Source organism: Ahaetulla prasina, chromosome 2 (genome assembly GCF_028640845.1).
Source record: "Ahaetulla prasina isolate Xishuangbanna chromosome 2, ASM2864084v1, whole genome shotgun sequence".
Classification (NCBI taxonomy): Eukaryota; Metazoa; Chordata; class Lepidosauria; order Squamata; family Colubridae; genus Ahaetulla; species Ahaetulla prasina.
Window position 1 is genome coordinate 106,305,915 of NC_080540.1, and position 248,521 is coordinate 106,554,435.

General features: G+C 40.0%; 2 protein-coding genes across 18 annotated transcripts; one reads left to right on the top strand and one right to left on the bottom strand.

The window, feature by feature from the left end:
• Nucleotides 1–44,429: 44,429 nt before the first annotated feature.
• Nucleotides 44,430–117,643, top strand: ADRB2 (adrenoceptor beta 2). Its single transcript, XM_058173422.1, has 2 exons — nt 44,430–47,581; nt 115,624–117,643. The coding sequence occupies exons 1-2, from the start codon at nt 46,390–46,392 to the stop codon at nt 115,656–115,658; spliced, it is 1,227 nt and encodes a 408-aa protein (XP_058029405.1). The 5' UTR covers nt 44,430–46,389; the 3' UTR covers nt 115,659–117,643.
• SH3TC2 (SH3 domain and tetratricopeptide repeats 2) lies at nt 99,198–243,565 on the bottom strand. 17 transcript variants are annotated; one of them, XM_058173411.1, is made up of 19 exons: nt 227,731–227,859; nt 224,090–224,206; nt 218,924–219,028; nt 217,348–217,475; nt 215,959–216,064; nt 215,494–215,637; nt 214,534–214,729; nt 212,985–213,058; nt 209,740–209,935; nt 199,319–199,452; nt 198,097–198,138; nt 196,287–197,999; nt 196,000–196,180; nt 188,079–188,229; nt 186,353–186,475; nt 184,774–184,924; nt 183,106–183,302; nt 181,052–181,143; nt 99,198–99,266 (listed from the first exon to the last, which is right to left on the bottom strand). In XM_058173411.1, the coding sequence occupies exons 1-19, from the start codon at nt 227,783–227,785 to the stop codon at nt 99,242–99,244; spliced, it is 3,930 nt and encodes a 1,309-aa protein (XP_058029394.1). In that variant the 5' UTR covers nt 227,786–227,859; the 3' UTR covers nt 99,198–99,241. The 17 variants fall into 17 exon arrangements, 13 of the variants coding, with proteins under 13 accessions (XP_058029394.1, XP_058029391.1, XP_058029393.1 ...); XM_058173408.1 differs by lacking the exon at nt 99,198–99,266 and adding an exon at nt 150,102–150,888; XM_058173410.1 differs by lacking the exons at nt 99,198–99,266; nt 227,731–227,859 and adding an exon at nt 243,020–243,565 and having other exon boundaries at nt 178,173–181,143.
• Between the last annotated feature and the right edge of the window lie 4,956 nt (nt 243,566–248,521).

A 248,521-nucleotide genomic window follows, 5' to 3' on the forward strand; every position in this document is an offset into this window, starting at 1 on the left:
TTCTTGTGTATTCTAATAGCTCTCTTGAAATCTTTATTATATTCTTTCTTAATATCTTTATTTTTTTTAATATTGGCTTTGCCAGAAAATACCAAACAAGAAGCAGCATATAATAAGCTAATCAAGGCACTACCAAGTCAGACAAACAAGCAGTAAACAACAAGCTAGTCAAGGAATTAAAAATTACTAACCCTATTGACTATGAAAGCATTACTATTTCTTATTTGTTTTTCAGATCCTGAGTAGTAAACAGAATCTTCTGACCAAAAGTCCATTTCAATTTGCTGTGCCTAAAACTTGGGTGTGTAATTGACTCATTTCATCTTTTACTATGATGAACATTATTCTAATATTCTGTATCCCTTTATAATTCTGTCTTTGCAGGTTTTTTTCCTGCATGGTAATGTCAGTAACTAGATAGCTTTCATCTAGCTGCTTCATAAATACCATTAGTATTTGAGAAGATTCTCAGCTCTTCTTCAGGAGCATCTGCCCAAAGAGGCCCATCATGCAGCACTATATCATAAATCACTTCATATTATATATCTATGTGGTTTTCTTGGTAAAATACAGTAGTAGTTTACCATTACTTACTCCCACACAGTATGAAATGTTGCCTTTCCCATTGCCACTAAAGTGATTGTCCTGTCTCTGGTATCTTACATTGCTGCTGCATGATATAGGTGCCTGCTTGCTTCAGTTCGGCAGCTGGAATGATCATTTTGGCACCAGGGACCAGGTTTGTGGAAGACAAGTTTTCCACAGATTTGGGGGTGGGGGTGGGGGAGGAGGAGCATGCAACATAGATCCCTTGCATGCACAGTTTACAGTAGGGTTCTGACACCTATGAGAATCTGATGCCTGATGATCTGAGGTGGAGCTGAGGCAGGGATGCTAGTGCTGTTTAGCAGCTACAAATACAGATGAAACTTCGCTCCCCCCTCCCCCAATACTCACCTCCAGCTATGTGGCCTGGTTCCTAGCAGGCCACGGACTGGTACCGGTCTGTGGCCTGGGACTGGAGACCTCTACTTTGGTAATACCGCTTGAAGTATATACCTGTGGTACTCTTTTCTCATCCTCCTTAGAGTAGCTCACATCCACCTACACCCTCTATACCTCCCCCCGCCACAAAATGGCACAGCATGACAGGATTTGAGGGGGACTCAGAATGTATAGGGATGGCATTTTGTTTTGTAAACAACAATGAGAAAAATGGAATATGAATGTTCTCACAGTGCCTATTAAAAACTAAAATAAAACTATTAAAATGTGTTGAACAGTTCTATTTACTGGCTTTCTGTTTAAGCACAGGTACTTATATGCATTTTACACATTGTCCCATTGTCCTAATTAGAATTTAATGAAAAAAAAATATGTAGCAAAACACAGGTTATATTATAATTCTTTTTGAATTTTTATGCCATTAACTTCTAAAGCAGTTTCATGCTCCTTTTCATATTTGCAAATTACCTTCCTTATATTATACGGTGCAGATTTTGGGCTGGCTGTAGATTTTAATAAAAGTTATAAGAGGTTTTATTTAAAAGGTTCAGGCAATGCAAGAAATTATTGGTTATGGTGGGCTTTCAGGACATAGTAATAATTTTTTTGCAAAGTTTGGAAGTAAGGAATCAGAAAATGCTATTTTAATATGGCCAAGGAATATAAAATTATTTGTGGCATGCCGTTTTAATTGGCCATCCTCTGTATCAAGCAGAACTGGAAACAGATTGGCTTTTATTTCCAGGAAGAGTGGAACTGCAAATTTCCTTGTTCTTTGGCTGAGTGAACATCGGTTTAAATCAACTAATGTGAATCAGTATCTCAGTAAAATATAAGAGAAAAAAACCTTTCATCTTATGATGAAAGTCATGATGCTGATTGCCAAGCCTACGTATTTGCCCACTTTTTTCTCTCTGTATCTCTTCTTCTGCTAGAAAGGGACAGCTACCCTGCCATAGCCATCTCATTATGACCATCTTCCTGTGGCCAACTTACTGCTGAAGAGCTGGAAATAAAAGAAATGGTGGATAACATTTATCATGTTGAGTTATCTCACATGGAATTGTCCATGGTGAGTGGTCCCACAGTGAGTTGGCCCTGGGCAAGTTGACTACAGTGAGATACCTGCTGTGAGATGGTGGCAGTGGGTTGGCAGGGGCAAGATGCTTTGGGATCCTTGAACCTTGGTGTCAGTTTTGGAAGCCATTTTTTTTCTTTTAGCTTCCTGACTGCCACATATTTTAGCCTGGGAAATTGGGAGTGGTTTTTTTTGTTGGAGCGGTGGAAAAATAGCCATAACAACGTTCTTTGCTCCAGGAGTCAAGGACATTTGCCTGCACCTGGATGGGAGTGACTGGGATTGTTTCCAGTTGAGCCTGAAGGATGGATTGGACCATGTGATGAACTTGTGGGTGTGGAGCAGGGTTGCGAACTTTCAAATAGGTGGGGAAAACCAGGTAACTTTCATGTTTTCCCAGATGTTCCAACATGACATCTCTAATAAAGTGGAACTTTGAAGACTCTATTGCCTTGGAGTTTTATTTCGCTGGGGGTGTTTTTTGGAACCCTGATATTAGGCAATTGAGCAGGCACATGGGTAAGCAAGATGGACAATCAGAACAGAAAGGCAGTTGCACTGCCATCTCACTGGTTTTTTTCTTCTTGCTGATTCTCCAGTTGTATAAGAGGCAGAGGATGAAAATGAAATGCAAACCAAATTTTTAAAGAAATTTGGGATTGTTATGGGCTGAAGTGGTAAGAGTATCTGACATGGGCAAAGTGAAGGGTGGGTGGGTTTTCAACCATTTGTCTTCCTGACATGTGCATGTCTGAGTCTGTTGCTTTGCATTGTTTCAGGATTGGGTAATGTCTATGTAGTCTTGTAGGCTAGAAAATCATAAAGGAACATTTGGCATTTCTATGCAACCTTCTTCATTAAGTAGACTCTCATTTAACCCTACCACTCCATCCATATGTAATACTAGACAAAATAACTTACCGGTATCTCCTTTACTCACTGAGTTCTCCTTGTCAGCCAATGTCTTATTCTAGAAACTTCTGTAATAGGTCTCCAATATAAAATGTTGAAGGGTGTGTCAGAATTACATGATAGTACAAGACAAGGTTGCAGGAGACATCTCATATTCCCTCCCTTTCCCACCTCATCTTTAATTGCAACCTGGCATCAAAATTATACTTCTGTGTTGACTAGACAGAATTAGGATGTGGTCCAAGCTTTCATTCAAGGGAAGCCCTCGAATTGACCAATGTCTTGTTTAGAACAGATTGTAATCAGTGGATTAGTTGGCAAATAGGAATTACAGTGTGCAGAGCCAATCCTCTTTATCAAGTTGTGTTGATATATGTGAGCCAAACTGCTGTCTCTGCAGTGCTGGTTGATTTTATTTTATTTTATTAAGTATTTATATAATGCATAAAAACATCAGTCCATTTTTTGTTTTTCTTTGTAGGAATAGAACCAGATCTAAATACTAGCTGTTTTTGAAAAAATACTTATATAAATATTTTAAGAAAAGTACATTAAGCAAAGGGGAAGTACGTGTTCTATAGATTCAGAAGAAGTTTGTTCTAAGTGGTATTAATTTTATAATGGAAGAACTTTAAAAATTATGCTATTTAACTAGATCTTCTTTCAAAAGATATTGGTAGAGCATGTTCAGAATAGAATAGAATAGAATAGAATAGAATAGAATAGAATAGAATAGAATAGAATAGAATAGAATTTATTGGCCAAGTGTGATTGGACACACAAGGAATTTGTTTTGGTGCATATGCTCTCAGTGTACATAAAAGAAAAAGAAAAAAAAACCTTCATCAAAGGTACAACATTTACAACACAAATGATGGTCATAGGTTGCAATTTAACCCTTAATGATAGCAACAAAAAGTTAAAGAAAGTACAACTTAAAAGAAATGACAAATGAATTCAAATTGCCAGAAGGAGAAGGGGAAATGGAAAAAGAAGGGAAAGGGGAAAGGGAAAGGAAGGGAAAGATCTTTGGAGCAATAATACAGAGCCCTAAAAGCAGGAAGCAGTAACTCCTAAAGAGTAATGAGATGGGGCTCATGAAATCTCATTTCAGATAGGGAAATTTGAGCCTTGGTTGTAGAAGGCAGACTGATTATTGTAAGAAATGACAAGAAATTAAAAGACACTGGGAATAAAACTGTAAATTGTAAATTGTAGCTTTTATCATTCTGTCCTAAAGCATCTTGATAGCAATAGCAATAGCACGCAGACATATACTGCTTCATACTTTTACAGCCCTCTCTAAGCAGTTTACAGAGTCAGCATATTGCCCCCAACAATCTAGGTCCTCATTTTACCCACCTCAGAAGGATGGAAGGCTGAGTCAACCTTGAGCCAGTGAGATTTGAACTGCCAAACTGCAGCTAGCAGTCAGTTGAAGTAGCTTGCAGCACTGCAATCTAACCACTGCGCCACTTTGGCTCGGATCAGATGTCATCAGATGTTGAATCTTTAATTTTTGTGTAATAAGTCATTAAAATGAAGGGAGGAGAGGTGTCATATGATTTTATGTTAATTGAATAGGATCTCTACTGGATTTGGTGAAAGCGATATCTATTCCAACTGATGGTTTCCAACTTTAAAAAAAAGGTCCACAAAGTTTTGCATATCCCCTCTCCTCAATTCATTATTCAGTGACATGCCACCTTGGAAATTAGTACAACTATTTGAACCAATAGGCAGTCAGAAATCTCTTCAAGACAGTCAGCTGATCTTTCAAAATTCTATTCAAGTGAATTCCCTCTGGAATATTTTATGAACACATTCAATTATAGTAATATATATTGATCTGAGAATATTTGAGGTCAGGCAACATTTCTTTCCTATCGAAAAAACTAATAATACATTTAGTTTCTCAGATTATTTTGACTAGAGGAAGAAGAGATATTGTTCATTAAAAAATATACCCATGAAATTAATATCTCTGCTTCTTCTGAATGTAATATATGCTTTTCAAAGTCCTGCAGAATCATATTCTTTGTGAACTGTGTGAATCTTGCCCTACAGAACCTCCTTGTGAGCCACACCCTTCTCTGTGTGCTTTATCTACAAAGTAACATAATCCAGCAAAACTCTTCTGAACATGAACCTTAAAAGATGAATCATGGGAAATGTTATGCTTTAATATGGTGACTCAGAAACTGCTCATTTTAATAATTTTATATTTCAGCATGCTTATTCAGATCTTCAGAAAAATGTAATTTAGAAAATTTAGTTCCTGTTCCAGGTGGCACTGAGAAAGAACAAGAAAGTATCCAAAAATTCAGAAGAGAAAATCATATAGAATTTTAGGACTTTCCCCCCTCTTCTTTTAATTATTTATAGTAGCAGAACAATATTTTATCTTATGTGTCAAAACATTTCCATGAGTTTTTCATCCAGCTATTAGCATCTGGTGCATTTAAGAATGGAATGAAGAGGGCTTAATATTTTAGTTTGCCTTTGGGGTTGGCTATTTTGATCTTAAACAGCGCAGATAAAAAGGCACCTCAGCAGCCAGGGTAGCAACCTTTGAAACTGAAATGTAATCAAAGGAGAGTCTGGCTTTTAAGATACATTTATAGAATAACAAAACTAGGAGGTACATCAAAGGTCATTAAGTCCACGGTGCCAGGATCTACTTTGCTAACTTACACAATAGATACACATAAATAAAGTCTCCTTCAAATTGTGTTAAATCCTAGGATGCGTTCATGGTGTTCTGGCCACAGGACAGAAGTAGTTAGTCATTGCCTTCTTCGGGGATGTTTTTGAAATTCCTCAGTCTAGTTTCCAGACATGTTATCTCCTGGTAGTCTCCTACTCAAGTCTTAACCTTTTTGAGAGCAGCTAAGTAGTGCTATCTAGCTGATCAAAAGTACAAATAGGTGTGATAAATCATAACTTTTCATGTGATTATGGATTCCTGTTAGCCCTGGAATCTAATTGTCAAAGGCAAACTTTCTGAATTTTTTTTAATACTTTATCTTCACTAGAATGGTAAGTTTTTGAATATGTTGGCTTATATTTCAAAGAGTATCTGAATGCAATTTACTTTAAAGCACGGGTATATTGAAAAAACTGGGGAAATTGACTAATATTCTGGGCAAGTGGAGACTGTGGAATATTCTCATCACACATCCTTTTGCAACTGAGTTCCGACACACGTTTTTTCTTGTTTGCAGCCCTTGGCACAGGACTGGCTGCATTTGTCATCCCTTATAAACAACTTCTGGCATTGCAGTCTTGGGAACACCCTTATGTGCCCGTACACATAGATACTCAGGCAAAAAAACCCAAACCCTACAGCACTCCACTCTTGTGTTCATCAGCATTTCTTGCAAATGCCAGCCTCTTTGGTCTTTCCTGGGCTGGGCTTATCAAGTACAACAAATAGCAGATGAAGCTGATGAACATTATTGCATGTATGCAAACTATACCCTGGTTGTCAAGTGTTGCATTGCAAAACAGATGAAGTAATGTCGGATGACTAACTCTGAGGTATCAGTTACGTAACTGTGCTGATAGAACTATTTCCAAACTGAGAAAAGGTATTTTCTTTTCCCAAATTGGTGATTCCACAAAACAAGGCATGGAATGTCACGACATCATTTGATATCATCCCATTCAATATTAGCTTCACCACAATCTATATATGTATATGTATGTATGTATGCATGCATGTAATAAGGGAACAAAGCTGCACCACTTTTCTTGGATTCAGAAAAAGCTTTTGACCATTTGTAGTGGCCATTCTGTTTGGCAGTTCTGAATAAAATAAACCCTAAAGAAGAGTTTCAAGGTGTGGTTAGAAGTAGATACCAACAGCAAAAAGCAAATATTATGGCTAATGGGGTACTCTTCCGCAAATTTCCAAATCATAAAAGGACAAGGCAAGGATGTCTATTCTTGCTTTTATTCTTCATTGTTGCTTAGAAAAGTTCAAGATAGTAAACACATATCAGGCCTCAAAATTCACAAAGAGGAATTACTTTTATCTTAAATGCAGAAGATGCAGTATTAATTGATTATGGAACTAGAAAAAACCCCAATAAAACAGTTACTGAAAATAGGTCATAGTTTTGGAGAATACTCTCATATAAATAGATGAAATCTACATAGATGCAATCTACATAGACTTCTGCAAAGCTTTTGACTCAGTAGTACACGATAAACTTCTCCTAAAACTAATATCCTATGGCATCTCAGGACCCCTTCACAAATGGATATCTGCTTTTCTGTCTAACAGACAACAAGTGGTCAAAATTGGAAATGCTTTATCAAATCCTGTTCCTGTCAAGAGTGGTGTTCCTCAAGGCAGCGTCCTTGGACCAACACTCTTTATACTATACATTAATGATCTTTGTGACCATATCTCAAGTAATTGTGTTCTGTTTGCTGACAATGTCAAACTATTTAACACCACAGACAATACTTCTATCATTCAAAACGACCTTGACCATCTAACCGCTTGGTCTAAAAATTGGCAGCTCCAAATTTCAACCAGCAAATGCTCAGTCTTACATATAGGGAAAAAGAACCCTAAAACTAAGTACATACTAGATGGACATTACCTTACAGACGACCCCCATCCCGTTAAAGACCTTGGAGTTTTCATGTCAAATGATCTAAGTGCCAAAGCCCACTGCAACTACATAGCAAAAAAAGCTCTAAGAGTTGTAAACCTAATCTTGCGTAGCTTCTTTTCCAAAAACACCACACTATTAACCAGAGCATATAAAACATTTGCTAGACCAATTCTAGAATACAGCTCACCTGTTTGGAACCCTCACCACATCTCTGACATCAATACAATTGAATGTGTCCAGAAATATTTTACAAGAAGAGTTCTCCATTCCTCTGAAAACAACAAAATACCTTATCCCACCAGACTTGAAATCCTAGGCTTAGAAAACTTGGAACTCCATCGCCTTCGACAAGACCTAAGTTTAACTCACAGAATCATCTATTGTAATGTCCTTCCTGTCAAAGACTACTTCAGCTTTAATTGCAATAATACTAGAGCAACTAATAGATTTAAACTTAATGTCAACCGCTTTAATCTAGATTGCAGAAAATATGACTTCTGTAACAGAATCATCAGTGCTTGGAACACTTTACCTGACTCTGTGGTCTCTTCTCATAACCCTAAAAGCTTTAACCAAAAACTTTCTACTATTGACCTCACCCCATTCCTACAAGGACCATAAGGGGCGTGCATAAGCGCACAAACGTGCCTACCGTTCCTGTCCTATTGTTTTTCTTTTCTTCTTCCTATATATATATAAGCATATATATATATATATATGCTTATACCTCCTTATATTTACTCATATAAGTGTTTATATACTATATAATCTTTTTGTATGATACCTACATATATTGTTGTGACAAAATAAATAAATAAATAAAATAAAAACAATGTTCAAAAAGCAAAAATAATTACAAGATCATTACAAAATGTTTAACACAAGGAGAAATCAATCTTTTGCCAGAAGAATCTGGCTGTCAGATAGCTTACTCACTCACCTTGGTTTGTGCCTGATGGGCAACAATCAAGAAAAATACTAAAATAACTATGTTAAACTGTAGCAAGAAATTAAAAAACAACTTGATAGGCGGAGGAACTTAAAGTTATCTTGGTTAGGATCTGCAACTACAATCTTCCAAATGAATGTATCAGAAATCTCTCTATTTCAAACGGTGCTAATCAGAATTTCAGAGTAAACTTTTCACAAAGGGCAAGAAATTTCAGTAAATTTATATGGCATGGGAAAAGATCCAGAATTGAAAACAACAACAACAACAACAACAACAACAACAACAAATCTTACAAGAAAGATCTTGCTTTTCCAAATTTTTAACATAAAGCAAACTGCATTGAGTGGATAAAATTCCAGAATATTACAGTTAGCTATTTTAGAAGGATCCAGCTTAGCCAATGGACTGCATAGATATTTATGATATAGAGATACAAAGGAGGATAAAAGCATCATCAGAGAAATTTTGATAAAAGAATAGAATTCTGCAAAAAGAATAATAAACCCCAAAATTTCACCTCTAGCTTCTCCTTCAAATGTTTTCCATGTTGGATATAATTATGGCAAGAAAAATGTAATTACTTAAAACTAAAAGGAAAATTGGAAAAGAAAGTTCTACAGATTGCATACAACTCCATCAATAATATCTAAGATAAATCATATAGTAATAAATATTAGAAATCTAATTTTTCTAATTTTTTCTTTTTTAAAAACTACATTTTGATATTTTAATGTTGCTAAATAGGTTTTGCTAATCTTATTTTTTTCTTTTAGTTAACATTTTTGTGTGTGTGGTACACACAGTGGAGACTTCATTACTAAGTAACTAGGTCAAGATTGAAATTATTATTGTACAATAAATACATTAATGTGATCTGTATCAACATCTATTTTCTAATATTATACTCAACTTCATATGAAAATTTTAATAACTTTATGTTTGTAATATTGATGTCCTAAATTATAATTAATACTGCTAGAGTATTTCTTTATTCTTATCTTTTCTTTATTTCTAATAATCTGTTATCTAAATAAAAATGTCAATAATTTTAATTAATAGTGTACAAATATAATTGTATTAAAACAATATAAAGCATTAAAATTTATGACAATATAATAAAAAGGAAGGAAAACACACTGAGCAGTGTCTGTTATATAACCAATATGATCTCAAAATTTGAGGTTTAAAAACTAAACTTTTAAATTATGAAAGTTCAATTCTCTCTGCCCATTTTAACATATTTATATTTATACATGCATATTACATTTATAAAAATATAGAAGTTCTAAAGATAATATTTTCTTTATGCATTTTAAGCACCCATTTATTCTCCTATGTAAAGCTACATCTGACAAATAATATTATTTTTTCCCATAGAAATACAGTAGTCCTTGTTTAGCAACTGTCGTTTAGCAATCGTTAGCAGTTAGTGATGAAAAAGTAATTGTGATCAACCTTTGCATTTATGACATGTTCAGGTCTTTAAAGCAAAGGAAAGGTGAAATAAGTACAATTACATTTTCATTTAGCAATAAATGAACTTAATGATTGGGTTGCCAATCCCAGTTGTGGTCACTAAATGAGAATTAGATATAAACACATATTTATTTGCATTACAATTTCCTTTCTGTTCATAGAACTGAACAAAGTTTTGACAATAAGAAGCCATCTACGCCAGCCTTTTCTTAAACATAAGAGACTTGAAGAAGATAGCAGAAATCAGGGAGAGAGGTCATTGCAAGGAAGAGCTGAATGCAGTTTCACATAACTGAACTTGACAGGAGTTGTGTGGATGAGGCTTTTGCAGAAAAAAAATGGATTTTGAAGAGGCATAAGAAGGACAAGGGAAGACAAAGTGTACTGTACATGTCCAGACAATGTGTTCTAGGCATAAGGAATAACAAACAGGTAAACGGTATAAGAGGCAGCTAAAATATGCAAGGGTTGGGGAGTTTATTTATTTATATCCCATCTTTATTATTTTCAAATAATTCAAAGTGGTGACCACATCTAAGAGACCTTCCTCTTCCTATTGTCCTCGCAAGAGCAATGCTGTGAGGTAGATTGGGCTGAGAATGAGTGACTGGCCCAAAGTCACCCAGCTGGAGTTTATGACTAAGGTGGGACAAGAACTTATGGTCTCCTACTTAGGATGAAGCCTAAGACCCTATTTAGCTCTCTCAGTGTATTTATTGTACAATAAAGGTATTAATCCTGATGGCCAAGGAACTTGAGGTCATTGAAATAGCAAATTGTGTGAATTGTTTGATGCTAAAAGTTGGATTCACTAAAAACAACTGATAATTTTACCACTTGTCCTTTTCTGTGTCAATGTAGTTAATACCATCCTTATGTTTTGTGAAGAAAAATCCATAGTTAATTATGACTACTGTGAAGAAATAATCTCTATGGACAGTCTTGAATCTGCCTTGATTCACATAATTAGATAATCCTCAATTTTAGGATTATGGGGCAGGAATATTTTTTTCTACAATAAGCACACTTCATTTCTTCAACTCCTCTTCCTATTGCTGTCGTGTTAATAATCCCAAATGCAGTAACAGTACCTTGTTCTTTATTTTCCTAATGATTCCTAGAATGAAATGTGAACTTTACATGACTGTCAAATTTAGAACAATATTATATTTTTATTACATTATTCATCCCAACCTTCAGAAATAAGTCTCATAGCACCTCTTGAAATTTAACAAATAAGTTTACTTAAGATTTATGGATGACATTTTCATCATCTGAACCACAGAAGTGAAATATAGTTTTTAATTGATAAGGCATTTATTATCTATTTCATGCATAACGTCACCTGCATAACTTCTACAACACCAGAACCCCGAGATTAATTTCCAAAAGAATTTATGCCAGATTAGTTTTCGATCAACCCCTCCTCTCTCTCACATACATACAAACATACACATCTGAGTATGAGGACACATCGACAATGACAAAACAAACTTAAAAGACAGTTTCATATCAGTGAATCTAAATACTAAACATGAAGCTTCAGGTAACTATATATGCTGAGTCGTACCTTAATGTTATGACATGTTTAAATCATGTAATGGCAATGATACCAAAAAAGTAGTGTTTCTCTGCTATGATCCAATATACAACAAATTAGAATTAGAATTAGAAGAAATTCAGTGACAGAAATTCTACAGCAAATTGTAAAAGGTGATAAAAACAACAGCTAGAAAGGATTTAATATTACATCCTTTCTAATTACTGTTTTTATCATCTGCAATTTGCTGCAAAATTATGAGTGATTGGCATACAGTAGTTTGCTGTAGTTACTGTAGCAATGTATTCAAATATATGTTCATGTCAGAATGTGAGACACAGCAGAGTAATAGTATGCAAGAACACCTGATTATTATTTTGTGGAAGCCTTACAATGAACAAGAAACTCCTGCAAGATTGGAGTAGATTGTTGTTTTTTCTTTAAATGCAGAGGTTCAGAATAGAGAGAGAGACGAGCATTGTCACCATATGAATTGGCTTGCTTAGTCCATTCAGTTGATGACAAAGAGGTGTATGTGTATGTGGTTAAATGGTTTTATTTTTTGGGATTTGGGATCAAATATAGATAGGGAAAATGGAATAGAATGTGGAAAGGTCATCTAGTCATATTTCCTGACTTGTTTACCTGGGAGGAGTGACACTGACTCAGACTAGATCATGAAGAATAACATCAGAATAGTTAAGACAATCCCCTCCCCCAATAATATATGACATGTTTATGTGGACATACCAAAAAGAATGAAAGACATAAAACTTGGAGGCTGTTCCTAAGAATACCACTGACCGCAAGAAGAGCCAGTTAATTGGTCGAAGCAAAATGAAGATTGTTCCTTTGAGGCAATGTCAGGGAAACAAAAACTCATGTGCTTTGGGGCATATGATGTGAGAGATTTTGAATTACACAGCAGAAGAAACAAGCAAACTGATTTATCACCCTGGAAGGAAGGAGACAGATAACAAGAACTAGGTTGTTGACCTTTGGTTGGTTTGAAGAGAGTCAATATGTGGTGATAATAAGGGACATTATTAGAAGGTGATAGAACCAGTAGAGAATTGGGGGGAGGGGTTTAGAAAAGTGGTATTTAGAAGTGGCAGAAGTGGTAATTTTCTGGCCCATAGAAAATTACACCCCATGTAATTATCAGATTCTACATTCCTGCAGTACATTAATTTTGAAAAAAATATTATTAAATCTTCGGTCAAACTAAAAAAATAGTTTATAGATATATGGCTGTCATATTATAATTTAGACTGCATTTGTAAGCCCTGTGTATTATTTCAGGGGCTATAGAACCTGTAACCTTGTGGGCCTGTTCTGCATTTCTAAGCTGAGAAGCCAGCAATCATTGATGATGTACATGCCAGTAAAGGGGATAATCTTTGGACTGCACTAGACTGGACTGAACTGGATTAGACCAGGCCAGAACAGAACAGAACAGAACAGAACAGAACAATTCTTTATTGGCCAATGTGATTGGACACACGAGGAATTTGATTCTTAAATATTTTGGTTTCCCAATTAAGTGGGCATTTTTCCACAAGATGATGAACTAAAAAAACACTACAACAGGCTAGAAGGAAGAAGAAAAAGGATATAACTGTAAATAGATGGATGAGATTAGAAATATAACTGAAATTTCCCTGAAACAGTTATGAATTGTCACTAGTTATCGAGGGTGTTTGTCCAGGCAGCCCCCAAGAGTCAGGCCTGACTCAGTGGAATCTAAGTCTAAGATATTATCCCTACCATTTGGAGAGGACAAATAGTATTATGAAAATATTCCTATTGCCAAACATGTTAGCTATTTCATGTACAAATGAAGGAAAGAATGCCACCTTTTCAGCTCACGTATTTTTGGACAAATTGGCTTTCAGTAGCAAATTTCAATGGATGAGGGAATTGCATTCTTCTTCAGTTCCCATCCCTTTGCAGTACAAAGAGGCAAGATTAATAGAAAGGAGAAAGAGGCAAAATGACAGAGAATAATTTAATTTTACAATCCAAGATTAAAATAAATCACGTAGTGTTTTCTGCATCCTTGCCTGACTTCATGTCATTATGTTCGCTGGCTCCAGTTCTTTGTTCCCTCAGCCTCTGGAACCCTTTCATTGAATGAAAAGAAATAATCTATCTGACCAGTTGCAATCATGTATATATATATGGGTTATTTCTGGTTTGATCAAAAATTTAATACAGAAAACTTTTAAAATTAATTTCCTTGAAGACCAGGAACAATAGAGCATGAAACATTCTTTTTCATATACTTTGATTGAGCAAGTTGCTTTTCTAATATTAGCAAGGGTTCCTTCCTCGCAGCTGTTTGACATCAGTAATTTGGGTTAGCAGTTTCTCAAGGTCAGGCTCCAGCCATTTTGTCACCATGGGCAAAATAAATTTTCCAGTGGAAGCACAAGACCAAAATGTTATAAATAGTTACTTGTTCTCTGATTTGTGAGATATTTAAAATGTTATCTTAGCAGGGCTAGCCCAAGATTTGTGAAGTGAGAGACAAGATGGTAACTCCTTCTTTTCTTTCACAAACAGATCTTTGGACCAATAACAAAATCTTATTTAAATGTTAATAATAAGAGAATGTCAGCTCCACTATATCTATGGGCAACAACCAATTTAGAAGTTGTACAGAACAAGTTACTCATTGTCTTCCTCTGGAATCCAGTGTCTCAAGATAGCAAGTTACTAGCTCTGTGCATCTTCTAAATTGGTTGTCTCCATCCCCAGCATCCTCAGTTAGTTGGCTTATTTTCTGAATGACTTCCTATCTTCACAGGAGCAAATCTTCTTTTCTAGCTGAATATAGTTTCTTTTCATTATGCTTCTACGGTAAAGGTAAAAGTTCCCCTCGCACATATGTGCTAGTCGTTCCCGACTCTAGGGGGTGGTGTTCATCTCTGTTTCAAAACTGAAGAGCCAGCGCTGTCCGAAGACGTCTCCGTGGTCATGTGGCCAGCATGACTAAATGCCAAAAGCGCACGGAATGCTGTTACCTTCCCACCAAAGATGGTCCCTATTTTTCTACTTGCATTTTTTAATGTGCTATTGAACTGCTAGATTGGCAGAAGCTGGGACAAGTAATGGGAGCTCACCCTGTTATGCGGCACTAAGGATTTGAACCGCGGATCTGCCGACCTTTTGATAGACAAGCTCTGCATCTTAGCCACTGAGCCACCACGTCTTCTACAGGAACATACATTAATTTCTTAGATCGTAGCAGAATGTTTTTTTTTAATAATTGGATGCCTCTCAATCTCTACTCAAAAGACTATCTAGCAAAACAAAAAGGAAAAGGAGAAGGAGTATACATGTGCAGTTACTTTCTAGGAGCAATAGGCATCTTGTATGATTCTTTTAAGCATCTTGTATCTAAAAGTTTTGAGTACAGATTAACTGATGAAATGAGTTGTTTCCATTCACAATCAAATCAGCTGATCAGCACCACCAGTAATGTGGCCAGGAAACAAAAAGGGAGATAGTACTATGATTAGAAGTACTTTGGAGTTTGCAAAAATACAAATGTACTTTTGTAAATTAGTGGAAAACAATAGTCTACCAGCTCTGCTATTCAGAATGCCAGATCACTTGGGCCTGAGCATTCTTATTAGCAAAATAGTATTGAGCAAAGGACCAGTTTGTGGTACCAATAAAGGAGAAAATTTGTAGCTCAGGATTGAAATGATGGGTCCTTGGTGCTCTCTGAGCTTGGTTGTTTCATTTCATTAGCCTAACTAGGTAACATTATCAGTGTTAGTAAGGAGTGCTGTTTGCTATCATCAATAGATGCATAGACATTAGCAACATCTATAGACTGTGCAAAAGAGACAATCAACCAGCCCAAAAGAGAAAAACACTACAGCACCTCTCCACCAGAAATCAGCATTCAGATCAGACTAGATTAACTCTAAGGTCAACTTCAGACCAACAATCAATTAAGCAATCCCCTGATCAAGAAACTGCAAAAGAACAATTAGTAAACAGCCCAACCAAAAATATTTAAGACTGCCCCACCCACACAGATAGGTGTTCTGTTTCCCTCTCCCAATACTCCCAACAAAGAGTCAGTCAAAGGCCTCCTTTTCAAATTTATTTACATAAATGGCTGGATTAGGCTGGATTCCTCTGGCACAGAGATGTTCTGGCCACGTCTACCCACGCGCCTGCCAAGTCTCTGGAGATAACTAGGAAATTATAGATAAGGCCAGAGTTACTTACGAATATATTCTTCCCTCCATTGAAACAGTTTGCCCGCGCAAATTCACTGCTTTGTCCAAGACAAAAAGCCAGGAAGTTCCGCCTCCTGCTTTATAGCCCCTGTGGGTGTCACTCCGTGATTCATCATTCTTTGACTTTGTCCCAACGCCTCCTCTGCTGCGCGCACCGGTCATGTCTGCGTAGTCTTGCATCAAGCCAAGATTGTTCTTGGGGCGTTGCCAAATCAGAAGAAGGCCCGGGGGAATCAGGCCTTGCCAGCCCCTCCTCCTCCTCCTGGGTGGGTGCCAGGGAGGGAGAGGGCCCAGGGGAAGCAGGCCTTGCCAGTTCCTCCTCACTTTCTGAATCCTCCTCCTCCAGGAGTCCGAGTCCGGGAACCTGGGTCACAACAGACAGGCATGACACCAGGATATAAACTGACTGTCAACATCCAAGACAGCGCACCATTCAAAGTTGCCACAGTGTGCCATTTCGGAGTTGCCACACACGTGCAGGGGGAGGGAGGGTGCATGGGGTGCCCAGGTGAGCGTTGGGTGATGGGACTCAAGCTGGGAGAGGTCCAGAAGAATGAGGAGCCAGGACAGCAAGCCAGCTGCGGTAGGTTCAGAAGCCATCCAGGCCCGAAGAGAACTTGCTGGAGCTGGCCAGGGAGCAACCGGGAACAGGAGGTGGGGCATGCTGGGGTGTGCTGAGTCTGTATAGCCAGCTGGCTAGCAGAAGCCAATAATGCTGGCTAGAAACCTTTTTATTGTATTGTTCACCATGTGCTGAGCTGAGACTCCAGCAAAGAGACCTGTTCTGCTCACAGTGTGGCCTCTTCTTTTGCTGGCTTGGCTTGGAATTGTGACACTGACAGCAAACTGCACTCCTTATTAGCACTGATGATGTTACCTAGTTAGGGTAATAAAATGTCTGCAAGAAAACAAGGAAGCTCAGAGAGCACCAAGAACCCCCTCAAAAGGACCAGTTTATTTATTTATTAAATAAATTTATATAGCCACCCAGCTCCCACATAGATGACTTCAGGTGGCAGTTCCATATCTTAATGAACGTCCAAGTAAATTATATTGACAGCATTCTTCTGGACCACTAATTTTGTCATTTTGTCAAAGAATGCAATGAGATTAGTCTGGCATGATCTGTTTTTGACAAGCCCATGTTGGCTTTTGGTTATTACTTTGTTTGCTTCTAGGTGTTCAATGATTCGTTGCTTGATTATCTTTTCCAGAATCTTCCCTGGTATTGAGGTCAGGCTGATAGGTCTGTAGTTTCCTGGATCTGTTTTTTTTCCTTTTTTGAAGATGGAAACTACATCAGCTCTTTTCCAGTCCTCTGGCAGTTCACCTGTGCTCCAGGATCTTCGAAAGATATAGTTCAGTGGTTCTGAGATTTTGTCTGCCAGTTCCTTCAGAACCTTGGGGTGTAATCCATCTGGTCCTGGTGATTTGAACTCGTCTAGGGTAGACAGGTGTTCACTTGCCTTATCCATTCTTGCCTTTTCAATCACAGTTATAGCTGGTGTTTTATATGCCAAGACTTTGTCAGTCAGTATTCAAAAGTCACACACAATATTTTAACCTGCTCATTTTGTCTACTTTTTCAATTATATGTTTTCCCCATTTTTTTATTACTGGCACATGATAATTTTTCCAGTGAATCATTTTGGCGACTGTGTTATGCCATTTATAATCAGTTTGTATGATCTTCTTGCATGAATTGAGTATATGATCTACTATTTTTTTCTGTTTCTTTGCACAATCTACATTTTGAATTATTTGATGATTTTTCAGTTCTGGTCTTGATTGCATTAGTTCAAACAGCTTGCTCTTGAGCAGCCAAAATCAAGCCTTCAGTTTCTTTCTTTCTTTTTATTGTTCCAGTTGCAAACTATTGTCAGATTACATCTTTATCTACTTTCCCTTCAATCTTTTGTAGACATTGACCATATAATGCTTTTATTTGCCAGCATTCTGTTCGTGTTTTAATTACATTATTCTGATATTCACTTTTTGTTCCCTGTATATCTAGTAAGTTCCAATTTTTAATTTGCTTCAATGCTTGTTCTGGGCTGCATTTTACACAATCAGCCTATGCTCGCTTTTCTTCATTGACAGTTTCTTCGACCTGAAATAAACCTGTGCCTCCATCTCTGCAGGACAGGTTTAATCTATCAGTCTCTCTACTGGGATATAATGCATAATGAATAGTCACTAATTTCCTTGTTTTTCTATCAAAATGGTCCAACTCAGCTTGTGTCCAGTTAACAATTTCAACGGTATACCATATTCCATCAATGGCTTTGATAGTGCTCCCCTGCTCAATTTTGTCTTCAGCAAAATTGGATTAGGTTGTTTTTTTTTACTAATCACATTTTTAATTTTTCCATGCTTCATGGTATCCAACTGTAAAAAGCACTTGTTACTTGTGGACTTTATCCTAATGGCTCCTGATGGTCTTGCCATTTGGCATTCCAATTCCATTACTGTTTCTGATTTTACCTCACTTTATTGCCATTATAGCACATTTCTCTAGACCAAGTCTTATTGCTGTATCTGTGCTAAAATTCTTATAGTGTTTGTATGTATTTCTCTTATTATTGTTGTTATTATTATTATTTACATTTCTATGCCACCTGAATCCAGCAATTCTGGGTGGCTCAAAGGTGCTGTGTTACTAGAAAGCCCTTCATAGGATGGATGCAGGACACTTGAAGGACCAACTGTTTCTGTCACTTGCTTAGTTAGATCTGGTAAAAAGAGCATTCTTTTAGTCGAAATAAAGAATGCTATCTTGTGGGACCCAGGAAGTGTCTCTTTCTGATCACAACGTCTGCCCTCTGAAACCCCTTATCATCTCAAAGCAGATTGGCCCCCAAATTACATAATTATCAGGAAGTCCTTTAACTAGGCTGCTTAACTGAGCACATGCATCAGGAAATGCATGAGTCCTTGACAATTTGTCATTACTTTGAGGTTTTTTTAAAAAAAATATTTAGCTACCATTTTTAATTAATCTTTTTAATTATATGTTGGGGAGATGGTTTACACTTATTTACATTGTCCAGTGTTAAAGCCGGTTTACTGGGCAGAGTTGCTTTGGTGAGAGGGGTCATATAATAGGAAATAAATACATTTACTTTAAAATGTAGCAGAATCCAACAACATAGAATTTGTTTTAATCTCATCTGAGAGAGAGAGAGAGAGAGAGAGAGAGAGAGAGAGAGAGAGAGAGAGAGAGAGAGAGAGAGAGAGAGAGAGAGAATGAGAATATTTTAGTCAACTGGGTTTTTGTAAAACTAAATATCTGCAGTCTCCTACATCAGCCAGATCTTTGGCTGTGATCACATTAGGAAAACTGTTTTGTACAGTCTGTTTATCATTATAAACATTATGTTTATACATTAGAATAATATATATTTATAAAAACAATTCCAGTATATAAATAGATACATGAAAAACAGATGAAAGTATGAGTGAAAAATTTGCATCTGGAAGGTATCAAACAACACTAGATGTCTTCAAGCCATACCTTTTAGCAATCCTCAATTCCTAATCTAATGTCCTATAACAAGCCAAGCCATCTGAGCTAAGACTGCGTTTAACATCACACTAAGTCATATTTTGCTTAATATGGTTTACTGATTAAGCTACATTTCATTTAAATATACTAGCCATAACCTATTGCTATAAAGCACACAGGCAAAATTCACAAACCAGAAGGAATCAAAAGCAAAGCAAACAAACCATAGTCACAAGTTTGGTAAACCTTAATATTATTGCAGTTTGGAACAACTCAAGCTACTACAGAGTCTCCAAAGTGGTAGCTATAACTGAGGATCTTGAAAATTAGGGCTGTCTGTATGTTGTTTATCTGGAGACTGTCAAGGTCGAAGATACCTGCTATAAACCATGGCTTCTTTAGCCATGATTTGTCACATAAATCACAATAGTCTAGTGCTAAATCATAAATTGTTTTGTGCTAAGCATAAATTTCTTTGTTGTTGGAACATAGTCAATAGCCTTAAAGAATTATGTCCCATTGTTTTCCTCATGCCAGCAACGACTTATTTAGGAGGAAAGAGGGAAATATGGCAGGAATGGGATAATCCTTTACAGGTTTTCCTGGGACCAGTGCTCTTGGGCTATAGTAGATTATCACTTCAATTTGCAGTCAATTACCTTCAACTTCAGTTAAGATACTTCAGACAGTACATACCGTGCATAAAGAAGTCTCAGTTCTGAACCCATTTCTTCAAGATCTCAGTCCAGCTTTCTATGTTATCAAGATTGTTTGGTTGCAGTCTGAAAAATTTAAAGCATAAATCCAAAGTATGTTACAAAATTAAAACAACTCCTCCCCGCAAAAGCTTTATTTGCAAATACTAATGGTTTGGAATGCTCTTATTCTTCCATTATTAACATTTTCTAACATCCATATGCCATTCTTAGATACTTATTCAATTAAAAATGTTAATATTGGTCAAATATAATTCCTAATCTGTAGTTGTTACATGCAATACTAGATTTTATAAGAAAGGAATCAGCTGTTTTTGCTGTTGCATTTTCTTCTTTTCTTTTTATGTAAAATCACATCTGCACTTCCCCTTCCAAACCTGGAACATAATTTAATGCTACGTTCCATTAATTAAAAATGCTGGACAGATAGCCAGTTATTTATAATATATTTTTGTGAATCTAAATTTTATGAATCTCAATCTAAATATGGAGGCCACAACCCAGAAATCATACACTGATTATCTTGATTTATTTGTCAGATGGTTTACCAGTTTGCAATAAGGCACTAGAAGCTATTTCTAGAAACATGCAATGGTTGAAATGAACCACTTCATCACAGAGTCTATAAGTCTATGGATTCATTTGAAAGAATCATTGAATTGGGACTGCATGAAGAATTATGGTATGATTTGACATGTTAGAACCCAAAACAAACACAAATTTCATCTCATAAAAGGATAGATTAAAGAGAGGAAGGAACTTGGATGCAAAGTTAGTGAGTACCAGATCTACTTATAATTACAGGACTCGAGGATGTTTCAATCTCAGTGTTTTGGCAGAGCTATGCTATTGAGTCTACCTTATCTGAGCTGCAAAAAATCTAGATGGTCACTAGAGACAAAAAACAACAACAACAACCAAAACCTTTAACTCACTGTTATGGTCAATGATCCATTTGAAAATTTCCTACTCACTCCTATTAATTGCATAAGAAATTAGAGATCTACAGAAAGGCAAAATTGACTCAGCTGATGTATATAATTTATTAAATTTTGGGCCTAGTTTGATATAATTTATTCAATATATTGTTCCAATTCTAAGAGATGAATAATTATATGGGAAGACTTTGTGGTGCTGATATTATACCATGCATTCCTATAGGCTTCTATCGTACTATGGGTCTTCCACCATTTGTGGGATTTGATCTAGCAACTTTTTAAGCAACTTTTTAAGCAACTTACAACTAACATTGGGTATAAACAAATGTTGGACTTCGGCAAAGTCTACAGGCAAAGACATATACCTGGCATGCTGTATGGAGACATTACAAGAAAGAGCACCGAAGAAGTGATTAAAAAGTGTTGAACTTCCGGTTGGCTCTGCTGCGTCGAAGATGGTCCCATGGATCGTCTGCTTCGGGATCGTGTTTAGAACCGTTTGGACAGCGCAAATCAACTGTCTGCTGGTTTGAATTCCTTCCCCTCGGAAGAAGAGGGGAAGGAGAGCAGCCAGGCGTGGGTAGAGCTCCCTTAGAACCTTAGGAATAAAGCCTGGGGCTCGAAAGGTGACAGCTCCCCAGAAGCTTGACAAGCTCTGGACCCGAAGTGCTTCTGCCTAAGCAGAACAAGACGCTGCATCCACCTCTGTGCTTAATAATTGTTTCCAGATGATTCCAATGCAGACGGAGCGAAAACAGGAGTTCTGGCAACTGTAACTGCAAGTATCAAATTGTAATTTTGTTTCTACAAAGTTTCCTTCAGAATCAACGTAAGAAGAACAAAGATCTCTACATGGGGCTGCCCTTGAAGTGCACCTGGAGGCTTCAGCTAGTTCAGAATGCAGCTGCGCGGGTAATAGAGGGAGCCACATATCGCTCCTGCGCAGCCTGCACTGGCTTCCTGTGGTCTTTCAGGTGCGCTTTAACATTTTGGTTACCACCTTTAAAGCGCTCCATGGCTTAGGGCCTGGGTACTTACGGGATCGCCTGCTGTTACCTTATGCTTCCCACCGACCCGTACGCTCACACAGAGAGGATCTTCTCAGGATGCCGTTCGCCAAACAATGTCGGCTGGCGGCCTCCAGGGGTAGGGCCTTCTCTGTCGGAGCTCCTACTCTTTGGAACGAACTTCCCCCTGGTTTACGCCAATTGCCTGATCTTCGGACCTTTCGCCGTGAGCTGAAAATGCATTTATTTATTCAAGCGGGACTGGCTTAAAAGTTTTATTAAATTTTAATTGGGGCTATTTATGAATTTTAGGGTTTTAATTGACTGTTTTAAATTTCGACCATTTATGTAATATGCTTGGTTTTAAGTTTCTGTTTTAATGTGTATATTGTGTGGTTTTATTATTTGGCTGTACACCGCCCTGAGTCCTTCGGGAGAAGGGCGGTATAAAAATCTAATAAAATAAAAATAAAATAAATAAAATAAAAGATGGCGCTTTCACTGTAACAGGGCGTGAAAGTGAAAGTTAACTGCTCGTTAAAGCTGTTATCGCTCTCAGTGTCTCTGCACTGCTGGATTTATACTGAACTGAAACTTTAAAATTGCAAAGACTTGCTAAACCCACCTATTGTGTTGTTAACTTTGGAATATATAAGTATTTTTAAAGAGATGGCTTCCAAGCAATTAAAGCCTGGAGTTACTAAAAAAAGATCGGAGACGAAGAAAGGAAATGGCGTTTTGTTCTTTGAAAGCGAAAGTTAAGGAAGTGCTTGTTAAAGCAGTTGGTGTTGAAGCTACACGAAGTATATAAGAAGAGATTAAGTAAATGGAATGAACAAGAACTGATTTATTTTTTATTATAGTGTTCAAGAGGACAAGATTTACTGAATTTTTCCATTTTTTAAAATTTCTCTTTGCTATTTGGCATATTATAGCTTAACAGGAAATGGCTTTTAAGCAAACAAAGCCAAATGTTATCAAGGACTGTGAAATTTCTCTAGTTCAAATACAGAATTTAAAAGAAGGTCTTAAGGAATATTTAAGGGCTTTTTTAAAGGAACTCTGGGAGGTTCAAATTTCTGTAATCGATCAAAAATTTAATGAAATGGAAAAAGAAATACTGGACCTTAAAGATATGGTGGAAATTCAGAATAAGGATTTGGAAAGTGTAGTGGATGCATTTAAATCCTTAGCAGATTATACTATTCAGATGAATGAAAGAATGGAAGAACTTAATCAAGTTAATTTGGATTTGGAAAGGAAAATAGAGGAGGTCCAAATGAATCAAGTTAATTTGAATTTAGAAAATAAAATAGAGAGAATACAGGTTAAGGTGGATATGGCAGATGAAGAAATGGTCATATTACAATATAGGTTAATGGAGTATGCCGTAAGGGTGAGAGGATTGAAGGAATGTAAGCAGGAGAATTTAAAAAAGATTTTTACACAGGCTTTTGCACAGATAACTGGAGAGAATCCAGAAGATTTTGAAGTTAATATTGAAAAAATTATCGTGTTAACTCCTGGCTGGCTAGACAGCGGCAATTACCAAGAGATGTGGTGATTTATTGTACAACTAAGAAGATTAGGTATGGAATTTTACAAGCATTGTATAAAAATAAATTTCAAATACTAGGACAAGATATAATAATGATGAAGGAAATTCCTTCTAAAATATTAAGAAAGAGAAAAGAATTTGCTTTTTTAGCGGATGAACTTAAGAAATATCAGATACAGTTTAGATGGGATGTTCCAGCTGGTGAATTATAAAGGAAGAAAGTATTGTCTCAGTACAGTTCTTAAAGCAAGAGATTTTTATATTAATGTATTAAAGGCTGAAAACCCTTCGTTGCTAGAAGCTAAGTTGATTGGTGTCGACATGGCAAAAAAATGGGATAAGGATGTAATACAAATACAAGATAAAGGAAGGGGAGGGGAGGAGAAATATTGGAGAAAATGGGAATTAAAAGAACAAGAAGAGACTCGTGTAGCTTCTAAATTAAAGGGTGTTTCTGTCTATGGGAAAGGATAATTTTTTTGGAATATAATAAAAGAAGAAAGTTAAAATAATAATTTAAATGTTGGAGATGTGATTGTAATGATGTTATTTGTTTATATATGGTTTAATTGTTAATAATTGATTTATTTTGGATATAAGTTGGAGATGTAATTTTAGTAATGTTATTTGGTTAATTTAGAGTGAGAGATATAATTGGAATTTTATGGTTAAGAAAAGTACTGGTTAAGGATTTAGAAAATGTTTATTAATTTAAATGTTGGAATAATATATGTTGAGATGTTTAGAAAATATTTAGAATACAATGTTGGGAATATAGGAATGAACTCGAGTCAAATCTTAGATTTAAACAAATTAAAAGGATGATGTTTATTTGATGGACATACAAATATGGACTATAAGGTATATTTCTTAATTGACTTTTGATCGCCAAATACATTTTAGAAAGCAAACATGGATTATATGGAAGAATAACTCTTGATGGTGTAATATCAGAAGTTGGAATACCGTTTATTGTTGAAGAATGGACAGTAAAATTTATGAACTTAGATGGCAACGTGGAAATATCATATTTGAAGGACTGCTTATGCAAGATATATACAGGAATGGAGAAGATAGACTGACATTTAAAAATTGGACTGAAAGGTTAAAAAGTAAAATAGTTTATGAATGGAAAGACTATAAATATTGTTACAATCCTTTCTTCATTTTTATGGATAAGGGGAGTTAAGGGCTTAGAGAGGGGTGGGAGCTTTTGGACGATTAGTATATTTTAGTTTGTGATTGTTGATATTATACCCTGTATTTGGTCTGGGAAGTCTGGGCTGGGGAGGGAGTGGGGGAAGGAGGGAAGGGGGAGGGAAGAGGGTTAGGGTGGGAGGGAAGGGGGGATGTATGGGGAAAAATTTTGTAAAACTTTTTTAATAAAAAAAAGTATTCATTACATTAGATTGTAATGGTTAGGAAGGAGGGGGACAGAGAGTAGATATAAATAGATAAAAGTTAGAGATAACACAAACATTTGCTGTCCCCTCTGATACTTTACATATAGAAACTCTAATTCAGATGTGCTAGATTTAGCAAGAGAAATATCTTTGTAGAATGATGAAATAGTGATCTCCCTTCCCCTTTTCCCATCACCTCATAGCTGTGACTAACTTCAGTAAGTCTCATTTAGCTAAGATTCATTTCCAACCTTCTCCTCTAAAAGATTAATCTGATCTATTTTAACTGACTTCATTGCTCATCCCTAAACCGATTAATCATACACTTCATTAGAATTTTTGGCCTTTTACTGTTTAAAACAGGAGGAACATTCAAATAAACAGTTTTCTCAATTATACTGTCCCTGTACAAACAGCAGTTCTTTCCAAGGAATTAGAAGATATCCCTGCTAGCATTCCTTTATCATCCTCATTCACTCTTGACCTCAAATTTATTTTTTTCAGAATTCCAATTGAAGTAGGAGAAGTTAAAAAATTGTAGCATGCATAGTTTCCAGCAGTCTTCAACTCATTTCCAGCTTTTTCTAGATTATCAATCACTGCAAAGAAGCTACCTTGATGTGCTTAACAGGATTTGTATCAAAGTTATGTTGGCAGGATGTTCCATTAATACACTTGCAAGAAGAAGATTGCCCATGTGCATATTATCAAAGAGACAAACAAAAAATGATGAGAAGGGAAAGAAAGATAAGAGAAAAAAAAGAACCTCGGTTCATTGTGAACTGATGTTATCTAGTTTGATAAGGAAATGTCTGCAAGAAAACCACCAAGTTCAGAGAGCACCAAGGATCCTAACTTGCAAACTAATCATGCCCAATGTTCCCTATATAATTAAGGAATAAAAAGAAAGAATTAGGGTTACTATTGCATTGTTTCTGCTTCACAAATGAAACCAGAATTTCCTCGTATTAGGAAATCATTTGTATATGGGCAATTTCATCTTTTTTGGTCACAGTTCTAGTGCTCATTCAGCTTAATTACCATAGTGTGGAATATATGTAACTTAAGGCTCAGTTGTTGGGTTCTTAATGTTCTCAGCTTTTGCTTCATTTCCTGTGGAGGTTTTATTATCTGATGATGAGGAACCCATGATATCTTCACCTCAGTTCACCTCCATAAATATGGCGACATATTTAAAAGTCCCAGATACGGCATTTTATCAGATTTTCTAGCATGTTATGACTGCCTGCTTATGCAAGATAAGCAGGTAGTCTAATTATCTATTCTGGTGACATTCACAATCTCTTCTATGAATTGGTTTTATTCTTCCACATGTCAAAAAACAGAATCTGTCCATTCCAAGGCTGTCTTTACAACTTCTGATCTCCAGGTGCAAAGAATAACCACCACTGTTCTACCACAAGCTGATGGAAGAGGTATTATTATAAAAGGGCCTCAGTTTTTTTCACAGAATAGATTAATAAAATGCAAGCATTTCCCCCTAAATTATATATTTATTTATTTATTAGATTTATAATAATTTTATACATACATACATACATATATATATATATATATATATATATATATATATATATATATACACACACACACACACACACACACACACACACACACACACACACACACACACACATATATATATATATATATGTATATATATATATATATGTACACACACACATATATACATATATATATATATATATGTATATAGGTCTTTGGTTGTTCGGGTTTTCTCCCGTGTAAAATTGGAAGTGTCTTGGCGACGTTTCGACGAAGTCTCATTCGTCATCTTCAGGCTTCAGCTTCGTGCTTCTGGGAGCAATGTGTGATCGCAGCTGTTTCTTCCTTTTAACTGCTAGTGGGGGTTTGAACTGATTGGGTGGGAGCTTGGCTGTGCTCTGATTGGATGGGGGTTTTTCTGTGCTCTGATTGGCTGGGGTGTGTCCTGTGTTGGTGGTGGCTTGGTTGTGCGCAGTCTAGTCTGTGCTGCAGGGGGATTTGAGCTGATGAGCTGCATAGCTGTTGTTTGGCTTTGTGGTCGTGCTACATCTTCATAGTGGGTATCAGTCTGCTGCATGTATGGATTGGAGGGTTTGAAATGGCTAATGTTGCAGCTGCGGTCTGGCTTCTGGTCCTTGGTCGTGCTTCATGATCAGTGTGGGTTTGGGTCTGCTTTCTGGGTGGATGTGCGGTGGTGACATCCTGTGTGGACCTCGTGAGTGTGGGTCTGGTGTCATTCCTCGTGTTAGGGACTCGTTTGTCAATAAGGGCGGGTTTCCAAATGGCTGGTAGGCGGGAGGTGTCATCTCGTTTGTTCATGCTGTGTGGGCGTTTTTCTATCTCAATGGCTTCTCTGATTATTCTGTTGTTAAAGTGTTCAGTTTTGGCAATAGTTCTGGTCTTTTTAAAGTCAATATCATGTCCTGTGACTTTAAAGTGTTGGACCAGGGAAGAAGTTGGTTCCTCTTTTTTGAATGAGTTCTTGTGTTCTTCAATGCGTGCACTTATTCTTCTTCACGCATTGAAGAACACAAGAACTCAAGACACAAGACACAAGAGTGGCTGTGGATACTGGTGTCCCTGTACAGTCAGCTGGTTCCATTACTGGCTGTTGGTGCCGAGTCATTGGCCCCTATGGAGAGGGTTCGCAACTTGGGTGTTCTCCTGGATGCTCGGCTGTCTTAGAAGACCACATGACGGCCGTCGCCAGGAAGGCCTTTTATCAGGTACGCCTGATTCGCCAGTTGCGCCCCTTCATAGACTGGGATGCCTTGTGCACCGTCACACATGCCCACGTCACTTCCCGCCTGGACTACTGTAACGCTCTCTACATGGGGCTCCCCTTGAAGGGCACCCGGAGGCTCCAACTGGTCCAGAATGCAGCTGTGCGGGTGATAGAGGGAGCCGCTCGTGGCTCCCATATAACACCTGTCCTGCGCAGGCTGCACTGGTTGCCGGTGGTCTTCCGGGTGCAATTCAAGGTGTTGGTAACCACCTTTAAAGTGCTTCATGGCTTAGGACCGGGGTACTTACGGGACCACCTGCTGCCACCGGTAGCCTCCCAGTGACCTGTGCGCTCCCACAGGGAGGGTCTCCTCAGGGTGCCGTCAGCCCAACAATGTTGGCTGGCGACCCCCAGGGGGAGAGCTTTCTCTATGGGTGCTCCTACTCTCTGGAACGAGCTTCCTCCAGGGTTACGATCACTCCCCGACCTCCGGACCTTCCGACGTGAGCTCAAGACCCTATTGTTTCATCGCGCAGAGCTGGCCTAATGTGTAATGTGTTGTTTTAACTGGGGTTTTATTATTTGATTTTAAAGATTCTTAATTGTTAGCCAAAATTTGATGAGATTTTTATATTGTTTTTAATTTATTTATGACTATTGTGAATTCTGTTTTTATGCTGGCTGTGAACTGCCCTGAGTCCTTCGGGAGAAGGGCGGTATAGAAATCTAATAAACCTAACCTAACCTAACCTGCCACCAATCAAGCCATGCCCACCAAGCCATGCCACACCCACCAAACCACACCCACAGAACTGGTAGTAAAATTTTTTGAAACCCACCACTGACTGGGAAGCAGTATATACAGTAAGTCTAAATGCTGTTGCTATGCTCTATGCATAGTGGGGATGAGCTCTCCAAAAGGTGATCAGGCTTCTAGTAAACCACTGCAAAACTAAAGAAAAAGGAGAGCTTTGCTGTGGTTTCAACGGCACTTCAGCTGTGCCAGAAATAAATCATCTCATCTCCCCAACATGGCCAGCTCTGAATCAGAGAAACTGGGAGCTGCTTTGGAACCTCTGCAGAATCTGACTGTACAGATACCCTTAAAAGCAAGAAACATCATTCCCGAAGAACCAGCTGAAATCTTTTAAACGGTATTCTGAATAACCTTCTGATTTGCTACCAGATTTCTGCTAACAGTCAGTGGGAACATCTGGATCATATGGTTAAAAAGAACAATGATTCCCCAAGACAGTTACGGTATTTGGGACACTGCATTGTAAAGTCCATTGTATCCAGAGATGACTCTAAAGCATTCAGACTCTCCAGGAATTACTGCAGCAAATGCCATTGTAAATGTTGGCATTTTCATTGTGCAGGCAGGCAACACCTTGCTTATCTGATAAGATTTAAGATGCGGTAGCTTCCTGTTTCCTACCACAAATTAAAGTTTATTTTTTTGTGAAGATTTACATGTTTCTCATAATGTATGCTTCTCATGTCCAATCCCAGGATTTAGCTTTGCATTTCTCATGAAAACGTCTACATTTCTTTTAAAATATTGGCATAATCTCTCTCACACTTTTTCCCTCTCTCTCTAAAACCAACCCAAATCAAAATAAAAGTCTACTATACAATACTTTCTACCGTATTCTTTAGGAGCAACTGAGGCCCAATCCACTAAATCCTGGGCATGCGTCTGCATGTCCTGTTACAAATAAAAACTAAGATGAAGGCCTTTTCCCACTACCAACTTAAAGTCTATCCACCTATCCTTGAATCATCAGAAAACATTATTCTTGAATTGGCAGGGTATGTTGTGTGTTGTGGTTAGATCTAAGTGAAGACATGTTTTGCAGCAAACTAAACTCTGAGGAATGAACCTGCAGATAACATTGCAAAAGAAGAAGCAATCTGAATGTCTCCAAGCTGAAACTTTTTAGTTAATCCCTTGTGAGAAGAATATTCTCACAGAATGCTGAGTTATACATGCAATTCTTTTTTAAAAGGCTCTTCTATCTGACACTGTCATCATAAAGTAAAAACAGCTTCAAGTTCAATTTGACTCTTAGTCACATCCATGCAGTTTTCTTGGAGTACTACACCAAGTGTTTTGCCTTCTGCGATTATTGCCTGCTGATTATTTGCTTATTTGCTTAAATAAGCAAAAATATGTACAGTGGTAACTAAGAATCCCATGCTGTGACAGTTATATGATTTGACCTGGGTTTCACTGGTAGCAAATTATAAATACAAAAAGGGACTATATTTTCCCATATCGGTTCATTAGCGCTACAGTTTCCTTAATTCAGTACTGCTATTTTAGTATTTGTAAAATCAGAGACAGAATAATCTGATCATTAATTGCTGGAAAATTGCAGTAGGATGGAGTTTCATTGTTTATGCGAGCTTCTTGCAAGCATCTGGTTGAAAACTATGGAGGTAATCTTAGAATAAACAGCCTTTTTATCTGATCCAGCATAGCTCCTCTTTATAAACTTGCACATGTTATAAGTTCATCTGTATGTACTTCACACTTCCCTTATTACAGGTGAGTTCTATGTCTGGTTTCCATAATTGATAAGCCCAAGGAAGCTTGGTTGGTGACACTCCAGCAACTGTAGTTCAAAGGGAGTTTGAAAAATAGTTTTGAGAAGTTGCAAAAGTACTCCTTTAGGTTTCTAGCCCTGGCAACAATGACAGACAGTCCTGAGAGGCACCTCCAAATATTCTGAAATAGGAAAATAAAACTAAACCTGCTGAGAATATAAACAACGTGGCTGTCTATCAACATGATAGATGGTGATAGTAGCAGCTAAAAATATGAAACTGTGTTTTTATCCAGGATCAAAGTTGTGATAGAAAGATAAAAAAAGTCTTTGCCAGAGAACTTTGAAAGAACTCACTCTTTGGGAATTTATCTGATTTAGTTGCCTTTTCACTAACTGTTCTTGATTTTCTCTTATATCTTGCCTCATGAACAGAAGATGGAAAACGTCTTCACTTCCTGGACACAGAGCTGCACAGTTGTTACAAATTCTACATACACTCATAGACCCAACTATAAGTTTCATGGGGCTGTTAGATAATATAGATGCTGAGGCACCAAAGGCAAAAATAACAAATCATAACTTTAGGAAACCAGGAACAGAACAGGTTTTGTTCAAGAAAACTTGGAAATAATGAATACTGCATGAAAATAATGGCGCCACCCAGAGTTTGACATAAGATGAGGAAGGACTATGTAAATGTGTTAAATAAATGAATAAAATCAGTCTCTGGTTAAAAAATAACCAATTTTACGTGACCCCTCAAGACACAATTACTTTTTACATATAGGTCTGTCATTCTTTTTTCTGGGGGCATTCTGGGAAATAAAATAAAAAGTGATGACTTCAGATTGAGCAGAAGAATGGAATTTTTGAGGCAATTATTTTATATATTTCTTTGCACGGACTTATTTAGTCAAAATTATATCTTTTTGATTTTTTTCAGTGGTCAATATGCTTGGAAAAAATATATTGAAAAAAACAATAGTTTATACGAGACAAGAGCTGGGGAAGCACAAAATTAAATTGCATCTCTCTCTTTTTCACCAGTCTTTTAAGTCACTCTGAAAATAGCTCCCCAGCGTTAACTGTGATTTATATTCCATAACAAGGGGCTACAGAGTTGGAAATACCATGGACTTCTACAATTCTAAATGAATTTTTGTGACCCTCTTCCTAAATAAAGCCAAATAATTTAATGAAACTGTTATGATTGAGCCGAGGTGGCGCAGTGGTTAGAGTGCAATACTGCAGGCTACTTCAGCTGACTGCTAGCTGCAATTCAACAATTCAAATCTCACCAGGCTCAAGGTTGACTCAGCCTTCCATCCTTCCGAAGTAGGTAAAATGAGGACCCATAGGCAGACTCTGTAAACTGCTTACAGAGGGCTGTAAAAGCACTATGAAGCGGTATATAAGTCTAAGTGCTATTGCTATTGCTATTGGTAGATGGCTTTGCATGGTGGCTGGGTTTGTGCTTGTGGGACCTCTCAGGTGAACCAGACAGGAAACACAGCCAGATGAGCTAACTCTACTTTGTTGTAAGGCTACATTAACAGAACCTTGCAAGTCTGAAAACTCAAGTCACCCACACTTTTAACTACATGATATATTAGGGCAGCTCTTTCCTAAGTTTTTTTCTTTGACAATTAAGCAACTTCAGGCTCCTCCCTCTCTTGTCTGATCCTTTCCTAGACAGCATCTCTTCCCATCATCCCTCAGGGTCATCCTCATATACTATTACTGTACTATTCTTCCTACTTTAGCTACACCATCTGCTGTGGACTTGTTCAGACTAAGCAAAAGTTTTGATAGCGTTCTCACATTTTATTAACAAACCTGATTAGCTTGGGGGGAAAAAAACCTATAACCCCAAGTTGCTAAGTTTTGCATGATCATAACCCAGTCAGGTAACCCACTTTTTTTTAATGAATCATCAATCTGAAAACATCCCATGCAATATTTCAAACGTGAGAAAAGGAAGAGACTAAACTGACAACAGATGAGCAGGCTTATTTCTTATATTTCTGTCCTGTTTTTTCTCCAAGAGCAAAAGGTAGTGTAAACTATAGTCATTCTTCTTATATCATAGTGACAACTTTATGTACTAGGTTACGCTAATGACAGGCTTAAAAATCACACAGGGCAATTCCCTTTAATCACTAACACCACACCGGCTGTCATGTTACGTTACCTCAGCAACTGATTGTAAAAATATACAAGTCTTCTGCCAAGCTCTTTTGTTAGAATTGTGGAGTCCAACCCACAAACAGCTGTGAATGCACTCCTCCATTTAGAACAAATAATTATGCTGGGCAAGGCTTATAGATGTCTTTTTTTTATTACTTTGATCCTGTTTGAAAGTCTAATGTACCAACAGGTATGTTCTTCCACTGGGATGTGAATTCCATAGCGGCCAACCTACAGTATAACAGAGATCTGAATGAATGTACATCAGTTTTCTAGTGTATGCAAAAATGGCTTTAAGTGCTACCGGAAATAACAAAATGCTTCAGTCCTGTTTTTTGTCCGAGAACAAACCATTAATTCTTAGTTTCTTTACTCTGAGCCAGTCATAATTCTATATATTCTATTTGGATAGTATTTCTTTCCATGGCAATACATAATCATCCTATTGACAGAGGTTGCAAGTTTCAAGATTTTATGACCCCAAAGTTTCTTCATATTTTAGGGCTTATTGCCTGAAAATGTGCCAAAGGTTGTTTAAATGCCTTTGCAGTTGTGCAAAAAAAGAGCAAAAAGGATAGATCACTAATTCTTGATAGAACTTGTTAACTCTCAAGAAAGAAGTGAAGTGGATTTTTTTCAATGCTTCCATCCCTTTGACGCAGCATTCTGTTGCCATCAATATTTAAGCCTTATTTTGCTAAGAATTAAACATCCCAAAGGTGGTTTCAAGGCATCTCTAATTCGATTGGTTTGTTATGGAATTATGGCATGTGACTAAGCAAATATTGTGCATAAGAAGCTTATGCAAAAGGTTCCGTGCAGAAATATCAAAAATATTGAGGTTTCTCTCTGTTTTCTAAACCAACCTACATATAACTTTAACAATTGTTTCAAACACCGCCATGCTTTAGTATATGGTCTCGTGCAAATGCCCACACTCTCAGCATTTTGAAATGCACACAGATCTTACAAGATCATAAGATATTATGAGATTCTGGTATGTCATTTCCTACCCCAAGATCTCATGCCTTCTCATGCAAAATATCGTGAGCACTCACCTGAAAACCTAGCCTATGATCAGATATAGCAACTTCGTGAAATTTGAAGGATTTTAAAATGTAATGGGTATGTGTGTGTTGGAGATAATTTACTGTGCAATGGAGTCATAGATGCTTTGGCATTTAGAGTGAAGCTAATGAAGCTAACCATAACTTTCTTTTAAAAATTCTCAAAGATTTTGCAATGTACTTAAGCAGCTTGATTGATTTTATGTCTCTTTAAAAAAATATGCTAAATAGGTTTCCCTACTCTAATCAAAATTTATTATAATACTTATTTCGTATTTGAATTTACATGAGATTAAAAAAAAAGCATTTGTCAGTCCTCTTATATTTGGAAACTCCCTTGTTCTTTGTGAGAATTATCATAACCTGCTTAATATTTCTGCTAAAAACAAACAAACTCCCCGGTCCATCCTGACAGCTACTTTGTTATAATTTTTCTTTCTGTTTTGAATGTGCTCAATTTTGTCTACTTACACTTTTTTGATGGGCCACACGGAATGGGAAAAAGTAGCACAGTGGTGCTTCCTGCACATGTTTGAAATCATTCAGCTGAAGGCACATCTTAAAATAAGAAAGGCTGGAAAAATTTGAGCAATGTGGCCTTCCCAGAAGAAATACACACACACAGACACAGACACACAGGCTTTTAAAAAAAGATAATAATAATAATAATATCAGAGTTGGAAGGGACCTTGGAGGTCTTCTAGTTCAACCCCCTACACCACTTCAGACAAATGGCTATCCAACATTTTCTTAAAAATTTCCAGTGTTGGAGCATTTACAACTTCTGCAGGCAAGTTGTTCCACTGATTAATTGTTCTAACTGTCAGGAAATTTCTCCTTAGTTCTAAGTTGCTTCTGTCCTTGATTACTTTCCACCCATTGCTTCTTGTTCTACCCTCAGGTGCTTTGGAGAATAGTTTGACGTACTCCTTTACCTTTGCTTCAGACTCAGGTTGAATCAGTTTCCCCTATTGCCCTTTCTGCCATTCCTCCAATCATAAACAAGGAAATTAAATGAAAGTGTGATTTTTGAGAAGGGAAAGAAATAATAATTCTCTGCAAGGCTAACAAAGAGCCATTTCATCTATTCAGAGCCAAAAGAACAAGACGATTCTTCTTCTGGGCATATTTCTGAGTCTCATCTCTGTTGAAAAAATAAGGAGACACCTTCTCCGTGTTCATAAGGATTATTTTCAGCTTTGTATCAGGCAACTCATCTATGAATTCCACCCACCATAAAAAGAGGGATTTCTTTTTAAAAAAGTCTTCTTTTCCAAACAAACAACTTGAAACTTTAAAGCCATTCTACCCAAAACTGTCCAAAACTCAGTTGCTTTGCAAGGCAAACTATTATCTGGGAGTGTGGGTTAAATAAATAACCTATCTTCTTTTTCCAATATACTTGGTGAAGCTAATAAGAATGTTTATGTGAAAAAATGAGGACTATAAATTGCCATGTTCTCTGGAAACATCTTAAAACTTAAAGTGATTCTTCTCCAAGCACGATTCTCACACAATTCTCTTTACTGACGTTTAGTCAGATGAAAAGGATGGGTTTCCAGGAATCACAACAACTCTTTTTCAGTTTAGTAGCAATGGATCCCTTTCTATATAGTTGTTTCTGATGTTCTTTTTAAAAGCCTTCCTCTGATCTATTGAGATCTCTTCAAAGGAAAATTTCCTCTTCCCAGGAAAATTTGCAGTTTACATAACCATGTCCTGAACTTTTATCTGACTGAGAAATGATCTTCTTGTTCATATAGAATTTCAGTCAAGCTGTTATTAATTAAGAGAGCTGTTCCCTTTTCCAGAACCTAATGAAAATATCAAAAAGAATGCACTGAACATTAAGAAATCTGATTGTAACCATAGTGCCAGCAAAAAGCTCCCGTCACTGGCAACATCGAAATACGTACTCCTGTATGCAGAGGATTCACAGTAAAGTCGCATTAAGATGATCGTATGAGAATGATCTATTCTAGACTATTTGTTGTGACTCGTCCTCCCTCCTCTCCTCAGCCAGGCCCCTCCCGTCTCCAACCGGGCCTTTTATCAGACTCCGAGTCTGATAATGAAGATGAATGGCCTGTCGTGACTCCAGCCCCCAGCCCTGGCCCCATACCCGGAGGGGATTCAAGGAGTGAAAGGAGAAGCCCAATAAACCTCACTCATACAGCGTGTGTTCCTTTGGCTCAGCCTTCAGAGCAGGAAGCCAGCCAGGTGGTGGAATTACCCGGGCCTACTCCCTCTGACCCCTCCCTTTCCCAGACGCTGACAGCAGATCCACCTGAAGACAATTCAGAGTAAGTGGACCCTCGCTTCCGGAGATCTGAGAGGCGACGCCAGCAGAAGGAAGGGTGGGGCAGGCCTGGATAAATGCTGAGTCATGGAGCCACACCCCACAGCCTATATAAAGGACCTGCTTTTGGCATTCCAACCTTGAGACAAGCAAAGTCTTATCTAGTTTGTTGATATCGGACCCTATCGCTGAAGTCACAACTTGGACTCCTGCCTGCCCTTATAAACCTCGAAGGCACTTGGCAAGCTGCAGAGGCTTCGTTGCCAAGTTTGTTACGGACTTCCTTGACTCGTTTGTCAGAGTTGGGGTGGGACACGACACTATTATCATTGTACACGTTAATCTATGAATCACCCAGAAAAAATATGCATGGCATTTTCAGCTGAAATAACTAAATAAATAGCAGGTGAACATCATCATGTGCAAAAGTGCAGTAGAAGTGATAGTGACTTCCGATTTCCTGCCAGTTTCCCCACTGAATATCCTTGTGGGAAACAGGCTGGGAGCAACCTTCAGAAATCATTATTGCTTCCTCCTTCCATTCCTTCCTTTCTTCCCTCCCTCTCTTTCCTTCGTTCCATCCTCATCATTTTTCTTCCCTGTCTCTCCCTTTTTTCTTCACTGATCCTCTTCTTCCTTCCTCCCACTTCCTCATCAATGACTCCTTCCTTCTCTCCTCCCTCCCCTTTCCCTTCCTCCCTTCATCTCTACCATTCCCTCCCTCCTTTCCTCCCTCCCTCCCTCTCTAGCTGTGTGGGTTGGAAAGGATGTGTGATTATCTGCCAGAGATATTGCATGGGTCAGTGAGGAATGCAAATAGGTAGGAAGGGTACCCAAGGGTACATGAGAGGTGTTATATGGGTAGGGCATGTGGGAGGATAGCACAAAGAGGGGTGCCTGGGGGCCTCAGGTGTGTGTAACAGGTGCCACATGGATCTAGTGGAGCTTGTACAGGGAAGCATAGGTAAAGAAGAATGCATGAAGGTTGCAAGTATATGTTTGAGATGCTGTGTCAGTAAAGGATTGCAAGTAGATTGGACCAGGGTACCATCATGGGTTAGGAACAGTGCTTGAGAGCTGGCAAGAGGTACCTTGCAGATCAAAAGAGGTTGGGAAGAGTGTGTGTGTGGAGGGGGAGGGGTGCCCAAGATGTGCTGCATATGTCAGGGAAGACCACAAGGATGAGTGTGGATTGAGGAGGGTGTGTGGGAGTGAGCAAAAGGTGCCATGCAGATCATGAAAGGTTTATGAGGGCACCACAGGTTAGGAAGGTTACCTTGGGGGTGCATAAGAAGCAGTGGTGGGTTTCAAAAATTTTTACTACTGGTTCTGTGGGTGTGGCAGGGGAAGGATACTGTAAAATCTCCATTCCCATCCCACTGCAAAAATCCCCATTTCCTCCCGATCAGCTGGGACTTGGGAGGCAGAGAATAGATGGGGGCAAGGCCAGTCAGAATTTTTACTATCGGTTCTCCAAACTACTCAATATTCCCACTACCGGTTCTCCAGAACTGGTCAGAACCTGCTGAAACCCACCTCTGATAAGAAGTGCCACATAGGTCAGGGTATGTGCATGGGGACGTAAGGTGGCTCAGGAAGGATGCCTGGTGATATACAAGAGATGCTGTTCGGCTTGTGGAAGGCACATGGAGACAGCATAGGTTGAGGAAAGTTCATGGGGAAAAGGGTAGCACCGGTCAGGGGAGTGCATGTGGGCGGGGGGTGTTCTTTCCTCCTGCTTCTTCCCTTTCCTTTCCAATATCAGGTAAATGCCTGCTGCTGGGTAAGGAAAGGAGAGATTATGAGCCTGGCTGGGAAATCGTTATGGGACATTGAAAATAAAAACCACATGATTGCAGCAACAGCCAGTAGCAGTGAAAGAGCAACAGCTTCCCCAAATTTAATTCCTTTGGGAGTCATGGGTCCTGAATTTTGGATGAATTCTGCAAGTTAGCCCATGTAAGTACCTTGATTTAAAAATGGTTGCTTTACATTGCATTGTTTTGCTCAATTAAAAGTCACAATAATGATAGTTTTAGTAGTGTAGAAGAAATCTCTATACTACTAAAGTACAGATATACTTACGAGGTAGAAGAAATATCATGCAAAACTGTGGTCAGGCTTAAACTTCCTGTTTTGTCTTCATCTTCTTGTACCATTCCTGCTTGCAAACAGAATGCTTTTGACTAGGCCAAAAATGATGCACTGGTTATCTTAAACCTCCAGATTGCATGTTGAAGAGATTTAAACAACCGATGTTGCATAGGAAAGAAATGAATTCTCCATGATTTTTCAAGACCCAAAGAGATGGAAGCATACTTGTATTTTGTCTCAGAGAAAATGAAGAAATTGGGGAATAAGATGCATAGAAGAGAAGGTTGCTTAGGAAAGTTACATGCAACTGTTTGGCCTTCTTCCCATGACAACCTGGCAGAGTTGTCAATAAAGTTGCAATCTTTAAAAAGGTGTGGGAGGAGACAGGATGAGATGCACCTGATAAAGTAGAATACTTGCAGCTGAACTGTGTGGTCCTTGATGGTTTTCTTGCAGACACTACAGTCACCAGCCAAATCAAAGAAGGTGCTTTTCCTTCAAAGGGAGTGAATTGTCCAGAGGAAAAGAAGTAGAGAGGCATAGCAAAGTACAAGTAGAAAAGTACAAATTTAAAAATACAATGTGGAAAGTTGTAAGAACTCTGTGTGCTGGGCCAGAAACAGGGAAGAAAAAAGCAGAAGAAATTCCAGAAAGAGGAATTAAGAGTGTTTGTAAGAAAATATTGTTATACAATTCTATTACTATATAGTGTTCTATTGTAGTAGTAATTAAGGAGTAATAGAGTGTAATGATTACTACAGCAATAGCAATAGAACAAAATATAGAATAGAGGAAATAGAAAACATTCATAACTACACATGTAAGCTTCGTATTTCACTTTTGTATCTTATTTTTTTCACCCAAAATAAAATATTTCCCTCAGCCTTCTAAGGAAAGGTTAAAAAAAAAATCCACCTCTCCAGAATCCAGTGTCTTTTCTGGTTCTTTTGAATCTGGGTCAGTTTAATTGGGAACTATTTTAAACAAAGAATCCATGACAAATGATAAAGAAGTAAAGATTTCTGCAGAACAGGAATGGACATGGATTTTGTCCAGCATTATCTCTGAGGAACATCATGCAAGAATTGCCGCAAATAAATATTTAGAGTAGAATGACAACCCTCTACATTCTAACACTTCAGGAAATAATCGGCACAACAAGGCAAGTTGATGGTGAAGTCACTATTTATGGGGTGTGGAAATTTGTAAGATGGCTTTCCAAAACTGAACTGTAGAAAGTTCATGATGTCTGTTTTATTTAAGTCTCAGTGGTGCCTGGCATGATGATCGTGTGCCTCTTTATGTGATCTGAGCTACCAACTTAGCAAACAAATGGAAGGTTTACTTGCATCAAAGGCTGAGAATATATAAGATGTATACCGACAATGCTCTGAGAAATCTACTCTCACCAAAACTGTGGGAGGAAAATCATGATATGTCACATTAGTACAACTTAATCTGCTAGAACAGGAAATTAAGGGTGTTAGTTACACCATGTGATAGCATGGGTCATGGAATACCTTTTTGAGTGTGTAATTTCTAAACAAAGTTTCAAGTAAATTGTTCAATGATCTTTTAAACTGGCTTTGAGGAAAAAATCTGTAATGCAGTTGATACAGCCCTTTGGGATGTCTTTCCAGGCCAGTTCATTACTTTTAAGGCTCTGGGCCTCCTTGAAAGCATTAAATATGTGGATTATAAATCAATGCAAATGCTGCAGTGCCAATTAGTCTCTAGAACCTCGTTTCAAGAAAACCAAATTGTAAATTAACACTACAATCCTTGAAATCTCACTGCTCAATCTGAGATATATAATGTAAGAATGTTTTGCTCCCAGCCCTAAACCTTTTCCTCATTTGTGTTTTGCTGCCCTGCTCAACATAAGTTTAATATAAGGCAAGATTACAAAGTGTGGCATTTAGTAGTTTCATTGTGAATATGTAAGAGGAAATGAAACTCAAAATGCAGAAATATCCCAAATAAAAATTTATTCTTACCAGTTTTTATATCTGCTTAGTTGTTCGACTACATTCTGATGAATTGACTACAATTTAACATACTGTAAAATAGAAAGATCATTAATTTTTTGAGGAACATGGTACCCAACTGACTACTCACAATATACTGTGTGCAAACATATTTCAAAAGGCCCAACATTCCCGCCCCCAATTTTGTGAGATTCAGAGAAGCAAGTAGATGAGCAGGGAAAGGGTTTAACATGGACACACATACATCTACATCGACTTCATCTCATTAAAAAAAGAAAATCAGGACACAAGTTTGCATGGAACATGTAGCTATTCCTGATGACCAAGAATGTTAGTATTGATATCCACCATGTACCTTTGGTTTACAACTGGTGACATTTCAAAGGATGGAAATCAATGAAGTGGCATCTACTACTTAGGATATTTATTTGGAGAAAATAATTAAAATGACAGCTGTCACTGTTGCATTACACAGCTATTTCTACTGTTAAGTGACGAAATGACATTCACTGCATACATCGGCTATTAATTGTTTCAATTAGTATTATTTTTTCTTTTGTATTATTTTTCTCCTTCAAAAAGGCAGGGAAGCAAGAAATTAAATTAATCCTTGAACATGGTTAAAGTTATTACTGAAAAAACATGGAATAAATTGTAAACAACACTGTATTCCATTCTTTGTATATTATTAATATATTATTATTGATTATTTATATAAATAGTTCATTTATTCCCAAGAAAATGTAAAATATAAAGCATGATTTCAGTTTGGAGAAAGTTTTTAATTGATTAACACTTAATCTCTGAATGAGCTCCATTGACTCCAGTGGAAACAGAACCTTTCTGTAGATCCTTAACAGGTTCACAGAGAATTAGACCTCCATCATGGCACCTACACTTGAGATACCATCCCACCCTAGATTCATATGACCCCCATCTTGGCCCTGTTTAAATGATGTGTTAAAACCTGGCTCCATCCCTAGACCCTGAGTTAGAATATGTGGAAGACCCTTTGTGAAATGTTTTGGGAATTTAAGAGATGGTTACTTTTCCCTGGGACTTATTCTTTTAGATTATATACTGTTTCTTTATAATTTTACTTCATATTTTGTAAGTTGCCCAGAGTCATGTAGACTGGGATGGTTAATCAAATGAATGAATGAATGAATGAATGAATGAATGAATGAATGAATATTGCCTTTCCAATCCTGAGTGTTCCCCAGAAATGATATGAAACCCTCAAATTTCCCAGACAATATGGTCTAGCTAATAAATTGGGGTCCACACAGACCATATGAAAGGTAGTTCCAAAGACGTTTTTTCAAAGGCAACTGGACTTTCTGGTTTTTCTTTGAAGACATTCCGCTTCCCATCCAAGAAGCTTCTTCAGCTCTGACTGGAGGGTGGGGAATGGAAGGATTTATACTCCTTGCAGACAACTGGTCATTTGCATTCTTTTAGAGAGTCATTGAGGCCATTGGAGGTTTATCTGTGTCCTCAGGGTCACCTGAGTAGTGCAAATGGGGATGGAGCCTTCTAGGAACTGTTGAAAGGACCGTGTTGTAGATTGGAGATAGATGATGTCATATCCCTCCCTCTCTGTGTCAATTTTGACACAGACGGCCACTTTGACTCCTCTTTCAAACTGGCAGTCCTCTCTGTCCAAAATGTGGACATTGCTGTCTTCAAAAGAGTGGCCTTTGTCTTTTAAATGCAGGTGGACTGAAAGGTATGAAAGTTACTTAGAAGAAGAAGGCAAAAACTAAGTACTGAAACACATTTTGAAGAACATTTCTTCCTTAAGCCTCTTCGTATTGCTATAGTCACTCTCACGTTTTTATGTCAGTTCAAGGGGTACAATGCTGTCGTCCACTTTTTCTCTTGAATTAATTTTGGAATCACTACCAGGACAAATCCTTTGGTGCTTGAAAATAGGCAGGATGGGGACTATTGGAGATATCTAGCCTGTAGTTTTAATATGTCGGCTTCCCTAGGTTCCTGCCTTTTGGCCTCAACTATTGCTATAGCCTAGATAAGTTTTCTCCCAGAGGGAACAATATTAGATGTATAGCCCACTGTTAGGAAAGACTGGGAAGCCTATAGAATGGACTGCAGGGTGATACACAAAGCAGGAGACTTTTGTTTCATATACTTAAATGGCGTATCTGCAGATCAGATTAAGATACATCTATTCAGCAGGTTTTCCAAGGCAGTTTGCCAGCAGTTTCTGGAAACCAGGCTGAAATATGGGATGATCGCCATCCCAGTGTCTAAGGGAATAACATTTACTGCTTGTTTTCCTTCCTTTGCTAGATTTTCCTTTTTGACAGTATTGAAGAGCACTTGTTGCTTATGAGTTTCTGAACATCGATACTTCCCCCCCCCCAAATAATTTAGATCAGGGAGGAAGTGATAGCATAAAGGTGAGGCAGGTGCAGACATCTGGCAGCTCCCAGTCTCACCCTCTGTCATCTCCACTTAAGCTGCATATTAGGTAGTAGGAATGTGAGTTTTTTTTCCCCCTGAGTCATCAGTCTAGGAAAACTGCTGTTGAAGGAAAATACAATCCTGGACTTGGCAACCTCATAGGGGGCAGCTTCACAGAGTTGTATGTAGGTCAGCTGAATGACACAGCAAAGACAACCCATTTTTTTTTAATAAAGTTGTTCTCTTTAACATTCAATAAAGTACTATTCTATTTATTATTACAGTCTTAGACCAGAGACCAGAACAAATAAAAGCACTCGGTATATATATATATATATATACACACTTAAAAATTCTAGTATAAAATAATAAATAGCAACTAAAATCTATAATAAAATCCAGTGTCAATTATACATGGTCTGACTATACGATAGTTGCAATCCCTAAACTGTGTGTCTTGGTGTAGATTCAACGCTAAAAGGGAAATGACTAAGCAGCGCAAAAGGTTTGCCACAATTGTTATATAACATCGCTATGGTGGAGATGATACATGTTTGCGACAAATCCCCAGTGCTGCTGCAGAGAATCTAGCTACCTGCACTGTAATTATGGACTGTTCATCCTGAAGATAGGTAGTGTCAGAACATCCAGCATACCTAGCAGTTATTGGCAGAATATGTTTTTTCCTAATCGCCATATAAAAGGAACATCTAAGGAGCATGTGACCCGCAGTCTCTACCTCTCCTGAGCCGCAGGGACAGAGTGTTTCAGTGAATGGTATCCTTTTATACTTGCCGTACAGGACTGCTGATGGATTCAATAAAGTACACATGCTTACTCCAAAGGAAACCCAAACCAGATTTATGGGGCTTGTTTTTCCATACATCTGCATGGCACGCACGTCCCCCCAAGTCCAACTGCGATGGAGAAGTATCAAAATTACAACCAGCAATAATTTCTGTCTAAAACAGAGTGGATACCATTTGATCTACATCTGTGTGAATTTTCTGACATTCCATATCATGAAACAAGGTTGTAGCCAACCTGTGGATACCTGTAATTCAATTAAAAGTAAAAGAATTTCCACTAAAGTTCCTAGATATTATGTGAGAAAGTTTTAATGATTAAACTGGACACTGGTTTTCAGCTACTCCAGTCATGCCATTTATTTTGCAGTCTCCAAATATTTTACATTACCTGCTTGATTAAAAATGTAAGTCCCTATATCATGTTCATTCTGTACTACACATTTATGTGATTGTGTATTTTTCAAATATCTATGGAATGAGTTTTATTTATAAAGATAGCTTCAGGAAATGTTGGGGTTTATCTTATTCACTTGAAACTTTCCCAATTTCACCAAGAATTTCCACTTATCCTTCGCTTCAATCTATGTAGTGTTGAAGTTAAGGCATCAGCTTGGCACCATAGAGACTCTGTACTCTTGAAACTCACTAGATGAATCTGAACAAATGCTTCTCAATTGGATTTATCTCACTGGAAAAAGGGAGGAAGGAGTGCCATGTATACCATCTTGAGCACTTGAATAAAAAGTGTAATATAAATGTAATAAAAGAATAATCTCTTTTCTCTATGACAGATCCTTTTGCTGTATAGTTTTTCCACATTTTCCTAAGTAGGAAAGTTTGTGTCTTATTAAAGCAAATACATTAAATTCAGACAAAAAACTATGCATGGGAACGTTGGAAGACATGTATACTAATTATGAACTGTGATTTCAGCCAAACCTAATTAAGTACATTTGATAGAAAGATAAACTAGTTCTTAAAACATTATATAAAAGTTATCATCAGTATTACAATCTACCACTTACGTTCAAATAAGATAATAGTTGGGGGTGAACATTACTGGTTAGACCTGAAAACAGAATATTTGCATAATCAGGAAGTTGGATTATTCAACGTTATATTTAAACTAAAACAGTAATGTGATGATCAAAAGACAGCGACAAGATCACTTTTCAGTGGTTTACAGATTAGTTACTTTATTTTCACATCCTCTCTCTCTTCTTCTTCTTTTTTTTTTTTTTGCAGCAAAACCAGTAAAAAAAATCCTGTGGTACTTTAAAGCTTATCAAATATGTAATTGCCTGATTCTTGCTTTATTTTTATTGGAAGTCTGGCTGCTTGAGCAGTTCTATCCACATTTCCACACATACTACTGTACTTCGCTGCTTTAAACTAAGTTAGAACACAAAAGTGCTGTTCCTGGATCATACCTAAGAATTTTATAGTTCTGCCTGAAAACTCATCAGCTGGTGGGTTTGAGCCCTCTCTCAATTGTTGCTCTCCAGCTGTGGTTCTTCAGAAGTGTGGATGAGCTAAGAATTTTATTTGCTTTTTTGTTAGGTATTCATCATGCTCTACAAATTGATAAGTAAGAAAGGCAGAATTTAAACATTAAAAAAAACTTAAAAGAGTGGGGGAAGCTGATAGTTTTATCTATTTAGGTTTAAAGAAATCCTTGTGTGTTCAGCCATGCTTATGATATTAGATTACTGGCCTTCTGTCTGACAGGTTCCTTATATCTATCACCTATTTGGCAAACAAACCCAAGATGGTTCTTTCCGTGCTGCTGTGTTGAAACTGGCTGGTACAGATGAATGAGAGTTTTGTTTAGTTTGCTCTTCTAGTAAGAACGTAAGACCATTTCACAGTTTCTTCATCCATAGGCTGGAAGGCATTTGATTTTTTTAAAAAAGAAAACAGTTTGGTTCCGCTTTATTTAGAGAGCCCTCGCTTCAGATATAGGAGATAGGATCTGAGTACAATCACCGGTATTCTATCTGCAAACTGTTTGGATAGCATTTTTTTCCTTTAAGAAAACAACCAAAACTCACCTTTTATCTTACAATAGACTCTATTTAATAGTGGTTTACTCTGTAAATAATGCCACCAGTCGAAGGAGGCAAAGTAGAAACACCATATTGTAATTGCATATGAACAGACGCTTCTCCTTCCCAATAAAAAAAATAAGGACATTTTCCCAGGCGGTGGGATCAGCCCAAGACAACTGGAAAAAGTTTGGAAACGGATGCCAAACATACAGCTTCAATGTCACAGAGGCTGCAAAATCGAGGTCCGGAGGGCAGCCAAGCACTCTTTGCGCTGCGCGTGGGATTGGGGTTCCACTCCACCCTGCGTTCTCCCAGGTGAGGTTTTGGTGCCTCGGTGGAAGGTGCCTGCCTGGACGCTCCCAGCACCTGAGGGTCGATGACGCACCGCAAAGGGCACCAAGTTCTTGATCAAAGTCTCGCCTGCATTTCCCGCTGAAACATATCAAATCCCCGGTATCCCTCCTCGTCCCATTCCCGGCCACCCCTTCCTGATCTGCCTGCCCGAATGGCTTCCCGAGCCAGAGGACAGCCGAGGAACAGAAGCCGGCAACGGGATCGGCGGTTTCCCAGCGGCCAGAAGACGCTAACTTTAATTGGGGTTATGGAGGAAACGGAGTCGTGAGCGGTAGCCACGGCGCAGAAGGAAGCTTTCAGGCTAGGAGTAAGGAAGCAAAGTAGCCGCAAGGCGCACTGGCTGGTTGTAAACTGCCACCGCCGAGCGGTCCCCACGGCGTGTGTGTGTGTGTGTGTGTTGGCAGGCTATTGGCTGAAGGTAGCTTGACGTCACAAGTGAGAGTTCCTATAAACTCCCTAAACATAACGGGCTCCGGACAAGTTCCAGCCGGCAAGGGTTACTCCGAGGTGCGCGGGAGGTGATCAAAGCGAAGCGAGCCTGAGGATAGGACGCGACAAAACGCTGTTCAGACTGCTGACTGCATGAGGCGCACCATCGCGTCCACCCTCCGGTTCCCTTGCCAAGCCCGGCTCTTGTCTTCCAGCGGGCCAGTAGCATCTGGGAGCGGAGTTCCTGCAAAGGTTAAGTGGACGGGGACTTTGGAACTGTCGAGCCGACGAAAGCAAGCAGAGCGCGGCAGCGCCTTCGCCGAGCGCCCCGGCGGGATTGGCTCCTATTCAGGATCGGCCGGGGCCGAGAAAAAGAGCGAAGCTTGTTTCGAGGGCTACTGGCACAATGGTGACGCTGAGCCCCGTCGATTCGGTGCACCTCACGCTGAGCGCTAACGGCAGTAACAGGCAGAGCCCGGACAATTCCAGCGCGTCGGGAGAAGGCTGGGTGGTGGGCATGTCCATTCTCATGTCTTTGATCGTCCTGGCCATCCTCTTTGGCAACGTGTTGGTGATCACGGCCATCGCCAAATTCCAGAGGCTGCAGACGGTCACTAACTATTTCATCACTTCTTTGGCATGTGCGGATCTCCTGATGGGCCTGGGAGTGGTCCCTTTCGGAGCCAGCTACATCATTCAGCGCACCTGGAAGTTTGGGAGTTTCTGGTGTGAGTTTTGGATCTCAATTGACATCCTCTGCGTGACAGCCAGCATTGAGACGCTGTGTGTCATTGCTGTGGACAGGTACTTTGCCATCACTTCTCCTTTCAAGTATCAGAGCCTTTTGACCAAAAATAAAGCCAGGATGGTCATCCTCTTGGTTTGGATCATTTCAATCTTGACTTCCTTCTTACCTATCCAGATGGAGTGGTACAGAGCCAAAGGGCTGGAGGCCAAGTATTGCTATTCGAATGAGAGCTGCTGTGACTTCTTCACCAACCGGGAGTATGCTATTGCTTCCTCTGTCATCTCCTTCTATGTACCTTTGGTGGTCATGGTTTTCGTCTATGCCAGAGTCTTCCAGGTTGCTAAGAAGCAGCTAAAAAAAATAGACAAATGTGAAGGACGATTTCATCAGCAAAATTCCAACCAGGAGCGAAACGCGGGAAAAGGAAACCATAGGAAAGCATCAAAGTTTTGCTTGAAAGAGCACAAAGCTCTCAAAACTCTGGGCATTATCATGGGTACTTTCACTCTGTGTTGGCTCCCATTTTTCATTGTCCACATTGTGCGTGTTATTGAAGAGACCTTGATTTCCAAAAATGTGTATATCTTTTTGAACTGGGTGGGATATGTCAATTCTGCTTTCAACCCTTTAATTTACTGCCGAAGCCCAGACTTCAGGTATGCTTTCCAGGAGATCCTGTGTTTCCGGAGGTCTGCCTTGAAAATGTACGTCAACGGATATTCCAATAGCAATGGGAAAACGGACTACAATGGGGATCACAATGACTATCATGCAAGTGAACACAAGACTGGCCAATGGCTGTGTGAAGAAGGAAGTCCCCCTACTGGGGAAGAGTTTGTGCATTGCAAAGGTACTGTGTTGCATGGTAGCATTAAGTCCCTCCAGACTGAGCATAGCAGAAATGGCTACCTGTTGTCATGATTGTTGTGGCTGCAAGCGGGCCTGAGCAGAGATTAGGCTATAGTGACTATAGCAACAGCTCTTGGTGAGCAAACCTTTACCTCAAGTGTGGGAAGAGTCTCGTGTTGTTTTATTCATGGGCTACAGAAAAATTTAAGAAAAGGGCATATTGGATTTGAATATGAGAGTCTCCTACTCCAAAGAAGGGTGGTTGTTTTTTTTAACTTTTATTTTTATTATGTAGTGCAATACTCAACTACCTCTTAGCATAGCAATGATATCGAACTTATCAGGTGCTCCTTAGAGGGAAATTCCTGAAGTCAAGCAGGAATTGAGTGATACTGGCAGTTTTTATCTGCCGATGAGGCAAGAAGTTGGATGGTTGTGCAGTTTTTAGGAATCATGCAAAGTCAAATGTTTACTTTTTTCTACTGTCCATATTAGTAATGAGATTGTGCTTTGCTGCAGCTGACTCCAAGTTTCTTATACTTAGAAAGTATACTGTTAAGGAACAGTTCCCGTATCATCTCAATTAATCTTTATTAACTTCCTCATATTTGGATAAGCATCATATCTTTTAATACCTTCATATCAGAGTGTAAAATTTTCTCTAATATTGCTTCATTCTTTGTTGTTGTATAACAACAGTTTTCTTCAAATCTTAGGTGTTCAGGAGGTTACATAGAGACTATGCCTAATTTTGCTAGGCATAGCTAATCCATCTTCACTATCCATTCATTACATTAAGTATCTAGAATTATGATTGTAGATATCCACAAAATATCTCATAGATTTAGAATCTCGTCTACTTAAAATCTTACTCAAAATCTTAATCAACAACTCATTAATCAGAACTTTTTTTTTTTTTTACTGTTGCTGGCATAATTCAAATAATCACACAGAGATACCTATGTGGAATGATCTGTTCAGGTTAAGTTGTATTATAATATAAAGCAACTTTTCATTTCAAGTGGTAGGCTAATTAAATCATCGACTGTGTCAATGGTTTCACTTGTCCCTTTCTGACATCTAATCTAGTCATGTCGGGAAGGTAACGGTATTTATTGCTCTGCTGGTTTTAGATCAGCAAGACACTTGCAAGCAATGCCCATGTAAGATTCTCTTTGCAAACTTATTTATGACTATGGAGGGATTTTTAAAGGCATTTCGCTATTTAAAGTGACCAAGACAATCAATATTCTTTCTCTTTCCATTTTGATTAAATACAGCCTACAAGAATCTGCATGCAATGAGTTCTGGAATACACATGGAATTGATCAGACTCCTCATATTAATTTTGGTTGTTAAATTTGTGCTCGGTTTACTTGACAACTATTTTATCCCTGGTAGTGTTGATCATTAGCATTTTAGATTCAGTGAGCTGAATCTGAAGTTTTGCTCCCTTTCTGTCTATAGAAACAGGTTTTTTTTTTTTTTTTACTTTGTATGGCTGTTTCAGAGAGCTGGCTACATAAATCATTCCATCATGCATTGTATACAATTGTGCAAAAAAATAAAAATAAAATTGTTTTGTTGCATTTTCATCCAAATTGCTCTGAGATTATTGAAGCCATAACAAGATAATTGCTACTCTTCATGACAATTAAACTACAGTAGTCCCCATCCATCTGGTATAAAGTTTTTAAGTTCTTCTTTAAAAGAAGTTCCTGCCCCCAAATCTCAAAGAGAATATTGCCAGAGGAGTCCTCAAACATGATTCTAAACTTCTCTTGGTTTCATATTTGAAACTGAGATTTCCTGTGTAAACTCAGAGTGGCTGCGGTGTGCACCTCAGATATATGCTATGTATTAGGGAGATGTATATATGTCATATGTGCACATGTGCATTAACTGAACCACCGGATATTTTCCTGTCTGCCACTGAATGGCTGTATTCTGAGCCCCACCCCCACCCCTCCCACCTCCATTGCAGAATCTGAGGCAGCTTACCTGGCATGGAGAAGTCTATGTTGGCAATAACAAAGTTTATTTGCAGTCTCTTCTTTGGCACAGAGCTCCCTCATCTGGTAATCAAAGACTATCTGAAGACTAGCTATCATTATTTTGTATAAATATGTATTGGGAGGGGTGGAGTGGGGAAACTGTGTAAGGGCATGTTTTCTAGAATTACAAAGACTCCTTGCAACTAAGTTGATGATTCATTAAGTTGTACTTGAAAGGAATCAGCATTTCTAGACAGACTTCAGGAACAGTCTAGAAATGCTCTTCAACATTGTACAGTTCTGTGTATTTTGAGTACCTGGTTAGGAAGGCTTTTCTTCAGAGGCAGGAAGGGAGAAAAAAGATCCCTAGTGGACAGGTGCTGGACTAGGAAGATCCAGGTTCAAGTCTTTTTCTTGCCCTGGCCAACATGGAAGTTCATTGGGTGACTTTGGGTTTGTTATTTTCTCCCAGTCCCCCATACTTCACAGAGCTGTGTGTGTGTGAGAGAGAAGGGAAGATTGGAAGAAAGGGTGAGTTCCTGAAGGAAAGGTGAGCTACAAATGTAATGGGGAAAAAAATTAGAGGAGGGCCAGTGACAAAATGCAACTGGGTTTTGGAAAAAATGTCTAGAGCAATGCTGCTGTCCAGCCACCCCTATCATGTAGTTCACCCAACTGAAATCCTGAAATCAATGCCCAATTAAACAGTCTGTCCGTTAGATTTTTCCTGCGTAACAGCTCTCTTTTCTTTTCTTTTGGATTTGCTTGAGGTTGGGTTGCCAGTTCTCTGGAGCTGTTACATGGAAAGTTGATATTCAGACATGAGTCGACAGGTGCAGGAAAAGGAAAAATAGGAGGGGTGTGAGATGAGTGGAGAGCAAGGGCTAGTTCCTTTGGATGGCTGCAGAGGGAAAAACTGAGCAGTAATAGTCTTTGGCTGGAACTCAAAACAAATCAGATTTTTAGATATGTTTATTGAAGATTGAGGTATGGGCTCTACCCCCACATTTTTGTTTGTTTTCGGAGCTTGATTGCCACAGATGGATGAAAATTTTGAAAACAAACTCAATGGAAATTATAGCGTAACCTGCATCCTTTGCAAAATTATGTACATTTCCATTCTTATTTGATGACCTATATGATTATTCTTAGTAGAGGCAGTATTTCGATTGCTACGAGCATTGTTATTCCTTTGCATAATATCTGGACTGCTGAGCCAAAGACCTTTGGATTTTTTTTTTTTATTTTTTTTTTGCTGAGAGCTATTTTAAACTCCCCAGAGCATTTTAACTTTTTTTCCCACTCTTGTGAGTATCAGGAAAATATAAAAGAGCAAAATGTTTTTGTCTCATTTTTGTTGATAATGAAATTCTCCAACTTCTGCTATAATAATTTGCCCAACCGCAAGTTTGTTAAGAATCAACTCTCAAGATTTATTATACTTATTCTCTGCACTCTTCAGATGACATGTCTGTGAGAAAGTGATAGGAAATATTTACTTCTGTTTTGATTAACTATGGACTAGTTCTCAGTCTAAGCTCAACTCAAGGGATCCTATGAAAATGAAAAGAAATGGGAAGGAGGACAAACTGTCCATAACATGCAGAAGAAAGAGGAAGAGCAAAATAGCAATGCTTTAGGAACTGTGACTATTACCATTTTTTTTGGTTTCTTTATGACATGGATAAAATCAACTTGATTAATGTCAGAATTTGGCAATAATCTTCTAAGGCATAGGTGTCAAACTTGTGGTGTCACATTGCTGTCACATGATGTTTCATGAAGTTTTTTCCCTTTGCGGAGTTGGGGTGGGCATGGCCTGTGTGTGACGCATCCGGCCCACAGGCAAGGACAATTTTTTAGATTTAAATCACATCATATGAGTTTTGAAAGGATCTTTCTTCATTTGGCTCAATTATTCTTTAATAGGTAAGGTGACTTTTAAGTGCCTCTGTTTCCCTAAAGGCAAAATTTATTTAGTTGGGATATTTTGCTATCAGAGATAAAATATCCTGTTGGGGCAGAACTGTTGTTTTTGTTATGGTATCTGGAAAAAACAGAAAGGTCTAGATTTCATTGCTTGAAATAGCTACTGATCAGTAATGGTGCGTGTCATGCTTGAAGCAGCTGGATTAGAAGATTCAGATTAGTCCTCAAGGATTTTAATAAGAAATTTCTTAGAATAGAATCTTGATGGGAAAAACATTAGAGAAGAAAAAAAGGAAGTTACTTATAGGCTTAAACAAAGATAGCTCTGCTGATCCATGAGAGAAATACTCAAACTCCATTATTAAGTGATAATTTTTGGTTGGCCTCACTAAGAATGCCATTTAACTGAAGATTTTGAATGGATAAAATTCTTTTTTAGAAGAAAACTTTATTAAACTTGAACAAAAATAAAGAAACAAAAAAATATAAATTAGGAAAAAAGGTCAGAAAAAAGCAAAATTAGAAGTGTAGAAAAGGAAAAGAAGGGGGAAAATAGAAAAAGAGTCGCTTCCAACATTCTTCAATATAGCTATAAAAGATACATTGACCTCTTATTCTAAAATCAACAATAATACAAAGTATTTCTGTTTTCATAATCATCAAATCCCAAAATTATAGTTGCATTTCTTTCAGTTTCAAGGAAAGAGTCCAAAAGTTGTTTCCAGTTGGAAAAAAGCTACCTCATTAAAGAAGTTAATTTCACCATTTTAGTCAATTCCATTAGCTCCAACATGATAAAATTCTAATTTATTCTAGTCTCCTTTAAACGTTGAGGAAGTAAAGGATTGTTATATCAAACAAGGGTCTGTTAGAGGTTGTTGTTTTTTTAAATTGTTAATTAAACCAACCCCTGGCTGTGACCCACAACCGGGCCTTTTGGTTATTTGGGATGTTGTTTACAACAGATTTGCTTCTTGATGAAAATGAAAAAGTAAAAGAAAAGAAACCCTTCTAGCTTCCACCAAACATATTCAAGATTACAAGAGGATAAAGTGATGGTAATTATATGAATTATGATAGCTGAAATCATCTTTGTTTAAGAGCTGTTTGTGACCAAAATGCATTGGGAGAGTCTGCCTTTGTTTTGTATGTATAAAAGCACTGATCGCACTTTCTGTGGATTTATGCTTAGTTTTTGCTTCACGAACACTACGACGGGCACAACTAAACATGTGCCCCTTGTCATTGTACCTTCTGATTGAGAAAATTAATGTACTGTATTTGAAAGCTGTGGTGCTGGCATAAATTATTGTGTACACCATGGACAGCTAGAGTTACTAACAGAGGTATAGTTAAATCATATAAAACCAGATACATCACTAGAAGCTAAAATCATAAGACTATGCCTGATTTATTTTGGCCATGCGTGCAAATTCATTGAAGAGGGCAATGATGCTAGAAATGGCTAGTGGAACAAGAAGAAAAGGCAAGCAAAGAACATGCTGGCTTGATAACATCAATTCTGATACAGTTTAACATCCAACGATTGATAGTAGCTAAGTTGGCAGGATAGCATGGAGAACATTTGCCTTTAAAGTCTGCCAAGAGTTGAACACAACTAGTTAAAATAGCAACCGTTTGAAAACACAAAACAAGGCTGCTACTAATTGTCTGTTGTGGGTTTACTAAAATGTACTTAGATTTACTAAGTCCATCAAAAATGTGATTTGCAGAATACACAATACGTCCGTGATGGCGAACCTATGGCACGCGTGCCCAAAGTGTCACACGAAGCCATGTCGCCTGGTATGCGCGGCCTTGCCTGTCTGTCTTCTGGGTTTCTGGAGTGCAGTCAGCTGTCCTTCATGCACGTGGCAGTGGTAAAAATCAGTGCGCGCATGCGTGCCGGCCAGCTAATCGTCGAGTGTGCATATGCACCAGAACCCGGAAGTTTGGCTTTTCCGGAGTGTGACCATTTGCACGCGTGGCAGTGCCGAAAACTGGTCTGCGCATGCACACCAGTCAGCTGATCATCAGACGCTCATGCGTGCTAGAACCCATAAGTTCGGCTTTTCCGGAGCACAGCCCTGATGAGCATACGTGCATGTGTGACATTTCTGCCATCACTGCAATACTTCATCTATATACTACTAAAGCTCTCCTGTTTATCTGTCTAAGGAAATACCTCTGAAGCAATGATGATCCCATTGATCATGGGATGTCTAGCTATTTCATAAAACCTTTCTTATTGACTTTGGAAGATACCTAGCTCTGCCACTCACAAAGATCCTTTCTCGCAGGCATATTTACAGCTTCATAATACATCTTCATAAATTTTCAACTTGTGCCCTGCCAAGTGGGAGGTTTGTTATTGAGAAAGCCAGAAGCCCTACCCTTCCTGGAGTTGCATGTAAAAGAAAAACATGTTCCTGCAACTTATAGAGGGAAACTATCGTGGGATGAGAAGGGAATTATCAATTTACCTTTCCGCTAAGAAACAGTTGTTCAGTATTCTTAAAGAAACAAATGTAGCATACTGTTCCTTCTGAAAAAGGCAAGAAAATTCATACTAAAGTGCATGTATCATGTATGTTAATTAGAAAGGGAAGATTAAAGTTAAGGAGAAACAAAGAAAGCAGTTGTCTAGAAATATTGTTCACAAAGTTTAGAGTACTTCAGATAAAACTCTCTCAGGGAATTATGTTCTATGCCCCCTCCCCATTTTTTTGGGGGGAAGCTAAAGAAAGGAATCCGCAGGATCCAATCTGGGTTGCTCACTGGGATCAAAGGTTTAGTTTTCCAAGCTTTTGGACTTGTGCTGGAGCCCATCCTCAGGGAATTTCTCTCTAGCAGAATCACTGGTGGGATTCAGCCAGTTCGCACCACTTCGGGAGAACTGGTTATTAACTTTCTGAGCAGTTTGGTGAACTGGTTGTTGGAAGAAATCATTAGGGCAGAGAACCGGTTGTTAAATTATTTGAATCCCACCACTGAGCAGAATGTGTGCTTTGGGCACTTCTGTGTGTAGTATTTATGTGGTGCCTGGTTGGAATCAAAGGAATCTGCTATGTGGCAAAAGAAACACAACAATCTAGGCAGAATAGTAACAGGATTTTAAGTCTTCAAACTTTAAGTCTTCAATAGGTAGTCAACATCTTTTTATTTTGTGCTTCATCCCAGCAGCTTTTGAGACACTTGGTGCCATCAGAAACTATTCCAGTCCTGACAGTGTGCATCCTTGTGCTCTTTTCCTTACCCTTATTATCCCCAAAATAATACAGTCATGTCACTTTTGGTAGTTGCACACCTGATCTGAAGGTCGTGAAGTGGTGTTGTATCACATAGCATCTCAAGTATTGTCCATCGTTGTGTACCAACTGTTTTGAGTAAGTATTTTTGAAAATGAAATCTTGCACATTATTTATAAATTTTTGTTGATTCAATCAAGGTGCTGCTCGAGCAAGCAAACAGAGTGGGCATTAGAAATGTCCAAACAGAAGTATGAAAGGAGAAAAAGCTACAGAAACACCAGTCTTACAGCTTGCTGAGCAACTTCGCTCTTTGGTTAGATTTTGGAGCAACAGTTGAGGTACTTTTGTCTCACAGCCCCTTGTTTGCTACACATTAGGCTTTACCTTGATGAACGTATCTTTTCTTTTATGTACACTGAGAGCATATGCACCAAGACAAATTCCTTGTGTGTCCAATCACACTTGGCCAATAAAAAAATTCTATTCTATTCTATTCTACACATTAACCATCTTTTTTGATGGTTGTGAAATCAGACATCATGCTTGGTTTTGTTTTTCTTATAATGGATTGGTCAGTTGGTCTGTCTGTCTGTCTGTCTGTCTCTCTCTCTCTCTCTCTCTCACACACACACACACAGAGACTTTTTTTTTCTACAATGTCATAAGATGGTCGAGTGTGCAATTTTATCTCAAGGCAAAGCTTGTTATCAGAGCAATATGTGGAAGATACATAATTGAGTAAAGCCATCAAATCTCCAAAAATATTATCTCCTCAGGTAAACATTAACAGGCTGTTCTAGAACAGGGTAAGCTGACAAAAGAGAGACTTGGAGACTTAGGATAATCAGATGCTGTTTGTTCATGAGGCCTAATTTATATATATGGATTTAGATAAAGGACTCTTCTGACATACAGTATAGCAGATACACTGAAATACAAGCATGTTCACTTTGCATCAGCTTTTCATATTGTCCTGAAGAAGACAAAATGCTGCATTATCCAATCTATGGAACTTATTCAGAGTAGATTACATTTGTTGTAATTTTATTAAACTCCTGGGCAATGAAAGTTTTTGAGCATCAGCAAGTTCCAAACTATTGGTAGCAATTCTATACCTGGGCATTTCAAAATTGTCCCATAAAAAAACCTGGTGTGATTGAATTGCTCATTAAGAGGCCAGGAAGTGCCATAACATTGAAACCCACCACAACAGGAAGCACATGGACATACTTTACATACCAAGCAGACTATTGGTAAATCACAAGATGCTAATAGTCTCCATGATCTAAACTGCAGAGAAACATAAAATACTACAAGCAAAGCAGACATTTTCTATAATGTCTAGCATTTTGGTGAATTAATGGGATCTTGTGATTATTTTTTTATGAGACCAGCCCTTTAGCTTATGCACTATAATAGTTAGTATACTATGGACTATATATTGAAAAACTAACGGATAAAGTTATAGATAGGAGGCAACATATACATACATATATATATATATGTTTTCTGAGGTTTTCGCGGGTGTTTGTATGTAGGTCTTTGATTATTCGGGTTTTCTCCCGCGTAAAATTGGAAGTGTCTTGGCGACGTTTCGACGAAGTCTCATTCGTCATCTTCAGGCTTCAGCGTTGTGCTTCTGGGAGCAATGTGTGATCGTAGCTGTTTCTTCCTTTTTAACTACTAGTGGGGGTTTGAACTGATTGGGAATTTGGCTGTACTCTGATTGGATGGGATTTTTTTTGTGCTCTGATTGGCTGGGGGTGTGTCCTGTTTGTATGTGTGTGTGTGTGTGTGTGTCGGGAGGTATCATCTCGTTCTTGATGATACCTCCCGCCTACCAGCCATTTGGAAACCCGCCCTTATTGACAAACAAGTCCCTAACATGAGGAATGACACCAGACCCACACTCACGAGGTCCACACAGGATGTCACCACCACACATCCACCCAGAAAGCAGACCCAAACCCACACTGATCATGAAGCACGACCAAGGACCAGAAGCCAGACCGCAGCTGCAACATTAGCCATTTCAAACCCCTCCAATCCATACATGCAGCAGACTGACATCCACTATGAAGATGTAGCACGACCACAAACATGAAGCCAAACAACAGCAATGCAGCTCACCAGCTCAAATCCCCCTGCAAGTCAGACTAATCTGAGCACAACCAAACCCCCACCCAAACAGGACACACCCCCAGCCAATCAGAGCACAAAAAAGCCCCATCCAATCAGAGCACAGCCAAGCTCCCACCCAATCAGTTCAAACCCCCACTAGCAGTTAAAAAGGAAGAAACAGCTGTGATCACACATTGCTCCCAGAAGCACGAAGCTGAAGCCTGAAGATGACGAATGAGACTTCGTCGAAACGTCGCCAAGACACTTCCAATTTTACGCTGGAGGAAACCCGAATAACCAAAGACCTACATACATACATATATCTATCTATCTATCTATCTATCTATCTATCTATCTATCTATCTATCTATCTATCTATCTATCTATCTATCTATCTATCTATCTATCTATCTATCTTAGGAGCCATATACTATCTATGATGAAGAAGAATGAAATCTTTATTTTCAGTTCTTGAACAATATGTGAGATTGAGTTATACAGGTTACCACAACCTAAGGTGCAAAATTGTATAAATTATAAGGGCACTGCATGAGGAAGGCACTATGATGCTGGATATATATCGAGAACTAAGAATTCCTAGCACCAGAAACACATCTTATCAAACTTTAAGAATCGGGATTTAGGTTTTGTGTGTGTGTGTGTGTGTGTGTTCTGTGTGTGTGCTGCTAAGTAAAATTCTGCATAAGGATGCATTGCATGCCAGCAGCAACCCTACCAGTGATATAGTTGTGTAGTAATGACAAGAACGATCTCATGAATATAAATAGATCCTCTTGAATATGTATTCATGCTATATGATCTACTCACCCTCTGTCTTGGAGGTCTTTTGCCAGCCAATACTACTGTGATATGCGAGTCTTGTGAAGATAGTTGGATGTGTGGAAGGAGGGCATAGTCATCTGGGAAAAAACATAATGTCACTATACACATCATGGCATATCTGTAGTTTAATATCAGTTATGCCATAATACAAATGAAATATATGACATATTTGCATCACTTGGGTAATAATATCATCTTGCATGCATCGCTTACCACTCCCACCCCCAGAGCGTGCTCATAAAAAGGGATAGATTTACCCTCAGATAATGGGATATATGGTTTTATAATTGTTTGTATTTTGTAATATATATGTTCTTACCACACGAACAAACCCTTTACTTGCATGTGAACATTTGTGCTTATAAGGGATACAGTCCCAGCCCTCTATTAGTTTTGCTTAGTATCAGAAACTGTCCCTTGCTGTCCATATTGCCTCTCAACATCCACTGATGAAAATGCACATGAGAGAGTTTTATTGTGCTTGTGCATTTCACAGATGGTTGAATTGTATGGGAAGAGAAAATTGCATTAGAGAAGCATCTGATCCACTTCAATAACACTTCTCTCATATTTAAGTCCTGCCTCCATCTTCCACTCTTTCCCCTGAGCTGAATATAAGTGGATTATTGTGGGTGGATGAAATGCCTGATCTATGCTGGATTCATTGTCTTTCTGTGATTTCATAATTGGCTCTTTAACTATGTGAAACTATGTGAGCTTTTTTAGGGTGGGTAGCTTCCAAAATATCCTGAGTCATACTTTACTCAAGTTACCATTTCAGGAGCACTTCACTCTTCCCTCAGTTGTTTCAGAGCCAATGCAATATGCTGAGCTGTTCATGCCCTCATGATAATGTGTGAAAATATGGGAAAGTTAAGAAATCTATTAAGTGATATGCATCAACAAAAGGCAGGCCGGTGCTATCAGCGTATTACCTGCTAACCTTTTACTATTGCTAATCTACTGTGCCAGTTCTGAAAAGAAAAAAACCCTCAGCCCACAAAAGCCACTCTTTAGAATTTAGATGAATCTTGTGTAATCTCTCTGATTTTTAGTTGTAACCCTTGAAGAATTTCTGTCCTGGTTTCATAGATCTAAATTTAGGGATGTAAGAACCATGTGCTCCCAATTGGCATTTGCTTGTACTTTACCATCAAAGTCAAGGACAGAGGCTATGCTGTCATTTCCCCATTGAATTGCTGTGAGAGGTCTGTGTCTGATCTATATATCCTCACGTGTGTGAATGAAGTGTCCTAAATCAGCTCACATGCCAAGACAACTAAACGATTGAGAAATCCATTGCAGAAGCTGAAACTATCTTGTCACAGTTAGACATTGAAAACTTAAACCAACTGAGAATTTTGGAACTTTAAAGTTCCCCTCTTTAAAATTTGCATCTCTTTCCAAAAGCTAATCAAACGAAAGTGTTTAACTGTTTAAAATTGTTAAGAGTCGATTTACTTTCTTCTCTTTCAAAGCTTTTATAGGAGTAGATTTATAGAAGTCTCTCAATACAGCAAATATTCTATACTTGGTCTACACCATGTCAGGTCTACTCAAAACATTGATGTTTCCACCAAAGTTGACTTGAAATATTCCAATTAATATCTGTGTGTAAATTTCTAGTCAGAAAAGCAATTGGTGGATTGATAGGCGTTGTCATTAAAAGCATGTGAAATGCAGCAGCTGGAAAACTCTTAACTCTTCCCAAACAGGGATCTTGACAATTATGATTTTGCCGCTTCAGCCGAAGGTTGGTAAAGTTAATACTGTATTAACTTATTAGTATTAGTATTAATACTGTATTAGTATTAAGCTAATACTGTCTTATCTGTAAATCTTTTGTTTTGATAGAAGATAAGATTTCTCCTGCCTGTTGCTCATCAGTTCTGTTCTTCATGCTGTTTCTCAGTTTAATAACATCATCGCTAGAATTTTCACTTTCTATCATTTTTATTTTATTAAATAAAGTACAAAAAAGACAAGAAAATAGGAAATTAAGGGAGGGAAAGGGAACGGAGGAAAGGGGGTGTAAAATACAAGGGGGAAGAGAAAAAGAAAGAAAAGAGGACATTGACTTCCAAATCTTCCTAGCCCAGTACAAGAGAAACACACTCCAACCTCAACTTTTTGCTTTTATACATTAATATATCACTAGCCATTTCTATAACATCAAATCTTTCTAATCAACAAAACCAAGATGAAAGTTTCATTTTTTTCTTCACAATTCCAGAAGTGATATCCAAATAACAACATATTTTCCTCGTTAGCAAGGGAGATAAAGCAGGAATGGTTAAATTGATTATAACCATTCCTGCTTTATCTCCCTTGCTATGGAAATAACATGCATTTCTATTTGCACCTAGTAATCTTTGTGAACTGTCACCATTTTTATTTACAAAATTTATTGTATTCTTTCAAATTCTTTGGCCTTACTAAAAAAAAGGGGAGGAAAGGCCTTTTTTTTCTTTCGCCCTCCTTTTTCCTTCGAAGTACTAAACTTTTGAAAAAAAAAATCGCTAGAATTTTGATCATTGCAGTAAATAAGACAGGAGAAGTGGGCAATAGTCCCAAGAAGGAATTTGCAGATGGAGCCTGCATTGCCTTTACAACAAATACCTAGGGATGCTTAATGATAGAGTTCTTCACTAATGGGAACCTAACCACCAAATAGCAGAGGTGGGTTTCAGCAGGTTCTGACCAGTTCTGGAGAACCGATAGCGGAAATTTTGAGTAGTTCGGAGAACCCGTAAATACCCCTTTGACTGGCCCTGCCCCCATCTATTCTCTGCCTCCTGAGTCCCAGCTGATCGGGAGGAAATGGAGATTTTACAGTATCCTTTCCTGGAGTGGGGTGGGAATGGATATTTTACAGTATCCTTCCCCTACCACGCCCACCAAGCCATGCCCACCAAGCCACGCCCACAGAACCGGTAGTTAATTTTTTTAAATCCCACCACTGCCAAACAGGCATTTTGTTTGTTAAGAAGGTGGACTGCATCTCCTTTGTCAGACACCATGAGGTAGGAATATACTATTAACTTACATTTTGCCAGGGTCATAATGTGAAAATAAGCTAACTTTAGGGATTCCAGAGAATGTGTATGGTGAGAAGTATAGAAGGCCGGTTCTCCTCATCCACCCTTATCTTCTCTTTTTCAGGCCTGTTTATACAGACAGACCTCAACATAACAACCACAATTGGGCCCAAAATTTATGTTGCTCAGTGAGAAATTTGTTAACTGAGCTTTGCCCCATTTTCTCGCCCCATTTTTTAAATGAATCACTGCAATTCTTAAAATAGTTGTTAAGTGAATCTGGTTTCCCCATTTACTTTGCTGGACAGAAGGTCGCAAAAGGGGATCACATGACTCCGGGGCACAGCAACCGTCCCACATGTGAGTCAGTTGTCAAGCATCCCAATGTAAACCATGTGTCCCCAAAATCCACGGGGATGCTGCTTTTCATAAGTGTGAAAAAGGGACACTTTTTCCAGTGGTCTTGTAACTTCGAATGGTCACTAAATGAACCGTTGTAAATTGAGGATTACCTGAACTGAACAAGAAAAAATGAGATAATGTTCTGTTCACATTTACTTGAAAATACTATAGTTCCCATTCAGAAAGTTATTCTCACTGTCCAGCAAACACATGTGCCATTTTCTCCTGCAGAAAACGAAGTGTTGGTGAAGGATCTGATGTAGGCATCCAATGCATTTTTTCTCTTCTGGAATGCCGATGAAGAGGGCTATCATGAGCTTTATGATAGAAATTCAGAAGTTTTTATCTGTCTTATTAGTGGCATCCAGCAGAATAAAGAGAGCAGTGTTATATTGCAAGCTCTGCCACTTTGGGACATGTAAATGATATAGAAGCATGTGTAGAAAAGAGGTGAGATCTATGTCATGACATTCCTGATATCAGATTAATCCCCCTTGCCCTACTCTGCTGTGCAATATTATATTTGGGAATAAGACCCATGTGTAGTAGGAAGCCTGCTTAAATGTTTATAAAATTACAAATTTGCTTCATACAAATCACAATGAGAACAAATTAAATGGTGGATTGGCCCTACACTTTCCTAATTAATTAATCCACCGGTTCAATTAAAACATCATCAAAGAACAGGCCCCTGACTCAAATGATGTCTTTTCAAGTAATAGACAATTATATTGAACAGTTTTACAGTATTGCTGGAAATCAGCAAGAGTATTCAGTAAAAATTCCATTCCAACAAATCCTTCTTATGGAAATTATATTTGTAGGTATATATAGCATGGGGGTAGAGGTGAAATGTTTTATTTCTATTCTTCTCTTACAGTACATAAAATCCATGGAAAGTTTGATCATTTACTGAAGGTTCAATTTACTTGACATGTGTATTTCTACTACTTCAAAGTTTTAGGTCATTTTTTTAAAATGAATTTTACTATTATATGCTTTACCATACTTTCCCCCAGCTTGTCTGACTAAGAAAGGCTATGCTTTCTTATAAAATACTGTATGGTAAGTGTGCCAGAGTGTGCTGGAGTTCACAAAGGATTTTCCTGATCAGAATCTGATTATTACCTCACTGAGCAAACTTGACACCTTCCCAGAAAATCAACAAATTGTACAACATGATAAAAAGACAGTTGCTGCTCATTTGTTTGAAGGATTGCAGACATTTTACCTTGATAGCAAAGAAAAAAAAACCCTTGATGGAGCCTTTAGAAATCACTGCCAGATATGGCCATGTCAAATATAATTGTTTAGGGGAAGTGTGTGCCTTATATGTTTGCTCTAAGCATTAAGTACTCACTGGTAACCCAGCCCTAAGTGTCACAATTTTCACATTCTTCATGGCACTTAAGAACAGCTTGAGATGTGCAAGAGTGAAAGACATACTCCTTGTACATTTCAGTTCTCCCCCTTCTAAAAATGAAAACAGCATCAATTTTTATTATTATTATTACAGTAATACCTTGGTACTCAAGTGCCTTGAATCTCATCGAACTTGATACTTAATGCTTTTTGATGTGAAAATTTTGTCCTGGTACTCAGCGTTTGTTTGGTACTCAACGCACAAGCTAGAACTTGTCAGTATCGGTTGCCTTGTGACTCACTACATTACTCCTTATGGGAAAAATTTGTTTGGTACTCATCATTTTTGGTATTCAACAAACTTCCTGGAACCAATTAATGATGCATATCCAGGTACCATTATAGATAGTTTTAAACCCATAACATTGATAACATTGTATTATCTTTTGTTCATCAGAGGTTTCTAGAGTTATAGCATAGGAAGAAAGCACTTAGCAGCTCTTAAGATCAGACTGAAAGCAGATTTGAATATTAAGCATGGATGCTGAAAGCCAATGAGATCTTTCTAGAGGGTAGAATTTTGAAACTCAATAGTGGAAATCTCCTAATTTCTGACTGACTTTACTCTTTGATTCTGTATCATTTCCCTCAACAGTTTTGTGAGCCAGGCCCAAGTAGGTAGTAGGAAACTCAGTCAGTGAAAAAACAAACTTTATTTGAACAGCTGAGAATTACTTCATTCTCAGCATAGTTCAACTAAATTAAAGCAAATTCCTCCCAACACAAATTCCTCAGTCCTATCACATACCTTGGTCCAATTAGGCAAACTGCCAAAGGCCTTTTTTTGGCAAACGTTCAGAAGTCACTGATACAAAAATAAATGCAAGAAGACAAAGCTACCAATGTTGTTTTCTGGCAAAGCCTAAATGCCGTTGCTGGTCTGTTTTAAGCCTTATAGGAGGAGCCAATCATCTCTTGGCCCTACTCCTGAGTCATCCTCTTTGCTTGAGCTGCTCTTGCCTTCTGGCAGCTCTTCTCATGCGTGCATTAGGAACAGGCTCCTCCTATTCCTCTGCCTCACTACTATCATTCTCTGGAGGCTCTGGAGTCCGCACCTCACTCCCCGATGGCCCTGGCCCTACCTCAGCCTCATCGCTGTCCGACTCCGTTGCCAGTTCTTCAGGCTGCTGTGGGACCACAACAAACAGGAAAAGAACTCTGTGCTATCAGAATGAATATTTCAAATATTTAGATTCTTAAGCCGAATTGTTAAGCATGAGGAAAAGCTGGCATGAAAAATAGAAACAGATTCACTCATGTGAAAGGAATAAGAAATGCTGTTTTAAATGGCAGAAGTTTTTTTAATATATTGCATTTGTGTTTTGGAATGTTTAGATGGAGAATTGGACTGTAAATTCTAGGTAGTTCTTGACAGATGACCACTACTGGGAGAAGAGCCTCTATTGCTAAGTGAGGCAATCATTGAGTTATGCCTGATTTACAACCTTTTTTTGCCCCAGTTGTTAAGTGAATCACAATGGTCATTAAATGTATCCCATGGTCATTAAACAAATCTGGTTTTCCCCATTGACTTTGCTTGACAGAAATGAAAGGCTGCAAATGGTGAGCATGTGACCTTGGGACATTGCAACTCTCATAAATACATGCCAGTTGCCAAGTGCCCAACTTTTGGTCACATGACCACGGGGATATTAGGAGAGTTATAAGTGCAAGGACTGGTCATAAGTCACTTCGTTCAGTTCTGTCATAATTTCAAATTGTCACTAAACAAATGGTTGTAAGTCAAGGGTTACCTGTACAATATCTTGTGAAAATAACATTTAAATCAATAATAATAATACAGAGGTATAAGGTAGTATGGACCCAAGGAATCCTTCATAGTTACACTTTTGTCTCAATTTTATCATATGTGTAAATTCCTCTTTATTTATAGGCATCGCTTGATAAAGAAAGTGGGAAGAATAGGAGGATGTTCGTGTGGTATAAAAGTTGTACTATACGTCCATCCTTGTTAGTTAATTAACAAAAAATCAGGAAATCATTTCATCTAAATCCTCTGTGACTAGAACTGGTGACTCTGTTTTTACTGACTGTTGATGTAGATAAACTACTTATCAATCAGATTAGTGGAATATCAATTTCTTTCCTGACTTCTCTGTCTGAATTTATTAGTTTAAATGGAAGCTTTAAGTAGAGCAAGATTTGCAAACAATACAGATTTCCACAAAAATTCTGCTGCATTTTTTTAAAATAGGCTATGCATTCTGGAAGAATTATATAAATTCTAGTTACAGTCCTGGAAAAAAAATACTATATAAACAATCCCAGCACTCTGCATATATAAGCTAGGGATTTTTTTTTTTCATTGTCTCTATTGCATTGTTATATATTTCTTTATTATTTCACATGAGTGGAAGTTAGTGATATCTATACTGTGTTTCCCAGAAAATAAGACCCTGTCTTATATTTTTTTGAACCTTGAAATAAGCCCTTGGCCTTATTGCCATGTGCTCAAAAGCCCGATTGGGCTTATTATCAGGGGATATCTTATTTTGGGGGAAACAGGGTACATACAACCTTTCTTCCTCTGATCACATCCCACTATAGTAAAAATAGAAAATTTCTACTTAATTGTAATTTCCTATTCATGCAAACGAGTAACCATGTAAATCAGTTTCAGATTAAAAACTATGAAACCTGTTGCCCAAAGCTGGTAACCATAGCATTCAAGTTCAAACAAAACAGGAAGCTTTAGTTCATTGAAGATTTCCTGGTTGCATTTTTTTTTTTGGGATGTGTGAAAAGGGCAGAGTGAAGATTAGATGTGCAGCTCAAAACATCCCAACAAGGATGTTCGTCCTGGCATCTCTTTGATGCATGGCACCCAAAATATTTTGGAAACTAAGGTCAAGATGATTGAATATATGAGGTAGTATTGTATTCTGGTATTAAAGCCCAGATTTGTGCCTCTTCTAATGTTTTCTTATTATGGATTGAATAACCACTCTGATATTTGATACATTGTTCAGTGTGGACTACATAATGTGTGCTGCTGGGTATCTCAGGATACACAGAAATCTATTTATGAAGATATTACTTGCTGAAAGCGAGCTTAGATAAGCAACTGTATCTTCTTTAGCCAGTTAATTCAATTTACATATACAGTCAATACTTAAATAGATAAACTGATTTTCCCTTATTTTAAATGATCTACAAACTTAGTTTAGATTGAACTATAATAGACAAGGGATACTTTCCCATGTGAAGCAAGGCCTAATGTTTCCTCTAGAAGTGTACTTTTCAAATAATGTTAAATTAAAGAATTAAATTAGCAAGTGTACCTTTTAAAGGCTGAAACATTTGTTGATGAGTTGATTTCAAACTTTGCAAACATCATCTTTATATAAAATCAAGCAGGATCCAAGTTTATTAGCCCTGATTCTAAGGTAATAAAAGAGAGCAAGGATATTTTAAGCTTCTTGCTTTGCAGACATTTAGTAAGAATTGGTTAAGTAGAACTGCAGTAAAATACAAAAGGAGATGTGTAGCCAAATCTCATTTGTTTCAGACATAAATCTGTTAGATTTCTCTTATTAACACAGGTTCTATGTCAGTTATTATACTTACTTTCTATGTGAAATACTTTTACATTCCCAGTGTATTTCCATTTGGGAGGTACCCTAGTTATAAAATATTTCGATCATTTTATATAGAGAGAAACAATGACAACAATTTTTAAAGAGATTTAAAAATGCTACTTGTATATACAATCCAGAGAGAAAGAGAGAGAGGAGGGGGAAGAGAAAGGGGGGAGGGAGGAAGGGGGGGGGAGAGAGAGAAAGAGAAAACAAGATATGCTGTGTTTTAAAACAATTACAAGATTGTTGTTTAACACTAAATTATAGTGTGATTTCGTAACTCAGCCACTGTGACTATTATGGCTTGTTCAACAAACCACAATTTGGAAAAATCCTGGCTTAAGCCAATGTCCAAAATCAACTTGAAGGTCACCCATAGCAGGATAAGAAAGTTTGTGTTTAATTATTCATTTGTTTTAGGAAATTTATATGCCGCCTATTTGCACATGGCGACTCAAGGCGGCTTACAAGGATATAAAAACCTCATATATAAAACAAGAAAACTAATAAAAGAGAATTGGGTGGGCTTTCATTCTCCATGAAAAGTAAATAGATATATGCTAGTGATTCATTACAGTAGGGGTGTCAAACTCAAGGTCTGGGGGCTGGATCACCTGTGGGGTACTTAGATCTGGTCCATGGGGCTGCCCCAGAAATAGCAAAGGACTGGCCCGCAGTGCCTCTGCCAGTGAAAATGGAGCTCCATTTTTGCTGGCAGATGGTTGCAGGAGGTCATTGTAGCTGAAAACGGAACTCAGAAGCCCGTTTTCGCTGGCAGAGGCTCGGGCCGCCACAGGCACCCTCCAATATGAGTGAGGTCAAGCTGGCCCTGCCCGCCCTGGCCACACTCATCCCAGACCCCCAAGATTGAACACAACCCTGATGAGGCCCTCGGTGAAATAGAGTTTGACACCCCTGCATTACAGTGTATTCCTGCATTTCAGTCAAATTTAGGATTAGTGCAGCCTATCAAAGTGTATGCTAGATTTCCAAAGGGCTTTGTGGTCTGTCTTTCCAAAAGTAATGACTTAAGAAAAAGATGCTGCAGTAGCTTGTCTGCCACTCAGACTTGTTACTTTCCCCACCCTTCTGCTTCACGTTGGCTTTCTGTGTGAGACATTTGGAGTTTTGCCTTCTTTGGCCGATCGTGTAAAACAGCATACAAAAGGAATAGGATGCATTCAAAGAAACTTTGCGCTTCACTAGAATTTTATAAATGGCACTAAGTTGCAATTCATCACCAGTCTAGCTAAATTCTGGATGATTCTGAAGATCTTAAATCCATTACAGCTAGTCCTCGACCACAACTGAGCCCAAAATTTCTCAATTGTTGCTAATTGAGACATTTGTTAAGTGAGTTTTGTCCCATTTTACAACCTTTCTTGCCACAGTTGTTAGGTGAATCATTGTGGTTGTTAAGTTAGTAACACGGTTGTTAAGTGAACCTGGCTTCCCCATTGACTTTGCTTGTCAAAAAGTCACAAAAGGTGATCACGTGACCCCGGGACACCAACTGTCATAAATATGAACCAGCTGTCGAACATTCAAATGTAAATCACGTGACCATGGGGGTGCTGCAATGGTCATAAGCATGAAAAATGATCATAATTTTTTAGTGCCGTTGTAACTTTGAATGGTCACTAAAAGAACTGTTGTAAATCGAGGACTACCTGTATTCTGAAATTGGTGTGTTGTGAGAGACCTACTTCAAATATATCTTTCACTTACCTAGCCTAAACCAGTGGTGAAATCCAAATATTTTTACTACCGGTTCTGTGGGTGTGGTGTGGCTCGGTAGGCGTGGCTTGGTGGGCATGCCAGGGGAAGGATGCTGCAAAATCTCCATTCCCACTCTACTCCAGGGGAAGGATATTGCAAAATCTCCATTCCCACCCTACTCTGGGGCCAGCCAGAGGTGGTATTTGCTGGTTCCCTGAACTACTCAGAACTTTTCGGAACCTGCTAGATTTAACCCCTGGCCTAAACATGACTTTTTTTAAAAAAAAATGCAGCATTTTATTTGGAAACAACTTGAGATTTGGCAAAAGCTTTCCCAGTTTGAAAGACCAGTTCCAACACAATACATCTCTGCAGAGCTAAATCACCTCAGAACCGTCTGATTTTTACTGGACTAAATTTGGATTTATTTTCTCTTTCTCTGGGGTGTTTTTTGCTTCTGAGCTTTGTAGTTTGCTATTGTAAATAAAAAAAATAAACACATAACAGATAGCATGGAGAATTGTTGCTGTTACCTTGCGCACCTCCAGACAATGCCAATATCTGTTCTCTACCCGAGAGTGATATTCACGCCAGTGAGATAGATCCAGAACTGAACAGAACAACAACTTTGATCTATAGAAATAGGAGCAAAACCTGACTGTGAATCCTGACTATGTAGGCAGCTTGGGAAACCTCAATGGAAATTTCCCTGGATTGCCCAAAATAATAGAACTTAGACTCTAGACCAGAGGTGTCAAACTCACAGCCCATGGGCCGGATGCATCACGTGCTGGCCCCACCCCTACCTGATTTAGGAAAGGGGAAAAAAATCCCAATACATTACATGACACCACTGTGACACCGCAAGTTTGACACGCCTGCTCTAGACCACTAACATATTAGAATCACATGCAAGATTGTTTTGGTTTTTTGGCTGTTATTCCTTCCTTCTCCATTTCTGATCTTTCTGCAAAACACTCACTGATGATTGTAGTCAGACCTCCCTTATGGTATAAGTAACGTTGAACCATACAGCCTTGTGATATAACAAATGAGGGGCTGGGAGAGAGTGCAACATGCAACCCCGTTACATTTTATAGCAGAAAAAAATGTACACTGTATAATTGTGGTCAGGAACTGAGCACATGGACTGATGCAGAGCTGCTGTAGTCTGGAGAGCAGCAGTGAATACCACAGGAAGTTATATGGTTTCTCAGCAGCGCTAAGTTGGCTTTGGCTTGGACTGGCAAAAAAGTAAAGAAATGTTAACGTGCATCAACCCATAAAAAACACCAGTTTTTATAACTGCCAGTTTTGAAGCAAGCAGACTTTCTGATGTTCCCTGCTGTAATGGCCAATAGATTTCATTCATAGACCACTTCTGGAAATTTGGGACACAGGTTTCTGACACAAGATGGGTATGAAGCTCTTAACGCATTCAGTTTTTTTGCAGGCAGCCCATGAAGTGATAGGAAGGAGCCAGTGGTGGGATTCAAGTAATTTAACAACCGGTTCTCTGCCCTAATGATTTCTTCCGACAACCAGTTTGCCAGACTGCTCAGAAAGTTAACAATCGGTTCTCCCGAAGTGGTGCGAATTGGCTGAATCCCATCACTGGAAGGACCTGGCTAAATGTTACCTAATCCAGGTCTTTGTTTTCATCCTGGTTTAAAACAAGCCAAGGAGAAGAACCCAAGGAAGACATGAGCACAAAAGCCAGCTTCTCAGAATATAACTCCTCTGCTTCTAATTCTGTAGGCAATTTAGATTATTAACCATTGATTATCCATCACTTGCAGATACTTCAGGAAAGAAAGAACAAGTAGATCCACAAACAGAATTCTAATGCATCAACAAGCAGCAGGTTAACATTTCTCACAGCAGTCCTCCACATCTATTCATTTATCTGCAGCTTAATAATGGAAAGTAGACCATGCAGACCAACTCATTTTGTACTATTTCAGAGATGGATTGCAAACAGGAATCTTCCTACAGTTTTCTGGATGATCTGTAGAAGATCTTCAAGGGTTCAGTTTCCCAGTTGATGGTAACAACAATAAAATGGCTCTCCTTGTCTTTAGTTGTATGGCTAAAATAACTAGAGTTGTGGATAGTGGAATTTATCAGAAGTGTGTTTTTGCATGGAGAAATTGTAGTTGTATTCCATTCTAGACAGCTGCACTGAGAATTCCTTAAGTCTAAATAGGTTGTTGCATCGTTATGTTGGAAGATCTCAAGATTCTAGTAAAAGTTGATTTTTTAATTCATATCCCACCTTTCATTAGGAGCCCCAGGTTGGCATATTCTCTGGTTTTCCTCCATAGTAACAATCCTATGAAGTAGTTTGGGCTGAGACAGACTGTTTGGCCTAAAGTGACTTAGTAGGACTGAATTCTCCCACTCCTAATGTATCATCCTAAGAAGTACATTATGTCAGTGCAACACTAAAGAAGTCATTCCGCTCTAATGTTCAGTGTGTGGGAATGTGGTATGTTTGCATTTGGAAGCGATCTATTTGATTATAAAGGGAAGTAACAGTCCAGCAGATTGTTTTTCATGAAATTTCTGACGGGGGGGGGGGGGAAACTATTGTGTTAATTGAGTTTCCTGCAGGAAGCTGTCAGCTCCCTGCTTCCTTTTCAACTGTAGTCCAAGCACAAACTTGCTGTGGATATAGGTTTCACTTCCTCCAGCTTTTGATTAGTAATGGAAGAAAGATTAGTCATCTTCTACAGTGATCAGCAGTGCTTTTGTGGCCACTCCAGCTGAGACACATTGCCAATGTGCTCCTAGCTATCAATTTTGCCAACTTTGAAGAAGCATTGTGCATGGGCAGTTCTCATCACAAGATGAGGATGAAGAAGGGAACCTATGGGATAATCTCAATCATTTTTCTCCATCCCAAAATTTTGTAATTCTAAACTTTTTACACAATTGTATAACATTTGACCATATTAAACACAATTCTTAAAGGTTGCTCTGTTGATGGCAAGGATGCTGTGAAAGCATTTATTGTAATCTGTAGAGAGGAGGAAAGGATTTTAAAGCTTGCATTTGATAGAGTTATCATGTGCCATCTAGGAACATCAGTGTTTGATAATTCAATTGATCACTATGTGACAGCAACATTTTTAAAAAAATTCTTTGTTGCCATCTAAAGCTCATCTGCAATTTTGCATCTGTTCCTGTTTGATGGAAGTGGGAAATGGGAAAGCAGTTTTAAATTAAGAGATGTAGAAACCATAGAACGTTATTTGGAGAGACGTACCATAACAAAGTTTATTCTGAATTTCTTTCCACTATTGTAATGGAAAATAAATAGTTCTTTATTTTCTTTCCATAGGATAAATCAAATGTAACTCGTTGGGTTGTTCTTGGTTTATTTAGTTATAAAGCAAAGGATTTGTGCAAATATTTTATTATAGAAATCTCCCTCTACTGGTGTAGAACCTCTTTGTCTTTGCTTGTTTCAGTTAAATCTGAAGCAAAAGTACCATATAAAAATTATTCCCATAGGCTTTTTCACGTGAGGATCTTGGGGGCAGCCAAGGAAGCTAAGAAGACTGGAGAGATCATAATCTGCAGAAATTCAAAACACCTTTGAATACATTCAAAACCTTCATAGAAATGATGTTGATAAAAAGATAAATGGTAACAAAACAGAGGAACAGAGGGGGAAAAAATCAGGAAATTGAAAAAGATAAGCATTTTGAAAAAGAAAGATGTTGCAAGTGCTATTTGCCAAGTTCTTTCTTAAAGGACATTATCACATTTCTAAGAGTATCTTAGTTGGGTCTGTGTGACCGTAATAAACATTCCATTCTATAAAAGTATCTTCCATCCAGTAAATGCTGGATATTGCTGTGTGGATTCATGATTCACAAAAGAGAAAATCTCATTATGTTTATGTTCTGATGCAGAGATTTCTTAACAAAATAGTAACGTTTTATTATTAGCTATTGCAATCTCTTTTTGAAGACTCAGAGTTCATTGATTAATCTAGCATGAATACAGTTGGGTTTCAGTGTAACTAGCTCTCCTGTTGTGAGTACATATTAATCAGATTCTGCAAATTGATTGGTGTGAGTGAATGAGAGCCTGTTAAAGCAAGAACCACACGGGGTATTTTTTTTCAGCTAAAAGAGTGGCAAACACAATGGTTACCAGGAGGCCACAGTATTTTGCTGATGCTTGTGGAAAACAGGCCATTAGCAGAAACCCAGCTAGATGCTGGGCTGGTAACTGAATCTTACTTCAATGGGCAATGGGACAGCAATGTCCATTCAGTGGAAACTGGGACAACCTCCTATGTGGGAAATAGGAGAATAACCTTATAAACCTGATGATCTGAAGCTTACTTTAGGAACATAAAGCAAGGCATATGACATTCTATTCTCCTGTGCTTTGCTAGTCCCCTGCTCTCACCTCTCCTCTGATGCCTCAAATGGCCATTTCTCTGGCTGACAGTAGGACTGGTCCTGGATGAGCTCTATCCTTTGAGATCTTTTTTTTCTTATCAAGTCAGCTGCTTTCTTTGGCAGGCTACTTTTTTGTTATCTCACAACTCAGCTCCACTTGAGCCAGACAGTCTGTCTTTATTAGTCTTTTATTTCTCCTCCACTATTAGTATAATAGCTCTATTTTGTGCAGCGTTTTGCTAATAAGACTTGAGAACGTCCATATTTATGAACAAAAAGTTCTCTGATTTTGAGCAGCAGATAGACACGAGACAAGCTGTCTGTCAGGGACTCTGGGATTGTTAAATCATATAAGTGTACACAGCGAAGTACAATCAACAATATGATTGTAGCATTTTATTTTATTTTATTTGTTTATATTCAGCCTTTATTATTTTTATAAATAACTCAAGGCAGTGAACATACCTAATACTCCTTCCTCCTCCTATTTTTCCCACAATGACAACCCTGCAAGGTGAGTTGGGTTGAGACCCAGTGATTGGCGGCATTGGCCCAAAGTCATCCGGCTGTCTTTCATGCCTAAGGCGGGACTAGAACAGTCTCCTAGTTCCTAGGATACTACCTTAACCAATAGATCAAAATCTATTTGTGTTAGATTTATTTGTATCTATCCTGTGGGATGTTAGACAATTTTTTGTAGTAGAATTCAGAGAATGACTTAATAATAATAATAATAATAATAATAATAATAATAATAATAATAATAATAATAATAATAATAATAATAATAATAATAATAATAATAATAATTTAATTTGTATACCGCCCTTCTCCCGAAGGACTCAGGGCAGTTAACAGCCAAATAAAAACAACAATCAAAGTACATACAATATAAATAAAACAATGACTAAAAAACTTATTCAAAATTTGGCCCAAAATTTCAAACATATTTCAAACCCTAAAAACAAATTAAGAATTAAAACCCATAAAAACATCTAAAAATTTTATGCCAGTCCTGTGCGGAAAAATAGGTACGTCTTAAGCTCGCGGCGAAAGGTCCGAAGGTCAGGAAGCTGTCAGAGTCCAGGGGGAAGTTCGTTCCATAGGGTAGGAGCCCCCACAGAGAAGGCCCTTCCCCTGGGGGCCGCCAGCTGACATTGCTTGGCTGACGGCACCCTAAGGAGTCCCTCTCTGTGAGAGCGCACGGGTCGGTGGGAGGCAAACGGTGGCAGTAGGCGGTCCCGTAAGTAACCCGTAAGTAACCCAGTCCTAAGCCATGGAGCGCTTTAAAGGTGGTAACCAACTTTGACTAGTGTGAGATATTTATTGATTACCTCTAGCTGCACTGAGAGACAATTCATGTTTATTTAGTTTAGTGTCATTAGTGCATAGAATGAGATAAGATGGGCCGTAATAATATGGGCCGTAATAGCTCAGGCTGTTAGAAGCCTGTTATTAGAACACAGCAGCCTGCAATTACTGCAGGTTCAAGCCCGGCCCGAGGTTGACTCAGCCTTCCATCCTTTATAAGGTAGGTAAAATGAGGACCCAGATTGTTGGGGGGGCAATAAGTTGACTTTGTAAATATACAAATAGAATGAGACTATTGCCTTATACACTGTAAGCTGCCCTGAGTCTTCGGAGAAGGGCGGGATATAAATGTAAATTAAAAAAAAAAAAAGATAAATTTATACCCCAAGTAGGGTTGGGCTGTACAGAGTAGTTTCTGAGAAGTTTCCATTCATTGTTGAAGAAGTTGGTAAATTTATTTTAATCAAAAGCCTCAATTTAATTCTTTTAATTGTGCATTATGTTATTTTTTTCACCGTCCATAATTTTATTGGTAGATGATACAAACCTTTGTTAAATAAATAAAATTTAAAAAGTATGTTGACATATACATGCTTAAAAGTAGCAGCAGACTAACCCTTCTTTTTCTTTCCCATTTATGAATACATGTGAAATGGCATTTAACACATTTTAATCCACATGTTGTATTGACCAACAATTGTTCCCATTCCAACAGTAGCAGGGGTGAAATGCTACCGGTTTGGATTGGTTTGGGCGAATCGGTAGTAATAAAAGATACTGGTTCAGGCCAACCAGTAATAATAAAAGATAACATTTTGGGCAAACCGGTAGTAAAAAAAATGTTATTGGTTCAGACAAACCAGTATTTCCGATGATCAGTTGTGCCACATGATTTATATTCGCTAGAAAGCAGGAAATCCTGCTTTCTAGCAAATCTAAATCACGTGTCACAGCTGTTCCCCCCCCCCGCTGTTCTACTTACTTTAGAAAAGGCTTCTTAAGCCTTCTTTTTCAGCGCTGCACGGTAGCGCGTGTGGTGCACATGCATGCATGAAGCACATGTTTGGCACGCACTGCGCAAACGTGCACGAGGTGCACTTTTAGTGTGCATTGTGCATGCATGCATGAAGCACATGTTTGGCACGCACTGCGCAAACGTGCACGAGGTGCACTTTTAGTGTGCATTGTGCATGCATGTGCGTGCACGCAGTGAACCAATAGCAGACCTTGGAGGATTTCACCACTGAACAGTAGCAAGCCCCCCAAGTAGGTTGAAGAAACCCATGAAGTCACCCCAAGAGGTTCATGGCTGAAGGTATACTTGAACGTGAGTGTCTCCAGCCTGCTCCAATAGATACATAAGGTGTGATGGAACTATGTGCTTCTATACACATCACACACATGCATCAAGAAAACTGTAGAAAAAAATGTTTCCCTAGTAGGCTTCAACTGCAAATCATCAATACTTGGGAGTGTACATTTCTCACTCATCCTTAATTGCTTACCCAGTAAATAGGGGGTAACAAAAAGTAATGGCAATTAAAATGAAAGGCAGTTTTTGCACTCAGTATTCTCCTGGAGACATAAATGAAAACTCTATAGCTAGGGAGACAGTTGTTTTTTTTAAAGAAATCCAAGATATTGGATTCTTTTCTTAAAAAGAGATCCCTTGCCATTATTATTTACCTGTTAATTATCTCTGTGTTGATAATCTCATTAATGCAAATATATTATTTGCATTAATAAGATCAGGAACCCACAGCTGACACAGGATCATTATCAATAATCTTATTTATCTATCAAATTTCTACACCATCCATCTCATCTAAGTGACTCTGGAACATAAATAATCTTATTAAGTGTTCCCTTAAGAGCAAAGGAAGTTGGGTTTAGATCCGCTCCAGAAGCTAACTGAACACCATAACATTTGTGTGTGGTATGATATCTTTCATATCTTATTAGAAGACAGGAAATGAAGAATCTACTCATATACTTTTAAGATAATTATATCAAATGGTACTTTTGAGGGGAGCAAGAATTTGCATATTGAATGTGCAAAGTAACTGTTTTGCACTTGGCTCCATGTCTACTTCTGAATAAGAAAAGTCATTAAGTGGTATAATCTATTAGTATAAAAATAAAACTTGCAAAATATCTTTCACTTGGAAATTAGCATTCTTGCCCCTTAATACATTGAATGCTAACATCCTAATAAAAATATTCTTGGGGATTAAGTAGGGATACCATGAATTGTCATTTGCCCCTTAAGAGGCAAGCCACTTCTGGGATTTGGGTGATAACAAAATCAAATTATGAAAACTAAGAATTATTATTTTTTTACATGCTTAATTTGAGTGTTTGACATGTTTATTGTTTTATACTACACTTGCTGTACGCTGCTCATAGTCACTCCTTGTGAGATGGGAAACCATATAAATTTGATAATACACAAACAAACAGACAAACAAGTATCAAGTTATGATTGGCTATGAAATCCATTTTATCTTAGAAGCTAGGCAGCAGCACATGAGTAATTACCAACCTATCTGTTAGAGTTGAGCTGAAGAGGCAGTGTAAACCTTTGAAACCGGTGAACTTCTAACAAATATCTAATGAAAAAGGTAGAAATGTTTGGGGTAGCTTGGTAGGATGGTATACTACATCACCATCTGTGATAAAAACTTTATCCAAACTTCTAACCCTCTAATAAAATTAGAAGGGAGTCTGCAGTGTTGCACAAAACCTAATGTCTGAACTGGAAATCTGAAATCTGAGAACAACTGTGCTGGTTATTGGCCATGTTTATACATGTTTTGGCTTCACCTGAATTAACTGTCCAGGCAATCTCACTGTAATCGGAATGCCACTTACATAATACACTTATCTCCAGAGCTTTCTCTATGTTCAAGTGGGTTGCTTGCCCACTTCTTTCTGCTATATACAGCTGTTTGGCACTTAATTGAGAATGGGATTAGTCTAAACTACCCATTTGTGCTACAATATAGGATCTTCTCAATACTTTCTTTTCTTGTGCTCCAAAACTGTGACATGCCTCAATGATAAGTTAATCTTCCGAGAGTCACCACTGGCTAGGAGCAGAGTCAAGCTGGACCTTCTCTTGAGTTCTTTCCGGGAATGCTCATAAACAGCGGCTTTGTTTGTGATTGACTCTTCTCCAGAGTCAATCACAGCCTTAGGATTTGCTGCACACTTGCTCATATGAAGTTTGTGTTTTTATTGGACTTTTTTTTTTTTGGTCTGACAGTTGTTGGTGAAAACAGTGATCTCACAGAGACAAACTTGGCAGCAATGTGCCTTGTTTTGCCAGTGTCTTCTGCTCATGGACACCTTTGCAACTGAACTATAAGCAAACATTATCCACATTATTCATTAGTGTGACCCAGCTTAACCTGGCTGTGTTTTGCTCCATCCAAAAATAAGAGGGAACCCAGACCATTATTAATTATGGTAAATTTATATTCTGTTTTCCCCATCCCTTGAGGGCACCTTTTTTTCCTAGGACAGCCAGTCCTTTCCTGCTTTTCTAGAGATGTTTCCAGTGTTGCTAATAGTGGCAAACCATGAAAATAAAAATAAAATTATTTCATTGGCTTTACTTCTGTGCCTGGTGCTGCAAAGCCACAGAGATGGAGGAGTAGAATGAAGATCTGTTTGCTGGGATTAGTGAATGCAGCCTGTGGTTGTGGACAGGAGAAAGGAAGGGAGAAGGAAGTGAGTAGGCTTCAAATCAGTTTGAGAGAGCTTAAAATTCATTTAGTAATCTAGCCTCAGGCAAAGGAGGTACCCAAACAAGGAATGTTGTTTTCTTGCCAATTGCTCTAGTTTCTTTTTTTGTGTCAGTTTCAGCACTAACCTATTTTTTCATATTTAAGTAACAAAAGTATTTGTTATCTCCTTCTGCTGCTTGTTCAAAGATATGTCAGAACTGGGACCTCTGTCTTGTTCCAATCCTAATAAGAAAACAATACAAACCTGGTGTTGGAGTTAGACTAGTTTAAAGCAGTGGTGGGTTTCAAAATTTTTTACTACCGGTTCTGTGTGTGTGGCTTGGTGAGTGTGGTATGGCTTGGTGGGTGTGGCAGAGGAAGGATACTGTAAAATCTCTATTCTAACCTCACACCAAGGGAAGAATACTGTAAAATCTCCATTCCCTCCCCAATCCAGGGGAAGGTTACTGCAAAATTCCCATTTCCTCCTGATCAGCTGGGACTTGGGAGGCGGAGAATAGATGGAGGTAGGCAGTGGTGGGATTCAAGTAATTTAACAACTGGTTCTCTGCCATAATGATTTCTTCCAACAATCAGTTTGCCAAACTGCTCAGAAAGTTAACAACCGGTTCTCTCGAAGTGGTGCGAACTGGCTGAATCCCACCACTGGGGGTAGGGCCAGTCAGAATTTTTACTACAGGTTCTCTGAACTACTCAAAATTTCTGCTACCGGTTCTCCAGAACTGGTCAGAACCTGCTGAAACCCACCTCTGGTTTAAGGTTAGTTTCATTTAATGTTATTTATCTGGGGCTCCTGAAAACCTGAAGCTGGAATTGCTTACATCCTTAAAGAGGATCAGGCTACATTTATATACCTCAGTGATTGAACAGAATTACAGATAATCCAACTGCTGAGCAAAATAATAATACATTGATAATACACTGAACAAAAAGACCACATTCATCCATGACAAAGTAGCGGGTGAACCGGCATATTTGGCATGCATTACCAAGACCTGAACATCTGCAATCCCATGTTTGGGTCCTGCAACAGCAGCAGCACTGATGAAGTGTGGTTGTGGTGGTAGTGGTGTTGGAAGTGATTATTTAAAATAGTTCAGCCCAGACCAGATACCTTGTTTTCAAGTTGGCAGGATATGAATGTCTTTGTGTTCAAATAAGCTCTAGGGACCAGTTAGAGCTGCTTGTTGGGTACTAGCCACGCTTATGGTTGGCAGGATCCCTTCTTGAGCTTCTGAACTTGGTTGCCAAGCTAATATTGGAATTTTCTTGGTTGCTGGTACTGTGGGATTGTAGTCTCCCTGCTCTGAGGGGGTGGGATTTGGCTAAAGATTTAATGACTTCCATGGTAAACCTGGGACTATCTCTGGTAATTTCAGGCTCAGTGTACATTGGCAGACATACAATAGATTTGTTTTTGCTTCTTAATAGTTGCTCTATGATTTTAAGATGGAGAACATTATTTTAAATCTTGCCATGGTCAGATAATTCCTGAAACAGATGGGATTTATTACTACTTGAGACCTTCTCGATCATCAGTTAAGGTTTGTGACAGGTGTTTGATGGTCCAAAGTATGAATTTTTCTTTTTAAGAATACAGCTCCAGATACAGTGCATTGTATTCATTTCTTGTTGCATAGATAGAATTCTCTTCATCCTACTCTCAGCTTTCTCTATTGAGTTCAGGCCTCTTATTTTTCTTGTGACAGAAAATATTTTGTCTGGTTTGAAGATTATTTTATAACTTGGAGTGGATTTCACAATCTCCATTTTGGAGATGGAGTGCATCAATAAAATGAATACAAAACCAACATAACAATATACAATCAACACATAGGGGAGGCTGGGTATAGCAAGAGCCGTGATGGCTCAGTGGTTAGAATGCAGTACTGCAGTGTATTTTCACAACAGGGATGTTATTATTCACGATTAATGTCAGTATTAATTTTAATTTATTGTATGTCTATGGCTGGTCAATGACAGTAATAAAGTTTCTATTCTATTCTATTCTATGCAGTATTGCAGGCTACTTCTGCTGACTGCTGGCTGCCAGCAGTTTGGCAGTTCGAGTCTCACTGACTCAAGGTTGACTCAGCCTTCCATCCTTCCGAGGTCCGTAAAATGAGGATTGAGATTGAGATTGTTGGGGGCAATAGGCTGAATCTGTAAAAACCGCTTGGAGAGGGCTGTAAAATACTGTGTAGCGGTATATAAGTCTGAGTGCTATTGCTATTCACCCTCACAAGCCTATCATCTTTGTCCACAGAAAAGTTAGATCTTCATGGCTGTACAGAAGACTGTACAGTAGACCTACTTGAAAGGTCAAGTAGGTAGTCCTTGACTTACAGCTACAATTGACCCCAACATTTCTGTTGCTAAGTAAGACATTTGTTAAGTGAGTTTTGCACCATTTTATGACCTTTCTTGCCACAGTTGTTCAGTGAATAACTACAAATGTTAAGTTGGTGGTTTTTAAGTGAATCTGACTTCCTCATCGACCCCGGGACAATGACATCATGACTGACATCATGAGTCAGTTGCCACGTGTCTAAAACTCGATCACATGACCACAGGGATGCTGAAATGGTTGTAAGTGTGAAAAATGGTAATAAGTCACTTTTTACAGTGCCACTGTGACTTTGAAGGGCCACTAAATGAACTGTTGTAAGTCAAGGACTACACATAACAGGTTTGTTTTACCTGTTATGGCCTACGTCCCCTCTCTTTGGATGCCATATGTGGTTTGTATATTGTTATGCTGGTTTTGTATTATTTCATTTCATAGGATGGTGAGCCAAGTAGTTGTGCTTGGCAACACTTCTTGCCCTATTGAGTGGACTTTACACTTCTGCCCTCCAAAGTCTTACCTTGACAGTACAACTGGTAAAGTCTGTAATCCAGCAGGAATCCAGGAAGAATATTATTACCTCTTTCTATGTGCACATGTATAACTGTGATTATGTTTGCAAGGACATAAAGTGTCTGTTAGACTTGGCTCAGAGTTTCCCATACAGATTTGTTTGCATTTACAGAACACATATATTTGTTCTTAATTATTAGCAATGTTTCATTATCTGTTTTTATTGCAAAAAGAGGAATTTCTTCATTGCCCTATTTAAAGTTTGTCTGGTTTGGCAGCACTTATTTTCAGGCTTAGCCAAAAATTCGTTTCCTTTCCCAAATTCAGTATTTGCTATTTTCATTTTATCGGACATATAATTTTAGGTGGAACTGTGTTTTGCCAAAAGAAGAAGCAGCAACTTTTTCTTGTTGATACAACTTCAGATTACTCAGCAGTCTTAGATTTAGTTTTATTTCCCTTTTCAATCTGCTGATTATTGATATTTTTCTTACGAGTATTTTGATTTTTCCCCCCCCATCTCTCTTCTTTTGTTAGGCTTTTAATTTTCAAATATTTCTGTTGGGTGTGCAAGAACTAGCAGGTATGTTAATTAAATATCACAATGGTGAATCCATCACTTGATAAAGGTGGTTCTTGGTATGATCTGTGATGTGATATTATTATGTCATTTAACTCTTTTAACTGCAGTTATGTTGAGAATCAAGATCGCGTGAAGTGTTAATACCACTTTATAATGCCTTGGTAAGGCCACACTTGGAATACCGCATTCAGTTTTGGTCGCCATGATGTAAAAAAATATGTGGAGACTCTAGAAAGAGTACAGAGAAGAGCAACAAAGATGATTAGGGGACTGGAGGCTAAAACATACGAAGAATAGTTGCAGGAACTGGGTATTTCTAGTTTAATGAAAAGAAGGACTATGGGAGACATGATAGCAGTGTTCCAATATCTCAGACAATGCCACAAAGAAGAGGGAGTCAAGCTATTCTCCAAAGCACCTGAGGGTAGGACAAGAAGCAATGGGTGGAAACTAATCAAGGAGAGAAGCAACTTAGAACTAAGGAGAAATTTCCTGACAGTTAGAACAATTAATCAGTGGAACAACTTGCCTCCAGAAGTTGTAAATGCTCCAACCCTGGAAGTTTCTAACAAGATGTTGGATAACCATTTGTCTGAAGTGGTGTAGGGTTTCCTGCCTAAGCCTGACATTCAATCCCCATATGCAAATTTTTAAAATGCAGTTTATTGCCAACTGCTTGTATTTTCTGGTATTCTTCGAGGTCTTTTTACCTTGCCAAAAAGTGAAGATAAGGCTATGTCTGATAGGAAACAACATTCTTATTTTCTCTGACTTTTTAAATTTTATTTTTAAACACTGTGGGAAGTTGCTGTCTAGAATGGACATTTTCTATAGGGTTAGGCTGCTTCGGCATCGTTTTTCATACAATCTAGTAAATAGTTATAGTTTTTTTAAAAAAAAAAATCCATGACATTTGGGAAGTCACTGCACATTACTAGTAGTAAGTAGAGCCAGAACATATAGTAAGAAGATAAGGAATTGAAAGGACTGCACCTGAGAATCAGAGGATTTTATCAGTATTAAATTAAAACCATTTTCTTGCCTCCTAATAGATGGCAAAACAATTCTTGCCAATATTGTTATAAATTCTATGTCCATAGTTTCACTTGTCTGCATTAATCTGCACCTACACTGCAGAAAAAATAATTGCTACCAACCTGCCTTCCATTGAGGACCTGTATACTGCATGAATCAAGAAGAGGGCCGTGAAAATATTTACAGATCCCTCACATCCAGGACATAAACTGTTTCAACTCCTACCCTCAAAACGACGCTATAGAGCACTGCACATCAGAACAACTAGACACAAGAACAGTTTTTCCCCGAAGGCTATCACTCTGCTAAACAAATAATTCCCTCAACACTGTCAAACTATTTACTAAATCTGCACTACTATTAATCTTCTCATCGTTCCCATCACCAATCTCTTTCCACTTATGACTGTATGACTGTAACTTTGTTGCTGGCAATCCTTATGATTTATATTGATATATTGACCATCAATTGTGTTGTAAATGTTGTACCTTGATGAACGTATCTTTTCTTTTATGTACACTGAGAGCATATGCACCAAGACAAATTCCTTGTGTGTCCAATCACACTTGGCCAATAAAAAAAAATTATATTCTATTCTATTCTGTTCTATTCTATTCTATTCTATTTTAAATCTTCAGGAAAAAACCTCATATTTTTAAATTGGAAAAGCCCAGGGATATGCTTTGTTACTTCAATCAGCTAGTCTCTTTGCTCCCCACAAGCATTTTGTTTGTTTTTCTTGCCTGTGCCTAAGTCTGTTTTCCACCTTATTGACAGATTTCTGTTGCTTATGAATAGCCGCTCAGACATTTTTTTATCTAAGACAAACACCACTTATCTGTCCAGAGAGCACATTGTTTTCTTTTACTTTTGGTCCTGGCTTCCTGTGTTTGAGAATGTACTTCTCTTAAAGGACCAGGCAATCTTTTTTGGGGGAGGAGCTGCATTCCTAAAATAATAACTAAGGGACTAGGGGATTTTTAAGACCCTAAAGGCTTGGAGACAGAATGTTAATTTCAGACCCCTCTCACTCAAATGAAGATTGCTGATTTTTCTGATTATTTTAACTATAAGTTGTATGTAATATCTTCCTTGCCTGGGTTTTGGGATACTTGCCTTCTAGAAAGGTTCCTAAGAGCCCTGTATAAGTATTAGGAAGGGTGGTTATGGCAGCCAATGTTATGTAAAGCAGTGGTGGGTTTCTACGGGTTTGCCCCAGTTCAGGCGAACCGGTAGTGGTGGTGCAGGTATGGGTTTCACTTACCTTTGCTACCGGTTCGCTCGTGTGAATCTTCTGCACATGCGCAGATTGTATTTGATGACATCCAGGCAGGTGGGCGGAGCCTTCTGCTGCTGCTGCTACCGGTTTGCCTGAACCAGTAGCAACCCACTACTGTGGCGGCGATGGGAGGCTCCGCCCAACTGCCCGGACATCATCATGGACACACTGCACATGTGCAGAAGCACTGCGTACGAGCAAAGCAAGCAAGCGGGCGCACACATGTGCTTCCGGTTCCAAACCAGTAGCAAAAGTAAGTGGAACCCACTATCATTGTAAAGGTGAAAAAGTTGGCTGGAGCCTGAAAATCAAATGCTTGGCAAGAATTTTGGAAATTAATCTGAGAGCCATGCAAAATTAGGACTAGCACAGGCTGCCAAATCTGAGGAAAAGGGCATATGCAGTTAACTTTTGTGATTGCAATGAAAAAAATATTTCAGTTTAGAAAACGATTGTAATCTCAATGGCACCACCAGCAACAGTAAAAGCAATATAAACAGCAGGACCAAACCATTTGGGGGAAAACAATGAACCAATTGCAGATGAGACCAGATTTTGACACATTAGCAGTATGTGGACTTTATTGTGGAGTAAACATGGATTCATGAACAATAAGGCAAAGGCAGTTAATAAGGCAGTTCTTTCTCCTGCTGTTAATCCAGATTTGTTCCTGTGTGCACTTCCCCAATGTACGTCAAGTTTTACACAGTACAGACTACACTATATCTGCATACTTTGCACGTGTGCAGAGATAGGCCTCCTTCACACAATGGCCATAAAACAGATGGAAGCCAGGCTGGGCCTACAGACAAGATTGTGTCTTGAGGTTATTCATGCTGTCCTGGGTTATTCCAACCATCCATGCTCTGAGGTGTGGCTTTCTTGTCTTTAGAGCCTTAATTGTTCCCAATTTGTACTATTACACTCAGAACAGAAAACTACCTAAAGCCTTTTCTTCTGCTTCCATTAAAGGAATGGAGGAGGATGAAGAGTATCTACAGGGGTGGGCTTCAAAAATTTTAACAAGGGCTTCTCTGCCCGGTTGCTGGGTGGGTGTGACCATGGTGGGCGTGGCCTAGTCGGCCTCCTGTGCCACAGTGTGTGTGGGGGGCTCTGGAGGCTTTCTTTGAGCCTCCGGGAGGGTGAAAACAGCCTCCCCAGACTACGGAGGCTCTCTGGAGGCCAGAAACAGACTCCTGGGAGATGAAGGATGGGGTGGGCGGGGCTAACCAGGAGTGGGAGGAGTGGGGGGTTCTCCAAACTATACAGAATTTTAGCTAGAAGTTCTCCCAAATCTCTGCAAACCTCAGCAGCCCACCCCTGAGTATATAATATTCTCTGTCTTTGAGGATCATTAGATTCCTCCATCAGGACTTATTTATCATAGCAAGGCACAGTTGTGTCACTGTTTCCCTTAGTTTTGTAGTATTCTTTATCTTGGATTATATCTCACATGCATGTCACGCAAAGATTTCCCTAGGCTCTTTCTATTTCCTTCAGCTCTTTCTATTCAGACTTCTCTGAACTGTGTGCAAGCCCAAGCTCACGGCTGGGTGTGGTGTGGAACATGTTGCAATTTGCCAATGTTGCCCTCATTGTTCAGGGATGAAAAGCAGAGCCTTGTCAGACATTCTTTTAGTTGTCTCACAGCAAAAAAAAAAAAAAAAGGGAGGACTGGTGGCCACCCTACTAACAGGTAAGCAACACACCTAACTTGTTTCTAAGAAAACTCATTTGTGGACAGGTAATCAATATGAGTCACATTGCTGGAATGCAACAAGGAATAGGCTGGTGAAGGCAGGCAGGTTTGTCAATAAAATACCAATCTTCAGAACACATTCCTAGCAGCAGTGAAATTTACAGATAAATGCTGCTGATAACCAGATTCTCTTCTATTCACCCCTCTTAGCTCATTAATTGTTTATTATTGTTTAAATAATTGGTTACCCACATTTCCACTGTGTGTCAGAGAAAAATAGGCCAAGACCAGTGCTGTTGATGTCCCATTGCTCTGCTCCCTGCTTCTCTTAAATCCAGAATAAACTGCTCCAAACAAACTTATTAGCCAACTGCAAGAGGAGGTGGGTTTTACACTCCCTCTTGAAAGCCAATTGAGAAAGGGCATTATGAACCACAGAAGAAGCTCTTTCCACAGCCTTTCAAACATTTCACTTTTCTTCTTTTTATGATGTAGAGGTAAAAGCAGCTTTCTAAGCACCTTAAGTCAACTGCAGGGGTGATATTTTCTGTACCACCTGGGTGAACCAAGGGAAATTAGGCAGCCAAGTATTGAATAGTTGGTACCTCACTATGTTCCCTGGAAATTTCTCCTGTACATAAAGGGCTGAAACGGTTATTTCCAAGATTCATGTCTGAAACATTTCATGCTTGGGGAGTGCTCTAATAATAATAATAATAATTACAAGAGTGAATGCAATAGTGTGTAAATGGGTTTGGGGAACTAGACCTATCGACTCATTCTCATCTCGGAGTCTGTTCATCTGCCTATGTCTCTTCGTTTTTTTCAGTTATGCCAATCACCTAAGATTAGCTTGTTTCTATTGAACTGATCAGCCCAACTCTTTCCTTAGCCAGGATCTAGCCCTCAACCCTCTATTTCTCTTCAGCTGAGTACTGATAGTTGTTTCTTTCCAGCCAATTGGTTCATGCTCTTAAAAAAAAGAACAGAAACAAGTTGCCCAAGCTGGACAAGTAAATCCAAAGATGCATATTTTTTTTAAAAAAACAGAAAACCTAAAAGACTTATGTTTTGCATTCGCTTTTTTTTTAAATGTGAAAGCTAGACATTTCTTCCTGCCAGATTGAATATTAGTCAAGAGTCTCAAGTAAAAGGTATTGAGGCAGAAACGCTGATTGAGCAATGATAAATTAAGGAAACTTCAAATGTGAAGCTTTTCATAGAACAGCTGCAGCTTTCATGCAACTCTGTCAACACAGAGCATGTGATTTTGTGCTCTATTGGAACATTGCTGAACCTAGGCTAACACTTATTCCAAAGGCTTCTAATTTTTCAGTTCTTTGCTCACGATCCATTTCCCCATTTCCTTCCATATATTATTACGAGGACATTTTTTAAAAAAATGCCTAATGTCATTCTTCTGGTGGGGATTTTAGTCCTTTGTTTGCTCTGCAAAAGCCCAGCCCTAGGGGAAGCAGTACGACATGATCATAAGAAGCTGAAAAACCATGTGTTGAACCCATCAATACGCTGCACAGCACACATTGTAAACATTCCAGCTATCTTGACCTCAGTTTCAGTACAAAGATGAGCAATAGCTAGGCAAGATGGACAAGGCTCAGCTGAAAGGTTAACCTCTTTCCCTCAATTATTTAGCTTTTAGTCAGGGTTCTGGAATGTTTGTACTTGTTGGGATTACTTACATTAAGCCTTTAGTTAAATAGAAAGGTACGCTGCAAATAGAATGAATAAATATTCACAGCCATAGGCAATCTGTAGAGGCATCTGATTTATGGTTGCTTAGTTGGAGAAAGGACTTCTCCATTATCTAGTTCAGTGCCTCATTGAAGAGTCCATCTGGCTGAAGCTACTGACAGCCTGAACAGGTCAATCCAGCGTTGGTCCTCCATTACTGACTGGGATGGTTGAGGTTCAGCCTTTCAACTGTCTAATTCAATGCCTAAAGATCCTACTACTCAGATATTTGCTACTGTTACTGAGCAATAAGTTGGACTAGAAGACCCCCAAGATCTCTTCCAACTCTATTATTATGCTCTGTTCTACTTCCTGGCACTCTGGGGAGTAGCAAAATTGACTGTGGCTTTCACTTCTCATGGTGCTTCATGGTGCTTCATCCATCTATCCATCCATCCATCCATCCATCCATCCATCCATCCATCCATCCATCCATCCATCCATCCATCCATCCATCCATCCATCCATCCATCCATCCATCCATCTATCTATCTATCTATCTATCTATCTATCTATCTATCTATCTATCTATCTATCTATCTATCTTTCACATTTTTGAACCATGCATCTCCCTCGGACAGGGACTCTGGGTGGTGTACAATGAAATATTAAAATACAAAAACAGAATACAAACGTTTAAAAAATTAAAAAGAGGTGATTAGAAACTGTTAAAATTAATTGAACATTGAGGATTTTGGGGGACTAGCCAGCCCCATGGCTACGTGCTCCTCTGAGTTCCCCAACTAAGGCCACAGAGCCATGTTTTAACTCCTTTTTGGAAGGCCAGGAGAATGGAGATCTGAGTCGCCTCCAGAGGGTGTGGGCAAGGCCAAGAAGGCTCTTTTCTTGGACCCCACCAGTTGAACTTCTTTAACTGACAGGATCTACTGTATAACATACCTTCCCTGCCTGACTGGGTGGATGAGCCAGTGTAATGGAATGAAGGCGGTTGTGTAGGTAACCTGTTCCCATACAAAATAAGACCTTGAATTGAATACCTTGAATTGAACCTGGAAGCAAAGTGGCACCCAATGCAGTTCACAAAGCAAAGGTATTACATGTATCCTTCTTTGGGCACCCAAAATTGCTTCTGCTTCTTATCCTATGCACTTATAAATATGTATTCCCCCAAGACGACCTCAATTCCTGGTGGCTTCACAAAGTTCTCTATGCAATGTTCTTGGCAAAGATATCTGTGTGTTTTGCTGTTGCCACATTCTGGCATATGCTCTCAACTTCCATTCTAGTCTCTAATATTCTGAGATTTCCTGATGGTCCCTTGTCCACATATTAATCGGATTTGACCCTGCCTAGCATTTTCATTTGTTCATGATCATCCAAGATTGATTAAGTGCTGTCAGCTGTTCTAAGTAAACTTCCTATTGGGTCCTCCTAAAACATGTTCACAGTACTGTGTTTCAGGAGGGTTTCCCTGTAAGTCAGGAATGAGGAAGTTTTTCAGAGAATGCTATGTTACAGTACAGCAACATCTGGAAAGTGACAGGTGTCTCACTTCTATTCCAAGTAGCCTCTGACCCGGCGTAAATCTCGGCTGGCCCCCTGGTTTTCTGAGGGGCTGAGGGAGATGAAACGCCGGAGAAGACGCCTAGAGAGTGTTTGGAGGTCCAGCCGTTCCGAAGCTGACCGAACACTAGTTAGGTCTTATTCTAGGACCTACCTAGTGGCAATGAGGGAGGCGAAGCGTTCTTACGCTTCCACCCTCATTGCGTCGGCAGATAACCGCCTGGCAGCCCTGTTTCGGGTGACCTGCTCTCTCCTGCATCAGGAGGTGCGGGATGACCCATTGCAGGGACATGCTGAGGAGTTTAGTGGTTATCTATACGATAAAATCGTTCAGCTCCGGGATGGCTTGGACCGAAATTGGGATGATCCGGATGAGAGGGCGGAGTCGCGTCTTGTGGAGATTGTTTGGGATGAGTTTGACCCTGTGGTTCCCGAAGACGTAGACAGGTTGTTGGGGAGGCTGCATGCCACGACATGTTTACTGGACCCGTGCCCTTCCTGGCTGGTGCTGGCCTCTCAGGAAGTGACACGAGGCTGGCTCCAAGGAATTATTAACACTTCTTTGTTGGAGGGGGTTTTCCCTGCCGCCTTGAAGGAGGCGGTGGTGAGACCCCTCCTCAAGAAGCCTTCCCTGGACCCAGCTGTTTTAGGTAATTACCGTCCGGTCTCCAACCTTCGCTTTATTGCGAAGGTTGTAGAGAGTGCTGTGGCACGACAGCTACCCCAATACCTGGATGAAGCCGTCTATCTAGACCCGTTCCAGTCCGGCTTCCGACCCAGATATAGCACGGAGACAGCTTTGGTCGCGTTGGTGGATGATCTCTGGAGGGCCAGAGCCAGGGGTTATTCCTCTGCTCTGGTCCTGTTAGATCTCTCGGCGGCTTTTGATACCATCGACCATGGTATCCTGCTGTGCCGGTTGGGGGGGTTGGTAGTGGGAGGCACCGTTTATCGGTGGTTCTCCTCCTACCTCTCTAACCGGTCACAGACAGTGTTGACAGGGGGGCAGAGGTCGACCGCGAGGCACCTTACTTGTGGAGTGCCACAGGGGTCGATTCTCTCGCCCCTCCTGTTCAACATCTATATGAAGCCGTTCGGTGAGATCATCAGTGGCTTCGGGGTGAGATATCAGCTGTACGCTGACGACACTCAGCTGTACTTTTCCACCCCGGGCCACCCCAACGAAGCTGTCGAAGTGCTGTCCCGGTGTTTGGAGGCCGTATGGGTCTGGATGGGGAGGAACAGGCTCAAGCTCAATCCCTCCAAGATGGAGTGGCTGTGGATGCTGGCACCCCGATACAGTCAGCTGCAGCTGCAGCTGACTGTTGGGGGCGAGTTATTGGCCCCAAGGGAAAGGGTGCGCAACTTGGGTGTTCTCCTGGATGCACGGCTGTCGTTTGAAGATCATTTGACGGCCGTCTCCAGGAGAGCCTTTCACCAGGTCCGCCTGGTTTGCCAGTTGCGCCCCTTCCTTGATCGGGATGCCTTATGCATCTATGAACTCATGCTCTCGTTACCTCTCGCCTGGATTATTGCAATGCTCTCTACATGGGGCTCCCCTTGAGATGCACTCGGAGGCTTCAGTTGGTCCAGAATGCAGCTGCGCGGGTGATAGAGGGAGTTCCACGTAGCTCCCATGTAACACCTCTCCTGCACAGACTGCACTGGCTACCTGTTGCCTTTCGGGTGCATTTCAAGGTTCTGGTTACCACCTTCAAAGCGCTCCATGGCTTGGGGCCTGGGTACTTACGGGACCACCTGCTGTTACCTCATGCCTCCCACCATCCCGTACGCTCTCACAGAGAGGGACTTCTCAGGGTGCCATCCGCCAAACAATGTCGGCTGGCAGCCCCCAGGGGAAGATCCTTCTCTGTGGGGGCTCCTACTCTTTGGAATGAACTTCCCCCTGATTTACGCCAAATACCTGACCTTCGACCTTTCGCCGCAAATTGAAAACATATTTGTTTATTCGCGCGGGGCTAGCTTAAGCTTTTTAAACTGTTTAGTTTTTAAATTTTAAATTCTATTTATGTTTTAAATTGGGGTTTTTAGATTTTATATATTTTAATATCTCGGCCAATTGTGTAATAAGTTTCTTAATTTAGTTTTTAAATTGTATATTGTGTATGTTTTTTAGCCTGGCTGTACACCGCCCTGAGTCCTTCGGGAGAAGGGCGGTCTAGAAATTCAATAAATAATAATAATAATAATAATAAAAAGTAAATTTGTTTAAACTTGTTATCTTAAACTTTACAGACTTCACTTTTGTTAAGATGGAAAACTTCCAGAGTTACCTGCTACAATATATCTTCTGCATGGGAAATAATCACTAGATTTAGCAAATCCTGAATGTACTTATTGTCCCCTCTGAAATATTTCATCATGTGTCCTGCAAGCTGTACCATGAAAAGATTTCCTTGGATTTACTGTACATTCTTAGGCCTGATTTGAACCAAATACATTCCGTGTTGTCTATTAGTCTTGGGAATTTGATTTCAATATTTTAAGCCTGTGTAATTACATAACATTAGGCAACTTGGTCCTTGAGTGTTGAATCACTCTCGTGCAAAACCGTCTGCAATCATCAACGCTTTTAACCAGCTTACTGTGCTGCATTTTGATCTGGAATCTCAGTTATTTAGAAAGTATCCTGTGTTTTCTGGCAGTTGCTAGAGCACCCATGTTGTCTCGTTTGTTGAACATTGTCTGCGAATTAACTGTACCTTTCTAAACTTACAACTATATTTGAGGTAGCACTTCTGCCTCATGGAAATTACTTATCAGAAGCAGAGAGCCTGCATTCTTAAATGATGATGATGATGTCTGTAGAAGAGCTGGTGAAGGAACAAAAAGTTTGGATAACCTTCTAATAAAAACCCAGAATTCCCAGTCAGCCTGATCAATGTTGGCTGAAAAATTTGAGAACTAAACATATCTAGATGGTGTCTGTTAGGAAGAAATGATTTAGACAAAAGGTTGCTCATGAATAATGTTATAAATCAGAGGAGAGGAGGATTTTTTTTTTGGTTTTTTTTTACAAAGGGTTCAAGCAGATGGGTTCCACTCAGTTACTGAGTGGTATAGCTGAAAATATTCATAAAAATCACTTGAACTTCCTGTTCCAGTATTCTATTGGCTGTTGTAGGGGGTCATAGCCGGCTCTGTAGGTTGTCTGAGCTAAGTTTGGTTGAAGCCTGGAGGGTAATGCAATGTCCCCAGGAGATTGTGCAACGTGGTGGGAGCTCTGCTGCTAGATGGTAGAGGGTTAATCCTATTATGTCCTGAGGGGTCATGACTTAATCCCATTATCCTGGAGCTGGAGGTCTTTTGTTTTGTAGATAGGCTAGCCCAATCATTCTCAAAATATCTGTTGTGGGTTATTAAGAAGTCTGTAACAGACTTCTGTAACAGAATCATCAGTGCTTGGAATACTTTACCTGACTGTGGTCTCTTCTCATAATCTTAAAAGCTTTAACCAAAAACTTTCTACTATTGACCTCACCCCATTCCTAAGAGGACCATAAGAGGCGTACATAAGTGCACAAACGTGCCTACCGTTCCTATCATATTGTTTTTCTTTTCTTCTTCATATATATATATATATATATATATATATATATATATATATATATATATATATATATATATATATATATATATATATATATATATATATGCTTATAACTCCTAATATTTACTCAAATATGTGTTTATATACTATATAATCTTTTTGTATGATACCTACATGTATTGTTGTGACGAAATAAATAAATAAATAAAATAAAGACTTGAGGGCTGCTTTATGTCTCCAAGAGCATGTTTCTCTGTATCTCCTTTAGGGAAATATAATATTCTGCCTTTTTATTATTTCCTAAAACATTTCATTATTCTGGGAGCGGGTGGCCTTCCACAATTGAAAAAAGAAGAGCCCTCTGTCTCTCCGTCCCCCACCTTTTTTATTTTATTTATTTATATATTTATTTTATTTGTCACAACAGTATATATAATCATAAGCATGAAATAACTATACGATATATAAACATAAATATAATCATAAGTATGTAATAACTATATGAAATTGGATTTTATTTAGAGGCACTGAGATTTCTTCTTCTGTCCTAAAGAGAACCCAGTTGATTGACAGAATCACGTTCTGACTAGAGTGACATCATCCCAGGCTAGAGTTCAGGAAACTGATGTTCTCTCTTTTAGTACAAATCATTAACAAATCACCCCAAAAGGATGTGGCGAGTTTTGAAATATCTGTGCAAATGGCTCCTGCGTTTTGTTCAGCCCTGTTATTAAATGCGGTTACCAAAAAAAGCCTAGGGATGCCTATGGTGCATTCGGGCTCCTAAGTGTGGGTGTTACTATACTCCACCCAGGAAATCCAAGTCGAGACTTGTCTTCTGTTTATATTTTAGAATTTGGATTCTCAGCCCGGCTGGTGGGGTGACAGCAGGCTGCTTTCAGCGAGTTGCGTGAGAGGCTGCGCTTGGCATTGTAAAATCCAACCTGTAACATCTCGTCCTGTGATTTTCAAAAGATGAAATTGGTCAAGCTTGGCAGGTCGTAAATGAGTTCCTTATGAGCATGCTGTAATATTCTCATGCAGCCGTGGCAAAAGCTGCACAAAAGCAGTAAACCTGTTGACCAGTTTTTTATATGGTTTATGGAAAAACAATAGGAATGATTATTAAGTTGAAATGAGCTTTTTTAAAAATTAAACATTGTGATCTCCTTCCTATCTATATAACTGTATAATTTTCTAGGCATAACCTAGTTCAGACCCAAGGCAAGGCATTTGAGTGTTTACATCAAACTCAAGTATATGAATCTGCTTTAATGGTTTATCATAATGTATAGAACCATTAAGCTGGTAGAATTACAGCTGTACCTGTAGAAAAAGCTGCTTTTACTTGGCTATAGGGAAACTCTTCTTTTCTTAATACTGCCATTAATGGTACGGGCCTTAGTATACGAAGTAGAATTGCGCCACCAGGAGGTGGCATCTCTGTAGGTATTAAATAATTTATGATCACAAGAGTGCAGGAAGAAAATGATGATGCTTGGGGTGAATCTGAGAACCAGCTGCTCTTGGACCCCCAAGAAATGAAGCGAGTCGGAAGAAGCAGAAATCTTTAGAATCCAGGCAAAAGAATCTAATGGATCAACAGCAGAATGAAGTGCTCTTTACCAAATATTAAGTTCCATGAATATTTTATGCCACATAATAATTTTTGTTGTCGTTAATCGTGAAGTCATGGCCGACCCATTGTGACCCCATGGACAATGTTCCTCCAGGCCTTCCTGTTCTCTACCATCCCCCGGAGTCATTTAAGATCATGCAGACTGCTTCAGTGACTCCATCCAACCACCTCATTCTCTGTCGTCCCGTTCTTCTTTTGCCCTCAATCATTCCCAACATTAGGCTCTTCTCCAATGAGTCCTTCCTTCTCATTTATTTTATTTTTTATTTTATTTTTTGAATATACATCAATATCAATACATGAACAGTGAGGCATCTGCGTATCATTCATTTGAATACAAGTAGTAATGATAGTATTAATATTATTTGTTATTTAACTCATACTTATGTAATTGTAATAATGTTCTTATACATATTTGTATTAAAATATAAGCCCTCATTATTTAATTGTTCAACATTTTAGTCCCCCATTCTAATAATAATAATAACAGCATCGTTAGAATGTACATAGAGTTCTTCCTTCTCATTAGGTGGCCAAAGTATTTGAGTTTCATCTTCAGGATCTGGCCTTCTAAAGATACTTATATCTTTAGAAGGCCATAATATACATAATAATTAGGGATAGGTAATTAATTCTTCACGTTAACAAGTGTGAAATGTAAGAGTGTTCGTTTTGTCTGGCATTAATCTACACATTTGCTTTACTTTTTATTTTAAAAAAATCAATATATCCTAAAATGTTTGCAAAATGTGCGTCTGTTTCTGCGTGTGTGTGTGTGTGTGTGTGTGTGTGTGTGTGTGTGTGTGAGGGGGGATGTTTGCAGAGTGTTTCAAATGTGCAAGAAAAAAATAAAGATATAGTTCCCTGATTTTTTACCTTAGTCTAAATGCTGTGATTTGGGATAGTTCATATCAAATTATTACATTTTAGAGATAATGCCTTGTCATAACATCCTAGGTGAGAGTCTATTGAACAAGAAATAATATCACATATAAAGCAGTAATAATCTTACCTCTTCATCAGTCTGCTATTACATACAATATTAGTCATTTTTTTCACTCTATAGTAATACAAAGAAAAAGTGAAATATATCTGAATACAAACTGTTGGAGGGCAAGATTTGGCCCTAAAATTGCCATACTTATGCATGAGTTTAGATTATGATATGATATTGTAAATTAGAATTGAACAGGATTCTTTCCCCTGTTTTAGTAAAATGCATAATTTCAGCAAACTAAATTTAGTGTGGTAGCATGGAGGAAGCAGGAGTACCTTTTATCCTAGTTAGTGGGAGTGGGGGAAATAAATTAATAGAACAACACAGAAAATCTACCTCATTCCAGGCATACCTTAACGATTGCCTGGAATTGAATTCTGTTAAAGACAACTTATTTAGAAATCAAAGGCAATAGGCCATGCTTGACAGAGGACATCTTTTTGGAGGCTGCAAACATTAGTTCAATGGTCTAAGACAGGTGCTGTGCATCTCTGTTCCTATAGAACAGCTCATCTCGGGGAGGTCTTTAGCTGAGCTGAGGAAGCTTTGGCTCAGCTTCTGCTTCAGAAGAAATGCTGCCCAATTAATTTTGCTGTGTGGCCTTTGGAGTGGCAGGATGGGCGGTTTCTCATGGGCAGGAACTCCCATCTTGTCCTAGCTCCTGGGATTTCCCCTCTTCTCCTGAAGACCAGTTATCCTTGTGTTTTGCTAACATCCTACCCACCAGTGACAGAAGCATTGCAGAGCAGGGCAAGTACAGTGCTGAGTGTCTGGGAGCAAATGAAGTGCGTGGCTATATTGAAGAACTTCAAATTGGTTGCTGAAGTGGGGAGTGAACCATTCCAGGAAGGGGTGGTGGTGAAGTAAACTGTTTTGGAAGTCAGGCTGAATGGCAGAGAGGGAGAGGGAATAAAATGAGCTGAGGAATAGCCCCACCTATAGTTCCCCTGTTTTATTTCGTGGCCTTTTTGTCATAGTTTTGCTAAGAGTAACTATTCTATGTAAAATGCTTAGAGACCTAAGCATTTGTATTTAGATACAAATAGCCTTGTATCTTCCCCCACACGGAAAAAAACGCTGAAAAAGTATAAGTGTGATGGATTCTCTGAAGAGAAGATAATTTTGGGTTGTTTATTTCATACCCATAATCCACATATGAGAATGAGAGAGAAAGAGTTTTTATATGTTGGGTGCTGTTGCAAGACCAAGTAATTATTACATAGCTAGCAGCTTATATAACACATAAACACTAAGGGCAAACAATGCTGCAATAGTAATAGCAGTAGTGATGATGATGATTTTTTTTGAGGTACATTATATCTCAATTTAAATCCAAAGATAAATCATGCTTAGGGTGACCAACAATAAAAAGGAATATAAAGAATAAATTAATTAAAAACACAATGAAAACAAAATTGATTTAATAATGCTAACCTAATATTTAAACAACTAAAAATGCAAGCACTGGAATGAGCCATAAGCCTTGAGGCCTTTTTTGCAACAGAGTGGAAACCAGTCAGAATACCAGGGAGTGTTTTTCCAGAGTTTGGAAGTGACTTCACACGGGATGTTCCCACTGGCCTGAAAAGAATGAAAACTATAGATATCATTCTTAATAGCTTCTAATCTTCCTGGTACGGTTCTAATTTTAGTATATGTGCTGCTGAAGGAAGTAGGAGACCCCTAATATCTGAGAAGGCTTCTATTAAGGCTTTCCTCAAATATTTACCAATCCTGTTTGGCTGTTTGGAACTTGACATGTTAAAGCCAACAGCTTAAGCAAAACCCAAAGGTAATTGGCAACCAGAAGGGATCTTGCAGCAGAGATGTAATCTTACTCTTAATCCTCTAATGTCAACATAATTAACTCATTAGTTTAGCCTTCCTAGTGCAGAAAAGGCTTTAGGATGCTGCTCCTATGATCTCTACAGCTAGAGGCCAAGGATAAGGCATTAATTTAGCCCATGATGAGGCAATCCTGTATTTGCCAATGGAATGGGAATAGGAAAGGTATTATATATACTGTTTCTTTATTCTGAATTTATGTTCTACCAGCACTTGCACTTAGCCCTTACAAATCCCTGCCATTCTTTTAATATTTGGCCTGATGGATAAAAATCAAATATTTGAGAATATATATATATATATATATATATATATATATATATATATATATATATATATATATATATATATATATATATATATATATATATATATATATATATATTTTCCCAGAGAATATTGCTCCCAGAAGCACGAAGCTGAAGCCTGAAAATGGCGAATGAGGCTTCAATTTGAGAAAACCCGAATAACCAAAGATCTACATATATATATATATATATATATATATATATATATATATATATATATATATATATAAAATAGGTCTTTGGTTGTTGGGTTTCTGTGCTCTGATTGGATGGGGGTTTCTGTGCTCTGATTGGATGGGGGTTTCTGTGCTCTGATTGGATGGGGGTTTCTGTGCTCTGATTGGATGGGGGTTTCTGTGCTCTGATTGGATGGGGGTTTCTGTGCTCTGATTGGATGGGGGTTTCTGTGCTCTGATTGGCTGGGGTGTGTCCTGTGTTGGTGGGGGCTTGGTTGTGCTCAATCTAGTCTGTGCTGCAGGGGATTTGAGCTGGTGAGCTGCATAGCTGTTGTTTATATATATATATATATATATATATATATATATATATATATATATATATATATATATATATATGTAGATGTATGTATATATATATAAAATTGTATTTATGTCATTTACATACATTAATACATAGCAAACTTTTCTCTTTCAGGGTAAGTAATGATATGCAAAGAGTGAAAAACGAGTAAAAGATAATAAGACAAAGAAGTTAAAGTGTGTAATAAGAAAAAAAGAAAGAATTATACCTAGTTCTGGCAAACCATTTACTGTCTATCCTTGCAAACCATCATCCACATATGTGTGGCATAACCAGATACAATCATCAACATATGTGTGGTATAACCAGATTTAAAATAAAAGTGGAACTTAGTGATATTATCTTATCTTAAAAGCAAAGAGACAGCTTTCTTCTGCCATGATAAAATATATTTTCAATGTAAAAAACAGATTAGGAGGAAAAGGAGTGCCATGTGGAAATCTTTGCTAATCATCAATCAGAAAAATGCTTAAATAATGAATTTACAGGGAGACATTTCTGTTGTTGATACCTATGCTGAAAATCAGTGCACTGTTAGGGTTAGAATGTTAATCAGCCTTCCGCATGCGGATGCCTTCTGGATGTCCTTGAATTATAGTTTTCATAATTCTCTGGCAACTTATCCAATGTGGAGAAGGTTGAGCTAGGTAACACCAACTTATATCTTGCCTGGAACATCTACTGAGACTCTAGCTGATTACTTGTCTCCAACAATAGTTGAGTAAGTTCTGAAATGAATATGCATGACTGTACTGATCAGATAACATAGGCAATCACTTTCCATTTCATAGAGAAATACCATTTTGCGTAATGATTACCATTCCTGACTGCTGAGAGTCCTGGATAAATAAAATTTTATTGAGAATTATTCTGAGACTCCACCCCCCCCTTAATGAGAACTCAATATGCAAATGTTTTAAACAAGCAGATAAAACAAGTCCAATCTAATGCAGCTCTACATTGAAGAAATTTCTATTTGGTTCATATAACTGCACAGACCAGCTTCCCAAGTCCAATACATGCCACTCACAGAATGTGACTGGTCTGGGTGATGGAATCCTAGATGTGGAGCAGACCTGAAGGGGTTCTGGTTTAATCCCCTCCTTAATACAGACTTTACCATTCAGGAAGCACAACTACATTATTCTAGGACTGTGTTCTGTTTAACTGCTGCAGGTGGACTCAGTCCATCACCTTCCTAAGCAGCTTATTTTGTTGCCAAACAACATTGCTTGTGAAGATATTTGGCCTTTTGGTGACCTTGTGTGTAGAATAGAATAGAATAGAATTTTTAATTGGCCAAGTGTGATTGGACACACAAGGAATTTGTCTTGGTGCATATGCTCTCGGTGTACATAAAAGAAAAGATACTTTCATCAAGAAACATAAAATACAACACTTATTGATAGTCATAGGGTACAAATAAGCAATCAGGAAACAATATCAATATAAATCATAAGGATACAAGCAACAAGTTACAGCCATACAGTCATAAGTGGAAGGAGATGGGTGATGGGAACAATGAGAAGATTAATAGTAGTGCAGACTTAGTAAATAGTTTGACAGTGTTGAGGGAATTATTTGTTTAGCAGAGTATTTATTTATTTATTTATTTTTTCACATTTGTATACCGCCCTATCTCCCTAGGGACTCAGGGCGGTTCACAGGCAAATAAAAAAGGTACATATAAATACAGAATAAAATATCCATTAAAAAACTTATTTGATATAGCCAAATAATTAAAAAACAGTATATATAATAAAACCCATTAAAATCTAAATTTAAAATCTAGTCCAGTCCTGTGTGAGTGATGGCGTTCGGGGAAAAAACTGTTCTTGTGTCCAGTTGTTCTGGTGTGCAGTGCTCTATAGCGTCGTTTTGAGGGAAGGAGTTGAAACAGTTTATGTCCAGGATGTGAGGGGTCTGTAAATATTTTCACGGCCTTCTTTTTGACTTGTGAGGACTTTGTATTGTGAGGACAGTATACAGGTCCTCAATGGAAGGCAGGTTGGTAGCAAGTGTAATGGTTTGAATTGTTATTTTAAACTTTGTACACTGCCCAAGGTCACTGCAGTGAGATGGGCAGCCATAAAATTGTAGGTATGCATATAAGTATCACTAAATGAAGTTAGCTTAGTTTGGTAGGCCAATTCTTTTGGAAGCATAAATTCTGCATAGGAAATCTCCTTTTGTTCTCTCCATAGTCTTTGAAATTCCATTTCCAGTGTCCTCATAGGAAATTAGTTCTTTTGATTCTATTGTGAAAATGTAAAGTTTTGATTAATTGCGGTTTCCACTTCCTAACTGTCCTTAAAGTGGCCTTGTATGAGATATAGACATCCCTCTTGACAGCTACTGAACAAATTGTGAAAAGAAATTTACATGTGCACATTACATACTCATGCATCTATATATTAGCAAAACTCTTATGTTTCTAACTTTTAACTGGGAGAAATGGTATATCGTAAGGCAAAACCTTCTGAACCAAAGGTAACTTAGATGAGCTAGCTTACGGAATACATACAAAATCCAGGACCTATGGCTTCCATGGAATTGAAATTTGGCAAATGTTATAAAACATTTTATGACATAATACAAACTATCATAAAACATTTCCTATGGTGGACTGCTGATGTTTGTGCTATACAGTTCAAGAGGGGCCATTTTCAAGGCAGATACATCTCTGAATATCTCCCTGAAATTTAAAGAAACATTAATGTACATTAGAGTCTCTGCCATGGTAGAAGTCATTGAGGGTTTCCTGGTAAGAAAACATATCTGAAATAAGGAGCCAGTGGTCATGTAAGGAGCCACTTCAGTACTTACTCTTAAATGCATTTGTTGCAAAGATACTATTCAAGGTTTATCAGATCTGCAAATGGTTGCTCATAACCTGCTCAAACTGGAGATTATTCTGATTTGAGAGATCCCATATTCTGTAGATTAAATAACAGTAATCTTGAATGTGGGTGTCATCCAGTGGTAGGTTATTCCCGGTTCTGTCCAGTTCTTTAGAACCAATAGTAAAAGCAGTGGGAGCGCCCCCCCCCACCTGCTCGGACGTCATAATTGATGATCTGCGCATACGCAGAAGTGTGCACACAAGCGCAAAGTGAACAGCACACGTGCTCCCGTTGCAAACTGGTAGTAAATGTAAGTAGAACCCACCTCTGGTGTCATCAGTAATGTAAGAAAAACTGGGAGATGGGAAAAGTTCCTGAAAATGTCTTCTATAGTGATACATTTTTGTAGATAGAAGAATACCTCTAATTTCTGAAGTTTTGTTTGTTCACACTGGGGTCCTGCATGGGGATAGACTGACTTAAGGGATCAGATATTTATAACAACTACTAATTGTTTAAGGATAGTGCTAGCAGACATTTTAAAGACTGCATAGTTTTCCTGCAATCTTGATTCTAGAGAAAGTAACCTTAACCACAAGGAAGAGAAAATAAGAAAGCAGAATATATAGCACATTAGATCACTGTAAAGAAAACTGAGTGTTCTTGGTAGCAAAATAATTATTCAGCTCCAAAGAATTCAGTTTAATTACCTCCTCTGATGTTAGAGGAAGTAGATCTGTAAATTACAAAACTCAACTTGACAAAATCATTGGCTCCAAAGAGCAAGCCAGCTAGATGAGCAGAGGACAAAAGTGTTTATTTGCATTTTATAGAATAATGAAATAGTTGCTTCATTTGCTTAATGTTTTTTTCCTAAGTCACCATCGGAATGCCCTCTTTTATTCCCAAGTCACTATAATCCACTGAAAGAGTCATTTATCCAGATGTCTGGTCTATTATCATCACACTAGGTTTTTGAAGCAACATTTAGATTTAGGGCTAAAATGCTTTCTCTACATGAGGCTGATAAATCCTTCAAATTTCAAAGATAGCTATTCAAGCTGTGAAAGCTCCAGCTACAATAGTGAGTTCAGGAGGTGGGCATGAATAATATGCTCCAAGTAGCTTTAAATATATTTTTTTAAAGACAGTACATGTGACTGCTGAGGACAGGAACAGGTTTAATTAACTTTGTAGTATTTGGTGCTCTCTAAGCTTGTTTTTTTGCTTGCAGATGTTGCACATCATCAGTGCTAGAGAGTGTAAGGTTTGCTCTTTGTATATGGTAGCTTGTCCTGCCAGTTGGTGGAGTTTTTCTCCTTGGTAGTTCTTGATTGTTTTTCTGGTGTTAATTCCTCCTTATCTGGGTATTGGTTGCCAGAGAGTTGCCAGAGCAAATGGTCTGTTTCTTTCGTTCTTAGCTTTTTGTAATTATCTCTTTGAATGATGTGTTTAATAGATTGTGCTGTAATGGATTGAATGGTCAGGCATTTTCTGATAAGGTTGTATAGGTATCCATTTTGTGTGGAAGTTGTTGTGTGTTGAAGTTTGTTTCCTTTTTCTTTGTTCTGGGTTGCTGGAATGCGTTTGTACTAGACAAGTACAACCAGCACAAGCTACATCAAAACATTTCAGAAACAACCAACAGATTATTATAACTACATGGTATCGCTGTAGCACACATACTAACTAAAGCCCTCCAAAATACCTTAAGTAAACCTAAAGAGCCCAAAATAAAAATAAAAAAACCATGTCATTTACAAACATTCAGTGTAAGGACTCTTATAGCCATTATGTAGGACAGAGAGGCAGAAGTCTAGCAGAACGCATCCATGAACGATCAACAGCAATCAGAATACAAGATGAACGTTCCTGAATCTTACAACCCATAGACATACTCAACCATCCTTTCCAATTGGAGAACAGTAAGCATCCTAGAACAGGCTAAATAAAAAAAAAAAAAGCGAGGGAATTTCTAGAAATGGGCCATTCAGACAAATCAGCCCTCAGTGGAGATAGAGATAAACCATATTTAAACACCATTCAAAAGAGACAGTACAAAAGCTATGAAGGAAACAAGCGGTGTGGCTCAGGCTGTAAGAAGCCTGTTATTAAAACACAGCTGCCTCCAATTACTGCAGGTTCTAGTCCCACCAGGCCCAAGGTTGACTCAGCCTTCCATCCTTTATAAGGTAGGTAAAATGAGGACCCAGATTGTTGGGGGGGCAATAAGTTGACTTTGTAAATATACAAATAGAATGAGACTATTGCTTTACACACTGTAAGCCGCCCTGAGTCTTCAGAGAAGGGCGGGATATAAATGTAAACAAAAAACAAACAAACAAACAAATAAAAAAGGTCAGCGCCCTTTTCTCCAGCAGCCGACACCCAGGATGAGGAGGGATTAACACTGGACCAACAGTCAAGCAGAACATATCCCATTCAAAGACCTTCCAAGGAGAAAATTACTCCCCACCAACACTGACGGAGCAAGCTAAAGTATTTAAACAGGGAGCAAACCCCACACTCACTCGAATTGGTAATGTTGCCAATCCCAGTCAAGTAATGCAACATCTACAAGCCAACATCCAAGCTCAGAGAGCATCAAGGACTCCACAGTTGAACCCCAAAGTACATATATTATTTCTTTTGGATATTTAATTCACTTGCAGTGCATTGTTAGGCATGTTAATCAGAAGCAAAACTCACTGCATTAAAAAGTGCTCGTTGATAAGTAACAAGGCTGCTGCCTTATAATAATTTCATTATGCAAAAGTCTGCATACGACATCTAAGTACATTCTCATAAAGAAATGAACTATTAACATTTGATAGCATTTGGAAAGAAATTAGCCGTTTGAACTGGAATAAATGGCCTTCACTTGCAAATCTGAGTCTTCGGAGAAGGGTGGTATAAAAATATGAATGAATGAATGAATGAATGAATGAATGAATGAATGAATAAATAAATAAATAAATAAATAAATAAATAAATAAATAAATAAATAAATAAATAAATAAATACAATGGATAAGTTGGATTTCTGGGATTCACACTATTCAAGTTTTCTGAAAATCAAATAACACATTCTGTAAAATGAGGTTGAGCCATTTATTCTTTGTTCATTCATCAGGAAATTCTATGGCTAGATTCACTCATCTCACAGCCTATAAACCATAATCCAGTAAAGCAGCCATGACTGTTTCCAGGGTCAACAGATAATGCAGAGGCTTCCCTGAAGCAGCCATGTGGAAAACAATGGTCCTGAAAAACACCATGGCTAGTTTAATGAGTCAGAAAAATAACACGGCTAGTTTAGAGGCTGCATTTTCATTCTTGGGTCTTCCAGCCCACCTCTTTTAAATCAAATCTGAAGCAATGTATTGTCTTAGTTAGCATTTGTTTTTGTTTTCTTTATCATGGAAGTCTTGTAGATTTCTTGAGACAGTCTGTCCGTCCCTGTTCAGCATCCATCTGAATCAGAGGTGGGATTCACTTACCTTTGCTACCAGTTCGCAAATGTGAGCGCATTCACAGAGCGTCAAAAATGGGACGTGATGACATCCGGGAAGGTGGGTGGAGCCTCCCGCCCCTGCCGCTACCAGTTTTCCCAAACCAGATGGAACTGGCTGAATACCACTACTGATCTGAATAAATAACTGCTCTTTACCCCAGTGTTTTCTCCTCAAAATAGGCAGTTCTTGTTTACTTAATGCCACTTTGATAGGGTTACAGTGAACCTGAATTTTCTCAAAATGCCTGCATAGAAAGGTTCATTTGGCTGCATGCAATTATATATATAACAACAGAGTTGGAAGGGACCTTGGAGGCCTTCTAGTCCTTAGCTCCTTAGTTCACTAATTAGCTCCTTAGTTCCTCAGGCACTTTTTTTTATGGTTAGACTAGATACATACTCCATATCATTCCATTAACAACTCAAATCTGGTATCCGATCATTTAGATCACAATGTCTCCTTTTCACAGATATTTTCACATTACTTTCCTGCCCAAGGACTCATCATGGGGAGATGAAGTGATTTCCAGAGTGATAGAAATAGAGTTAACACAATATGCTGCAATTCAAGCACTGACCTTGGACAGACAGCCACCCATTTCAATTCACTGAATGCCAGCAGTGGTTAACTTTCATAAATGAAGCTCACCAAGGACTTCATCTTCCTGTTTTTACCTGTTGTTATAAATACTGGGTTGCTTTTCATGTTGCCAGAGAAGGGCTTGGAGATCCTCTTAAGCAATCTGCCACTGCAAACAGTCTCAGGGAAGTCTACAGAAAGCTGGCATAGATAAAAGTCAGATACTTATAAATCTTGAAGAGCTAATTCTGATGTCCCTAAAGACCCGCAAATCACTCATACTTGTGGATTAAAGAACATGAATCTTTGTAACAAAGAAAAAAAAATCAGCGGGCAACCAAAACAATGAAATATGCTGGCTGATAATGGCATGCTGAAATATCAGAATAAATTGGCTAGTAGCATGAAAAGTGTCAGATAGGTACTATGGTCAGGGACTGAGGTAAAGAAAAGGAACTTCAACGCAGTTCAACTTCAACACAGTTCAACTTCAACCTCTTCCTCATGTCCTGACCTGTGAGAGGTCTTTGACTAATTTTATAGCATTAGTATTTAGTATTTAGTATTTATTGAATTTTTATACCGCCCTTCTCCCAAAGGACTCAGGGCGGTTCACAGCCAAGATAAAAACAATGATAATATACAGACAAAACAATAATTAAAAAACTTATTAGATTTATGGCCAAATTAAAACATTTAAAACCTTAAAAACCCCATAAAATTTGTATCAAATATTAAAATATTAAAAATATTAAAAACTATTTAAAATTCCTATGCCAGTCCTGCGCGAATAAACAGATACGTCTTCAGCTTGCAGCGGAAGGTCCGAAGGTCAGGCAGTTGACGAAGTCCAGGGGGAAGTTCATTCCAGAGGGTGGGAGCCCCCACAGAGAAGGCCCTTCCCCTGGGGGCCGCCAGTCGACATTGCTTGGCGGAGGGCACCCTGAGAAGTCCCTCTCTGTGCGAGTGTGTGGGTTGGTGGGAGGCATTCGGTAGCAGCAGGCGGTCCCGTAAGTACCCTGGCCCTAAGCCATGGAGCGCTGTAAAGGTAGTAACCAAAACCTTAAAGTGCACCCGAAAGACCACAGGTAGCCAGTGCAGCCTGTGCAGGAGTGGTGTTACATGAGAGCCATGTGCGGCTCCCTCTATCACCCACGCAGCTGCATTCTGAACCAACTGGAGCCTCCGGGTGCTCTTCAAGGGGAGCCCCATGTAGAGAGCATTACAGTAATCCAAGCGAGAGGTAACAAGAGCATTGACCTCTTCCTCATTTGCTCACAACAAGGACGTGCCCTAGTAATTTTAATATTAAAATTTATTATTTCTTAAATGTTTTAATATTAAGTACAATGTATTTAATATTAAATACGTTTAAGAAATAATAAATTGCTTTCCCCCCCCTTCCATGTCTTCATTATATTGCCTTCAACTCATTCCCAGCCCCTTCCTGGGGCAGCTTAAGAGTTTTCCCCTCTCTTTATGTGTGTGTGTGTGAGAGAGAGAGAGAGAGAGAAAGAGAGGTGGGGGGAAAGGGAGAGAGACGGACAGAGAGAAACAGAGAGATGGGTGGGGATGTTTTAAAGTTGTTTCTTTCTCTTTTCCTAACTTAATTTTTGCTTTGGATGGTGTTTGGCATCTTTCCCTGACCATTTGGCTGCTGATGGGATTAGCGGTTGGGATCTGCCAAACTCTTATAGGCCCCAGGGGCTGATGGAGGCATGCTTCTTCCCCTCTAGTCATAGGGCAGAGCCCTTCAAGGCCATTTTGGCTTGGGATGCTGGCGAGGCTAGAGCCCTGGCTTCTGCAGAGTCATACATCCATATAATGCCCAACAGGCATTTTTGGTTCTGCTTGTCAGACTTATACAGACTCTTTATAAACATAGGGTTTAGTGATTTTTTTCCATTAGAACTATTTTTAAACCAGGTTCTGTACAGAAGTCTCTTTCAATTAAGAAAGAGGGACTTGTTCTGCTAGCTGTGTTTTGCTGGTTCTGTCACCATTGGATATGTTATGGTTTTCTCCTACTTGTGCCAAGAAGGGATTTCATATGGCTGTATCTTTTTATGGTTTTTCAAAGTATTTACCAACATTAAAATGCTTTAATGTTTACCAATATTAAAATACATGTTCATAATTATATCTTTGCACACACCATTGAAATGTAGTCTATCCACTTGTTAATAGTTGAAAAATTAGCTACCGTACATATCTTGGCAGGCCTATAGATAAAGGGTTTCTATTATAACATGGGTGGTTTTAAATGGTGGGCATTGTTACAGTACAAGTTCACATGGCTCTTTAGTCATGATAACCTTAATATACAGGGATGTGATATCAGAACATAAACATTATGTTGAAAATATGCTTCATACACCCCTTATGTACTTGTTAGCATCAGATAAATATATCATCTAAAAGAAATCCGGGAATCTGATCACAAGGAAGTAACATTTCCCAGAAATATTCTAAACAACTAGTTAACTCTTAGGAATGACCCAGCTCTTTCAAATTCCATAAACAATTGCCTTACATCTGGAGAAGTATTTCCATCACATGCAGCCAAGTAGCTATAAAGTTTCTCGTTAATTCTTTTTAATATACAGTACAAGATTTGGATGTTGTTTATTATCACTATTAGAAATGTGATTTCCAGGCCAGCTAGTAAACTCAGTAATCAATTTTGTAATCTTTGATCTCTCGCTTGGTTTACCTTCATCCACCTTACTCTCTGTGTCATGTTCAAAAAAAAAAAAAAGGGGGTAAGCCATTGCTTGGTCTGAAAAATTCCACAAAATCTCATGGATGCATATAGAATAGAATTTTATTGGCCAAGTGTGATTGGACACACAAGGAATTTGTCTTGGTGCATATGCTCTCAGTGTACATAAAAGAAAAGATACGTTCATCAAGGTACAACATTTACAACACAATTGATGATCAATATATCAATATAAATCATAAGGATTGCCAGCAACAAGTTATAGTCATACAGTCATAAGTGGAAAGAGATTGGTGATGGGAACTATGAAACGATTAATAGTAGTGCAGATTCAGTAAATAGTCTGACAGTGTTGAGGGAATTATTTGTTTAGCAGAGTGATGGCCTTCGGGAAAAAACTGTTCTTGTGTCTAGTTGTTCTGGTGTGCAGTGCTCTATAGCGTCGTTTTGAGGGTAGGAGTTGAAACAGTTTATGTCCAGGATGCAAGGGATCTGCAAATATTTTCACGGCCCTCTTCTTGATTCGTGCAGTATACAGGTCCTCAATGGAAGGCAAGTTGGTAGCAATTATTTTTTCTGCAGTTCTAATTATCCTCTGAAGTCTGTGTTTTTCTTGTTGGGTTGCAGAACCGAACCAGACAGTTATAGAGGTGCAAATGACAGACTCAATAATTCCTCTGTAGAATTGGATCAGCAGCTCCTTGGGCAGTTTGAGCTTACTGAGTTGGCGCAGAAAGAACATTCTTTGTTGTCCTTTTTTAATGATGTCATCATCATCATCATCATTAAAAAAAAAACCCAGGCAAATAAATCAATTTGTTTACTCAAAATATATTTTTCCAAAATGCCTCCAGATCATTCTTCTCCAAGTAGATGAAAGGGAATGCAAAATTATGTACGCTGGAGAAAAGTCCTTTTCTCCTGACTGAATACAAAGGTCTAACTTGAGTTATTCTGCAGGGATGCAAATGCAGCATGAGGAAATAGGCAGATCAGTCTTTGAGGAGAGGTTGAGGTGGGAAAAAAACTGAACAGTATAGAAAATGTGATAAATAAATGCATGAATAAATAATGATTCATTATCTTGATGGGCCCCAGAATCCACAAAAGTTGCTGTACAAGAAAAGCCTCTGGCATGAACTTGTATGAAATATGGCAACAATTTGGCATTCCAATCATTAAGGTATTAGGATGGTTTCCAGGAATGAGGGTTTGGCTCCAGATTCTTTGGTCCCTCCCTTAATTTATTATGAATCAGCTCCTACCTTTGCCAAAATTAAGTTAATTGAAAAGGGATTTAGATTGAGCGTTTTGTCCTTTCTTTTTACTGGGCCATTCTCTGTTGATCAAATGAACAATAAAGGTAAAGGTAAAGGTTCCCCTCGCACATACGTGCTAGTCGTTGCTGACTCTAGGGGCCGGTACTCATCTCCGTTTCAAAGCCGAAGAGCCAGCACTGTCTGAAAACGTCTCCGTGGTCATGTGGCCGGCATGACTCAACGCCAAAGGTGCACAAAACACTGTTACATTCCCACCAAAGGTGGTCCCTATTTTTCTACTTGCATTTTTTACGTGCTTTAGAACTGCTAGGTTGGCAGAAGCTGGGACAAGTAACGGGAGCTCACCCCGTTACACGGCAGCACTAGGGATTCAAGCCGCCGAGCTGCTGACCTTTCGATCAACAAGCTCAACGTCCTAGCCCCTAAGCCACCGCGTCCCTTCAAATGAACAATAGGTTACTCATAATCAAATAATCATTAAAAAACCTATGACATCAAATAATATGGAACTCTTATTTGGACAACCTAACACTAAAATCTCTTTCAGTTACAAGAACTTATGGTGTTTCTCACATGATTGGTAATAAACTTGTGGTTTATAGTAATTATGGTGCTAACGCTTTTATCATACAGTATGTAACCAAGTGCAATAAATGATATTCCCCATATTCATTTTGCATTGACAGTTCCCTGAGCCACCCATTTCCCAGATTTAATTTTAAAACAGATGACTAATTTTTACAGTAGTGAGGAGGCACAACGTTCAATATATTGTTAGTTCTGCTCCATGAGTTACAAATTTTTTTTTGTTTACATTTCTCCAAAGACTCAGGGCGGCTTAGAGTGTGTAAGGCAATAGTCTCATTCTATTTGTATATTTACAAAGTCAACTTATTGCCCCCCCAACAATCTGGGTCCTCATTTTACCTACCTTATAAAGGATGGAAGGCTGAGTCAACCTTGGGCCTGGTGGGACTAGAACCTGCAGTAATTGCAGGCAGCTGTGTTTTAATAACAGGCTTCTTACAGCCTGAGCCACACCGCGGCCCTTAAAATGGATTTAAGCATGAGCTCCAGGGGCAGAATTCATTTTGCAAAACTGTGAAAGATGATAGGATTTCAGAAAGCTGTCCTCTTAAAACAATGCACCTTTGGCATCAGTGCAAATAAGATCTGGGATTTTGAGTACCAAGTATGCACATGTGTGCATACATACAGAGAGATAGTAAACACAAGTAAATTTTTATTTCACATCAGAAATAACAGATGAGTGGCAACCTGTATCTCACTCATTATATGCAGTTCTAATATGCACAAAGTACAATCTGTGTGAAGAAACAGCAGCCAGCCAGCTTTGCATATCACCCTCACCTCTTGTTGTATTGTGAATGGGAGGAAAGTGGGAAGTGAGCTAGCATTTTTATCAGTCACAATTTAATTTGATTAAAGGTCAAAGAAAGAGCTTTTTAAAATTCCCTATAGTTTCTTAGGGAAAGTCCACTTATTTTTTAGATTGGTTCTCCCAGGCGTCCCTGACACTGCAACAAAACAATGCAGTTGCATTTTTAACTTAGCTAAAAGAAGAGGATTTATAAGCATACTTTGAAATCTCCATTCATATACAGTATGCGCGTTAGTACTTTAGTTATGAAAGAGCAAAAAAGGAGCAAAAAAAGGAAAGATACAACTAAAGTTGTGAGCATATACACTCTGCACGTAAGCATGTGCTCTTCCTTTCCAGCTCCAAAAATGCCACAGGACTAGGGTAATAATCTGACCTTAATGCATTATCTCACCAGGCTGGGCATTGGGTTACAGATCTGAAATGCCATTGTTTTACCTTTAGAAATAATGTGATGCAATTTTGACCCCAGAATGTATCCAGATATAGAATGTGGATATTCTACATCTATTCCATTTTGCCCATAAACTTTCCCAAATACTGTATTTTTTGGAGTATAAGACGCAGCTTAGTTTTTGGGGAGGAAAATAAGAAAAAAAAATCTGCCTACCAGGTTATTCATCTGGCTAGAGTCCTTAGTCTGGTCAGCTTCAGCACATTAGTTTGCTGGTTTTTATCCCCTGCTTGGGGATAAAAAACAGCTTCTATAGCACAGCTGATCTTTGGAGAGAGAAGCAATGAGAAAAGCAGGCAAAGCACAGAGATCGCTTCACTCACTAGCGCCTTGTTAGGGCTGAAAAAAAGCTTTGAAAAAGCTACATTCAAAGTACAGCGCTCAAATTTTCAGCCTCTTTTAGGAGGGAAAATGTGCATCTTATATTCTGAAAAATACGGTAATACAATTGCACCATGATGCTCCACCAATAGAGTGTCATTATTAAAAAAAAATTAAGAGTACTATTATCACATCATTTTATTATTCATTTGCCTTTATTTGCTATCTCATTCCTGTCACCCAGCTCTGGAACCTTCCAGTCTATTTCATATGTGGATAAAATGTTTAAAATTGGAGTTATCTTCACACAAGTAGTTATGTGAATTAAAAAGATTTAATTATTGTAACTTGCCACTTAGCCTGCTTTGATACATACATCTGTAATTTTATTCCACATTATATAAACTACCTCCCATGACATGTAGAGGATCCAGATTTTCTACATATTTTAATATACTCAACAAGGCCAATTAATAGCACCCTTATTGTCCCCTTCTTTCACAAAAGTATAGAGTTTGGCACTCTTGTATAGCAAAGCAACAATCCTGAATTTATTAGAGCAGGCTATCACTACATTAGCAACAAGACTATTCTTTCCACTAACCAACCTTAAACTTTACAGAGCAAATTTCTAAGGAACAGCTGTTCCACTCTTCCATTTCTTATGTGTATACTCCTGTGAATGTTTGCTGAAGGTTTTGTACAATATAACTTCCTAGCTACAGCCAAGACACTGTCCATAGTCACCCATCTGTTCATGAATATTGCTTAATATAATAGAAGTGTATCACGGAATAAGTTATATAGTTTGGCTTCTGGGTTCTCTGACTGTTGACCTGTCTTCATAAACTGTTGACGTGTCTTCATAATTTTACCGGAGTTTGAAGAATTTATATTCTTTGAGAGACAAATTCCAGGAGGATAGTCATGATTGTTAGAGCAAACCAAACAAATGGAGTAGATCGAGGTTGCTTGAACTAGAACTCCCAACATTCCCCCATTGCAAGCCATATTAGTACCTATTGGAGATTGTAGCTCAACAGTTCTGTAATGACATAAGTCTGTAATGACATTGTAAAATAAACCTTAACCATCAGCAAATGTCATATTAATATAAAATTAATATTTTAATCCTTAGTTGCACATGACTCCTTTCTCTTCTGATAACAATTGTTTAACGAGAAATATGGTAGCTGTTATCTTCTACTACCTTATATTTATTAAACATTTGAGATAAGCTTTAAAATTTATTAGTGTGAGAGAGCTGGGGAAAGGAAATTCCTTCTCCAAATCCAACATGCAGATTGTTTCCTGATTTATAAAACAGCAGCTGTATTTCCCATTCCCTTGGAGCTGTAAATGGTCATGTTTTCTCTGACATGCTAGGACCCCCAATTGGCAAAGTTCTAATGTGCTCTATAATTAGGCGGAGATAAAAGTAGTTAAAAAGAAATTCTTAGATTATGCAAACCTTTTTAGTCCAAATGAAATTAGAATTAATGTAAATTAGTGTAACTGAGGCCAGCAGTACAAATTGAGCAGACAAAGTAGCTTTTGTGGTGAGCTTTAATAAATGTAATAAATATTATATAGCAATAGCATTTAGCCTTATATACCACTCTATAATGCTTTACAGTACTCTCTGTGTGGTTTACAGAGTCAGCATATTGCCCCCTACAATATGGGTCCTCATTTGACTGACTCGGAAGGATGGAAGGCTAGGTCAACCTTGAACTGGTCAGGATTGAACTCCTGGCAACGGGCAAAGTTTGCCTGCAATATTCTAACCATTGGACCACCAGAGATTTCTATATAACTGCCCATATATTTTTTTCTCCAGAAGATATGAAACAGGCTGACATATCTTATTTACAGTAAGTAAGTAATGTAAGAGGAAGTATTCTTTCTGAAAGAATGGGCCAGGAATTTTGGATTTTCCTAAATTCAGAGACAGAGTCAAATTCTTGCAAAAAAGAAGCCAGGTTTCACAACATTTTCTCAGTGGTGCTATCCCATTCTGAGTCGCTGAATTACAGGCCATTGGCCAGGCTTGCAGACCAGTACTATAGTCTTCTTTGGGTGCAATCCAGGAGTTTCACTGACTTTCATAGAAGAGAGTTTGGCACATCTGACTTGCAGCTTAATGGGAAGTCTCATTTTTTTCTCTCATTTCATGCAAGAAGAATAATTTTTCTTAAGTATTTTTACATTTAATTTCATCTTATCCTTAGATATTCTTTCTGCTCATTTAAAGGCAAAGGTAAAGGTTTCCCTCGCATATATGTAGTAGTCATTCTCTACTCTAGCAGGTGGTGCTCATCTCCATTTCAAAGCTGAAGAGCCAGTGCCGTCCGAAGATGTCTCTGTGGTCATGTGGCCGGCATGACTAAACGCCAAAGGCGCACGGAATGCTGTTACCTTCCCACCAAATGCAGTCCCTATTTTTCTACATGCATTTTTACATGCTTTCGAACTGCTAGGTTGTCCCAAATTACACCCAAATTAAAAAGATTTTTTCCCCATCTTTCTCTTCTCAAACAAGCATCAAAATCTTGGGAAAATAATGCAACCTGGAAAATGAATTACAATGTATGATAGAAAGAGACAATCAGAATGTAATGGCGTGACCCCCAGAATGTTTGGTAATATTGCACGTTTTTGGAAAGAAGTGAATAATCACATTGGATAGAAAGAAAACCTACCTAAGATCACTTGTAAGAAGAGAGCCGTATTAGTCTTTGGTAGCAAAGATGCTTTCTGAATTTTAGTATCTAGGAAGAGCAATCGGCGAGGGAGGCAAAGGGCAAGATTGCTGGCCAAGTTGGCTAAGATCACATAACTGAATGTAAAACCTCCTTTGGGGATGGGTGAGCTAATGGCCAAAAATGCCTAGAATTTGGTGTTAAAATGGTGGGATAGAATTGGTTGACAGAAAAGATTCTGGTTCCCAAAGGAGTAGGCAGGTAACATTTTTCTGGTTTTTTTTTTTAAAGTATGAGCAATGAAAAATTGTGAAAAGCTTTGGGCATGAAATGAAAAGGGCTACATGCTATTGTGCATGCATTGATAAAACAGGGGACCCGGAATCAAAGAAGAATACAGAGAGTTTGGAAGTGTGTTTACTGGCAGGGCTTTTTATTGTTTTGAAAAGAATTTGACATCCTCTTCCATTAATGTACCTAATTTCTTGGAACCAAGGGCGGATTGTATAATCTGTAGTTCATGTGAATTACAGGTTTCTCAAGCTCTTTTTTTTTTTTTTTAATGTCTAGGAAATCGATCAAATTATTTCTGAGTCCGAAAAATTGCAGTGAGAAGTCATCAAGGCTACCCCTTGCACTGGATTAGCCCAAGGAATCAGAATCAACATTCAGTGCCGGCATTTAATTTTTATCTTCACCAAAAGTGACTTGGCAAACGATAGCTAGTCTTTGTGCGCGTGTGTGTTTTTTAAATTTTTCCCTTCCTTTCTCTTTTCTTCCATGCATATAATTTCATTAATCTAAAAAATGCCTAACAACACCAGTTTTCTGCTCAGTATGTTGAATGGAAACCTTTCATCAGCTTGTTCTGGTTTGATAGGCATATCAGTTCACGGAGGTGGGTAAGCAATAATTGTTCTTCTTATTTCCTAGTATATAGATTTGTCCATGCCAAGGGGCCAGGATAAATAAAATACATGTGATTTAGATATAAATATTGTAGTTTAAATGCAAGGCTTGACATTGATTTATTTTAGGAATCCTTTTTTCACTGACTTCCTTCAGTCATTAATTTTTCCTTAAGATTTGCTTTTGGTATGAATTGTTCTTATTTTGTTTTTCCTCTGTCTTTTTAAAACCCTTTTTATCTTATGCATTTACAAATATTGTAAATCACTCGGAAGTACTTAAAATAAAAAGAACCCCACCACACTGTATAAATACTTTTAATAATTAATGAAAACACTCCACATGTTTATTCTTTTTCTCCAATCTGATAATTTTTAGAGATAGGGGGCATATCTAAACAATACTTTTGGAAGCTGTATCTCATCCAGAGGTTGTGCATCTCCAGCTCAGATAGTGAATAAAATGCAAAAGTGATGTAGTAATAGGGGAAAAAAATTATCACCAGCTTTGCTTTAAAGCCAAAAGAATGTGACGCCTGGGCAAATGTTTATGTATATTTTGACAATAAATTGAGATTCAATCACTTGAGTACAGGCAATCCCAATTGTGTTTTCATTCTTATTTTAAAAATATGAATTCCCACATGTGTTTTTTTTCCTTCTCTGCTTTTGCATTCTAGATCAACATTTTCAGTGTTCTCTCTTGCACAATTCCAAGTTTAACCAAGTTCACCTCTGACTTAGATCCCATCAGCAGCATAGTGGGAAAAGCTAGAGCTTTTTGCTCCAATATGTATTGCTTTTGACTGCTTTCCATCGAGCTGTGCTTATTATTTGTTACATTTAATGAAACGGTTATGTTCTCGGTGAATTAGCCAGTGCGTTTCAAGTTCTTTGCAATTTTGCTTTAAAATGTTTTACAACCTTCTGGATAATTTGGGGTGTGTGTGTTTGTCATTGAATATGATTATGAGATGAACAAGGGCCGTGACTTTGAGAAAGAAAGAAATACGATAACATGGTAACAAAAGAACAAATGATGAATAGTTTAAGGACTACAGCTGGTGAGGCAGGAATCAATGCTGCTCAATGAAACAGAACCTTTGTGTATTTATAGAACAGGTAGATTACAATCTCCAAGCTGGAAAAAAAAAAGAGAGTCAAAGGTTATTGGCCTGAAAGGGCAGATGTAAGATTTAAAACTTAGGGTTGACAGACTGATATATTACGTGGTTTTATTTCCTGCATCAGGCAGATCTTCTCCTTATAAGTGACTTCTTTCTTCACTTCAATAATGTACCTAAACTAGCATCACTGAAGCATTGAGGTTTCTGCTGCTAGTCAGGTGTGAATGCTTTAACTCAATTCCATAACGTTTTGGCAGCACACAATATTAAAAGCAGTTTGAAATACTATAACAGTGAAGAATGCTAAACAATTTTAAGAAAGATCTTCAAAAGCCAAGTTTTGTGTGACAGTTAGGGTTAGGGTTGAGTAAGAGAAGAAAAACCAGAGAAGGAAAACCCAGATTCTGGTCTATCCTCAATGGCAGAAGCTCATTAGGAGACTTCGAGTCAGTCACTCTCTATCAACTCAACCTAATGTCGCAGGATTTTGTGGGTAGGGAGAGGGAGGGAAATGGGATGGTGATAGGAAGGCCAATATACACACAGCTCCATTCAGTTGTCCAGATTCCACCCCGCAAGGGATTATGGGGTCATTAAAAGATGATGTTGATGATGATGGGGATGGAAATGGGAGGGTGGAGTGCTATAAAAGAAAGGCATGATATAAATCTAATAAGTAATTAACAATTATGATATAACTTTTCTAGAGTTAATATATCACCACAACAAGCTAACTAAAATTGGTTCCTTCTATCCACAGAAATCCCTGGGTGTCCTGGAATGGTTGAAAGTTGAATGGAGAAAGAACTCCTCACCCTTTGCAGAAGCTTGTGAAGAGACGAGTCCAAGTTCAGCCATATTTCTGTCAGGATGGGAGAACTACACATTCCTTCAAAGAAGGACAAAGGAATGAGCAGAATGGAGTAAACCAAGACTCCAGATTGTGAAACATGAGGAATCTGCAGCGAATGAATCATTCTGGGACCCAACTAGGAGAAACCAAATTCATCGTGCGAAAGTACTGCTTGAGATTGGATTGGGAGAACCTTCATAGTGCAATAATGAAAACGTTTCATGGAGCTGAATCATACGAGTTTTCAGAAGCTGGGGAAGAGTTAAAACAATCTTTCACAACCCCACAGGAAATCTCAAGGAACTGAAAGTTTGGGAATATGCTTTCCCGTATTATTCTTAGACTACTAATAAGAAGGACACATAAGATCAGGCTTTTTAGCTAGCGGATTGTTAGGATTGGAACCAGATCTTAGTGCAGCCCATGATAATCACAAGTTTAGGAAAACAAAAAATAGCCCTGGAACTCGTAAACAGGGAAGCACTATTAAAATGGGTTTACAATGCATTCTCAAACTAGTTTCTATTATTGCAAGTCTTTAAAAAGCCAAGTTGTACCGCATAGTTTCAAAAACATTACTCAACTTTTATTAACTTTTTAACTAACTTTTATTCAGCATTTGCGGAATCAGTTTTCAGTGACAAAGACATCTGTCCATTTTCCTTTAAAGAATAACTGAAAAAGGACATGGTTGGAAGACACTCTTCTCTTTTCTATATGTATAAATGTTATCTCTTTCTCATACATTTCTCTCTACTTTTAAAAAACCAAACAATCTCTCTCTCTCTCTCTCTCTCTCTCACACACACACACACACACACACACACACACTCCTTTCCTTTCCTTTCCTTTCCTTTCCTTTCCTTGCCTTGCCTTGCCTTGCCTTGCCTTGCCTTGCCTTGCCTTGCCTTGCCTTGCCTTGCCTCTTTCCCTTTCCCTTCCAAATTGCTTTAAAAAGGGAACAGACTCAATACAAAATGGAGTAAAACAGTGGATCACCAGAGAAAGTAGTGAGAAGTACAAATTGGTTAATGGAAAGACCTCAAGGCAAAAGAGAACCCTCAAAACTCTGATTTTCTACCAGCCTTCATTACTATACATTAGGAATTTTGAGATGTAAAACATTTGATTTCAAATGTAAAGTGTTTCAGCCTTGAAAGTAATTCTCAGCTTTAAAAATGCAGAAGAAAAGGTTCTTACTCTTGATTATTTGACGTTTATTTTATGAGATGATAGTAAGGAACCCACTGTCAGGCCTTCCCCTGCCAGCCAGCTCAATTGTGCAGTTGATCAATGAAATAGGCAGCAAGGACTTCCTATTTCTCCCCAATGCCCTTTTTGCAACTGAGAGCCACATGCCCCTCATTGGCCATGACTAGCTTATCTGTGATTTTTAAAAAATGCCTGATGCTCTTCTATGGATGAGTCAAGTTTGTGAAAGTAGTTTCCCATCTCTTCTACATGGATTTCATGTTCAGTGTTGTTGTACAGAATTCTTCACCTCTTCTGATTTAAGAGAAGGAATTCCTGTTCTGTAAACTCCAAGAAAGCTATCCGTCTGCACAGAAGTTTTGGTTGACCAGTGATTGTATTGTAGTTTGCACTCAAGGATAGTATGCACATGTGAACCTCTATGCATGATCTGTTTTAGATCCTGCATCTTTAAATATTATGTAAGAAGAGGGAATGGAAAAAATTGGACTCTGCCTGGCTTTCTTTTTCTTTTTTGCTGTGAAGTTGAGATACAATGGGCTTCCATCAGTGCTGCTCTCCAGTTGTGAAATGTATTTATTTATTTATTAGCTGATTGTATTGTAAGAGCAACTTGCAGAATTTGTCTGGTTTCTTAGGGTTCCTCTCTAAGGAGAGACAATGATGAAACCCATAGGAAGACACTGGCTCAACCAAAATAAAAATGAATCTATTGCATGGTGATGTCCAGAATCTATTGAAATCTATCCAGGTCTACCAGCTACTGTTTTCTTTTTGCTCTACAGATCTAGATACACATTCAGGGGAGAACTTAATGAAGGATGCTGATAACTAATATCCTATTGGTTCTTTTTTCCTTTACTGCTCCATTAGGGATGCCAAGTAGTGATACCATCTTGACTATTAACTTTTTGGCCAATTAATCCACAAACTGGACTACATTCCTGTTTGTGGAGTTTATAATACATGTGATTATGCTGATCAGGAGGGGACATAATAATCCTTTCTTCCTGTGACATTTTTTCAACTCTAAGCATGCAATTTGGCAAGAGACGGGAAAGCAGCAAATTTTCCCACTCCCTCCCAGTAATTTTCTTGCAGATCCCTGAGAAATCAGAAACATGTAATTATAGTTTTGGGACACAGTGAAAGCCCAAATCACCTTCTTAACCCATGCCTGGCTCCAGATGCAGAGAAATGAGGGTTTTGCTCCACTCTCAAGAATTTGAGGGGGAAGGAAAGAAGTCACAGGAGTCCACCATTAATGACTGGCTGCCAGCTATGATGAGCTCCATGTTAACAAACCAGTCAAGTTGAGTGGTGAGGGAACTATATTGATCCCAAGAATCCAGGATACATTTTCAAATAGAGCTTATCATATGTTGTTGGGTGGGAAATGTGAGTGTGAATGAGTGAGTGAGTGTCATTCTGGGAATTATATGTTCTGTATGGAACAGCCACAAGTGGACTGCCATCTGTCAAAAATGGTGTAGGGTCTGTTTGGGTGGGGATGTTGGACTAGATCACCTACAAGGTCCCTGTTAATCTGTAAGTGTTTATGGAAAACCTACCCAAATAAGAAGCAGCTTGTTGGGGTGTAGAGCATTTCATTCAAGGACAGGGTGCACAAGAAATGGTCAAGCTTTTTCCTGATGTTGAAGTTTTGATACATGCTTGGCTTATAAATAGCTGTGGCTTTTTAAAAATAAGTAAAAAAAAAACCACTAGCGTTTCCTATTTAATGGAACTCTTGCATCATATTTAAATTGACTCTGGATATTTCTTTTGCAGAGAAAAGGTTGACTAAACACATCTTCTTAGAAATACTTGAATGTTTGCTTGTGGTGTGAACTCAGAAACAACAACAGGTTAAATGAAGAGCAACTTTCACTAAAGATATTATTAAAGAATCTGAACAATTACATAACATGTATCGTAGCTATTACAGGCTATAATAAGAAACTAAACCAAAGAGGTTTTCTTTTATTATTTCGTCACCAGATCTGCAAAAACATATCACGCATACCAATAAACATTTTAGACATTTAGACAGTAGATTAGCGATTCCTAAACTTTTAAATCTTGATTTCAACTTCTAGTAATAGTGGTCGATGTGTTTAATTAGATAGCCTTTCTTGGAATCTAATTTTAAGATGAATCCATGTCCTTGAAAATCAGGATCGCTAATTACATTGTTGTTTCTGTCCTTTCAAACCATCTGTTTTTAAGATATTAATGACTTGCATGAGCTGAGGAAAGTTTTTATTTTTATCTAGAAAATTTAAATCTCCAGATATTTTTATAGAATATTATCACATTGTCAACAGTCTAAGGACCTCTTAAAGGTCACAGGCATCTCTTTGGAATCCTGGAAGGCCTTGTGCTTGGTGCTTTTGGTGCATAACCAAATCAAAGTGTAGGATAAGGCATTATCGGTAGTTTTGAAACTAGGTTTGAGTGCTTTAGAAGAAATTTTGTTTAACTGGGATGGGACTCCGTTCCAACATCAGTTACCTACATTAATCTCAAACAGTAATGGAAGGGGCAAAAAACCCCAAACTCTTTTCGTCTTTTCAAAATTACAGACCTCTAATAAAAATTTCCAGAACCATCAAGTCACAATTTATGCTTCACAATTGAGGAGCCATATACAGTATCTCTAATGCTGGTGGTTATAGCTGCAAGTGTAACGGTTGTTTAACTTCTTTTCCTTCAGAACTATAAAAGTAGGCATTAAAACGGTCCTTTAAAAACTTGTTAGCAATTGCTGATGTTTTTCAGAGTCGATTACAGCTCTGCTACTTCTCATGAATTCCAATGTACTTTGACAATAACTATTATTAGCTATGCATTAGTCACCTATTAACAATGCACATGAAAATGTAATGCATGATTATCACTGAAATCAGAGGGGGGCTCCAGCAGGCTCTGACCAGTTCTGGAGAACTGGCAGTGGAAATTTTGAGTAGTTTGGAGAACCGGTAGTAAAAATTCTGACTGGCCCTGCCCCCATCTATTCTCTGCCTTCCAAGTCCCAGCTGATTGGGAGGAAATGGGGATTTTGCCATATCCTTCCCCTGGAATAGGGTGGGAATGGAGATTTTATAGTATCTTTCCACTGCAATGCCCACCAAGCCACACCCACCAAGCCATGCCATGCCCACCAAGCCACACCTACCAAGCCATGCCACGCCCACCAAGCCACACCCACAGAACCAGTAGTAAAAAAATTTGAAACCCATCACTAACTGAATGGTAACTTTTTTCTGAAGCACACACAAAATATATAAAGAAGATGACGCAACATACAGTACAGAAAAGAATATACTCAAGTATAGAGTAGTGTGTCATAAGCAAGCTAAGTAGTCCAAGAGCTGCTGCCAAAAACTATGTGCTTTGAAACTCCTTTTGCACAAATGCAAATAGCCTACAAAATACCTACACTTCTGCAATGCAAACACCCAGGCATATAAGTATATCCTCTTGTCAAACATTTGGAAGATGAATACATGAGAGCATGGAATTCACCCAGAGTGGAATAGGGAAATCAAGTTTCCAGTTGTTTTCATGGGATGTTGTCATGCCATCCTTCGCAAGAATACAAGTTGTGCATAGGAGGGAATCACTTGTTAAAGAATAGCCAAGTGTCAGGCAAGCGACTCACAATGACTAGGATCAGCAGTAGTTAGTTCAGTGGCATAAAAAAAGTATGAAAAATTTAACGAATAGGGCACATATTGGAGCCACATTGCAGAAATCGTAAACCTCAACTAAATGTTTTACTGTCAGTCTGGATGCCATACGTGTAAAAAATAAATAAATAAAGAATTGACATCATCAGCCTTAACTGTCAGTCCACCAAGCTGTTCCTTGCTAGCCTTTTGGCACTTTCCTTACAGTGCTCTTAAAACCTTTTACCAAAATGATGAATCTTTGGCAGCTTTGTTCAGCCAAATTAAGAATATCAGTAAACACATAAGAGATTGGTTTTGTCAAATTCAGCCAGCAACTGGCATACAATAGACGTTGATTAGTGCAGTGGTTGTCGTCATACTCACCCTATTAGGATGACTTCAGGGAGGAGACACAAGAACGGGCAGGAGAGCAAAGGTGAATGTCCTCCAAATGTCACTGTCATGTCATCTTCAGCAGGGAGACAGGGGTCAAAACTACATAGGAACCTGAGATCACAAGCTCTTGTTCAAAACATGGAAATGGTGAGCACTGCCAAATTTGGAGCCTGAATGCTCCACCCCACTTTTCCCAACCAGGATAAATGTCTACTTTTGTAGATGTTGTAGGCTTCTAAGTAAAAAGCTTTGGTGCCTTCTGTTATAGTTTAAAACAGTAAGACGAGAAGAAGATTGATTTCCAAAACAGAAACTAAAGTCTCCTGATACATTTCTGTCTCTTTAAACAATTTCCTATGAATCTCAAAAGTCCAACACTTCTTCATAGGGCCTGGAAATAATTGTGGGTTTTAAGTTGCTTTAAACACACAACTACAATAAAACTGCCAGCTTCGTCCTTTCATGATTAGATGTGCAGATGTGAAATATTGCTGTTTAAATGGTCTTGATGAGAGCATGCAAAATTAGTTTATGTATGTGGCTTTTCATCAGCTGACAAAGCCAACACTGCTTGCAGACATGCCATGTGTGTGTGGCTTTTTTTTTTATTAATATACTTAATCTTTTCAAAAGAAAAACAGCTGGTATTTACATGCAGGAAATGTGTTCATCACTCATTACAGCCTCTTCTTGCCTGCTTGTTAGTTTAACTGCTTCTGTGCCTTTACATCTGCAATTGTTCACACAAGGGTTTTTTTGGAGTGGGGGTGGGAGAGAGTCTAACACTCCCCTCATTTCTAAACCTGTGTTTAGAATTAACACAGCATTAAGAAATCAGGGGAAAAAACCCACCTCTCTAAGATCTGCACTCTGAAACTTGCAAAGTTTTGAACCAGGGTAATTTGAACTGGGCGTCTAATTATTTTTGCAAGCAAGCAAAGGAAACTAAGGAGTGTTTTAGAGGATAGGGTTTTCTTCCCTTTCATTGTGGCTATATGATTACATCTTTAGTGTGCAAGCTATTTGGAGAAGCACTTCAGTGGTGGCAATGCCATGCAGGGATCATCAGTCCTTGAAGTTCAGAAGCAGAAGACACTTCCAGTAAGATTAGTGGTAAAATTTCACTTTGGAGGCATTCCCAGGGAAGAATGCATTTTCTGCGAGTATAATAAAAGACACTTTCCGCGGGATGGGCAGCCATGTAAATTTCATAAATAAATATCATAAATAAATGTAATAAATAAACAAATAAACAAATAAAGCATGAACAGTTAATTGGTGAAAAGCCCTCAAATCATATGTGGTGGAGTTCCAACCAGACTTGCTATCTCAACACTTTCAAATTAATACTATTGCTCCAAAAGAGAGAGAGAGAAAGAGAACAACTGTTATGTGAGTATCAAACACTATTGTGTATAATAAAAAGGTTTCAATGAAAGAATGTAAGTCACATGTACAAATGGTCTGATCAAAAAACATTGAATGCAAGCATTCTAGTCTGATGGGGAAATTCAGTCTAGAGCAGGGGTCTCCAACCTTGGCATCTTTAAGACTTGTGGACAAAGCTGGCTGAGGAATTCTGGGAGTTGAAGTCCACAAGTCTTAAAGTTGCCAAGGTTGGAGACCCCTGCTCTAGAGAAAGAAAGGCCTTTGAAAGATTTGAAATGCAAATCACTCAGATATCTCTGCCCAGACATAGTCCCTAGCAATAGTAATCTAAAACTACAACAACAACAACAACAAAAGCAGATCTTCATTGGTGGCCATGGGAACTCATTGCTTTAATTGAAACAAATGACACATTTACTCCATATCACGTATTGTGACGCACATAGAAAAGGCCCAGGACTTGCATAGTTCTTCTAGGCAGAAAGGGCCAAAAATCAACTCCATGGCAAGACTAGAATTTCACTGTATTAAGATAGGTTATTATAGCAGAATCTTGTGAGTTTGATTGTGTGGTATCTCTCTTTCTTCTTATTTGTTTTGCTTTTTATGACCCTGTAATCCCTTTGTGTGTGTGTGTGTGTGTGTGTGTGTGTGTGTGTGTGTGTGTGTGTGTGTGTGTATTGGAGCGACTGAATGAAGGTGAACATTTACTGGCCAGATGCCCTTCCTGACACCTATGTGGAGTTTGCAGTGTAGGAATTTAGCACCCACCCCCCTCCTAGAAGAATGAAATATTTTAGAAAATATTTAAAAGGCAGAATATATTTCCCTGGATGAGAAATGGAGAAACATGTTTTAAAGACAAAACAACTTCCTGCCACCCCCCACCTTTGTCAATGGGCAATTAAGGCCTCAGCTAAGCTCACTCATTTCCCCCCCACCTTTGTCAACCATCATCTGCATCATAATAGAACCCATCTAGAACAGAAACTCACCACATGGCAAGGCTCAGGCAAGCTTGAGGGACAACCTACAAGGCTAGCTAAGACCCCCACCCCCTGGGAGTCTGACAGCCAATCAGGGTACTCTTCCTGTGCCCCAGAAAGTTCAAGAAAAAGCATAAAGCCAGGGAGCACACAGGATCTCATGCCTTTTCTGTTCAGGAACTCAAGCCATGTGATCCTGACCACCATTAAACCATCTTTCCAAGCAGTCTCCATGTTTCCAGTGTCTTTGTCCCCACTTGGAACTGAACCCAGATGGATATTTCTTCCAATAGCAGCAGATATGTTCTTTTTGCACCCTGATAGAGAAACACCTGTCACTGCCTAGGATTGAACTCTCAACCTCCTGAGTGTGAGGCATGCCTCTTCACCACTAGGTCACCACACCACTCATTTCTCTTCCTTCTTATAACCCGGTGAATAAAGGAGGTATTTGCCTGAGCTGCTTTCACATACTACTTTGCTTCTAGGATTTCAATAATGTTTCAGTCTTTTCACTCGTTTCTTAGGAAATGAGTCTTGCATCTTTCTGTTAAGGTTCTCTGTCTTACTCTCTATACATGGTGATGCTGCAATGCCACTACATTCCTGCTGTCAGTCTGACCAACATCATCCCCTTAATCTGCACTGAAAATGCATGCATAGTTGATTATTTTGAATTTAAGACATCCAGTTGAGCTTTAAATACCATTGTAGCTGAATATCTACCATAGTAAGATGCTAAGAAAAACTTCCTGTTGGGAAACACCTGGCTTGGCAGGGAGGAGTTAGCAGAGTTAGCTCCTTGGCAGGGAGGAATTAGCAAATGCAGAGTTAGCCTGGAGTCACTATGCAACTGCAAAGGGATTAGGACTGACCCTACTCCAGCTTCCTTGGAAACTTATCTAATTGTTCCCAAGAATGGCTTGCCAGACTGGGGGGATTCCTATACTATATGCAAAACATAACAAAGTAATTAGTTTGAACTCTGCATGTGTGGAGCTAGTTGTTTACCTCTGACACTCCTTATGATAAGAGCACTTCTAAAACTCAGAGCCTTTTTTCTCATTCCTCGCTATGGCTGTCTGGAAGAGACTGCAAGGTTGATTACATATAAAAATACCTAGTCATAACTGACATGGTGTTTCTATTCAGAGAGAAGGTCAAGCACTAGTATGGGATGTTGGCTATTTGTATTAGTCATATGTTATCATCATTGCAAAGATTGGTGCTGAACAGAAATGAAACATGGACAAGACCATATTTAATTGAACTTTTTCCTGAAATAAGCTCTACAAAAGTAAGGGCTGGGGGCGGATAGAGCCTTATTAATGATATTGATGAAACAGTGATATGGCTTCTGAACAAGTCCTTGTATCAAACTGCTTTGCTTTTTTCAGCACCCAGTTTACAAGTGGTTGCTACTGGCAAGGGTAATAAAATAAACAGGATGATGGATCAGGAAGTTTCAGTAATATTATGGACAAGTAACACCCTTCCTTTTTCATCACATGAAATACAAAACAAACATACATGCTACCTCCAATGCAAATGGCATTATGTGCAAGATATTTTACTGCCAAACATTTTGTAGTCTAAATATCACTTACTATAAATTTCAGGAAATCTAGATTAGCAATTCCATTTCTTTCATGCATGTTTCCCTTATGAAGTTTGACTGCTGCTGACAAATGGGGTTATATGTTTATCTTGCTTTCTAATATGAGAAAAATAAGAATGAATGCTTGAACAAGATTTGGTTTTGCAGGGCATATTTCAGGGAGTCTAGGGAACAGTCTTCTTCTAAAGATAACTTTTTCAACTTTGAAATATGCTAGGTCTCCTGGAGAATATTGTTATGCTGGACATAATTATGTTGCTTTCCTCTTGCTGCTAGATTTGTCTTAATGCTCAGATCTGTAATGCACAATCCTTTCTTTTGCTAGTGGAATTGAGGGGAAAAAAAGTAAAAAAGATGAACCACAAGTTATGCAGCTTTATTGTTTTAATCCATAGTATCTTGCTGGACTACGTGGAAGTTTAAAATTGAAAATTGTTTGTTGGACTACAGTTTTGTCTTAAGAAGGAAGTGGAGTTGATCATTGCAATTCTCATCAGAGGCAGAAATGAAGAGGACAACTAATGTCATTTCTAAGTTTTGCCTTTATGAGCTCCATATCCATCCCAGAGTCATTAATTAAATATGGTCTTTGTAGCTAGAAAGATCTTCCAGAATGGGGGAAAAAGAATCAAAGAAGGAATAAAAAGGGAAAAATACACAGGTGGTTAATAGAATAGCAGGGTGGATGAGTTCAGATTTAGGAACAGCTGGATTCAGACATGAATTGATCCTGAAGTTCATATCAAATATGGCCTCACTGGTCATCATACCACTAAGCTGATGACCGAGCATTCAGGAGAGCAAAATGGAGAAGCCAATAGATGCTTTCCCCAAATTTGTTTTGCCTAGATATCTTAGATTTAGAAAAAAAATGGGCAACAGGAAAGTTGAAGCCTGACATGGATGAATGCTTCAAGTAAAGCAAGATTAGTAGAAGTACATGGCTGATATATTTGATTACTGAAGACTGGAATTTTGGTGTTCTTCCATCTTCAGAACCAAGATTCCCAAAATGACAAACTCTAGCAGATGACTCTTGATGTCACAGTAATACTGATGTGACTGCAGATTAGTTTTAGAAGGTAGAGGCCAGATTGGGTTACACTTTGAACAACTCAACATTATCCATCACTTCAGGTAACCATCTCATCCTGTCTAATGGTAGGACTGCCAGATGGATCTATATTGGGATCAAATCATTTTGCTGTTTTCCAAATAATCTGGATTTGAGATTGAAGTAGCAGTGACGTTTCCTGATAATACACATTTATTGACAATGATAAAATCCCAAATAAACTGTCAGGCACTCTAAAAATAATTGATAAAATAATAAATAAAAATAATATGATTGGCCTGAATAATATTTTAAGGATTTTGAAATCACCAAGAGCAAAATGATAAATATTGGAATTAAAACAAACAAAGAATCCTAGCAGCTTTACATATATGCTAATGAGGTTTCCAGGAAATAAATCTTTAGATCACAGCAGGAAGTTTCTGGGAAATGAAAGTGCAATTTGCCAAACTACAAAAAAAAGAATGAGCTCTCTGTTAAGAATTATTAGGAAAATGATTGAAAACAAAATAGCAGATATAATACTGCCACCCATTGAATTTCTACTGAACTCCCACTTTTAGAACACTGTATGTAGTTCTCTTGCTTTTTTTTTCTAGAAAGCATTATGAAAAGGTAGAAAAATGTAGAAAATTGGAAGTTAATGAATGGTAACTTATTTGTGAACAAACACTATGAGATTTAGGTCATTCTTACTTTCAACTTGAAAAAATAGGATATGATAGCTACGTTTAAATTTATGGAGAGAGCATAAATAGTGAATTTGGCATGATTTCCCAAAAAACCTTAACTCAGGATCATTCAATAAAGGTAATCATTCTTCTATGAATAGAAGAATCCAGAACCAGAGATATAATTTATGAATTGTATTGCCTAAAGATGCTGAAATAACCTTTAGTTTAAGAAGTGTACTGAACTGACTTTTTCTCAATTATTTTCTACAGTGTTTATATTTTACCTTCAATATGAATATGCTTTTCCCTGTTTGCTGGGAAACAAGAGTAATGCTATTGTACTGATGTGTTGCTTATATTGATATGTATAAGTCACTGTATTTATATCATGATGTCATCGCATAGGTCTTATTGTTAATGTCATTGTGGTTTGCTATGGATGACATTGCCAGTCCAGCTCACTGAATTGATTTCTCTACCTGATTTATAGCTGTACAGGGAATTCCAAAGACTGGTCATAACAACCATACCGCTATATGGTATGGTGCCACTATAACTTCAAAAGACTGCTAAAAGAATCTTTATAAGCTGAGAACTACCTGTATGTTTTTTATTCCTGCCTTTACCAGTCATTCCCATTCCATTTCTCCTTTAAACTGGTTTTTTGCTTTTTATCTAGCAGTTAACTAGAAGCACACTGAATATATTTAAGAGCTTATTGGGCTGTTTCTTGGCATCTATTTGCTGTTTATGTGATTTATATTTCACCTTTTTTTTTATAAACTCAAAGCGTGATGTTCCACCCTCCTGTTTTCTTCACAGCAGAAAACCCTGTGAAGTAGGTTGGACAGATAGATTGGCCCAAACTCACCAAACCAGCTTGTCTTTTTTTGAAGGGGAGATTGTTTTGGAGATCCCTGTTAAAGGGTTTCCTGCTTGAGGGTTGGACTAGAAGACCTTTAAGGTCCCTTCCAACTCTATTACTCTGTAATTCTATAAAGATTGTTCAGTTCTGAGACCCCTTTCCTCAACTTTCTTTCCCCTCAGAATCTTTTCATAGTCCTTTCTTGTATAGGAGTATTGTCAATATTCTTAGTTATTTATGAAAATATTTTAATGCTATTATTAACTTAAAGAATATGCAAAATAATCATTCTCCCCGCCCCATATACCCCAGTTAATAAATAACTGACAATAATAGATTTAAAAAAAGGATCAGTAAACGAAAAAATTTGTTTACACAGTCTGTTATACAATACCTTCAAGTCATTCCTAGCTTCCAGAAATTTTATGGGAAAGCCCTTGTAATATGCTTGGCAAGATTTTTAGAAGGGACTTGCCACTGTCTGCTTTCTAGGGCTGAGAGAGGGTGAGTGGCCCCAAGTTACCCAGCTGGCTTGATGCCTGAGGCAGGACTAGAACTCACAGTCTTCCGTTTTCAGCCTCATGCCTAAACCACTGCACCAAACTGGTTCTCTATGTCACATATTGTATATACTAAAAATTAAACAGGGTATGAAAACATCTAATATAAAAACAGAAAGTAAAAGGCTATTGTTGAAAAATATAGAATCTATGCCAAGCATATCATTTTTGAACGGTAGAAAAGATTGCCTAAAAAAGAGATAAATTATACATCTCCTGAATGTATATACATTAACCATTCCCTTTACCCATTATGTATGTATGTATGTATGTATGTATGTATGTATGTATGTATGTATGTATATGTATGTATATGTATGTATATATATGTATATATATATACTTATGTATGTATATACAAACATACAGTGGTGGGATTCAGCCAGTTCGGTGAACTGGTTGTTGGAAGAAATCATTAGGGCAGAGAACCAGTTGTTAAATTATTTGAATCCCACCACTGCATACATAAAACCACAACTGACCCCAAAAATTTTATTGCTAAGTGAAAGATTTGTTAAGAGAGCCCCATTTTACGAATTTTATTGTCACAGTTGTTAAGTGAATCTCTGTAATTGTTAAATTAGTCAAACCATTGTTAAATGAATCAGTGAATCATTTTCATCAGCACTACAACCAGAGGTGGGTTTCAGCAGGTTCTAATCAGTTCTGGAGAACTGGTAGTGGAAACTTTGAGTAGTTTGGGGAACCAGTAAATACCACCTCTGACTGGCCCCATCCCCATCTATACTCTGCCTCCCAAGTTCCAGCTATTTGGGAGGAAATGGGGTTTTTGCAGTAACCTTCCCCTGGAGTGGGGAGGAAATGGAGATTTTACAGTATCCTTCCCCTGCCATGCCCACCAAGCCATGCCACGCCCACCAAGCCATGCCCACAGAACCGGTAGTAAACAATTTTGAATCCCACCACTGACTACAACATACCCCATATCCATTTGTATCCATTTCCACCTCCCTTCTACATCTCCAACCCCAACCTTTCTTTTCTAGATGCTGTTCTCAGCAAACTGACAACTTCCTGCAACCCAGAAATACTTTCTCCACTATCTTCCTCCACCTCTTCCTTGGTATTTTATTCACATATCTGAAAGACAGCCAATATTCTTTTTCCTTTGCAGATCAATTCAGGAAAGCTATTGAATTTCTAATTCATTATATGTTGTAAATAATGCATTAAATGAAAGTGAACAAAAGGAAACTTACCATATTTTTCAGAGTATAAGATGCACCTTTTTCCCTCCTAAAAGAGGCTGAAAATTTGAGTGTGTCTTATACTCTGAATGTAGCTTTTTTTTCAGCCCTAATGAGGCGCTAGCGAGTGAAGTGATCTCCGTGCTAGGCTTTTTTTCAGTGAAGCGATCTTCCTGCTCTGCTTGCTCCCTTTGACTGTGAAGTTTTTTTTCAGCCCTAACGAGGCGCTAGCGAGTGACGATCTCTGTGCTTTGCCTGCTTTTCGCATTGCTTCTCTCTCCAAAAATCAGTTGTGCTTTGGAAGCTATTTTTTATCCCCAAGCAGGGAATAAAAACCAGCAAACTAATGTGCTGAAGTTGACCAGACTAAGGACACTAGCCAGATGAATACTGGGTAGGCAGATTTTTTTTACCTATTTTCCTCTCCAAAAACTAAGGTGCGTCATACTCCAGTGCATTTTATACTCCGAAAAATATGGTAATCTAAATGAGGCCAAACTGCTTTCCATCAGTAAAAAGTCAAATCAAGGATTTGGGATTCGGAATGTTTTGTAGTAAGGCCCAGTCCTATATATCATGAGCACATTCTTAAAATTCATAATTTCGAAGTGTGGAGGCCTAAAAGTATTTGATGACTTTGGTTGACTTCAGCATTAACTTTATCAGGGACTGAAAATCTTCTATTTTTCTTTCTGTTTCAAACCTAGGAAGCAAATCTTTTTGCTTCAAATGATTACTTACAACATCATAGTCACTCTCTTTTTTATTAATACTCTGTGACTCATCAACAGTCAGGCAAAGCACAATGAATTAAATACTTAAATATATTTGATAGCACTGATTATGAAAGAATGTTAAGCATAACTCATTATCTTGTCCCTATGGAAACTAAAACTTCTTTTTACAAATTGCAGCATCTTAGCAAGTGATCTATTATAAAGAATAATTTTTTCCCTTCATCTATTTTGTTAAGTAACTTGGTTCAATTTCCTGTTGGAGAAATAAATAGAAACCAGCTGGATATGTGCCATCTGCACATTTCACACTGGCAGAAAAAGGCCAAGAAAAGAAAGGGTGTTTAACAAAAATAAAAATTATAGTAATTAAGACCTGGAAAACAAGAGTAAGACAATATCAATGTGTGATAAAAAATGGTTGCAATTGTATATTGATGCCAGCTCTGGGCAAGCGATTAAATGGAAGCAGGAGAGAGAAACCCTGATTTGTTTCTGCTAAATGAAATTATTTAACACCTTCGCTTCTAATTTCTGTTGCAACACTGCTTTTTCAGTGAAGGAGCATGTAAAATAGAGCCAATTCTTGAATAACATTAGATCTTAAAGAAATGTATATATTTGTATATTTGATGACAGAAATATTATCTGTTGTTTATTGTCGCTCTTGGGCAGTGACAATAAACCCAAAGGATTGGTCTCTTAGGGGTGAAATTAAAAAAATTCCCCTAGTGGTTCTGTGGGCATGGCTTGTTGGGGAGGTCATGTGACTGGGTGGGCGTGGCCAACTCGCCATCACTCACATCAAGGGCTCCTCACTGGCCCTCCCCTCCCAGCCACTCCTTGTTGCGAATGGCAGGAAAATGGGGAGGGGAATATTCCTGCCTACCATCCTTCCCTCAATCTGTGCTGAGATTGAGGAATGGATGACAGGCAGGAAAATCCCCTTCCCCATTTTTCTGCCTTTCACAAAAACCGGCTCCATTTCAGCTGCTCCCCCCCATCCCCTCCCTCCTGGGGACCACCTTAAAGAGACAGGCTGTAGCAGTTCCATTGTGAATGGAGGGAGAAAAGTTAGCATTCTCTCTGCTGCATTTAACATTGAATTCTGTGGAATATCGACCGGCCAGAAGAGGTGAGCGGCAACTGGCCGGGTGTGGGTGGGGCCAAGGAGGGTAATTACTACCAGTTTGGCGAACTGATGCCCATAATCCCTAGCGGTTCACCCGAACTGATCCGAACTGGTAGAATTTCATCCCTGGTCTCTTATCTCTAAAGCAAGGCAATGCCATTTGGTTTGTATGACATCTTGCTGGTTTATTATTGTAGAATAGAATAGAATAGAATAGAATAGAATAGAATAGAATAGAATAGAATAGAATAGAATAGAATAGAATAGAATAGAATAGAATAGAATAGAATAGAATAGAATTTTTTATTGGCCAAGTGTGATTGGACACACAAGGAATTTGTCTTGGTGGATATGCTCTCAATGTACATAAAAGAAAAGATACGTTCATCAAGGTACAACATTTACAACACAAATTTATTTCCTATCACACAAACAAAAATGAAGCAAATATACTCTCTTCAATGATTATCAGTACAAAGGTGGTCAGCCTAAAGAGTCAACATGAGCATGATATCTGAGATCAGTTTCTGAGTTCTTGAGGTCATTTTTTTCTGTGTCAAAAGGAAACTATGTGTGAATAACTCCCACTAACACACCATGCATTTAAATTATCACATTTGCCTTTATGGCTTATAGAAACTGTGAACGTGATTTAGATTTAGGTGTTATCATGAAGGCAGAGAATTAAATGCCCTTTCTTGCATTCTACCACAATCAATACTGCAATTTTCTTGGATGAAAAAAAGAGAGTTGAAACTATGGAGCTCCGTATACATAAGTTACAAAAACCAAATGAACAGGTATAGTGATTCTTTTTTGTATCCCATAGAGAAGGTAACCTTATGTCTGCATTTGAACACCTAATGAGGTTCAAAAATCCCTTTGATCTCTGTATACAGGTAGTCCTCAACTTACAACAGTTCATTTAGTGACAGTTCAGAGCATCTGAGGGGAGGACAAGAAGCAATGGGTGGAAACTGATCAAGGAGAGAAGCAACTTAGAACTAGGGAGAAATTTCCTGACTGATTAATCAGTGGAACAACTTGCCTCCAGGAGTTCTGAATGCTCCAGCACTGGAAGTTTTTAAGAAGAGATGGTCGTAAATTGAAGATTACCTGTATTTTAATAGGAATTTAAATTTTCTATCAGCCTTTGTTACCAACCCTTGAGATCTACAGAAGTACAAAATATTTTTACAAAACAACTCAGAGAAGGAGGCAAATTTCCTCAAAACCCTCCCCCCCCCAATTAGGTTTGAGTATAGTCAGTCAACATCTCACATTGACTAGAGAGATAAGAAAACTAGAAGCAGACAGAAAACAAGGAGTTGTTTCCCTATAAAGAGAACCTTTCACATTGCCACATTTTGTGGTGTCTCTCATTTGCCCTATTTCTAACAATGAATGAAATGAGGGATATGTAAACCCTCATTCTGGAAAAAGGACTGAAACCATGGTGAGCCACCTCAGGGAAGATTCTGTATTATCTATAATCTGTGCCATCCAGGAACACAAGACCTGGAAAACCACATCCAGATATCTAACTATTTCAGCTTGCTCTACTTTATGTCCATCGATCTGTTACTTGTATTTAATTAAACACTTCGAAAAGAGCAGGGCATTGATCTTTGAATCAATTATTTTTACCCAGAGCAATAGGAACCAAAAATTCAGAGGCCCTTCTTAGACCTTCAATTGAAAGTTAGAAGACGGCTGCAACCTCAGCATACAGCAGGAGACCGGGATCTTCTCTTTCAGTCATCATTGGAAGTTGTTTGGACCAATATATTTATGTAGAAATTAAACAGGAAGTGGATTAATGTAAAGTTTCACTTCAGTCCTTTGTTTGAAAAAAAAATGGGCATGTAAGATGGCACAGGAGAGAGGGTACAATTTTCAAGCAAGTGGTTTGAGATAGAGGGATTGATGAAAGTGCTGAGAGTGTTATAGGTCGCAGAGGAAGAGAATTGAGAAAGTAACTAGCCAAAGGGTCCTTTTTGCCCTCTCTTATGACTGCAGGAAGACAGCCCTGAGTTCCTTTAGTGCAGGAGTGTCAAACTCTGGCGGGCCAGGGACAGGGGTTACTCCTCTGCCCTGGTCCTATTAGACCTCTCAGCGGCTTTTGATACCATCGACCATGGTATCTTGCTGCGCCGGTTGGGGGGATTGGGAGTGGGAGGCACCGTGTATCGGTGGTTCTCCTCCTATCTCTCCAACCGGTCGCAGACGGTGTTGACAGGGGGGCAGAGGTCGACCGCGAGGTGCCTCACTTGTGGGGTCCCACAGGGGTCGATTCTCTCGCCTCTGCTGTTCAACATCTACATGAAGCCGTTGGGTGAGATCATCAGTGGTTTCGGGGTGAGATACCAACAGTACGCTGATGACACCCAGCTGTACTTTTCCACCCCGGGCCACCCCAATGAAGTTGTTGAAGTGCTGTCCCAGTGTTTGGAAGCCGTACGGGTCTGGATGGGGAGAAACAGGCTCAAGCTTAATCCCTCCAAGACGGAGTGGCTGTGGATGCCGGCATCCCGATTCAGTCAGCTGCAGCCGCAGCTGGCTGTTGGAGGCGAGTTACTGGCCCCAAAGGATAGGGTGCGCAACTTAGGTGTCCTCCTGGATGATCAGCTGTCATTTGAAGATCATTTGACGGCCGTCTCCAGGAGGGCCTTCCACCAGGTTCGCCTGGTTCGGCAGTTGCGCCCCTTCCTTGATCGGGATGCCTTGTGCACAGTCACTCATGCGCTTGTTACCTCTTGCTTGGATTATTGTAATGCTCTCTACATGGGGCTCCCCTTGAAGTGCACTCGGAGGCTTCAGTTAGTCCAGAATGCAGCTGCGCGGGTGATAGAGGGAGCTACGCGTAGCTCCCATGTAACACCGCTCCTGCGCAGACTGCACTGGCTACCTGTGGCCTTTCGAGTGCACTTTAAGGTGTTGATTACGACCTTTAAAGTGCTCCATGGCTTAGGGCCTGGGTACTTACGGGACCGCCTGCTGTTACCACATGCCTCCCACCGACCCGTACGCTCTCACAGAGAGGGACTTCTCAGGGTGCCGTCCGCCAAACAATGTTGGCTGGCGGCCCCCAGGGGAAGGGCCTTCTCTGTGGGGGCTCCCACACTCTGGAACGAGCTTCCCCCGGGTTTACGCCAAATACCTGACCTTCGGACCTTCCGTCGCGAACTGAAGACACATCTTTTCATCCGCGTGGGGCTGGCTTGAATTGAATTTTAATGTCAAATTTTTATCAATTTTAAATGGGTTTTTTAATGTATTGTAAATTTTAAATTTCCAGGCTAATTTAAATAAGTTTTTTAAATCGCATTTTAAATTGTACTTTGTATTGTTTGTTTTATTTTGCCTGTACACCGCCCTGAGTCCTTCGGGAGAAGGGCGGTATAAAAATCAAATAAATAATAAATAATAATAATAATAAACACAAGGCCTGCGGGCTGGATCTGGCCCACAGAATACTTAGATCTGGCCAGTGGTGGGATTCAAGTAATTTAACAACCGGTTCTCTACCCTAATGATTTCTTCCAACAACCAGTTTGCCAAACTGCTCAGAAAGTTAACAACCGGTTCTCCCGAAGTGGTGCGAACTGGCTGAATCCCACCACTGGATCTGGCCCAATGGGGCCACCCTGGAAACAGCCAAGGACTAGCCCTTTGTGCCTCTGCCAGTGAAAACAGAGCTCAGGCGCACCACAGTGTGTCCCTTCTGAGCTCAATTTTCTCTGGCAGAAGGTTGCAGGAAGCTATCACAGCTGAAAACTGAGTTTGCGAGAGCTGCGTGTGGTCCTCCCAAGCTCCAGTTTCACTGGCAGAGGGTTGCAGGACACCATAGGCGCCCTTGACATGAGTGATGTCGAGCTGGCCACGCCCACCCCGTCTCTCTGAGGTCAAGCATAATCCTGATGCGGCCCTCAATGAAATCAAGTTTGACACTCCTGCTTTAGTGGAAGGAGTCTTCACAGCATAGCAGCCTCTAGCAAAGTGACATTGGCCATCCTCTCGCATGTCAAGTAGGCAACATTGGCACAAATTTCTCCTCTGCACCCGCAAACTCCCACTTTCAGATCAAGCAGGTACTATTAGCATAATGTCCTCATAGCAGTCTGTCTTTCAAACAGGAAACATTGGACAGATGGTCATCTGCTGTCTGTCCAATGATCAGGGGTGAAATGCTCCCGGTTCGGACCGGATCGCACAATCCGGTAATGATCTTGGCTGGTGGTTCGGAGAACCGGTAGCAATCGCGGTGCGAGACTCTGCCCACCCGCCCGGCTGTCATTACTCCCTGGTTTTAACCAGGAAGTAATGTGTTTTGTACCATCTGTGCATGAGCAGAAAGGTTTTGCGCATGCGCAGAGGGTGTGTGCATGCACGTGATGCACGCAACGTGTGCACTTCTGAACTGGTAAGGAAGGTAAGTAGATTTCACCCCTGCCGTAGATACTATCAGTTCATGTTCCCAGTGCTGAGTCTTTTTCCCCCCAAGATCAGGCAGCATTCAGTTATACAGACTTGTTTTTTTGAATTCCTCTCTATCCCATGCTCTCTCTATCAATTTTCTAATTTCAAGACTTGGCTTCTGCAATATGCAGCACATTGTGCTACCACATACTCCTTTTGTAATTTATAACCCTTTCCTAAACAGAATCAGGAGCAAAAGGACACCATTTACTTCAAATGAGCATACATAGGCATTCATCTGCTGGTTTCAGTAAATGCAGAGGTGTAGCCACTGAACCAGTGAAAAAAAGTTGATAGTTTGGTACACCAGCAATTGTTAGCTTCACACCTTTTGAGTGTCATAGGAGGCCCTAGAACAAAAAAAAAAAAAAAAGGTAGAAATAATCAAGGTAGGAAAGGGAAGTTGCGCAGGCTGCACTGGCTACCTGTGGCCTCTCGGGTGCACTTTAAGGTGTTAGTCACGACCTTTAAGGCGCTCCATGGCTTAGGACCTGGGTACTTACGGGACCGCCTGCTGCTACCACATGCCTCCCACCGACCCGTACGCTCTCACAGAGAGGGACTTTTCAGGGTGCCGTCCGCCAAACAATGTCGGCTGGCGGCCCCCAGGGGACGGGCCTTCTCTGTGGGGGCTCCCACACTCTGGAACGAACTCCCCCCGGGCTTACGCCAGATATCTGACCTTCGGACATTCCGTCGCGAACTGAAAACATATCTCTTTATTCGCGCGGGGCTGGCTTGAATGGAATTTTAAACTCAAATTTTTAGCAATTTTAATGGGGGTTTTGGTTTTATGGTAAATTTCTTAAATTTTTCAGGCTCATTTAATAAGTTTTTAATTGATATTTTAACTTTGTATACTGTTCTTTGTTGGTTTTATTCTGCCTGTACACCGCCCTGAGTCCTTCGGGAGAAGGGCGGTATAAAAATCAAATAAATAAATAAATAAATAAATAAATAAATAAATAAATATTGAGTGAAGTTTGATGGAAAAGCTGTCATGATTATTCCCATCCCTTTGATCCCATCCTGTTTACTGTTCACATCAAAACTTTCCAGAAGCTCTGAGCAATTCTTCTTTTCCTATTTTAAATCAACAACATCAGCTCTGCATTTGCTTCTAGGTTCAAAAGTGAGAGGACAGTCATTTGCCAGACTTTCTGATTTCATGTTCATCACCAGTTGTGAAAATAAATATTGAACTGAAAGTCGTTTATTAGACCAGCAATGATTTTCAAATGCCTTTCCCACAATTGTACTGGTAGCAGTAGCCCACCTTGAATTTATTGCTTTTAGGAAAAGAAGGAACAGGAGGATAAGCCATGGTGGCACAGTCGTTAGAGTGCAGTACTGCAAGCTACTTCTTCTGACTGCTGGTTGCCTGCAATTTGGCAGTTCAAATCTCACCAGGCTCAAGGTTAACCCAACCTTCCATCCTTCCAAGGTTGGTAAAATGTGGATCCAAATTGTTGGGGGCAATATGCTGACTCTGTAAACCGCTTAGAGAGGGCTGTAAAGCACTGTGAAGCGGTATATAAGTCTAAGTACTACTGCTGTAATGAATTAGATAGAATACAATGGTTAAAAAAGGAGGAAGCATTCTAACATGGAAGACCAGGCTATCTTCATTATGGAACCCAGAGTTCTTTTCTCATTACATGCTGTTTGAGTGTGCTATGTTGCATGAACACAGCAAATGTATTTTCTTTACTCAGAGTTTAATGTGTTGCATAAAGCCAGCCAAAGACTCCTGCAGGTAGCTCTCACTCATTGTTTGAAAACATATTTTAATTTTTTAATTTATTTGTCAATCATATATAAGATAACAGGTAAAGTATCAACATAATTTGGATACATGAAAAGAGTAAGTAAAAAGGAATATTAGGACAGGGACGGTATGCACCTACCGTCCCTGTCCTAATATAAATAAAAACCACATTTGCCACTATGGCCAATGTGGTTTTACTGCAGACTGACTTAACTTCAAATGCGAAAAGCCTCATTTTAGATCAATTTATGTATTGTTTTCTTTTTGTCTGCACAAGGCTAACATCAGCCCTTATGGAGGAGGTGGGAGAAGGCTTCTATTTGCATATTGTCATCTCTCTGCTTCTGGGCTTGGTGCCATAACTTTGTTTCCATGGCAATTAAATGTGCATGGAGCAACCATTTATTCTTGAATTCTGCAGACAACATTCTAAGAAGAAAGTTTATTTCTTATAAAATCTTGGGAAACAATGCAATGGAAAAGCTGGGATTTTGATGCTAAATGAAATTAATTTTAACATAATCTAGAGACGTGTATATACCTGCCTGCTGGGATGTTGTCTTTCCCGACAAACAACACACTCGCTTTGTTTTATTCAGTATCTATTTGAAATGCAAATGAACAGAAAATCTTTTCCCCAGGGGATGGGCTAGGCTAATTCATTTTCCCTTGGCTTAACTGAATTTCTCCCATTAGTTGAACCACCTGTTTATGCAATCCTTACTTCTTTACTGTCCTGCTCAGTTGGAGGTACTGATGTCCAAATTAGATAATGAAACAAGTCAGAATTTATAAAGGATGACTGATACAGTTCTTCCTGTTTAAGGGCTTCGATTGGTCCTGGCTGACATTTTTGGCTTGGGTTCAGGACCATGGCTAGCGATCATGCCATTGGAATAAGGGAGGTGGAGGGGAAAGACTAGTTCAAAGTAAATTAACAATTGATCTTACACCCTGTCTAGAATAATACATAATAACAGTTAGAAGAGGAGGTCTTTTAATCCAACTCTCTGTTCAAGCATTCATAGTATACCCAATATAGTTCTGGATAAATGGTTGTCCAATCCCCCTTTGTAAAACCTCCAGTGACGGAACACCCACAACTTGAGAAGGCAAGCTGTTCCACTGATTAATTGTTCTCAAGTGATAGGAAATGTCTCCTAAATTCTAGGTTGGATCTCTCTTTGATAAGTTTCATTCCATTAGTTCTTCTCCTGTCCTCAGGTGCTTTGGAGAATAGGTTGTCCCCCCTTCTCTGTGACAACCCTTCAAATATTGGAAGAGTGCTATCATGTCACCTCTAGTCTTTCTTGTCATTAGAATAGAAATACCCAGTTCTCTCAACCATTCATTGTACACTTTAGTCTCCAGTCCCCTAATCATCTTTGTTGTTCTTGAGTCTCAACATATTTTTGTATCATGGTGACCAAAACTGGATGCAGTATTCCAAGTATGTTCTTACCAGTGCAGTATAAAGCAAGACTAACACTTCATGTCATCTTGATACTAGCTCTCTGTTGATGACTCCTAGGACTGCATTGGCTTTTTGGGCAGCTGCAGAACCCTCCTGATGCATATTTAAGTGGTTATTCGCTAGGTCACCTAGATCCGCCTCGCAGTTACTACACTTGAGCCAGATACCACCTATTATGAATTATGAAATGAAGTATTTTACACCTGATGGGCCATCTGAAATTGCAAAGCAGTTACTGATATAATTTCATCTTCTGATTCTTTATCTAGCACCACTAGTTTCTTAGTGTTATGTTGATAAAAATGAATGACTGTCATAAAATGAACTGTAAAAACTTTAAAAGGTACAATAGTAATAGAAAATGATTGTTCTTTGTCTTTCATTTGTCTTTCATTTTATAACATGTTTAGGATTGCTGTTTAAGAATAGTCACCCAAGTAGATAATTAGTTGGTTCCTATTCTTCTTTAGTCTCATTAACTTTCCATCAGCTATCATTTTAATAATCCCATTATCTGTGTGAAGGTAGGTAAAGTCTTTTTCAATTCAAGTTCAACTCAAGGTGACTACAGGGACATGCCTATATCATTTCCTGCAGGATGTGAAAATAGCTTTTCTTTTGGGGATTTTTTTTTTTACTTCTCAAGTTAGCCTAGAACCCTGGAAGTCTTTTCAAATCTCCCATCCAAATAATATCCAGCCTTCTAGACCTGCTTAATTTCTGAGCCCAGTTAAGATGACCCAAGTATGTATATATTATGTATGTATGTACATATAGTATCTATATCTATATCTACAGTATATTTATATTTATATTATATATCTATAGTATATATCTACACCTATAATATATATTCATAGATATATAAACATATATACATATATGTGTGCAGTGGTGGGATCCAACTAATTTAACAACCGGTCATCCTAAAGACTGGGCGGGCATGGCTGGTGGGGTCATGTGAACTCAATGTCACTCATGGCAAGGTGGGACAATGCAGCCTGGCTGAAGGTGGCCAGAGCCTTAGACATACCTATATGCAACAACAGCAATGGTGATTTCCCCGATGCCTCATCTCTTGCTGGGTCTCGCTGCCTGACACTCAGGATTTTAAAAAGGGTTTTGCAGCAGGAAACAGTGGGTGGCTACTTCCAGCCTTTGTTGGTGCATGACACGACCCCACCCCGAGACACTGGCCTTCAACTGCCACCTCTTTTTTGGTGCAAGAAGCCTGCAGCTGCCACTTGGAAGGCATTTTCTCTCAGGCCTCTCACCTGCGGAAGCCAAAGCTGGTCCTGAATGGTGGCCAAGCCTCACTGTGCGTGTGTCCCTCCCTCTTCGGCTGAGTGCAGCAAGCCTGGAGTGGATCTTCCTTCCCTACCATCAGCTTTACCTTCTAGCCATGGGGCTGGCACTGTTCTGACAGTGATAGCTCAGCATGTGGGAAGAGGCCCCAGGGAAGTCCAGAGCCAGGAACTGGCAAGTCCCCTTACCCGAGGTGAAGGGCGAGTGGGATGAATGTAGGCAGAGGCCCCCGGGAAGGCCAGAGCCAGGAACTGACATGTCCCCCGACCTAAGGTGAAGGGCAAGCAGGTGGAAGGATGGCGAGAGACAGGATCGAAAGGCAGTGAGCCTCACCATGTCCACCTCAAGGTGGCCCTTTGGCCAAGCACCTTACTTTCATGGTAATGTGCTTGGTGAGCTGAGTAGGTGAGATGCAGAGATCAGCTGGGCCATACAACTCTAGCCAGAGAATAGCTAGGAGTGGGCATGACTCTAGCCACCAGCCAAGGCGGGCAAGTCAAGATAGATTGGGTGGGGCAGGTTGGGAAGGGCCAACCAGTGGTGGGATTTGCTGGTTCTCCAAACTGCACAGAATCATAACAACCGGTTTACCCAAATCAGTATGCACCAGCTGAAGCCCACCTCTGCATATGTGTATATGTACACACACACAACACACACAACACAGACACAGACACAGACACAGACACAGACACAGACACAGACACAGACACACACACACACACACACACACACACACACACACAGAGTTTATATGGAGCTGTATATACTTGTCTAAGAATTTTGCACACTTACATAAGCAGCACTTGGCTGAGCTTGACTTGATAACGTCTTGACTCATTTCTGCTTATTGGTTTGGAGAATCAGGTTTTCTCCACCAAGGCCAAATTTCTTTCTATTTGCATTCATAATAGAAAAATGGAAAATGTCTATACGCCCTGGGATCCAGAGGGATCCAGTTTTAATTTTGTAATCAATTTTGCCATTTCCTCCGGCCATTGTACTGTTAACATCCATCATAGTTGAGCTTTCATTAAAAGCACTGCTGAAAGCATGGATTTTTGAAGAATTTTTTTTTACAGGGAGTCGGCAAGCTGTAATCAAAGATGTGATAGTCTTTTGTGCAGGTAGCATTCATTGCTACAACACACAATAACACACAAGAAAAAGAACAAAACACTAATGTAATCATAACACAAATATAGCTATTCTTTAGAAACCATGTAAAAGTGTTTTAAAATACAACAGAATAAGGAAAAAAAGAAACCAAGTAGAATTTTTACTATAAGAATGAACAGTCACAATTCTTTATACTAATATATTCAGGGGTGGGCTGCTGGGGGTTTGCAGGGGTTCGGGAGAACCTCTAGCTAAGATTCTGTGCAGTTCGGAGAACCCCCCCAAATCCCACTCCTGGCTGGTCTTGCCCACCCCCCTCCCAGGAGTCCCCACACGGCCTGTTTTGGATGCAGGTAAGTGCAGGACGCATGCAGAGGCTCAGGGAGGGTGAAAAATGGGCCTACCGAAAGTTCGGAAAGCCAGAAACAGGCCCATTTCCAGCCTCTAGAAGACCTCCAGAGCCTAGGGAGGCCATTTTCGCCCTCCTGGAGGCTTGAGGAAGGCCTCTGTAGCCTGGGAGGGCAAAAATGCCACCCCATGGTACAGAAGGCCGACTAGGCCATGCCCACCATGGACACACCCATCCAGCAACCGGGCAGAGAACCCCTTGCTAAAATTTTTGAAGCCCACCCCTGGGTATATTTATCTAATGTAAATTATTATTCAGGCCGGGTTGGCAGTTGAAACCCCTAGACTGTTGGTCATGGGGGATTTCAACTTGCCATCAACTGGCGTGGCATCCTTGACATCTCGGGAGTTCATGGCTTCCATGACGGCCATGGACCTGACTCAATTAGTGGACGGCCCTACCCACATCGGGGGAGGCACTCTAGATCTGATTTTTGTCTCTGGCCAGTGGGCGAATGATCTGATTTTAAACGATTTAGTTATCGAGCCTTTGTCATGGTCAAATCATTCTCTTCTTTGTCTGGACTTTCGGACCGCTACTCACCACCGCAGGGAGACGGAACCAATGCGTTGGTTCCGTCCCAGGCGCCTGATGGACCCAGAGAGGTTCCTGACGGAGCTTGGGCTGTTACCCGAGAATCTGGCCCGCGGCACGACTGAAGAACTAGTCGCGGCCTGGGAACAGGCCGCAGCTGGAGCTTTGGACCATATCGTGCCTTTGCAGCCTCTGACCCGGCGCAGGTCTCAACCAGCTCCTTGGTTCTCTGAGGAGCTGAGGGAGATGAAACGCCGGAGAAGACGCCTAGAGAGTGCCTGGAGATCCAGCCGTTCTGAGGCTGACCGGACACTAGTTAGGTCCTATAGTAGGACCTACCTAGTGGTATTGAGGGATGCGAAGCGTTCTTACGTTTCCTCCCTCATTGCGTCGGCAGATAACCACCCAGCCGCCCTGTTTCGGGTGACCCGCTCTCTCCTTCAACAGGAGGAGTGGGAGGACCCATTACAAGGGCATGCCGAGGAGTTTAACGGTTATCTATACGATAAAATCGTTCAGCTTCAGGATGGATTGGATCAAAATTGGGTAGATCCAGGCGAGAGTTTCGAGACCCATCTTGTTGAGACTGTTTGGGATAGTTTTGACCCTGTGACTCCCGAGGACATGGACAGGCTGCTGGGAAGGTTGAATGCCACCACATATTTACTGGACCCGTGCCCCTCCTGGTTGGTGCTGGCCACGCAGGAGGTGACACGAGGCTGGCTCCGGGGAATTACAAATGCTTCTTTGCGGGAGGGTGTCTTTCCTGCTGCCTTGAAAGAGGCGGTGGTGAGACCTCTCCTCAAAAAGCCTTCCCTGGACCCAGCTGTTTTAGGAAATTACCGTCCAGTCTCCAACCTTCGTTTTACGGCAAAGGTTGTAGAAAGTGTGGTGGCATGTCAATTACCCCAGTACCTGGATGAAATTGTCTATCTAGACCCGTTCCAGTCCAGCTTCCGGCCCGGATACAGTACTGAGACGGCTTTGGTCGCGTTGGTGGATGATCTCTGGAGGGCCAGGGATAAGGGTTACTCCTCTGCCCTGGTCCTATTAGTCCTCTCAGCAGCTTTTGATACCATCGACCATGGTATCCTGCTGCGCCGGTTGGAGGGTTTGGGAGTGGGAGGCACCATTTATCGGTGGTTCTCCTCCTACCTCTCTGACTGGACGCAGACAGTGTTTACAGGGGGGCAGAGATTGACTCCGAGGTGCCTCATGTGTGGGGTGCCGCAGGGGTCGATTCTCTCGCCCCTCCTGTTCAACATCTATATGAAGCCGCTGGGCAAGATCATCAGTGGTTTTGGGGTGAGGTACCAACTGTACGCTGATGACACGCAGCTGTACTTTTCCACCCCAGGCCACCCCAATGAAGCTATCGAAGTACTGTCCCAGTGTTTGGAAGCCGTACGGGTCTGGATGGGGAGGAACAGGCTCAAGCTAAATCCCTCCAAGACGGAGTGGCTGTGGATGCCGGCACCCCAGTACAGTCAGCTGCAGATGCGGCTGTCTGTTGGGGGCGAGTCACTGGCCCCAATGGAAAGAGTGCGCAACTTGGGCGTGCTCCTGGATGGGCGGTTGTCCTTTGAAGACCATTTGACGACCGTCTCCAGGAGAGCTTTTTATCAGGTTCGCCTGATCCGCCAGTTGCGTCCCTTCCTGGATCGGGATGCCCTATGCACGGTCACTCATGCTCTCGTTACCTCTCGCTTGGACTATTGCAATGCTCTCTACATGGGGCTCCCCTTGAAGAGCACCCGGAGACTCCAGTTAGTCCAGAATGCGGCTGCGCGGGTTATTGAGGGAACAGTTCAGAGCTCCCATGTAACACCTATCCTGCGCAGACTGCACTGGCTACCTGTTGTCTTCCGGGTGCCCTTCAAGGTATTGGTTACTACCTTTAAAGCGCTCCATGGCTTAGGACCGGGATACTTACGGGACTGTCTACTGCCGTCTTCTACCTCCCAACGACTGGTGCATTCTCACAGAGAGGGACTCCTTAGGGTGCCGTCAGCCAAACAATGTCGACTGGCGGCCACCAGGGGGAGGGCCTTCTCTTTGGGGGCTCCTACCCTGTGGAACGAACTTTCCCCTGGACTTCGGCAACTATCTGACCTTAGGACCTTTCGCCGCGAACTTAAAACCTATTTATTCCGCCTTGCTGGACTGGCTTGATTTTAAAATTTAAAATTTGGTTTTATGGGTTTTAAATTTTTGTCAATTTTATAGGGTGTTATTGTATTTTAAATTTGGCCATTTGAATAAGTTTTTTAAGGGTTGTTCTTAGTATTGTATGTATTGTTCTTTTTGTATTTTATTTTGGCTGTTCACCGCCCTGAGTCCTTCGGGAGAAGGGCGGTATACAAATTAAAATATTATTATTATTATTATTATTATTATTATTATTTAGGTGTATTTATATTTATTTTTAATATAAAACTAAAATTGCTGTGAGGAGGGTGTTAAAGTGGGATGAAGGCTTCAGAATTTGGAAGCAATTATATAATGTAAGTATCTTGCTGGTTTGTAAAAAGGGGCTTGAATGCTCCATTTTTACACATTGGTCCTGTTGGACCTCCAGGTCTTTGATATATTGTTGCAAATGCACTGAGTGTAAGTAAAACCCATCATTAGGAATGCTTGAAACCATCATGAGGAACTAGCTGATATGCTAGCCATTTTTGAGAATTTGGCCAATATTTTAAAATGCATTCCCAGAGTACAATTGGAAATGCAGAATCTTTGGGAGGATCTAACATTCCCCCTCCCCACCCCAATATGGGTGCCATCCAATTCAGTGGTAGGTTTCAATTTTTTTTTACTACCGGTTCTGTGGGTGTGGCTTGGTGGGTGCGGCATGGATAGGTGGGCATGGCTTGGTGGGCGTGGCAGGGGAAGGTTCCTGCAAAATCCCCATTTCCTCCCGATCAGCTGGGACTCGGGAGGCAGAGAATAGAAGGGGGCGGGGCCAGCCAGCATTTTACTACCGGTTCTCTACTCAAAATTTCCACTACCGGTTCTGCAGAACTGGTCAGAACCTGCTGAAACCCACCTCTGAACCAGTTATATTAATTTATCCGTGCAGCATTCTTAGCAATGGCCACACTTCTGGAGAGCTGTAACGCAGCACATTCTTCATTCCATTTTTTAAAAGTCAATTATTGCAATTGTTTTAAAACTAATCAGTTTGAATTGATCACAGCTTGAATTTGTCACAGCAAACCATATGTTACTTTTGAATCTGCATTGCACAGGGTTTGCAGATGAAAGAGGAGAAGCATCCATCTCTTTCCAAAATAGCACTGAGCATTTGCAATTTGAGGAACGTTCAGATAAGAATGGGTGAAAAGAAACGTACTCTGAAAAATCTACAGTCTGGGATCACAGATTGCAGTATTCTGTCATTGCAAGCCAAGGTCCCAGAGTGCTAAAGTTATTACCAGCTCTTACCATATATTGCAATCAGGCAAAGCAATGGCCATTTTGCTTTAGCCTTGACCCTTGTAATGTCCTGGGAGAGATGAAACCAGGTAATTCAGTCACAATATTAATGCCAGCAGGTGTGGGCTTAATAATATTTCTACTTGAAGAAAAATGATATGTGGCAATTTTGAGATCTAATTTCCTGAAAGGCTCTTTTGCTGTTGTGGCTGCATGTCACTAGCCCAGGAGAAAGTTGATGTTCTGGACTGACACCAATTTCGCACTTTACTTCTTTTGTCATTATCCCATGGCAGTGATGTGCCAGGCCCATATGTGCATGTCTTTGTACAGTATGTCACAACCCCCATCAGCAGGGCTAGAGCTCACTTGAGGAGGGGTTTTCTGGAGCTTGAAAAGTAAGCAAGATTTTCCTGAAGACTTCGGCTGTTTTTTGTCCCTTAAATTCCCTATACTCTTAAAAAATATTTTTAAAAGCTGCCCTCAAAAGCCCCATTCAGAGAGAGCAGGATGGTAGCCCATCTATACCCTCTCAAATATATCCCCATCTGCCTACCGGGGGGAGGGGATCCTGGTGGTTGGGGGGAACGTCCATGATGCCGGTGACTGGTTTCACCCCTAGCGTAGTGCATGGGGTGGAGTCCCATACCTGAGTATCCTTGAGAACCTCCTACCCCCTTCAACCTGAAAGAGTGACCAGATACCCTGCCAGGGATATGGAAAGCTGTGAGGAAGGCCCTGCAGAAAGCTACAGAAACCCAAAAAATACAGGCAGACAGGACAGGGCTCCCCAGAAATCATTCCAGGTGGGAGACAGGGTGTATCTGTCAACCAAATACCTAAAGTTTCAGGTCCCCTGCTGGAGGTTGGGTCCCAAGTTTGTGGACCCCTTCCCCATCATACTGTTGTGTCTCGTCCAATCTCACCTCAGCCGGGGTCTTCTTATCTGCTTCCGAACATGGAAGAAGAAATACCTCCAGCCCCCAGCCCTGGCTCCATGCCCAGACAGGCTGAAGAAGAAGAAATACCTCCAGCCCCCAGCTCTGGCTCCATGCCCAGGCAAACGGAGCAACTAGACCCCTCCCCCTCCTCCACAGCATGTGAGCCTGAGGAAGGTTTATTACCAACAGCTGCTGACTGGAGTGACCCTCGCGTCAGAAGACTTGATAGGTGGAGGCAATAGAAGGAAGGGAAGCGCAGGCCTGGATAAGTGCTGAGTCATGGAGCCACACCCCATGGCCTATATAAAGGATCTGCTTTCTGGCATTCTCTGAGTCAGGCAAAGTCTAAACATATCTTGCTGAAGTCACTTTCTGGTCTCCTGCCTGCCTTGAGGACTTTGCTAGGACTTTGGCAGAGCTGCAGAGGCACATCTGACTCGGATTTCCCTGACCCGGCCGTCAGCGGAGGAGTGGGACACGACACATACAAATAATCAATCCTGTAATGGTGGAGCTGAAACTACCCAAACGGTTAGGTAAGGTGGACCCTGTCTTCCACAGTAGCCTGCTTAAGCCTGTCGCTGGGTCCATTCGGCCACACCCGTTACCAATGCCTGGTCCCTTGGAAGTGGGAGGTGAGATAGATCTGATACTAGATTCCTGACTCCATAGGAGTCAGTTGCAGTATCTGGTGCTATTGAAGGGGTTCCCCGATACAGAAGCCTCCTGAGTGGCAAGCAGAGACATACAGGTGAAGCGTCTGCTCCGAACGTATCATGGAAAATATCCTCACAAACCAGGGGGTGGGGGCTACGGGAGGCCAGGTATAATGCCCTTATTGCTATGTATCCTCACTACCTGTGCTTACTATCTTCCAGGTGCAGCCCTGGTGAGAGGGGAGCCGCCTGTCAAACCTCAGGGTTTGCCTACTGGGGGAGGGAAGGTCTGGTAGTGGGGGGAGGGACATCCATGATGCTGGCAGCTGTAGCCATGCTCTGGAGAAGCCCCTTGGAAGCGCCAACCAACAACTTTAATTCCAGATCACATCTGTTTCATGCTGTGTGTTCTGGAGCACATTTGCATGCCTGGGTCCAGCCTAATAAACCCAGTTTGTTTACTCGCCCACATACTTGGTGTTGTTACTGCTCGGGGTGGGGGGGGAGGGTGTAGGTTCAGAGCTTGGATAACTTGAGAATATTTTTGCACCTATATCCTACAGTATAAAGGGTGTTTTCTCTCACAAAAGAGCTAATCATTCAGGGCTATTAAAGCCAGACACTTTCTTTAAGACAGCATTTTGTCCTTACTTTCCTTTAAAAAAATATTTTTCCAGAAACTGGAGACTTGAAACTATGCACATTTTGTGTTACTCTACTCAGGTTAGCAGCAAATTGTTCAGAAACAGGATATTTTTTCAATTAAAAAAATAATCATGTGGAAAAAGTTTTTTTTTTTTGAAACAAACCACATACAATATACTTTGTGAATGCAAATATCAGCCAGGTACATAGTCAAACCCAATTCAATTTTCCACCACCCTCTTGTATACTTTTTAAAATGTATTTCCTTTCCCCCTTTTTAATTTCACTATTTCCATATCTCTAATACAAAGTTCAACCTAACCCTCTGTCCTGAATTTAACTCTTTAATCAAGTCTAGCCCCCCCTTTTTTGCCCCCCCTTCTTGTCTCTCCCATCTAAATTAAAACCCTATGTTCCCAATTACAAGTTTCTTTCTTTTCAATCTTTATATCATCAGCATCTATAATTCCATTTACATAAACACATTTTATGGAATAAAATAAAAAAACTTTTTCCAAAAAAATAAAATAATCATGTGATTCCTCGCTTACAAATTGACAGAATGTTTCATAAGGCAACCTCCCCAACAAATTAAATCAAGTTTTCCTGTTAAATTTTACCTTTGAAGAATATTGCATTCAATCATTAGAAGTTGCTGAATCGATATGAACAATCTGAAGTGGCTCCAGCAGCGGTAGTTTTATGTAAGAATGACTATTGATATAGCCATTGGAAAAGAAGTTCATTTCACACCTCTAAATCTTCTCTATATAATCATCACCATAAAAATAAGTTGGATCAACTTAATAGTTGACTTCTAAGGAAAAGCAACTCTTTATATCAGATCAGCAATCCTTAAAGTAGAGCACATCAAGTCTTCCAAATCATTCCTAGTAGGGTGGAAAGGCACTGTAGTCCAATCAAACTGGGGAAGAATCTACTAAACCTTTTTATTTGTCTTTTTAAAAAAAGCTAAATATGGCTCTTCAGAGGATTAATTGCAGGCTTCTTGGGACTGGCCAATCACAGGACAAATTGCTAGAGTTCAGTGGTTGCCTTCAAATATGGGGCTGCTGAAAAACTAGCCAAAAAATTAAGAAACTGTTTGAGACATAATCAGTTCAAAAACAAACAGACTTTATTAGAACAGCTGAGAATTAATTCATTCTCAGCATAGTCCAAACTAAATCAAAACAAATTCTTTATAACCCAATTCTTCAGTCTTATCACCAACCTTGGTCTAATTAGGAAAACTGCCAAAGGCTTTTCTTGGCAAAAGTTCAGAAGCAGAAGATGCCAACAAGAAATAAATGCAGCAAAACAAGAAGTAAGTCTATCAACGTTGTTTTCTGACAAAGAGCCCAAGAGCCATTGCTGGTCTTTTAAGCCTTATGGGAGGGACCAATCATCTTTTGGCCCTACTCCTGAGTCATCCTCTTTGCTTTAGCTGCCCTTGCCTTCTGGCAGCTCTTCTTATGCGTGCATTAGAAACAGACTCCTCCTGTTCCTCTGCCTCTCTACTGTCAGCCTCTGGAGACTCAAGAGTCTGCACATCACTCCCAGATGGCCCTGGCCCCATCTCTGCTTCCGATTCAGAGTCCTCATCAGGGCCTTCCCCAGCCTCCAAGACTGACCTATGTTCTTCCTCAGCCTCATCACTGTCCAACTCCGCTACCAGCTCCTCAGGCTGCTTGCGGACCACAACAGAAACCTTTCCCAACCTAACATTTTTCAGCTCTGCTGGATTACAAATCCCACCATCTAAATCAGGGGTGTCAAACTCAATTTCATTGAGGGCCACATCAGGATTGTGTTTGACTTCAGGGGGCCAGGAGGCATGGCTGGGGGCATGGCCAGGATGGGTATGGCCAGCTTGATGTCACTCATCAAGGCTCCATTTTTGGCCGTGACGGCCTCCTGCAGCCCTCTGCCAGTGAAAACAGAGCTCATGGAAGCCACACACAGCCCCCAGGCTCCATTTTCACTGGCAGAGGGCTTCAGGAGGCCGTCATGGCCAAAAAATGGAGCCTGGGCATGCTGCGCGTGGCCCTCTTGAACTCCTTTTTCACTGGCAGAGGCACTATGGTCCGGTCCTTCACTGTTTCCAGGGTGGGCCGGTGGGCCAGATCTAAGAACCCCGCAGACTGGATCCAGCTCCCGGGCCTTGAGTTTGACACCCCTGATCTAAATCTAGCAGAGACATATACTTCAGTGTAAGTGAAAGGTACAAGTATTCCTCTATTCTTTTACTTAAGTACCACTCTTTTTACAGGGCTCCTAAAATAACTGTCCCAGGAAACCAGGTTTCAGAAGGCTGGTTATCCTGAAGTCTTATATATAAGTTAATGCAACTTTAGAAAAATCGATAAAGACTCATTTTCACCAGGAACCTATTTGGGACAATATATAAAATATTAGTTGTGATGCACCAACAGACATGCATGCAGATGACACATAATGGAATGACTAAAAAAGGGGAAGGTTGCTTTAAGACTTTTAAGTGCTCGTTGTGTGTAATGAGGACAATTTTTTTAAAAAAAAATCAACACTGTAATGAATAGCTTTTAATAAAAAGATCTATCTGATTGCAGGCACATCAACGTGCAAATCAAAATGAAACACTTTGTGGAACGAATACTTGAGGCGTGTTCTTATTCTCCAACTGCCTTTATGTTTCCTAAATGCGTCCAGCATCAATGGCCAATTTTGAGGCTATTAAAAATAAAGGCTGGGAAAGGTTTCCTGTCTCCCATCATCTCAGCTTTTAATAAATGGCTGTGATTAGAAAATCATTCATTTTGCTGAATACATGTGTCCTTCTGCTTTTTGTTCTTCAAGCAAAGTGTTCCTTCTCTTCCTCTCTGCATTTTTCTTCTTTTGGCTATATTAAAGGGGACAATGAAAAAATCTTATTTGGGAAAGACAATTAAAGGGAACAATTGAACAAGGCACTGAAGGGGACATCACAGAAGGAGGGTGATATTAGATTTGAAGGAGGAACAAAATGCTAAAACTCAAACAAGTTTTTATTCTAGCTCAAACTGCAGCAAGGAAAACATCGGAAAAGCATTTGTTATCATTGCTTTGCTATTGTAACTGTCAGAGAGAGACTTGTGGGGGGGGTGGATTCAAGAAAGTAATTAGTCTGGAATCCTTACATAGGCACAAGAGCAGAGGTGGATTTCAGCAGGTTCTGACCAGTTCTGGAGAACCAGTAGCAGAAATTTTGAGTAGTTTGGAGAACTGATAGTAAAAATTCTGACTGGCCCCACCCCCATCTATTCTCTGCCTCCCAAGTCCCAGCTGATCCGGAGGAAATGGGGATTTTGCAATAACCTTCCCCTGGAGTGGGGAGGGAATGGAGATTTTACAGTATCTTTCCCCTGCCACGCCCATCAAGCGCTGCCCACCAAGCCATGCCACGCCCACCAAGCCACACCCACAGAACCGGTAGTAAAAAAAATTGAAACCCACCACTGCACAAGAGGGTAAGAAACAAGCCACCAAATTTTAGAACTGATTAAATAACTCATTGGAGTGTCTAAGCTTTTGCTCTCTTTGCTGGCTTCCTTATGACACTGATTAAAAAAGTCACAGACACACAGCTGGAAACTTCTGACAATGAGGTAGGATTAGGAAGGATCCTCTATTACAGTGATGGCTAATCTTTTCCGGACTGAGTGCCCAAAGCATGTGCATGCGCCCATGAATGTGCATGCGCACACCTGAACCCCCAAAATGTAATGTGCGGGTGGCCCCCCCATGCATGTGTGCAGCCCGGCATGCATCCACTTCCTGCATGCATGCGCCCCCACACACGCCCCTTGCATGCATCAGCAGCCCCATGCATGCACCCCACCACCACCCGCACACGTCCCTCCCCCTGTGCATGCACGGCAGAGACCAAACAATTAACTGGCTGGTGGGAGCCACGCTTGCATGTGCAGCAGAGCTGAACTGGGGTGACAGCTCACATGCCCACAGAAAGGGCACTGCATGCCATCTGGGGCACACGTGCCATAGGTTCGCCATCACAGCTCTTTAAGTACTTTTGTACTAAATATAACAAATGTAACCTTGTACCAAAAATGACAACTATGACCAACCAAGTGTAAACACTAACCTTGTGAAAGAAATCACATAGATTGACATCTCATAAATAATAAGAAACTTTTTGTATAAATATCTGAGCTAACATGCTTGATTTGGACCTCTGTCCCAAGCATGAGGCTCTCTATTTCTGTAGAAATAAACAGCTGGGGGGGGGGGAAGGATTACTTTCCTTGTTCCAGCAAAATTTATTGGCCCTTTGGGAAAACACAAAGCCAAATCTGGCCGACAATGAATATGGGACTATGAATATTTTTCCGGTGGATCAATTTAGGTACAACTAATTCCTTCCAAGCTAGTCATAACAATTCTGCTCCCATTCCAAAGTCCAGGCTTTCAAATGTAGAAGTCTCTTATTTGAGAATGGATGTCAGCCCATCCAGCTGGCAAAATTTCTGAACAGAACAGATATGGATACCAAAATCTGTGTTGTTCAACTCATTTTTTAATTTCTTTATTTGTTAGATTTATATGCATATCTTTCCCAAGAATTCAAGGCAGGGCAGATTATGTCCTCCCCATCATTTTTTCCAGCAATTGTAACAACAACTCTGGGGGTAGTTCTATCTGAGAAACAATGATTGGCTCAAAATAATCCAATAACTTTCCATTTGCCAAAATTAGAATTGAATCTGGGTCTTCTCAGTCCTAGCCCCCACATCTTAACCCCTACAGCGATTGCCTCTGCTCTATAGGATTAAGTGATGTCTATTAGGACATAGCGAAAAGTATTATATATACCAGACTCAGTTCCAACTGGAGAAGATGATAAAATTAACAAGTGTTGAATATGTGTTTATTTGTCTTCTCCCTGGCAAACTGGACTTTCCCTTTTAAGGGGAGTTTTATCCATTCAGTAAAAGATAATTATTTTAGCCTTGCTTTTATCTAAATTTCTGAAGGAAATGATATAGTCAGCATGTTTTTGAGGAGCCATGGCTGATGGGAACAGTCAATAAGCTTAAAGCACTTTTTAAAAAACATGCTGATGAATTTTTTCTTCTTCTCTACTGTAAAAAACAACAACCCATTCTTTTGGAGAAAAAGGGTCTGCAAAATCTTTTCTTAACCTTTAGCATGTCATGATCTCAGGATGCACAGTAGACATGAAAGTGAAGTATGCATTGTTTTGATGATTCCAATTAAATATTTTCCAAAGTAATCACTAAGTTCCTTTTCTGTTTAGAAATTGGCATTTTTGAAGCTTCTCTAGTGATTTCCTAACGTATGAATGTAGGTGCTGGCATACATTTTCCTATGATCTTAGTTTTTTTCCCCTTTCCTTACATTCTTCTCGCTTCCTGTCAGTGCTAACACTCTGGAAAAACTCAAATGCTTCCTGATTCAGTGAGAAATTGCTAGTAGCATGGATTTTTTTTTTAAAAAAAAGATGTAATTCTTATTAAAGAATTTAATTTAAATGTAATAAATACTAACAAAACTAAACTTAGAAACCGAGGGAAATAGAGAGCACAAATGGCAAGGAAAAGGCAAAAGAAAAAAAATAAAGGAAGGAGCATGAGAAAGAAAAAGAAAATAAATAAAGGAGTGACTTTTAATCTTCATCACAAATATAAACAAATTTGATAACTATTCACCCGCATATAGGAATACAAATATTGTGGTGGCCAGAAAGCTCCGCCAGCTAAAACAGCTCCTGAACTCCATTTTTGCTGGCAGCAGCATCGCAGGCCGGTCCTTTGCTATTTGCAGGGCAATGTCGCTGGCCAGATCTAAGCACCTTGCGGGCTGGATCCAGCCCCCAGGCCTTGAGTTTGACACCCCTGCACTAGAGCATGTAGGCCCTGAGAGTCTCATCCTCTATGAAGTTATCCATTCTTGTTTTTAAAGCTATCCAAACAGGTGGCTGCAATGTATTACATCTTGCAACATACTCCATAATTCAGTTATGCCATTTTTCCATTGTTACTTTCATATATAGCTATTGAAGTTTGGCCAATGTTTGTAATTCCAGATAATTTATGCCCTCCCATTTTAGAGGAAGAATGAGATATAGCGTTGCACAACCATAGTCATGTCTGGCCTCACCGTGCGAGAGTAGGAGGAGATAAATAAGGCAGGAATGTGCATGTGAACTGCCTGAGTAAAAGAAGCCTTTTATGGAGGATGAATCCCTTTGGGTTTCTATTCTAGATTGCACTGACTAGACCGGGTGTCAGCAACCTGTGGCTCTGGAGCTGCATGCAGCTCTTTGGGCCCTCTGCTGTGGCTTCCTGTCGGGTGAGCCCACCACTGGCTGGCCTTGCCCTGCCCTCCCAGTCACTCCTCGCTTGACCTGAGAAGGTAAGGGTGATGGCAGGGGATGGAGAAGTGGCCAGGGTAGATACAGAAAGAGCGGGAGGGAGAGAGGGGGAAGAGAGAGATGTCAAAAAAGTTTTGTGGTTCCCAGTGTTTTTTAACAACTGGTTCTCTGCCCTAATGACTGGCTGGGTAGGTGTGGCTAGGGGGTCATGTGACTGGTGGAAGTGATTGAATTGGCCACGCCCACCCAAGTTTTGTGGCTCCCGGTGTTTTCTTTTCTGTGGAAAATGGGTCCAAATGGTTCTTTGAGTGTTTAAGGTTGCAGATCCCTGGTCTAGACACTGATAAACATGATGTGATGCTCTTTGTGTAGGAGCACTTGATTGTCTAAAAAGAAATCTTGGATCATCCTTTGGAGGTGACCTTTGAAAATGAATTCAGGTTATCCGAGTTTGTTTTTTTTTATTGGCCAAGTGTGATTGGACACACAAGGAATTTGTCTTGGTGCATATGCTCTCAGTGTACATAAAAGAAAAGATACCTTCATCAAGGTACCTTCATCAAGCAACTGTTTTCTTTGCTGACCTGTGATGTTGAAGAACATTTCAATACATTTATCCAAGAAAAAGAGAGAATCAATGGCTGTTGTGGTTAATCTTCCTTATTGAGGACTAGATACTAGATTTCAGCTCCATAATTTCATGGCCATTGCTGAGAATGCTGGGAAATATAACCCAGGGTTTGGGTGCTTGCATAAGTGTGATCTTAAGTTTAGTTCCATATTTTCCTATGTTTCCATGTTATGTCTTTGTTATCTAAAAATGCTATTTCCTCTATCTAGCTGGTCAAAGATTTTTAGTCCATGAAGCATATGTCATCACAGGTTGTAATAAGCAGGAGGTTTGCAAAAATCTTTGCTACTTAGCTTATCGGCAACATTGTCCTCAATGTGGCACATGCCATTAAAGAAATACAGGTAGTCTTCCACTTATAACAGTTCACTTAGTGGCCATTCAAAATTACAACAGCACTTTAAAAAGTGACTTATGACCATTTTTCACACCTACGGCTATTGCAGCATCCCCATGGCCATGTGATCAAAATTCAGATCCTTGGCACCTGATGCAGATTTACGATGGATCATGTGATCCCCTTTTGCAACCTTCTGACAAGCCAAGTCAATGGGGAAGCCAGATTCACTTAACTAACTAAAAACTTAGCAACTGCAGTGACTCACTTAACAATTGTGACAGGAAACATTGTAAAATGGGACAAAACTCACTTAACAAATGTCTCACTTAGCAACAGACATTTTGTGCTCAATTGTGGCCATAACTTGAGGGCTACCTCTATCATGGATAAAAACTCTGGTAAATCAGAAAGAAGGATGAAAGGTTGTTAATATTTCTTCTAATAGACATGAAATAACCAGAGTCAGTGTTCTCATTACGGCTGCAAAACATCTATCTTTTTTCACTTCTTCATTGCAATTTATCATGTGGAATAGTTTGGTCAAAATACTGTGTACACTGGACAATTGACCTCTTGTAAAAAGCAGTAATCTCAGAAGTTATGACTTTCTCTAACCAAGCCAAGTAAACTTGTTTTATTTCTTGTTGTGCTGCTGCACTGATCCCTAGCCAGGCAGATTTTATTAGGTATTTCTGTGTAATAATGAAAAAACAGGAGGATAGTTCAAATCTTTGAATTTATAGCCATGCAATTTTGGCACATCTTTTCATGTAATATACAAGAGATCTTGCTAAGTTACATTCCACTGTCACAAATATAATTGAATCATAAAGTGCTAATTATATGGACTCGTCCACAAGCCACAAGGAAAAACATTGACTTAATCCACCATCTGTATCAAGAGTCTGGCTGTGTTCTATTGATCCAAGCAGTGTATACCATTCTAATGTTCACACCCCATTTAGGACTACATACAGCTAGGTAAAGGTAAAGGTAAAGGTAAAGGTAAAGGTTCCCCTTGCACATATGTGCTAGTTGTTCCTGACTCTAGGGGGTGGTGCTCATCTCCGTTTCAAAGCCGAAGAGCCAACACTGTCTGAAGATGTCTCTATGGTCATGTGGTTGGAATGATTAAATGCCAAAGGTGCATGGAATGCTGTTACCTTCCCACCAAAGGTATCCCTATTTTTCTATCTGCATTTTTTATGTGATTTCGAACTGCTAGGTTGGCAGAAGCTGGGACAAATAATGGGAGCTCACCCCGTTATGTGGCACTAGGGATTCGAACCGCTGAACTGCTGACCTTTCAATCGACAAGCTCAGCGTCTTAGCCACTGAGCTACCACATCCTTACATACACTGTATGTAAGGTTACTGTGGTTACATCCTTACCACACTGAGCTACCACATCCTTACATACAGCTAGGTTTGTATAATTAAAACTAATTTGGAGGGGCTATCTAATTTTATTATTGCAATTATTTCCCCACCTTTCAATCATCTTTGAAATGAGAGAAATGAAAGATGACTGTACAAGTTAGTATCTTCTGGATAGTATACTACCAAATAGTCTAATGGAGATTTAGGAGCCAGGTAGTTAGACAATGGAATGAAAATCTGATGTGATAATTGCAGAATCCTTGGCTGATTCTGGGAGCCCCATAATTAACAGATTAATAGAGTTGGAAGGGACCTTGTAGGTCATCTAGTCCAACTCCCCTCTCAAGCAGGAGACCCTACACCATTTCTGACAAATGGCAGTCCAATCCTTTCTTGAAAATCTCAAGTGATGAGGCTCCCACAACTTCCAAAGGCAAGCTGTTCCATCAGTTGATTGTTCTCACTATCAGAAAGTTCCTCCTCATTTCTAGGTTGAATATCTTCTTGGTCAGTTTCCATCCATTATTCCTTGTCTGGCCTTCAGGTACTTTGGAAAACAGCTTGACCCCCTCTTCTCTGTGGCAGCCCCTCAAGTATTGGAAGATGGCTATCATGTATCCCCGGTCCTTCTCTTCATTAGACTAGGCATGCCCAGTTCCTGTAACTCTTCCGCATATGTTTTATTCTCCACTCCCCTAATCATCCTAGTTGTTCTCCTCTGCACTGTTTCTAGAGTCTCAACATCTTTTTTATAGTGTGATGATGACCAAAACTGGATGCTGGTTGTGATTTCTGTTTCTTAAGGCCAATACATGTGAAGAATACCAAGTTAGGGGAAATTGTTTGATTTCCCATAGAGCAGGGGCGTCAAACTCAAGGCCTGCAGGCCACATCCTGTGGGGTAGCCCTGGAAACAGTGAAGGACCGGCCCGCAGTTGCTCTCCCAGCAAAAACAGAGCTCAGGAGGGTGGTGTGCACCCGTTTTCTCTGGCAGAGGGCTGCGGGAGGCCGTCGCAGTTGAAAACCCAGGCCACCACAGGTGCCCCCGACATGAGTGATGTCGAGCTGGCCATGACCACCCGTCATGCCCACCCTGGTCACACCCACCTGCCCCCCCCCGAGGTCAAACACAACCCTGATGCGGCCCTTAATGAAATCGAGTTTGACACCCCTGCCTTAGAGAGGCCTATGCCTTGCTGTGTGGGCATGTCATGACAGGGAAAGGCTATTGAAATTTTAGTCTCCAAAGCCCCTACCTGCAGTGCTTTATTAACGAATGTCATCCTAATTTATCCATTTTAAATCTAAATGCTTTGTTCTTATGATTTCCATATAGCGGAGGCTCTGCAGCTAATTGCTAAGGTATGATTAATGCCAGAAATGACATGAAATGGCAAGATAATTTCAGCTGCAGCCACCAGTCTGCTTGAGCTGCAGAGTGGTGCAATTGCTTACCTTGAGATTAATAAGGGCGTAAATCATGTCATCGTACTTTCTATTGCTGACCACCCTAACATCGGAAAAGAGAGTCGAATGAGGTAAACGCGCTTTAAATAAAATGAACAAAACAAAGTGAAGTGAAGGAAAGAAGATTATAGAAGCATTTGTCTAGATTCCTTGGAAATGAGACACCCAGATGAAAGGCTGCTTGTCTTGCAATTTAGGAGTTGGGCTGCTGATGGAAAGGATCATCAAAGTGAACGGAAGATGGGAAAATGTTTTTTTTCCTAGAAGTACTTTTGGTCCACATGACCCACATGCCCTAATTGAGATTTAGGATCCAGGGAGTTGGACAATGGAATGAGAATCTGTTGTGATAATTGCAGAATTCTTGTGTTGTGGTCCATCAGCAGCCTAGGGAGCTGGCAACGGAGTCCGACAGCGATGAGACTGAGGAGGAATAGGAGGAGCCTGTTCCTAATGCACGCATGAGAAAAGCTGCCAGAAGGCAAGAGCAGCTCAAGCAGAGAGGACAACTCGGGAGTAAGGCCAAGAGATGATTGGCCCCTCCCATAAGGCTTAAAACAGACCAGCACCGGTGTTTCAGCTTTGCTGGAAAACAACATTGTAGCTGCATCTTCTGCTCCGTCTTCTGCTTTGTGTATGTCTTTGTATTTGTGGCTTCTGGATGTTTGCCAGGAAGGGCCTTTGGCAGTTTGCCTAATTGGACTAAGGTTTGTGAGATAACTGAGGAATTTGTGTTGGGAGGCATTTGTTTTACTTTGAGTTGAACAAAGCTGGGAATGAAGTAATTCCCAGAATTTGAATGAAGTTTGTTTTCCATGGACTAAGTTTATTACTACCTACTTGGGTCTGGGTCACAACATTTTGGCTTATCTGAAAGCCCAATAAATACTCTTTCTTCAGGCCAATACATATGAAGGATATCAAGTTACGGAAAATTGTTTGATTTTTCCTAGAAACACTTTTGGTCCACATGCTTGTTGTTGTTTTTTTCCTCTCTCTCTCCTTGGTTTTACCACATACCAAGATATCTATGTAACGTGTTTCAATTACTTGTGTAAAGAAAGGTTATTGTCTGACAACACTACGATAAGATAGCATATTTTTCCTTCAGTACTGAAAGAGAAATTACGTTAATTGAATAAAGGTAAAGGTAAAGGTTCCCCTCGCACATACGTGCTAATCGTTGCTGGGGGCAGTGCTCATCTCCGTTTCAAAGCCAAAGAGCCAGTGCTGTCCGAAGACGTCTCCGTGGTCATGTGGCTGGTATGACTCAATGCCAAAGGCACACAGAACACTGTTACCTTCCCACCAAAGGTAGTCCCTATTTTTTCAACTTGCATTTTTACGTGCTTTCGAAACTGCTAGGTTAGCAGAAGCTGGGACAAGTAATGGGAGCTCACCCCGTTACACAGCAGCACTAGGGATTCGAACAGCCGAGCTGCCGACCTTTCAATCGACAAGCTCAACGTCCTAGCCCCTGAGCCACCATGTCTCTTAATTGAATAATTTCTACTAAAACCTAGCTTTTGTGGCTTTTGGTTTTTGTTCAAGAAATCGAATATGACAGCAGAAACTAGAAAGTGTAATTAAAGGTGAGTTGGTGATTGGCAGCTGGGAAACTGATAGTGTCTGAGAAGCTGCTTAAGTAGCCATGAATCTGGTGGCTGCTGGGTTATTAAACTGGAATAGGATTGTAGCAGGATGAGCTGCCATGATATAACAACCTCCTCCCCTTTCCCTTCCTCAGGCTCAGCATACAGAAAAGCAACATTGGGAAGGACCTTAGAGATCTTCTAGTCCAACCCCCTGCTCAAGCAGGAGACACTATACCATTTCAGACAAGTGGCTGTTCAATCTCTTCTTAAAAACCTCCAATGATGAAGCAGCCACAACTTCTGCGGGCAAGCTGTCCCGCTGGTTAATTGTTCTCACTGTTAGGAAGTTTCTCTTTACTTCTAGGTTGCTTGCTCAGTAGCAAGGTGCAATACTCTTGCAATCTGGTCCTGTCTGTCTATCTATCATCTGTATCTATCTATCTATCTATCTATCTATCTATCTATCTATCTATCTATCTATCTATCTATCTATCTATCTATCTCTATCTATCTATCTATCTATCTATCTATCTATCTATCTATCTATCTATCTATCTATCTATCATCTATTTATCTCTGTATAATCTATCTATTTATCTATGAGGCAAAGAGTGTAAGACCAAAAGAAATAGGCAGTGAGGAGATGGAGGGAAGAGTTTCCTTGAGGTTCAAAGGAGATACTGAGAGTAAAAGGAGCATCTAAGTGAGCGCAGGAGCAAGAAGATCCAGAACTACATAGCAGAAGATCAGAGGACAACTGTAATCAACTGATGAGGTTTTAGTGAAATATACCTGGCAGGAGAGACTCAAATCAGTTCTGGAAAGGAAAACCATAGAACAAGGTAGCTCTGATTTGGTGCAGAGCTATAAAAGAAGGGAAGCAGAGTCAGGTGCTGACAAGTGAGTTTTGATTAAAAGGCAGGTGTGTGTTCTCTTCTCTCCCCTCCTCTCCCCCCCCCATTTTAGGTAATACCTGACCTTTATTCTTTGGAAAGGGAAATAAAGTTTGCTAAGTAGGGAGTCTGCATTCCTACGCTTGCAATTAGAAAAGCAACTGTGGAAGAAAGGATAGGTGAGAGCTGTGTGTTTCTGAGATACTTTTATAAACTTTTGGAAACAGCCTTGATAAACATATGTTGGCGATTTTGGTTCAGTTAATAGTTATGGCTATGTGAGTCACCTTAGAATACAAGTGGAATACTATAAATGAACACAAACTTTGCCAGCTGTTGACTGTAATCTATTAGTAATAAATGCCACTTTGATTAACACCTCAGCTCTCTCTAAGCCCTAGTCATAAAGCATGGGTTGGTACCCATCCTTTTTCTTTGGCAATGATATGGCAAAGTGAACATGCTGTTGAAGAGAAGAGAGCCAGAGGTCTTCCCAATTTCCTTCTGGAGATGCTCAGGCCCCTTAATGAGATCTTCAATACAGCAATCACTTTCTCTCTTGCACCACTTTTATTTATTTATGGTGAGCCAAAGCTATTTTGTATGGACTAAATACCTGCTTCTGAAGGACTGACAAAGATTTTGGATATGATTGAGATGAGCAGATGGAAACCCCGGAGGTCTGATTCTTGGAAAGGCTGGCTACTTCAAAATGCTCCAGTTTGCCATATCAGCCTTTAATCTCACAGGCAAATGTTACAACTCTAAACAATAAGGCCATAGGATGTATTTCATTAGGCAGAAAACAGAATTCTAATTGGGATGGCTTTCTTTTAGTGCTAGGAATTACTCAGGCTTGTATAAGTTTACATATATGCACATACGCATGTACATATATGCTACTTTAATAAAGGGACCCGGTTAGAAACCGGAGACTGAGAGTTCTAGTCTTGCCTTAGGCACAAAGCCAGCTAGGTAACTTCCAGCCAGTCCCCCTCTTTCAACCCTAGGAAGGAGGCAATGGCAAACCACTTGTGAAAATCTTGCTAAAAAGCTCCTGAGATTTTTTTCCTTGTAGTTTCTAGAAGTAATCTCAAAAATGCCTTTTTTTTTTCTATTTCATGTACACAGTCATAAAGCATAGAACTGCAATGGCATCTTGGGAAAAATGGAGGAGCTGGATTTGAAGACAGAATCTGAGATTTAAAACTAACAAAAGAAACCAGGTTGTACTTCATTTTATGACAGGGAAAAACACATGGGGAGAACTGAACAAAACCTTAATTAAGTAATTCATTAATTGTTTCCCATTCAGTTTATTAATTAAATACTATTAATACATTCCCTTTCCATGCCCTTAATACTTTTCACCTCTTGTCACGTTAAGAATGATATCAACAATTGAAAGGGCTTTTGGGGGAGGCTGGATACAGTTTTGGGCCCCCCTTTTTATATCTTTCCTGAGTGAAACAATCAAGATAGAGCTGGAACTGAAAACATAGAATGATTTCCAGATTCTCCACATCAACTTTCAATCTTAGGTCTGTTTTTAAGGGAGGTCACATACAGCTCTGTTTTGCATAGTTATCATTACTTTGGACATACATAACTATGAGGGCAAGCTGGCATTTGCATTTGAAAGACAGAAGTAGTGTGCACTACACTATATCGAGGAAATGTGCTGTAAATAGTTTTTTTTTAAAAAAAACAGAGTGCCAAAAAGTCAGCTCAATACAGTGACTTTAAAAAAAAAATTGGCCATGCAGCAGAATACCTCCACACAATAGGACAAGGGATAAGGGAAAATGATGTTTATAGTAGTTTCTGGCACTGGCCGCTTGCTTTTGTCCTATAGTTAATTCTTAGCATTTTCTTAGGAGCCAAGGTCTCCCAACCTGATGTGAAGGGAAAAGTGAGGCAGGGTCTTGCTTCCCCTAGTAGTCAAAATGAAATTATATTTTAGTTCAAAGACTGACAGCATGAAATTCAACACACACATACAAACGAACACACACAAAAGACATAAGGGTCATACTTGGCAGAATGACAGTGGGAATCAAATGCATTTCAAGTATCTGAAGACGTTTCTCATTCAGAAGGACAGGATCTTCTGTCCCAAAAGCCAGGATATGAGATCTTGGCTTTAATTTGCAGGAAGACAGTTTCTAGTTGAATGCTAAGGAACAGTATGAACAGTTTGACTGTGATGTTTTCAAACAGAAGTTGGATGATAAATACTGGAAATGATTTAATTTGGATTCCTGCCTTGAATAGTGGATTGGATTAGACCTGATGTCCTAAAATGGCCCCTTTTACAATGCTACGATTCCATGACCGTATGTGCTGTACTGGAAAATATGGTCTTATAGGGGGCAGAAATGAGGACAACATTCTTCTAAAAATGAATTTATCTCTACTTCTCTCTGTGCATAACTTGAAGATCTTGAGATGCTTTTGTTTTGTTTTCATATGGATCTGAAGCCGTGGTGATGCAGTGGATAGAATGCAGTACTGCAAGCTACTTCTGCTAATTGCCAGCTTCCAGCAGTTTGTCAGATTGATTCTCACCAGACTCAAGGTTGACTCAGTCTTCCATCCTTCCAAGGTCAGTAAAATGAGGACCCAGATTGTTGGGGGCAATATGCTGATTCTAAACTGCTTAGAGAATTTTTTTTTCTCTAGAAAAGTTATCATCCTGAATGAAGTAAAGCCAACGGTGTTTACATTTTTGGGTTAAGGAAGGAGATCAAAGTAAGTTCTATTAAAACCCTGTTCAGAAATAACTCAGAGTCACCACAAGAAAAACTGATCTAGTTGTAATGCTCAGTTAAATGCACACATGAGGCACACACACACCAGCCACCCCAAAGCCTTGAGAATTATAGTCCATATACATATAGATCTACATATATGTAGGGTGTGTGTGTGTATATTTGTTTTCTGAGGTTTTTGTGGATATTTGTATGTAGGTCTTTGGTTATTTGGGTATTCTCCCACGTAAAATTGAAAGCGACTTGGTGACGTTTCGACGAAATCTCATTCGTCATCTTCAGGCTGGTGTTTACAGCTTCGTAAAAATTTGCTCCTAAAAACACGAAGCTGAAGATGACGAATGAGATTTCGTCAAAACGTCACCAAGACACTTCCAATTTTATATATATGTAGGTCTTGGCATATTCGGGTCTTTTCCCGTGTAAGGAAAAGCACCCGAATATGGCACCCAAATATGCCAAGACCTACATACCTATACCCGTGAAAACCTACGAAAACATATATATATATATATATATATATATATATATATATATATATATATATATATATATATATATATATATATATATATATATATATATATACACACACACACACACACACACACACACATACATACATATATATACATACATACATACGCACACACATATACATCCATATACATCAAAGGGACATGGTGGCTCAGTGGCTAAGACACTGAGCTTGTCGATCAAAAAGTCAGCAGTTCAGCGGTTCGAATCCCTAGTGCCGCGTAAGGGAGTGAGCTCTAGTTACTTATCCCAGCTTTTGCCAACCTAGCAGTTCGAAAGCACGTTAAAAATCCAAGTAAAAGAATAGGGACGACCTTTGGTGGGAAGGTAAAAGCATTCCGTGCGCCTTTGGCATTTAGTCATGCCAGCCACATGACCATGGAGATGTTTTCAGACAGTGCTGACTCTTTGGCTTTGAAACAGAGTTGAGCATTGCCCCCTAGAGTCAGGAACGACTAGCACATATGTGCAACAGGAACCTTGACCTTTACCTTTTATACATCTACAGTAGCTGGTGAAAGGTATTTGCAAATTTTAACGAAGTAATTTGCAATCTTAGATTGCATCTAACAAACCTCTAAGTTGTTCTTTATCTTAAAAGAACAGTTTGGGGTGGGAATGAAGGCATTTCTTATCAGGAAATTGGAACCGATGCACGACAGTTACTTTTCCCCAAAACAATGTTAATCTTTGCACTCGCCTCTCTAAAATTAAGTAGAAAACATTATCAAACTTGACAAAGTGCAAAGGTCATGCTGGCCATTCAATTCAAGTAGCTTTACTACATTGTGTAAATCAGGAATAGACAACTAGTAGCCAAGAATTGGATGTGGCCCCATTCTACTTTGGTACCTCCTAAGTGGTCATGCCTATCTTGACCATTGATGGTTGTCAAAGAAGTTTTCCATTGTTTAGGTGAAATGAGGTTTTTCATTTATTAGTTCATAGAAGAGACTGGTATGATTATCATTAACACTGAGCTATATCAGATTCATTTAAGATTAATGTCTCTGGAATTCAGTTGTATCTGTTTTCTGAAACTAGAATCCAGAAGACTAATACCTGCATTGAACTTGAATGTTCATAGCCAGAGAAACCAACCTGATTGAATGTATTGTAGAACAATGAAATTAATTAATTTTCAGAATATACAGTTAATTTAAAGTATACAGTTCATCTCTATGATTGAACAAGGACACTCACTCAAGATTTGTTTTAATCATTCTGCTCTGTTGGATCTTTCACTTTGTGAAAACAATCAAACCAAATCTTAGAATTGAAATGGCACAGCTTGACCAGTTAGCCACAGATCGTATTGTAGATGAAAATGCTCTCATATCAAGATTGTCCCATCATCTGAATTATTTCTCCCTCTCTCTGATGAGATTAGCCATTTGGAGTAATGCAATGATCCAAAGGCTGCAATTTTCTAATTTGCACCACTTGTTCAATCCAACCGAAGCCATTCACCAGAACAAGTAAAGATTTATTTCCAGAAAGGTCAGTAATGACGCCAATGAGAAGACAGACACTTCTCTTCATCAGAATCAGTCTGATAATCTTGCAGGTTTCTTCCTGAATTAAAAGGAAGGGAGAGCTCTCTGGAGATGGATTTTTGGCCAAAGCACCTCATTTTGCTTCTGGAGTTTGGACGCTAATTTCAGTATTTTTATTTCCATTCCTGGATTGTCTCATGGCAGGCTTCATGTTTAGAAGTTGCATTCTCCTCTATCCACTGTTTAACGTTATTAAGCAGTGTTGCAAGAATTGTTGGCACTTAGGCTGTTTCCTATCACTTCTGTAAAAGAAGAATCTGGTTGCCAAGTTTCCGGCCCTTGCTTCCTGCCTTGTGACAAGGAGGATCCCCAAGGAACACCAGGGAGCATAAAAGAGCAGGGTAGGATGAATTCAGGCCAACAACAATAGCACTGGGAGAAAAATGGGCCTCCAGGCCAAACCCTCACTTAGGTCAGAAAATCTTCTCCCCTTTCAAGCAGCCCATGCGCCACTTTTGAACAATATGCCAGACTCTTTTGAAAGGACTCAATTCTGTTGCTGAAAAAAATTCTCCCAAATGTTAACCATGGGTGAAATACAGATGCATGAGAAGATTGTCAGCTTTGGAAGCCATACTAGACCAGAAGCTTCCCTGCTGCCACTTTCTCATCTGTGGGAAAGTAGGAAGGGGGGTGGATTTAGTAGAGGGTTTGTCTTTAGACATAATAGCATTCTTCCTGTCAGTCAAGGTTAGGCCAATCCTGCATCTGGAGAAGGAGTGGTCGGAGTGCTGTCTCAAGATGGGACAGTTGGCGATTGGAGCATGTGCAGAGTCAGGGGACCCGGACCTCTCAGATTCGGGTTTTCCCAGATGGGCCAGTTTACCTATCCTAGTAAATAGAATTTTGAAAGATGCTTGCTTCTGAGTTTTTACTTGGAGTTGGGGTTTTTTTTCTGGAACACTGAGAAAGAGTGTCGCTTGTGTTACTGAAAGTTTTCCAGTATGCTCTTTCTTCTGCAGTCATTTTTGAACTTCAGAAGCTGTTTTGAAACATGGAAGAAGATACAGAAGACCATACAGAATGCTGCAGAAGACAAGTTCTGGATAACATCTGGATAAAGGGGGATTAGCAAAAATTAGGCATGCAGTTGCAAAATAGCACTCCTTGAAGGTCTTTCTGAATTTTGCCCTGTCACTCTAATAAACCCTCGGAGGGATTTCTTTTTCTTTGTGGCAACCTTTTAAATATTTGAAAATGCCAATTTGTCAAGTGCTAACTGGAAAGATCTGCCATGTGAATGACATGGATTCATTCCTTCTTGCTTTCTACATATTGAAGTAATATCAGTACAAATCAGACACGTTCTGTAGAATTATTGCTTCTAACCTCTTTCATTTCTGGCCAGATTAGCAAATCTATTATTCTTCTGACATGCTAATGAGTCTTTCAACCATTTTTTTTCTAATTCCAGAATCTTTGAACATTCTGTCTTTTTCCTTGTACATTTTTTCCTTTTGTCTTTCCAGTCTGTTTAGGTTCTTCCTGAACTGGCTGTATTATTTATTCACATATGATTTTACAACCATCAAATGGAATTGCAGCTCTTCACTGTATTTTACAATAATTGTCAAGTTTTCCTGCATATAGATACCCATGAAATGCTGATGATACTCAGCTGTACTTTTCCACCCCGGGCCACCCCAACAAAGCTGTTGAAGTGCTGTCCTGGTGTCTGGAGGCCGTACGGATCTGGATGGGGAGAAACATGCTCAAGCTTTTAAATGGCTCTGCGCATGCGCGAGAATGGCAGCTGTTTAGAAGAGCCCGAATCGGCGGTGGCGGCTTTTCCCTAAATGGTGACTTCGGGCTGACTCACCAGGCTCCTCTGGTCCCTCGGCGTGCTGTACGATCTTCTTGGCTGCCGCTGGAGAGGTTTCTGTATCCTCTCGGATATGCGACAGCCGAGAACGGGCCGAGGGACGGAGCGGCGGTCCGGAAGAGGGCGGCCATCTTTGGGGGTGTGAGGACGCGAGGGAGGTGAGGGAGGCCTGCTGTTTGCTGCGGGCTCCGGCCTCGACTTCGGCCCTGCCCCAGCGGCGATCCCGGCCAGGCTCCAGCGGCGTGAGATCATCGGCGGTCCTGGCCTGGCTCCAGCGGCTTCGCGGCATGGATTCGGCCTGGCTTCAGCTGGCGTGAATTCCGGCCCGCTTTTTCGCCTGTCGGTAGGCCCGCCAGCTCCATCGGCGCTTGGTTGCGCCCGGCGAGGCCTTGTGGGCTGCGAGGCGCCTGTCCAGCGGCGTCCTGTATTTGGCAGCCCCATCGGTGATGGGCATGGTGAAGCCGCGGTGGGAGAGGAGGCCGGAGCCGAGACTGAGGTCTGTCCCCTCTTTTGGCATGTTACATCGCATTTTACATCGCGTGTCATCTATTGGCCCTTTGTGGCATGGCTTGTTTCCATCGTACCTTTCACCTCCCTCCCCCATACTCCGGACTTTTGGTCACCTAAACTGGGTGGTCATGCACACTCATCCGCGGGTTTTGGATTGGACTGGACTGGATTGGACTAGATTGGACTGGTCTATGGACTTTGACAGACCGATAGTCATTTCTACTTGATTAAGAGCTATTGTAGAATCGTTTTCCATAGGTTCACTATGGAGACTGCCGGCCTGTCTGTTCCTGCTTTGTCATCGTTATCTGGTTCCAGCTCCATCTGTCCTCCTTGCCAACTGGACATCCGCTGGAAGATCCACCGTTTTTACCATCTGGGATTTTACCATCTTAGCATCCTTCGCCGATTCGCACTTTTCTATGCGCTACACTGTACATGAACTCTTGCGCCTGCGAGGTGCCCCCGCCTCGCAGGAATGGCCCGCGTCGCTACCAAGGGCCGGCCTCAATGACGGGTCTTGGGACCCACAGAGGTGGCATGCGAAAAGAAAGAGCCTTTGGGGGTTTTTAGACAGGGTATTTTTAAGGGGTGGGAGGGTTAGGGCGGGTGATGGGGGTAGCCCGTCGGGAGGGAAACCAGCCCCAGCGCATGCTCGTGGCGACTATCTAATGGGTTCGGAGGTTATGGGGGGGAGTGTGTTCCTTTGTGTGAGGGTGAGTCCATCTGCACGGTAAGTGGGAGGGGCAGATATGGCGGAAGGGGGGGATCGCATTGGTTTAGGGGGTCACGCGTTCAATGTATGCAGGCGATCGCGTGCCCCGATCCCTCTGACTTCTCCCATTCCCCGGATGGTCAAGACCCTCAGAGCCTGGGCCTTCGTCTGATGTTATGCAACGCACGGTCCGTGGCCAATAAGGCCCCCCTAATACATGATCTGATTCAGGGAGGTGCCGTGGATATTATAGGCGTTACGGAAACCTGGTTGGGCACTGAAGGGGGCGTGCCCCTGGTTGAGATGTGCCCACCGGGTTTCCGTGCATTCCATCAGCCGAGGGTCCAGGGTAGGGGTGGGGGGTGGCGGTTGTTATTAAAGAGAGTCTAGAGCCGAGGGAGACCACTGTACCTCAGATTGCCGGGTGTGAATCCCTCTTTGTGAGGTGGGGTCATAGGTGTCAGATGGGCTTGCTGGTCACGTACCTGGCTCCTTGCTGCGTGACAGCCGCCCTGCCCGAGCTCCTGGAGGTGCTTGCCGGGGTGGCAGTGGAGACCCCCAGACTTTTAGTCATGGGGGACTTTAACTTGCCATCTGCCGGCTCGTCATCGACAGTAGCTCGGGAGTTCATGGCTTCCATGACGGCCCTGGACCTGACTCAAGTAGTGGATGGCCCCACTCACATCGGGGGAGGCACACTGGACCTGATTTTCATCTCTGGTCAGTGGTTGAAGGATCTGGACTTGAGAGATATAGTCACAGAACCTTTGTCATGGTCAGATCACTCGCTCCTTCGCCTAGACTTTCTGACCGCTACCCAACACCGCAGGGAGACGGAACCATTACGTTGGTACCGTCCCAAGCGCCTGATGGACCCGGAGAGGTTCCGGATGGAGCTTGGGCCATTTCCTGAGGGTCTGGCTCACGGCACGGCAGAGGAACTAGCCGCAGCCTGGGAACGGGCTGCGGCTGGGGCTTTAGACCGTGTCGTGCCTCTGCGGCCTCTGACCCAGCGCAGATCCCAACCGGCTCCTTGGTTCTCCGAGGAGCTGAGGGGGATGAAACGCTGGAGAAGACGCCTAGAGAGTTCTTGGAGGTCCAGCCATTCAGAGGCTGATCGGACACTAGTTAGATCCTATACTAGGACCTACCTAGTGGCACTGAGGGAAGCGAGGCGTTGCTACGCCTCCTCCCTCATTGCGTCGGCAGATAACCGCCCAGCTGCCCTGTTTCGGGTGACCCGCTCCCTCCTTCACCAGGGGGAGCGGGATGACCCGTAGCAGGGACGTGCTGAGGAGTTTAACGGTTATCTATACGATAAAATCGTTCAGCTTCGGGATGGTCTGGACCAAAATTGTGGCAATTCGGACGGGGCGTCTGAGGGTGGTCTTGGTGATATTGTCTGGGATGAGTTTGACCCTGTGGCTCCCGAGGACATGGACAGGTTGCTGGGTAGATTGAATGCCACCACGTGTTTACTGGACCCGTGCCCCTCCTGGCTGGTGCTGGCCACTCAGGAGGTGACACGAGGCTGGCTCCAGGCGATTACGAGTGCTTCCTTGTTGGAGGGAGTCTTTCCTGCCGCCTTGAAAGAGGTGGTGGTGAGGCCCCTCCTCAAGAAGCCTTCCCTGGACCCGGCTGTTTTAGGTAATTATCGTCCGGTCTCCAACCTTCGCTTCGCGGCGAAGGTTGTAGAGAGTATGGTGGCATATCAGTTTCCCCTGCACCTGGAGGAAACTGTCTATCTAGACCCGTTCCAGTCCGGCTTCCGGCCCGGTTACAGCACTGAGACGGCTTTGGTCGCGTTGGTGGATGATCTCTGGAGGGCCAGGGATAGGGGTTGTTCCTCTGCCCTGGTCCTATTAGACCTCTCAGCGGCTTTTGATACCATCGACCATGGTATCCTGCTGCGCCGGTTGGAGGGATTGGGAGTGAGAGGCGCCGTTTATCGGTGGTTCTCCTCCTATCTCTCCGACCGGCCGCAGACGGTGTTGACGGGGGCAGAGGTCACCGCGCGCCTCACTTGTGGGTGCCGCAGGGCCGATTCTCGCCCCTTCTGTTCAACATCTATATGAAGCCGCTGGGTGAGATCATCAGTGGCTTCGGTGTGAGGTACCAGCTGTACGCTGATGACACCCAGCTGTACTTTTCCACACCGGGCCACCCCAATGAAGCTATCGAAGTGCTGTCCCGGTGTTTGGAAGCCGTATGGGTCTGGATGGGGAGAAACAGGCTCAAGCTCAATCCCTCCAAGACGGAGTGGCTGTGGATGCCGGCATCCCGGTACAGTCAGCTGAGTCCACGGCTGACTGTTGGGAGCGAGTCATTGGCCCCGATGGAGAGGGTGCGCAACTTGGGCGTTCTCCTGGATGAACGGCTGTCTTTTGAAGACCACCTGACGGCCGTCTCCAGGAGAGCTTTTCACCAGGTTTGCCTGGTGCGCCAGTTGCGCCCCTTTCTAGACCGGGATGCCTTGTGCACAGTCACTCACGCCCTCGTGACGTCTCGTCTGGATTACTGCAATGCTCTCTACATGGGGCTCCCCTTGAGGGGCATCCGGAGGCTTCAGTTAGTCCAGAATGCGGCTGCGCGGGTGATAGAGGGAGCCCCTCGTGGCTCCCGCGTGACACCTATCCTGCGCAGACTGCACTGGCTACCTGTGGCCTTCCGGGTGCGCTTCAAGGTTTTGGTGAACGTCTTCAAAGCGCTCCATGGCATAGGGCCAGGCTATTTACAGGACCGCCTACTGCTACCGAATACCTCTCACCGACCCGTGCGCTCTCACAGAGAGGGACTCCTCAGGGTGCCATCAGCGCGACAGTGTCGTCTGGCGATGCCCAGGGGAAGGGCCTTCTCTGTGGGGGCTCCCGCCCTCTGGAACGAACTCCCCCCAGGACTCCGTCAACTTCCGGACCTCCGAACCTTTCGTCGCGAGCTTAAAACTCACTTATTCATCTGCGCAGGACTGGGTTAGTTTTTTAAATTTATGGGTTTTTAATGGGTTTTTTATTATTTATCCTAAATTTTTAATCTCGGCCAATTGAATAAGTTTTTTAATTGTATTTTAATTGTATTTATATTGTAATATTATTGTGTATTTTTATCTGGCTGTGAACCGCCCTGAGTCCTTCGGGAGAAGGGCAGTATAGAAATTTAAACAAATAAAATAAATAATAAAATAAGCTCAATCCCTCCAAGACGGAGTGGCTGTGGATGCCGGCACCCCGGCACCCCGGTACAGTCAACTGTTGGGGGCGAGTTATTGGCCCCGATGGAAAGGGTGCGCAACTTGGGCGTTCTCCTGGATGCACGGCTGTCTTTTGAAGATCATTTGATGGCCGTCTCCAGGAGAGCTTTTTACCAGGTTCGCCTGGTCCGCCAGTTGCGCCCCTTCCTAGACCGGGATGCCTTATGCACGGTCACTCATGCGCTCGTGACCTCGCTTGGATTACTGCAACGCTCTCTACATGGGGCTCCCCTTGAAGGGCATCCGGAGGCTGCAGTTGGTTCAGAATGCAGCTGCAGGATAGAGGAGCCCTCGTGGCTCCCATGTTACACCTCTCCTGCGCAGACTGCACTGGCTACCTGTGGCCTTTCGGGTGCGCTTCAAGGTTTTGGTCACTATCTTTAAAGCGCTCCATGGCATAGGACCAGGTTACTTACGGGACCACCTACTGCCACCGATTGCCTCCCACCGACCCGTACGCTCTCACAGAGAGAGACTCCTTAGGGTGCCGTCCGCCAGGCAGTGCCGACTGGTGACACCCAGAGGAAGGGCTTTCTCTGTGGGGGCTCCCACCCTCTGGAACGAGCTTCCCCCAGGGCTGCGCCAACTTCCCGACCTCCGAACCTTCCGCCGTGAGCTTAAGACACATCTATTTATTTGCGCAGGGCTAGCCTAGGGTTTTTAGTTTTAAATTTAGTTTTAATGGGGTTTTATATTATTTTAGTGATATTTTAATTTCAGCTTAATTAATAAGTTTTTAATTGTTGTTTTTATTTGTATTTGTATTATTCTTATGTTTTTATATGGCTGTACACCGCCCTGAGTCCTTTGGGAGATAGGGCGGTATAAAAATTCGAATAAATAAATAAATAAATAAATAAATAAATAAATAAATAAATAAGAAATTAGGAATGGGAAAGATTCCTTGTAAAAAATACTTAGAAGTAGGAGTCTTCTACATAAGATATGCAGTGTTATGTAGAGCTAATATCCAGATTCCCAGGCCTTCAAAACATAGCTATGCCAACAGTGTTGGGGATCTCAGAAAACGATCATTTGTTTAAATGTTTGTATTATCTTTATCACTGAAAATGATCTCTTTTTTAATAATTGATTTTTTTTAAATTATAGGGTGTTTTAATGTTTGTTCTATGGCTTCTTTTATATACTGCCTAGATGCATGTTTCATGAGATGGGCAGCTATATATATCTAAGGAATAAATAAAATGATTCATTGATTTGGGATGGACAACTAAGCCTTTGAGCCCCGTGTCATCCTCTTGTTGTTGTACAGTAGCTAAGCTGTGACCAACTCTCAATGACTCTATGGACCATAGCATGCCAGACACCCCCCTCCTCATTGTCCATGTAGTCTCCAAATTGGTTCAAATTGTATCCTATAAAAATGCAAAAAATATCCAACAAACATTTTTACAAATAGATATCTTCAGGATATCTGAAAAGACAATTCAGTCTTTTAGCCCATTCTATACTGGAAAAACCCAGAAATTCCTACAGATGACATTATAATGAAAAAAAGTCTGGAATGTGCAGAAATGGATAGGTTAACCCTAAAAATCAAAGGAAAAGAAGATTCTGAATATTTTATAACATGGAAACTATTCTATAAATGGTTAAGTGACAGATACTGAGAATAGAATAGAATAGAATAGAATAGAATAGAATAGAATAGAATAGAATAGAATAGAATAGAATAGAATTTTTTATTGGCCAAGTGTGATTGGACACACAAGGAATTTGTCTTGGTGTATATGCTCTCAGTGTAGGATTGGAATTGTGTGAAATATGGACTACATGAGAAAGAAAAACCGATGAGTAAATATTTTGATGGTTATATAATCGATACTATAATGGAAGATAGTATACATTTCAATAACGATCGATATTATTGCATTATATGTTTATGTATATATGATTATGATGATGCTGTTAATACTTTGAACACCTAGAAAACATCCTGTTCAACATAGAAATGGAATTTGTGATATAAAACAATAAAAAAAAATGTTTAACAGCAACAACAAATAAAGAACTAGCCCATCCTACTTGCTCTAACAGAAGGAGCCTGCTATGGACCCTGTCTGCTAAGAATTCCAGCAGGCAGGATCAAAGAGAACCATTTCCACTGTGGCCATGTTCCTGTGGAACACTCCACCATGAGAAATGAGAACTTTTGCCACTCTTTTGATCTTCCAGAAGGATATTAAAATCTGATTTTGTTGATCAGTTAGGAGATTGTTGATAAAGTAAAAATATCTCATCTCCATGCTGTCTTGTCTCCTCAGTTCTATGTTTTGCATAGTTTATAAATTTTCAATTGTTTTTCTATTTATCTTTTTACAGCTTGTAACCTACCCATAGTTGCTTTATCATGAAAACGTGTGGCATATAAATTTAAGAATAAATAAATAAATAATCTGGGCCTCTCTTTAAAAACATTGCTGAATTGTGCTTTATCCATTGTAAATTCATTGGTTCCCCCCCCCCAACTGATCAGATTCAATCCCTGTTGAGGAACTGAGGGAGAAAAGTTCCAGTATTCTAATACATCTTCTATATATTGCAAGAGCCATATGGGCTGGGTTTGGGCAAAATAGCATTCAGAGTTCATCCCATGCTAGGTACAATTGAGGACTTTTTCTGTATCAGTATGCAGGAGTCTGTCCAGAAAAAGTAAAAATGGCAGCCTTGAGGGTGCCATGAAAGTTTTGTCTATTCTGAATTTGCTTCAAATATACAACTTACCTAAAATCAGGTAAGAGTTTTGATTGCACCGGCATTTTTGACCATCTCCTGTGGCCCCCGTTTGTTATGTGTTTATATTCTAGCACCTTGGGCAGAATTTAATTTGCAGCTGCTGAATTTATTAACTCAAGATATCTAATTCTCTGCTGTATCTAATGTTAATGTTGGTAGAAAAAATTCTAGGACTGTCATTTCAGAAGTATGGGATGTTTATGGGAAGGAATATCTTATAATAAAAGCAAGGTAGGGAATGCATTTCTGGAATGCTGTGATGATAACAATATTTCCCCAAAGCAATAGATCATCTGGCAGTTTGCTCAAGTGACACCAAATGTTACACCTGTCCTTCTGGTCATTTTTCTCCCCAGTCATACTCACCCCATTCTTGGATTTATTTTTTTTTACAATTACTTGAACAAAGATAAGAAGATAGGACTATGGAATCAGAGATGTCTATGGAAAATACCCATCAGCTTGACATTTTGGATTCCCTTTCTACATAGTCCTCTGAAATTGCTTTGCAAAGCAATATGACCAAGCCTCCTTCAAGTTGAGCTAATGGCAATATGGATATATCTTTGCAGCTCTCATGGAAATACTAAAAATGAGGACCCAGGTTGTTGGGGGGCAATAAGTTGACTTTGTAAAAAATATACAAATAGAATGAGACTATTGCCTTATACACTGTAAGCCGCCCTGAGTCTTCGGAGAAGGGCGGGATATAAATGTAAATTAAAAAAAATTGGTTTATGTTTACCTACTATTTTCTGGTTTAGAATAATAACTATTTTTTTAAAAAAAATTGAGGGTTTTTTTTTTTTAATTTCCCGGTCCATCTTTAGCTATAAAATATCTTGGTAGTCTCCAGTCCTTGTATTAATTCAGTCTAACCCTGCTTAGCTTTATGAGACCAGGCAACAAATCATTTACGAAGTGTTATGTTTGTTTCCGAGAATGTTGAAGCAAATCCTCAGAAATGTGAAACATAGATAGCTACAGTCTAGGAGTCTTTCCAAGTCTGTCTTTCTGCTGACAGGGTTGAGGTAGGGGGAAGAAAAGGTAAGACGAACTCATAGAGAAGAAATTGTAGGAGGGATGCCATCAGGGTTATGGTATGCCTTGGGGCATGGGTATTTCATGGGTGGCCACATATATGTTCCACAGCACTGAATTATGTTTTTGAAACTCAGATGTGCTCATTAGCTCACCCCAAATGCACCCCAAATCTCCAGTATGATATACAATTCATTTCTACAGCAACTTTTACCCTATGAATTTCAAGGATGACAACCACAGCAACTATTTCCCTCCATAACTTTTAACCGTACGGCTATCCTTAATGGGTTAACTTTCATTCTGCATTTTTATTTTATAGGGTTTTTTTAATGCTCCTAAGCAACTGTAATTATAAGAGGAATACAGGCTGACGCTATAGCATTTCTAAAGGATAAATCTACAGCAGATGGCAAAACTCTTTTATTTTTCAGATGACAGTGTTATGTTCATTCCATTTACCTTCCTTCAGCTCCTGAGATCAACCAGATTTTCCAGCCTTCAACTGTTTTCCAGTCTTCAATTGTATAGACCTAGCATCTTGGTGTTTACCAGAAACTTCAGCAAGTAATTTTTCATCATCAGTCATTCATACAATAAATCATAATACCAAATACTGTACTAGGAAGGGGATAAACTCCTACTCCATGGGAAACAATGCTTTAAAAAAATGTAATATCAGGGGGGAAATGATGGGGACAGTACACAATTGACAACTGGAAAGTCTTATGTTTTATTTTATTTATTTATTCAAAACGTGCCTATTGTCACATAGGGAGGCAGTGGCTCAGTGGGTAAGATGCTGAGCTTGTCGATCAGATCGGCACTTCAGCAGTTCGAATCCCTAGTGCCACATAACGGAGTGAGCTCCCGTTACTTGTCCCAGCTTCTGCCAACCTAGCAGTTCAAAATCACGTAAAAAATGCAAGTAGAAAAATAGGGACCACCTTTGGTGGGAAGGTAACAGCGCTCCATGCGCGTTCAGCGTTTAGTCATGCTGGCCACATGACCACGGAGACGTCTTCGGACAGCGTTGGCTCTTCAGCTTAGAAATGGAGATGAGCACCACCCCCTAGAGTCGGAAACGACTAGCACGCATGTGCGGGGGAACCTTTACCTTTACCTTTTAATGTCGCATATCTTTCAACCATCTTTGGACAGCTCCCAATCAAAAAAATAATTTTTTTTAAAGTTTTTATCTATCATGTTAGGCCAATATGGATATCTTCTGAATGAAGAGCTTCTCTATCAGCATTTTTCTGAGTGTCAAAAGTGTACTTAAGCAAAGCAAAATCTAACATTCTAATTTGTTGAAGCATGCTTGCTAGAAAGCTATCCCCATAGAGTTCAGTGGTTCTGATTTTCAAGCAGGCATGTTGGGGACTGCTGTATCTCAGCACCAAGAACACTAGTTAGGTAAGCAACACTCAAAGGATTGCTTCTTCTAACCACCACTCTTTGTGTCTCTGAGTACAAAAAGGCTAGTCAGGAAAGTTGTGAATCTTAAAAAAATCTCTAATTTCAGACAAAATCTCTCAGTAAAATTTTTAAAGCCACCAAAATGGGCCTCCATGTTGAAATTAATGACAAATTCATTTTATTTATATAGGTGCTTTTTTTGCCTCAACAACATGGCGTACACAAGTTTTCACCACAACAGAGTGATTGGTCCAAAGAGACCCAATTAGATTGATTGGTGTCTTGAAACTGGATTTCAAGCGGTATCTTGAAACTGGATTTCCCTACTTTAAGTCCAAGTACTGCTTTTCACCACCTTTCCAGAAAAAGGCTCATTTGGACCAATGTTGCCCTCGTTCCAGATATTGGCAATTGGAAACGCAACCCCCTAGGAAAGTACTTCTGTCGCTGCCAAATTGAAATGTTCAAGAACTGTGAGAAGGGGTCTCAAGAGTAGATCTTGAGCAATTAAAACCAAGAAAAGAAGCCAAACAATGCTCCTGGTGCATATTCAAGTGCCCCATAGATTTTCTCATGAATTGTTTACATTAACTCACTCACAACTCCAAGGAAGTAAAATAAATAATCATAAACTTGAATGTCCAAATTTGGGCTTTGGGAGTTTGGCAGACCAGCTTGGCATTACTGTGGAGAACTGCAGGCAATGACTTAACTCATCTTCCTGAGGTAGGCAGCAACCAGTTCAGAGAGCAGAAAAGCAAAATATTTTCCTCCTTTTATTTCCACCTACTATTCCAGCCATTGTCCAGACAAGTCAACGCAGGTAGAAATTTAGTGAAAGAGTAAATCTGTTTCTATACAAGGAAGAAGAAAGATGTACGTATGTGTGTATATGAGAAAGATTGTGCATATTATCATGAAATCTTTTGAACTACTTCAGTATTTTTTCAAACAACCAAGTGTTATTCCAATATATTCTGGCTTAAGTCATACTATGCCATGATATCATTTAAATTTGCCAATCTAACATGGATTCCTTAACTAATAAAGGAGTTTTTTTTTTTTGAGAAGCAAGTTCTTGTTATTGCAGTAGACTTTTTTTAAAAAAAAAAAATGAGTGTAAGGTAACAAATCTCGGCTTCTGTGCATAACATTAGGAAATTTGAATTGTATAGGATGTAGAAAAATGTCCAGAAAAAATGACATGTTTCTCAACATATCCAGCCACAGATCAGTCTTAAAAGTTCAGACTGCCTAGAAGCCTTTGTCCATTTCTTAATAGATTTTTGTTCTTAATAAGGACTGAAAGGTCTAAAGGAATTGAAAATACTGCCTTTATTGCCCTCTAATGGTGAAATGAGCTATGGTACAAGTAAAAAGCAAATGCTAAAATCTGTTTAACCAGTGATAACACCCAGGATCATACCTAAACACAGGTAGTTGTCATACAGAATCAGATCATTAGCTCAGATCTAGAAGATGCTAGGTGGGTCTTTCAGTCAAATCCAGATTTTCTATTGGAGACATTTTTCATGCAAGGTAATAAAGAATGTGCCTGGAGCCATCTGGATAACTAACGTGTAATCTAACTTTAAGCCATGACCCTGTTGTATTTAGTTATTTGGGTGCTGCAATATTTGTTCTGAAGTCATTGTGAATGGCTGTAGTGGTGCTTGGTAGAGAATTGAACAAAATATAATTATTATCCTGCTTCAGCATGGCTGCTGATATAGGAAATTTTGCAGTAACCTTCCCCTGGATTGGGGAGGGAATGGAGATTTTACAGTATCCTTCCCCTGCCATGCCCACCAAGCCATGCCACACCCACCAAGCCACACCCACAGAACTGGTGGGAAAAAAAATTGAAACCCACCACTGGGCAAGACGTTTCAAGAGTGCTACAGTACATGAAGCAAAATTATTTGATTGAAACAATCTGCTGCTCTCCAAAGCCTTTGAGCCTCAGAATTGCTCCAATTCTGTTTATAATTTTCAAGGAAAAAATTCAGGAATTGGGGAGTTATCCTACTATTGTTATCTGCAGCTAATTCAATTTTAGATTTAATTAAATCAGATGTCTGGTCATACTCCCTTTATAGATCTTACTAAAAGACAGACATACCCTTTGGCCCCTAAAATATTTGTACTCAGACTTTAAAGGAAGCATAGCCCAACTACACAGCATCAAAAATGCGCCCATCTCAATTCAGCTTCCCACTTTTAGCCCTGGTCATATCAAAATATTTCCACATGCAGACACTCAGGACAATTGGCTTTGGCTTTTCATTTGAACCGAATATATTTGGTGGGGCTACAAGATGGTCTGTAAATCTGAAGCATCTCAAAGCTAGCAGAGCATTAGGCCTCCTAAGAATTTCAACTTCCTTTTTTTTTAAAAAAAAAAGCACATATCTCATGTATCATTTGTTAACAAACCTTCATAACCCTGTGAGGTAAACTGGGCAGAGAGCAAATGATTCAAAGTAATCCCATGAGCTACATGTCAGATAGAGCTGTGGTGGGGTAGTAAGCATGCTCTTCCTGAAGGTAGCTGACCGAGACAAAGAATCTGAAAGTTTTGTAGTCACCCTCCAGTAGTATGGAAGCCCAATACATCTGGCTGAGTATGGAGATGTCTTTGCTTCCCAAGAGGCTCTCTCCAATCATGTTTTTCCTTCTCTAAATATACAGGAGCCATTTTCCTTTCTTCTTCAGGATCAGTGGATTGCTGGCAGTGCAAATCATTAAGAAGGAAGGAAATACCTCTGAAGAGCTCATTTAACCAAATTTAGGATATGGTATTCTGGGTTCCATCCTTTCTGAAGGATACTTTTGGGATCTTAATTTAGTTTATTTGAAACATGAGGCAGATATTAATGAGAAACCAAAATAAATATAAATACTGATTAGTATTTGAGTTATTCTTGGCACTTGGTGACTTTATGCATGTTCTTGCATTATTTTCTTGGCAATAATATAGAATTTGTTGTGATGCTTTTTTAAAAAAAACTCCATAGCCAGCTTATAGCCCTAGGATTTCATGATGTTTTCCACTGAAACATAGATCTGGCTTTGCTTAGCTTTTTGAGAGGTGGCTGGGTGGATTCTACCCCTTCCTGGTCTAAGCACAGATAACTGATGAAATACACAGGAACAAAGATTCACATTTGCTGCAAGAGCATTTTTTCCCCCGCACTTTTTCTCTTTTGTTCAGGTTGTCAGAGGTTTTCCGTTGATTTCTATCTTGTAAAGGACTTTACCTTTTGGCACTGAGGATGAATGGATGCAGGTTGAATATCCTCTCCAAGGACCAGCCCCATTTACTTCTTATCACAGACAATCTGCACTCACACACCTTATGTTGTGCATTCGTTATCTTGCTCTTTTTCCCCCTTCTGCTCAATCATATTGATTCTCAGAGACCGTCTGGAGAAGTCTGCTGTTTTCTTGGTGAGGTTTTTCGGACGTGATTGGCTATTGTGTGAAAGTGGCTGGCCCAAGGTCACCCAACTTCCTTTGTGCCTAAGGCAGGATTAGAACTCACAGTCAACCAGTTTCTAACCTGATGCCTTAACCACTATACCAAACTCTCTCTCAATCTTGCTTCAACCGACTCTTTTGCACCCTCTAATCTCTTAAATAAGGCTTATGTATGTGAATGAAGTCTTCTTTACATGTTGCTGATAAAATTTAAAAAAAACACGAGCTTGCTTTTTTCCTCAGAACACATTAGCTGATGGCCAGCGTATATCCATTTACAACAGCCCACAAGATTTCTATTCATTCAGAAACACAAGGGACTAGAAGCACCAGATCATGATCTCTCCTTTTCTTGGCAGAAGGACAATGATGTCCTTTCTTCATGAGCTGTGAATTCTATTACAGATGGATCATACATCATGTCTTCCTTCACTTAACCATCGGGCCCGATATGTTGTCCACCCTCTTGGGCTCTTATTTGTTTGGGAATTAGTAAATATTTGAGCCAACCTGGCTTGGATCTTGCCTTGCCAATTGTAGTCATCAAATTCAGTGGCAGCAGCCAAGGCCAAGAAGAAATAACTGGCTGCATCTTGCTCATCCTGAGAATAAAAGGAAAGAGAAAAAAAGTAAAGCACTGGAAGGCACTTCCAGTCAAAGTTGAAAGCATGGTAGGGATGAAAAATGGTCCATTGCCTAAGAAATTCAGAAGAACTTTTCAACACTCACTACAGGAGCCTTACTTCTGCTGACTGCCAGCTGACTGCAATTTGGCAGTTTGACTCTTACCAGGCTCAAGGTTGACTCAGCATTTCATCTTTCCGAGGTCGGTAAAATGAGGACCCAGATTGTTGGGGGAAATATGTTGACTCTGTAAACTGCTTACAGAGGGCTGTAGAGCACTGTGAAGCGGTATATAAATCTAAGCGCTATTGATATTGCTACAGATTGGAACCTGAAATGGCTTTTCCAACTCTGTTATGAAGCCCTTAAAAACACCTTTATAACAGAGAAACCTTGAAACTAGCATAACCCTGTATTTCAAGCTTTTTTCCCCAATTTGGATTATAATAAGGGAGAATGTTGGCAATGATTATAATAAAGCAGAACACTCCCAGTTTGCCACTTATGCAGAGCAAATGAATGTAGATTTCATTGCTTGGAATGACGATTCATTAATTTCATACATATTAAGTACAACTAATAAGTATGAAACAATATAATAGGTATGAAGGGACATGAGGGGAGCTCCTCAAGGGAGCTCCTGAAGATCATATCCCAGGCAAGGGTATTTAGAAAGGGAATGGCAACTGCAGAACAAAATAAGGAGAGCATCAAAAGTAGAAGACACCAGGATGGCATATTATAAATTATAAACAGTTGACAGCCTGCAATCCAAGCCACATGTAGTTCTTCCAAGCAGCATGTGAAGCTCCCAGAACCCTTCCAAATTAGAACATATCAGATCTGGACTGAAAAACCTCTGATGAATAATAAAGGGCAGAAAAAAGATTCAGAGAGTTCTAGTCTTTTACTGACATTTAGTAATTTCTTGGAGATGGTTACATTCTGGCTCTGGTTGCTATACTCCAAAGGGCAACCAAACGTCTATTTTAATTTGAAAGAAGATGAGGAATTATTGAATGTATGAGAAGGGATCACAGCGGCTCAACTTAACTGAAATGGAATAAAGTAAAATTTAGCTTTTACCCTAGCTTTGAAGTATATCCTTTTGAATGATTTGTCATTCAAAGGCCAAAGTCTGGACATTAGCCTGAAATAAATAACATATCCCTTTTGTAAACTGACAAAAGTATTAACTGAACAAAAGTGACCTGGAGGTCCAGAAAATGGAATAGTTGCTGACATTGCAGAAAAAAAAATGCACTCGTTCAATATTTTCACAAGATTCTGAATACCTCCATTTTTAAGTGCAAAGTAAATCAAACCAGAGCACCTTTGTTGTGACCCAGGTTCCTGGACTCGGACTCCTGGACTCGGATGATTCAGAAAGTGAGGGAGAAGACCTGGCAAGGCCTGCTTCTCCTGGGCCCTCTCCCTCCCTGGCACCCACCCAAAGGGAGGAGGAGGGGCCGGCAAGGCCTGATTCTCCCGGGCCTTCTTCTGATTTGGCAATGCCCCAAGAACAGTTTTGGCGTGATGCAAGACTGCGCAGACGTGACTGGCGCGCGCAGCAGAGGAAGTGTTGGGACAAAGCCAAAGAATGATGAGTCATGCAGTGATATCTACAGAGGCTATAAAAGGAGGCGGAACTTCCTGGCTTTTTGTCCTGGACAAAGCAGTGAATTTCCGCGGGGAAACTGTATCAATGGACGGAAGAATATATTCGTGAGTAATTCTGGCCTTAACTATAATTTCTTCATTATCTCCAGAGACTTGACAGGCCCATGGGTAGACGTGGCCAGAACATTTATCTATGTAAATAAATTAGAAAAGAAGGCCTTTGACTGACTCTTTGTTTGGAGTATTGGGGGAGGGAAACAGAACAACCTTTACTAAAATGCAGCAGGTTATTTTATTACATTACAGATGCTATCTTTCACCTTTAATTTGTGGAGAGTGAGATCTCCCAGCCGGTAGTAAACCCTGGAGTAATATATGGCTTCTTGAACCCCTTGCAATTCCGGTGAGTGCAAAGAGAGCGTCCTCAGATAGCAGTCTTCAGCCATCTCATACATTTGCAGAAGGTAATACACAGTTGCCAGCCGATGAAAGGCAACCAGTTCTTGCAAATGATCTCCTGGAAGAAGAAAAGGTGTCAAAATGGCATAAATGACTATTGGGCGATTGTAAAGGCTGGAACATTTGTACCTCTCCCCTTCCTCCTAGAGCAGGGGTCTGCAAACTTGGCTCTTTTAAGATTTGTGGACTTCAACTCCCAGAGTTCCTCAGCCAGCTTTGCTGGGTTGAAGTCCACAAGTCTTAAAAGAGCCAAGTTTGCAGACCCCTGTCCTAGAGTCCTAAAAGACCATGTTCTCTGAGCAGCAACATTTCAATTGTTTCCTGCCCAGTTCCCAGGAGTTCTGAAGACTGCAATATGCTCCTTTGCCACCAGCTTTTTCTTCCCCCAGAAGTTAATGTGCAGTGCCAATCCCACATGCTGAAAAGTTTTACCGTAACAACCATAACCATCAATGCAAACAATTGTTATTTGTGCACATTCCTAATGTCATAAAAATTCAATGATAGAGAAGAAATGCCAATTTAATGTGGTAGGCATTAAACAGTCCATTGCTGCAATCTTGAAAAATATGCATACAATGTTTCCACAGACGCAATCGTTCACAGCAGAAATGAAAAAAATTAAGGACAGATTCCTTGCTTGAAGCATGATAATGTAGACTATTAAATTTCACTGTGATGAAATTAAACGTGCCATTTTCAAAAGCTCGTGCAGAAATATTCTACTCTAGGGAAGAGAATATGTTGTCCCATGTTGAGCAGTTAGACAACAAAATGAAGGTGGCGAAAATGACAAGGATACGTGAAATAATCTATTTGATAGAAACACATTCCATTTGCTTTCACTTAAGAATTTCTAGGCTATTGCTTGCAGTATCATTGTCAACTAAATAATGTATCCAAAAACAAGCAATGTTTTGTACAATGCCGATTGAGCAGGGGTGAAATCCAGCAGGTTCTGATAGGTTCTGGAGAACCAGTAGTGGAAATTTTGAGTAGTTTGGAGAACCGACAAATACCACCTCTGGCTGATCCCACAGTGGGGTGGGAATGGGGATTTTGCAATATCCTTCCCCTGCCATGGCCACCAAGCCACACCATGCCCACCAAGCCACACCCACAGAACCAGTAGTAAAAAAAGTTTGAATTTCACCACTGTGATTGTGTAATCTCTAACTGCGACATCAGAAGGAAGGATAAGTTTATCTGCTAATTTTTTTCCTAGAGGTTGTGGATTCATAAAATCTGTGAAAATTCTTTGATTCTAAATGAAGTCAAGCATAATAAATGTCTACTTACCTTTGTAATCAGATTTTGTGCCTTTTAAAACATTTACTGATGCTAACTTGAGTATTTTAAATTGACTTGGGTGCTACCAAATTAAATTCCAGTATTTACACATTTTAAATTGGCTTGGGTGAGACCATCTTCTCCAAGAGATCTATGTTGGTTATTTTTCTATTCACAAATCATTATTTTCAGAAAATGAGTTGAATATTCTTGCGTTATAAACCTTGATTCCTTCCTACCTACATCCACGCTGAGTCTGACTGCTAAGGTAGCAAATTCCAAAGCATTTTCATAATTGTGGAGCCCAATTTGGAGTTCAGCTAGCTTGTTGAACACTCTCAACTCCGTTTGTGTGTCTCTCAATTTCCTGGCCAAAGGTATAGCTCCTCCCTGGTAAAAACATCAAACAATTTGTCATGGTGGTTTCACAACTTTCTACTATCTATCCTCCCCCCTGCAGCCAAACAAGAGTCTCTCAGAGAGGCAGTGGTGGGATTCAGCCAGTTCGCACCACTTCGGGAGAACCGGTTGTTAACTTTCTGAGCAGTTTGGTGAACTGGTTGTTGGAAGAAATCATTAGGGCAGAGAACTGGTTGTTAAATTATTTGAATCCCACCACTGCAGAGAGGTCACACAAAGCAAAGAAGACCTGACCATGCATTCAGTCTCTTTGATAATCATTTTCCATAGCATCATTTTCTTATAACTGAAATTAACATATCTCACAGTGTTCAGGTTTATAGATAACAAGCGCAAACATAACTTTCATGGGTTCTCATTTAACCTTCTCTTGAACTTTAGAGGAACCTGAGATCATTTTGCTTTTTGTTTCCTTGTTTTGGGCAACTGGATAGCTGCCCGTTTGGCTTTTGCCTAGAAACAGATTTAAGTCTATTTAATTCAGCAAAATTAAAGCCTTCTGTCACTACAAATTTAACACAGTTTGCACACATTGTTTAACATGAAAGAAAATACTACCATTGGATCAGTTAGACCATTATAGACTTTCAGAAAGTGGGCATTTTTTTCTAAAAAAAACCTGTTGATTTCTTATTTTTAAAGATGAAAGGGCTATATATTTTCTCTTTTCTTTTTCTTTTTAAAAAGGAAACAACTTCATTAATGCTTCAAACACTTAAAAAGAGAAGGTAATTTTTTGTTACTACAAAGAGGGTAAGAACATACACACACACACACACACACACACAAAGAAAGAGACCTCTTGCTTACTTTGTAGTTAAAGATATTTAAGTAAGGTTTTTAGAATGCATCCCTCAGTACAGATGGAAGGGACACTTCTTGCAAGGACCACCATCAAACTGTCCAATGCCACAGTTGCACCCGACTGCATTTTTACCCTAGCAATCAGCAGCAGCAGCAGCAAACCAGGTTTCTTTTAAAAAAATCCTTTTCCACTATTACTTGAAGGTATCAGGGATTGAACCAGTGACCTTTTGCAGTCAAATCATATGTTGCATCATGAAGGCATGAAGACGATACATACACAAAGAGCAACAATGAGAAAATTGCTCACCACGATCTTCCTTCCACAATTAACAGCTGCAACACAATTGGTGGTTCTCTCACCTTCACTGCCATGCCTAACTATACCCCCAGATTCCAGTATGTTTATTTTTAGCACGTACGCACAGAATGAATCACTGGAGTAGATTGGTGGTTCCCCCCATGATATCTATTTGATGTACATTTCATTTTCCACTTTCTACTTCTTTCACAGTTTCTTTCCATCCATGTTAGTAATACCCACTAGTGGCGACTTCTAGAGATGTCAATACAAATATATCTTGTAGCTGGTACCCTGTAATATTCCACTGCCTGAAGCCTGTTCTTGATTCCATTGAAGAAGACATCTCCCGCCTCTTCATATAATCCCATGGCCAGGTGCAGCTCTTTGGGTTTCAGTGCTGTCTCTATGGATGCCTGAAAAGGGGAACCAGTGAGGTTAACAGCTGAGGCAATAGCATCATGGAAAAAGGGTGAACGTTTGCTCAAAACAACTCAAGACACTTCAGTTTAGCTGCACACATTTTAAGCTCCTATGCGTAACAAAATACAGAACATTTCATGACAATTTTTTTTTATTTCAATGGCAGAGACCTCATAACTCCGAAGGAAAAAGTGGAAATTAGGTGCGAAAGATTAAAAAAATCTCTCCTTACAGAGAGATTTCCATTGCTCAGTGATATGTACCCTCTTACTTTACTTTGCAACATTCAGTTCTCCTTTTTTGTTGTTGTTTGATGTTCATCACCCCAATGTTCTTCTACTCAACCTCCTATTACTTTTTACTACCAAATCTCTGAAATCACCACACTACAAATCCAAATGTTGCTTATAAATCTAAATTCTGAATCCACAAATGAAAGTCATAAATTTTCAATATCAAATATTAGATAACCCAATATTAAACATTAATATTTAATATGATCTAATATTAAGAGAAGTGTACAATATGTAATTACACATTTTGTATAAAGCAGAGGTGGGTTTCAGCAGGTTCTGAACAGTTCTGGAGAACCGGTAGTGGAAATTTTGAGTAGTCCGGTAGTAAAAAGTCTGAGTGGCCCCGCCCCCATCTATTCTCTGCCTCCTGAGTCCCAGCTGATCAGGAGGAAATGGGGATTTTGCAGTAACCTTCTCCTGGAGTGGGGTGGGAATGGAGATTTTGCAGTATCTTTTTCCTGCCATATCACCAAGCCACACCCACCAAACCATGCCATGCCCACCAAGCCATACCCACAGAACCGGTAGTAACAAAATTTGAAACCCACCACTGGTATAAAGCTTTGAGCACAAAATATGCATATGTGCAATGCAGAAGATCTATGGTTTAGCCAAGATCCTATATCCTATATGGCTGAACCACAGATATGTAGATTTTCACGGATATAGGTATGTAGGTCTTGGCATATTCGGGTCTTTTCCCGTGTAAGATTGAGAGTATCTTGGCAATGTTTCAATGAGGTCTCACTCATCATCTTCAGGCTGGTGCTTTCGGCTTCGAGCTTCTGTGGGCAAAGCGTGGTCGAAGCTGCCATCTCTCTATAAATACTGGTGGGGAGGTGGGGAGTGTTGCTGTGAGTGGGCTGGTTGGCTGTGGTTGCATCTTGATTGGTAGATGGAGTGGGTGTTTGCAGATTGGTCGAGGTGGGGAGTGTTGCTGTGAGCATATGTATATATCTCTCTTATCTATCTATCTATCTATCTATCTATCTATCTATCTATCTATCTATCTATCTATCTATCTATCTATCTATCTATCTATCTTAGCTAGAGAGATATTTACTGTCACAGTTAGTGATGCCTTGTATTTTTAGACACTGACTCAGCATCCTCATGTGCCAGACATTGATGAAAACTCACATTTTATAAAGATTGATTGTGATCTGTGTTATCCAAGGATTTAAATCATACTTCTGCAATAATCTTTTACAAAGTGGTTAGATAAAAAAATGACAACTAGTAAGCAGACCCAGTCCCATGGCAGGAGGATACCAACTTAGAAAATAACATTTTTATGTACCTGTAAATACATTTCCACAAGTTCATTCTCTTGCATTTGATAATAGAGCTTACCAGCCTGTAACCAGGCCTGGGCTGTTTTAACAGTTTCCTCTAGGTCGATAAATATTCTGAGGCTCTGCTTGGTACAGTCCAATGCCTGTTTCAAAGATCTGTTGAATTTACATATATTTCATTATTACAAAGAAATTAGTGAAACTCATACATAGTCAAAACAAACTGCCCCTTTTTAATCCACTCTATAAAAAACATCCCTTACAAGAAACTGTATTATGATCTTTATACAGACTGAATTCTTTCCTTTGGTTTTAAATCCAATGGAGAAATTCTTTTAAGCGGATGGACCTTTAAATAGGTCCTTAAATAAGTTCTCGTTCTAAAGATACCACTCTTAATGGAAGGACAACTGGATTACCACTAATGTTTCATGACAAAATGGTATCACACTATGTGGAACATGTTTCCCTTATCTGTCATGTTGGAGACACACTATAGAAGAAGTTTCAGGATGATGCATGTCCTGTTCACTACAAACGACACATGTATATATGTGAACACCACAACCCTTGGATGTGTTGCTCTCATCTTGCAGGGTGTGGGATATCTGCTCATTGGTACATTATGTTATCATTTTTTCCGACACTTGAAATGGAAGAATTTTATCCCAGCTTCCAAATAGCCCAAATAAATGTGAACTAAAGGTAAAGGTTCCCTTCACACATATATGCTAGTCATTCCCGACTCTAGGGGGCAGTGCTCATCTCCGTTTCAAACCTGAAGAGCCAGCGCTGTCCAAAGACATCTCCATGGTCATGTGGCCGGCATCACTAAACACCAAAGCTGCACAAAACACTGTTACCTTCCCACCAAATGTGATCCCTATTTTTCTACTTGCATTTTTTACATGCTTTAGAACTGCTAGGTTGGCAGAAGCTGGGACAAGTAATGGGAGCTCACCCCATTACGCAACATTAGGGATTCAAACTGCTGAACTGCCGACCTTTTGACTGACAAGCTCAGCATCTTAGCTGCTGAGCCATTGCATCCCGTTTAAATGTGGACTACCAGAGTCTACATTTGGGCTTTTGAGGGAGGGTGGGAGGGAGGGAGGGAGGGAGGAAGGAAGGAAGGAAGGAAGGAAGGAAAATTTCAACAGAACATTAGGTGGCTCTGAGATTCTTTAAAGTTCACTACAGATGAAAAGATAGACAGACTGCCCAAATCAATAAGAACAATCACTATATCACAAGCTGCTAATAATTTCTCCTAATGTGATATGAATATCAAATATGATATATCATTTGACATGATGTTATATGATATGAAACTCATATGATTTCTGGAGTGTATAGTTCCTTAAACAGGAATTGGTATAGCACAACCTGTTACTAAAAGGCATGCCTACTTGCAAACTGGTTCTTATTTCTATTATTAATATTATCAACTATTAATGCTAGTTGAAGTCATATAATCTATAAAAAACACACATGAAGGAAGAGGACAGGATCTGTAGCAAGAGGACACAGTAAGAAACAACTGAAAAGTGACTTTAGCAAAATCTAAGTTGTTATTATATATAAAATCCATTCCATTGTGAACCCCATCACACCATCAAAAATTAACATTAAACAATAAAGCTGCAAGAAACACATTTAAGAGATTTAAAAAATAATAAGGAAAAAGGTTATTTGCTTTTTTTATTATACAGTTTAAAAATCATGTTAATGAAGAGACAGTTTCAAAGATTTTAGATAGCAAGAGAAACCCCAAGCAGATATGACATAGCAAACTGCTTCCTTCAGGCACAAAAAAATCTTGAAGAAAGATAAGAACCAAGCAGAAAACAATCCATTCTCTTTAGTTTGTTTGCGATATTCATTTTCTTCTTCTTCAAAAAATTCCAAGCAGCATCTTTTATATTATCTTCCATTCATACTAACTCTTGAGTGGCATATATTCAGGATAGTGCATGCATTCATTTAATGCATGCACTATCAAGAATCAAGAAGAGGGCCGTGAAAATATTTGCAGATCCCTCGCATCCTGGACATAAACTGTTTCAACTCCTACCCTCAAAACGATGCTATAGAGCACTGCACACCAGAACAACTAAACACAAGAACAGTTTTTTCCCGAAGGCCATCACTCTGCTAAACAAATAATTCCCTCAACACTGTCAAACTATTTACTAAATCTGCACTACTATTAATCGTTTCATAGTTCCCATCACCAATCTCTTTCCACTTATGACTGTATGACTATAACTTGTTGCTGGCAATCCTTATGATTTATATTGATATATTGACCATCAATTGTGTTGTAAATGTTGTACCTTGATGAACGTATCTTTTCTTTTATGTACACTGAGAGCATATGCACCAAGACAAATTCCTTGTGTGTCCAATCACACTTGGCCAATAAAAATTCTATTCTATTCTATTCTATTAAGGGGCAAGCAAGATCATATACCACTGACCTCTTTGTGCTTCTTTATGTGACCCATGAAGTCTTTAAAGCTAGAGAATTCTCGCTGTTGCCTTGGTCGAGGGATATAGGCACTGCTGTTCCATCTGCTTTTAGATGCCTTTCCTCAAAGGTTAGGCTCTAGATCAGTGATGCCAAAAGCGGGGGAAGCACAGGGGGAGGCATTGAATTATGGATGTGGGCACCCATGCCAACAACCCAGGGGTGAAATCTCAAAATTTCCCTACCGGTTCTGTGGGTGTGGCTTAATTGATGGGCATGTCTTGGTGGTCAGATGACTGGGTGGGCGTGGCCAATAACAATAAATAATAAAAATAATAAACAAAGTATAAAAAACAATAAGAGGTACCAAAAACCAACTTTCACCCTTTACACACACACAACACAACACAACACAACTGACTCACATACAGTGTAAAAGCAGCTGCACTTCACACTTCACACAGCCACAAAAAGCTCAAAAACCAACTTTCACATTTTACACACACACAACTCTCTCTCTCTCTCTCTCTCTCTCACACACACACACACACACACACAAAATGCCACATACAGCTTTCTGAGATTTTGTGTGTTTGTGTAGTTAGAGTGAAACACTACAGAAACACACCAAATCTCAGAAAGCTGCACAAATATTTTATTTTAATATTTTATTTTATTTTATTTTATTGTGGACTTCAATTCCCAGAGTTTTTTTTTTGTTTTTTTTTTTGTTTGTTTACATTTATACCCTGCCCTTCTCCAAAGACTCAGGGCGGCTTACAGTGTATAAGACAATAGTCTCATTCTATTTGTATATTTTTACAAAGTCAACTTATTGCCCCCACAACAATCTGGGTCCTCATTTTACCTACCTTATAAAGGATGGAAGGCTGAGTCAACCTTGGGCCGGGCTTGAACCTGCAGTAATTGCAGGCTTTGTGTTCTTAATAACAGGCTTTACCAGCCTGTGCTATTCACCGGCCCTGTGAGTTCCTCAGCCAGCAAAGCCAGCCAGCATTAGTTGATCATGAGGAAATAGATTAGCTAAGCAATTTATTCTGTCTGGCTGAAAGTGAAACTGGGGCTTTCCAGCTGGAAAAAAAGCCATGTGTTCATCAGTAATCAGGTAAGTGCCTTAGAATCTCTACTCTTACTTGTAGAAAACATGTTTTCTACAAGTAAGAGTACAAGTAAGGTTCTGCTGATGAGGAACTCAGGTGAGATCGCCAGAGGAGACTTTAAATTTTTTTTTAAGTTTAAAGGCTCTACCGATCTCAGCTGAGGGGCGAGATCCTCAAAGGCTTTTTTTTACTTTTAAAGGCATGTTTTGGCTGAAGAAAAACCGGCTTTTAAAAGTAAAAAAAAAACCCCTCTGCTGATGGTGCGGCTCAGCAGAAGTGGGGGGGCGGAGCCAGGGATTTTTGCTACCGGTCTTCCGAACCAGCAGCCGCCCTCGCTACCGGATCGCGTGAGCTGGTCCAAACCGGGAGCATTTCACCCCTGCAACGACCCCCTCTGCACTCCCCCCGCTTTTGGCACGTGATGGCAAGGTGGGCCCGGTAGGCCCATTTTTCACCCTCTCCAGACTCCAGAGGCTTTCTTGGAATCTGGGGAGGGTGAAAACAGCTTCCCCCATCCCCCGGAAAGCCTTCCAGAGGCCGGAAATGGCCTGTTTCCCGACTTCTGGTGGGCCCAGAAGGCCCATTTTTTGCCCTCCCCAGGCCCGAGAATCAGTTGGCTGGTACACACAGGCGTGTTGGAGTTGAGCTTGGGCAATGCTCGCGTGCTCACAGATATGGCTCCACATGCCACCTGTGGCACATGTGCCATAGGTTCGCCATCACTGCTCTAGATTACAGAGCAACTGCCAGGTAGCACTGCAGGTAAATCAGTGACAATCTTCAGAGATCAAGAGGGTAGACCAGCATTTCTCAGTCTTGGAAACTTTACCATGCGTCGACTTCAACTCTCAGAATTCTTCAGCCAGCTGGAGAATTCTGGAAGCTAAAGTCCACACATCTTAAAGGTACCAAGGTTAAGAAACACTGGGGTAGACACATCTTTAGATCCATGGGGTATCCATCTCTGAAACAGATGTGCTGTTTGACATCCAAAGTCAATAATGGCTATGTTACCAACATGTAATCTTTTATCCTAGTGAATTCATTAAGATTACTCCCCTTTCATTCTATTCCCAAGCTATCCAGAATAGGATAGGCTTAAAACCTTGCCTTCAAGTATAAGTTTTCTAACATCCCTCTCCCCTTTTGTAGTTATGTCAACATTGCCTTGTTGTAAAGAAGCTTACTGCTTTTGAGAAAAGGGGAATTATGTCTTTGAAACAGGTAATTAGAAACAACTTCAATATGTATAAGTAAACAACGGGGGTGGGGGAGGAATAACCTTGAGAAAGAGAAAGGAGAACTGCTATGAAGACAATGGCGAGGTAAAAGAAATCTGGGTTGGGGCAGATCAGTAATCTGAGTAAGCATTTTAGATAGAAGTCTTTCTAGTTCTCAGCAAATAAAATTAAGGAGGAAAATCAGAGGTGAGTTTCAGCAGGTTCTGACCAGTTCTGGAGAACTGGTAGCGGAAATTTTGAGTAGTTCAGAGAACCGGTAGTAAAAATTCCCATCTATTCTCTGCCTCCCAAGTCCCAGCTGATCAGAAGGAAATGGGGATTTTGCAGTAAACTTCTCCTAGATTGGGGAGGGAATGGAGATTTTACAGCATCCTTCCCCTGGAGTGGGGTGGGAATGGAGATTTTACAGTATCCTTCCTCTGCCACACCCATCAAGCCATGCCCACCAAATGATGCCACACCCACCAAGCCACAACCACAGAACTGGTAGTAAAAATTTTTGAAACCCACCACTGGGGGAAATACATTAAAATCCACAAGCTTCTGTTATTATAAATTTGTACTAAAAGTGGTGTTAGTATATGTAACTCAGATTTCCAAGACTGGTTTATCTTGGCAGGCTGATGCAATTCAGCAGTCAGAAACAATGGGAGAGAGATTAGAACTTAATATTGTTTTTATTGAATTCTTTTCCTTTTTATATTTTTTAATTCTTTTCTCTATTTCTCTTTTCTTTCTTTTATATAATTTTGTGCATTTATTTTTAGAACAATGACAAATAACAATGTTATCAATATTGATCTCAGAATCTTATAGAGATTTTAACCTTTTTCTTAAGATAATATATGGACTCCAGGTCTATACATTTAATTAAAAAATTAATGAAATATCAAGTTAATGCATTTTAAATTCTGTGATAACTATCCATCTTTCTTTGCTGATATTTATTTATTCCCCATATCTTTTTCTGCCTTTTTTCCCTTATACAGCCATTTATTCTGTTCTTTAAATGTTTCAAACAAATTATTTATTAAAATAAAAAACAAAGGAAAAGGGGGGAACTTGAAGTAAGTGAACCACTATGACAAACCTAGCTTGAAATTTCTGGTGACAGATACAGATTTTCTCCTGTGCACTCACACACTCCTCTTTGGATCCTAGTTATATCGTATGTAGGCCCAGTGTCTTTCTTTCAGTCATTTGTAATAAGGCATATTATTATGACTACACTTGTTAACAAAGGAACAAAGGAACAAAGGAACTGAATTCACAGTAAATATATTGACATTCTGCATCTGAACGCAGAATTGTTTCTACATCTTTTTTTAAAGCAAGGAAATCTGGGTACATACTTTCTTTTTGCCTCTTTCTTTATACTGAAGATGTCTCTGTATTTATCTGTATTTATCTGGCAAGTGAACGTATTATATGACTGATGAAGTGATTTCTGTCATACCAAGAGAAAACGTGCTCTGCTTTAAAGTGTCACAGCTCTGTGCCGATTTTCTCAGAGACCAAGACAACTAAACACGGGGGGGGGGGGATATTTCATTCTTCCTAAATGAGACATATAAACTAATAATATCAAATTACTATTATTCATTTTTTTAAGATTCCCCCCCCTTCCAAAATGTTCAAAGCATCTGACATTAAAATCAATGGCAAAGAATACATTAAAAACGAATGAATCCTTTTGAAAAGATTCTAGTGATGATCTAGTGTTCAATGAATTATAAACAGTGGCACTCATGCCACTTGGGCATAAAGGCAGTTGTTGTGACTCCAGCCCCTGAACCTGGCCCCATGCCTGAAAGTGACTCAGAAAGTGAGGGGGAAGGGCTGGTAAGGCTTACCTCAGGAGCACCGATTCCTTTGGCTTGGCTTCAGGAGCCAGAACCAGACCAGTCGGAGGACGTAATGAAGCCGTCATCCCCTGATTCCTCCCTTCCCCAGGCTACGCCTTCAGACCCAGCTGATAATAATAATAATCAAGCTTGGCTTGACCTGCGCTTCAGAAGATTAGAGAGGCAGCGTCATCAAAAGGAAGGCTCCTGCCCCACCCCACAGGATATATAAGGAGCTTTGGGACTGCTCTTATTCCACGGGAAGCAAAAGTTTAACTGAACCGTTTCAAAAAGAGCTGAAAGTCTTGCTACATGAGTCATTTGTTTGAACTTTGGCGAGCAGCTGCGATTTCTCTGCCAGGACTGATAAGAGCTGTGAATCCACTGGCTGAAGGCCAGCTCATGGGTCTGAAGTGGGGAAGGAGACAGAACAGGCAGTGGTGGGATTCAGCCAGTTCGCACCACTTTGGGAGAACCAACTGTTAACTTTCTGAGCAGTTTGGTGAACTGGTTGTTAGAAGAAATCATTAAGACAGAGAACCGGTTGTTAAATTATTTGAATCCCACCACTGCATAAAGGCATCAATATTCTAGAATTTCATGCTTTAAATATTATTGTTTTTCACTTAAAAACGATAAAAGGGAATCGCTTAATGACAAATCCAATGTAACCGAAGAATTGGTCGCTGCGATGTAAAAAAGATGCCGAGGCTCTAGAAAGAGTGCAGAGAACAGCAACAAAGATGATTAGGGGACTGGAGGCTAAAACATATGAAGAACGGTTGCAGGAACTTGGTATGTCTAGTTTAATGAAAAGAAGGACTAGGGGAGACATGATAGCAGTATTCCAATATCTCAGGGGTTGCCACAAAGAAGAGGGAGTCAAACTATTCTCCAAAGCACCTGAGGGTAGAACAAGAAGCAATGGGTGGAAACTGATCAAGGAAAGAAGCAACTTAGAACTAAGAAGAAATTTCCTGACAGTTAGAACAATTAATAAGTGGAACGACTTGCCTGCAGAAGTTGTGAATGCTCCAACACTGGAAATTTTTAAGAAAATGTTGGATAACCATCTGTCTGAGATAGTGTAGTTTCCTGCCTGGGCAGGGGGTTGGACTAGAAGGCCTCCAAGGTCCCTTCTAACTCTGTTGTTATTATTATTATTATTATTACTGTTCAAAATATTGTAACACTTTAAGTCTCTTAGTCATTGCTTCAACATTTAATAGGGAACCTGAATGCTGACTCACCTGGTTGTATGTAAACTTTGGTAGAGTTGGCTAAGGTCCTGTAGAAGGTGTCCTTCTTTTTCTCTTTCCTGAAGTTGCCGAGCTAGGAGAACTTGGTGCTCATGGTATAAAATGCAGGCTCTGGTATCAGGATGCACTTTACTATAGAAATGGCAGAGAGACTCAGTGACATGAAGTTGACCTATACAGCATCAGATAAGACAGATATATATATATTTTAAAAAATTGCCAAATAAATAACAAACTTGACTTGACTTGAACAACTTCCCCAGAGAATAAATACTCACTTATCACATTTTGAGTCTTCAAGGCAATGGCCAAGGCCAGCTCGTAAAAGATGATGCCGTCTTCTGCCTTACACCTCTCTAGCTTGGACTGAGCCAACCATAACAAAATGTGCACCAGTTCCATTTGTGTATCATCACCGTCCTGGAGTTCAAAGTACATCTGAATGGCCTTGACAAAATAGTATTCTCCTAAAGAGTAAGCCCCCAAAGATGTGATTAGGCAACCAAAATTTGCTAAGGCAATGGCTTGGTTCCGCTGATTTCCATTTTCCTGGGCTTTCTTCAAGGCCCAGAAGTAGTTCTCTGCTGCCTTTTGCACCTGCCCTTCTCTTTTAAGGGCAATGGCTAAAAGATTGTGAACCACCCCATCTTGTGTGACGCTGTCCGTCTGCCGCAGAGAACACAGGAGGTATTGCATGATCTCTGAGGTCTTGTCTGGCTGACTGCTCAAAGTAAACAGCCACCCTAAAGAAAGGGATGCTTCAAATGCTTCTTCTTCACCCATCGCTTTACCCAGGGCAACAGCTTGGTTGGAGTAATACACAGCCTTTTCTAGAATGCCGTATTTGAGGTACAACTTGGATAAAAGTGCACACAAGGCCTTTTCAGTTGATACAGTCCTGGCTTCGTGGGAGAAGGACAGCCCGCAATGCAGATAGAAGCAAGCCAACGCTGAGATGCCGTTGTGGCTTTTCTCTTGAACTTTCAAAAGTTTAGAGGTGTTTGCAAGGATGAATCCAGCTCTCCAAATGGGTGTGAAGCCACCTTTTATATTGCTAGGGGAGAACATCCTAGCAGCCGCCAAAGCTACATGGGGCACACACTTTTTTTCATAGAGATAGGCAAGAAAAGGCATTGTATCTAAAGGATATGCACTGGTAACCTGGCTGGTGAACTGTGCATTCAGAAACTGCAAGCGTTCTGCAAAAGGAAGAACCTCATCATATTTGCCCAGCTGCAAGAAGAGTCTGACAATGAGGAAGCAGGACCTAATCTCCATGGTTGTGTTGCCTACAGCAATGGCTTCTCTCAGGATGTACATCACAACCTCTAGTTCAGTCTCAGAACTGAAGCAGTGTCCAGACAAGCAGGCCAGAAGTGTCATCCCTTTCCCAATCACCGATAAGAACTTTTGCTTCATCTTTTGCTTTAAATAAATGGCAGCAAGGTTTGCATGCAATGATGTAAGTAGAGGTAGGTCTTCGAACCCCTTGTCCATAGCATTCATGGCTTCTTCGAAGTAGACTCGCGCTTGGGAGAACTTGGCCTTCCTGACACAGAGGCGGCCCAAAAGGTAGCATATCCGAATGTGAGCCCAAGCAAGGTGGCCCCTCTTAGCCCAGTTCCTGGATGTTTCCAGATATATGACTAAATCCTCTTCATTGGTGAAACCATAGAAGGTAGAACTGAGGAAGGAAAAAGAGAGGTCATACAGACTTTGGAAATGAGGCACATAGCTATCTTGATTGAGGAAAGTCAGTATAGGATCAAACACATCACAGTCTTCCATATGCCCAGCATTTAGATCAATAAAGAACTTGGGGTCATCAAGGTCATCTGGCTCTGGCAGAAGTAAGTGGTCAAGGGTAGAAGGTGAGGATTCAACCACTGGAGTTGACTTCTCGGAATCAGTATGAGTAAATAAACTGTTACAAGATTGCTTCCCCCAATTTTCAAACATCCAACCATTCTTATGTTCATGTACAGCAGCATCTGAAAATGATCAACAAAGTACAAAGATATGATTCCCTTTATGGTGATCTATTTCAGGGGGGGAAACCATCCCATTTTCCCTTTCAACCATACTCACCTGACGGTCTTCGTGGGTACATCGCAATAGGTTCAAAGCCATCTGTGCAATCAAGAAAAATGGGAAAAATATGCAAAGGAACCCACTACAAGGTCAAAGGCCAATTGGCCTTATAACAAAACAAAACAAAAATTAAGTTGCTTCATTCAAAGCATACACAAGAAAAAAATGAAGTCCAATCTTAGCTTGGGAGATATACTACAAGGAAGGAATAAAGTGAGTGTAAGGATTAGGATTATAAAGACTGTACCACAATGAAGGGAGAGTATACTGTAAATTCTGAATTAGATCAACTTGTTCATTTTCTAGATTGGAAATGTCATTAAAAACAATAGAAAACTCTGTTCAATCCTATTGTTCAACTGCCCTTTGATGAGACAGAGCACAGGGCCACTTTGGAGATACTGCAAGTTCAGTTCCAGATCACAACAATAAAGTGAATAATGCAATAAAATAAATCACACAATTGTTTTGCTTTCCCATTGCATAATATAAAAATTATGTTTTACACTATATGTAGTTTATTAAGTGTGCAATAGCATTAGGTCTAAAAATGTACATACCGTACCCTAATTTTAAAAAAATATTGTTAAAGTGATTAATCATAATGAAAAAGTTTGAAATATTATGAGAATTACTAAAATATGACGCAAAGGCGATGAAGTGAGCAAATGCTATTGGAAAAATGATGCCAGCAGATTTGTTCAATGAACGGTTGCTGCAAACCTTCAAATTTGAATTCAAAATGGCAGTATCTGCAAAGCACAATAAAGCAAAGCAGAAGAAAATGGAGTACCGTATGCCTATGTAACTGTTAACGCAGATTAACAGGTGATAAATAAAATTGAGTAGGGTGCTTGGGGCATAAAACCTGATGAGCAAGGAGGTGTTATCAGATACATGGGCATATACTGTACTCCGATCACACCTGGAAAAGGAGAACTTACTTAGTGCGATATGTAGACAAGGCTGATGGCCTTGGTTATATCTTCCTTATTAAACCTCATCCTCCTGCTATTATGTTTACTAAGAACTAAAGCCCATAGAGATCATCAACATGACATCAAACTATCTCCTGAGTATTTTTCGAAGATAATATTCTATCAGAAGATGATAGAATATTATCTTCCAAATGAAAGATAAAGATAGGGAGCAGCAAAAAAATTTGGGAACAAGAAATAGACATTAGAAAGAGACAATATCCAGAGCTATGGAGACATACCCAGTCTATATACAGAGGTGATGTCTGTCTGTGCCCATTCATTAAGAAGATTACTGTAATATACCTCGTTGCCATTACATGGAGCCTGGAGGAAGGCAGAAATTTCTTCACTAAAAAACACTGGGCTCTTTCTCCTGTGTTGGGAATGAAAGGGGAGAGAATGGTCAGTCAGTGCTGAATATCTTTTATGTTGCCAGAGTGCATTTAACTTTTGCGATGGTGGTAAATATCTGTAGCTCAGGTGGAGGATGACGGGGGAGGTTCATTCTCCAAGCTTGTGGGTTGCTTTCCGAAATTCACATCCCCTAAACTCCACTGAAGATATTACCTAGCCTAGTAATGAAACATTTGGAAACTAACCCATAAGCTTGAGAACGAACTCCACCTCCACCTTTACCACTTACCTTTTTCCTGCTGTAAATGCAGAAAGAAAAATCCAGCTCTTGCAATCTAGTATTAAGACTAGAAAAATCCAAGCACAAATCCCCACTCATTCCTAAAACCAAGGGATGATCTTGCACCATTTAATGATGAAACCAACCTCACAGGGTCATTGCTGAAAAAGAGTAGTGGGAGGAGAAATGGGTGTGGAAAATGAATGTGGAAAATATATAGAAAGCCAGGTATCTGATTGACATCCTGAGTTATGTTTTTATAAAGGCTCTTGAAAACACCTCAGCTATGTCTTCTCCTGCAGTTCAAAGTCCAGGGTTGTTTTTTTTTTCCTTCCTATGCCAAGGAGGTGTCACTTAACAGTTAAGTAAGGATGGATTCAAAAAAACACACAAACACACACTAAAGTCATTCAAAATCTTCTCTGGTAGTGATGCTTGCAATGAAGTTTTTTAACAAAAGCAACCAAAGGAAAAATATATTGGAAATATACAGGGAGAGAGACAAGTATTGTATCTATTATTCAACTTAGCTGTCCCGAATGACATTTATACAACTGAAAGTATTGATTAGAAAATATATTGTTAACATAGAGGATGGATTTGGATTTTTACAATTTTTTTACTCAAAGCTGTTTGCTATTGTGTCACTTTTTCAGAGGTTTTCTCCTATTTTTTAAAACTACAGAACCTATAGAAACATATTTTAGGGGTTTTTACGTTGTTGTTTTTTTAGTTTTCCAGATTTCTGCAATAACAGGAATTAAATTGATTTCTTATATTAATGTATAAACCAGGAGAATACAAACAATACATTAATAAAAAGATCTTTAATGGAGCACTGGTTGGTGAATTTTCCATATCTTCAACGAAAAGGACTGAGTAATTGAGGATTGATACTAATAGGTGCCAATTTTCATACAATTCTACCAACACACAAATGTTTGGAAATTGCAACCATGGCACAGTTTATATACTTGCATCAGGTGATGTGACCCAAGTCCTGAGTAGTAGCCTTTGTACAATCATGCCATGTTTGTTCGTTCTCCCTTTGTGTATTAGAATAGAATAGAATAGAATAGAATTTTATTGGCCAAGTGTGATTGGACACACAAGGAATTTGTCTTGGTGCATATGCTCTCAGTGTACATAAAAGAAAAGATACGTTCATTAAGGTACAACATTTACAACACAATTGATGGTCAATATATCAATATAAATCATAAGGATTGCCAGCAACAAGTTATAGTTATACAGTCATAAGTGGAAAGAGATTGGTGATGGGAACTATGAGACGATTAATAGTAGTGCAGATTCAGTAAATAGTCTGACAGTGTTGATGGAATTATTTGTTTATTGCAGTACAAAAACAATCTAAAGAGAGTACAACTAAATAGACCAGTTTTATCAGACCTATGAACTATTTTCCTTTTGGATGATACACTAAAATGAATGTAAAGGCTCAAAAATTTCCAATGGCATTCATTAAATCCAAAATTATCTTCCCAGATTTATTTTTTAAAGAAAACTTGTCATGTTTAGTTTTATATATAAATGTAGAAATTCCTTTGCTATTAAAGGAATCATATATATATATAGCATTCTTCAAATATTGTTAACAGCCTTCACTGATTATATCTAGATATTTTATGTAAACTATAAGTTTCTGCTTTCAATCATTTAGCATGCAGTTCAATGGCCACTTATCTGGAAGTAAATCTCATTGGAAAATGTGTAAATCTGGGCATTTACAATCCATAAAAACTGGCAAAGAAGTATAACACAAAGCTTCCTTTCAAAGCATTAGCAAAGTTGCGATCTTGTGGAAGACAATACCGACACCTTGTGGCCACCACAATTTCACACGACTACAATGTTTTTACAGACAAGAAGACATTAACTCAAACATAAATTTGCACTTGGTAGAAATGCATTCTCCATTGTCTTTGGCACTGATGCCCCACATAAGTATTATTTGTTTGTTTGTATTAGCTGCCCAACTTCAGTGGAAGTAATAGGAAATCAAATCATAATATCTACTCAATAAATAGTAAAAAAAATTTTCTTGTAAAATAAATTTACAAGAAGAGTTCTCCACTCCTCTGAATACAACCAGACTTATGCCACCAGACTTGAAATCTTGGGTTTAGAAAACTTAGAACTCCACCGCCTTCTACAGGACCTGTGTTTAATTCATAGAATCATCTATTGCAATGTCCTTCCTGTTAAAGACTACTTCAGCTTCAATCACAACAATACAAGAGCAAACAATAGATTTTATTTTGTCATATATGCTCAGGCAACATCCTGGAAACAAACTCCACTGAATAAAACCCCACTCATTTTTCTAAAAGTATTATATTATAGCTGTCTCAACTGAAAGGTTGAGATAGCTTTCCCAGCTTTTTTCTGCTTTTTTCTGCTTCCCTATCAGGAACCACCATCCCACAACAGACTTCCTTCAGTCTCCATGCAATGATTTCCATATTCTGTATCTTGTATCCAAGTATCCAAATTACTCCTTGACAGTGGTGGGTTTCAAATTTTTTTACTACTGGTTCTGTGGGTGTGGTTTGGTGGGCATGGCATGGCTTGGTGGGCGTCGCTTGGTGGGCGTGGCAGGGGAAGGATACTTTAAAATCTCCATTCCCTCCCCAAACCAAGGGAAGGTTACTTTTGCTTCAGCCAATCAGGGCTCAGTGACTTCTGCGTCGGGTGTAGACCGGAGTGTAGCCTAGACGCAACAGTTACTGCACATCCAGGGGAAGGATACTGTAAAATTTCCATTCCCTCTCCAATCCAGGAGAAGGTTACTGCAAAATTTCCTCCCAATCAGCTGGGACTTGGGAGGCAGAGAATAGAAGGGGGGAGGGGCCAGTCAGAATTTTTACTACTGATTCTCCTAACTACCGTATATACTCGAGTATAAGCCGACCCGAATATAAGCCGAGGTACCTAATTTTACCACAAAAAACTGGGAAAAACTATTGACTCGAGTATAAGCCTAGGGTGGGAAATGAGGCAGCTACTGGTCAATGTAAAAAATAAAGATAGAGCCAAGTAAAATAACATGAATATTTATTTGAACGAAAAACAATAAAAGTGCAAAAGGGGGTCCCCAAAAAGAATATGGTATCAAAAATACAGTATCTTTAAAAGTAACAGCAACCAAGCTAACGAGAGCTAAAATCCCTCAAAACTGGAGTTCTCCTCCTCATCATCTGTTTGTCCAAACAGAGCTTCAGCTACTTCAGCTTCTGTGATGTTATCCGCATATACGTTGTCGTCATCACTGAGTTCACAGTCGCCATCATCACTGCTGTCACTCTCATACAATGCGCTGTCTTCACTGCCATCCATAGCATTACTAATGCCACATTTCTTGAAGGCACGTTGCACCATGTCCTCTGGAATATCTTCCCATGCATCACGAACCCACTGTGCTATTAGTTCTATGTCTGGCTTTCTCAGATTTCCAACTTTTGTCAGACGAGCTTGACCAGATGTCATCCATTCATGCCACATCCTTCGCACACGGTCCTTGAAAGGTTTATTTAAACTGACATCTAGGGGCTGCAATACAGATGTAAGCCCACCTGGAATAACGGCCAAAGTGACTTGAGATGACTTTGCCAATTTTTTTATGTCATCAGATGTGTGGGCTCTGAACATATCCCAAACTAACAGTGATCTTCTAGTCCAGTCCCCACTCCTCAAGCAAGAGATCCTATACTGTTTCAGACAAAGGATTGTCCAGTCTGTTCTTTAAAAACCCTCCAGGAATGAAGTGTCCAATAAGGTTCAAATTGCAAGTAGTCCTCAATTTAAGACTGCAATTGAGCCCAAAACGTTGTTTTGTTATTTTTCCCTAACCGTGTATGTATCCCCCTGCCCCCCATTTTACGTCAGGCTGCCATCAAAGCGAAGCACGGCTGAATATTATTATTATTATTATTATCATTATCATTATCATTATCATCATTATCATCATCATTATCATTATTATTATTATTATTATTATTATTATTATTATTATTATTATCATTATCATTATCATCATCATCATCATCATCATCATCATCATCATTATTATTATTATTATCATTATCATTATTATCATTATCATCATCATCATCATCATCATTATTATTATTATTATTATCATTATCATTATTATCATTATCATCATCATCATCATCATCATTATTATTATTATTATTATCATTATCATTATTATCATTATCATCATCATTATCATTATCATTATTATTATTATTATTATTATTATCATTATCATTATCATTATTATCATCATCATCATCATTATTATTATTATTATTATCATTATCATTATTATCATTATCATTATCATTATCATTATCATCATCATCATTATCATCATCATCATCATCATCATCATCATCATCATCATCATCATCATCATTATTATTATTATTATTATTATTATTATTATACCGCCCTTCTCCCGAAGGACTCAGTGTGGTGAAGTAAGATTCAACAGCGGCAGGGAGGAGCTGGCTCTGTGTTTGTGTGTGTGTAGTATGCGCCGCTCTGTTTCCTGGTGCTCTGCCCCTGACCCCAGTGGCAGTCCTTACTCTCTCTCCCTCTTCTTTCCTTCTCGTTCCCCAGTTCAGAGCTCGGACTGCTCTTATTTTCACTCCCCCTTTCTTTCTTTCCTTCCTTACACCAGCCGCCCACCTATGCCAAGGTCTCCTGGCTCTTTCGCTCTCTGTAAGCAGCGGCTTCTCGGCAGCGCCGCCCTCCCTCCATGGATCGGCTCCTTCCCCAGCACTGAAGGCATCCTTAGGAATACACCTCCACCTCCAGGAAAATAAAAGAGGCAGAGAAGGTAAATCGCCCGCCCGTTCGGAAAGGAAGGAGAGGACTCCAATGGAAGAAGGAGAGGAGAATTACCAATAACAAACACAAAGCGCTGGGTTAGAGGTGCCTTGTCATGTACAAGGAGATCAGAGAGGGCAACCACATGAAACAATAATCAGACTCAAAACAGGCTGCTTATTTGCCATTTGCTCTGGTAGAACGGGTTTTTTAAAAAAATTGGTTTGGAGAAGGAAAGCTAATTTGCTGATCTGCGCGAGGGTCGGTTTCTTTTGCCTCCTTCTTCTTCCTCCTCCTTCTTCCCACCCTAGCTTGCAATGCCCCATCTCTCCTCCTCCTCCTCCTCCTCCTGCCCCTCTCGGATTCGCGCTCATTTCTTGCCTTTGCGGAGCGGAGGTGTTGGGGGAGGGTTTGGGAATAGATTTGGCAGAGGAGATTACCGTAATTTTGCTCGCTGTTTACGAGCAAGTCTCGGTGATCTGTTACAATGTTCACTGGGAGTGAAACGCAAAGTATAGTTAGCCTGAAAAAACTGAACCGTGTGACTGGCGGGAGAGAAGGACGGCGCCGGAGGGGCGGGGAGAAATCGTTTGTTCTGCCAGATTCGCTTCCAAGAGGCTTTTCTTTTCACCTCTTTCTCCCCACCTCCCCAATTTCCATAGGGGAAAAAACCTGGGGAAAACTTGGCAAAAATAAAATAAAATAAAAAGTACTGAGTGCAAATGTTTTTTTTATACTGTAGTTGGAGTTTTCCACGTTTCTTTTCACATTCAAGGCAGCATTCTCCCCCATCCTCGCTGCTTTTCCAAAACATGCTTTGAAACCTTTGCATTTTATTGGGATGTATTCGTGACAACGCCCCTCCGCCCCCACCGCTGGGCGAGAGGAGGACGAGTGAGAGGGGCGAAAATGTCGAACGCCCCTCCGCCCCCGCCCCTCCACCACCACCGCCGCCATCAAAGCGAAGCACGGCTGAATATTATTATTATTATTATTATCATTATTATTATTATTATCATCATTATCATTATCATTATCATCATCATCATTATTATTATTATTATTATTATTATTGTCATTATCATTATTATCATTATCATTATCATTATCATCATCATCATCATCATTATTATTATTATTATCATTATCATTATTATCATTATCATCATCATCATCATTATTATTATTATCATTATCATTATTATCATTATCATCATCATCATCATCATCATTATTATTATTATTATTATTATCATTATCATCATCATCATCATCATTATTATTATTATTATTATTATTATTATTATTATCATTATCATTATTATCATTATCATTATCATCATCATCATTATTATTATTATTATTATCATTATCATTATTATCATTATCATCATCATCATCATTATCATCATCAATCATCATCATCATCATCATCATCATCATCATTATTATTATTATTATTATTATTATTATTATTATTATACCGCCTTCTCCCGAAGGACTCAGTGTGGTGAAGTAAGATTCAACAGCGGCAGGGAGGAGCTGGCTCTGTGTTTGTGTGTGTGTAGTATGCGCCGCTCTGTTTCCTGGTGCTCTGCTCCCTGACCCCAGTGGCAGTCCTTACTCTCTCTCCCTCTTCTTTCCTTCTCGTTCCCCAGTTCAGAGCTCGGACTGCTCTTATTTTCACTCCCCTTTCTTTCTTTTCCTTCCTTACACCAGCCGCCCACCTATGCCAAGGTCTCCTGGCTCTTTCGCTCTCTGTAAGCAGCGGCTTCTCGGCAGCGTCGCCCCCTCCCTCCATGGATCGGCTCCTTCCCCAGCACTGAAGGCATCCTTAGGAATACACCTCCACCTCCAGGAAAATAAAAGAGGCAGAGAAGGTAAATCGCCCGCCCGTTCGGAAAGGAAGGAGAGGACTCCAATGGAAGAAGGAGAGGAGAATTACCAATAACAAACACAAAGCGCTGGGTTAGAGGTGCCTTGTCATGTACAAGGAGATCAGAGAGGGCAACCACATGAAACAATAATCAGACTCAAAACGGGCTGCTTATTTGCCATTTGCTCTGGGTAGAACGGGTTTTTTTTAAAAAAAAAATTGGTTTGGAGAAGGAAAGCTAATTTGCTGATCTGCGCGAGGGTCGGTTTCTTTTGCCTCCCTTCTTCTTCCTCCTCCTTCTTCCCACCCTAGCTTGCAATGCCCCCATCTCTCCTCCTCCTCCTCCTCCTCCTGCCCCCCTCTCGGATTCGGCGTTCATTTCTTGCCTTTGCGGAGCGGAGGTGTTGGGGGGGGGGGAGGGTTTGGGAATAGATTTGGCAGAGGAGATTACCGTAATTTTGCTCACTGTTTACGAGCAAGTCTCGGGTGATCTGGGTTACAATGTTCACTCGGGGGAGTGAAACGCAAAGTATAGTTAGCCTGAAAAAAAACTGAACCGTGTGACTGGCGGGAGAGAAGGACGGCGCCGGGAGGGGCGGGGAGAAATCGTTTGTTCTTGCCGTGTTCTCCGCTTTCCAAGAGGCTTTTCTTTTCACCTCTTTCTCCCCACCTCCCCAATTTCCATAGGGGAAAAACCTGGGGAAAACTTGGCAAAAAATAAAATAAAATAAAAAGTACTGAGTGCAAATGTTTTTTTTTTATACTGTAGTTGGAGTTTTCCACGTTTCTTTCACATTCAAGGCAGCATTCTCCCCCCATCCCTCGCTGCTTTTCCAAAACATGCTTTGAAACCTTTGCATTTTATTGGGATGTATTCGTGACAAACGCCCCCTCCGCCCCCACCGCGGGCGAGAGGAGGACGAGTGAGAGGGGGCGAAAATGTCGAACGCCCCCTCCGCCCCCCGCCCCCTCCGCCGACCACCGCCGCCATCAAAAAGCGGCAGAAGAAAACGCCGGAGGCCAGCCGCCGCCCCAAAACGAGCCGGCTGAGCTGGCAAAGCATGCCGGCAGCATTTGGGCTCGTCCTGCCGGCCCAGCTGCAAGGGTAGACTCGAGTATAAGCCGAGGGGGCGCTTTTCAGCACAAAAAACGTGCTGAAAAACTCGGCTTATACTCGAGTATATACGGTACTCAAAATTTCTGCTACCAGTTCTCCAGAATTGGTTGGAACCTGCTGAAACCCACTTCTGCTCCTTGATCTATCTTGGTCTGGCTGGTAGCTGTCTACCTCTATCAGAGCTCTGTGGAAAGTTCTGCCAAAAGAAATCTATACCAATGTTCTGAAAAAAAAACATATTCCAAAGCTATTAAAAAGTTATAAACTTTGGGCAAAAGACAAACTACCCAAAATTAATAGAACGAACTTCATTTTAGGAAGCATTTCGATTCTGACCAGGTCAAGGTTGACTCAGCCTTCTATACTTCCAAGGTCAGTAAAATGTGGATCCAGATTACTGGGAGCAATATGTTGACTCCGTAAACCACTTAGAGAATGCTCTAAAACACTGGAGCAGCATATAAGGCTAAGTGCTATTAATTATTAGCTAAGAGCTGGTTTCCACTCTTAAACTATACTAATGCACAACATTGCTTTGTCAGTTTTTTCTGGTGACTCTTCAGGTTTATCAGTTTGTGTAAATCATGCACAGAGGCTATTGCAATTAAATGGCACTTTTGCATACTAGATGGTTTTTTTTTTAATCTATTACTTAAGATTTCCTAAAATAAAGATTCTGTTGGATTTACGCATTTTTAATTCTGGCTTAGCACATGTTCACTTAGCTATATTTGTCTGTAAAACAGTGTCTGGATAATATCTCAAGATATGAATTTAGCCACCTGTGACTTCTTCAACAAAGAATGATAAAATAAACACACTGTGTAATTCCTGTACATGAAAACTGAAACCTCTTCTAATATTGTGCTAATGTTTACCAGAATGTTTATGCTTATTATATCACAGGTAACATTTATCACAACCTCACACAAGCTTATTTATAACTGATGCAAGAACAACTGGGAGAAAAAGGGCATATGTTTTAATAAAATGCTGAATATTCTAAAGGAGAGTTTAATAAATTTGGTGGAAATAGCTATAATGCTTAAGATCCCACTTCATAGTGCTTTACAGCCTCTCTAAGCGGTTTAGAGTCAGCATATTGCCCCCCACCACCACCACCAAATCTGGATCCTCATTTTATCGATCTTGGAAGCATGGAAGGATGAGTCAATTTCGAGCCGATGAGAAGATGCAGTAAAAATGAAAAAGCCCAAAAAACTCAAATAATAAATCCTGATTGCTTTGGTGCCATCCAGAAATATTTTACAAGAAGAGTTCTCCACTCCTCTGAAAACAACAAAATACCTTATGCCACCAGACTTGAAATCCTAGGTTTAAAAAACTTAGAACTCCGCCGCCTCCGACAGGACCTGAGCTTAACTCATAGAATCATCTATTACAATGTCCTTCCTGATGAAAACTACTTCAGCTTCAATCACAGCAATACAAGAGCAAACAATAGATTCAAACTTAATGTTAACCGCTCCAATCTTGATAGCAGAAAATATGATTTCTGTAACAGAGCCATTAACACTTGGAATATACTACCTGACTCTGTGGTCTCTTCTCAAAATCCCAAAATCTTTAACCAAAAACTATCTACTTACCTTACCCCATTCCTAAGAGGACTGTAAGGGGCGTGCATAAGAAGACAAAAGTGTCTACCGTTCCTGTCCTATTGTTTCTTTTCATTATATACAATTAATATAGTTATTACATACTTATGCTCATATATATGCTTATATATTATATTATATAGCTATTCATGTTAATGCCTATATATACTGATATGACAAAATAAAATAAAATAAATAAAAAATAAATACAGCTTTGGGAGCAGAAAAAACTTACAATCCACAGAGAAAAAGAACTCAGTTTCCTCTATTACTTCAGCCACAAACAGTCAAGAAAAAATCAAGGGAAAGTGAAAGCTTCTGGGTTGTTGTTGTTTTTTTGTTTAAAAAAAATCTTATCATGTGGTTTGAACAAGTAAATATTTACCAGTATTTTTTTACTGTGGATTCTATGCATGTTTTTTTTCCTCATCTAAATATAAAAACTTGGATAATGCCATGTTTCAACTAGATGATTTGAAGGTCATTGAGTTCTGCCTTGGTTTCTACCTATGTTTTTTTTATTTTTATATAAACACACATGCACACATCATACTTACATTGATTCATAACTCTCAAGCTGCACTGATTTGGTTTGGACAAAGCCCATTATTCCGCTAGTTGTGGATTTCCCTATAAACCAACGGAGACCCGGAATGAGAAAGTCGATCACCTCTAGGATATCCCCTTTGCAGTAACTCAATTCATCCCAGCTTTTTCCTCTGTGATCTTCAGTGGCTGTGCACCTCCCTTGGCCTGAAGAATAGAAGGAAACCATTTTCACATCAGAAGGCTGAACAATTGTATCATTCTCTCACAGCAGCACCATGGCTAGAGGCAGTGGAGAGTCTGTGTGCAAACAAAGCCTGATTAACAAAAACTCTTTGTGTTCCATGACGTTTTTGTTTTCTTCAGCAGCTTAGACTTCACAGGCAAGTCTAGTCTGTTTTTTTTTAAACAAAACAAAACAAAACAAAACAAAACAAAACACACAGGCAGTTATTTGTTCCACAGATATATGTCAAACTATTTAACACTACTAATACAGCTACCCTTCAAAAAGACCTTGACTTTGTGTCTGAATGGTCTAAAACTTGGCAACTCCAAATCTCAACCAGCAAATGCTCGGTCTTACTATTGGGAAAAAGAACCTAAACACTAAGTACAAGCTTGATGGACATTACCGTACAGATGACTCCCACCCTGTTAAATACCTTGGAGTTTTCATATCAAATGATCTAAGTGCCAAAGCCCACTGCAATTACATCACAAATAAGGCTTTAAGAATTGTAAACCTAATCTTCCGTAGCTTCTTCTCCAAAAACACTACAGTACTAACCAGAGCATATAAAACATTTGCTAGACCAATTCTTGAATACAGCTCGACTGTCTGGATACCACATTTCTGACATCAATTGAATGTGTCCAGAAATATTTTACAAGAAGAGTTCTCCACTCCTCTGAATACAACAAAATACTTTATGCCACCAGACTTGAAATCCTGGGTTTAGAAAATTTAGAACTACGCCGCCTTTGACATGACCTGAGTTTAACTCATAGAATCATCTATTACAATGTCCTTCCTGTCAAAGACTACTTCAGCTTCAGTTGCAACAATACACGAGCACACAATAGATTTAAGCTTAATGTTAACCGCTCCAATCTTGATTGTAGAAAATATGACTTCAGTAATAGAGTTGTTAATACTTGGAATACACTACCTGACTCTGTGGTCTCTTCCCAAAATCCCCAAAGCTTCAACCAAAAACTGTCTACTATTGACCTCACCCCATTCCTAAGAGGTCTGTAAGGGGCGTGCATAAGAGCACAAGAGTGCCTACCGTTCCTGTCCTATTGTTTCCTTTCATTATATCCAATTAATATAGGTAATTCATACTCATGCTTATATATATACTTATATATTGTACAGTTATTTCATGCTTATGCTTATATATACTGTGTGACAAAATAAATAAATAAATAAAAATATAAGAATTTTTCAGTTTGTTACAGGGGGTTTTGTGGGTGAGAGGGGGAACAGCCATTGAGAAAAATATTTCCCCTATGTCCTGCACTTTTTTGCTACTTTTTCACCTAGTCCACTGCCTTTATTTCCTCCCTGCTTCATACAAATACAATTCCATCGTATCCTCTCTTCTTGGGATGGTATCTTGGTCTCATATTGGTAACTTTTTCCAGATGCCACTTAAGGCAAATTAATTAACACTGAGAGCAACTCAGTCTAAATTGGTCGCACAGATGTTTCTTGCCAAACAGGAAGGCAAATAAAGACTGTACAAAGTGACGTCCTGTACAAATAAACACTTTTTCACTGATGGCTGCAAAATCCCTGGGGAAAAAATATAGCACTTTAAATGTTGGCCAAGTGTTCATGAAGTTCCCCACTTTCTCAGCAAGCTATAAAATAATAGAAGCACCAGGGATGGTCATTCTAAAAATCCAAATCAATACAAGACATCCTCAGAAAATCTGAACTTTGAAACTGGAGGGGAATTATTCTCAACATTTTTAGACTCCAAACTAGCATGTTCTAAAGATAACTAAATAGAAACGAAAATTCCAATGATTCCATTTGTTAGTTAAAATAAGACAAATGTCATGCTTGGCAGTATTTTTTTCTGCCTTTTTATGAATCAAACTATACAAAAATAGGTAACCACCATAATCGTGTTGGGCTGGATAAGTTAGGAACAGAGATTGTATATGCACACTGATAGGCTTCCTTCCATTTTGTTATAAACACACCATTGTCTGTCTGTCTGTCTGTCTGTCTGTCTGTCTGTCTGTCTGTCTGTCTGTCTGTCTGTCTATCTATCTATCTATCTATCTATCTATCTATCTATCTATCTATCTATCTAATCTATCTTTCCTTCCTTCCTTCCTTCCTTCCTTCCTTCCTTCCTTCCTTCCTTCCTTCCTTCCTTCCTTCCTTTCTTTCCTGCAGGGTTATAATCACTTTTTCATTCTGTTCAAAAGCAGCATTCCTACATTGAGAACAAATGGAAGCCAGAAAATTTGGGGTTCAAATGATGCAAAGAATTTTAATGGTTAATACTCAATTGAAAGCAGAACTTTTCTTGGGGGACTAATAGACAGTTACAAAATAATTGTGGAAGATTGCTTTTATGTCTGGTGACTGCTTGAACATTGTTATATATACAAAAATGGAAAGATTATGAAATACCCTTAAGGGAAGAATGGCTGGTGAAGATGACAGAATTGGCAGAGATAGCAAAATTGATTTGTTTGATTAGAGAAAGGACAATGACTATATTGTAACCCCTTTTGGACTTTTAGCTGAGAAAAGAAGAAAAAATGAACTTGTGATTTATAGCTTTCATGATTAGAAAAAGAAGACTATGGAAAAAAGAAAATTATGTTGTAACCTTAGAGACAGAGCATAAAGTAACAATGTGCTTTTAACTGCTGTTAAGAAGATTGGAAGCAGCTTCTTTGTAACTCACCGCATCGTTCCTTTCCTCCCCTTTCTCTATTTTTTCTTTGCATTTTTTATTTTTCTTTCCTTTTCTTTTTCTTTCAAAATTTGTATTGTTTTTAATTATTCTAAATAAATATACATAGACACACACATTTGTGTATTTGTGTGTGTGTGTGTAAATAAATACATACAGTACATGCACACATACAAACATACACACTGAGAACAAATGGCTGCTTGAAAGCCCTATGAATGTGGCACATAGACAGCAAGTGAAATAAAAAGGGAGGTGATCAATTGATGATTTCTAAGCAAACTAAGCATCTTGAGTTTTATTACACTCACCAATCTGCAAAGAGTCAGGCCCATTGATTTCTTTGGATATGCCACAACTGATTGGATAGTTCTTCAAAAACCACCTGCGAATGCAAACAGCTATGAACAAACTGCTTCACTGAGGGAAATATATGGCTGATGTCCAAGGTAGGAGACAATTAGTTACTACAATTAGGGCCGTGGTGGCTCAGGCTGTAAGACAGCCTGTTATTAAAACACAGCAGCCTGCAATTACTGCAGGCTCGAATCCCACCAGGCCCAAGGTTGACTCAGCCTTCCATCCTTTATATGGTAGGTAAAATGAGGACCCAGATTGTTGGGGGGGGCAATAAGTTGACTTTGTAAATATACAAATAGAATGAGACTATTGCCTTACACACTGTAAGCCACTGAATCTTCGGAGAAGGGCGGGATATAAATGTAAATAAATAAATAAAAAAACTAGATCTGCTCTATGGCATCAGATTCCTTGTATGCCTTCTCTTTTATAATTCATTCATGGATTCCATGGCCCAAAGTATGGTGATAGTGATAGCAATAGCTTAGATGCCTGTAAACACTTAAAAGAGTGTTACCCAAATGTAACACAAATCTGGAGCTAAAATATAGATGCAAATATCAGGATCATTCATGAGTGTTTTCAAAAATATCTGACTTATGCTATTGGAAATGGAGACAGTTGATCTTGAACTTCAGATTTGTACTAGAATAAATGCTTTTCAGACAAAATTACACCCCCAACTCCTACACTTAAAAAAGGCAGCCAGCAAATGACAGGAATAATTGTCAGAGAGATATTGTCAGTCAGGGAAGCCAAAGCAAATCTACAGAAGATTGTCTAGGCATAAAGGTAATGTTCTGTAGAAAGAATATTGATTTGACCTTCCAATGCAGCTTATACATACATTTTGACAGACATGATTTTTAAAAAGCTTGTCAGCACTCTTAAATCTGGCACACTGAATCTTCATTTGGCCAATATGACAAAGTGTGTAACTGAAGAGCCAAAAAAAAATCCCATTAAACAAACAAACATACATCTTTGTATACAAATCACATTTTCAAACCCTTCTAATGAGAACATTATTGCAAAAGCTATAAGTGAATTAGAGGTTGAAAATAAGATTTTAAGGACACATGACAAACAGCAGCCGATTCTAATCTCAAAGTTAGATAATGATATTTTGCTTGAAGTGGTACAAGTGAACTCAGCATGTTCACAGCACAAGAACATGCCCATTTTATTGGATCTGTTGGGATGGGGAAACGAAATCAGGAAGAAGTGGTCCTTCAAATAATCCAGCCCTATGCCATGGAGGGCTTTCGCCAAGAATCAAGAATGACACATGGAATTACTTAAGAGCAATTTCCTCCATTGTTCTTCACCTACAGACAGAATCTTGCCAGACCAAAACAACTATTTGCTTAACTACACTCAGGGAAAAGCTAGGGAAAAGCTGTTTCAAACCAACCACTTTTTCCAAGCTCCACTGGCCCTTTATCCTTTGCTTACAGAACAACAGCTAGATGTAAACATGGAAACAGATAATCTACTTACTGGTAAAAGGGATGGGGCAATGGCTCTATAGTTGTGACATGTATCAGTCCCCTCTGATCGGTCAACAATGACGTCCCTTCCCACTTAGTTTCATGTCCAATGTCTTTCACATGGACTAATTCATTCTTGAGGAGCTTTAAATCCTCTTCTTCTTCCTCTGCAGGGACGGTGAGTGTTGCTCTGGCAAAAAAATTGCCTACGGGCAGAAGGAAAAGAAGAGAAAGAAACAACATGAGTTCTGCAAATAGTGTGGCAGTATCTACTTTCCTCAGAACACTTGCACATTTTTAGCTCTCTAAAAGTTCTATTCCAGGTCATTTCAATTTCCATGTAATACCAGGATTATGCTGACAGTCTAACAGAAACAAATTTTTTTTCTGTCATGGTGCTGCCACCATGAAACTATCTGCTAGCATAGGATTCCCTTCAAAAAGATTTCAGAGGCTTTCTTCTTTGCGAGAATATCTCACATAGTTCAATGGCACTTTAAACACAATTATTGAATGGTTCAAAGTCTTTTTCCTCACTCTAGTCTAACAGTTTGATGTTTCCCAATAGTTTAAAATGTTTTTTTTTTACTGCAAAAAAAGTAGAAAGAAAATTATATACAGAAGATATCTGCAATGAGGAAGGATCAGAAACACTTTGTTTTAGTTGAAGGAAATTATTTATAAACACTTAATTCCTCCACCCTTTGCCTAGCCATAGCTCAGGATTAGTACCAGACAGTTCTCTGCTACTGGAAGGGTCCCTTGACATTGGAAGTAAATGTGTAGATGCTATCTGTTACCAGAATAAGTTTTAGAGATATTTGGACATGCATAGATTCATCCTCCAATCCAATATTTTCTTGCATATCTTTCTCACACAACCTTCTTCCTCATCATATTGGAGACTTACTTTACAGTGAAACAGCATTGGGGGGGTGGGGGGTGTTGGATTCTGTCTCAGAGTTCTTACCTTCCTGGAGGAGGAGACCCAGATACATGGTGGTCATGCAGTCCTCATCAACAGTGACAGTGATCTCAGTATCATCTACTTGAGCACAGTTCAACCAGTACTCAGGACTGAAGAGAAGGTGTTCCAAGCAGCAACCCACATATCCTATTTCATCATACCAAAGGAAGAATGAAAACCTGCAACGTGCTTTCCGCAAAGATCAAAGCAGTATTTATTTATTATTACAGACCCAACATTTAACCCAAATTGTCAGCCATTCTATAGAGTCACATTAACAACAGAGCATGTGTTTTTCCAGTGCCTGAATTGTCCGATACATATTAAACTAGTTTTTGAAAAGAACATTATAAGTGGTTCATGTTTTGCACTGTAGTTCTGCCTTAACACTATGGCCAATATATTTTATGTTCAGACAACTGCCCTTCTGATGGAATGCCAGTCATTTGTCAATGGAGTGTGATTTACCAAGTGCCAAATAAGTAGAAAACTTCCAGATTTCTTCCACAGTTCTGAAGGAAAGCAGAAAGCGATTCTCCTGTGCCTGGATGCATGCCAGCCTGGCTGACAGCTCCTGCAAAAAGACAGAAAATGAGAAGATTTAACTATCATAAAAGATTAACGTGTACCTTATCATATTTCTTGCAAATTATAGGCATGACATTTGAAACTTGGAACTTTAAACAGGGTATGGGTTACCCTGGGACAATGAAATCTAATCAAGAATTAAGGATTCATTTTTAAATATGGGGTCTAAAATAAGGTACAGAGTAAAACCTGATCAGATCCATGTCCTAGCCAGCTGTATCTTTTTCAAAATATGGCATTCTATTCTCCTATTTTTCCATCATCCCTGTTCCCAAAACATAGCATTTTGTAGTCAGTCCATTGAGTATGATCCAGGAGTGAAATCCAGCAGGTTCTGACAGGTTCTGGAGAACCGGTAGCAGAAATTTTGAGCAGTTTGGAGACCTTGTAGTGGAATTTTTGAGTAGTTCAGAGAACCAGCAAATAGCACCTCTGGCTGGCCCCAGAGTGGGGTGGGAATGGAGATTTTGCAGTATCCTTCCCCTGCCATGCCCACCAAGCCATGCCCACAGAACCAGTAGTAAAAAAAATTGGATTTCACTACTGGTATGATCCCTTGGTTGGTTTTTACTCAAACAGCTTATATTTTCTTCAGTTTTGTCCTGCATCCAAAACCCTTCCAAAGGGTTTTACTACAATTACAGATCAGTACTGTAGGAATGAGTGGACTATTCATACGTAAGATGTTAAGGTATGTTGATAAAATCATCCTAAAACATTTTGCAGCATTTAAATTGTGCCCAAATATCCAGATTAAAATTTGCATGGGCATGGAAGTGCACGTCTGTAATTTGGGCCTAATGCAGTTTTAGCCTAGCTATCACACATTTAATTTATTTTGAGGCAGGGAGGAAAAGGCTATGTGTGTGTGTATGTGTGTTTACACATAGCATTTGATTTTATAGGTCAGAGGCTTGTTGATAGTTTGATTTCCACATTTTACTGCACTCGCAATGCCACTTAGCAATAAATAATAAATGGAGATGGTAATATTCCAGCCTCTGGTGGGGCTATGCAGCCATGCGAAACAATATGAGCAGATGCCATACAGCTGTACAACGTATGCTTTGCATGTAGTTCAATCTTCAGTATTTCCAATTAAGGTATTGTAGGCAGTACATCAGCAAAAGATCATACTTAAGATTCTGAGGAACTGTTACTTCATTATTGGCATGAGGACGGGAGGTCTGATTCACAGTTTTGTTTTGTTTTTTCAAAAAGTTACAGAAATACAGTTTCCTTTGAAGACAATAGTAATAACCACTTTACCTTGAAAACAGCACAAACATCTTTATCGTCATTTTCCAGGGCCCATAATTTCTTTCTTGCTACCTCTTGTAGCTGCAGATTGAGATCCTGTGCAGAATGACTCTTGACAGAAAATGAGAGAGAAATTGCTTCAAGAAAAAGAGAGAGACAGGAAATTAAATGGGAGAAAATGAATGCATTTTAAACTTTTCCTTACTTCCGTCACTTTGAATAGATAAAGACTCTAGAATGCTCATCATTGGAGTGCTTTTTTTAAAAAAAATATTAGCTGCATAACAATAAACTCCACCACACTAGTTTTAAATGAGAACAGAAGCAGGAAAGCTATCCTCCTCTACAGATTCTTAAAAAGAAAAAGTTTGGTTGGCATCCAGTTAAAAGGCAGTTTCTGAAGATTATGAAAGTTACCTTTTAAGACATTTAGAAGGGATCAAATTGGTTATGCCTGCACTAGGTGACATAATTATAGTTGGAAAGCAGTAAATATCAGCAGTCTGCAACTGAGGTGCAGTAGTTGAAATAGCAACTGGGTTTCATGATGGTTCTGGGAAGAGATGCTAATAATGTATGAGTTACATCTGTTGCTGTTGGTCTTTTGTTTCAGAGAAAATTCACACACAAACAGAAAAGGTCTCAATAGACAAAAGGTGGCATTGTTGATATTCCCAGCAAGTCTAAGAGGAACTTATAGAATAAGATGCTTGCCAAGTTCTGCCTAATATAGCAAAGTCTTCTTTGCTAACTCTTCCCAAACTAACTCAATAACTCCTTTTCCATCCAGACTTCTTGTTTCCTCCAACATTTATTGTTACTGCAACCTATTAAAAGGGATTAACATCATTCTAAAATCAGTTGTTCACCCTCAAGATTTAAGTCACAGCATTTCATTTCCCCCAAATTTTTCCATCATCAAGAATTTATTTTAGCACATATCTTTTCTCTATGGCTGACTTCATAACAAATTACGGCAGGGAAATCAGTAGTTATCCGAGATTGTTTCAGAGTGGGAGCTTGTTCATTTTGGTTATAAACCCTGTACTTGTGTATTAACTCTGAATAGGTCCTGCACACAAACACGCAAACACTTTGAATACTGTTCAACTGTTGGCAAGGTGTATCTGATATAAGAAATTGGCACATCATTTGATCAATCTTGATGCCTTTTGCACTGACATCTGGAATTACAGATTAGCTGTCAAAATTTTTACTCTCCTTCAGTCCTTCCATTTTCATAGCTTAATCTTTGACACTGCTAATAGCAATATGATGTAAAGAGCACTAGTGCTCATTTCAAAGAAATGAAATTTCCAAGGTTGACTCAGCTTTCCATCCTTTATAAGGTAGTAAAATGAGGACCCAGATTGTTGGGGGGGCAATAAGTTGACTTTGTAAATATACAAATAGAATGAGACTATTGCCTTACACAATGTAAGCCGCCCTGAGTCTTCGGAGAAGGGCGGGATATAAATGTAAATAAATAAATAAATAAATAAATAAAATAAATTCAATTGCCCTTTCCCTTCCTTCCTTCCTTCCTTCCTTCCCAACATAAAATAGCAATTAGACAAAAACTTACCATTTGGGAACCCTTCCCCTACTGCCAGTGACACGGACTCAGTTTCCAGAGTGCCCTCTCCTATCTGTGCAGGATGACTTCCTGGATCCAGTTCTTTGGGGTTACCTGATAAGTCACCATGCAGGCAGAAGGACTACTGTCAACTTTTTTTTAGAGGAAGTAAAGTAAGGCTGTAATGAAGGGGGACACGGGAATATAAAGGGAGCTGCTAAGCACTGACAAATGGATGGACAATCAAGTCCAAGGAGGTTGACTGAGTAACAGCAGCTCCCTGGTGACTCAGAAATCTTTTCCACACTTACAGTCTAAGCTGGGACTGAACACTGAACCATACATTCCCAAAATAAATCTATTATACCCTTTAGTATTGGGGTAGCATTGGTATGACCTCTACCAAGGCAGAGAAGTTAAGATATTCCAACTCTCACCCTATTTCCCAAACGGCCACTTTTAACTTTGCTTTCCTCATCGATTCCTACGTTTCACATTTTTCTACACTTGCTATTTTGAAAAATCCTCTTTGATACTCTACATTTCATCAGACAAATAGAATAAAAATAGAAAATGAGGTGCAAGAGAGAACGGAATTGTGAGAATGGGCAGGATTGTTTTAAGGACTTAAAGACAAAACGGTAGTGTAATACCACCACTTTAATTATTATCATGATCTAAGGAATGTTGATTCTATCTCTTCATAGCTTTAAAACAATGTTACCTATTTTCATGACTACTTTTCACCTGCTTCCCTCCCAACTAAAAATACCTCATTCATGAGTATTTTACCTCATGAAGTGGATGAGACCCATGAAATTTTATAGGCAATAAAATTAGTTAATCTTTAAATAGCTGGGTTGAGAAAGAGAAGGTGGCCCAAAGTCACCCAGCTGGTTTTTCATGCCTAAGGAGGGACTAGAACTCACAGCCTCCTGGTTTTTAAGCCAGCACTTTCACCACTATACCAGGTAGGCTCTCATTCTATTTGATATGTCAATTTCCCATTTCTCTGGTTATTGTAATGTTGCTCTTGAAAGATTAAATAAATCAAAATATTTATGATGATACGTAGTCTCAGAACAGTTATATATTTGTGTATTATTTAGTGCAGATGAAAATTCACGTTTGAATATATATTTTGAGATTATCCCCAGATTTATAACAAACTAAACTGTGGGTAAAAACTTATGGAAGAAATGTAACTCTAAACACATTTACATATCCTTTGCCCCTTGTCAGTTCAATTGAAGGAATTATATAGTGTCCACCATTTAGAATAAATAAAATATCTAGGATATTCATTCCTTAATAAATTCATTAATCAACTTTGCAGTAAAATTTATGGTAAAGATAAGAAGTACCAGAAGTTATTTTGATGTTTTATGACAGTTTATTCTACCTGCCTCGAATCTTGGAGGTGAACTCAAAATGCTACTGCTAAAACAAAGCAGAACAGGTTACTTTAAAAAAGCTTTGATTGAATGAAAGATCCTTGAGATTATTTCACTATATAATAACAGGTATCACTAAAATGTCTCTAGAACAGGGGTGTCAAACTTGATTTCATTGAGGGCCGCATCAGGGTTGCGTTTGACCTGAGGGGGCCAGGGTGGGCATGGCCAGATCGATGTCACTTGTGTCGTGGGTGCCTGTGGTAGCCCGAGGCTCTGCCAGTGAAAACGGGCTCCTGAGCTCCGTTTTCAACTGCGGCGGCTTCCTGCAACCCTCTGCTAGGGAAAACAGCAGAAGCTGCTGACAGCCCTCCCGAGCTCTATTTTTGCTGACAGAGGCACTGCAGGCCGGTCCTTTGCTTTTTCCAGGGTGGCTCTGCAGGCCAGATCTAAGCACCCTGCAGGCCGGATCCAGGCCCCACCCCCTGGCCTTGAGTTTGACACCCCTGCTCTAGAATAACATAATCTTTTTGGAGCCTCTCAACTAGAGTCTGCAGAAACAGCCTTGGAGAAAAGGAGAGTCAGGATGCTGCTGTTCTTGAAGAAAAGCAGCTGTTTCACACACAATTGTATGCTTAATTTTGTGGGGAAGCTGAGATAACCTGTAATAGGTATAAACTGAAAAATCCAGCCAGGTTCATATAGCAAATATAGCTATAGAGCTCCTAGAATAGTGATAGCTAACCTTTTTGCTGTCACGTGCCAAAAGCGGGGGCAGCGGGAGGGTCATGTGCATGTGTGCCCACACTCATAATTCAATGTGCCCCACCCCCCGCGCATGTGTGTATGACCCCCCCCACGCCCCCACGCTTTTGGCATGGTGGGCCCACTACTTCCATTTTTCGCCCTCCCCAGGCTCCAGAGGCTTCCGACTCCCCTGGAGGCCCTCCAGAAGCCGGAAAGAGCCCATTTCCTGACTTCCAGTGGGCCCAGAAGGCCCGAAAATCAGCTGGCCAGTGCACACATGCGCTCTGGACTGAGGTAGGGCAACAGTTGCATGCCCACAGATATGGCTCCATGTGCCATCTGTGGTACTCGTGCCATAGGTTCCTAGAATGAGGAAATGTAGGCAGTAATTATATTATTGAAGATTAAGGCCCCCTTTTAAAAAACCACAATGCAGTTTCCCACCTGTTCTAATACTCTAATAAGGTTTAAACGTCTGGAATACATCAATAGCTGACAAAGGCTTCAAAACTGCCAAGATACAGTTCATGGGTTGTAAACAATGGCAGGCTCACTTAAATTTTCCCCTCTTCATTGTCAGCTGTCCTAATCCATCTATAAACATAAAATGTCATTTGATTTATACTGAAGTACAAACTCTATTGGAGTTCCAAGTGAAAAATAATGGTTTCTTTGAAGTTTATTAAGCATGTTGTATTTTTTTAAAAAAGAAGTCTCCTATGTTATTTTGCTTTTTCGTGTAGTTTCTCTATGTAGAGTTGAATTTTAAGTCCCCAACAAGCACTTCAAATAGCGCCAAGGCAGATCTTGTAACAGGGGCACCATGTCCTTCACTTTATTTGTTATAATAAAAGTTTTTTTTTCTCAAAATGGGAAGAAGTGACAAGCCAGATTTTATACGGTAACCATATTTTCCATAGTTATTATAAATCCAAATAACTCTAGTATTTATCACACTAATCGCATCCTTATGATGAGTGCAGGCACTTTGCTAATTGAAGTCATGCTGCACCAAGGACTGTGAGAAATGATGGCTCCTAGAACATAAATATTTACCATATAGCCACAGCAATAACATATTTTACATAGTGTTGTGATCCGTCAGCAGCCTGGGGAGTTGTCGGCAGAATCGGACTGCGATGAGCCTATTCCTAATGCCCGCATGAGGCGAGCTGCCAGAAGGCAGGAGCAACTCAAGCAGAGAGGTCACCTCGGGAGTAGGGCCAAGAGATAATTGGCCCCTCCCATAAAGTTTAAAAGGAGACCAGCACCGGTGTCTCAGTTTGCCAGAAAGCAACGTTGCAAGCTGTGTTCTCTGCTCTGTTCTCTGCTCTGGAAGGACCTTGGCAGTTATCCAAACTGAACTCAGGTTTGTGATAACGGAGGAATGTTAGTTTATGAAGCCTTTGTTTTGTTTTAGTTGCCCAGTGCTGGGAATGAATTAATTCCCAGCTGTTTGAATAAAATATATTTTTACTAAGGACTGCGTTTGTTGCTACCTGCTCAGGTCTGGGTCACAACACATAGTAGGAAATGGCCCTAACTTGCCATTGAACTTCGATTACCTCAGGGATAAGGAATCTTTCTTTGCCATCAGAGCTAGAACACCTAGGAGTACATCGTGTGAGCTTATAGTAACAACAACCTAGTTCAAGATTCAAAGTGTACTGATCTAAGCTTTTCTCTTATATGCATATATACCAGGGATGAAATGCAAAATCTTTTCCTACTGGTTCTGTAGGCGTGGCTTGGTGGTGGTGATCATGTGACTGGGTGGGCATGGCCAACTTTTTTTTTTTTACTTTTTAAAGCATTTTCTACTACCTATTCACCTAAACCGGTAGTAAAAAATGCTTTAAAAAAGTTTTTAAAAAGGTTCAGATGATCAGGTGTGACAATCAGCTGTGCTGTGCGATTGTTGGAACCTTTTTTTTACTTTTTAAAAGCATTTTTTTACTACCGGTTTGGGCGAATAGGTAGCAAAAAATGCTTTAAAAAGTTAAAAAAAAAAAAGGTTCCAACGATTGCACGGCACAGCTGTGATCGTCAGAACCTTTTTCTACTTTTTAAAGAGTTTTTTTACTACCGGTTCATCCGAACCACCGCCAGACAGTTCTCTCTTTATCCCTGCTATAGCAGTGAAAAAAGACCTGCTCCTTCAAAGCACTTCAAGCACTTTTAGAGGCAATTGCATTTATCCCTCCTTCTCACTGATGGAAAATTGAAGGCCTGAAAAACCTCCATATGGCACCTTGAATTGGTTGCTTCTGAGAGAAACAATTTGTTTCTCCCTTTTACCTCTTCTCTGAGGCAGAAATTTAAGAATCTTGGGGGTTCTTGCTCCTTTCCATAGAAATAATTAAAACAGATAAACTACTTAGATTCAGGGCTAAAATGTATAGGTAGTCCTCGACTTACGACCAGCCACTTAATGACTGTTTAAAATTACAAGGAACTCTGAAAAAGTTACTTATCCAGATTTGAACTTCCAATAGCTGCCACCCCCTCCAAACACATGACTGCATTTTGGGCATTCGGCAACCAGCCCTTATTTACGGCTGTTTGCAGCATCCTGTGATCACATGACCACAACTTACAATGTTTTTGCCAGATAGCGAACAATGAGTTTGCTTAAAGACTGCCAGGTTTGCTTTGCTCTCCATGTTTGATTAACAACTGCCACATAAAACGTTGCAAAATTGGGTATGGGGACATGATAGCCCGCTTAACAAGCAATCACAACTTACAGCTATAATTGCAAGCTCAATTATAGTTATAAATTGAAGACTACCAGTATGCCAATAAATGCTTTGATCTTTTCTAAAGTTTGCCTTTTCTTTCGATACTCAATTATCTTTGAAATAAATCCTGAAGTTCATTTTACAGTGCAAACTCTATCTATTGGCTCAGCTTTACCCCTACAGGCCAAGCTATACTCGATAGTCCATCACAATAACCCACACAACCATACCCACAGTTCCAAAGCTGAAAATGACATTGTGGTTTTTTTTTAAAAAAAAAAATATATATATACCTGATGCCATCTTCTTCTCTGGGAAGCATCTTTCTGAGGTTTCAGCTTGACAGTGTTGCAGACTTGACCAAGTGGACAGGAGTACAGATTGGATAGAAGATGATTTTGACTCTGCGCCTGAAAAATGCATGGAGCAAATGAGATACAAATTCAACCAATATTGTTAATGCTAACTGATGTATTTCGCTACTAGTATTTAGTATTCTAGTATTTCGCTAGAAACAAAGAAAGCAAAGAATCAGATCCTTTTCACAATGGATCTGATTTGTCTCTTTTGCAACTGTGCCCGGCTGAACGTTCAGAAATACATCTCTGACAACTATAGTTACTTATTTATTTTAGTTCAAACTGCCTAGAAATGGGGAACTAAATGTTTAAATAAGTGAACTGAAACTAGTTCCACTGTTTGTATAAATCATTTTATTTATTTAGTTAGTTAGTTAGTTAGTTTGTCGAGCATGTATGAGAAAACAAGTATAAGTATGAACATAACATATAAGTATAAACAGGTATAAGTATATACATAATAAATGAGTACGAATAAATGGGAACAGTAGGACAGGACGGTAGGCACACTGATGCGCTTATGCACATCCCCTAAAATTATGCTAAATGTTTGCATCTTAATTTAAAATAACAGTGTCTTATGATATTTCCATAAGAACAGGATTACGGCGCACCCTGAGTATCAATTTACTCTTTGAGCATCAATACAGTGACAGAAATTTGGGGAGCAAACAGGGCATGCTACATTTTGCACTGATATCAGCCTAATGGATGATTCTCATTTCTCACACACTGGCTTACTTTACACTTGATCTGGAATAAATTAGAACTAGGTGTGAGTGGGAAATCTGACCCTTCAGATTATTTCCATTGTATGTACAGATGTCCTTGTATTAAGCTTGATGTCTTATAATTATATCTAAGCAGTTTTTCCCCCTAGCATTATAGAACTAATTTCCTACTGCCTTCTTCCAGCTATTTTTCAAACTTCTTGAGCCAGTCAATATCTCTGGACTACCCAGGTAATCCCCAATCTTAAATACTAACTTTGCTTAATTTATGAAATAATGAAAGTCAGTTAAATGCTGCCAGTTGCATTCCCTTAATCCTTCATCTCTGGTCATATTGACTGTAGTTTATAAAAACTGCAGCCCAAAAGATCTGGAAAATAACAGAATAGATGGCGAACCTACGGCACGCATGCCCAAAGTGGCACACGGAGCCAGGTCGCCTGTCACGTACTTCTACATACTGAAAGTAGAAGATCTTCTAGCTGGTCTTCCATTTTCCTGTGTGAGCATGCGCTCTAGCCAGGAAATCGTCGCGTGCGCTTATGCGCCAGAAACCTGGAAGAGCAGCTGGTTGAAACCGGAAGTTCATTTTCGGGCACGCGTGTGCGCCCTGGGCAGCTCCTCTTCTGGGTTGCATCTCAGGCACGTGCATGTCCTCTTTTCAGCACTCGGTGCCGAAAAGGTTTGCCATCACTGAAACGGACTACCCTTGATCTAATGTATGGTGAGTGGGGTGGCATTCAAAGTAATACAGAATTTCTAATTCAGTGTTTGAAAAAAATGGGGCTTGATAGATACAAATCACTTTGTATGCCTGACAAAACGTCCTTTTAAGTTCAGGAGCTATAGTATTAAGCTACAACTTAGTTTCAACCCACTGCTGAAAACTATAGCACTGCAAGCATGGGAAGAAAGACTGCCAGAGTATTCAGCTACATTTCTCAGAAATTCAGATGTTGCAATCAAACTGCTGCAAACTGGACCACACAATGAAAAGGCAGCATAATTAATGATGACCATGCATTTGTGAACTTGTCATATTTACGTAATGCAATCCTTTCTCATTGCTTTGAGTGAAATAAAAGAAAGAAGTCACATAATTTTTTTTTTATTTGCATTTATATCCCGCCCTTCTCCGAAGACTCAGGGCGGCTTACACTGTGTTAAGCAATAGTCTTCATCCATTTCTATATTATATACAAAGTCAACTTATTGCCCCCAACAATCTGGGTCCTCATTTTACCTACCTTATTAAGGATGGAAGGCTGAGTCAACCTTGGGCCTGGTGGGACTAGAACCTGCAATAATTGCAGGCAGCTGTGTTAATAACAGACTGTCTTAGCAGTCTGAGCCACCAGAGGCCCTTGTATTAATTTAATTTAATTGTACTCATTTAAACTCACAGATTAATATCTCTTATTTCATGTTTCATGTTCCTCCCAATGTAGAAACTATTAGACAATCTTACCAAAGCCAAATGTTTGATTATAATTTCATATGAATTGTTAATGAATTATTCATATTTACAGTTACTATTAAAGCTAGAGTAAAAATCACCGCTCAAGATTTTCTCAGGCTATCAAGACCGGCTTTAGGGGAAAACAACAAGGGAGGGGAACTTGCAGAATAAGGCTTCTGGAATTTTTTCCAATTCCTTGTAATAGCTTCACTCTGGATAACATGACTGGGAGTGAGAAGGGAAGAGGCTTAACACTGACGAAACAATAACATTCAGGGCCATTACTCAATTGCTTTTTCTATTGATGTATTGGGGACATGTTCTTTTTTACAGCTGTCATTTCCTTCCTTCCTTCCTTCCTTCCTTCCTTCCTTCCTTCCTTCCTTCCTTCCTTCCTTCCTTCTTTCCTTCCTTCCTTCCTTCTTCCTTCCTTCCTTTCTCCCTCCCTCCCTCCCTCCTCTTCCCTTCCTTCTTCCTTCCTTCCTTCACTCCCTCCCTTCTTCCTTCCTCCCCTTCCCTTCCTTCCTTCCCTCTTCCTCCCTCCTTCCCCCATATCAAATTTGGTCCTATTTTGTTCTGATTTTGAAAAGTTACTCTGCTGACAGCGAAAGTCCAATACATCACTATTGTTGTAACATTTTATTCTAGCTAGTCCTGCAGAAAGTTGAAAAGAAATGATGTAAAGGGATTTGGGGTTTCCTCTGTCAGCAGAAAAAACAGCAGTATTATTGTGCTGCAGCTATAAAAATAGAAAAATCAGCTGCTATTTTATAAATCCATAATGTGAGTCCCCAGCATACGGCATTCTGTGTGAAGCTGGAATGTCTCATTTCGAAAGGGCTATTATAAAACTAAGGGAGAAGATGTAGCAAACCACGAGAAAAGCATATTGAGCGTGAATGAAAAGGGAAGAAATAGTAAGAGGTTACCCAAAAAGTCATAAAAAGACAGAAAAGCAATTGCATATGCATTGGTTATAGGGCACCTCATTGATACATTTCAACAAATCCATTCTTCCACTTGTGAGTCCTTAGTCATGCTGGTATTAAATATACATACTGTAAAATTATCAAGTACCCCCTTTGAAACATGCAAGCAAGAAAGGTAGAAGTGAGAAATGCTACATATTTTCCATGAGGGAAGCCATACGCCTCTGAATTACAAAATTGTATTTCCTGTTTATGGCGTGGTTCCAGGCCCCTCAACCATTAATTGCTGATAGCGAGGCAGGAAACAAGGGAGAACAGAGAGCAGGTTAGATTTATTTATTTTTTCTGCGGTATTGCCAGCTACTCGTGAAGAGCTGCCACAAAAAGGCTTCAAAGCAAACAGAAGAGGCAGAAAGTCATAACGCTTTGCTAAGAGTGGGGTTGTAGGCAGCTCACCTGTTGACCACACTGAACATTTCCTCTGTAAAGGGAAACCAAAGCAGCAGCCCATGTGTCCACCAGCCCATCTGACCTACACAAGTCCGTCGTCTCCCCTCTGGCAGACCCAGGACAAGACCAAGGCAGACCTCTGTGTCAGCTCTTTCAAAGGGCTCAGTTAGCTATGGCAAAGCAGCCTCTCAGAACACAATGCATCCGTTGATGGCCATTGCAAGGTGGGAGGTATGGCTGGGCCAGTTTCCCAATAGGCAGGGAATGCTCAGAATAACTCGTTCATTTCAGTGGTTTATTCCTCCCAGCGCTACAAACAAACACATGCACGTCTTTTCTGATTGTGTTTCAAATGCCAGGCAACACATTCTCCGCATTCTGAGCTTTGGTGGGTGGTGGTGGAAAACTCAAAAGCTTTTTATACACTTGATTCGGATTCCCCTTTGGAAACCTCATAACTTTTGTGTTAGCGTACATAGCAAATAAGGCAAATTAGAGCTGTTGTTTATGCAAATTATATCCATTGCCACGCTCACTCACAATAATCTGATAGTTTCTGGCTGTTTAATTGGAAACAAGTCAGTCCTGGAGGATATCAACCCTGACTGTTCTTTAGAAGGCCAGATCCTGAAGATGAAACTGAAATACTTTGGCCACTTAATGAGAAGGAAGGACTCTCTGGAGAACAGCCTAATGGTGGGAAAGATTGAGGGCAAAAGAAGGAGGGGATGACAGAGAATGAGGTGGCTGAATGGAGTCACTGAAGCAGTGGGCGTGAGCCTAAATGGACTCCAGAGGATGGTAGAGGATAGGAAGGCCTGGAGGAACGTTGTCCATGGGGTTGCGATGGGTCGGACATGACTTCGCAACTAACAACAACAACAATTGGAAACAATGAAAAGATACAGCCTGATATCTAACTTTTTCATATATAAAGAGATATTCCTTTCTTTTATTCTGTGTCAGGAAAGCTTTTTATATTCAGTCTTCTAAAAACAGAGCAACCTAATGTAAGCCATCATACATCACACTGCTAGCTAGATTAACAATCTTATACTTCCAGAGGTCAGCAATGTTTATATTAGGTTTATTTTAGGTATTTGTATATGTCTGAAATTGGGCAACGTACATTCAGATTTAGGAATGAGGGTTTATAGAATGTAACCTATTGCTCTTCGCTAACCATCAGAAATATGATTCTGATCATCATTGGAACTGTGAGCTAAAGATCTTACTCATAGGGGTAGAGGGGGGATATAGCCTTGCTCAAGAGAGAGAGGGGGGGAGGGGGAGGGGGAGGGAGATGTGGGTCCCATAACTGGGACAATGAATTGAGAACCCATTCTTTAGAATAGAATAGAATAGAATAGAATAGAATAGAATAGAATAGAATAGAATAGAATAGAATTGAATTGAATTGAATTGAATTTTTTATTGGCCAAGTGTGACTGGACACACAAGGAATTTGTCTTGGTGCATATGCTCTCAGTGTACATAAAAGAAAAGATCATCAAGAATTCTAAGGTACAACACTTAATGATAGTCATAGGGTACAAATAAGCAATCAGGAACCCATCAATATCAAAAGTTGAAATAAAAATATTTGCTTGTTTGTTTCCCTGCTCAAGATGGGGAAAACCACAACTAAGCCATTTGACAAAGGAGAGTGAAAAATAACCACACTAGTAAGAGATCTTCATTCTAAATGTATTTTCCATTGACATTAAGTCAAATCTGGCACTAACCATAGCTAAGGTATTTATCCAAAGCTGTAGGTCGATGGAGGAAAATAGAAAAATGTAATGGATGGGATCAAAGAGGGATGTCTTTAGAAGTGCTACAGAGAGCAGAATCTGTAAGAATGCCTTAGAATTGGACTACCCACGACACTACAGTGGATGTAGAAACAGGGTGCACAACACTGTGACTCTGCTTTTGTCAGCCTGATCTCATTTACCCTCCCCCCCATCCCCACCGTCCCATGAATCATGCTGCTTGTCCAGCATATCATAGTTTATACCTAAGTAAAATTATCTTGAATGGTGTAAAAAAAAAAGGCTAAAGTACTGAAAGCATCCCAGAATAATAAAGCTGCCACAATGAATTAATCTGGAACTAACTTCTGAACAGACATGCAGAATTGAGCGACACATATGTTTTACTGAGATGTCTCTTCTACACTGCTTTTCAAAGGCTCTCCATTGATATGCCTGTTGGTAACTAACAGCTGCAGACTGGTTCTAATTTCTCTGTTTAGCTACAAAGGCCGATGTGTTGAATAATCTGAAGTGCTAGGCAAGGATTGGAGAGACTGACTGACTACAAAACTCAGAGTGGGTGGCCTTAAAGATAATTTAGTAACCCTTCTCTTCTCACCTGCCTGCTTCAGATGGTTGTTTGAAAAGAAAAAAGGTAGACTTTGTTTTTTGGAGGAAGCGATAGGATTCAGTTGTAAGGAGGCTGTTTAAAGAAGCTAGGTCCTTGTTGTTAATAATTGGTCATGCAATGAGTTCAGGCAAAAAGAAATACCATTTTATGAGGATTTGTACAGGTTCAGGGGAGCATTTCCCAAGGAAGATCCATGGAGCTTGGAAGTAGCTGCCCAATGTAGTACATTGCAACCTTTTAAAAAAATGCAACACTCTAGAAGCCTGTACCGCCAACAAAAGTTCTTGCAGGTAAGGTTTTTATTGGACAAATATCCTGCCTCACTTACAGAATTCTAGCAAGTATCCAGATGCTGCCACCCAACATCTCTTTTCATTGCTTCTGCCATCATTTCAGATAGAAAATAAAATGACGACAAAGCTGTAAAATTACTGCTGATTGGAGATTATCTACCCAAAGGTATTATTTTACAGCTTTGTAGTTATCTTATGAAAACTTTCCAATGAGAAGTCATTCACAACTTTCTCTTTCTTTCTCAAGTCCTGGGATTCTACGGAAATAGTATTGGTTGCTCTCAGCAGATTTCCTGAGCCTGGCATCCCTCCCCCCCACTCCCCGTGGACTTCCAGCCCAGCTTCTGCCAGCCCAGCCCAATTGCGGAGGCTTTACAACATATCTGGGCTGCCAAAATCCAGGTAATTGCAGTGGAGGTCTGGTGTCCACAACCAGGTTGGGAGCTCTATCAGGTTAGTTGAGGTAACTTGAGGTAAGAAGGACTGAGCCCGGAATGCTTGGATTTGCTGCCGTCGATGCGATGACACATAACGCTGTCCCAGAAGGTGGACTTGTTAGAATAGAATAACAGAGTTGAAAGGGACCTTGGAGGTCTTCTAGTCCGTCCCCCTGCTTAGGCAGGAAACCCTACGCCATTTCAGACAAATGGTTATCCAACATCTTCTTAGAAACTTTCAGTGTTGGAGCATTCACAACTTCTGGAGGCAAGTTGTTCCACTGATTAATTGTTCTAACTGTCAGGACATTTCTCCTTAGTTCTAAGTTGCTTCTCATCTTGATTAGTTTTCATCCGTTGCTTCTTGTTCTACCCTCAGGTGCTTTGGAGAACTCGACTCCCTCCTTTCTGTGCCAATCCCTGAGATATTGGAACACTGCTATCATGTCTCCCCTAGTCCTCCTTTTCATCAAACTAGACATACCCAGTTCCGCCAACCGTTCTTCAGATGTTTCAGCCTCCAGTCCCCTAATCATCTTTGTTGCATTCAAGGTAATTTTCATCACTGTTGTACTTGAACCAACCACCCCACCATCAGGAAGGGACGCGCTCTTTTCGCGAAACAGCCGGGAGAAGAACCAGCTTCACTGACCTGGCCTTTCATCTGGAGACATTCACTTCGGACTCTCCGACCCTCTGAGTCCTCTTTCCTCTTCCCCCGATGTCTGAGTCTCGAGGTTCAAAGGGATTCCGGAGAAGAAAGAACTCAAAACTTTCAGAGATCCGGACAAGCTTCCCCGCGCAAAAGCAGGGGCAGCGAAAAGGAGGCGGGCGCACCTTCTCCGCTCCTCCTTCCCTGCCTACCTCGCTGGCTCGCCCGCAAAAGCAAAAGGAATGTCCTCTCCGGGGCTTATCTGTCAGAGGGAGCTCCGTTTCCCAGCAGCACCTTTGCGCGGTGAGGTCAGAGTTTCCCCGGGAGCCAAACCTTAAACAGCTCCCGAGCCGAAGCTCGTTCTAACCGGAGCTTGGGCAGCCGGCGCGGCCTTGCGCCCTTCCTGCTGCGCGTTCCGCTCCCCTACGGTGGGACGAGAGGGGAGCTTGGTAGAGGCCGCCGGAAAAACGGGCCGTGGATTTGTTTACCCGTCAGAATGCCAGCGGCTGGGTTGAGAGAGGGCCCGCCTGGCTTTTTGCTAAAACTAGCTCTTCTGGTCTGGCCACCTGCGCAAGCCGACCCTTTCCAGTGTCCCTCTCTGCCCTTGAAAGCGAGAAGTTTCGCGCTAGTTAAACATCAACTGAAATGACAGAGCTAGCATTGAGTTAAGAAGAAAGTACGGGAGGGGGGAGACGGGGTATCTGTCTTTGGTTTGTGTGTGTGTGTGAGAAAGAGAGAGAGAGACAGACAGACAGACAGACAAAGACGGAGAGAGCTTAAATTGCAGCTTGAAGAATAGGCCTTTGCATACACAGGCATATTTGAAATTGTATGCATCCTCACTTGCTATTGTAGTGACATAGATGATATAAACTACACTTAGACAAAGAGACATATTTGGTATTTTGGACTAATATTTATTGCTTTACAAAACTTGCCAGAATTACCATAAACTACTGCTATTGCTTTCTGTTGTCTTCTTTTCGGGCCCTCACAATATCCTTGTCAGGCAGAATAAGTTCAAATAGCGGCAGACACACTGTTTTTTTCCTTTCAGCCACTTTGGTCTAGTGGTAAAAGCGCCAGACTAAAAACTAGGAGTCTGTAAGTTCTAGTCCTGCCTTAGGCATAAAAGCCATCTGGGTGACTTTGGGCCAGTCATCATAGTCACTGTGGAGGAAGACGTATTAGGTATGTTCTCCACCATGACTAATTTACCAAAATGATAAAGGCAAGATAAATTTTTTTAAAAAAAATCTACCTCCCCACCCCCACAACTTTCCAGGTATGGAATTTTCTATAGCGTTCCAGCCCAAGTGTTAAATAGATCTGACCCAGCTTATCTTCTGGGATCAGACAACACCATCCCAAACAACATGATTCTTCCTGACTTGGTCCCCTCTTCTTTTACTCTAAAATCTCTTTTATGAATACTGTGAATCTAATCATTACAAGCATCCAAATTCCTTTCAGATATGTACAGGGTTACAAGCAATACTTACTTTATAAGTGAAATAGTCCCATCTTTGGAAATCTTCAGGTGCTAAGCAATATGGGCAGCCCAGAGCTTTTTCTGCTTTCCAGAGAGCCTGCGCAATAATATAATGGCAGTAGAACTGTGGCAAGCCCTAGGTGTTTGTCTGTGGCTCACCTACCATTTTGACCTTTAGCAGATAACACTTACAAGAGGAATGCAAAGAATGCAGCAGTAAAGGCATCGGGTGCCTGTCCCGTAGCTGTCAGAAAGTTGGTATTTTGGCTGCTCAGAAAAGTGTGCAGGGGAGGGAGAGGAAATAGGAAAATTATTCCTTGTTTGTTTAAAGGGGAAAGGGATTTCCTTAGGAAGCCAGGGCACAAGAAAGTGTGGTGTTTTTGAGGAGAAGGTATCTTGCTGAATTGGATAAAGATTGCTGGGATACTTTAAAGCCTTAATACATACATTATATGAATCCATATCCTGCTTGTTTGAAGTGGGCACAGTTTGCTTCATTGACTATTACAATACTGGTGTGTGTGTGTGTGTGTGTGTGTGTGTGTGTGTGTGTGTGTGTGTGTGTACAGAATTATGTTTGCTTGCAAGACTGCTGTTAAGTGCAAGGACACATAATCCTATCATTTCTTGCAAGAGCATGCATACAAAATTAGACAATTATATTTGCTGTCCTTGTCTTCCCAATTTGTCCCTCAACTCTTCTCTGGCAGAGGCACGGGGCAGAAGACAGGCAATCCTGACGCAATGCATGGGCCACAAGCAAGCTGAGAGATGCAAAGATGAGCCTCCTGCAGCCAGCTGCCCACTCTAGCCCACTGTCTCTTAGCTTTCCCATGGCCCATGCGGTGCATCCGGATCATGTATCTCCCAACCTGCTGCTTGGACAGGTAATCAACTCACCTGCACTATGGACTGTGGCTGCTGCCAGACACTGTCAGCCCCCACATCCTTGCACCTCTGTTTCTGGCCATGCCCACCCACCCCCACACACACCTACCTGGCTGATGAGGACCTTAACTGGGGCTTATTTTGGGGGTAGAGCTTATATGAGGAGCACACTAAAAAATCAGGCTAGGGCTTATTTTATGGTTAGGTCTTATTTTTGGAGAAACACAGTAACAGATATATCTTCTACCCACACAGACATGGAAGCATTCTCCAGGTTCCACAAAACAGGAAACTTTCTACTGGTTGAGTCCAAATTTTTTCCACAACTAAATCAAAGTCTATTGGGTACTTAATTAACTACCCAGATTAAATATGTACATCAAGTGGTTTAGGAAAAGTTAGTAGAAACTTAGAACAACTTTTTAAAAAATATTAATCCAATCCAGTCCAATTCTGTATAGACATTTTGTATCATAAGGGAATATGAATAAATATGGAGTTTTCCCAATGGAAGGAAGAAACAACTGGGATTGACTGATCATGTTTAATTCCTTCCCACCACTAGGAGAAAATTCAGAAATAAATATCTCCTTGGGATTTTCCATACAGTTTGCACTAAAGGTGACAGCAGGGAAAGAATTAAAATCTTAGGATCTCTAAAAGCTAAGCTTAATTAGTACTTAGACAAGAAGCCAACAGAAAATATCAGGATGCAAACTATATTGGGAAAACTGGATGAAGGCAACAACCTGTTCTGAGTCATGCTGAAAAAACTATATATAGATATCCATATAGATCACCAAGAATTGAGTTTGACTTGAAAAAGATTTTGTTTAAAATAACCAGTTGCAATGAAATGAAATCATGCACTCTTCCTTAAAGTAACATTAATAGCATCCTGCACATACGCATATATTCTCAGAGAGATTCCTAAAGCATAGACATTCAGAGGTGGGTTTCAGCAGGTTCTGACCGGTTCTGAAGAACCGATAGCAGAAATTTTGAGTAGTTCGGAGAACCGGTAGTAAAATTCTGACTGGCCTTGCCCCCATCTATTCTCTGCCTCCCAAGTCCCAGCTGATAGGGAGGAAATGGGGATTTTGCAGTAGCCTTCCCCTGGAGTAGGGAGGGAATGGAGATTTTACAGTATCCTTCCCCTGCCATGCCCACCATACCATATCCACCAAGCCATGCCATGCCCACCAAGCTACGCCCACAGAACTGGTAGTAAAAAGATTTGAAACCCACCACTGTAGACATTGTAATTCAAAGTCACACAAGGCAAAAGCTCATGATGTGCTAAGATACTGCAAGATAAAAATACATGAGATATATCATTTAGCTCTATGAATCAGGAGACTTCGTTATCAAATGCAGTGAGGGAAGCTTCAGTAACCACAATGGTTCCAAACACTTCCCAATTTTTTGTCTCTTTACCTGAGTGAACAAAGCTTCAAGAGTAAAGCTCACAACTTCTCCTATTCATGCACCAACCCCATCTTATTCATTCTTATTCCTCTTATTCTGTGGCAGGATTTCAAAATAATCACAGCACCTGCTTTCAAAATGTTTTGGAATCTTGCCTTGAATTAATAACAGAATCATGCCTAGATACCACTCACTATCACCATGCAGATGTCATCATGCATCTCAAATGTCAAATTCTTATTCTCAGCATTCAACTGCAGAACAGGTAGCTCCAATGTTGCAGGTCTGTCTTCATTGGAAACCCAAAAACATTTGCCAAAAGTTGCACTTCTTCCTCAAAGGATAGCAGCCCACAATACCCTTGCTAGCACAAAGGGAATAAAACCCCATACAACCTTACTTTCAGTGGAGCCTGAATGTCCATTCCTTTTCTTCTGGCAATTGGATGGGTTCCAGTTCTTTCAGTGCTGGCTTCTCCAGCCTGGTCTTCATTCCATAGATAGCACACCAGGTCAATATGGCATTTCTCCAGATTGGAAATCCTCCTTCTAGCTCTTTAAAGGAAAGGGCATCTGGAAGACAGCGAACTGCTTCTGACAGGTTGATTTCTCATTGCTCAGATGGCATCTACCAAGTGTTGGCCAGTTGGATTCACCTTCATTTGCTCTTCGCCTTGTAGTTGCTATTTTCACTCTTGGGCTATTTTGTTTTGCTCTTAAGCCCTGCTAGAAATATCCGCTATCTTGCATCTTCAATAGTGCTAAGTACTGTACCTTGAAGTCAATAAATAATGCAGGATAATCAATGGCCTTTGGATGCAGGTAGAGCGTAAGCATCAACCTGCATAGGAGGATGTTACAGGCCTTTCTTAAGAAAAGACTTGACTATAATCCAGATGACTATGCTGGGGAGACTGGAAGCTTCAGATAACTGGTCTTTGGGAGACTGGATGTCACTTCCTCAGATCCTCTCTGTAACAAGTGAATTTCTCAAATGGGTCCTCAACCTCTGGACCATGACCCACTACTGGGCCGTGACCTGTTTGAAACTGGGCCATAGGAGAGATGGGCAAGTGCTTGTGCGCAAAGCTCCACTCGCGTGAGCAGAGGACACTTGTGCTCACGCGTGACGTTCAATTCGCTCAAGTGTCTTCTACTCATACAAGTGGAACTTTGGGCACGAGCACGAGCACTCTCTGCTCGTGCACAAAGGTCAATTTGTGCAAGGGAAGGACACAAGTGCCTGCTGCTCGCACAAATGGAGTTGTGCATGTGTGTGTGAACCTGCCACTCACACACGGTACCAAGCCAGGCCGCCAAGCTGGAAAGGTTGAGGACCACTGCTCTAAAAGACATTAAACACCAAGAGTTATTCATTGCCATTATGATAGAAGTGGGATCTCAGGATCATTATGTTCCATGGTGCTAAATTATTTCTAATTATACTAGCATTATGTTCTTTGCTCTATTTACATTTATCCAGAGGGCTGTGGTACTGTTTTCTTCGTAGCTCCAAAGCTACTTGATGGAACATAAAATTTATCTCATGTTGAAACCATCCCATCAACAAAGTGTCTTCAGGAAGAATTTTTTTCCATTCCTACCTGGAGATGTCAGAGGTTGAACCTGAAAGCTTTTGCATGTAGAGCATAAATTTCCCCACTGAACTACATCATCAGTTCTAAATACCAAGGCGAAGATTGTACTTAGCATTTGGAGAACTCGAGGAAGTGTGTAAAGAGAAGTCTTGTAACAAGAGTTGGGAATTCTAAACTGGAACAGGGCAGCCTGTATTTGGGCAATGGAACAAGAATTCAAGACAATGGAACAATTAAGTAAAATTGAGCAACGGAAGTGAGGTGGTCTTTCTTACCACAGGAAAAAAGCATCTTAAATATTTGCCTTGAACCCCCAGTGAGCTCTACTTATATCTCTGTGTGGGTTTCATGCTGGAAGGTGCAGCTGGAAGTTTCTTCCTTCCTAGTCAGGACTGAGACTGGCTTGAATGATGAGCAGATTTCTTGACTAGACTGCAACTCAGGAGAGTAAAGTTGGCACGAAAAATATAGGGAGAAGCCTAGGAAAGTATTGCTTTTGTTCAGTGGTTAAACTTTTGCTCATGTTTTCTGCTTATATTCCTTAATTTAATGATTAATGACTATAAATTGTAGAATTGTAGGGCTGGAAGGGACCTTGGAGATCTTGTTCAACTTCCTGCCCATGGCAGGAGACCTTATACTATCCCAGACAAATGGGTATCCAATCCTTTCTTGAACATTTTCAGTGATGATGCACCCACAAATCTTAACAATTCTATTAATTGTTCTCACTGTTTCTCCTTAGTTCCAGGTTTCTCTTTAATGAGCCTCCAGTCATTGCTTCTTGTTCTATCCCCAGGATCTTTGGAAAATAACTTGACCCCCACTTTTCTGTGGCGGCCCCTCATGTACTAGAACACAGCTATCATGTCACCCCTAATTCTTCTCTTTGTTTGACTAGAATACCTTGTCCCCTTAACCGTTTTTCATATGATTTATCCTGCAGATCCTTCATCACTTTAGTTGCTCTTCTTTGCACTATTTATAGAGTCATAGCATTTTTTGTATCATGGTGAACAGAACTGTATGCAGTATTCCAAGTGTGGCTTTATTAGTGCAGCATATATTGGTACTACCGCTTTTCATGGTCTTGATGCTATCCCTCTGTTGATGCAGCCCAAGACTGTGTTGGCTTTTTTGGCAGCTGCAGCACCCTGCTGGCTCATGCTTACGTGGTGGTCTACTAGGATACCTAGATCACACTCACAGTTACTACTGTTGAGCTATGTACTGCCTATTCTATACTTGTGCATTTATTTTTTCTGCCCAGGTGCAGAACCTTAATTTTCTCATCACTGAGCTGCTTCTTGTTAGCTAGGGCCCAATGCTCAAATTTGTCAAAACCCTTCTAATCTTGAGTCTAGCCTCCAAAGTGTTATCAACTCCCCCCAACTTGATGCAAATTTAATGAGCTCTGTTGTGTATGCCCCTATTGGTGGGTTTTTCCAGCGGGAAAACATTCAAATCCTATTGGCAGACATCTGGTCCAGGTGTGTATAAAAGGAGGGTCTCCTGCCTGTATTTTTCGCTGAAGTCACACTGAATTATAGAGCTGTTGTCACTAGTCTGGTCTCGTGTGTCCTCCTTTGCCCAATCTAACATTGACGATGAGGATGGGATTGAGGACAACATGAAAAATTTAAAAAGACCAGCAACAAAGAAACCAGCCTGGCCAGAAGCGAGCACGGAATAGAAACCGAACCCATCGAGATGTCCAACAACAGCGCGAGCTCCCTGAGGCCATTCGACCCATTCTCCGAGAAATGGGGAACATTCATGGCATGGTTTGATTGTTTCCTGGAAGCCAATGACAATCACAGCTTGCCAGACATTTGAAAAAAAGCGTTGTTCCTCCACAACTGCGGCCAAGCTGTCTTCGACGTAGCCAAATCGCTGACCGATCCGACCCCTGTACAATCGGTGGACTGGAATGTCCTGAAGGACACGCTCTGAGCCCATTTTGCGTCAGCCCCGTCTAAGTATGCCCAGCGGTTCAAATTCCGCCAGTGGTTGCACAAGAGAGCGAATCCATCGGCACGTACATTGCTGCCCTGCAGAAAGCAGCCACCCCGGGCAAGTACAAAGGGTTTTTGGAGGAAGCCCTATTGGAACAATTCATCTGCGGAATCAGAGACCCCCGACTACGCCAGCTTCTACTTTCTAAGCATGATCTGACTTGGCAAGTCGCGATCAATGAAGCTAAGGGGCATGAACTCTCCAGCAAAGCCGCTGAAACAATGCAACACCCTGAAGCAAGCCACACAGCAACCCTCGCCATACCAGTGCGCCAAGTGGTCGCCCAAGAGGAACCCTAAGAGTTCACCCAGCCCGAGGATGGATGAGGAGATCGGAGAAGAGGCAGTCTTCCAAATGGATCAATCCAACCGCGACAGCAGAACCATTTGTTCCAGCTGCGGGGGAGATCACCATCGGAATAACTGCTGTTTCCGTGATGCCCTATGCCGACGGTGGAAAAAGAAGGGCCATCTGGCCCATGTATGCAGAGCAATGCAACTGGTCCTGCCTATTCAACCTTCACGCCAAAGAGATCAAATAGAATGGAAGCCGGCCAGCCAGCCACCATTTCCACGCAGGCACAGCCAAAATGGCTGCCCCAAAAAGGGCGTGAATTCAAATCAAGTTACAATCGGCCAGGCGAACGCAAGACCCGAAGGAAAAACATTCACAATAATCAACATCAATGGGCAATGAGTCAAAATGGAGATCGACACCGGATCATCCATTACAATCATCTCCTGGAACACTGTCCAAGAGTTGCTTCCGCACATCAAGAAACATCGCTTGCAACCCCAACGACTCCAAGTGCATGACTTCCAGGGAAACAGGATTCCTGTAGAAGGCATCGCCACCGTCAATGTAGCCTACAGTTCCTACCGAGAAAAACTTCCCATCATCATCGTCCATGGACACCGGCCGAGCCTCCTGGACTGGGATTGGATCCGACCTCTAGGCATGGGTCTCCACGGAGTTAGAGAGATCCAAACCAGCTGCAGAGGCATGAAGGACGACCTGCTATGAGAATTCCAGGACATCTTCACTGGACCTTGGGCAGGTACGTGGGGACCCCTATAAATTTTAACCTGGACCCTGGGATAGCCCCCATCAGGCTTAAAGCCAGATGGGTGCTGTTTGCCTTGAAACCAAAAATAGATAAAGAGCTGGACAAACTAGTCCAGCAGGGGGTTCTGGTCCCCGTCGACCATGCCCGACGGGAGACCCCCATAGTAACCTCGATTAAATCAGATGGGTCCATTCGCATCTGTGTGGACACAAAGCGACCCTAAATAAGGCACTCCAAAAAAGTGCCTATCCGGTGCCAATTGTGCAACACTACTGTACTCACTTGGTCCTGGAAAATTTTTTGCAAAACTCGACCTAACTCAAGCCTACCAACAACTACCAGTTGACGATGCCACAGCAGAAGCCCAAACCATTGTAACCCACAGAGGTGCATTCAAATGCACCCAACCGGTTACAATTCAAGGTAAGCGTTGCCCCAGGACTATTCCAAAACCCAATGGAGAGACTTTTGCAGGGAATCCCTGGAGTGGTTCCCTATTCTGATGATGTCTTAGTGTCAGCAGACCATCAACAACAGCTAAAAACCAGGCTACAAGAGGTCCTGACAGTATTCAGAATCGCAGGTCTCCACCTTAAATTAGATAAGTGCCAAATCGGGGTGCCATCCGTTGAATTTCTGGGATACAGAATTGACCAGGCAGGCATTCACCCCACAGATTCCAAAATAAAAGCAATCAAAAAAGCACCCACTCTTAGAGACAAAATGGAACTACAAGCATTCTTAGGACTCCTAATCTTCTATGTTATGTTCCTAAAACAAAAAGCCACAGTAGCAAAACCCCTGCATAGACTGTCCCTGGGTCTGGGGCAGGGAGGAAGCTACAGCGTTCGCAAAAGTCAAAGAACTTCTAACTGCAGACAGCCTATTGCTACAATATAACCACACACTTCCCCTAGTCCTTGTGTGTGACGCTTCCCCTTTTGGAGTTGGTGCTGTTCTTAGCCATCGGCTGCCCAACGGCTCCGAAGCACCTATCGCATATTTCTCCCGAACCCTGTCCAGCCCTGAGCAGAACTATAGTCAGCTGGACAGGGAAGCCCTGGCCACAGTGGCCGGGGTGAGAAATTCCACGAATACCTATTCGGACGGAAATTCAAACTCATCACTGACCACTGCCCCCTACTTGGACTGTTGGCGGGAGACAGGCCAACCCCCATCGCGATGCCCAGACTAACAAGATGGGCTCTCTTTTTGGCCACTTACAATTACACATTAATCCACTGCCCCGGCAAAGACTTGAGCCATGCCGATGCTCTAAGCAGATGCCCTCTCCCAACGCTGGTGGATGATCCAACGCCAGGAAAACCGGCCCTGCTAATTGACTCTGTGACCATAGGGCCACTCACCTTGGCGGAACTGGCTCGAGCATCGCAGCAGGACTTGACCATCAGAACTGTTATAGGATGGTTCCAGAGGGGGTGGCCCAGAGGGAGGTTGCCACAAGAATTCAAACAATTTGAAACAAGGCAAACCGAACTTGCCACACAAGGGGGATGTTTGTTGTGGGGGGACAGAGTGGTTGTACCAACAGCAATGCAGACAAGAGTTTTAGAAATGTTGCATGAAGGGCATCCTGGTATTGTTCGTATGAAGGGTCTTGCCAGGAGCTACGTTTGGTGGCCCAAAATGGATACGGATATTGAGGGTTGGGTTGCCAAATGCCCACCTTGCCAAGAGTCCAGATCCAATAATATAACAAGCTCTTTTTCTGTTCTCTCATTTAGATCATTTAGGAGGATGTTGAAGAGCACTGGTCCAAAATAGAACTTTGATGTACTCCCTTTAATAAGAATGCTATGAAGATCCAGGCTTTCTTTAACATAATTCAGCAGTGTGTGTGCATGCACACATACATGCAAGCCTTCAATTCAGTTTTGACTCCTGGTGAGTGCCTGGATTGGTGCAAGGTTTTTTGAGAAGTAGTTTGCTATTGTCTGCTTTTAGGGTTGAGAGAAAGTGACTGGCTCATGTCACCAGCTGGCTTTGTATCTTAGATGGGATTAGAATTCATAGGCTCCCAGATTCTAGCCTATTGTCTTAGCCACTACACCAAACTGGTTCTCCATAGCTATCTTATTCCATAAGTATTCACTTTCTTGTATTTATTCAAATTCTTTAGTCCCTGTTACTCCAGAATTGTTTTTATTCTATAAATAAGGAAAATGGGAGTTATTTATTTAAATGCTTTTTTCTGGGAAAGAGAAATCTTAAGAAGATTTCGAGAAGAGATGCCCATAACAATTCTTTTATATTAGGGAATGGTTACTATCTAGAAGTAGGGTAGAAAGGATGGGAGGGTAAATATCCAAGAAAAGAAGGGGCAGGCTTCCATTTGTGATCCTCTGCTATGTAAGCCATATCCACAACTTTTGTAGTTCCAGATTATGCAGCTCTGCTATTAACAACAATTAATTACATTTAAATATGAATTAAATGAAATAGACTTAATTTTTATCCTAATTTGTTCAAAGCTGACGTATGTCCTACAGGTGAAAAAATATACAGACTCTGGGTTTACAAGTATAGGTAGGTTATGGCACAGATTGCAAAGAGGGCAAAATAGAGCCTCTGGACAAAACCCATTTACTTAAGCAGCATGCTTCTAAGATGTTAGTTCCATCTAATAATCAAAGTGGGAAATGAAACAAAAGTTTGAATAAAATCAATATGCATTTATGTCTTAAATTTTTCATAATATGAGAAACATATTGCTTAAAACTAAATCTAGCCTCTCATTTTTTGAGATCTACATATAAGATCTACTTTTAGTTATTTTACTATCTGAAGAACGTCTGTTTAAAAAGAACATTCTTAAACACCCATATCACATTCTTGTCTCTTTCAATTAGTCTTGGAAACAGCTAAGAAACAGCAGCTAGCTTTAACATTATCATCAACATAAAGTAAGAAAAGGGGAATAATAACAACATAATAATGCAATAACATGAAGAATAAAGGGAATAATATCAAAGGATATTGAAAGAATATATTCTTAAATGTAGTATTCTTTTACTTACTTGAAGCGGTGCCTTGCATTTATTTCCAATAGTAGGTTTATCTGTCCATACAACTAATTAAGTTTTTCAAGAGTTCCTCATTTCTTTCAAGTTCAAAAGTTATCTCTCATGTATTGAAAAAGTTATCTCTCATACATTGGGAAAAATAGCCTAAACTATTGAGGATCGTACTAAGTATACTGCATCCTCGTGCTTACAGCCTAGAGGAAAAAATTAATTCTTCTCAGCATGAAAAGAAGAATAAAATAAGCAGATTGTAAATGTCTATTCAATGCAGGAAACCAGTTGGTGTACAACTTTTTATCTAGATACAGGCCACTCCTCCCTTCAGAAACCTCAACAGGAATTCTGATAAAGCACAGAGCACTAACAAACCTCATTAAAATCACTTAATAATCCATCATTGCAGTCTCCTTTCTGAGATCTGTTGGCAAGCGCTCAAAAGGCCCATTGTTACACAATAGGCAAGATACGCAACTTGGAAGTGGGGGCAGCTCTGGGAAACTTGGAGGAGCACAAGCTAAAGAGCCTTTGCAACTTGTCTTTTTCTTCTTTGCCCAGCGAATGAGCAACAAGAGAAAAACACTTTCAATTTCACTTCTCAATTTTTGGCAAAGAACTAACAAGGCATTTCAAAGAACATTTGGGGGAGGGGTGTTACCAGCTGCCCATTCTGAGGTATAGTTCGATGGAATTATTGCTATGACCATTTTAAAAGGTTTATAAATTAAAAAAAAAAACAGGTCAAAGTTCTCTACAAACTATGGTGGGGAAAATGCTAATAAAGCAATTATTATTTGCCTTGCTTCTTCTTTTCTGAGTGACAGGAAGTTCAGGGCAGCCTTGCCTTCAGCACATCATTTCCTTTGGAACAAAGAACAGCAAAGTTTATGATTACAAATATGCAATAAATGATGTGGGAGGTGGGAAGAAACTTTTTATCTTGAAATGTTCAGATTGAAAAGCCACAGCAGACATGATGCCTGAATTCCTGGCAATTTTCTTTTCTATAACAATATCCACCTATGTCCCAGAGCTTGTTATTTCAAGATACAAATCGGTGGTGGGTTTCAATTTTTTTTACTACTGGTTCTGTGGGCGTGGCTTGGTGGGCATGACATGGCTTGGTGGTTGTGGCAGAGGAAGGATACTCCAAAATCCCCATTTCCTCCAGAACAGCTGGGACCTGGGAGGCAGAGAATAGATGGGGGTGGGGCCAGTCAGAGGTGGTATTTACCAGTTCTCTGAACTACTCAAAATTTCCGCTAGTGGTTCTCCAGAACTGGTCAGAACCTGCTGAAACCCACCTCTTGTACAAATCAACCTGGGCTAACGTTCTACAGCATCATTTGATACCTATCATCTAAAATACAAGATTGTCACACAGTGAGGCCAGATTTCAAAGCAAGAAGGGCACTGGCTAAATCACTTAGTTTATAAACCTAAATTCAAGATCTTTAGTGGTACAGAACTTCTATTTGTTCCCTGCAGCAGCTGAAATGAATAATAAACCGTTTATTCCATGGTAATCTTAAACTGTATGGCTAACACTTCATTCATAATTGTTGTTGTTTCCATTTCACTGGAAAATCAGTGCCATCAGTGGTGGGTTTCAAATTTTTTTACTACCAGTTGTGGGGGGGATGGCTTGGTGGGCGTGGCTTGGTGGGCTTGGTGGGGAAAGAATACTGTAAAATCTCCATTCCCTCCCCACTCCAGAGGACGGCTACTGCAAAATCCCCATTTCCTCCTGATCAGCTGGGACTTGGGAGGCAGAGAATAGATGGGGGCAGGGCCAGTCAGAGGTGGTATTTACCGGTTCTCCAAACTACTCAAAATTTCCGCTAGTGGTTCTCCAGAACTGGTCAGAACCTGCTGAAACCCACCTCTGGTACCCATACAATCAGGAGTGATCATGTGAATGATCAAATCCATGGATGTAAATCCAGCTTTCAGAGAGGAAAAGTGGCATGCAAAATTGTACAAAATGAGTGACAGTGGCATTATAAATATGACATTCAAACTGAAGAGAAGAGCTACAGTAATATCATCTTGACTTAGTAAAAGTTATTAATTTTTTTTGCCTTACTTCTTCCTGGCTAGCAGAAAAACATTTACAAAGAAGATGGATGGAGAAAAAAATCCCCAACGTTACTACAGTCAGTAGATGGCAGCAGTTACTTACGCCAAATCTTTTTATTCCCTGCAAACTTGGGACAAAATCATTGTGTCTGAGCACCAGGAAATATAATAAAGAGAAGTCAACACGAGACACTTTCTGATCTCAATATTTAACAGAACAGGGACTGTTTGAAAAACAGAATAAAGTTTAAAAGATGCAGGGACCTGACTGTTGGAAATTGAAAAACAAAACAAAACAAGAAAGATCCTCATTTTTATGCTGATAAAAGAATTCTACACAGCAGTGGATCGTATTTGGTCGTTGTGACAAATTAGGCTCTTATTTTGCAGGAAAAGAAAACATATTACTGCTCCCTGTCTAGATTTCACAAGCGAGGCTGTTCTAATGTCTCATTTGTTCTCTACCTTCATCTCTACTTGATATCTGTAAAAAAAACAACAACCAAATGCTCACTCATTTCAATTCTGTCATTTCAAACAGAAAATAGTTATGTCCATTATCTGATTATTTCAGATAAATTGTAACACAAGTTTTTGAAAAGCCCCCAACTCCACCTAAAAAATAGGGACTACAAGGTCATTAAAAGAGAGTTTTAATTAAAAAAACAAGCAAACCATCAAGAACTCCCAACTCCTACTTCCCAAAATGCAAAAAGCCACATCTCTGAGCCCACCCATACATATGATATGGTTGTATCCACTTGAGATAATGATCATTTCCCCAAGTTATTAAACTTCTAGCTATCAAGTGTGTTATTTATTTATTTATTTATTTATTTATTTATTTATTTATTTATTCGTATTTTTATACCGCCCTATCTCCCTAGGGACTCAGGGCGATTTACAGGCAGATAAAAAATACATATAAATACAAAATAAAACATCAATTAAAAAACTTATTCCAAATAGCCGAATAATTTAAAATAACAGTATACATAATAAAACCCATTAAAACCAGTTTAAATTTAAAATCTAAAATCTAGTCCAGTCCTGCGCAGATGAATAGATGAGTTTTAAGCTTGCGGCGAAAGGTTCGGAGGTCCGGAAGTTGACGAAGTCCTGGGGGAAGCTCGTTCCAAAGGGTGGGAGCCCCCACAGAGAAGGCCCTTCCCCTGGGTGTCGCCAGACGGCACTGCCTAGCCGACGGCACCCTGAGGTGCTGTGAGAGCGCACGGGTCGGTGAGAGGTATTCGGTAGCAGCAGTGTTCAAATCCTGTATTAGAAACTCAGGCCTAACTCACAAAGGTTGAGTATCTTTGATCTAAAAGCACTTATATGTTATAATCCTTTACTAGTTATGATCGTACATTGTATAGAAAAACATAATTTTTAAAAAAGAGTTGGTTAATTCATCTATCCTGCTAAACAATAAACTACAGTGAGAGGCTGTGCACAACATCCTAGAGCCCCTTTGTTTTGGCACAACACTTTACAGCTCTCCAAAATTATATGACCCAATTTTCTGTAAGAGTTCTAAATTACTTTTTCAGTAATTCCATAACCCAAAGTAAACAAGTATCATTAAGTTATCATTATAAATTAAGTTAGGGAAATAATCCTCTAATATCCTGAAATGAAACTTATCTGAAATCTACCAGGAACCACTTTAATTTTCAGTTTCCTGAAAAAACAATGTAAGAAATATAAGAGGAAAATGGAACTTGTGATAACCTTCATCCACTAATAATAAAGGTAAAAAATATATCAAAGTTTGCCAAAACTGAGTTATGACAGCACACCTATGTGTTCTTTAATTGTATCTCTGCAAATAACAGTCAAGAGCCTTCTGAAATAAGATGGTTTCACAATGCGGGTTCAATCTAGAAATAGGATTTAATCAGGGGTGGACTTCAAAAATTTTAACAAGGGGTTGTCTGCCCGGTTGCTGGGTGGGCGTGGTCATGGTGGGTGTGGCCTAGTCAGCCTCCTGCACCACTGTGTGTGTGTGGGGGGGAAGACATTTTTGCTCCGAAGGCTTTTCTTGAGCCTCTGGGAGGGCGAAAACAGCTTCCCCAAACTCTGAAGGCCCTCGTCCTGAACTTCCAGTAGGCCTGTTTTTTGCCCTTCTTGAGCCTCATTTTGTGCCCTGCACTTACCTGCATCCAAAACGGGCCATGTGGGGACTCCTGGGAGGGGTGGGACCAGCCAGATGTGGGATTTGGGTTCTCCAAACTGCACAGAATTGTAACCAGAGGTTCTCCCAAACCCCTGCGAACCGCCAGCAGCCTACCCCTGGATTTGATCATTCCCACAGCTTCCTGCATTGTCAGATTTTGATGCCTCAACTAACAGGATTTTGCAATTCACCGCATTCTTTTTAGAAATAGATCCCTGTCAAAAAAATGTTTTCTGTCTTCCATAGGGATAAAGCAGGGATGCTTTTGAATGATACTTCCATTGTGCAGATGTTTTACATTATTCACAATTTTTTAAAGAAAAGATTCAATCATAATCAGTAAGCTGATAAATGCAAGTTATTTTGCCTGCTTTGTTATTTATTTTGTCACTTTCTTTTATTTCCACAAAGAAATTTGCTATGAAGAGAAAAATAGTAGCTGCCCAATGATGTACTCTGAGTAGTGGCTACAAGAAACAAAGTGTCACTACTATTTTCAAAGAAAGTGTTTTGTGTGACAGTCAAGAGCTTACCGTCACAATTCCATTTAGATCAATAGCTTGTATTTTGTCATTGAGAAAGCTTCCTTTACAAAGGTGTATAATGTACACTGACTTTTATATCTCACAAAATCTATAGTAGTGGATCAGATAGAAGAAGGATGGGTAACCTGCTGCCTTAGTCAACCCTAAGCCTAACGTCAAATACTTTCTATAAGAGATCAGGTCAGCCTTCTAGAGAAAAGCTGTTTCTTTCTTCTCCACAGCCTGCTGCTTAGGAGAGAAAAAAGAGGTGTTGAAAAGAGAATGAAGAAGAGGAAAAGAAAGATGTTGCAAAGAGAGAAAAAAAGAAGACAACAAAGAGAATGTGTTTGCATCTGCTCTTAGCTCTACTGCTGGATTCAGCCTATTTCACTGTGTAAGAGTCTAAGGATATATGGACTTCAAGAGAAAAGACAGTCTGCCTACCCTTGAGATGGAACATGGTTTTATAATGGGTGTTGGGCTTAATGCTTGTCCATGGAGCCATGGATTTTGCCATGTTAGCCATTTCAAACTTTCTCCTGTAGTCTAGGCTTGCACATCAACCTTAATGTATACCATTGGTTTTGTGTTTACTCACAATTTTTTAAGTTTAGCCATATGAATTATAAACCATGGTTTATGGCCTGTTTTGTATGAACCTGGTAATTTGTGGTTTGATGAACAAAAAAGATTCAAGAAACTGACAATATGGAAACACAG

Bases quoted from the DNA above. Each gene is read 5' to 3' on its own strand.
- ADRB2 (XM_058173422.1), top strand. From the start codon at position 46,390: ATGGTGACGCTGAGCCCCGTCGATTCGGTGCACCTCACGCTGAGCGCT. The intron at 47,582-115,623 runs GTACTGTGTTGC...TTCTATCCACAG, and splicing joins AGAGTTTGTGCATTGCAAAG to AAATCCCTGGGTGTCCTGGA.
- SH3TC2 (XM_058173407.1), bottom strand. From the start codon at position 227,785: ATGGGCTGCTGCTTTGGTTTCCCTTTACAGAGGAAATGTTCAGTGTGG. The intron at 198,139-199,318 runs GTATGTCTCCAT...TTGATTGCACAG, and splicing joins CACCTCTGTATATAGACTGG to ATGGCTTTGAACCTATTGCG. The intron at 196,181-196,286 runs GTGAGTATTTAT...GATGCTGTATAG, and splicing joins GAAGACTCAAAATGTGATAA to GTCAACTTCATGTCACTGAG.